General features: G+C 35.6%; 4 protein-coding genes across 10 annotated transcripts; 2 read left to right on the forward strand and 2 right to left on the reverse strand.

The window, feature by feature from the left end:
* Positions 1–4,976: 4,976 nt before the first annotated feature.
* Positions 4,977–28,717, reverse strand: LOC102227103 (rod cGMP-specific 3',5'-cyclic phosphodiesterase subunit alpha). Of its 3 annotated transcripts, none has more exons than XM_023328876.1 (24): positions 28,648–28,717; positions 27,236–27,572; positions 26,436–26,577; positions 24,340–24,492; positions 24,001–24,090; positions 23,633–23,773; positions 22,418–22,492; positions 21,115–21,179; positions 20,591–20,657; positions 19,346–19,393; positions 18,320–18,469; positions 16,622–16,765; positions 15,896–15,961; positions 14,669–14,815; positions 14,010–14,117; positions 13,384–13,493; positions 12,529–12,616; positions 12,123–12,223; positions 10,463–10,570; positions 10,320–10,383; positions 8,610–8,684; positions 6,032–6,115; positions 5,757–5,925; positions 4,977–5,605 (listed from the first exon to the last, which is right to left on the reverse strand). In XM_023328876.1, exons 2-24 carry the CDS (start codon positions 27,562–27,564, stop codon positions 5,568–5,570), a joined length of 2,562 nt encoding a protein of 853 aa, XP_023184644.1. In that variant the 5' UTR covers positions 27,565–27,572; positions 28,648–28,717; the 3' UTR covers positions 4,977–5,567. The 3 variants fall into 3 exon arrangements, with proteins under 3 accessions (XP_023184644.1, XP_023184643.1, XP_014327838.1); XM_023328875.1 differs by having other exon boundaries at positions 4,977–5,608; XM_014472352.2 differs by having other exon boundaries at positions 4,977–5,608; positions 27,236–27,569; positions 28,648–28,687.
* A 901-nt stretch (positions 28,718–29,618) lies between these two features.
* slc26a2 (solute carrier family 26 member 2) lies at positions 29,619–38,777 on the forward strand. The gene is made up of 5 exons (XM_005808628.2): positions 29,619–29,711; positions 31,281–31,889; positions 32,068–32,358; positions 33,738–34,186; positions 35,424–38,777. The coding sequence occupies exons 2-5, from the start codon at positions 31,296–31,298 to the stop codon at positions 36,244–36,246; spliced, it is 2,157 nt and encodes a 718-aa protein (XP_005808685.1). The 5' UTR covers positions 29,619–29,711; positions 31,281–31,295; the 3' UTR covers positions 36,247–38,777.
* Positions 38,778–71,528: 32,751 nt separating this feature from the next.
* On the reverse strand, positions 71,529–210,973 carry htr4 (5-hydroxytryptamine receptor 4). Of its 4 annotated transcripts, XM_023328143.1 has the most exons (9): positions 210,497–210,580; positions 209,941–210,073; positions 187,980–188,106; positions 163,661–163,739; positions 135,787–135,900; positions 127,758–127,958; positions 116,176–116,329; positions 112,953–113,560; positions 71,529–72,878 (listed from the first exon to the last, which is right to left on the reverse strand). In XM_023328143.1, exons 3-9 carry the CDS (start codon positions 188,083–188,085, stop codon positions 72,791–72,793), a joined length of 1,350 nt encoding a protein of 449 aa, XP_023183911.1. In that variant the 5' UTR covers positions 188,086–188,106; positions 209,941–210,073; positions 210,497–210,580; the 3' UTR covers positions 71,529–72,790. The 4 variants fall into 4 exon arrangements, with proteins under 4 accessions (XP_023183911.1, XP_023183912.1, XP_023183909.1 ...); XM_023328144.1 differs by lacking the exon at positions 187,980–188,106; XM_023328142.1 differs by lacking the exons at positions 187,980–188,106; positions 209,941–210,073 and adding an exon at positions 98,118–98,217 and having other exon boundaries at positions 72,807–72,878; positions 210,497–210,973.
* Positions 210,974–258,643: 47,670 nt separating this feature from the next.
* lman2 (lectin, mannose binding 2) lies at positions 258,644–267,077 on the forward strand. Of its 2 annotated transcripts, none has more exons than XM_005808617.2 (8): positions 258,644–258,850; positions 260,673–260,779; positions 261,614–261,731; positions 262,621–262,703; positions 263,289–263,450; positions 264,012–264,126; positions 264,298–264,417; positions 265,356–267,077. In XM_005808617.2, exons 1-8 carry the CDS (start codon positions 258,715–258,717, stop codon positions 265,514–265,516), a joined length of 1,002 nt encoding a protein of 333 aa, XP_005808674.1. In that variant the 5' UTR covers positions 258,644–258,714; the 3' UTR covers positions 265,517–267,077. The 2 variants fall into 2 exon arrangements, with proteins under 2 accessions (XP_005808674.1, XP_005808675.1); XM_005808618.2 differs by lacking the exon at positions 262,621–262,703 and adding an exon at positions 262,756–262,835.
* Positions 267,078–275,350: the final 8,273 nt, after the last annotated feature.

Raw genomic sequence — 275,350 nt, forward strand, 5'->3', positions numbered from 1 at the left:
AAGCATATGTTATTTGCTTCTGTTTCCAGTGTTTTCTAAAAAATTATGTAAATTTACATAGGGAAACAAAATATTGTTGTATGTGACATTTTCATGTCCTGATTTTGAAGATAAAATTGTAAAGAATATGGTTTTGAAAATCCATATCTTAAAAGTGTCCACTGTATTCTATCAGTGGTTTGTGAAATCATTTTTTTGCTAAAGTTTTTTTTTTACCCATTCCAAGAACTAAATATCTCTTGGGACTGGGGGGAGAATGTGTACATCAGTTTTAGCTCTTGTCACAGATTCTCAGATGGACTTCAGTTTAGACTTTGAATGAGCCATTTAGTACATAAAAAATATTAGCTAAACCAACTTAACTAAAACTACTGTGAAGAATCATTCCTAAATTTCTGAATGTGTCAAGACAATGTTGGAACCAACGGACCAAGATTTTTTTTTAGTAAATCAGTCCTGTGGAGTAATGGAGTTCAATCAGACACAAAAGGTTAGAAGAAAAAATTTTGATTCCACAAAAAATATTAACTTTTACTGAGGGTGATTGGCTTGATCAACTTATACACCAGCTGCAGAAGTTCAAGAACAAAGGAGGATCTATTTTCTAATGAGCATGCATTGTTCACAAATATGTTTTCTCCCTATTAATTTTGATATTTCAAGTTGAAATAAAGGTTCAACAGTTCAAGTTGAAGATAAAAACTAGATGGTATCTTATTAAACGTGTCATCTTCAGCTATGTCTAAAAAGGTTAAATATTTTGGTTTGCAGAATTTATGGCTCATTGTACTGGTAAATGTATTTTTAAAGCACATTGACTTTGTACCTATGCTTTTAATAGCAGAACAATATGAGATCCAGTCATATACAGTTGAGCAATATAAATGTTTATCTTGGTCAGAAATAAAAAAACAGATTAAGCTATAACCTGATTACTTGTCATTGTGCATTGTTTGAAATGCATTTTCTGCTGTCTATAAATAATATTAACCCAACAATATCTGAGAACCCCTCAGGGGATTTTAAAGCTGATTCATGGAGCGCTGGCGTTAGAATGCTAAACAGATGCAGGTGGAGTGGATGTATTTTAGTTTGTGATACATTTGCTTTATGCATAGATCCTGCTTATTGCTGGAGTTGTTGGATAAGCCTCTTAAACTGTCCTCATGAGGCATGCTGATCCAGGCAGTCACCCCCCCCCCCACACACACACACAACATGCTCAGACTGAGATAAATTGACTTGGTTTTGTGCTTGTGCAAAGAAAATCTGAGACAATGATAAAAAGGTCACATCCCATCTAGAGATAATGTTATTGAAATCTCATTTTGCTTCTTTAATATTCCTTTTTTATTTAACTGTAAGCCAACCATCTCCGTCATTTCACACTTAGGTGGGATTTTTATTCACTTTGCAATCAGGATTCATGAGCTGTGACACAAAGGTGACATAAATATTGTCTTTTAATTATTGTTAGGCCCTTAATCTATCAGTCTTACAGAAGACTGACAGATTAATAGTTATACTATTTTTGTCAGTTCTGTTACAGATTGAAAAAGATTGATTTAAAACTTTTGAAAACTTTTAAAAACTTTTGAAATTGGACAAAACTGGAGATTTTACAACCTTCTCAACACAGACAACACAAATATAATTTTCTATTTTTTGATGGTGTGACTTTGTTCAGATCCTTCACACTTTCTCACATGCAAAACATCACAAGAATTTAAAGTAAAACAGCATTCAAACAGAGGAATTCAAGATGATTGTGAACCAGGCCAGATGCTTGACAGATCTTAGAGGGGCAGTAGCCCAGGGCCCTGATTCTTATTTGGGCCCCAATAAAATATGGTAAAATATGGAGTGTACTGAATTGTTTTATTTTCTGTTAGTTGCTTATACAGCGCTTTGATTTAAAGTGCTGTATGAATAAAATAATTTTCAGTAGTGGGATCATGTTTTAAAAAAAGGGCATTGTGTTAATTCTAGGGTTAGAATTAACCCTAGACTCTAAATCAAGTTAAATTTAATGTAAAGCATGCAAAAACACACACACACCAAATTACACAATATCATTCATTATCAAACAATGATAAATGTATTAAAACCCTAAATTTTTAAGCTGTTGTACTTTGTGTTCCCTGTAAATGTATATAAGAAGATTATGTATTTAAATTAATGATAAATTCAATTTAACAACCTAAAAAAACTGAATAAAAACAAACAGAAAGTACATTTGGAGAACTTAATACATGTATTAAATCAATGCACCTAGGTAAATATGGGTTAATCAATTCAATATGTGATCCACTCTGAACTTTGGCATTTTATAAACCTTGAGCTCAGCGCATTATGAAATGCATTGCTGTGTCAGAAACCCTGGGCAAACTAGTCAAGTGACTTTCTTTGCTTGGAAACTGCAGTCAGCCCATGCATAGCTGTCCTATAAATAGTCTTGCATTGCTTTCTCCACTCTGGCTTACTGGCTGCCAGCATTGCAGTCACGACTGCCCCTGAACAGTTAGAATGAGGCTGAGTCTTCCTTCCTATTGGCTCTCTGGGTGTACTGCAGCCGCTGCTCTCCCCCTGCCTTTCCCCTCTGCAGTCACGGGATGTTCCTGCGTCAGAGCCAAGCCTTACAAGCTACGCTGATCATCAGCACCGTATACGGCAATCCTTTGCTCCCAGCACAGCCCTTACATCATGGGTACTTACGTCATACACCAGTGACGACACACTTACGATTATGTATCCACGCTATTATTGCAAAACTGCTTCTAAGGGAGGGAGGAATGGGGGAATGAGTGTGATGAAATTAGCACATGAACTGCCCCCCTGTGGAGGATCCTGTAGCAATCAGTTTTCATTATCAATCTCTGGCATCATGTTGAGTTTTGTAACAGTGTTATATATGGCTCTTGGTGGGAACATTAACTAAAGTTTGCACACACTGATAGAAGGAAATAGTGCTGCTGATAGATGCTGTATATTATAGATGTCCCCTGCAGGAATCTGCATTATTTCAGCAAACGCAACCCTACACACCGTAGTTTCAGCCATTTACCCAATTTACTCATTAGTTGCTAAAGTGTGACACACAACCTTAACTTTCCATAGTTTAAATTATAATGGTGTTGTGGTTTTAGCTTAATTCATACCAGATGACTCCATCTCAGAACTTGTTTTATGGTTTAACCCAGAAAACACTTGTGAGGTTTAAGTAACTCAAGCATTTATTTTCCACTACTATTCTCAAAAAATATGTTCTGCTTTGCGTTTAGTGTGAGCTGCCGTCAGTAAACATAGTAAACACTGAAATATTTCCAAAGAAAAAAAATAAAGCCTTGTTTTCAAAAGCTTGGGCTAACCCATGCATGTTGTAATTACATTAAATAAAGAATGTTACTACATCCACCCATTCTCATGAGTTAACCCTGAAAACATGTGGCCTGAGAACAAAATTAAAATCAGTTTCAAATGAGACTTCTTTTCTAAATCAGAACTTGTAGCATATCTTTTATTTAGTGAGCTGGATATAAGTGATATTGTTTTTGTTTATGTTCTGTCTCAACACATTTAAGTGCAGCCTTTATCCGAATCATGTTTATTTCATTATAATTAATGCACTGAATCTGATATACATGCATGCAATATAAACTTATTCACTTGACTAGCCACTAAAAGTTTAGGTTTTTTTTCTGTAAGACTGCAGGAACCTGTTTGAAATTGGTCAAAAAATGTTGAACAATAGATGGCTTATTTAAAGCTATGAAAACATTTAGGGAACTTTTACAATAGGTGTTTACATCCCTCAAAAACTGTCAGCTTTTACTTTCACTAGTTGACACTTCAGCAGTTCCTCTGCACTTGGCCATTGACTTTCTAATACAGAAATAAGGTCAGGTCACTGGCCTTCAATCAAAATTGGTTTAAGATTTTTTCTAATTCATATGATAATGTTCTAGATCTGTCCAACATGTAACTGGCCTATTACTTAATGACCACTGGATATAGGCACCATGGATGAATGGGCATGCTTGTAATATGTTGCACGGCTATTTTGGTTTTTAAATGTATAGTAACTGCAGCAGGGATGTGATTTTAGCTAAAAATATGACAGTAATACATACCTTAGACAGACTATGTACAGTATGTTACTGATTCTTACTTAGAAGATGCAGTTGTGATTTCTTGGATTACGACCTTTGACAATTTGATTTAGAGAGCTGCTTGTTAGTGGATGGGAGATATTAACTTTAGTCCCTCTTGTGGAAGGAACCGGTATTACAAAATCCCCTATTAAATAAGCTTAAAAAATAAATAAACAAATCATTAAATGTTTTTCTTTAAAAACATGAAAATAATAATTTTTACAAATTTAGAAAGTAAGACAAGAAAAAAATAATAACCAGTTGCCATTAAGTGCTTCCATTACGATTTTTTTTTCTTTTTTTGTGTGTGTATTTTCTCACCTAGGTTCATTTTGTCTATCTGGAGATAATCAGTTATATTACAGCTCATTTACTACATGTTTAAGTGAATATGTGTGTAAACAGGTTCTTATGACATGTGAATAACAACAATGGCCCTATGTTACAGTATATCAGTATAAATAACATTCAGGTGTAGCAGCTGAATGTTTGTACATCATTTCTTCATACAAAAAAACATGCAGTGGACTTTTTTTTAATTTTTCATTATTTTAATTTATTTTTATGGTCTGTCCTTCCTAGGTGCCGATGGAAAACATATTCTTTATATGCACTTAATGGACAAAGAAGCATATTATTTCTGACAAAAAGTATTTTGTTCAGTTAATCAATCACACTAAGCAAGAAAAACTACAGTTATATCCTATCTTTACAAAGTGATGAAAAAAGTTTTGCATCACTGTAAAACATTCAGCTTCTAAATGCTTATTTTTTCCTCATATGATGAATTGTTCATATAATCATTAAAGATGCTCCAGTCAATAGAATCAGAGAAGAGATTTTAATATACAGAGCACAGAAACATTAATGACGCAAAGCTGAGAAAAACTCAACAAATGCCCTTCATACAAGCTATTACCTTTTATCTGCAAAAACATAAAATATTGCTTATTTTACAGCATGAAGACATGTCAAATGTATCAAGACGTGTCAGTAATACAAAATTAATGACATTTAAGCTGAACTTTGGTAACCTAACTGTTTTTAAAGCATCTTGAAAGAAAAAAAAATCTAATAGCCTGCACTGTTTTGGTTAATGTCACAACATAACTATAATCAATTCATAGAGGCCAGCAAAGTATTGCTGCATCAAAAAACTGGAGTATAGAAAAGGCTCCCTTTATGATAAATATTCTCTGTTTTATGTATGATTTTCAGAAAAAAGCTAAATTCTGGCAAGAAAAAAAAACAGCGCAGAGAAAGAGCAGAAGAGAAAAAGTAAAAAGTTGATTTAAGATGCAAGTAAGTTAGAAAGCTAAAATGACTTTTCTGGAAGATCATTTGTTTTTCAGAGTGAGTTTAGACAGACCTCAAGCTATACACTACAAACATACAGCTGGGGTGACAACAGACTTCCTAGCTTAGAACACAAGTCTTTGACTGGGATGCACTTGCTGCTGGAAAAAGGAAGGAAGGAAGAAAAAAAAGAAAGACAGATGAGAAGTTACTTTCATGATTCCACCTCTTTGAAACAGTTTGCATCCTGAACTTTATCTTAAACATGCTACACCTGACTTTTTGGTCCCATTTGGGGTTCTCTCCTACCTTGCTTAGCTGCTGCAGCGCTCTGAGCTGCCTCCTCTTTGGCCTTCTTAGCTGCCTCGATGGCCGCCAGTTTGGCCTCGTGCTGCTCCTTGAGGGCGTTCCACTCCTTCCTGTTGTTCATGAGACGGTCCAGCATGGGCGTGATCTCCACGTGGAAACGGCTGAACTCCTGGGTAAGTTAGGAAGTTATCAAAAACACTCTGTGTAGTTGCCACATAAGGAACATCAAACTTAAAGGAATAACTTGTTTGAATTTCTAAGATATGATGTGAGACCTTGTATACAAATGCGCAAACAAAGTCAATGAAACCACACTGCAACTTTGGAAGGTCGTCCGCTTTGTTTCGGTCCATCATCGGCTGAAGGAGAGAAAGAAGGTAACACATCAATGAACCAAAGACTAAACTCTTGTCATTACTTTTACAGTGATGTTCAATAAATAAAGTAGAATCTTTTCATGCAGTTTCTGGCTTTAGTACATAATTATGAAATTATATATCTTATGTCTTTTTTATACATTACCACATCTGACTCTTATTTGGTTGTGAGATATATTTTATATAAATTACCAGAAAACCTTTCATCTTTTTAGTTTGCTGGATTTAAATGAGGCATGGTTTGAGAGTTATTTTGTGTTTAAAGATAAGCTTCAATAATCTATTTTGGGTTTTTTTCTACACAGTACTCATTTTGCTTTTTCTTAGTTTTGAAGCTGTAGCTCTTTTATCTGTAGCAGACAGAGGACGAGGGTCTTGCATTTTGAAAGGGCAAAACAGAAATTTTGTTACCAAGGTTAAAAGATTTTCTAAATATTTCACTGGATAGACAATTTGTGCTTTAAATGTTTGGAGGTTTATAAGGTTTATAACTGCAGGACTTTTACATTAAATGTCTGGATTTAATGTTGGGCATGGATGAATCATTTCATCCTTCAAACTTCAACCCATTCAAATGAAAGTTTATCTAAAACAGCCCGGTCAGAGTTACAGTGGGGAACGCATCTCCAGAGATCAACGGATGAGAAATGGTTTGCACCTTGGACTGATGTCAATTACATTAACTGCAACATTTGAAAGGTGATCCAGAAACTGCCTGTAACATCAACTTTTAATACCACCACTCACAACCAATTACTTCCTATTTGAAGATTCTTTTCACTGTCAATAACATATTATTTCTGTGTTTCGTTCTCCAGAGTCTATGGCAACTCTCTTTAGAATGTAAACTGTTTAATAATACGCTTAAATGAAGCCGATAGAGGTCAACAGAAAAGCAGATGGGTTGGTAAATAAGCGGTGGTTCTAGTAGAACAAGAGGAATGGAGGTTCTGTGGATAGACTGTCTCTGCAGTCTATCCACTGTCCTTTCTGTAATTTTGTTAATCTGCAAGGATGGTTAAAATATATTGGTCCTTCACAGCTTAAACTTGTACCCAGATAGAAAAAAATAACTGAAAAATAAGCTATGTTTTATCATGTAGCCTTTCAGTACTTACAATGTTTATTCAAATGTAGATTTAGCAGACCACTTATCTTCCCTCAAATAAGAAAAAAAAACATGTACTTGAGCAGCACATTCAACTTTGAATTTCTGTGACAAGCTCAACCTGAACACAATTGCAAGTAAAAGTTACCACCCACACATTTTTGGAAAAAAAAAAAAAAAACAGCTTAAGTGCCCCAGCCTCTGCAAAGTCCCATCAGGCAGTGGTGAGTCACAGATTTCTCTCCTGGAAAAGTGCAAACTGTACCAAAATGAAAAGTTTTCCCTCCTGATAGATGCTATTAAATTTGGAGGTGAAAACGTGTAGGATGGCGCTTCGAACGCTCGGAACGTCTCAAGGACATGAGGGAACAAAACTGAGGAAGCTGTGGAGAGCCAGGGAAGGTACGGTCGGCTGGGTCAAGGCCACGGTGACCGATCTTTCTGAATCAGTGCTTCACATAATGGCTTCTCTCTGCTCAACACTGCCACCATAGGGAATTTAATCTGTCTGTTCATTTGGTTTGTGTTTCTGTTGCTTACTCTCTGTACTCATCGTGTCCTTCTCTTTCTTTGGCTGGGGAGCTAAAAGAAGGCCTTATCCTGCTTTATACCCACGGGCCCTTCCAGTCATTTTTTCTCCTCTCATTAAAATGTATTAAAAAGAAGAAAAATAAGTCAGTTGGAAAAACTAATTATAAAAAAATAACTGAAATACTTCATAGTTTGAGATTTTCAGGTTTAAATACGAGAAAAAAAATATTTTACTTAAGTGCAAGGTCTCCTCACTGCCTTGTTTCTTAAATTTTGTTATTAAGTAGTCACATTGGATTAGATTTTTGTATGAAAATATTTTTTCAGTATTTTAAGGCTTTGAATACTTCTTTACCAGGAAGCTCAAAAATATGACTGGAATGTAAATGTGTGTCCATAGTTTATTGTTTTCCTTGTATGTGGTTTGTGACATGGAGTTCTAACTGTGGTGTTACAAGAATGACCTTTAAGCTTTGTATGAACTGTTTTTCTCAGCAGAAGAGAAAAACAGTCTTCACAGACTAAGAGTCTTGCACATAAATTATTTTAAAGGTCATGTATAACATGATTATTGATATATCCAACTAAAGTCACTGTTGCTTGGCTAAAAAAAACTTTGGTTGTAGTTTTGTGATAGCAGAAAAGCCATTAAGATTCAGAATCTTTAGCAGCATGAATTATCCTGACAGCAACAGGTCTAATATGTCAAAGTGCAAATGCTGAAGAAATTTCAGCAAATTTGACATAAAGGTAACAGATCAATCATCCCATATCACAGCATATGTGGAACTATTGTATTGTAAATCCAGCTTGGCGTATTTTTTGTTGAATTCTTACAATAGGTTGCTGTTCCAAGACGGTCCTCTCCAAATCTCCCTGCTCCCAGAACTCTGCAGCCACAGACAGAGCCACCTAGAGGAAGAGTTGAGATGTGTATTCAGTCATCTTGCAGATATTTTTGGTCTCCAATGCATGCATAAAGGAAGCATATAATTTTTAAAGCACAAAGAATACTCTTGTTTGAGAAACTGGAGATTACCCATCTCAATTTCCTTTGATATAAGTTTGAATTTTAGGGGCTCTTGTACTCAACAAAGATATAAAACTGTAAATGGACCAACATTTATACAATGCTGACATAATAGATCTTTCCCCTCCATGTTGTTCAAATCATTCTTTAAAGCTTTTACAATATCCACAATGAGAAGGGTATTTGCAGATCACGAGGCAGCTTTCTGGCTTTGTGTCTTTGATGAAATGAAAGCCCATATTATCTGCCCTCGCAAACCAAAAAACTCTGCAGAGCAAGAACTGTTGAATAATATGTAAATTCTGTATTCAGCACAGCACACCCATTTTGAAAGAGTTAGTCATCAAGCCGGTTCTGAAGGAACAATTGCTCCAAGGCTTGTACAGAGACACTGCAGTTTTTTATCCAGAACCGGATGAAAAGCACAAAATATCACCCAATACAACGGCAGCAGCAAAATTTCTTGCACAGCAGTTCAGGCTTTTGTCTCCAAGTAATGTTATGAACAAGACTGTCTACCATCTGAACATCTTTTGAGATTTCCGTCCAGATATTTAACAGCTATTAAGATGTGGGGTTAGTTTTATATGTTTCTTTTTAAAGTCTGGATTATATTAGGTTCCATTATCCAGTCTCTGTTCAATAACAAAATTACAGAGGTTGTTATGCAGCAACTACAGTTTTTAAACATGATAAAGAGAAAGCTCAGTTGTTCCTATATATTTTTGTTTGTTTTTGAGCAAGATTTGACAAAGACATAGTTATCCTAGTGTATGTAACCATCTGATTAGCAGCAGCAATTATAAGAGATCTCTGTCATTATTGCAGCATTTATGAAATAGATACACTTTTGGAAATCCTAACTGAGTTAAAGTAGGAAATGTTTAGTCTGATTCAATGTCAAACAGTGATGAAAAATATTACTTGTTATGCAGTGTATGTAAGCATCTATTTTTAACTGTAATTTTTCGATCTCTATGCTTTAAAAGACCACCTAATTTTCCTTTAGATGCAGCATTGACGCATTTGCCATAAAACTTCAGTCTGTGTTTACAATGAATAATACGAAGCAGGTGTTACTGAAAATGAACACATTTTGTGAGGCTGTTACAGCCAAATAAAGGTAAAAAATGACCATCAAGCACTGCCTGTCGAGTGGCCAGATAGGCTTGCTGTTCATGTTGATATGCAATAGTTGCTGGCTTGAAGGCAATGTGCACATTACATATTTCACTAAAATAAGATGCTGAGACTGGCAGGCGGTGATGAGGAGAATGAAAAGCAGCAGGTTGCTTTTTGATGCATGAGGCCATCAGGAATCACCGCTGAACGCTGCTGAGAAAAATGGTAGCGCTGACAAAATACCATTCACTCCCTACTCTATCTTAGGTTCTCGCAGAGTTTGTGCCTGAGTGTGTGTTTTATCACCATTAAGAGATAGTTGTGAGCTACACTGCAGAGCTACTTTATACCTACAATCCTAAAATTCCCTGTAAGAAGAGCATCCATGGATCTACCTTGCTCTGGATTTCCCAAGGTTTGGCAATGGCAGAAAGATCACAGGCAGTCATCATCATGGCCCTGCAAACATGACACAGTACAGAGACCTAACTGTCTTTGTTTCCCTATGGAACATTTATTTTAGCACATTTCTGCTTACATGACAATCTCTTTGCGGGTGGTCTCAAGCATCATGTATTTGGTCCAATCGTTCCAGTTCTCGTAGGTTTTTGACTGGTCAACGATCTTCTGGAACATCGTTCTCTTTCTGCACAGGAGCACAACAACAAACAGATTTCATTTCTGACAGCTGAGATGAGAGAATACCTGGAAACTTCCTCAGAATAAAGAGTTCTCATTTAATTTATACACAAATTTGACATAGTTATTTTAAGGAAGATTTACTTAAATATTTAAAGAATTTTATAACAATGAGATGTGATTTTTTTTTAAAGTGATAATCAAAGACATGACTGAATATATTTTGAAATAAACACAGATATTGCCTCTTAAAATGAAATTAAGGTGCTGCTTCTGATCTGGGAGCCAGGTCATGCTTCAACCATACATCAATCATTTGGCATTGATATTTATATCTGCCTTCTCCATTCACCACACTTTATCTAATCTTTATCTTTTATCATTTAGTTTCTATTTTTACTTAGAAATTAGGGAGTACTCACTACTTTCACAAATTTAGAACTTACTTCGAAAATACACAGGATAATTATTTATACTTATCTAGCAACCCAAAACAGGGATTAGAACAAACTTAGAATCCAGAAAAACCACCTCGGAACTGGAGTATCTATTTTATATATTTTAGATCAACATTATTAGATTCTTTTTCTTCTTTTGCTCTTTCTTTTTGGCTTATTATATTGTTTTTGTATTTCATTTTAATTCATGTAAAGCACTTTGAATTGCCTTGTTGCTGAAAATGTGCTATATAAATAAAATTACATGACCTTACCTTACTTTCATCCCACTCATCATCCTTATAACTTTTTAATGCACATTTTTCATACCATTTATCCTCCTAATTCATCTTTACAACCTCTTTCCAGCCCCCTCATCCAACTGATCCCTCTTCATGATACCTTTTTCAATATATTTATCTTTCTCAGCCCTGTTTATAACTCCCTCTCATCCTGTTGTCCTTCTAATCTATTTTAATGACCAGTTTTGAAACCATTTATTCTCACCAATGCTCTTCATATTTCCTTTTCACCTCGTTAATCCTCTTACACTGGTTACCCTTATCTGTTTATGCAAAGCCTTTTCATCTTCATCACCTCCCATTCATTTTCTGCTACCCCCTTCATCCCAATATTTTTTCCTAAACATCTTCATGACTTCTTCTGATGACAATCCCTACTTGTGTGGACATAAAAACTTTTTCACATGCATTCATCCAAGTTTGTTTAGTTTTTGTTTGCTTATACTACACTAATTCTCAACAAATATGCCCTAAAACCTAAACCTTAATTCAGTTTCACTTAGGTGATATTAAATTGTAATATTAGATTGATCCATTTCATTGCCATCCCTTAATATTCTATCATTATCAATTTAATCAGTCAATTCCAATTAGCTTTTTCTAAGGTTTTATCAGAGGGTTCCAAGGGAGTCGTACTAGTTGCTGCAATACAAATAAATTCCTACTCTAAAATCATGAGACTTTCCGGATGAAGCTCAAATGACTGATCCATGCATATGCCAAATCTCTCTACGTTAATTCCGATTACTGCAATTGACCCATATTGGGCTGTGGTCTTTTCCTTGTAAATGCAACTTAGAAATTATATTTTTGTACGAACTTGAAATAGAGAGCAAGGTCTGTGGCAATAATTGCGATGTCCATGAGGTGGATGACGATGTCATGCTGGCGGCGGTTCAGATTCTGATAAATGTTTAATGCCTGAAACACAAGAGAAAACGTCTCTTCAAATGATGGTACCAACATGTCACTCAGGCGAGGAGAAAGAGAATGTGTTGAGTGGTTGGGGTATAAGAAGCCTGGTTGGGCATATTACGAGTTTATTTTTCAGGAACAAAATGAGAAGTCTTAAGTCAATCACCCTACAAAATAAAATTATTCATTTTTATTATGCATAATAAAAATCATGCATAATAATTGTTTGGGTTAAATTTCTTACTTTTACCTTCTAAACTGCATGTTTTACAGGTGACCTATCAGGTGTGCAAGATCACTGGCCAGCATACCTCGTCTCTCAACAAAGTCTTGCCAAACTCCAGATGGTGTCTCTCCAGGATGGAAGAGCCGTGAAGTTTGGCCAGAGGATTACCCGACCTGGAGACACACACACAAATAGCATGAAGGGAGGTTACACTGTGATAAATCATGCATGTTAAAGCTCAGGGAGGGCCTGGCCTGGTGTGTTCACAGCTAATGGCAATACTCATTAGTTCATCCATCAGCAGGTGGAGCGAAGCAGCTGGAGATGTATCTAGTCAATAACAGATAACAGATGTCCTCTGTGTGTCATTACCTTTACCTAAAGAATCAAGATCAGGTCATCCTTATGAAGGACAGAAGGAGTGACAGGTGTATGTTGGACTCAATCAAACTGGCCTCAGAGTAATTCAACAATCTGATAACAATAAAGTTTTATTGGATGTAGCTTCTGCTCATGAAAAATGTGGGTCATTAGAGCAACAACAAAAAATCTAAACTATTTATTATACTCCATACAATTTTTGACTTCAATTTATATCGCACACGCCTGGATTGTGAGTTGAAAACACTCCTTTTACTTTTTCATTCAGTACTGGTTTCATTTGAACAATTTGTTTTTTGTCACATAATGACTGAACAGCATCCAACTCAATTAATGACAATGAAAAAAAAGGATTGGTTGCAAAGGTTTGAATTTATAATGGAGTTTCTCTCATTGTCACAAGGTGAAAATTATGTGCTCCAAGACATACAGTCATTTTCAATAACGCACAGTATATGTAAATGTTCTGATGTCAGTCCTCTTTTAGCTTATGAAACTAGTTGCAGATTAATCCCATCATGCATCTGTGCTGTTTCCCCCTCAGTCCTGCAGCTCTTACTTCATCTGGTACAAGTTGTTGGTTCCTCTGTGGTCGATATCATGACAGAATCCAGCAGTCACCATTGCCATGCACTCCAGGTCTGTGTAGTAACGCTTCAGATCACCTGTCTGAGAGCACAAACAACCAAACAGTCAGACAGAAATAGAAATGCGGGGTTAAAACGGGGCCAGCAATACAAAGAACTACACATGATTCAGTCTCACGAACAAATAAGAGTTTTCCTTACAGGTCCAGATTGTAGGAACAACAATGACAATAAATAATGCTCTGTTCAGACAAGACTTCTCATTTAAAGACATAGTCCATTACCTTTATCGTTTTCCCTTTTCTTAGTCTTCTAAATGCACATAAAAATTATCCCGTTCACGCTCTTTTTTACAAAACATTACAGGAAATCACAGAGGAGTAAGGACTGAGAAAGAGCAGGGAAGAGAAGAAATTATTATCTTTATCACCTTAAAGAGCCTTAAATCAGGGAAAAAATGAAGGGCAGGCTAAATGAAAGAGTGGGTGTAAAGCCTTAGAGGAGGAAGGGGAGCATGAGGTGAGGAACTGATGAGCACTTAAGGAACGAAGGAAATAGGAAGGAGGTGGAGGAATGAGTCAGACTAGCTGTGTGAGACCATCAGCAATGTGAACATGGTCTGTCCAACGTTGAATCCGTGTCTCCAGTTGTGATAGGTGATCTTCCTGTAGCCTTTACTGAGAGAGTACATAAATCTCACCAAAGCCTGTGCGATAAAAACAGATAAAATAAGGTAAAGCTCTTATTCTAATTGTATAACACTGATGTTTGATGCATAAAGCTAGCATTGTTGCTAGAATTACTTATGTATTATCATAGCTCTTATGAAGCCTGCAGAGCTGGGAAAATATTAAATTCAGCACATTGATACTGATATTATCATAAAGTTTGTTTGGTAACTTCTTTGCATTTTCAAGTAATTCTTAAAAATAAATTTAAGATTTGCTTGCAACACACTTAGGAAAATATGGCTGCATGATCTCCATTCAGCCCTTCTGTAGAGATTCTAGTTTTGTCCCTGTGAGCCTTGGAATTATCCAGTTGGGTAAAATTAGCAAAAAATAGTGCTAGAACATGACTAGCTCTACAGCTGTAACTTTCAGAACACAGGCTGTTATTTTTAAAGAACATTTCAGTGTGTTGCAGAGTCCTGTTGCCTTTCTGATGTTAAAAATTCTGTGCCAAGAAAGAATTTCCTCCATCTTAGCACTAAACATAATTAAGACATGCAGCAGTACCAGTAAAGAAAGCACTGACCTCTCTGGGAATGTGAAACTTGTCCACCACTTTCAGCTCATAGTACATCTTAATGCCACATTTCACCAGATCCAACTCACTGTGATCAAAGTCACAGAAGTGAAACTCGAAGATCTCAGCTTTCTTAGAGTTTGGCAGAACTTCAGACTGTGGAATAAAACATAAATATGAACATTTTACGTCTGGAGATTTTTTAAACGTTTAATCTACAAACCTCTACATAATTTATTTTGATGTTATGTGACAGACTAGCACATATAACACATTTTTGAAGAGAAAGAATAAAAATTTGTGTTTTTCAATTTAAAAAAGAACTGAAAATGAGCTATAAGCATTTGTATTAAGTCTCTTCACTTTCCTTATCCAGGAGAGCATCAGGGGTACAGCAAACAGGTGCATGTTAACTCTAAAAGCTGCAGAAGTCCATTGACAGGACAGTTATTAGTGGTGCACTACATGAATCTGGCTTTTAGGAACTGAAAAGGAAAGTCACTGTTAAAAGAAAAAGCTACAGTTTGCTAAAGCCATAGGGGACACAGGAAACATGAAGGAAGGCGATAAACACACAAATGCTACAGTGAAATATGTTGGTGGCAGCAAGATGTTGTAGGAAACGCTTTAATTCAAGATGGTCAGGGAATGGATCAGAAGATGGATGGTGGTAAATACAGGCCAGGCCTGAAAGCTTAAATCTGGGGTGAAAATTCAGCAAAACCAGAGCAACAATGTAATCTTTTACCCTAAAGCATATTCATGTCTTAGAATGGGCAAGTCAAAATCAGTACCTAAATTCAACTGAGAATCGTTGGCTCAATTGAGTTACAATTTAATGATTGCATATTCTTTTAATATAATCTGATTGAGCTTGAGCCATTTTGCAAGGAAAAATAGGAAAAAATGTAGCTGTAGTGTTTACCCAGAGGAGGATGAAGTAAAAAAAAACTCAAATTTTCAGATTTTGTGTAGTAAAAACTTAAAATAATGTGTCATATTCCATCCATAATTATGTGCCATTTTGTGTTGGTCTGTCACAGTAAAACACAAATTAAAAGTATAAGCAACACACATTGAAATTTCTGGATGTAACACCAGAAAAGATGTAAAATCCTTGTCACTCTACAACTGAAATTACAAGTTAGACAGGAAAGTATGAATCTTTGCTATATATTCATACTATATATTGCATGTTGTTGTTTTTTTTCCTTTAATGACATGCTCAGTGCTTACCAGAATCTCCTGTAGGTCCTCCTCCTCACACTCATCTGGTTCTTTTCCCCATCTCGCTCTGGTGTCCTGCAGAAACATACATCATAAACACTCACCTTGGATGAAACTGTACAGCATCAATCAGCTCACTCCTGATCTAAGGTCAAAATAGGTGATCTCCCTTAGCTTTTGTTCTCTTTCTACCCTCTGACAAATCACCTCATAGAAAATCTGACAGCTTATTTCATCTTATAGATGATGCTTGCCTCCATTTAATATCACCTACATCAAAAAGCTGCTTCTAAACTGACTTGGTCGACTCTGTTTCAGGGAAGCTTATAGTTTTTAAATTCTTAGTGTCACAACAGTCTTGTGAAACTGTTGTGACATGATTTCATAGCATTGCCTTAATAAAATAATATAAATAATTGAAATCACAATAGTGGTATTTTTAAATGTAAAACTCATCGATCTACAAACACATTTATTTTGTGTTTAGCAAGAAATCATTCCACAAAATATCTGAACCTTTTATGTCATAAAACTAATTTCTTTATCACTCATCAGTTTCATAGTTGTTACTCATATGGGACAAGAGGCATTGAAAACTGTTGAATTCTAGTAGAATTAAAACATTTTTAATAAAATGATATATTTTAAATGTGCCCTCTGTTAATACCCTCCCAACCCCCTCTACTCAATTTGACAATGAACACCAGGTCTTTTTCCTTTAATTTATTTACTAACCAGTATGTTCTGGATTTCGTCCTTGCGACACTTGACATGGTACAGCACCATGTCCTGGAAGATGTCCTTCCTGTTCTCCAGCTTGTTCATCTTGTCGTATGTGTCAGTGTTCAGCACAGACCAGCCCAGGAACTGGGTCAGAGACTGGACACAAGTGTGACAGAGAGGAAAAGCAAAGACTTCTCACTTTCTACACATGATAGAATTAATGTTCCAAATTTTGGGTGGAAAAATTTACATTTAGCAACATTTGTGCAAATAGAGAACACTGAAAGCTGCTGCTTAATTAATATAAATTTTCATTTATTTGTCAGTTTGACCATTTTGTTGATTATTGCTGTATTACTGGTTTTATAAACAGTCAAGTTAGAACTTGTCCATTAGAAATATTTTGGAAAGATGTTCGAATTTTTGTTTTCTAAGTCTTGTGTACAGTAATAGAATTTGGAACAATTTAATGGCTGCGAGAACAAAACTGAGGAAAAAGAAGCAAATTTCTGTTGTTTCCAAAGAGGAGCACTTGCTTTGCGGTTTGTTGCTCTAATAATGATAACAATCACAGATTTTATTTGAGCATGTCTTTTTAAGATTCAAGGTTACCTTACAAAAATGAGTAAATAAATTATAAAATAATCAATAAGCCATTACTTAAAAATGGCTTATTGATTTGACAATGAGCTGTTGTCAGACGAGATTTGACAACAGTTCAGTGTAGGTTTGAGAAGCCAGTTTGAATTGAATTAGATTATCTAAAATATTCAAAACAGAATGCAGCTTGATAAATTAAAATACCTAGATGCAATGCTACGTTATTTGCAAATCATCCAATCACCAAGGTGCCAAGAGGACCATTAATTTTCTTTGAGTTTTATTGGCTTTACCCTCAAGAGAGGAGATAAGGACGACTATAAATATTAGTGTCTGTGCAAGTGCCATAATCTTTTCCACTGTGCATATTCATCCATGCTAAGGTATATTTATTATTTGAACAATTGAAATAGGCATTTGCATGTGTTTTTAGAGGAGATCTTAAGTATTTGTGCACTTCAGCTATTCTTGGGTAGTTGTGGTCCCTAACTTCCACAAATACTGGGGATTTACAGTATTGTTAAGTCAGCCATAAAATCATCTTTCTGTCTTCTGAAGCTTGTGCCCAAAATGGGTTATCAACATGACATTTACCCCAAACAGAACAGAAAATCTATAAGAAAATGGCTGAGAAAGTAAAGAATGAAGATATTCCAACGTCCTAGTCAAAGTGCAGGCCCTAACCTCATAGAGTAGAGATCACAACAAAACTATCCTCACACCTCAATAAAATTAAACTAATGTTATGGAGGAGTGGAGCATAATTTCCTGATGGAATATGCAGAAAGTCTCTTTTTCCCTGCAACTACAGCTTCAGGATCTTCAATAAAAATGGAAATAAAGAGTTTCTTAAATTTGACTTCGCCCATATAGTGAAATGTTCTTAGTCAGACAATAAGTTAAAGATGACTTAAGAATTAAAAGCTTAATTCGATGAGAAAAGACTGCTGAAGATCAAACTGTCATGACTTAAGTTTGTGAGTTACACAGTAAAACATCAGTGGAAAGCCCTCAGGCTCAGTGATAAATAATGCAGAGTGTCTGAATGGCCTGTAGTATATTTATAAACCAGTGACTCAGTGCAGCCACACACACAAGCAGAACCTTTACCTCCATCAGCGTTTCATCCATTTCATCAAAGGGTTTCCCATCCTTCCTGTTATAGAACGTGGCCACACCCACTATTTCTTCTTTCTTGTTGACAATTGGCATGGACAGGACGTTCTTAATGGTCCAGCCAGACTCGTCCAGCGGCTCTGTCTGCAGATAAAGATACAGCCACATGCACAAACACAAACACAGACATACAAAATAATGCATCAACACAGGCTACATCTGGATTCTTGCCTAACAGGAAACATTATTGTTTAAAGGGAGGCTTTGAATTTTTAATATATGTAATATTATCACAGCCATATGAATCTTTGTTAAATAAACAAATATGAACATACTGTACAGCTAAGACATTTTCACAATAATATGGAAATAACTTTAATGTTTGTTATGTACATTTTTCATTTACTTGCATATGTGTTGAAATTGTGAGCATATACAAGAAACTGACACAATGAATTAATATTAAAATATTAATTCTGATTAATCAAACAATATAAATCTCAAATACTCGAGAGACCTTCAGACATGAGAACACTGTACGGCTTCAACTCTATTTAAAAACTGTGGGTTATGCTTCATAGACGGAACAGGAAACCGACCAGGCCTCTAACATTTCTGACAAGAAGAGTGATCAAACATTTATCCAGAATTAAGGCAGACATTTCTGTACAAAAACATGTGGTATCTCAACTTGATAACAGACATATGTTAGTAGAGATATATGTATATATTTAACATTGTATGTATTATCTTGACAGTGTATATTTTACAAAATTCATAATAAATTTATATTAGTGCTCTAATTTTTTGTTTTTAAATAGCACTGATATGTTCTGGTGTACATTCAATGTACTCCATAAAAGAAGTATTCAAATAAGTCCTTAAAAGTTCAAACTTCACAGAATATTTGTGCGGATGACATGGCTATGTAAGGGTCTAAAGTCCACTGTAGATTATAATTGAACATTAAGTGATTCAAACCAAGACATCAGGAACAAACATTGAAAAATGTTTTCTTACCTGGAAATTAAAAAACTCATCCTCAGCAGCATTCATGATGTTGCAAATCTGGACAGAAGCAACAAAAAAGCAAGAGGAGAGGTTCAATGTATGTTTAAGTCTACAATCTAAAACTAATATCTACTGTAACTGTGGCTGAAACAAAATAGACATATGGATTTGAAAAAAATAGGAAAATGGCTAGAGAAGAGAAGACATCAGCATGTTCTCCCATTGTAAATCCTCCAGATTCACCTTTTCAGACAGAAACACATGTTCATATAATTTCTAGCAGCTGACAAAGTTTTATCGCTCCACTTCTAATTTATTCGCATCCCAGTGTCAGAACAAAAACCATCAGTGTCACTTTGGCTTGTCGTTTTATACCCAATTTATGAATATGAGGCTTTGTAGAGACGTAAAGTTTTCACCTTTCACATAATAGCAACAGGAATGATAGCAAAGAGGGAAGATGATGAAGACTTGAAAAATGAAAAGCACCAAAGAAAATGATAGGATGGAAGGAAGACAGATGGTGAGGGGAGAACAGACGAGTAAGTCAGGTTCAGCACTTTAGGAAAAGCTCTCTTCGATTAATTACAATAGCCACAGAAATTACAATTCTACATCAGAGTGGTACGACGTGTCACACTTTTCATTTCTACAGCAGTGTTTACACTGACAGCTGTGTAATAATGCCTAATGGTGTCCTGTTCATCAAACCTCCAGCAGCATCCACTGGAGCAGTTTCAGGTTTTCTTTAAACATCTTTTTAGAGGACAGAATTTAACAAGACTTCTGTTCAGCAGAAATAAAAGCTTAGTTAAATCAAATGAAAATGAGAAATGATTTGATCATTTGTAGCCATACATTCTTTTGTAAGACAATTCTAATTTTTTTATGAGACACTTCTTTGACCAATTGTTTAGTTTTCGAAATTAATTCTAGTTTACTTTCTTGGCAGTAGACACAAATGTACTCTATTAGAGTAGAGTAAAGTGCCAGTAGGGACATTGGCAAATATCTCCCTTTGGACAGAAATTGGACCAAGACATGGATGTTTGTTAGTCAATAAAATATTAAAAAGAAATGTTTTATCATTAAAAACAAAATCAACAAAAAAATATGTTTTTCACTTTTTGAAATAGAGGTAAAGAGGGATGTGACTTTCTTATCAATATGTTTTATCATGTTTGAAATAAATCTCAAATTAACCTTAATTGAGACTTGCAAGTCAAAGCCTTAATAAGAGTCTGAGTCACTCACCAGCCCAGTTTCTGCAACATAAGTAGGTAAACCACTGACAAGAGCCCAGTGATCATCTGGAGGATTCCTGGGGATGAAAAATATGAAAAATAAAAGATATTTAATAAAAATGTTGATATAGAGAAAAAAATTGTTTTAAACGTTATGGTTAGTTAGTCACAGTGGTCATTTTTTTATTGTAAGACCCGTAATATTGTCTGTTGTTTCCACACTTCTTCTCAGAAGCCTCAGAAACAATTGTGTCTAGCCAGGCCTCATCCCTGAACAAACAACTTTCAGTATCTTGTTTTTGAAAAATTCGGGCCAGCAAGTGTCCTTAAGTGTCCTTATTTAATGTCCATTAATTACACATTTCAAATCTAAATAGAAATTACCTTATTTTATTTCATTTTAGACCAGATGGGAATGCTGTCAGATAGGGTATTGGATCACAGCCCATATTGCATGTCTTTCATCTTTCCAAACTCTTTGCTCTTTGCTGACTATTTGCTGCATCTCAAACCTAAATCAGTGTCTTGACTTACGGAATGACTTTAATGTCTTCTTTCCCATGGAGGATATAGTCAATCACTTTGTAGAAGACAATTTCCTGAGGAAGAAACAAAGAATTTACCAAGACATTTTATTACATGTAATGAGTGTGAACACATAGATCAAACCATTCACCTACAAGAACTGCAAAGTTCTTTCAAAGTATCACAGATACAACAACCTATTATCTCCCATGGATGGCATCTTAAAGTTTTAACATTTCTTAATGTGTTAAACTCTCAAGCATTGTAAAATGTCCCAATCTGATTGGCTGATCAGTTTGTCATAATGACTCCTCCCAGAAACTACTGGCTCAAAAGGCAGCTATTTTGTGAGGTTTACACAGAGAGATACAGGACCAGGACATCGAATGGCTCCTTAGGCCTTTTTTAACTTGTTAGATTCAGTTAAGGTAAACATTTTTTTTTTTTACCCCTCCAGGGGGTCTTTTGTGGGCTCTAGCGTCCCTTATATAAAAGTAGGGTGACAGGAAAGGGGAAGACATGCGGCAAATATTGTCAGGTCCGGGAGTCGAACCCACGTCAGCTGCATCAAGGACTCAAGGCCTCCAAACGTGGGTCTCGCTATCCCCTACGCCACCACGGCATGCCCAAACATTTTCATTTTTATTGTCTCCCCATTTGGAATCCAAAGTGAGGGCCATCTGTACTTTATAAAGGCCAGAACCACAATCTCCTCTTTTTTCCCCTCAGCCAACAGAGCTGATGTTGTAGCTAAAATTGTAATCATTTTAGTGATGCTAAATGCATTTTAATCTGAAAAATATATTGAAATCAATGATGAAAGAGTGGTTTATTTAATGTAAATTAGTATAGTTTAAAATACATGATAAAATGTTACATACAGAACAAATTCAATATTTTCCAAATGTTCCTGGCAAAATAAACTTTTTTAGTGATGCTTAACAAAAAACAAACAAGAACAGCAACACATATTCTATATATCACCCTTTAAGGTGTAGGATCTACTCTGTTGTTGATATGTACAATAATAATTGAATGATTAAGCAACAGTGTAAAGGTGAGCTCTACCAAGATTGATGCTGTAGAGTTAAGAGACCATGGAGAGTTAGCAAAATCAAAATAGTTTCAAGGCCATGGATGCTTCACAAACCTCTAGAAAGTCTGTCACCTTTTTTATGAAACCTTAAAATGATAAAGATGTAAAATATGGAACTGGCTCTGTAGATGTTGAAAGGTTTTCTCAAGAGAAGGTGTGACATTCAGATTAAAAGGTAAAGGAAAAGTATTTGTAGTGGCTATCTTTCATACGTACCCTGCCATCAGGAGTTTTGGGTCCATCGTATGGTGGAACTTCTCCCATCAGTACTGGCCACAAGTCAAAGAACTCCTGCAGGCAGACACAAAGTGAAAAAAAGGGATTTAAACATGAGCAAAAACAGATGATACTGTGGGTTATTTCTTATTTTTTGGATGCATTTAAATCTGTGTGTACAAAAGACTGCTAAAAACTGCATTGCTTTACAAGGATGTAAAAAAATAATTCTGTGTTTAGAAAAGCACTTAAAGATGTTTCTGTTCTTGTTTATTCTGGTTCAATAATGATGTTCCAGCATTGCACCATCTGTGCAGTCAGACGTGTGTTTGTTCACATTAAGCAGGTGTTTGGAATAAAATGGCAGCAGCTTGTAATAAGTGAGAGGCAATGCAAACAAGTAACATAATGTGTTGGTTATCAGAAATACACAATGAAGTTCATTAAACGTTTAAGCAGATTTAGAGTTGTAGATTGGACAGGAAAAAATATCACCTCCCGAAAGTTAAAATAAATATAGGAATGGAACAGAAAGGATTAGTATTATATAAAAGCAACAACATGTTGGTATAACCCAGCAAATTAATCCAAAGATACTGTATATTGCTTCACATAGGTATGCTTTGATACATAAGTTCGAATGACTTGACTTCTTCGTTCCTACTTTTATATAGTTAATGTACCTGTCTTTACAACTGGGGAAACTGAACACTAACATTAAACGGTTTCCCTGCTATATTAACGGAATTTAAACCTTTGCTCAAACTTTTTACAAACTGCTGTATTGAAAGCATTACATACTTATTGTGCTAAAATAGTTCTGACTGGACCAGTTTGACATGCATGTGATGGGGATGATTTCGCTTGGCCCATCTACTTTGCAAGTCTTAAATTTTTCATTTTTGGTTTAGTAATTCTAGAGGATTACAGAAAGGATGAGAGAAAAAAAAGTTCATAAAATAGTTGATTAGAGATTTTTTGAAGATAAAAAGCTCAAATCTCCCTGAAAGTCCAATTTATCCAGGGGAACTTGTCTTTTTCCTACCATTCCTGCCTAAATGAAGGCCCTTATTTTCTTGTTTTGAAGGTTTTAATTAAACAAAATATATATATTTTTTATATCTGATCACAAACAATTTATACTACTGTAATTGACACATATGACTTACAAACAACAGATTGGAATGTTTTGAGTTTGTATTAGTGAAAACCTACCTTAGTCTTAGTCATGTCCAGCAGACCAACAGAGTAGCGGTCACAGTTCAGGAAAGCTCTCACTGTGTACAAGGCCTTGTGGAACTGCCTCTCTATGTCTGTCAGCTCCTCAAATACCTTGCTGGCTGACCACAGCAGTACCTGAATAATGAAATAAAAGAAGAGATGGATTTTTACCAGCTCAGCTGCTGTTTTTTCCATATACTGACTAATAATAGTTTCTATATATGACAAAAGTTTATCTCTATATGTGTGTATATGTGAAAAGATGGCAACTAGACTTCCTTTAGTTTTGTAGTCAGATTATTTAGTCCATCATTTATGAATCTCAAATGCATCAAATTCTTCTTAATGAATCAGATTCTTACCTGACCCCTCCTCGTCTCGCAGTTGTGCAGGTAGCTCAGGTGGTAAACTCTCAGCACCAGGTTAGCAAAGTTAAGATATTTGTTTAGAGTCTGGAAGAAATAAGAACAGGTGGAGCAGATCATTTTATAGTTTTATTTTGCTTTCAATGTCTCCGGCGTCCAGTCAACCACTAATGCCTGCACTCTTAACATTTTAAAAATGAAGACGGGAGAACATGCTTTTGCAAAAAATCTAAGAAAACCTTGAAAAACACACATTTTCTTACTACATGACAGCGGTTCTACTTTTTGCTTCAGAACATTTATTTAACTATTTGTGCAAAGATTAAGACAGTTTACCTCCTCATCCTTGGCAGTGAAGCACGGTCCATCCAATTTATTGACCGCCATCAAGACCGCCACCATATCTTTACCATTCATAATGGGGATGGCGAGAATATTTTTGGTCTCATACTCAGTCAGTTCATCAACAAAATTACTGAAATGTGGACTCTATGAGCAGAAGCACACAAGAGATATCTTACTCCTTCAGTCTTAGGTCATTTAAGCTATAATGGTGAACAGCATTTATAGGTGGCAGCATAGTGTTAGTGAACACTGTGCTGCCACCTATAATTGCTACAAACTCAATTCACTCTGGAGGTTTTCCTCCTACTCTTCCTCCTCTCTAGATATGGTCATCAAATAGGATAATAACAAGGTTCTCTATGCATTATCATCTATACAACTAAAGTATTAATTACAAATAGAGCCTTTTGGTCAATGTATAATGCTTTTTAAAAGCCGAATGAAATAGCCAAAACAATTAGTGTTATGAATAGCTCTTTATGGAAATATGTTTTGACAACTTAGTTACATTGGAAATCAATTTAAAACTTTATTTTCTGCTGTAGAGTAGGCAGAGCTGTGTAGTGCAAAATGATAAGTCATTAGAAGGAAGTCTTGGATGATCTTGAATCAGCTTTGTAGAGGAAAGATTTTAACTTGTTCGAGTTTACCACAAAACACATTTCTGTCAGGCAGTTTTTTAGCTTTTCCCAGATGATTTACACTAAAACATTTTCTGAATTGAATTACATTTTGAGACTGTGTTGGTGGAAAATCAAAGATAGACAGAAGCTATGCAGCATCTTTTTAAATTTAAAGTCAAGAGTCACATTTCTTCACTTAATCTTTACAAGTTAAGGTTTTTAAATTCTGTAAAAATGTCACAAATTCAAGTTATTTCCACAGCAAAAGACAATGATGAGAACAAGAGCAGAGCAGCCCAAAGGTGTTATTGTGCTGAGTCGGGGAAAGTGGCTCAGGACTTGTGTGACCTATGGGAATAATCTGGGATCGCTCTAATTCTGGACAGATTAACTTGCTCCATGTTCAGGTTCTCTGTCTTACTTCCTCAAAGGCATAAACACACAGACAGTTATTGAGTAACTACACCTTAAATTATGAATTAAATCCATCCTGTAAATGATAGGATTGTTAAATTCAGTTGTAAGAGGGAAAGACAAATGATGATGGGAAATTTAGGACAGCGCTTAGTCACTCACTGCATAATCCCCACCTACGATGCAGCACAGGCCTCTGCTAGATTGGATTGGGATGGAAATAGCATGCAGAGACAGTGACTTCCAGTCTGTTACTAAAAAGCCATCCTTCATGCATTAGCAACATAAAGCCAATCAATTAAATAGAAACATTAGCTGTTCTTTTGTTGCCACTGGGAAAATTGAGCCTTGGAGTCTTTGATCGTTACAGTTTTCTTTTATCTGCTCATGTGAGGCTGTGACTTCACGGTCTGAGGTTTCGACCAGAATGAGGTTTGTTCTGTTATGGCTCACAAGGAAAGGAACAACAGGCAGACCTGACAGCATGAAGTGCCAGATGAAAAAAAATCAAAAAGGCAACAATTATCCCTGGTCTGTTGTCTTCATACATCAGCAGCTGAGCTCTCTAATCTCACATGAAAGGACACGATACAGAGAAGTACTTGTAATGCATCAGTTAAGTTTTGTCTTTTGCTTCACTACCGTACTAGTAAATGTCACAATAACACTTTGGGCAGGTGTGGGCATAGTGGGTGGATGTATTGAGGATCTGTGGGAGCATGATGGGTATATAAGAAAAAAAAAGCTTTGTGGCTATTTTAAATGTCAAAAGTATTCACTGTAATGAGATTGAGCTGGCTTTGGTTAAATGAAAGTTAAGTCGGCGGAACGGTGGGATCTTGGCGCCCTCTGGTGGTCAAACAGAAAGAAATATTCAACATGAACATTATAATTAAACTGTTTAATCAATCATACCAAAGATATTGAAGCATTATTAGCTGGTTTTTTTTTTTATCTTACTGTACCAGAGTTGTATAGTTTATCTTAGACAAAGTATGGATTTGAAAGTGACAATCAAAAAACCAATGAACCAAAGTCAAATTGACCTACCTGTGTCACGTCTGGAATGTTGACCATCTTCTTGCTCGTGGCCACATAACCCACTATGCCCATATCTAGTGGGTATACAATTTCACTTTCAGGTTGCACCAGGCATTCATCATATATTGCATCTTTATGGACGTTGAATAATCTAAAAGCCACAGAGAAAACATTAGGAAATATGTAATAAATGATGCAGTTGAGGGATGATTCTCTATGCCTTTTGTTGCATTTAATTTCCTAATGTAGTTTTTGCTTGCTTACATTTCTGTAAAAATATATTACCTTGTTTATGAATGATGATGTACAAATTAACTTGTCTTGCCTTCATAAAAAGCAAAGGGAAACTTAAAGTGTCAAAAATTGATGAAACTCACTAAATTAAAGACAAGCAATTAAGGCCTTGCTTTAAATGTGGGCCCTGAAGCACTGCAATTGATTAAACGCTCCACATTAGCACTAGCATAAGTGTATTGCTGTGCTGAATTCTAGAGGAACGTGAAATGTAGGAGTGGATCTACATAAAGCCTGTAAGTTAAAAAAAAACTGAATATATCTGGACATATCATAATCTACAACCTTAAACTTTGGTGTGGAAAACTTAAAATAAAACTGATCAGGAAATGAAACTTTACTTTAGCAACCTTTTTAACTGAGTTTTATCCTTTAGCTAAATATAGTTTTCAGGTTCTCAAGTTTCACAGATCCAGCTAGCATCTACATAGCTGCTAGGAAATGGAGTAGAGTATACATACTAAAAAAGTGTTGTTCAAAAAGAAACATTAATAATTAATAAAAGTTTCAGTGACCTTGTGGCAAGCTCAGCCACGCCATTCCTCTGCCGGTACATGAAGAGGCTCATCCGGTCAGCCCTCATCATGAAGCTGAGGTGCTTCATGAGCTTGAAGATCGAATGCTCAGTCTGCAAGTTGTCCTGTATGTCCCGTACCAGGTCAAAAAGAATCTCACTCTCATCCACCATGGTCAGATCATGGTAGGTTTTGATGTCCAACACAGGCTGCCGGTTGCTGTTCAGCAGGTCTGAGATTATTTGGGGCTTCAGATTCATGTCATAGTACTGCTTTGCGAATGCTGGGTTGGCATCCAGGAACTGCTCTGCTGCAGCTGCATCCACCATGGCTGCTGCTGTCAAATACAGCAGCAAAAAAACATTGTTTCAACACATGTGTTGATCTTCATAAACCAGTCAATATACACTAGACAATTTATTTAGCCCATGTCTGCAGTCAGACCGTTAACTAGTTTATCTTCCCACCACACATGAAGAATGGCAATGGAAGTAAAACACTCTCCAAAGCTCATTGTTAAGCTCACTGTGGCCAAGCAGCCATGACAGCCATTGAAGATAATCTTACTATCAACTGGCTGAGAAAGCATGGCAATAAAAAAAGTCTTGTCTATACCACCAAAACACATAAACAAATGTAATCTGCCAAATACAAAGAACTTTAACACTTTAATAATAGTGTTTTTGGGTGGAATGTCATTAAGATGGAACTTTTTGGTGACAAACACTAAAGGTGGATTTGACATACACAAAGGACATGAAAAATAAGAAAGATTGCTCATAGTAGAATGGTCTTTCATTTCCTCTATATGCTTTAACCTTGTAAAATATTGCAAGAGGAGATTAAATACTGTTGGCAAAAGGGGGTTGTTTATATTAACATATTAACAGCAGAAGTCCTAAGAATAGCATGTACATATTTACAAAAAGAAGAATGATCAGAAAAATGTTAGTTTTGCATGTCAGTTGTCTTTGATTCAGCTATTTTCTATTTTAAGGTTTTTGTTCTTTATAAAATATGTAATTTTCTTTACTGGGTCATTTGTTGTTAAGGTTGGACAATATTACCTGAAAATACAAAAAATAGACAAGTTGGAAATAACCACCTAATTTTAGAGGTTTTTTTTTTTTTGGACCATTCAGAGTCAGCGTTGTAATGTAGCATGCAGTAAATACAATAAAAATAGCCTTTTTAATATCTCTACTGGAGTAAATGAATAAATCTCACTAATTTAAAAGAAAGCAATTAATTAGCTTTGTACCAGCATCTACTTACTTTGGTGCTGTTATATCTTACTATTAATGTTACTTAAAATTAAAAATTAAAGTTATGATATCAATAACAGCATTGTTAATCACAAATACACCTCATGAGTGTAAATGACAATACCAAATTAAAGGAAACATTTGTACCTGTTAAGTCCTTGTATTGTCCCCCAGCAAAGTGTTTAATCCCTCTGTACTCCTTACCAACACAGGTGTCTGAGAAGAGAAAAGGGATTACAAGGATGGCTTTAAATGGTCATGTGTGGACATAATCCTGCATCCAATTATAAATATGCGGATTACAAAACCGACCAAAGTTTAATAACAATATAGGGGATTCGGCTGTCTTTCTCCAAACAGATATGGGTATTGGACCTTATTAAAGAGACTTGAATTTGATAAATACTGTAAAGTGTCTTGTTTAAATACGGACAAATTACAAATTAAATTTTCTTTGAAATATAGAACAAGTTACTATGTTTTATATGCATGGCAGCAATGATGTATGACCACCAACCTCCCCAGTTGTAATTCTGACTGAAAGCATTGTTCTAGTATTTTTTAATGCAAACTCAAAATAAATAAATAAAATAAAAACAGAAAGAGATAATACTAATACAAAAAGAGAGACAGAATAAAGAGAGACAGAGAGAGGGCCGAAGGTTCTGAATTTGGGGGATTTCTGTTTTTGTTTTCTATGCAATGTAGAGTGCCATGATATCCTAATCTAAAAAAGGGTGTCGGATGTCATGTAACTAAAAACTCGTCAAGTTTCTGATACTTGACTTTCGATCGACTGTGCTTTTTTAGTGTCTGTTCCCAAATATAATACTTTTTTTTTCTTTTAATAGAGAAACTCAAAACCTTTACGTTTTTTGAAACGCATATGAAAAATACAACCGATAGTTTCAGTTCAGAAACTTCTTATAAATGTATTAAAATCGGTGCTATATTAACAACAAAGCTAATATAGCACAGCAACATTATATTACGAATATAATACAAAAGATTGAGACACAGTCTAGTCAAAACCAACTCCATTTCTATCTGTTTTTAACGGCAGGTCACATGACGCAAACACGTTTTCTTAAGACGTCATGACGTACGACATTACAGTTAAACGTAAAATGAATCCGAGGCGGAATAAAACTCGACTGTTGGAAAGCAACAGGAGACAAACTTGTTCGTAACAGCGCTTCATTCGGCGGCAGGTTAGTGAAATTTAACATGAACGTTTTCCTTTCTGAATTACGTCCAGTCACGTTAACTTACGCAAGTTGATTAAAGTTCCCTTCCATGTCCACGTTGACAACTTGTTTACAATGGTGGTCATTCATAGGACTCTGGTAGTTGGCTAAAGGAGGAAGAAAGGGACGCAAGCGTTGATATATCGATGTACTGAACGAAGTTGTTGAGAGTGCTGGTGTACATTTCGGCAACCTCCAAGTGGCAGTTTATAAACTTGCTATAGACTAAGCACCAACACCATTGCTCTGCTTTTAACGTTTTGAAAATGCAAACTTTTACCTTGCTTACCGAAGAAAGTATACAATATTATTTTTTAACTACCAATAGTTAAAAATCTAACATAAATGTCACTTTTATTCAGTGACATTTATGAGTTATAACTGCACAGGAACGATAACCACGTTCTATTGTCATTTTCCTCGTTCTCTGTCCTTACTTTGGTCCGTATATTCGCCATCAAACACTGAAAGTTTGTGCCAGGGTTTCTTGGTGTGTCGCTTTATGTGTAACCTGAACTGTAAGCATACGCAGCACTCTACATATCTCATATACGCATAAAATAGGAGGAAATATGCTTTTAGGTATGGACAAAATGTTAAGTCATGATAGAGAGACTTCCGTGCTTTTCTACTGCACGGTGAATGTTATTACAGTAACAATAATATGCAAAAGGAATTTTCATATTTTCTGTAGGTTTCCTGGGGCTGTACTGTTGCCTTGCAGAAAGAAAATCCATGGTTTTGAGCCTTGGTTCTTTTTGCATAAAGTTTGCAATTTATCGTTATGTTGGGTATTCCTCCCACAGTCCAAAAGCTTGACTGTTAGATAAATTGGTCACTTGATACTACACCCAGGTTTGAGTGTGTACAAGCATGGTTGTTAGTCCTTTGGGTCCCTGTGTTGCTCTGTGATGGACGGCGACCTATACCACAAGAACTGGGCACCAGCTTTCCTGCTACCGTGCAAAAATAAGCAGGTTTAAGTTAAGATGATTTGTAAAAGACATTTATTAAACATGATATTATGATAAAAGAATATTCTGATGTTATTCTGGCAATGGTAAGAGACAAGTACTATGACAAGAATTAAATGTGGCGGAGGCAGTGTAATGCTTTGTGTATACCTCTACTAGGACCTTCCATTCATGTGGATGTTATTATGACACTATTTCATGGCAATACTACAACCTGAAGCTTAGCTTTATAGGAGGGATAATTCACTTAGCTACAAAGAAAAATATATATATTTCAGGAATTGTTTGAGGAGCACAACATCAACTTTAAGGTGTTAACTTGCATTTCCAGTTCCCCAAATCTCTAAGCAAGCATCTTGTGAGATGTGCTGGACAAAAGTCTAATCTGCTTAAAGAAACTACTGACATCCTGTTGCCACAGCACACCTTTTGTGGTCTAGTATGTATGGACTAGACTTGCTTTCCCATCAAAAGGGTGACCAAAACACAGTATTAGGCAGATGGTCATAATATCTGATTGGTTTTATCTTTGTTTGATCACTGAACATTCTCACTGCAGGAACTAAAGCTCAACATGCTAGATGGGGGCGACTGTTGCACAGCTGTGGAGGCTGATCCACATCAGCCACTGATTCTGGAAAGAGCTGAGAAGGAACCTGAGAAGAAATGGCATACTGTTGTATCAGATCGGGTGAAGAAGCACTGCTCATGCTCCCCGGAGAAGGCGAAATCCAAAATACTGAGCTTTGTCCCAATTCTGCAGTGGCTGCCCCACTACAAGCTAAAGGACTGGATTCTGGGTGATATTATGTCAGGACTTATAGTGGGAATCCTCCTGGTTCCTCAGTCCATTGCCTACTCCTTACTGGCTAGTCAAGATCCTATATATGGTTTATATACTTCCTTCTTTTCATCTATCATTTATGCCATCCTGGGTTCCTCCAGACACATCTCAGTGGGGATATTTGGAGTGCTCTGCCTGCTTGTGGGTCAGGTTGTGGACAGAGAGTTGGCTCTTGCAGGATACCTCCCAGAAAGCAGCTTTGTCAGTAACAACAGTGATGCCTTGTTGGCTGGCCAGGGGAACAGCAGTAATGTAAAGTGTGATAGAAGCTGCTATGCGATCACAGTGGGAGCAACAGTCACCTTCACTGCTGGCATTTACCAGGTAAATTTAATATCTCACAGTTGTCCAAGTAAATAAAGGTAATTCTTAATGTGAAATTAGGCATATTTTACTGTATAGTTTTTAGTAAATCCTTACATTTTCAAATGTTTTATTAAAGTCAAACATCAGTTACTGCTTTATTTTTTAACTTGGCTGCTTTTTAATCTCTTTCTCTCAGGTTCTGATGGGCCTTTTGCAGGTAGGCTTTGTCTCCGTCTACCTGTCAGACTCCCTGCTCAGTGGCTTTGCAACAGGGGCCTCCCTGACCATCCTCACGTCCCAGATCAAGTACCTTCTGGGGCTGAAGATCCCCCGGCCGCAGGGCTGGTTCACTCTATTCAAGACCTGGTATAGTCTGTTCACCAATATTGCAAAAACCAATATCTGTGATCTAATCACAAGCCTGGTTTGCCTGGCTGTCCTGATTCCAGCAAAGGAACTGAATGATCGCTTTAAATCCAAGCTAAAGGTAAAAATACTAAGAGTTAGATTTGTACTTCTATTTGCATGTCTTACACTGTTTAATCACTGAGAGCAAGCCACACTCTTTTCTCTATAGTAAGATAAAAGTTGCGATCCTGTCTGGGTTATGGTAGACAAGCTACTCTCCTGCTATTTTCTTACTCATGCTAACCTAATTGATGTTCGTATTGATATACTGCATGTTTCAGGTGCATGCTAATCTCAAAAGGTATTATAAAGAATCATAAACAGCTTGAAAAAAATGGCCAAAAAAATTCCACAGAATGTTAACCCTACAATTGTGCATTCAGAAAAATATGAAAGTCATCCAAATGGATAATCAGACTGTATTGTGTCTATCAGGCACCGTATAAATAATGTTGCACCTTATGCACTGGGATTGCCACTTGGTGGTGCATATGGATAAGTGGCAAGCAGTCATGACCTTTGAGATACAAGGCACAGCAAACCTATAAATAAACAACAGTAAAATAAAAGTGATTTTCTCACCATTTCTTTAAATAATTAGAAATGTTAATGTTGCTGGTAAGGTACATTCAGGGATACTGAAAAAGTCATCACAATGATATGAAATCATGATGGATGATTATTTTTCCCTTTTCAAGATGACAGAAATGTAACAATATATGTATTGTCTAAAAAGTTCTTCAATATGCGGCTTATTATCAGTCCCTCAATCAACTTTCCTATACAAATTCAATTGGTTTGCATTAAGTTTGAAGTCTTGTCTTCAGTTTCTTCTTCTCGTTGATTCTGCAATTCACAGATTATGACTTGGTCTGTGACGATAGATGTGTTTAAGTGATGGTTGAATTGCAGAAACTCTAGGTTGTCTATTTTGGTGTGTTTGTGCTATGAGCTATCAGTTAGGAACTTTAGTTGGCTGGTTGTGTTCCTGTGATGTTAGTTTATCTCAGATATGCTGCAACATTAAGTGATTAACTTTTCTCAGTTAAAAATCCTAGTTTAGTTACAGCTTAAAATGCAGTTACAACAGGAACCTGTCTGGACAACCCTCTGTTCCCCATGCTTCCTATATCTGCTGTATGCTGCTACTATTACCCTGACGGATAGCGATTATAGACACTAAGTATGATCTCGGCACTGAGAATTAAAGTGATTCAAGATGCACCTAAACACTAACCATGTTTGAAAATGACTTGTAGTAAACATGATTCCAGGTTCAAAACATATGAACAAAGCTACACATTTGGCTCTAAATGTGAACTTTTTAATTTGATTATATATATATATATATATATATATATATATATATATATATATATATATATATATATATATATATATATATATTCTTTTTTTTTTTTAAACCAGATTTATTTGACTCCTTTTTCTCTTTCCCAGGCTCCGATACCGTTTGAGCTGTTTGTGGTTATAATCGCAACCCTTGCCTCTCACTTCGGTCACTTCAACAGTGAATATGGTTCTGGAGTGGCTGGAGACATCCCTACAGGCTTCCTGCCTCCTCAGCTGCCAACATGGACGCTCATCCCCAATGTGGCCGTGGACGCCTTTTCCATTGCCATCGTAGGATTCGCCATCACCGTCTCCTTATCCGAGATGTTTGCCAAGAAGCACGGCTACACGGTGGATGCCAACCAGGAAATGTATGCCATTGGCTTCTGCAACATCCTGCCTTCTTTCTTCCGCTGCTTCACGACCAGTGCTGCTTTGACGAAAACCCTCGTCAAGGAATCAACAGGGTGTCAAACGCAGATGTCGGGCCTGGTCACGGCTGTTATTCTGCTATTGGTTCTTCTGGTTATTGCTCCACTCTTTTACTCCCTTCAAAAGTAAGTATATCGGAATTTCTAAATACATTAAACATTTCTAGTTAATGTGATTTATTGTTTTTACATATGAATATCATATTTCACCTAAAAATTATGATCCTTGCAATCAAGGTAACATTTAGCATCTATTTGTCTGGAAAATGTTTGTTGAGCAACATTGCATCTTAGGAAAAGTTAAAATCTCTGCTATTTTGTTGTGTTCTCTCCATAGAGTGAAAATGTTTTAATTGCTTTTAATCAGATTTTTAGATTCTCCTAAAAACATGTTTTAAAAAAAATACACACACTACAGGCGTAGAGTATAAAACCTTGACATGACATAGGCATTTTAAAACATTCCCAGTGTTTCAGGAAACAGGAGGTTTACAATAGGATTTGCTTGTGTTTACATTTTGAAAAGAGGTTTCAAAGGTAAACTTTGACAAATACGGATAACCTCTGGTTATGGTTCCGATCCCATGTTGACTCGCCTGCTTTTCAGTCAGCAGGAGTTCTACTCAGTACAAACCCCGGATACAGATGTTTTAACATGCCCACATAGCCATTCATTTACAATAATAAACAGGCAGTAAAATAAAGGAAAGTGCAAGCAAACCATCAATGAATACAAATTAACTCTCAATAAGGAGTAGCTCCGCATTAGTTTGCACACATACCCATTGAAGTTTTTCACATTTTGTCATGTTACAACCTTCGCTGTACTTTAATGTGCTTTTATGATTAACCAACACATTTTTTTGTAAATAAAAATCAGAAATATGTGGCATACAGCCACATACTTTTCCAATTTTTAAACAACCATCTTTTTAAGCAATTAGCTTTTCTACAACTGCTATAAAATGAAATGGTGAAGGGAGGAAATGGCAAAACGTGCCCCTGAAACGGGGATACGAATCAGTGAAGACTGAGCTTGCTTGAAACTGGACAGCAGTTTGACACTCTACATGTGTTTTTATGTAGTTGACAATCTTTTGCAATTGGCACATGTTTCACGCCTTTCCTCTTTTTCACACTGGCTCACTTTGCACTCCAAACCCCCCTTGAAAGTTGGCAACCCTGGTTAATGCACACTGAGGTGAACTGCTAAGGAGAGATATTCCGCTTAGTTCCACTAGCAACTGCAATTTTTATCTATAGTAGCAGATGGGCCAAACGACTCTGAGGTTTTTTTGTCTTTCTTATTCTGTCCTACGAAAACTGTTTAACCTGACATTTTTCTCTCTTCTGCATTATACAGATGTGTTTTAGCAGTTATCATTGTGGTGAACCTACGTGGTGCTTTAAGAAAGTTCAGGGACGTTCCCCGGATGTGGCGCGTCAACAAAATCGATGCCTCGATCTGGCTGATCACCATGGCAACATCAGCGCTGGTCAACACAGAGCTCGGCCTCCTGGTTGGTGTTTTGGTGTCGGCCTTCTTTGTCCTCGGCCGGACCCAGCAAGCCCAGGTCCTGGAGCTGGGCCGCGCTGCCTCCAGGGAGCACTATGAGAATGTTTCATCCTACCATGGCCTTCAGACACATTTTGGAGTGGCTGTATTCAGATACGGTGCACCGATCTACTATGCCAACCAGAGCTTGTTCAAAAAATCTCTATACAAATGTGCAAATCTTAAACCTGTGAAGGAGAAGGCTCAACATTTTAAATTCGAAAAGAACAAAAATCAGGAAGACACTGAAGAGATACCAAAGGGGATGTCTGAAGATAAACAAAACAAGGAGAGTGAGGCTTCTTCATCCGTAATATTGATGCTGGATGAAAAATCTTCCAGAAACGTACGCAGCTTGGTAATCGACTGCAGCGGCATCTTGTTTTTGGACACAGCAGGAGTGAACGCTCTGAAAGAGGTCCGCAAAGATTACAGAGAACTTGCGGTTGAAGTGGTCTTGGCCCAGTGTAATACTTCAGTACTGGATTCTCTGGAAAGAGGCGGTTACTTTGACAGCAGAAAAGATGGTGAGGTAGGAAAAAACAACATGATATTCTACACCATCGCGGATGCTGTCAGCTACGTCCAAAACCTAAATGTGCCTAATGGAGATTGTGATAACAAATCCTGAAGATGCAATAATCCGTCCAAAGGTCTGGTTATATGTGATATACAGCCAGCACACAGCTAAACAGTAGCTCTTTGTCACCAACATGCCTTATAATTCTGCTGCTGCTGATGAAAGTTGGTGTTACAGGTGTAGATCAGAATTATTTATTTTACCTTCAGGGGGTCAAATTAAACTTAGAGAAGAGTTACTAGAAACCTTAGTTATGATGTTTCAATATAATCTTATTTTTCTATTTCGTAAGCAAATACATTCAAATGAGTGGTTGAGTTCTCCCTTCATCAGTTGGGAGAGGTCTAAAATTTATATTTATGTATTGCTAAGTCTATCATGAAAATCTATTCAACCTTATCTTTATTTTACCTATTTTAAATCTAGTAGTGAGATTTTTTTTCACATGAAATAGATTGTTCTTTTTTTTAGTGTTTCGGAAGTGTTTCTAAATTTGACAGTTGCTTACAGAGAGATAAAAACACCCAGAGGAAGATGATCTGAAGTAAATAAAATTGCATCATCACTGCCTTCCTCTTTATTAAGCTTTGTATAAGAACCCTTCCTTATTAGTTGTCATTCCAGTCAAACTACTTTGTGCCTTCATAAAAAGAAAAATGATGATACTAACAGGAAGTGTTTACTTTTGTCTATTGGGGAACAAAGTTTAGTTTGATTTCAGAAGCCAATCTTTATTACAAATTCTTTGTTGTTTTTGCAGTAATTATTGTTTTATTTTTAGAGTTAGACTATGGTTTCATCACATATCCTTCCCACGTTATTAAGCCATAATTAATGTCTGAGAACTCCTGTTCTACTCATCACAACATTGCGCTTTTGTATTTGTCCACTATGGCAAATGCTTCAAAGCATTCCTGATCAGAAATACTGTATGCTTGGCCTCATTATCTCAATAGACCTCAGTAATGCACTAACTACATGGGAAGTCATCTAAAAATAAGTGTAGGAAGTTAGGTGTTAATAAGTGTTCTATTTTTTTTACATGGTTTTTATCCCCACTGAATAAATACACATAAATTAAAGGTAAATGCTTTTGTGTGAAATTATACTGCTGGTGAAAAGGGATTTCATTTTAGGTGTCTTGTGCAATTTTATCTTGGAGGCCATAAAACATATGTATGTTACTAGCATTAAGCAATAATTTAACAATATAGTCAGGTAGTCAAACATTTAAGCATGTTATAACATTACATTTCAGGTTAGAGATAAAGGATTGGTTTATGTTAGACTAAAGTAGGCTCTTGAGTAAACTTTAATTACCTGTACTATACAGTTGTTTGAATCTGCATTAAGGATGTGGGATTTGGACTTTGAACTTTCTCCTGGTATTCTGCAGCACTGAAAAACTCAAATATTACTTTAAACCTAAACCGGTTTTCAAACGGTTACATTTGGTGGTGTAAATCTACCACAAAATAGCACACAGCTGTTGAATTTGATCATAGTTTTAAATATATTTATTAATGTTTTGCTGAAGCCATGAGGCAAAAAAGTAGAGCCAATAGCAAAAGTAAGTTTTTAAGGTTTCCAAACACTTCTGAACAGGACAGTGTCTTACTGTAACGTAAAATATGCAGCTGAAGTTGTAGTGAAGTGAATGCTATGTACTCCTCGGAGTTTTGTATGTTTCATTATCGTGGTAAGTCGTCATGGGTTCGGTTCACATATTTGATCAGTCAACAAGGTGAAGGGTCAATATACAATAAAAGGTTTACTATAGGTCATCAGAATGAAAAACTGAGCTGTTATGCAATCATAAATAAAACGTTTAGGAAGTCGCTGTATAAATAGTTTTCTTATCATGTGCTGTAGCACAGGACCTGGGCTATAAAATGGAGGAAGAAAAATTACCTCAGGTTTATTCTCACCAGAAAAAGTAAGGAAAAGTTATTGCTGCTTTAAAAGCACATTAAAATATGTACTATTCATGTTTGAAGTGCCTAAAGCTTTTGCTGTCTCTGTTACCAGACATGCCTTAAATTACAAAGTAAGATTGTATATGTAGCACTCATGATACTGTCTGTAATGGCTGTATGCACATTGTTTTGGTGCGACTGTTCACATTCCATTGACATTTAATTTTGGGTGTGGGGGCTGTAAATAAATGTGGGCTCACCAGTTTAACTTCTTTTGTTATGACAATCAATTATAGGACTTTCCCTGCTGAATTATACTGAAGACACTGTTGTTGCACTCTTGCTCAAAAACAAGTCTATTAGGTAATTGAGACATGTGAAACTGTTTATTTTGTATGCTATTTTGTAAAACCATTATTATCTAACTTTATTTCTTTAAACAAAATATCTATGCAAAAATACATATTACAGCCTTCTCTTGTGTATAGTTTTGTAGTTTTTAATGTAAGTCCTTGAACCAAAAGACGATCACAATTATTTTTTATTGCTTTAAGGCTCAGGTTTATTTATTACTCAGAATAGACAAGAAGTCAGAAAGTATGATGTGGAACACAATGTTACGCTTGACAAGAACATTTATATGGTTGTGAAATTTTAATAAATAAATAAAAGCATAATTTTGCAATTGGTTTTCTTGTTCTTTATAGTTTCTCTTTGTAGTTTAGTCCCAATAAAATCCCCAAATTCCAGTCTAAAATGAGTCCGTCACCAATTGTGTCTCGCATTTGCTTAAAATTTGTGTTTTACAGAGATTAAATGATAACTTCTACTTTTATAATCCTGTGGAAACTGTGGAATGGAGCTTTCTGGAGAACTGTCACTCCCTGTTGTGTAACCATAAGAGTTTAGTGTTAAGAAAAATGATTATTTTAGTGTTTAATACAGTTAATCGACGACATGTGTAAAGGTATAGCCAACACTTTGGAATAGTTTTCTGTGGAACATGTGGGAGATGACAATAGCAGACATTTAAACAAGCAGGGCCCTTTTTTTTCCTCCCCCGCTGACAGACACAGCAATAAAATTTACATTCCGATAGCAGGAGACTCTTTGGCGCCTCTCCCCGTACCTGGCACGGCCCAAGACGAAGTGGTCCCCCCGCCTTTTTGCCTAGACAAAAACCAGACATCTGAGCTGTGATGAGGGGAGTTTCTAATAGGTCAGCACGAGGAACGCCTTGGCTGCATAAATTAAATAGGGAAACACCTATTTGGTATAAAATTACGTACACGGAGCACGCCGAGAGAGAGAGCGCGGCCGCTATTTTTGCCTTTTTGTCCTTGTGTTTCGTGTTTGTCTGTTATGGAAGCCCGTTTCCGCCACAATGTAAAAAAAAAAAATAAAAATTATCTCATTATAATGAGATAGTATCTCATTATTTTGAGTTACTATCTCATTATAATGAGATAGTATCTCATTATAATGAGATACTATCTCATTATTTTGAGTTACTATCTCATTATAATGAGATAGTATCTCATTATTTTGAGTTACTATCTCATTATAATGAGATAGTATCTCATTATTTTGAGTTACTATCTCATTATAATGAGATAGTATCTCATTATTTTGAGTTACTATCTCATTATAATGAGATAGTATCTCATTATTTTGAGTTACTATCTCATTATAATGAGTTACTATCTCATTATAATGAGATAGTAACTCATTATAATGAGATAGTATCTCATTATAATGAGTTACTATCTCATTATAATGAGATAGTCTACACAGGCTCAGGACATTTGGAGACTGTGGAGGTTGAACCCCCATTTCGAATTGGTTCAGTCCACCTGTAGCGGTTTGACTGTACCGTCTGTCGCGCCTGCCGCCTGCAAGCACCCAGCTAAACATAGCTGTTTACAACGGTAAGAAATGTGGTTTTGTTAATTTAAGTTAAGTCTGTACGCTAGCATAGTATAAAGTCATCAATTTGGCATACTGACGACGGTAGCTATTCTTGAAGATAGCTTAAGAAGATGCATTCATATCTTTGAAGCTAACGTTTTCTGTTTCTTTACTTCGTCAGTCCACAACTGACTTTCCGGTAACTGTAGTTAATATCGAAGGATTACGTGGTACGTTTATTTGCTGTAATGACACATGTTCAGTCTACCACAAAATCGTGGTGTAATAACTTGTGAGTAGTTCGGAGATGCTGCATCTCGCTCCCAAACCACTGCGACACCAAAACAATACCTCTAATCCTATGTATATATATTTTTAAAGTTAAACTAAAATATGTCATGGTATTTTATGTCACGTTCTCTCTGTGTCTCTCTCCCTTTTATTAATATTAAATTGCTTCTAAATAATTTATTTAACTGCACCCCAAGCAAAGAAATGTAAATAGGCTATATACAGTGTATATATATATATATATATTTGTATGTCTGCAAATCTTTTTTATTGATTTAATCAGTAAGTTCAAGTAACCATCAAAACCAAATGTGCTTGCTTTTGTACAGTGCAGGTTGTTTCAGAAAGACAGAAGACTTGATGGTGTGGAGCACCTGCAGTTTCACTGGCCTTGTCTGATCACACAAGAGGTATAAGTGAGTTCTCTGCCATAGCGTGTTTCTCCAGTTCTCTATTGAAAGACCTCTATGCTTCACAGATGGCTTAATTTTCTGCTAAAGATTAGCAGTAGAAAATTTATTGTTACTACCAATAAATACTTTCTTATCTTTTCTGTGAATTTAAAGAGGTTTCTCAAGATGTGTCCATTTTAAAAGTAAAACTACTGTATATGCATACATTTGTCTGTACGCTAGCATAGTATAAAGTCATCAATTTGGCATGAAATAACTGTGGTAATAGTTATTATAAAACAAAAGTTTAAAAGATGCTAAATATTTTTGTGAAAGAATTTATTTGTGATGTTGAAATAGTTTGAGTTTAGCCTTAGTAAAATCATTTGATGAAAAAACATAGTGCTTAAAGACATTATGAATGTCCCAGTCCAGGGTCTTTCTGAATGGAGTTTGCATGTTCTCTCTGTGCATGGTGGATTCTCTCTGGGTACTCTGGCTTCCTCCCACAGTCCTAAAACATGACTGTCAGGTTAATTGGTCTCTCTAAATTCTCCTTAGGTGTGAGTGTGTGTGTGCATGGTTGTTTGTCCTGTCTGTCTCTGTGTTGCCCTGCGACAGACTGGCGACCTGTCCAGGGTGACCCTGCCTCTTGCCCGGAACGTTAGCTAGAGATAGGCACCAGCACCTCCCGACCCCATTAGGGACAAGGGTGTTAGAAAATGGATGGATGGAGGGATGGCATTATGAATGACTATATTATGATTAGTTTTTTAGGTAAAATTATAATTTGTAGTATGACTTCCTTTACATTTTATTGGAAACATATGATGATGGTCTTGTGTATCTTCTCTTCCAGTGTATGATCACAGAATGGATGACCTGAGTGATTTCCTGAGGCAAAGGAATATTCCAGAGGAAACTATCGAGACCATGCTAAGAGAGAAGGTACTAAATCAGTATTTCAAAAACTACAGTTTTTTTTAAAGCATGTGTCTAGCAATGTTATCTAATTTAATTCAAATAATTTGCATGCAATTCTAGTTCCATTTTTGTAGTTTTAAAGAAATTATTTTTTATTGTCCTTGTTTAGATTGATACCAACGTCATCCAGCTCATGACAGATGAAGAGCTAAAGAATTATTTGCCATCATATGGAGACCGCATAGCCCTATCAGGATACTGTAAAAGGAAGGAAAATGGCCCTCCAAGCAGTCGCAAATCAAAACTGTTTGAGCGCCTGAAATCAAAGCTGGGTAAAAGAAAAACTGCTCATGAAGATGGCTGTGGTATGGAAAAAGAAGAGCAATCTGAAACAACTGTAAAGAAGAATGCTCTGAAGTCAAAGAGAAAAATAGAAATAGGCTGGCTGCTTTATGATGAAGAACAACAGGCTTTTAAACAAGTAAGAGCAAGAAGAGGTGGTGGAACAAGGAAGGTCGATGTATCAAAGGATGCTAAAAAAAGTGAGATAATCCAGATGGCTATTGGCCTCTTCTTTCCAAATGGAAGAAATAGAGAAGGGTCCATAGCAGATTTTGAAATGGATCTAAAAGATTATCAGGAAGTGGCAATTGATGACAAAATCACTGTTGGACAAATGTTTCATGTTACAAAACTGACTATTCTCAGGTTTTACCTGACCACCCATAAAAAGAAGGCTAACCAGTCAGTCAGTCAAGATGAAGTTTTGTCTTCATCATTTTTTCAGGATCAAGACAGTTCTCTGAGTCAGCCCTCCTCTTCATCTGCTGTAAATGTTGCAGTGACCAGCCAATCTACAATATCCACAGAAGTAACTTCTGACTTCCTATTTGTTGGAAACATAACAAATCATGAGAATATTAACTTTTCACTTCATTCTACAGAGCTTAGGGAGGAGGATTTGGATAGCAGTAACATAGTGTTTCTAGGACCGTTTTCTGACAGTGAGCCACAGATTTTGGATGATACTTTGCCAATATCCCCTCAATCCACATCATCCTCCAAGGCAGTGAAGAAGATACTGATAGTTCACAGAGGACAGGTACTTCCTGAGCTCATAGCACATTTCTGTGATGACGGACTTTTAGATAGAGATTTCAAAATCCAGCTTGTACTGCCAGATGGAACACCTGAGATGGGTTATGATGACGGAGGAGTCGTTAGAGACTGTCTTTCTGAATTCTGGAAAGATTTCTATGACCAGTGTACTACAGGAAACACTTATAAAGTGCCTTTTCTGAGACATGATTATGGACAGCAGCAGTGGGAGAGTGTAGGCCGAATAATTGTTTTTGGATGGACAAGAGAGAAATATCTTCCTATGAAGATTGCACCTGTCATACTAGAGCAAGCAGCCTTTGGACAGGTTAAAAGTGAGGTGGTGGAGAATTTCCTTAAGTGCATGTCTGAATCTGAGCGCTTTGTGTTTCAGTCATGGCAGTCAGACTTCAGCAGTGTTGACAAAGAGGAATTGATAGAGATTCTTGATAACCACAGTTGCAGACGAATGCCCACTGCCAGCAATGTAAACGAAATCCTCCAGGAGCTTGCACACAAAACACTTGTCCAAGAGCCTGCTTATGTTATTGAACAGTGGGCCAAAACACTCAGTATCATCGGGAACAGCTTCCAGGACCTTTCTTCAGTGTATGAAAACTTGCAACCAAATGCAAGAAAAGTTTTGAAGTCCATTGTCTTTCCTGAGGAAATGAATGTCCATCAGAAGGACATTCAAAAGTACGTTAGCACGTATATCAGGAATGCAGATTTGCAGCATCTGTCCTTGTTTCTAAGGTTCTGCACAGGTTCAGACCTGTTCCTGGATAAGAAAATTCTTATTGATTTCACAAAGATTCAAGGGTTTCTCAGAAGACCTGTGGCTCACACATGTGGCTGTGTCCTTGAGCTGTCAATCTATTATGATAGCTATCCAGATTTCAGTGCTGAAATGAACAAGGTTTTGGAGTCTAATGTATGGGTCATGGACATTATTTAGTTTTGAAAGTGGTGGAGGTAGAGGGTGGAGTTCCACAGTTGAGGAACTCAGAAAAAAAAGGAATTAAGATGGCTATTTAAAGTAACATGTTGCCTATCAAGATCTAAGTAGATGTTTTAAGGATTTCCCCCAAAATTTCCTTGTCAGGGTTTAAGGTTTTAGAGATAACATTTTGCCTGAGTAATTCCCAAACTTTCTCCAGATGTAATAAAACGGGATCAACTGTTTGTGATAGGTAAATGTTGGTTTGTGCAGCACAGCTGTTGGTTTGTTTAAGGGTAGGTTGTCAAAACTCAACAAGGGAGATATTCTACCACACATGTACAAGTTCTGCATATCTGTTAACTGTCAGGGGAGCAGTCAAAATTCTATCTCTGGAAAGCCATGATGCCAGACAACAAAATGTAGCTAACTTTTGTTATGCCATAATTAACATGTTAATTGTTAGCTGACATAATAAATCATAAGAGGTAAAGTGAAAATTACTGTAGGAAGTATTTAGAAGTTCACAGCCAAAATAAACAAAAATAGGAACTGTTTATTGTTATTGTATCTTTTTATGAGACACAACTATGTTGACAGTTGCACTTGTTACATTGCATCCATATTCATAATAAAATTGTTTTCTAATTTCTTTTTCTTTTTTGCACATTGGATTTCTTTTGTGGAAGGTTATAAAAAGAGTCTTCTTTTTTGTTTTACTGGACACAACTTGGTAAATTCCTTTATCTTAAACTTATTAAATGCACTATACACCAAGGCAAATTTTTTTAAGCATTTGTGATTTATTTTTGGGGATGTCAAAGTAATGGATTGTTCTTTGTTGACAGAATACAAAATAAATACATTTTGAATAAAGTTTAGAGTCTGTTTATGATTTGCTGTTGCACTGTAAACAAATTGATTGACCATAATACTGAAAAACATGTATATGTCAAGAGTAAGGACAACATTTGTACTCTTATCAAATTAATACCAACTGCAAACAATAGCATATTGGTTATCTGTTACTAATAACATGATTAAAACATTGCTTGTACATGTAACACTCCTGTCCATATATCAACAGTTTCCCTGAACAAGTAAGGCTAATAAAACAGAGAGCCTGCAAATGTTGGTACTATTTAGTACTGTTTTGAACAGGAGGCTAGTATTTTCCATTAATAAATAAGATGAAACATAGAAATTAATAAATTGACCTTGACCACAACATTGAAGGAAACTAAAATGTTTAGTCTTTTTAGGTAAACCATGGAAACAAATTGTAACTCATTCATGCATTTTAGTTTTACAATCAGTGTTTACACAGGACATATAGACATAATATCTGACTTGTTAGATGTTTTGTGGACCTGGGTGACTTAGAGAAACTATTCCCTCAGCCCGTCACTGATCATTTGACGGAGTCTTACATAAAGATTAGTAATTTCATACACATCATCTGTCATTACCAGTCTGTGCTCAGTCATGAGTTCAATGCATAAGTGAAATACATCAACATCACAGGGAAAGTCCTTGAAACGACATTCTTCTATACATATTTCCAGCTTTGTTAGATTAGCAGACTGTAAAAAGTTTGGAACCCCATACAGGTTGGGAACACCATGCATTAATGTGGGACGACCAGGAGGAGCCCGAGGATTATTTGTAGATCGTATACGATGGTCATTCCATGTATGGACAACTTGATCCAGCTCCACCTGTTTGATAAAAAAAAAAACGGGAAAAAAATAAGAAAATAGTTGTTAGAAAACAAATTCATGCTTTTGTATTATTTGTAACTTATTTCAAATTTGTGTGCTGAAAGCAAGAAGTAAATTTATAAGTACCTGTATTGTTTGTAGGAAGCAAAACTGGATCAGTGATTTGTCCAGAAAGCTGTCAGCAAAATAGCCATCGGCTTTAAGCTGGTAGAAATGGTCCATCCAAAACTGGGCACATTCACTTCTTAAAGTGCACCACCATCGCTCTATCCTTTGATTTCTTGTACTCGGACCGAGAATAACAGATTCAAAACCATTTTCATTCTCGGTGTTGTGCAGAAATCTTTGCATCGCTGCCACATAAGTGTTCTCTGTGCCATGATCCATTCGTATCTTTTGTGGAAATCCATTATACTCCATCACAGCATCAATGAAATAGCCAGCAATAATGTGAGGGTCACTATTAGTCTTATTAGCTTCTAGCCAGATCATTTTCCTTGAAAAGCCATCTATGCATCCATTAATACATATCCCATAAGGCTTTAATTTGTCGTACCCATCGATGTGCCAGACATAGTTTGGTCCCCGACTGACATATAAGCGTCGTCTCAAGCGATTTTGTGCACGCAGGTCAACCCCGTTGGGATCCAATAGGCGCATCAAAAGACGTACTGTTTCCCTGTCAGTGACTATGCCAGCCATCCAACATTTCTGGTGCATCCACCTGTAGCCGTGCTGTCTCCCAGATCCATTTAGTTGTTGCTCAATAAAAGAGGCCACTTCTGCAACATCTGTCTTATTTTTTCTACGCCAAAGGCGCTTTTTTTGCAGTCTTCTCTCCAGCGTCCGGAGACTTAATTTAACATTATGGGTTTCTTCCAAAACTCGCAAGATTTCAAGATTAGTAAAACCACTTCTGAAGTATTGCTCAATGATATTATCAATATCCATTTCTTTCTATCAAGTTGAGCATATCTCAAGCTATAGGGCCAACTCAAGTTATCTCAAAATAATGAGATAGTATCTCATTATAATGAGATAGTATCTCAAAATAATGAGATAGTATCTCAAAATAATGAGATAGTATCTCATTATAATGAGATAGTATCTCAAAATAATGAGATAGTATCTCATTATAATGAGATAGTATCTCAAAATAATGAGATAGTATCTCATTATAATGAGATAGTATCTCATTATAATGAGATAGTATCTCAAAATAATGAGATAGTATCTCATTATAATGAGATACTATCTCAAAATAATGAGATAGTATCTCATTATAATGAGATAAATTTTTTTTTTTTTTTTTACAGAGTGGCGGAAACGGGCTTCCATAGTCTGTCTACCCCTTGTGTGTGTTTTTTATTTTCATGAGAAAATGCATATCTCTGTTCCTCTGCAGCTTTGTTGTCGATTGCTTTGTATGAGATTAAACTCTGTGATCTGTGACGTCAACACGCTTTGTTGTTGTTTCGTTTTAGCAGCACGCGGTCCGGAGAACGTCACTCGTCGATCCCGGGCAAAATTAAAAGAGGAAGAAAGAGCCAAACGTTTTGTCCAAAGCTAGCATTTAATTGATCCTCTTTTTTAATATTAGTTAAATTTTTAGTTAATTTTTTTATAGGATTAAATAAAGACATCACAATTTCAATTTACCCTCCATTTTCTCTTGTGAATTGTCAAGTGCTACATAATCTGTGCTCATTGAGAAGATACAGATATAATAATGCAAAATTTGTTGCATTAAATAAGTCAGGCAGACCCAGTAAAAGAGCAGAACAGTTTCAGCAGTAAAAATTATAAATTTTAGTTAGATATAAAATATCTAACTAAAATATGTATTTTAGTAGGGGCTGCAGAGTGGTGCAGTTGGTAGCACTGTTGCCTTGCAGCAAGAAGGTCCTGGGTTCAATTCCTGGCCCAGGGTCTTTCTTCATGGACTTTGCATGTTCTTCCTCCCACAGTTCAAAAGCATGACTGTCAGGTTAATTGGTCTATCTAAATTCTCCCTAGGTGTGTGTGTGGTTGTTTGTCCTGTCTGTCTCTGTGTTGCCCTGCAATAGACTAGCGACCTGTCCAGGGTATACCCCGCCTCTTGCCTGAAATGTCTCACTGGAGATACCAGCAACCCTTCTGACCCCACTAGAGACAAGGATGTACAGACAATGGATGGATGTATTTTAATTATATATATCTTTTCCTTTATGCATTTGCTTTTTTAAATAGACCTTCTGCCCAATTTCCTTTCATCTGGGAGTTTCTTAAGACCTTGCCAAAATAGAGATAAATCGGAAGAATAAATGATCATCTTAAAATAATCATCTAAAGTCTTTATTCATTTATTAATCAGTTTGCTCCTTTGGATGTTTGTGCTGTGGTATGTGGGACATTGAGAGAAGACAGACTGGTTTTTAAATCACTCTTACATTTAAAGGTAAACCACATTCCTTCCTTCTAAAAATGGATTAAACTGCCACTGAAATCATTACTTTTAATTTGTTCTTCTAAAAAACGTCAATGTGTTTATACGTGTCTAAACAGACACGTATTGTTGTTTACGCCAGTTCTCTTTAAACACTTTTCTTATCTCATCTCATTCAGATAACAGACAATCCTATCAGGCAAAACAAAATACCAGATATTGATGTGAGTGGGGATCTCTTGATCCCATGACTCTCCTCTCTGATACTTTTGTCAATATTGATGCTGGTCTTTTTGCAGGTTGGTGGATGGGATTTAAGGGTGCAGGAATTCTAGGTTTGGGGCTTGTCTTTATCACGTTCTCTACCATCCTCATCCTCCACTGCAGGCCTCCTCTTTGCATGTTTGAGTGTCCATTTAAGCATCTGTTTTTGCTCCACCTTTTTCCCTTACACATGGAGATGAAATAATAAGTTGCTGTACTGATCAGGCATAACATTATGACTGTGGACAGGTGGAGTGAAACTGTCTCTTATGTTATTGAGCTGAATCTAATAGGCAGAAAGAAAACCATTTGTTAAAAAAAAGCCATTATTGAATATGTTACAAGAAGGCAATGTTAATCCACATAGAAAAACATGTAACTCAGCTGACAATCAAAAAGTTTCTAGACAAATCAGTGGAATACATCGTATGTAGGTTTGGTTGAAAATCTGCGGAATACGATGTATTCCACTGATTCGAATTTTCAACAAACTCTTGACATCTTTTTATTAAAGGTTAGTCAACTACTACCAATAACTTTAATCATCTCAAAATATCTAAACAAATTGTTTAAAAGATCTGCTAGTAACAACCCATTTTCAGAAATGACAGCAACCCTCAGGGGCCCAATGGACTCTGTATCTCAGTGAGTCTGGAATAATGTGGCAACAAGAAGAATTACTTTATTCATCCCAGCAGGGAAATTATTTCACAGTTACAGCAAGAATTTTTTATACACAGATTAACACACCCATGACGGGAGCTGTGTCTGCAGGCACATTTTTGAAGAAGGACATGCGGCAAAGGTCGTCGGGACCGGGAGTCGAACCCACGACGTCCACGGGTCTAAGGCCTCCAAATGTGGGGCGTGCTAACCCCCTGCGCCACCACAGCACCCCCCGTGCTCACAAAAGGGGGGTGAGCATATTTCTTGGATGGTGGTCATAATGTTATGCCTGATTGGTGTCTATTTTATGCTTTAGTATTTGAGGCTCAGATTGTGTTAATGAATGTTGTTTTGCCTTTTATTTTCCATATGATTAGAAACCTTTCAATAGTGAGAAGATATTTTGCCGGATGAAAGGTATATTTTATCTTTGGACACTTCTTGACATTAAGTATTGACATATATTAATTATTATATTCTTGGTTGATGTTGAGTATCTGTTTCATGTTGAGGTATTGAACATACAATTTCTTGAGACTAGTTGACCACTAGATGGCACTAAAGTCTAGGAAAGAGTTTAAGTTAAATTGAAGCAACCTTAACCATATTCAACACTAAACTACAGTAGGTTTTACATTTTGAGGATTTACATTTCTTGAAATCTTCATCTGCATGATTTTAGAAAATCATTTGCACATTTCCTTGACCTTTTTGGTCCATTGTTACTTTATATTTTGTTTCCATTTTGTTTTCCCTCTTCAAGTCTAATATTAAATCAAAAAGAAACAGTCTAATTAGAAGAAACTTATGGAGTTAACTCCATACAAACGCAGACAGCATGATGAAAAGATTAAAAGTCCCTAATCTCAGAAGTCCAACGTTGCTACTATTCTCCAATAAAAATGTATGTCAAGGCTGAAGGAGACAAATACTGAAAACACACAAATTCAGGACTTTATCTGGCATACAGCAGAAAAGTCACTTATTTGTTTCTTGGATGTTTAAAAAGTTATGAATTAATTCGAATATTTTTAAGCAGAAAAAAACAACTGAACTGCAGATTCACTTTAAATCTGTTTAAAAACGGAGCAGTGAAAGAAAATCCCAGTTGTCTGTGGCAAAGTGAGAATTGCAGAAATGATTATGGGCTCTTTCACGGCTTGATGCGTCTCACAAATGACATTTACCATGGAATGGCACTTGTCTTGATTGGTGCACTGTGGAAACTCCCAAACCAGAAGCAGAAAGTTAATATATGCTCACCTTGAGTCTGTACATATCTTCCTATCACCAGTTCCCAATACAACTCTCACTAATAACACCTGGAGCAAAATTATTCCCTGAAAGTGGAGAAGGTTCCTGAATCTTCTCTGGAGGGAAACATTTGATTTATGAGACCTAAGTTATTCAGACTCCTGTAATCTGCTTTTTTACATAATTTTACTCTGCATGGGAATGCATATTTTCATTTATCAAAAACATCCTTCTTCTTCCTTTGTCTTCATTTTCAACTACTGTTTGAATCTGCTTTTTCCGTAAATGACTAAAGACTCCCTCTTTTTGTTTTTCCATACAGAGAAGATGGCAGGATTACAGATAAGCACTTTTCTTCTGGTGAAATACTGTTTCAACTAGTCAAATTCTTAATGTTCTGTGAAAAGGACATTTCTACATTTCACTGAGGCTCAACAAGATCAGCCAGCAGGTATTTTATGTTTGCTGTCAAAAACAGTTTTATAACCACCTTACGCATCAGTTTGTAATATTATTTTCCCTCTTAAATAATGCTCTTTCCAGATGAAGCTCAGAGATCTGCCCACTCCATGTTTCCAACACAATAAAAAAAAAATTCAAATAAAGAAATAAAGAAATTAGATTTCTGGTGGAAGTCTTTGCCTCACAATTTTCCGATTAAAAGAAATTTATAACAGCAGTCCTCTTAAAACAGCCCAGAGAGTTCTTCGCCAAAACAAAAGGCAAGTTTGTAGAATGTCAAAGTACAACAAAAACATATGCGTTCAAAAATCCAGCAGTAAATTGTTGATTATTTTCCACTATGCCTTCAGTGAGTTTAAACACCACAGCATATTTACTCTGTCTGTGATTTCTTCTGAATTATTTGCAAATGCTGCCATTAAGTTTGCAGGATTTTTTTGTTTCCTTTTCTTCCTATAGAAGATACATCTGGCTGAGTGGTTTTGTGTTTAGTTCTGTCTGTTTCCTGAACAGAGCCATTGAACAAGCTATTGCTGCTTCTAATGATGCACAGTCTTTGTTTATTTTTTCTACAAAATACCTCTGGCCCTGGGTGTGTTCTTGTAGCTGTGTCTTTTTCCTGTATGGAGGTACTGACTGCTTGACTTTTACAGAAAAAAAAAAAAAAACGAGAACAAAACTAAGACAATAAACTAGGTGTTTTGATCTCATTTGTGAAATTAAAATACCTTTAGAAAAAAAATCAGGTATTAACCATACTTTCCATTTTATTTTATTTTTCACCAAATGTTTCCTAGTTTATTATAATTATTGTTGGTTTATATAATAATTACAACCTAACAGTTCTAATTAGCCTCAGTAGTCAAATAATCCCTACTGAGGATTATTTGACTACAGAGTCAGCCTGCAGTATTCCATGTGATTACTACAGGCTGTAGTAGTCACATGGAATACTACAGGCTGTCCATGTGACAGCTTGTAGTATTCTTACAACAGGGATTATTTGTTTATTGTGTTCTTTTCTCAATGGTGCTATTGACTTTGCCATTGCTGCCTAATTATGTGTACCCTTTGTTTTTAATAGAAAGTACTTTTAATGTGTTTTCTGCCTATTTTCTCAACCCTCATCTTGTTATGGCTGATGGCTACTAAGGTTGAGTCGGGTTCACCTGGATGGTTTAATCCAGGGGTGTCAAACTCAATTTCATCAAGGGCCACTTCAGCATATTGGCCACCCTCAACGGGCCACATTGACAGTATAAATCAGGAATGCCCAAGTGCAGCCCTCCAGACTGCAACTTTTAGATGCGTCCCTGCTAAAACATACCCCAGACAAAAGGTTGACTTCCCTCATTAGCAGCAACTCAGTTCTGTAGAGGCCTATGAATGAGTCAATGATCCAGGTGTGTTAGAGAAGGAACACATCTAAAGTTGCAGAGTGAAAGGTCTGGAAAACTAGACTTGGGCAACCCTAGCATAAATGTATGAAAATACAATGTTAAAAATAAATTAAACAACACCTGACATTGTTAAATAACTGATTTTATGTATTCAAGTTTTAAATATTACATTTGAGTTTGCATGGACGTAAAATTACTGCTCAGTTTAAAAATTACAGTATTTTTAAACTGCTCAGCTAAACTTCGCTCTTTAGCTTGTTAGCTTGTCGATGTTTCAGTTTTATTCGCTGGGAAAATTATTCTTCGTCTGCTTTAAAGATAAGCAGACAAAGAATAAAAACAAGTTTTGATATCAACTCTCAACTTCATTCACAAAACTTTTTCGTTATTTATTACACAACGAACATGTATGTCACATAAGAACAAAACAATGAGGTGATGTTGCCTGTAATTGAACACAAAGCTGATCCTCTTCACCCTGTCACCAACTCACACACATCCTCACTGTGTTGTGTAAATAAACACAAAACAAGCAAAATCAATACACTATATACATATTCCAGTATACTGAGTTTTGGTTTTACATTCATTCTATTTAAATTTAATTTGTTTGTGCTTACCAATGTTTTCCCCTGGTCAGTTCGTCCATGTCTGGTTTTAGTTCTATTCTGTGGCAATCCGTAAAACGCGTGTAGGTTTTCGTCAGTAATGCGCGATCTGGTCTTGGTCTTGTTTAAATTCATTATTGAAAACATCTGTTCGCACAGATAGGTGCTTCCAAACATGGACAAAACACGAGCTGCGTGGAGTCGAAGCTGTGGCATCAAATCAGGGGGCAGGAGACGGTAAAAGTCCAAGATTGAAACATCACGGAACTTCGCTCTTTAGCTTGTTAGCTTGTCGATGCTTCAGTTTTATTCGCTGGAAAAATTAATAATCAGCTTGAGGTCACTCTGCTGCACTCTAGTGGCGAGAAGCCGTAATGTTGGCTGGTAAGAATCTGAAGGCATTATGGGAGATGTAGTTTGTAGTCAATTCATGCTCAAAACTTATTTAAAGTCAATCAATGGGGCTGTAAAACGGTGGTGGGGGGGAGAGGGCCACATAAAATGACGTAGCGGGCCACATGTGGCCCGCGGGCCTTGAGTTTGACACATGTGGTTTAATCTCTTTAAAAAGCAGCTGTTTTTTTCCACTGTTTCCATAAGCTTCATTGGGTGAGGTACAGTTAAGGACTTGACGCAGTGAACCGAACCCCACATTTATCAATTGGGGGTTAAAAGGTTGTTCACTGTATTGTTTAAGAATTAGGATTATGTTAGTCTTCATAATCCAATCTTAGTCTTAAAATTCAGGACTTTGGTTAGATTTTTCCAGACCAAATGAAGACCAAATTGGATTATATATATTTGGATCTGAATTGGATCTGCTTGTTTAAATTGGCTTGAGATGACATATATTAAAAACTGACACTTTATAAATGAGATGGAATGAACTGAATTAATTAAATTAACTTATATTTTAATGCGATTGCCCATTTAAGAATGCCTGGTGGTTTTTGTTTTGCATGAGAAAAATTGTATTAGTTTAGTCATGATTTTAACTACTGCTTATCAGCTTGTGATTTACAATTATACACTTATAATGTTTCAACCAAACCTAATCAAAAGACTATGTAAAAATAAAGTAAATACAAAAGGCAGTTGGTTTCCATAACCAACTGCACAGACAGTTATTGCGGGATACTGTTAAAATGAACCTAAATGACCGTTTGTATTCAGCTAGCATTATTGTTTATACTAACATTATTTCATCCTGACTTTCTTACAATCCACAATTATTTGCACTGGTGTAGTTTAAAGTTAAAAATGGGCATTTGTTTCCACCACATCAAAAAAAAGTTTTTTCCATTTTCCTTGCTTTGCCTCTTGCCTATTCCTATCACAGCTCACAGACCGGAATCATCAGGGTACTTTTGTGAGTGATGATTGGATTCAGAGTTCTGATGCAAGTCTGAGGAGTTCAGAGTGAAGAGAAACAGTGAAGGTACAGGTCCCTGTGGTGCACCGTGACTGTTTACCACCCACTCACTCCCATTCATCCAGGTACAATAGTGTTCTGACTGTCAGATAGTCAATAATCTAGGCAGTTGTGGAGGCATGGGCCGGTATTTTCAGGACTTGTCTCACAGCAAGGCTGGCTGAATTGCCTTAAAAGCCCCAGAGAAATCAAAGAACATGGTCCTTACAGAGCAGCCTGATCTGTGTGGATGAGAAAGGACTCACTAAGGTAGGTAGACAGTAATATGGCAGAGTCTGTCTTATAGAGTGAGGCTGTGGAGAAGTGATAGGGAATCCATGGAGGGGATGAGTGGCTGGGTGCAGGTGAGAAGAACTTAAAGTACTCATCTGAACTTAATGTAATGAAAATGTAATTTAATTAATTAACTCTATTAAGGTTTAAGTCAAGTCAAGCATTATTCCCACTCTCCCTAAAGTCTTTGATCGTTTTAACCCTGGAAAACACACCCTTCACACTGTTTTGCTGGTTTAATTATTTTTCTTTTTTGCTATGAAGATACTCCACAAATAAATATCTTCATTTATTTATTACTCACTTAGACACGGTTTCCTTTGTTTTTGTGGTTACAGTGAGTACACAGGAGAAAAAAAAGCATTATGGTCAAAAACCATGCTGTCTACCATAAACATGTAATTAAAAGTATCGTACTTGGTAGACTTTCAAATATAAGAACTATATTTAACAAGCTGTTTTTAAGTACATATTCAGATCAGTGTTTTGTTTTGTTTTTTTTCTGTTCTGCAAGTGTCTGTATTAGGGCCTACACTTTCAGCATGTGACTTCAAATTAGGGTCGCCATAAAATGTTCAAAATTCCTTGTCCACATAGAGACAATTCTAAACATTTCTACCACAAACAACAGAGTGGAAATGAACAGGGGTTTTATAAGTTCTTTTTGTAATAATAATTTTATGTGTCAGATGAGAAGAAAACCAAAAACACTTGCATGACACAAGTTTTTTCCCACTTACCATTCAGGGCTTAAGCAAAAAATTAAATTAATTTAAAAAGACTTTGAGAAAAAAAGAAATAACTTTTTTTCCGTATGTGCTGGAGAAGAAAAAAAAGACTTTGCAAAATCACACAACTGATTTTCTTCACTTGCCCTTCAACTCAAGTGAAACAACAAAAAATTATGAAAACATAAAAATACTTTAATATACTTTTTCTCTTCCACTATTTTGGTTGTTTTCTGTAGAAAATAAGAAATATTGTTTTTAGTCAGAAATGCTTTACAGAAAAACACAGTTGATCAAACTTTGCACATCATAAGTTAATGTATGTTTATTTTTATTTTTTACTTGCACATGAAAAATGAAATGTAAAAATGTTTTTTTTTTCCAGAAATTATCCTCTCATCTTATATGAGTACACACTCATAACTGCACAATTTCACTGGCCAACATTCTGCTCTATTCCCTAATTTACTTGTGATAAAAGACACAAAGTGCCCATTTCATCAGTTATTAGCTGTAACTGAAGCCTTTCTCTCAGCTATTAACTGGGCAAAGCAAGATGTGTTGAAATGGTGCAATATTAATTCTGATCCATAACTGGACTCTGTTAAAGTGGCCTACAGGGAGGTAGAATGCAACTGTGTTGCACAAAGCAGATGGCACAGAGTAGGCTGATGGCATCTGAGCACACTGCTACAAATACACACATGGAAACAAACACACACTTTAACATGCATGGTGACCCCTCTGTGCTCCCAACAACACCACCAAATGCTCTGTACCATCCAACAGCTAGACATTACAGAATGATTAGGGAATGAACACACAAACACTGTCAGTTGACCACCAGACGCTTTGAGAGCATTGCTGCCAAATAAAAAGTCAGTCGGGCGGTTATTAGTTGGCTGCCTTCTCTGCTGACGAAATACGTGAGGAGGTTCCATTTCAGTCTCTGAATGCACAATATCAGCAGCCATAAAAAGTGTTGCTAATTCACAAAAGTGGAAAGTCATTTTCCTACTGGGTATGAAGATGTGACTCATTTGTTTCTCTGCCTTCTCCTTCATCTGCCATCTTTATCTGATAAAGTTTATATTGGGCAATCTGAGGGATATTCTTATCTTGACGTTAAATTCCCTTTGGAGACGATAACAGTGGTCATGAATTTCTCCTTTTGTCTCTTACACAGATAAACGCCCACATAATCTGGTGTTATTTCTGGCCAACAGAACAAGCTACATACATATAAAAAGCAATAGGCTGACCCAAGAGCTTGTTTGTATTCAACACAGCTTAGAAAGACAAATTTGAATAATCTGATGTCTAATATTATCAAGTAAATCAAAAGACTAAAAACATGTTTTCAGTGGAGCTGCTGCAAAACTGCTGCTTATTTTACGGCTCAGTGAGTGGAGTTTCCAGTACTCCACCAGCGCCAGCTGACTTAAGCAGCTGACTTCTCCACCTTGTCCTGCTGTGTACATTATGAGACCTGTAATTGCTTTATAGTTTAATTATAGTTATTATGAAGTTGTAATTTGGAATGTGTGGATCTACAACTGCCCCCTTATGCTCAAAACAAAGTGTGTCCTTCCACACAGCCAACATGTCTTTCGTTGTGAATTTATGTGCAGCTGTGCTGGTCCTGAAAATAAAATTAACTCTAAAGCAGCCAAAATACTGGAAAGCACTTTGCCTCTTGGAGGTATGCAAAATTCAGTTTTATTTAGCTGATTTGCAATATATGGCATATAGTATATGGCATCAGAGAACACTGATACAAATACACACGGAAACAAACACACACTTTTACATGCATGGTATATGGTATATAGTATATACCATATACTATATTCAAACTGTCACTTTTTAATGCAGCCATTGCTTGAAAGCAAAAAATCACCAAAAATAATTTATGTATAATTAGAAATAATTTCAGAAACAAAGGGTCAAGTATTGTCAGTCACATTACATTAACATCCCTGTTAATGTTTATACCACCAGTAGTCCAAGCTAGGAAATGAATTTCTCCTTAGGCATTAGCAGACATGCAGCGCTGTCAATCCAGAGAACCCCCCCTCCCCCCGTCATGTTAAAACATAAAAACTTTAGTTTACTAATGATATACTTTTCATGCCTGCATAATATATTGATATTAGAATATACATTTCACATCATACTTTTTTCACATTCTCAAAATGTAACATACAGTATATTGCATTAATGTGATAATTTACAGTGCAATGCCAGAAAGATGTTTTCGTGTTAGAATGTAAAACGTTTTACATTCAGACATAATAGTTTGTTCTGTAATATGAAAACAGTGTGCAGTTGATGTATCATATACTGTATATCAATTGTTTAATTTGGACTCTGTTAGGGTTGAGCAATTGCAGAAAATGAATAGATGGATGGATGTTAGCTTGAGTCCTATCAGAGTGACCTGTTTGAATTTACCGTACCTTAATTTTGAGAGATTCTAAAATCAGTTGGAATGAGAAATATTTTTGGCACAGCTGTGCATGTTATCCCTCAGCGCTTGTACACCATCTGCCTGCTGAGTGTGATTGATTAAGGCAGTGAAGATTCAGGATACAGGTTCACAAAGGGAGTGTCTAAATACATTTTTTTTTATCTCCTACATCTGCTGAGCTAAGGAAATGCTAAGCATAAATAGGTTAATATAGTAAAAGAAGAGGCAGCAGAGGATCACTGATATTGTGAATTACATCTTTGTTTACTTTCACTGTCCTACCACCTCTTTACCTTTACCCTTCAGGGCCAAAGACTCTCAAAAAGTCAACAAGACAACAGTCTTGTTGACTTTTTGAATAATTTTATTTTCCAAATTAGTTTTTCCTTTAGATAAAGTTCAATTAAAAAGTTTTCAGTTGTCAGAAATAGTCTTCAGAAACACCTACATTTTAATTTATGTCCAATTTTGACAAAGCATATAACCAACAAGGTTCTGAAAAATTTTAAAGCAAACAGTAATAACAAAATACCCTTTTGTAGGCTCCATAAGTGTGCCACTTTTTAAAAGATTGAATATTAAAGAGCAGTTCAAATACATTTTACAAAAAAATATACTGTTTTTAAATGATTACAGCTAAAGAAACAATGCAGTATATGTCATGTTTTACATCCTACCTTTAGCTCTAATTCATGCAAAAGGTAAACTAAAAGTGTTTCAAAATTTCCAGAGCAATCAATGATGTATAGCCATTTGGAGGTCAAACACAAACCATACATTCTGGTTTGATTTCAGGAATAATCAGTATTTTTTATTGTCTCCTGTCATACTTTGACAGCTCCTATGAATTGCCTTTTGTTGTGTATGCTGACAGAAAAATAATTTCATATGGACATAAAATCTCACAAGACTGAAACTGTCACAGAAGAATTATTATGGTTATTAAAATTACACATAAGGAGGCTGGAGGGGGAAAAGATCATTCTTTTTATGCTTTCATTCATTTTAAACTTTTATTTTCTCTGTTTAGCATTAGATGCAATAATGCCTACAACTGAATGTGTAATTTAAAAAAAAAATTACATAATATGCATAGTTTAAATTTTTTTTAAACTATGCATATATTGTATGTTTGATTGTAAAGTTAGGGATGTCAAAAGTTACAGAGCATCCTTGTTAAAACAAATTCAGTTGGCAGATATTTTTATCATGTAAGTGTCCAATTTGCACAACTATCTTTATTGATAGAACAAGATCCTGTGTTTCTTGATAAAACAAGATAAAAACTTTTTTTCTGATAATTTGATTAAATATAAAAGTCATGCAAACATACAAGTGTTTTTTTTATTCTCTAAATTAAAAAAAAGCCTGCTACCAAAGAAAATAGTTCTCTTTATTAAAATTAAGAGAATAAAGCACAATCTGTTATTACATTTTCAGGAAAAAAACATTTGATTTAGGTGTGCATATTTCATCTTTCTCAGTTTGGCAGAGCCATAATGTCTAATTTGAGCGTTATAATCAAATAGATGTGTTGTCTCCACTTTTTTGTAGAGAATGCAAAGATGAAGAAGATCTTCACTTCATTTTGATGACAATATCCTCATTCTGGGTCTACATTTCCACAATCTAGACTAAATCCAGTCTGGGATAGTCTTTTGACTTTCTGAGTTATTAAGAGGTTTCCCAGAATGTCCTTGAACCAAACTCTACCAAACCTTTTCCATAACTTCCAGACATGCTTAGGAATTTTTAATTAATCTATCCATGCATCGTCGATGCCCAGGGTTAAAATGGATCTGGGGTCTATCGCCAGCATTCATTGGACAAGAGGCAGAGTACACCCTGGACAGTTCATCATAGTGCAACACAGATGCACACAGAGCAAACAGCCATGCTTACACACATACTCACAGCAAAGGGCAATTTAGAGAGACCAATTAACCTAACAATCATATTTTTGAATTAAAGACCTTTGAGACCAGTGAAACACTCATCAAGTGTGTTTGTTTTCGTTATTAAGATAGTCATTTAAACTGGCTTAACTACGCTGTCTTAGTCACTTTTATCAGCCAGTCTATAAAGGATTTTATTGTAATTACTAACCAGTTATAAAACACTTATTGTTTTGTGTATTTTGAAAACATGAATGATGTGAAAATTGGCCTTAAGACACACACATTCACAGCCTCACTGTTTCTTTCTCATTGGTGAGAAGAAGTGTCTTCTGTTGCCAGCCAGGATGATATGGTGGAGGAGTGTCAGGATAAAAGTAATGCCAGCTGTGCTCTGCCATTACCTGGGACATCAACAAGAATCCATTTACTGAAGCTCCCACTGGGATGTCCCATTATTCCCGTGTAAAGACTATGACTGGAACTCCTAATTTTCCCTTGGCTGGGAGGGAAAATCACACAAACTCAGCTTCAAGATGAAAGCAGATCAGTAGAATTGCAAAACTATGAGTATCTGTGGTTATATACTTATAGTACATACGTAAGTATATATATACTATGAGTGAATATACATTCATAGTATATATATACATATATATACATATATATATATGAGTGTATATAATTAGATATACACTCATAGTATATACATGTACTATGAGTGTACACTATGCTTTCTTCTTCGACTGAAGTGACAATGAAAATGTGCAAATAATCCTTTAATATCTTCAAAAGTTTTCTTTCAAAACCACCAGATAGGCTCCTGTTTAATATCAACTATAGAGAAAATAAAACCAAAAATTTGGGACATCTTAACTAATCTGCATAAATAGAAATTAATCTATATTACAGAATGAAACATGAAGATATAAATGCAGTATACTACACATTTTAAACTTTTTGTTCACTTGTGTCCTGCCTCAGAATTTCAGGCATGCCATATAAAGAATTATAATTTTTCACCTGGAATTAAGAAGAGGTTATAATATTTGGAAGGGCATACATCTCACTGCAGGTAGTTTCTGCTCCCAGAAGTCACATCAGTCCCCAGCAGACAACCACTAGGTACATATTAACAAACGAAACAGATTTGTTAATATGCCATACATGAATTTCCTTCTTCTTGATCAGCTTGACATCATCCTGACTGATGTGATGAAATGAAACCAAAAAGCTGAGGGTGGGTGGTTGGGTTTTACTGTAGTCTGACCAAGAGTTTCTAATTTGATTATGCGTTAAGATTTTAACTCAATGAACAGAACACCAGAGAGTCAGAACTCTCTGCCAAAACCTCTGATTTGGCATGAAGTCAGGTAACTGAAGCTCCACATAATAAACAGACCACCTCAGGAATTCATGTTCTGTTTATGAGCCACTGTGTTGTTCTGTGGTTTGGGATGCTTTCATGCTGAGTCTTAAGATGACCCACAATAAGAATAAAAACTCAATTTGTCTTATGAGTTCATAGGGAGAAATGATTCACTTTGTTTATTCTGACATGAATTAGAGGAAACTCCAGCTGTCCCAATTTGATGCAAATCCCTAAATTTGTAGTTTTAAAAACATTTGACCTTTTTAAAAAAAATAGTTTTCACTTTTTTTCTTTGTAAGTCATTCCTTTATTTTTGCTGCATAAAAAATAAAAAAAATTAACATAGAGAGACTGAACACCTTTCGACAAGGTTTCATTTATGACACATAACTTTGAATGCTAGGTGTGAAGTTATCAAAGAAAATGACATCATAAATGACATGAAAGCATTTTTATGGCACCTGCCATATTTACTTGCACACCTGATAAAAGCAGACCGAAATCCTCAAAACAAATTGCATCTGGGGAGGCTTTGCTCTAATTCTTCTGCTCACTTTACTTTGCATGTCGGAAACATAAACCTACACCATTTTCTATTCTACTCTGTCTTTTTCTTGCAGGCTTTTTTCAAATTATGGAGCTTTACAAATATCTGATTCATTGTAACGACATGGTCTCTTGTTCCCCAATTTGAAGAAGTGGAGTCATTGTCTGTAATTGTTAATACAATGTCTCTAATAAATAAATACAAAAAATTAAAAAATACATCATTAATATTTATTTCATTGTTTTAAAATTGTTGGGCACCAGTGATGTTATTAAAACCAATGTTTACTAACCTAACCTAAATAATGGTATTTTTCTATTTTCATTGCAATGCTATTATAACACTAGCAAACAGATTTAGTTAAAAATATTTTTAATTATACAGTGGCAATGCGTTTGCAGCATCCATGGTGGCTTGTTTTAGTAATTTATTGGTTGCTGCTGTGGAAGTTTAATTCCACAAATAAGTTTGAAACAGATGCTAAAGACCCTCATTGTTTCCTCCACAGACTTTTTGGGATGAGTCAGCAAAACGTTGGAGCACTAAGATGTATGAAAAATGTCTACCTAAATGAGATTTCAAAGAAGAAAGTGAAATTTATCACATGAATTTATCAAGAGCCAGGGCCATTGAGATGCTCCTTAAAATAGCAATTTTAGCATCAGGAGCACAAGGAAGAAATCAAGAAAGCACATGTAGAGAAGATGTATAAAAATAAGGAATTGCAAATCAAAGTTTTCTCTCACATTCCTGGATCATCTTTTCCTGCTGAGAAAGAAATGATTGTGATTTATTACACCTGCTGATTCTGTGTTTTCTACTTGCTGCAGATGGTGTTTTCCATAAAACCTCAAACACACATTCAGCTAAGCAAAAGACACTCCCACACCAAGATCCCACAGCACTCCCACACCATCTACACACATGAAAACTTTCTTCAGCAATCATGATTTAATATAATTACTTAACCTGAACCAACAGACGCTGAAAATAAATGTTTAGATTCAACCAGAAGAAAATTGAATATCTGGTGAAGTGGAACTCTTTGGATAATTTGCCCCTTCACTTGAAAGATGCTAAGTAAAAACATTACAATATGAGCACTTTTATCAAGATCATGTAAATTTTAGTCAAATTGATGAAAACTCAGCATTATGTATGGCAGGTTAGCTCAGCTGGGTAGAATGTGGTGCTAATAATGCCAAGGTCAGCCAAGGTCATGGGTTCAATCCCCATACCGGCCAATTAAAACACTAAGTCTTCAGGAAAGTCAATTCTTCAAAACAGCAAAAGGCTTTAAATTACACATGTTGAATTTGGAAAACATTAGAATATGAGCACTTTTGTCAAGATCATTTAAGTTTTAATTAAATCAATGAAAACCTATCATTATAGGTAATGATGCCTTCCCTAAGGTGGCATAGTGCCACCTCAGGTTAGCTCAGGTGGCCGAATGCTGGGTAGATCGTGGTGCTAATAATGCCAAGGTCATGCATTCAATCCCCATACTGGCCAATTAAAACATTAAGTCTTTCAGAAAATCAACTCTTCAAAACAGCAGAAGGTTTTAAATTTAAACAGTACACATGTTGATTTTGAAAAACATTATAATATGAGCACTTTTGTTAAGATCATGTAAGTTTTACTTAAATCGATTAAAACTCAACAATATGTGTGGCCTGGAAAATAAAATCAACACTTCAAAATAAAGAATTGCTGGGAAACAAAATCAACACATCAAAATAATAAATTGGTGGAAAATAAAATCAACACTTCAAAATAAAAAAAGGCTGGTAAATATATTCTAATGAAAAACATTAGAATATGAGCACTTTTCTTACGTCTTCATTGTGGCAAGATCATGTAAGGTTTTTTTTAAATTGATTAAAACTCATCATAGTATATGGACGGTTAGCTCAGATTGTCAGAGATGGCGGCTCGTTGTTGTTAGCAGTTGCTGAAAGGAACTAAAAAAAGTTACTTTTAATGTAACTTAGTTACTTTCCAAATCAAGTAATCAGTAATCTAACTAAGTTACTTTTTCAAGGAGTAATCAGTAATGTGATTTTCAAAGTAACTATGCCATCAATGTTCAGAGAGGCCTTCCAACCTCAAAAACTCAGAGCTCATCATCAGAAATAAATGGTTCTAATCACTGGTGGTAGCATTTGAAGAACTGGGCAGTAATTATGAAGAGCTGTAACTTATGTATTATAATGGAAGGTATAAGTATTTTTTAAATTCAATTCTTGTATAAATTTTTAATATATTTTTAATTTTAAAATTGTTTTTCCTTTAACATTACTTTATCGTTTGTTTTTTTAGAAAAGTAAGTACCAGAAGCAAACTTTTTGATTTAATGAAAATAACATTAAATCTAAATCTGCCAGGATTATGAATCATTTTGGGTTCATGAATTGAGAAAATTCATGTTCCCAAAGGTTCTCCTTCCAATCTGAGTGAGCTGTTATGCAAATGAGAATTGGCAATAATGGTGATCCTACTGAGTATTCATTAAGTGGTCGCACTTTTCAGGTTTCAATTTCAGAAAAAAATAATATAATTTTCCTTTCACTTAGCAATAAAACACTAATTTGTGTAGGTCTATCATAAAAATTCCCTATAAAATACATTAGCTGTAACATTACAATATGAAAATGTTTAAGAGGCATGAATATTTTTGCAAGGCACTGTGATGTGTTGAGAATAAATAATTCTGTGTTTTCCGTTTGTCTCTATTAGCTAGTTGCTAAGCTAAAGCTAAAGGAAACCACATGTTAGGAAATGCAAGAGGGAGCTGGGATGACACACTAGGTAACACCCTCTTTGGGGCGTAGCTCAGAGAGACAAAGCGAATGGGAAACCCTTGTCCCTTGTGCAATGCCATTTTACTGTTAGCTCTTAAAGGTAACATGTCAGAATGGACCAGCTGTATTTTGGTATTAATAAATGGAATTCATGAATTCAGCTCCCTGACTGTTTTTCAACCTCATACATCATGAAATTCGCCTGGAGAACGGATGATTCTCTTCAGATGACTGGAAAGAGGCACGTCACTTTTGTGTGAATAGAATAAAATCTACAGCTGACAAGCTTTTTCACATGAAGTGCTGTTTTTGTATTTTTTTGTTTATAAGAAAACAGTGAAAACACACAGGAGAGTTGATGAGATCTCAGTCAGTTGTCTATGAAGAGTCTCTAAAATCCTGCATGAGCCACTTGTATTTTGCTGCTGTGGGTGGTCTCACAAAATCCATCTATTTCCTAGAGGGGAAGGAGTTTTGTCATTTTGGTGAGACTGAACTTGTCATCATCAGAAAACAGAGCGAAACAAACTGCTGTTTCTTCTCTTTTCTTTTCAGCTCTCAGTTAAAGGCACATTCACCATTCTGTTAGCACTAAGCAGAAACAGAAAATATCTCTTCAGATTCGCATCTTGTTTAGAAACAAAAATAGCTTTTTCATTTAAATAAATTTTGCATTAACAATTTATTCCTTTCAGTCCAATATAGCATGTAAAGAGTTACATATATGAGGAGAAAAAACAATGACATTATAACTTTCAACAAAAGATAGTGTGTTATTTCAATAGGATTCATGTTCAGCTCTATTTTACTGCAGGAATTCCATTTCATCAGTCCATCTAATCTATAAATGCCACGTTTAAAACCTTCTCACTAAGAAAACCCTGACTTTGTTCCTTTATTTCTCACAATAATATCAGGAAAGATTATTTGTGGCTGTGCTTTTCTTCTCTGCCTATCACATGCACAACACTGGAAATGTCGTGCATGAAAATTGAGACATATCTCCATTTTCCCCCCCAAAGCTATTGTCAACTTTTCTCAGCCTCCTCAAAGCAGCGCAATTACAGTGTGGGCTGTGAATGGTCTTGAGTGAAAATCCATCTAAAATGTTAGGCTAGACTTGGAATGATTTGCAGATGAAGGAATAATGACCCACTGTCAGTCTGTCAGACAGATTAGATGGAAATTTAAGGAGTAGAAAATCAAGATTGCCTCTGTAATTAATTCACTATAAGTGCTAAAATAATTTTCCTTTTCAGGTTTCTAAAGACGTTAGTAAGCTAAGTTGCTGTATCTTAGACATGACCTACTGAATACAATCAAACTAATTTTAAATGTTCGTTTTTAAATAGCTGTAATATCGCTGGATCAGCTGTAATACTGGCCACATTCTACATGATCTCGTGTGTTTATTATTTAAGTGTACAGTAATGTAGATCAAGTTTGAGCCACTTGAAAGTAATGTTTTACATTCTTTCACTTTGAGAACAGATCTTGTACATTATCAATTTGAGAACAAAGTTGAAACAGAGTTACTATGTGTTGACATTCTATTTTATGGACTTGTTAAAAAATAAATTATATCTTATTTTTTTGTCTTGAGCTTTAGCATGCAAACAATTTAAAAATCATGTAGGTAATCCTATTAAATACTAAAAAATGCATGTCACTTCTTTTTTTACAATATAATTTTATGTTTACATCTAAAATGTAAAAAAAAATCATAGAGAATCAGTTGAAATTCAAAAATCAGTTAATCAGTTAATTTAAGCTACTATTGCTGATCTTTTTCACTTATCCATCTCCACACTCATTATTAGCCTTCTGAAATGTGCTTCTTACTCCAGTAATACAATCAGGTGAGAATTCCCACAAGTTGCTCTCCTCCTTCACAGTCTATCTATCTGAGAGGGATCGTAAGTTATTGCTAATTGAATATCAAGTTCTCACATAAGGAATTGTTTTCATCTTCTACGGCACTGTTGTGAAAACTCAATTGTTTGGAGCACAGTGATGGGAATCATTTCCTCTTGTATATCAAAAGTAGACTAAACTGTTTCTGCCTGTTTCATTCATTCTTACTGAGTGCTGCGATGTCCTCCTCCGTCTTCTGTGCGGTTATAGAAACCTAACTGATGTGCTGGGTCTGCTGCGTGTAGAATTATATATATAATTTTTAAATCTTACAGTGAAAAACCAACTGCTAACTATTTGCGTTGCAAGTTTTGCTTTGACCATTCTTTTACTCTTTTTGTTTTTCCCTAAAGAATTTATCAAAAGAAAGCTGCAGTTTACCTTACAATTTCCACCTGACATAATTTGACCTGCAGACTTTTTTTTCAGCTTAGACACAAAGAATGGAGGTTTTGCTAAAGATTTTCTTTTTCTCAAAGTCTAAACGTGCACAGTAAAGTGTGCTGTAGAGTAGGTTTTCTGTGGTCAGAAATGACAGAAAAAAAAGGTGAATAAATCCAGCAGCACTGAATAATCAGAAGGGTTACCAAAAATAACCTCAGCTTCTAATGCTGGGGGGATGTAATTTAATCCCACACAAATTGTAAATGGTGGAAAATGTGAAATGAATTTATTTGTAGATGTCAATTCAAATGGTTTTGAAATAAAACTTACATGGTCTTGAATCAGTTTGAAAGACTCATTCTCCAGCTGAACCTGTCTGTACCAAAATGTGTTTTCTTTTCTTTACCAATGGGTGGCTTCCACAGAAAGATGTCCACAATATGTATCCAATTTAAACCCTCACCAAGAACGATTTGATCTTCCTAAATGAATTAATCTTATGTGTGGATTATACTGTTTCCCTGTCTTTACTCTCTCATGATTTTGTCATTGCATCTGCTACTCTACTTAACTAATGTGCATGATGTTTTCTTTTCTTTTTTGTTTTATAATAGAGTAAAGCCAACTGATTTTGCTTGTTAAGAGGAAATAAACAAGTACAATAATCTAAATAAAACCACAGACATAGTTTCTCCTTTGTGTTATTCTATTCTGCTTTCACAGATGCTGCACATTCAGTTAATTACACTCACCTGTTCCTCTCTCCAGAATTGATGTTCAGGACACATATCAGTTTTGCCTGATTTTACCCCTGCTTATCTGTAAATTCCCACAGCCAGGTGTGTAATTCCTGGTCTGTTAGTTTGGACTCCAAATCCTGAAGACTCTGTGTTTCATTTTGTGTTTCCTCAACTTAAAGCAGAGGTGCAATTACTCAAGTGCCAGAGTCCTGCATCTTTCCTTGGTTGAACATGCCTGATTTAAATTAATGAGTTATTATGAAGATTTTATGTACAGATCTTTGAACCAGTAACAACTGGAGTTTGAGACTCAGACTTGAGTTACACTTAAGCTACAAAGTGAAAAGACTTCAGGTTTGAATTAGACTTGTGGTCTAAAGACTTTTGCATTAAACTTGGATTTCTAGTCTGAGACTCGAGTTTTAGTTACATGTATAAGGAAAGTTGCTATGTTAGCAACAGATTTCAGCTCTGACTGACACTTCTTATCTGTGCAATCTTTAATGTGAAAGAATGCGCCTGATTGTCAACTTGTGATATTAATGGATTATAGTGTGGTAATGGTTTATATATAATATGTTCATGTCAAATGATTATAGATTATAGTAGCTGAATTTGCTGTCCATATTGCCCTCATATGGACAGCAAATATATGTTTGTAAAAAAAAAAAATCCATGATATAATTTTACATTAATCACTTCAGTTATGTGGCCTAAAGTTGAGTTAAAGTTCCTCTGTAACTTGCTAAGGGACATTTACTCATATATTAGTGGGGTGGGTCTATATACAGTATATATGACTCTATATGTACTTTTCTCTACTTCAGCTCTAAATTCAAACCTGTACACCACTTTCTTTTTAATTGTATTATGGATTATCCTATTCCACAAAATAAGGTCTCTAAATTATTAATTGACCCGAGGGTGTGTGAACTTTTCACCAGCAATGTGTCTGGATATGATGAAATATATATTAAAATCTAAACTCTTTATTTGGCAACTATGATTTGTTGAATTATTTTTCTGCTTACTAATTTGAATTTCTGTATTTTAAAACAAGTTTGTGGATTTAGTATTGTAGAACTGATTATTTCCATTTATTCTGTATCTGTAAAGCACAAACAAAATCAAACCAAGTCTGTAATTCCTCCTTGGAGCCATTTCTGGTGCATACTAGAGTAATTGCCTTAGCAGTGATTTATGCTGTTCAAGAAAAGAACTGCAGGGAATGCAGCACATCTTTGTGATCAGAAAGTCACAACTGAGTCATCACTGAAGTCACAACATGAAGTCATGACTCATTCTCCAAGAAACAAAATAATAAAATTTGGCCTTTTGCTTTAATAGGATCTGCAGTGCTAATCTTTAAGTTCATGAAGAGAAAGTTCTTTCCAGGTAAAAATGGCCACATATTCAGTTCAAAAAACACAACTGAAGATATACACTTTAGGCATACAAACAGGTACCCAGTATAAGGCAATTATAATTTTTGCATTATGAAACCAAGGTATTTTTGGCTCAAGAGTACAAAATGTGTTTGAATTATTTTGAGAATGCATGAGATTTTTCTCCCAGAGTTGTGAAATGGAATGCAACATGTTTTCCTTTCATCCATTACGTTAAGCATCTCTGTTAAGAAGTTGTCCTTCTTGTGCGTTATCTTTATGAGATTTCCTTGCTGACCTGCTGATTTAATCTTTCTGAGAGCCTTCATGGTGTCACGGTGTGTTGCAGAAAAGTGAAAACTGAGAGAAAGATCTTGCCTTAGTCTCCTCAGGTGAAATAAGCCCATTAATGACATTTTCATCAACGAGGTATATCTGACTCCAACAGTGTTGTTGAAGCCACAACGACAGTCAACATCAGGCTTATCAGCACCTCCCTAGTCTTTAATTAGTCGAATTGTCAAATAGCAACAGAATAAAGTCCTACACATTTCAGTTCCACGAAATAGAAGCTTTTTATCTCCCTGAGAATACTTATTTGTGCTGTCAAAATAAACATGGAAGATGTCTATAAAATTAATTATTAGATTCCTTAGGACAACTGTTTCTTTTTCATTTTATTTATTCAGAAGGAATATTGAGGGGGAAAAAGAACTTGTAGAGTTAGAAAGAAATTCCAATCTCTGAAAGACATTTTTGCATATTTGTTAAGTTTGTCCAGCAAAAAACCGAGCAGGAATAAAACTTAAGATAGATTGGAATAATTCTGTAGATGTAAAATGAAAAAGTAAGTTAAAACACTAAAGTTTACAATGTTTTTTGTAAAACACCTGATAAAAAATCAAACAACATAGATGTTCATTAGACAATTTTACAACATATTTACATTTTTTTCTCTAAATAATGCCTATTAGGATACATTTATTATCAAATGTCTTAGATTAAAATATTTTGAAAAAAAATAATTCCGTGGATGCTGATAAAACAATAACTATCAAGCTTGATCTTACTTTGTAAATAAAGTAACATAAGAGATGTATAATTGATTGACAGTAATAGTAATAAATGATTACACTTACTGGGTTTTCATATTAAATTAATGTTAGAGAACTTGTTAGTAGTACATTTTAAATTATTTCCAGTTATATTTGAGGTTTCTAATAATGAGTCTAATTTCGCTAATAATGTGCAACTGTGTTAGTTTTGATGAATATTTTAGAGACAGATACAGGTCATGTTAGAAGGCGATGAAAACATAACAATTGGAGCCAAAAAAACATCCCTCCTCTCTATCAGTTAGCTGGTAGATGATAGGACTGTAAGAAACTGGTTTCTCTACAAATTTTACTAAGGAGAAAGATTAATAGAGTTTTTGATGGATTTTTACAAACAGAACAACATGGAGATTGTTCTGCTCATCAAATGAAAATAAAGGAGGGATTTAGTTCCTTAGATGACTTTGCAAAGCCAGCCAAGAATCTGGAGAGATGTACCGATTTTTATCTTTCCAGGAAGAAAACTCTCAGACTTTGTTGGTTGAACACCACTCACCTCCAGGTCATCATCACATGAAAACCTTAAGCTCAAAGAATTATCCCTAATGAAGCAAAGGCTTTGAAGACTCAAAATGGGTTTCACAGATTTTCTCGGTGGATGAAAACTCTTTGAAGTGGTGATAAAAATGAAAAAAATTAAGACTTTTCACCTGAACGTGTTTCCATTTAGAGTAACACCGTCTTCTCAATTCCTGTCAGCCTCAAGTTGCAGGATGACCCCTTTGAATCCTTCGGCTTGACCGAATATCCATCTCGTGATGTGTATATTGAGTCTACAAATTGTCTTCAATCAAGATCTTTAGTTTACTAAACTTCAGTAAGGTAGGCGAGCATGAGCTTATAATTTTAGACTGTTGACTTCCCACATAGCATGAGGGAAAAATGCAGAGATGTACACGCAGACTGACATTCAACCGTAACCTCAAGATGCCATGGAAACTGCAGTTGCTCAAGAGGGTTGCCATTAAATGACCCAATAGAAAAGACATAATAGTCATTATTTGCCACTGGGATTTTTACGTCCTGTTTATATACAAATTTTAAAAAAATCAGTCGTTTTTAAAATAACACCATCTTTTTGCATGTTGTCAGGTAGTTTAATTAAATGTGTTGCCTTTGTTTAAAGATGTTTGTTGACCAAGTGTATCCTGAACTTTGAAATGACAAATACTATCACTTTACACTTTAAATTTCAATGTGTTTTTATGAGGATTCTATGAAATAGGTTGACACAATAAAGAAAGAACATGATACAAGGTTTTCAAATGTGTTTTTTTCCATATAAAATTGTGAAGATTTTTGCATTTCTTTCAAGCTTTTTACTCTTTGATACCTTAACAAAAAATTCAGAAATCTTCTCTAATAAACCCCTAATCATTGCTAATTTATGCCACCATGGTAACTACTGGAAAAGCATTTCACTATTTTTCTAAATGTTGACTAAATGTTTGAAATGCTTTGATACCCTTAATTTTTTTGCCATTTGTCACTTTGCAATCACAAATCTAACAGATTTATTGGAATTTTATGTAATAAAGCAAAATACATGAGTGGATGGAAAAGTATACAAAATTGTTTACAAATATAAGTTTGAAATTTACTCACGATCTCCATCATCATATATTTAACTGCTTGCAACAAGACCAAATGTACTAATGTTTAATTTGGCAAGAATACTGCACAATTGTCTTCCAGTGAAAAAAGGAACAAATGGATAGCAATTGATATCAAAGCTTTAAAATATTTGAATGTGCAGAAGGTTCCAATTGTTTCATTTAATTTGATTCTTTGAAATCAAGAAATTACCCCAGAATGTCTTTCATGCAGTTAAGCAGCAGAAACTCTAAGGTGCAAACGGTTCCTGTTGTTTCTTATGACATTTTGCTTTCTTATAACTATGAATGGTCTGTTAACCCCCCGTCCCAGAAACTTTGACTAAAAGATGAAGCATGTAAGGAAATGACAATAAAAAAAGACCACAACTGTTTTTAAAAAAGGACAAGTTTGTATTATGAGTACAAGAAAACATTTTGCTTTAGTGTTACGTTTCCTTGAATAAAACACACTGAAAGTCCTCCAGTACATTCTTTATCTTAACCTCCAAGGTGAGCACAGATCCAGGGGAGTACATGGTGTGTCTACAAGGAGCAAAGCGTTGTTGGACGATGAAAAAAAACAAATCTCATACATACACATGAATCACATTATAGAAGGTGTATGCACACACCTGAAATCCACTTGAAAGCATCTCAAGAGATGCACAAACCAGCAAACAAACAAAAAAAAAACAAACTTGAAATGTAATCACATAGATGACAAGAACAAGCACACAGTGCTCTAAAATCGTTCAGAAATCTGTTGAATCATTCATCAGCAGCTTCCATAGGTCATGGTCCTCTTAACTTTTTGCAGTGAAACTTAAAACATTCAGATGAGCGTGGGGAGTGATAAACTCAGGAGTGCTAGCGGTCTTTGTGATAATGCACTTGGACAGTTTAGATCAAGGATTTAATTCAGTCTTGGAAACCCTGTTTTCCTTTTATCTTGTTGAGGATTCAACAGAGCTAGGAAGCTTTGACCTCTGAAAAAAACTGTTTTGTTCCCGGAAAGGAAAACACATGTGATGTCTAAGTGATGTTCAGCAAAGACAAAAAAATGTTCTGGGCTTATCTCTTCTTGCTTCTGAAGCTCATTTCTCCCATCCTACACGGTCAAATACCAAAGAACAACCTTTAAAAATCTAAAGTAAAGTTTTTCTGTCACTAGAAAACAACAGGGAGCATCATAAAATAATCAGAAACAAGTCCAATGTATGTGTATGAAAATCACTTTGGCAATGTAGTTCACCTCTACAACTCTCCAGCACAGTAAATATCAACATCAGCTGAGAATTTCTCCCCCACACTACACCACAGCTGCTGGTTCTGCACATTACAAGATGAACACAGAATGTGATTGGGCCAGCTCAGGCTCTGCAGTCCTGCAGACGAGAACACTAACACATTACCCAGCATTAGAGAAACGTCAAGCTGGTTTCAAGCACCCTGCACACGAAGAGACCTCAGAGAAACTTAGGTTAAGTTTTGACTGAGCTGTAAATTCAGTGGCAGTGCCTGGCTCACTCTCTGGATCCCTACAGTCCTTCCTGTCATCCGAGTTGCAGTCCCACTCTGGGTGTGCAAAGGCTGCTGCGTTCCTTTCAGGACTGCGTTGACACTGTGAGAGCCAAGGCTGGTGGAGTTGTGACTGTGGGGTCGCTGTTTGTCACAAGCAGGACTCGCGGGAGCCGATGTTTGTGTGCAAAGACTTCTTATTCTGCTCTTTGTGATTTCCGTTGTGAAGAACAGAATACCTGAGTGGAGAAAAGGGAAGGGAAGTGATGGGACAAAGAAAAATCACAAAAATTAGGTTAAAGAATGTGTAATTCACAACTTTTCAAGCCAAAAAAGTGAAATCCAAAAATAGCTACCTATCACAACTTTCATAATATTTTCATGGGAGATGTCTTCTATGTTCAGTATAGTAAGAAATCCTTAAATTATTTAAAAAAGCAGAGTACATGAAGAGAAACGCGAACGAGAGAAATGCCTACAGTGCTTCTCTGTGCTCTCATGAATAGAGTAGTCACTCCTGACACTCCCTTGTGCTTTTTATTTTGTGCCTGTCAAAGTGTGTTACTGTAGCTTTGGCATATGGCTGAAAATACAATCTAAAATTCACGCTTTATGTTACATCTAGACATAACTTCAGATCATCCTTTCAATTTGATATCTACATGTGCTCTGTAAGCTCGCTGATTCCCACTTGGACAGAGGTGCAATCTGAAAATTGTGACAGATTCAGATAACAACCTGTACATGTCATTTGAATCTCAAAAGATTCAAAAAAAGTTTCTTTATTTCACTAATTGAACTGAATCACTTAGCCATATCCAGGGCATGAGCTGGTATTGTCACATTTTTGTGTGTTTAAACCAGAGTTTGTCTTTTAGGATAAACAGAATTAAATATTTACAATACTTGAACATGCATAAACTTCCTGTTTTGTTTTATTTTATTGAAACTTTCCCACATTGTCATATAATTAATTTCCAGAATCAACGGGGTGTAAATGATGCTTGAATATGTTATGAAATATTGCTCTCACATAGCTTTGAAAAGTCTGCTAGAAAAAAAAGAAACTGGGAAAAAGACTATAGTAGTATTTTAAAAAATGACTAGTATTATGAGTACAAGAAAACATTTTGACTGAACTGTTTCTCAGTGACCCAAAGTCCTCTCTCAGACGAAAGTCAAATTTTTATTTCCTATTTATTCCCTTTGCTAATGCGAAGATGTTTTTATTATATATATACTACAAATAACAGCTAGGACATTTTGTTATGCTAGGACATTTTGTCCTAGCTGTTATTTGTAGTAGTATTGCCACAAGTGTGGCATTTGGGGTTTAAAGCATACTGTTGACTGACTTTAAAAAGACAGTCAATTTGAACATCTTTTCAAATTTTAGACCAAACTTCCTCCTTTTCAAAAATATTGGAGAAAATGTAATCAAATTTTAAAGATAAATTGCATTCTTGAGAAGGTTCATTCTGGTTTTAAATAGCTTGAAAATATTTGATCTTCTCTTTCAAGAATTTTAATGATATATTTTTATCAACTGATGCTGATAATTACTGTTATACAACACAGTTGCCTTTGAAACAGTGAGTAGTGGAATCATAATTTCTTTTTTTGGTGTTGGTGTTAATGGTGCAGCCTCTTAAAGGATTTCAAAATAATCTTTTTATTCTTAAAACGTTTCAGTGGACTTACTCCACTTTATTTTTCATATTTGCTTCACCCATACTCTCCTTCACAGACTCCAAGGTGAGCGGACCAGCTGCTCTTGGCCTTTACGAAGTTCGAAGGTGATCAGGTTTTGACAGCTGCAGCCTTGAAGATATGGAACAAGGCAGGCTTCTTCACTTTTGTCTTTTATTTCTTGTTTAAAACTCATCTTTTTTTTACATGGAATTTGACACAGCATGAGACATTGTTCTTTTCTGTGAGTTGTTGTATTGTCTAACTTTGTTTTTTTCTGTTTTCACTTTAGTTTCTATTTTTTATTTATTCTCCTAAAAAACATAACCTTGGTTAACTATTTGTTGTTTTGAATGTGGTTTATAAATAAATCGGCTTGGCTTCAGAAATTAAGATTCCCAAATCTGGAGTCAGTCACGATGTAAGAAGCAAAGTTATCTAGTATTGGTCCTCTATGTACCAGAAAACCTTAAAAAATTACATGCTTCCCTCTGTGAAGCTTGTAAAACAGTCAGATTCAAATTTAAGTTTCTGGCATGTGCCAAACTAATCGCTTAGGGAAAGAAATTTAATCTGTCAAAACAATCTTTCAGCAGAAAACAAGCACACAGTAGAATATTTAGAAGAAAACATGTCAAGACAGCTTTAAGTGAAATATCTCAAAAGAAAATTGGTATCTGTAACAGGCCTACAGATCTGCTGGAGTCAAAACATTTGTATTAGAAATGTGCTTCACAGCACACAGGCATGCTTACATGTTATTCTATACATACAACATGAATGCTGGAAATAGCAACCTAGCTTTTCTTTCTGTGTGTGTGTCAGAAAGAGCTCACCTCAGGCTAAAACCATTACGAGCTGTTTAGACAAACACCCCAACCAAAGACACTTCCTGCTGCCAAACTGGCCATGAAATGCACCTTTCAGACAGCCACCAACATTTAGGGCATTGCTGAAAGAAACAGGCTTCAGATTCTCACTGAAGCAGAACACAAAATTGCTCCCACATTGCAGCGTTAAACCTTTAAACGGTTTCACTGTTGTGCTCTGAAAGTGAGCACACTGATGCTTAAAAAAAACCCAGTCACAATCAGTGCAACTGCCAGTAAATTTCTGAAAAGCTTCAGCTGAGCTTTTGACCAGCTGCATGTCACATAGCTGCACTCACAGCAATATGTAATACGTTATGTAACTCCTGAAATATAAGGGATTAGCTTTTTGTTAATTGAATAAAAATTGCTTTGGCAGTGTGCTAATCTGTAGTGCAATGTATTTAGAAACATTGCACCAAGCTCAAGTGATTCTATAAATGAAATGATGCAGTGATCTGTTCTGTTAGAGTCAGCTGAATGGGAAAAAAACACATTACTGACCCAGTAAGTCCTGCAGAATCAAATTTAATCCTGTAGTTACCGCAATATAGCCATGTGACTTTTAGAGGTCTGCAATAAACTCAAGCAATTGAGTGGGAAAATAGTGGTGGTGGGTAAATGTTGGTGTATTTGCATGGGACATTTAACTTTAAAAAAATGGTAACATGAAATGTGGCAAAGATTTGCACTTTTATAAGGTTTCTGACAGATGGATACTTATAAAAGAGTTCAGGTCAGCACGTTTAACAACACTAACAAGAAATGTGTGGATTGCGAAGTGGATGGAAAAAAAACCTCAACAAGAAAATTCCCCTTTACTAACTGGGCTAACAGTGTCATGTTGTGGTTGTTACTTTGTATTTACATTCTGATTTTTCCAGGGTCACTTACTATTGTTATTTATTTATTGTCAAAGTAGTTACGCCTTTGTATTGAGTTTCTTATTTCATGTATTTTTTAACTCCTTTGTTAGTGTCCCGCCCTTTCCCTTTGGTTCATCAACCTGTGGTATAATTTAGCTCCCTGCATGCTCTCTATGTATTTATTAGTCTATTTTTCTCTGTTTCCCTGCTCAGCCCTCTCCCTTAGATGTTTTGGATCTCTGATCCCTCACAGAGAACCCATCCTCCACGCCTTTCCCACTCAGTTCCACCAGCCTAGTTCCACCAGCAATTAGTAAACACCTGGTAGAACTGTGAGTCTGATGAGCGATCTACTTCTCAGTCCAACACGCCTAAGAACAGATGTTAATGTCGGAAAGAGCAGGAGCTTCTTCAAGAATCAGAGGACAATTTCAATTGCTAAATCAAATATCTTTTAAACTTTGTTTGATTTGTACAGCATTTTTATAATGACTGAAAGTAAAAGAACTACTTGATTCTGCTATAAAATCAAGTAGTTATGTGCCTGGAAAATACATAATGCTGCTTCTTTAAAAGAAATTTGTCTTTGCATAATAGCCATATATGACACCATGAAATTGGTCTTCAAGACACTCATCACAACAACCATTCTTAGGAGTACTGCAGCTTGTATGTCAAGCTCAGCATACATGTAATTCCACCAGATGTTTGCAGATTGCTGCTGCCACTAGTCTGAGGGGCAGTGTGGTGAAGATGTGGGGAACAGCTGCTCTGTGAGGCAGAAGCTCGGCTGGAGACCGAAGCTGTTAAATATGCATTGCATTGTATCAACAGACGTTAAGGCACCCCCAAACAGTTGCCATGGGAGTTTCAAGGATTCCTCAGATTTTCATGAATGAGTCAAAGCAACACTCTGAGTGTGTGTTTGATGTGGGAATGATATTCCCTCATCAAAGCTCAAAAAGTCAATTTTACATAATACCCCCTTTTCAAATTCCTCAATTCACTATGCTGCTTCCAAGCTCTTGTCAGCACTTTGACCCTGTTTCTACACCCAACATAACAAATTGTTTTCAATACAGACAAGGGAAGTCCATGACTTGACAGAGCAGGGCTGTTTGGGTAGGAAACGGGGGACCAACACACTATCATTCAGGACCTGGACCTCCAGGATATACATTTGCCAAAAAAACAAAACTTAAACTTCAAACTTCAGCAAAAAAACAGTGAAGGCATAAGTGCTATCATATGTGTACATGAGCAATGGTGGGTACAAAATTTGGTTAGGACACCAAGGCTATGTGTAGTCATTTGGAGCATATATTTAATTTAATACTTGGATCAAATGAAACTCCAAAGCAGGACATGTGGCTCGATCCGTACAGTGTTTATTCGTGGTTTTATTTGTACACAGCTGAGCCAACAGGCCAACTGGCAGAGCAAGAGACAGGATGGAGATTTGTTTAATGAGGCCAGAGGAGAGACACAGTGAGACAGAAGGCCCGGATCACAAGCAGACTAAACAGTTCTACATATTTCAGGCAGCAATGTGGCAAACATTCATCTTGATGAAGTCTCACTGATGAAGACTTTGAGCGGTCTGCACAGCAGACTCTGACATCTGACGCTACATGTGGAAGAGGTGGGAAGTAGAGATCTATCTGTCTATTACAACAACATTACCTCCAGATGAGTGTCATGTAATTTTAAATAAAATTGATAGAAGGTGATTTTAAATCTAAACCACATTATCACATATTCTTGGCTCCTAATGACACCGATTTCATCTACTGAGCAAGAAGTTAGTTCTAGAAGCTGCGTAATGCTCTTCATTGAAGCAAAGAGCTTGGTTTTACATTATTCAATTATTACATTATCAATTCTTTAAGCTGTTGAGATGCAGTCTGGCAAACAAAATGCAAACAAAGCACACTATGAAAAAGTTTTTATTAATTGCTGGTCTTGTATATACTGAGGGAACAAGACTTTCTTGAAAATGTTTAGAGGTTTTATAAAACGAAACTTGTGATGTATTTTTAGATCATTATCTAACTATTTTCAAAGGATTGTTTGGTTTTTTAAATATTAAATAATTAATGAATTAAGTAGTTGGACCAGTGTTGTGTTTATATGTGCAAACAGTTTGTTCCATTTTTTGATTGAAACTATAAAAAATAACTTCCTTGTTCTTTGAGATCATAGACCGTGCTTTAGCACAGACATTCCCAAATAGCTTTAAGCTGTTGGTAAACAGTAGATAACAGCAGAAAGATGATGCATTTTTCCTGTTCTGTCAGGTCTTAATCCAAAATACAAGACTTTTTGATGCACCTGTTTTTAGATCTGACACTTACTGCTTTGTCCACAACTTTTCTGACATAATAATTATTTTAAGCACTCACTATATAACATTTTATCCTGAACTGTATTGTAAGTGAGTCATAAATACAATCAAGTCCAAAGTCTCACTTCAATTTAATAGCAATAGTAATATTGATATTAATATTGCAAAACAATGTTAATCATTCTTAATTGATATTGAATAAAGAAAAATAAGAAAACAATTGTTAGTCTTGATATCATTTTACTAACATGTATTATTTGTCCCACACAGTCATAGCAATCTAAATAAAATCAGTTGTTTTTGTAGCCTCATTCCTATAAATATCCATGAACACACAATACCCTCCGGCCTACAGTGTAAGCTCCTCTTTAATATATTGGGTATATTTGATGAAAAGCTAAAACATTTTAGAGGTATTATTTTCTTCCGTGACATGCAAAATTAAAAGCAACAAAAGTAGGCAAGATACATTTACGACCTGCTCAACTTTGCATGACACTACCTAGTGATATAATAATCTGTCTCATGTCAGATTTATTGCAGTTCATGCATAAGCTTCATAGACATAGGCTTTTTGGTCCTCTCGTTCAGCTGCATTAACCTCAGGATTAACCTTCTGGAAATGAAACGGCACAGCTCTTGTCCTATGTTGTTTAGTCCGTTCATCAAGAGTATGATTAAATGGTAAAAGTGCTCCTGGAGATGCTTAACCAAGGTTAATGTATGGGTTAATGCAGTGGGAACACACAATGGGATAACAATCTGACCAGATTAAACATGGCAGGGAATTTCCATATCTAGATAGGATTCATTGTAAAACAAATATGCTAAAGAGGTAACTATAATGGGGATAATTTTGGTGTTTGTCATTATTATTTTTTAATTTAATTTCAAATCCATAGAAAAGTCCATGACTTTTAAAAAAGTCACAAACACATGGACACAAACCCAACATTTGTGGTTCAGCCAATGTTCTGTTATTTTATATTTAAATGTGACCCTCATACTTTACTTATTTCATAAGCTGTTTATGGTTTCAAACTCAAAATTGCAGCATCACAGAGCTGAGATTTTATGTTACCATATCTACTTTATTTTGAGTGGATCAGAGAAGAATGGAGCCCATCACAATCTTGATTCATTCTGTGTGTGTGGTGAACAGCCGAGGCTTCAATCCATGCAGACAAAGAAGACTTAAAGGCAGAAACACGAGGCAACAGAGCTGCCCACCAAACCTGCAATTTGAAATGTAGTACCTAATCCCTAAGCAAACAACAAAAAATACTTCCCAGGATGGTTAAACCTGCAACACTAAACCCTTTTTTAGCTGCATGTTTCCACTGGTATTTTGATAATTTATTTTTGGTGATGAGCTCATATATATATGGCCTTTATGACCATATATATATATATATATATATATATATATATATATATATATATATATATATATATATATATATATATATATATATATATATATATATATATATATATATATATATATATATATATATATGTGGTGAAATTGAAAAGTTTGAAATACTCCAACTTCTGTCTGTACAGGTAAATGTTGAAAGTCCTTTTTTCTTTTCAGTCCTTCACTCTTTTGATTAGCTCTCTGTCAAACTCCTCTGGTGATTCTACTGGTCCCTCTCATTCAGACTATGCTACTTCACCAAATGATATGAACCTCTGAGGTCCATCTTGATATTTTAATTAGAGAACAACCAAGATGTTCATCAGGGAAGATAAGTGAGGTCAAGTTAAACCTCCTGTGCTGCATTTTAGCTACCTGGGAAGAAATTTACAAAAGTGAATCCTGAACTAATCTTGAAAACAAATCTAACTGAAAAGAGCAACACTGAAAGTCGTCAAAGCTTTACACAACAGAATACACAAGTTTAGTGGTGTAATTTAGGGTTATCCTCCCCTATACTTCTGCTTCATGCTGTGTTAGAAATGACTCTCTCACATCCTCTATGCAGTGGTTTAAAGTTGTTCAGGTCTGAATAGACTAAAGCATCACAATCAGAAAGCTTTTTCCTTCTTTCTGTCTTTTTTGCCTTTGTGGTGTTAGGTGTGTGTTGTTGACCAAGAAAACATTTAAGAGACAAGTTAAGTTTCTCAGCCACATAGTACTTGAAACAAGAGCATCTTACTGAGAAATGAATTCACATCCTGCTGTGACGCTGATGACAGGGAAGAAGGAGAACAGCAAGTACAAAAGCCTTGAGTTCAAGGAGAAAAGAGATTATGGCAGAAGATAAGTGAAAAGAAGTCTGTTTGAAGTGCAACAACACAATAGAAAAATATGCATTTTATTTTGACAAAGAGCTTGGCAACTTTTAAGAAATTTGAAGAAAGAAAGCAAGTATAGTTGAAGCCCAAAGTGTGTGAAGTGGTTTGTCTGAAAGGTATTGAGAAAAGTTTGCAAGAAAGAAGATATGTCTTGATAGTACAATTAATTATATTTAAAAGTACCACTACCTCTAAGGAAGCATTATATCAATGTCTTATAAAAAATAAAGGGTTTGGTTTTCATGTTTTTTGGCTATGAGAAGAAGGTCAGAAAGAATCCACGCATGGGTATATCATGAAAAATCCATCCTAAAATAAAACAGATCGACACAGAAAACCCAGGACATTCTTGCTGCAAGCCACTACCAACCATGCAGCCCATAAAATTATACTTTTTATTCCAAAATAGTGCTAATCAAAACCAGATACCCTTAAATAAAATAGTCTTGACAATTGCAATCACAAGTCATCTGGTTAGGCATTTGATCCTTTAATCTCATTTTAAAGAGATCTGTTCTGTGAAGGCTTTAGAGACACAACTTTAAACCACAGGTGCTCCAGTAAAATCAGAGCTGCATTTTGGTCAACATGTAGTAGAAGAGTAACTCTGCATATCATCATCAACATGGTGAGGGTAGCATGTGCTGCTACAAAAAACGAATCCCTGCTTTACATCACTATAGAAAGATTATTAGGTCAGAATTGATGGGAAGACCACTTAAAACACAGATGTCTGCTCTCTGATGTTAATTATAGGACAAGTATAAAACAGTAAACCCTTTTAGTCAATTGTCATTGCATATTATGAGATTATTCCTCCTTGGTTAAGTAGTAGAGAACTTACTCCCCAATTACTGCTGAGCTATCAATCCCACTAATCTTGCCAATTTTCTTACTCCCATGTTCCAATCAAATAAATTTCAATTCTATCCTCATTTTAGCAGTTCTTCTGCTTAATAGTTTGTCAGCGAGTGAAAATATTTACTTTTAGATGATTTAAAATATAGTTGACAACTGAAAAAGTCTGGAGTAGACTTTCTTCAAGGTGTCAAAAATAAATATGAAGAATTTAAAACAGCTTACTACTTCAATCAAATATTATTTGATGATCTTTGTAGCCAGAATGTTCACTCTCGAATCTAATTTCAGAGAAGGATGAACTTAGACTTGAGACTAAGTATAAGCAGCTTTTCTGACAAGTACCACCCTGAAGAATTAAGGAAAGAGGACTTTCAGAAAATGTAATCTTTCTGGCAATTTTTCCACCTCCACTGTTTGGTGAAGCTGGTCTGGAAAGATGTCAAAAACCATTAAGAAGACCTTGGAGATTTATTGCTGAGGCCAAAGAAACCAATCTGCGGCAGATAAACTGAGAAAGTGAAATACCAAAGGAAAGCCACAGCACAGGTCTGTGTTATTTTCTCAGTGGTTCAGAACCAAAACATTTCATATATGGTTTGAGGAAGAAAGTTTTTCAATTCTTTCAAAACTTTGAACATTTTTTTGTTCTAAAAAGCTTGGGGCTGACATTGGAAGACTTAAAAGAACATTAGCACCTGAAAATATGAAATAAACCCTTAAAGCTTATGGTTAATTAGTTGAATTTGTACTTCTGCCTATCTCTGACAACATACTGTAGCTTCTTGCTGCTTTATGAGCCTCTGTCATAGGAAGCATTACAGTGCTTGGAGAGAGCTGATTATTGCATTTTCCATTCTCAGTTTAGTTGTTTCATTTCCCCCAAAACAGTCTTTACAAGTAGCTCCTCTTTTAAGCCAGCCAATTTTCACTCCACTGAAATTTATTGCCAAGTTTATATAGTGGTGTCATTTACTGACATGATATTACAGTATCCTTAAGCTTAAAAAATCCAATTAATTCTGAAACTGTATAATTTCAACAACAAAAATTTAAGTTTGTTGTTTTTTTAATGTGATTTAATGCAACAAAATTGTTCAATCACCTTTCTTCAACTTCATAACATTTTAAAATGTATTGAAGAGGATTTGAGGTTTTGGAGACGTGGACAAACCTACTTCACCGTTTTGGTAAATCTGGACTCCTTATAAGCTCTCCAAGACACGGATATTTAAAACAGATTCGGGGAAAAAAGTTCAGCCTACACCAATAATATATGGTTCACTTAGTTTTTTTTGTTTGAATTAGAGAGCCCTGGTAAGATCACCTTTTGGAAAATGTAGCCAAAGAGGTTTCAGTGTTGAGTCTTTGGAATGACTGAAAATGGATAAGCTTCACAAATTCTAAAAGCATTTTGACTTGTAATGATGTACAAAGAATACAATCAGAAAAGTGAATCTGATGTGGTTTTGCTCTGCATAGCATTAAATAGAGGAAACAAAGGTACAGTAGGTCAGAATCCTTAAAAGGAACTGAAAGTTTAAAACAGCGCTAAGAGGATGCTCCTCTCAGCCTGAACTCTTCATCAGTATGTAAAACATCACAGTCCTTTCTCACCTTCTTCACCCATTATAATCAATTGACAGCTAAATTCCCCACTGAGCAGTGTGGAAAAGCAGCTAATTTGCACAATGTTGCTTAGTTCAAACAAAAACATTCTTATTTGGTCAAACAAACAATTTAGACAGACAAATAAAATAGAGGAGGCATTTTGAAACCCTGATTTTCTGGGGTCATGATGAGGTAAAGCATCAGACGCATCAAAGTGTTTGAGCCAGGTCAGCTTGTTATTTTACTTTTCATTTCTTCCTTCCTGTCTTTGAGGAAATGTTTTTTGCCTCAGAGGGAACAGTTTGACTCTGTCCAAACTCCACTGAGACTGACGCTGGTTCTCAACACTGGGATAAAAATAGACAGCACAAGAGGGAAATCTCTAGCCATACAGCCAATAATAAAACTTCTCTTTGTGACATATCTTATAGTTGGGATTGGTAAAGGCTAAGCTATACCTTGTAGTTAAGCTTGGGCAGGTACCAAGGGTGTACTAGTCACCTTTGTCTTAACTTTCTTTAAGTGCTTCTTGATAAATTAAACTTTCTAGTAAAACTTACATATTATGAAGATTGAACACCCCTCATAAGTGATGTACAGTATTTCAAGTATTTCAAGAACTTATTCTGCTAATTCTGATAGTATGTTTTTGTTCTTTTGTTACTTGTATGAAAGTATTCAGTAACTACCAATAATGTAAATATATATATATATATATATATATATATATATATATATATATATATATATATATATATATATATATGGTAAACTTTGAATAAGTTTGAATAAAGTTTATCAATAGGTGAAGTTAACAAAAGTGCTATTGAAGATCTATAATCCAAGCTGGAGCTGTGACAGATGAGGCTGAATGAGGTTCCAAATTTATCTTGCCACTACACAGTGAGAACAATGGTGAGAGATGTAAAATACATCTCCAAAGGTGGCTGTTAGGGAACTGCTGTATACTGTGACATATTTTGGTCACAAACACATCTATTTTAATAATATTTTTATACTTTTTCTTCATCACATTTCCCCCACTTCAATTGTGCTGAGCTATAGCCGCTCAACCACTAGTAATATAAATCATATGTGGGTATTGATGGCAGGGGAGGTCCGTCCAACAGGTCAAAAATATTATTGCCATGCAGAATTAACATGCATTGTAAATGAAATACAGCTACCTACCAAATATTGGATTTAACCAGTCCTTTGCAATTGTGATATTGCACACATTAATATTGTAAGTGATATATTGCCCATCTCTTCTCTACAATCACCTTATGCAAATTCTAATATTTGTCAGTAGTTTGAAAGGCAAAAGGCTTTTTTTTCTGTTCACTCATTACATACATAAATGTGCGTATTTGCTAAACATTACACAGATTTTTAGAAGGGTTGAGCATTTTGTTCAAATTTGACTAAAACTGAAAAAAATAAAATAAAATTTGGCAAGAAATACTCCAGGATTTTGTGGAAAAACAAAACATGGAATTTTGTTTTTCCACATCGTTTCTGTTCAGAAATGTTACTGAAGATGACTATTTTTTGTGCTTTTTTATTCCTCAAAAATATATTCCTCAAAAGAATGTACAAATTATTTACAATTTTCTTTCAATGAGAGTCTGTAATTGTTGAGAGTACTGTAATTATGGCTGAGTCCGATTTAACAGTTTTTATACCAGCTGCCTGTATACCTTTCACCTTATCTTTAAACTCCCATTCTGAACAGGTAAAACACTGAATGACCTTTTCTCGGGCAACAGCAGTGAACACTGACTTGCAGTGTTGAGGTGAGCAGCACTGAGGCTGAAAACACTGAACCTCCTGTTCTGTTTGTCTCAGAACATTAATCCAGACTTCTGCCTGGACAGATTCACAAGGGCACAGAGGTGAAATCTGCAGGACTCCAGGGAACACAAGGCAACACCACACATGTCCCTGCTTGTGTGTATACCATGCAACATCTGGGCACACAACTGTCAGAACAAGAGTGTGGGAGGTGAATTCTCAAAGAAGAGATACTAATAATACAGAGTTCAAGCAAGCAGAGCAATAATAATAATGTCATGATAATGTCATGTGTGTCTGAGAGTGTGTGCATTTTTTAGGACTAAGATCGGTGTACTGCTGGATCTCATTTGATTATTTCTGGATGGCTGATATCTGCAACACAGCGTTCCTCAGCTAATTGCTTACATGACTGGAATGACAAGAAATCGCCACATTGTGTGTGTTTGTGTATGTGTGGGGCTGAAAATACACAGTGTGCCACATAAATATGCCAGTTGTATGTGTGTCTTACAAATTGACCAACTTTTGTGCACAGAAATTCAGCCATCTGTCTGTATACAAATTATTCCAATTCTTCTGCAGTTTCCAATTCTCCACTCAGTAATATCATTTTTACTTTAAGATACTTTATCATGCTGTGGGTTTTTCTCGCCTGAAGGTCTGACCTGTTTTCATTCATAGTGTGCCACATGCTGCCGTTTTATACAAGTCGGTGGTGAACTGCAGCCCAGGATCTAGCAGATTTGACACTAGGAACAAACAGTGTCTGAATGATAGTGGACGAACTCCACATTAGTAGGCAAAAAAGGGTAATGCAGAAATAACTAGAAAGGGTCATTCCTGAGAATATTTATCTCAAACCAAAGTTAGGCGTCCATGGAAACCAAAAACCCCTAGAAAACTTGTGTGTATTTTTATTATGCATAATTTCCACCTCCATGGTGTATATACAGTATGTGTCCAGTTAATGAATCCACAATGTGAATAACATGTTGAAAGGAGAGCAGAAACCTGGAAATGATTCTTCTTACAAAAACACCATAAATGTATTCTCATAAAACCTATTTAATTTAAACGAATAGTGAAATATTAATAGTAATAATGTAATAGTAATAGTGATGTCCCAATAGTACTAGATAATTTAAAACTCTTTAAATTTGCTACTCTTACAGCCAATTAGGAGTACAGCATGTTTAATTAAAAGACTAGATCTGAAACAGAATGAAACATCATGACAACTTGTGTTCTAAACCCCACCCAGACTCCCACAGCATGTTTCACAGTACACTGATTATACTTCAAAACAGTTCTCTTTAAAGTAGAAATAATGAACATCTGTGGAATGAAAGTGTTTTGTTTTTCCATTAATGATTTGGAGCTTATTCCTGTTAGCAGTGTGCTTGCCTGGACAAATGAGTGTCACCTACACTGACAAAAGACATTTTTTCTTTCATTATGTCACAACAGAGCATTGATATAACGTTTTAACTTCACCTCCCTTTCAACCTGCCATGAAAATTGGACAAAATATTGCAAAGCAGCTGGCTGGAGGGATAAAGGTGGCTTCAGCTACCATTAGCAGCAAAAGAGTTCAAGGTTTAAAAACGGCTGGAAGCAACTTCTAAGTTCTGTGAAGCTGCATGGAGTTATACTGAGTTAGAAATAAAAGACAAAGTCATAGTGAAATAAATCATCATTAGCTGCATTACATTGAAATGTCATCTGAATAAATTTATCAGTCTTTCACAACATAGTGCTATTTTTTCCAAGCCTTGCCACTCTACATTGATTTGTAATGTTTCAGCAATGTAATGTCATCGTTTCTGCTCAGCCTTCTTGATGTCCCATCATGACATTTCATTAGGTTGTGGCCTGAACTTTCACCAGGTCAGTACAAAACCTTGGTTGTTTTATTTATCAGCTAGTATGTTGAAGATTTGTTGCTGTTTTGGGGAACATTTTTCTGCTGATGACCTAGTTTGGGTGAAGCTGGACAGATGGTCTCACACTTGACATCAGAAAACATTGTGTGGTTGCTAAAACAGGCCAGATCAGTTCCCTACCAACATGTTTGACAGATGGTATGAGGTGTTTGTCCTGACATGCTGTGTTTGGGTTTCTCTAAACATGCTGCTGTGCGTTATAGTCAAACATCTAAACTCATCTGTCCAAGAGACATCTTTTCACAAGTTGTGTGGTTTAAGTAACAACGCAGTGATATTGTCATATTAATTTTACAAAGGTAGAACTTTCTCTAGGCAGTGCTTCTGAACAACCTGCTGTTGTTCAGTTTTTTCCTAAGTTATGTTTTCCTTTTTGTACTGTATTTCTTCTACTTGCTGTTTTTCTCATCTCATCTCATCCTATTTTTTGCATCTTAATTCAGCCAATTTCAATTGATTTAACTCCTCTTATCACAATTTAGTTTTGTTAATTTGAGCTCAGCTTGCCTGAGTTTTGCTTATCATAGTTAAACCTAGCTAAGCTGTTATATTACCTTAGTTTGTTTTATCTTAGCACAGCTTAGTATATACTAGCATATTTTATGTTCATTTATTCAATTTTATCTCAGTACAGTTAAGGGTATGTTCATTAATTTAGATTATTACTTTTATCAGCTCAAATGTTGTGTCAATAATTTGTGTAATTTAAAACACAGGTCTGAGAAGTTAGTAGTCCTTTATATTTTGTTTTTAAAACATTGCATGGTTTGAGCTCATTATCATTGCAAGGACTTGATGTTTGAGTCTGATAGGTTCATTACTCCATCGATTATAAGCTCTGAATATAATTACAATGGATGTTAAAGCAAAAGGTTTTTTTCCCCACTAGCTTCCGAAATTGTTTTGGCTCTCATCTGGCGTAAGCATCTTTCTTCATGATGCCATCATTCTGCTGCTTCTTTGTATAGATAAAAAATAAAGATTGCAACTTTTGGTAAATATATCTGGTTTGATATGAAAGAAACTTTCAGAATTAGAACAGAAATGACTTGGTTTTCTCTATAAACAACAATCCATTGTTTGTATTCTTGTCTCGAACACAACCAAAGGAATTTTAGAAATCAATGACATGTTTGGTGTCACTAGATCTTTCCTCTATATAAGTACACATCATCCCCAGAATGACTAACTGAGTTAATCCTACTGTAAACTTCATTTGGTTGTGTGCTAGTAAATATTTCATATTTGATAAAGTCCACAAACCAAAATTTGTTTTTGTGTCTGAACAATGATCTCCCATGTACCAGATAGTCTGTGAGCATTATGCTGTGACAGGCTTGGTTCTTTTGGTCTCTGCTCCCTTCAACCAAAATGTTGTATACATAGTTTTCACTGTTCAGATACATTGGAAAAATACCTAACTTGAAGCAATTTGAAGCAAGTTGATCTTTTTAATCCATTTAGAAAACATATCCTTAAATAGCTTGCTACTTTGAAACAAAACAAAACAAAACAAAGGTTTAAAGAAGAATTATGTTTGCTTAACAGTTGAAAAGGGATTCTTGTAAGACTCATTTACCATTTGCTTAGAAAAAAATGGCTAAATGGGTCACAAACCAGATCTGCTTTATTCATTTGATTCCTCTGCCTGGTGGAAGACAAGCCCAGGAAAGGTACAAATCAGATGTGGTGTTTTTGATTAATTAAAGAGTTTTAATACTTCTTTTTGAGGAGTTAATTACTTGGTAAGCTCTTTAAATGTTTATTTTTCTGTCCTTCATTAGAATTAAACAAGAAATAAATCAAAATGGTATCTTTTTGTTTCATAAAATGTTAAATATTACAGCAATTAGAACAAAAAACATTACACAAACTACTTCTACAGCATTATTTTCTCACTTATTGCTAGATGAACTTGTGTTGACAATTTTCCTTTAATAGGACAGATAATGACTTCTATTTCCCAAAGAACTATCAATGCAGCATGATTTAAAAAATAAAGTTTGTAAGATTCTAAAGTTGGACAAAAAAAAGTTTTTTTTAAGTTTAACAGGCAAATAGTAATGCATTAGATCACCTTCATATTGGACTAAGTTTGCACCATGTCAGGGTTCTGCAACTGCAGTCCTCAAAGGCCAGTGTCCTGTAACTTTTAGATGTGACCCTGATACAACACACCAAAAATCAAATCATTGAATTACTTCCTCAGTCAAGTTTGAAAATCCAATGAGCTGATTATTTGACTTAATCAAATAACAATTGACTTATTTGACTTAGGTGTGTATTACCCTGGAGACAGAACATCTGGGTCCATGTTACACAGCTGCCACTCAACCTGATCATGCCCACACTGGACTGGCAATGCTCCAAGAATCCTAATTAACTGTGATGTTTTTAGCAGCACAACTGCCAAAGAAGTTCTTCCACTGCTCTGGTTGCAACAGCAAGGGTCTCGCAAGGCCCTGGTAGAAACAATCCATGTTTTCCCAAGACAAAAAGAGGAATACAATTTCACTTTCCTTATGGGCTTTGCAGTTGACAATTAGATAATATCTAAGTTTTAATTTTTAATTGCTTGAAAATTAAGTATAAAGCCTCTAATAGCTGACTGAATTAATGTCCAATTACTGGCTGGTTCATTGACTATGTATTCAAACCTTTCTTACCTTTAATCAAACCTTTAATCTAATGGCCTACTTTAGGTAACATTGGATAGATACAGAGGGACCTATTTTTGCCTTTGTTCTTTATAAACCTCCTTGAACACCAAATGCTCCACTATATAAGGCTCTGTGCCTGTTCACACACCACACATCTCTTACTGAGGCAACATGAATAATATAGAAGGGAAAGTAGAAAATTCCCTGCCAAGCTGAGCTCTATACCTGGCAGGAAGGAAAAATTACGTCCCTGCAGTGTGGAGTCCCGTGAGACGAGGCAGAATAAGTTCATATTTACATGAAGCTCAGAAAGAAGAAAATAAACAGGCCTGCATAAACAGATGCAGAGTAATCATGAATGAAACCTCAGAGAAAGTCAATATGTGTGTGAGCACAGGTTTATGTATTGGCTTTCTGCATTTGTGAGTCAGCAAAACAAGGAAAAGCATTGTGTGTAACCAAGAATAAAGGAATGTTAAAAAAAAGTAAAGAAAGGGGTAAACAAATACTGCTTTTTTGCTGCATATCATTTTGTGAAGCAAAGAAGGATCCAAGAAACTGCTCAGGATTTGAGCTTAGGTTGCTTTGTCTCTGCTGCCTAATTGCTAATCACAGTAGTGCCAACCACACAGGCCACAGCTTTATTTTTGGCGAAAGGCTTTGTTTGATATTCCCGCCAGGACTCCATGATGAAAAGTTCAAAGAATTCCAGACTTTAAACACATTTTGGTTTACCACATCAAACTCCACAAAAATGATTGGTTAATAACAGCAGGTGCTGGAAATAAAATGTAATTTAATGTCTAAGAGTTTTGATAAAAATAATAAATAATAATTAGGAAAAAAAAAGAGGAAGAAGGCAGAAATGTGACTGTGCATCACAGGGATTTAAAATATTTAAGATCCTGTATTACGTTTAAGAAGAAATGGATATGAAACAAATGTTCAAAATTACTATAAAAAAATTTTTAGTTGATATTCGTTAGTTTAAGCAAAAGATCACAACATGATATAAGATCCCATAGAGTTAAGCAATTCATATATAAAAAACAACATTTGGTATATGAAGGGATACATTTTTATATTTATCTGAACCAATTTTATCTCAGTTTTTCTGGTAAGCTATGTAGATCCTAGGAAAAACAGTATGCATTTGCTGAACACCCTTGGTGCTAACATATGATTTTAAAGTAAAATATTCCAAGCACATTTTTAAGCTATATATTTAAAGCCAGTTGCAAACACTTAGAGCAGCTTAAAATTTTCTCAGGATATTCAGCCCAGAGTCAGAATATATAACACTCCTCGAAGTTGCATAACACCCAAGGGAGCTTCATCCCAGAGTCTATGGGCCCCAGTTCGCATGTTAAATCCATGAAAATGCAATTAGGAAATGACTGAACAGGAGTACCTTACATTTGACAGCAGCCAAATGTAAGGTGATCTGTCTACAAGCTTGAAATGATCCCAAGTAGCAAATCTCAAGGAAAATGGCAAAGCGAAGGATTGTTTGTAACTGGTGCTGCTGCTTACTGTAGCTTTGCAAAGTCATTCTACGTTCCTTCAGCAATGCCAGAGATCATAATCTCTCTTAGTCCCACAATATGGAAACTGCATGAGAACTGCTCAAAAATCTACTAAGTAAATAAAGCATACTAACTTGAGAATTTAGCACAATTTTGAATGCAATTCAGGAAATGTCAGCACACTGAAAGGCTCATCAACAAAGGGAAGGCATTCGACTCTGGCGCTACAGACAAGCACCTTAAAAAGCAGACCAACCTTATTAATAGCTGGTGTCACGCGGTAAGCTAAAATCAATACTATACCCAATAACATGAATATGTATTAGAAACTGCAGAATACATTGGCAAAGACCCACAATTCATTAAAAAAGCTTGATTCTGAGTACACACAGGCACACAGGCAAAAGTGCTTCATATGCAAACCTATTCTTACATTTTTTTATTCTTTCATTACATCTCTGAATGGTTTACACTGTAAAAAAAGGCATGATTTAGAATATTAAACCACTTCGGCAACAGATGCCAAGTTGAACCAAGGATTTTGGACACAGACGTGCACATGTGGCTGTGGTAAACCACTTACAGGCTGTTTATGCAGACTTTATAGTGTGTGTGTATGCATGTGTGGGCCAGATGCATCCATCTTGTTTATAGTAATTGTTGTTTTCATCTTAGTGAAGCTGCATTTTCTTCTAAAAAAAAGACAGAGGGAACGATGGAGAGAGGAACAAAGAAAAGGGAGACTGGAGTGACGCAAAGGTGAAGAGGCAGCGGCCCACACAGCGAGTCAATTCAATTAGGAAGTGAAAATCCTTCCTGACCACTTTAATGTGGTTACTGATTGAGGGCAACTCTCTTGATGATCAATGCACATGTTTAGAATGCACTGTTGCCACCAGATCCAACCACGGTGGGTAATGACACATAGGTTTAAAAGTAATTTGAATTCATACGATCAGGATTTAATACCGAAGACCAGATTGTTCCAGCAACCACAACAGAACCTACTGAAGTTTGGCCAGAGCTTCCAGGGAAGGTCAAGTTGACCAGAAGGTCTACTTGTATACCATACATAGGATGTTAATAGAGGTTAGAACAGTGTGTTGAGGTCCACAAACACTTTCAAGGTGAGAAAATAAATCACATGCCAGCACAAAGATAAATTGCTGACAAATTTATTTGAAATTCAAAGACAATTTTTTGTGTGTGCTGGGATTGATTAGTGTTGGACCACAGATATATCTAAATCGGGCAGGGCACTGGGCTCACAAAAACTGGAATAATGGACTCCTGTTTTATATGATTCTTTGCTCCAGCTCAAAACTAACACAAAATTTTCTTTGGAAATCTATATTTCAGTTTTTGGATTTTTGATTAGTAAAGAGTGTAATGTAATGAGTGATGTGTCTGAAATCAGTGTCTGCAAAAGTCTGTCTTCCAATAGACCAATTAACATAACGGTCATGTTTTTGGACTGTGGGAGGAAGCCGGAGTACCCAGAGAGAACCCCCGCATGCAGAAAGATTCTGGGCCGGGAATCAAACCCAGGACCTTCTTGCTGCAAGGCAACAGTGCTACCAACTGCGCCACTGTGCAGATTGTTCAGCCTATCCCTACTGTTTAATGTACCTAAAACATTTTGGGTACATTAAGATGAATTTGTGTTTTTCTTAATTCAATAGATGTTAGATAATAACAATCATGGTAAGAAAGGCATTTGAAGTCTAATTGATATGTTCACCAAATTCTACTATAATCTAAACCCAACCTAAAGTATAACATACAGACACAAACACACAGAAGCATGCACACATAGACACAGTTATTGAAAAAAAATATATAAAGCAAGATATATATAATGCAAACTTTATATATATAAAAAGTTTACACACCTCAAAAAAGTCTAGATGCAAAAAATACCTACAGTTAAATGAGGGGAAAATTTCTTTTATCATGTCTATGAAACTAGCAATCATGTTGCTGGCTGACAAACTGACTAAAAAAACAAAACACATGTTATTCTAACATTGGCATGTTTTGGTGATTTGGACAAAATTGATGATCAGTTCTCCAGTATCAGTGTGCCAGTTATTTTCATCTCCTCAGTCTAATACAATTGTCTCTCACAGTAAGTTGGTGTGTCAAACTGAGTTCAAGACTCAAGTTTTTGTTAATTTTATTTTACAAATTAAAATAGCCATAATAGACTCTCATAAAATTATTTTCCCATAAACACAAGCAGTAATAACACCAAACATGGGCAGCCTATAAAAATTAAAAACACACCACAATTCAGGACATCTCCTCCAGGGTTCACTGAATGTTTGAACAGCAGCTAAAACACACAGCGGAGCAGTAGAAACAGCTGGAAACACACACACACACACACCTATTAAACACAAACACAATTTAACCTGAGAACAACAGGGTGCACAAAAAGGCTAAGTAAAGAACACATGTCTGGCTTTCTACAAAGCAAGGATTTTCAGATATGAAAAAGAAACACTACAGCAATAAATGCCGTAATCCACGTGACCCTTATGACATCATTCGTTTTATGTAACAGGAATAGATCCAAGACTACTTGCAAATGGAAGTTATTTGCACACAGAATACAGCTACTGCAGCAAAACCATACAACCTCTGCTGATATGAATGTTTTCTCCTGAAAACACTGTTTCCAAATTTTTACAAAACAGAAATATATGTTCTAAAAAGCATTCAGCCTCCAAGTTAGTACTTTGTAAAACCACTTTTCACTGGATTTATAGCAGCAGGTTTCCCGGGAAAGGTTTCTACAATCTGTGCATACATGGGGATTGGAAGATTTTGCCAATTCTTTTAAGCAAATCAAGCTCCACCTCAGTCAAACTGGGTGGAGGGCAACTGTAAGCAGCAGTTTTCTCAATTAGATTTAGGTCTGGACTCATGCAGTGACGTAAATCCTTGGGCCAATCAAATCACTTGCATGTAATACCCAGGTTGGTCTGGCTCGTGCCACTGCTGAGGTGGTTGAAGAAAACATGGAAAAATCAGTGCAGTATTTGCAAATGGAGATGAATCCGACCAGGGCTCATTGGGGAATAACCAGTTACAGCCAAGCCGAAGAGAAGGGGCTTAATCAAAGCTTTCCTTGCTCAACCTGTCAGTTTTGATGGACAGTTAGCAGTTATGCAAAACATTCTTAATTTTAAAATGATGGCTTTAACAGTGCTGGCATATTTAGAGCTGAGGATGATATATAACCTAGCCCTTCTGTTTTTACTGAGATTAAAGTACTGGCATCTGAACTCTTTTTACCAATTCGATTACTTTAGAACATAATACGCTGCAATAGATTTCATTCAGTTATATCAGACTAAAGTGGTTGAACTGGATGTCACATTTTTTATATTTTATTGCAAAACATTTTAAACCATGCGATGTATCACTTTCCTCCCACTCCATAAACATGTTGCTACTGTTGGTCTCACACAAAAAGGCATAATTAAAAACACTTCAACAGAGGCTTCTGGTTGTAATGTGACTAAATGCGGAAACATTCAGAGGATCTAAATATATTACCAGACATTGTAGTTCAATGGGATTTTATGCAATGGAGAAACACAAAGCTCAGCCAAGCCAGTTGACTTCCGCTACAAATAAATAAAAAAACTGAGTGACTGCATTCCCTAACAGATCTTTTGATGAGAGATTATCACTGGTGGCCATGTTAACCTCTGTCGAACATTATGTTAAATTTATTATTTTAATTCTGTAAGTTTACGGTTTAGGCACAAAGGTGAAACACTTTTGTTCAACATGGAAAAAGGCTACACACAGAAGAGAAGGTTCTGACTGACATGATCGCTTTTTTCTCACATTCTTGGGATTAAAATGATCAATAAAGTCCAGCAACTCTTTGCTCAAAACGTGCAAAAAGATAAGACCTTTACTTCTTCAAGAATGAACAACCGCATCACAATAGCGGTAAAAGATGTCTGAAGAACTTTATGGAGAACATTGAAAGGTGTATCTTCAGCAGCCAACACAGTTCAGCTACTGGTTGGAGCACGCTGTTGCGATATCTTCCAGTGAAGGAGGTTGATTTCAGGCAGATGATTATCTGAATGCATACTGCAGTACCATTTAAAGAGCTATGACAACATTCACACTTATAGCTCTTAAAATGGCGCTAGAGTCTGCAACAAGCTATGTTAAAGTTCCACAGCTAAAACTTGCCAGCATCTTTTGTTAATTGACAAACTAAACGTAGAGATAATCTAGGAATAAAAAAAAAGAGCAGGAATGCAGAAATTTCAAAGTTGTACACTTTTTATCTGGTCTAAATAAAACAAGTATCACCTTGTATCATCTGTCCTTTTAGAAATTCACACAAACAACAGTCATCAATGCTTTGTAAAAAAAAAAAAAAAAAACCTCTTTAGCCAAATAGTGGTGGGGATGTATGTTTCTAATCATATTTTTAAAAAATTAATATGTGTTTTGATTAGGCTGTTAATGGATTAAACACCAATCTGTGTATAATTAATCTATATGTGTTTAACTTAGTGAATTGAGTTAGTGAATTTTCAACGATATTCTAATGTAAAAATTATGAAACTGTATATTTGACACTACATAAAATAATAACAGTATTTTTTGTGAAAACAATTTTTGTTTTTAAAATTCAAAAAGTTGTTTGTTGTACTGTCAGCCCACTCAAAAAAGGGTAATTCATTTGACACCAACATTGTCATGAACAAACTTCCTATTAGGACATGCATGCCCAAAAATATTGTATGTAAACATGTGACCTTAACAGATATGTACTTTTTATAATGATAAGTGTTTGTGGTTGTAGTAAACCCAGAAAAAATGAAATCGTATACTCTAAAAGAAGATTGTTTTAATGAACAAAAATGTGAGAAAATGAGTTCTCCAATGGTATGTGCGCATACTTGTGCGTGTACGAGTGTGTTTCTTGATGTCTTGCAGCCTCAAAACCTCTCCAGGGAGACAAGCAGTGTTGAGTAGTGATGTAATTAGAACCAAGTATCTTGCCAGTGTAGCCACAAGTGCACCAGAGCAGTCCAGGGACATTTAAGTGGACAAAGTTAACAGAGGAGGGACAGTAAAAAGATTGCCTTCCATTGCATGAAACCACTCTTAATCTCTTTAGCATCCTTCTCAATTTCCCTATTTTATCACCCTCTCAATTGAAATCAAGCTGCAAGCTGCATGTCCTCTAAATGTCTTGCTTTTCTAACTTCTGCAATTATCATAAATCACAATCTAAAATATTTTCAGTGTTTTTCATCCATCTGATGTGACAGCTCCATCCATTCTGCTAAAGTTAATCAGTTAGCATGATTTATAGCACCTTTATCCAAATTTATTTACACATCTTACGGTGATTTCCTTAATAAAAAAGTATATATTGGACAACAACATGGTCTAATTTGAGAAGTTGTAAGCACAAAAACATATTGACGTCATAAAATGTGATCATTGTCCTCTATGTAGTCTAAATAAATTGTTACATATTGATGAATCTATAATAACTGCTGCAACAGTCTGCCCTGAATCCTTTTATTTAAATAACTATAAATGCATGTCATGCTAATAAATGCCCTGGCAGTATATGTTCAAACTGCTGTCGAATATTAATGGTGACAAATTTTGTTTGTCTCAAATCATTCTCAGAGCACTTTGCAAGGCTTCTCAGACTCCTAAATCATTCAGACACGTTAAGATGAGGAGGAGCTTCACCTTTACTATGATTTTCTTCAAAACAATTGATTTTAAACCTTCTAGCAATTTTACATTTTCTGCCCTCTCACTTTGAACAGGTTGTGTCCAGTTCAGAGTAGAACTGCTTCGACCAGTAAATTGACCAGTTTTCATTTCGGCTCAGCTTGCTCTTCTGTCAATCTTCCTTCACCTCAACCAAGACCCCAAGAGATGATAATACACATTCAGTAATACCTAAGTACTATCTAATATTAGAAGTAATATACTGCATTCAGGTTTTCAGGAAAATATACTCCCTGTTCTGAAATGTCCTGAAGCCATGAAAACCCTATATTTTAAACTGTGGACACTGTTAGCATAACTAAATTAGCTTCCTACTTGAAATTGCATATTCTAGCAAGTTTTCAGAAAACATCTTGTGAAAAAATAATTTTCAAATGAATTATTTATTTAATATAATTGACAAGAAATATCCTCAACAAATGGTCTGATTGTAAACTCTTAATTAAATGTCCTAAATCGAAGCCTGGAGTCTGATCAAATAAATGTAGGGCATACTAAGTGTATAGAAAACAGTTGTTCATAATTGATTTCTTTGTTGCATTTTGATGTATAGCTTTTTATATGTATGTGGCTACAGTATTTATAATAAATAAAATATATAAACACATTTTAGGATAGTAACATATACAAATGTTGCCAAAACTGCAACACAATGTCATCTTTTGCATAATGTGAATGGCAAATCATAGCAAAATCTAATGGGTTTTCATACATTTTTAAAAAGTTTTATCAAGTCACACAAACTTGTCAAATTAAGCAACATTCTGGACATAGCTAAAATTCAAAAGGTATGGGTAACATCTGTCAGTGTTAATCCAGATGGATAGTTTTAATTTCGATGATTGTGGGTTATAGCAAATTAAAACTTGACATTTAGTTATTCCTGTTTTTCTGGACCTTTTTCAAACACACATTTTCCATCTACTCAACTTTTCATAAATATGCTTGAATATAAATATTTGAACAGCCAGCATTTTTTTGTTCTTTTTTGCCTCTTTTGTGAATTTTGTGACTTGTCTGCTGGACAATTTTAACTTAAGGCTTAGTGCTAAGCAAAACTTATCATAATAGACAAAAATTTGAATGCTATGAGTTTTTTTTATGAATAAAATTACTTGAATAAGGAAACTTTTAGAAGGCACCAAAGTTAATGAGATGCGTCTGGAAATCTTAAGTTTCATTGCTTGTGTCACGGTGTGCAAGGCTTGACAGACTCACTTGACAGAACCTTGAGGTTCCCTAGAAATACAGCAGCTAGACAGGCACTGGTCTGGTGTTGCAGAACCAGAGCAACAGCTTGGAGGCAGAGGAGCAGCCACTGGAGAAAATGGAGAGGGAAGAAGAGGAAAAGTAAAGGAGAATGTGGATCAAACAAAAGGATGAAAATTAGAAATAAAAGTACAATCCCAATAAGGAATAAGAAAAATAAATGACAGGTAAAATGGTGCAAAAAAGAAAGGTATAAAATAGGGAAAACAATGAAGAAATTGTTTTATAAAACAATGAGAATAAAGGAAGGGCATGAAAATAAAATGGACCCAATGATGGAAAGTTTCAGAAAAAGTCATTTAAGCAAAATCAAATGTAGAAACAATAATGTGAGAAAAAATTAATAATCAGAGAAAATAAAATGTGATGATGTACCAAGAAATGGAAAGAAAGATGCACAAAACACAAGATTAAAGGAGTAATTAAGGATGGTGGTAACAGAGGGAGGGGCCAGGAGAAAGAAAGGGAGGAGCAGAGAAAGGAAAAACAAGGTTAGTTTACACCAAGAGGATTCATCAGACAGGCAGGAAAGACTTCAGAATGGGTGTGTAAATCTGTGAGTGTCTTAATGTTTGTGGTATGTGGTAGATCATTTCTCAATAACAACGGGAGAAAAAGTAAACCTGATGTGCATAAATATAATTTACAATAAAATATTTTTTTTCTTTTTACTATTGTTTCTCAAACTTTTTCAACATTAAACCTGAGTGTCTGTCGTTAAAGAAGACAGACAATGTTAAATAACCGACTATAGTACACCAATAATATTTTTATATTTTATATCCAGTACAATAGATTAAATACTTATAGTAGTAAAACTAAGATGTAAAGTAGTAAAGTATGAGCTTCATTATCAGCAGTCAAATCTGAAAACTAACTGTAGGAATGACCCCAAGCTTTGGGTCACATGCTCAGCAATACTGCTTCATGTAAACATTCATACATTTGCACAACAAAAACACATTTAACCCCTTATTAGGATCAGTCTGGAGCACAATTTTTCAGGAAATTAAAATTAAAGTAAGAGAAAACAAAAACAAGTGATATTTTGTTATTTTGCATGGACAAGAAGAATGGAGAACAAAGACCAATCACTAGATGTATAAAGCTAGTAGAGATATACCCCAAAAGCTTGGTCTGAAACATAAAATACTGTAATGCACATTTAAGTTTCATTACATTGAAAATTCAACTCATGGGAACATTTGCAAAGCATTGTACATTTGCGAGAAACTGTTTTTTTCACCAGATTCCGTCGATCCCTACTCTGACTTTCACAATTAAATTATTATCTATCTTTAATAAAACCTTCTGAGCAGATTGATGCTCACACAGATCTTGCAGAACTAAGTTCAAACTCTGAAATGTTTTCTTTTAAGCTCTAAGATGTTGTCTCCAACTAACAGCTACGGTAATGACCTCAGTCTGGTTTTGATTACAGTGTGAAGCAGGCATATGAATATTACTTTCCAAGACATTCGGAATAAATTCTACTGTGACTTCAACAGGTACCGACATGCTGAAAAAGTTAGTTTGTGAATATAATGAGGGAATGAGAGAGAAAGAGGTGGACCAACAGATTGAAAAATGTGGCAACCACAAGCTTACTGACTAAAGTATACCGAGTTGAAAGATAAATCAGGCTGGGATATTGGACAAGAAGAGTCTGTGCGGGCAGGGGTGGGTGGTTATTTCTTTCCCATTATGCCAACATTCAACAGAGGAAAATGGAAAAGCTCTTTTGATTTCCAGAAATCTTAGATACTTTGGGATTTCTTTGCTGCAGATAAAATAAAAGAAAGGCTCAAGATGAAGCATTATATCAATGAGAATTAAATGCATCAAATTAAGATCAACTAACCTGTTGTTTTTTTTTATCACATCTTACTGAAATATTTAACGAGAAGTTAGACACTAACATTGACAAAAAAAATGAAAAGCGGTTTTATGCATAAAATCTGTTTCACCTGCAGGGAGCATAGAAACTTGTACAAGACTGACTCTATAACGAATTTGTCTCCCAGAAGTAATGTCTCCATATATGTCCAGGACTGAAATTGCATAATATAATCTTATTCCATAATTGTCTTTTCTTGATATAACATTTGTTTCTAGTGAAGATACAACTCTCTTTACGTTAGCATTGTTAATCCTGCAGATGGTTGTTCATTTATATAACATTTCAGAAAGGTTGCCTTCTCTCCAGTAACCTTTTTCATATAATACCACTGTGGTTCACACTGTAATTGTACTTTGCACCCGGTGACACAGGCTACTATGGCAACCTGTTACCTATAATCAGCCCACTTCCTCCAGCTTGTTCATCCTATGGCTGCAGGCTGCATTTCTTCAGTCTGAAAAAATGAGCAGGGAGCTGCAGTTGAACGCAACTTGATCAATAATTGTGCGGCCACAACATTCTCATTACTTTCTCTTCTTGTTTAAACAAACGTCAAGCGTTTTATGGGATAACATACTCAAAACCAAGTCTCTGACTAAGCACCAGTAAAAACATCATGAAATTAAAGGTAAATTGGATAATGTAAAACTATCTAAAGCCGCATAATTTGAAAATAATTATCTTTGTTTGGCTTGGCTCAGGCTTAGTTGTTGGGTCCAATGGACTGACTTTAGGTTTAAGCGAGGTCAGAAACTTTGTCCTTTTCCACATTTTGACCTACAACTAAAAATAAATGTGAATAACTACCATCTTGTTCAGAAAGTGCTGTCTTTACATCTGAATGAGAGCAAGTGTTAGCCTGACTTGTATGTTATAGGTTTGCTGTTGAATGTAGCTGACAACATCAACAGCTTGAAGCCACCACTTCATGTTAGGCTAGTATTGTTTCAGATAGGTAACAAACCTAGTGTACAATTCAACCCAGAATATGTTTAAAAATGCAAAAGAAACAAAGAAAACAAACTTATTTCAAAAATCCAAAGTTGACATGTAAGTTTTCAAGCGTGAAAATTATGTGCAGTTGTGACTCTTCAAAAATGTGATATGAACATGTGCCTTAAGTCATTTTCACTGGCGTATAAATGTTTCTCTAAAAAGAGCTGTAGTGATGCAGCAGCTGCTGTTCGACCAAAAAGCAGGTGTGTTTTAAGACACCATGCACTCTCACACAGCAGAGTATTTTTAAGCTTTGTCCTTTCTTGTTCCTCACCTTCTACCTCCAGAGTAATGAGCAAATGGAACAATAGCATGAAAAGGGGAGTAATATTAGCCATTAATCACATTTATTTATGCCTGAATAAAAATAAATAAATAAGTAAAATAGTTAGTTTTACTGAAACCTTTTTGTTTTAGACTGACAAATTACTACCGTCATGTTGACTGTCAGTATGATGTTGCTGTTTGTTTAAACACTTCCTTAATTTTAAGCAAATTGCAACACGACACAAACATTTCAAAAGTTCCAGTTTTATCTCATCAATCTTTATTTTTCACCTCAGTCAGACTAAAATAAAAAGCAGAACCGTTATTTCCTTTGAGACAAAGGATTGGTTTTGAAATGTAGCTGTTTTCTCCAGCATAAAAGCTGTTTTGACAAACTAATTATTTTTGCTTTGTTCAAACGTCTGCCTACAGTCTGTGGTTTATTGATTAATGAAATAAAACATCTATAGTGAAAATTACAAAGTTTAGGATGATTGCATTAAAAGTTACCTCCAATAAAAAACAAAGTTTCTGTGAAGCTTTTCAGTCATTTGCTGTAATCAGTAATTTAAATAAGAAAAAAAAATCCTCCTTGATTCACCTTGATGTTGAGAGTTTACTTTATAAATGGAGAATGGAAGGGCAAGGATGGATTTTAAAGCTTGGAAGCTTCACTGAATTATACATGAACATGTTCTAAATTGTGAGAAGGTACAATCTCTTTTTATCCTTTCAAAGAGACAGAAAAACATTTAGAGATGAGGCTTTGACATCTGCTGATATACAAGAAGCATGAAAATGTGAGGAACTAGGGACAAATAACATTATATTTCCTTATTTTTTTTTCTTTTAACACTAGAACTACCAAAGATTCCCAAAATGGGAATCTTCGTCCAGGTACCAGAGAGGGGCCAGTTTGGCCCTGTCCCTAGAGCTACCAAAGAGGGGCCAGTTTGGCCCTCCAAGAGAGGGTGTGAAGAGGCGCCTTTGTTATGTAAATAAGGCCATTACTATCCTGTTCCAAGGACAATCAGCGTGAAAGTTGATGTAGTGAGTTTGGCTCTCCTCCCCCCTGCTCACCAAATGCAGTATATTTCAAGTCCCATGCATAGTTTCTCTTTGCATGGTAATTCTTACAACAAATCCTGATGTTGTTTTCTAAGTTTTGTCCCTCTAGTATCTTGTCTTGACTCTCAATTTTCTTTTTTAAACAACATGTTAACCAGTTTAATAGCAGATGCGCTCTAAAACTTTGTATATTTTGCATCCTTTGTTTACGGCTTTTTTTTTTTGCAAACTTTACAACAAAATTAAATGTCTTTTCTTAGTGGTTAAATTGTCAGCTAATAAACTGTTCATGATCTACTGCATACGTTTTGTTAGGTCAGTTGTTAACCTAACAAGCAACAACAACTGCACCATTTAATTGATTTTAAATGTGTACTATAGGCAGAAATGTCTGTCCACTAGCCTATATTAATTATTTAGTAATAAGCTGTTGTAGTGACTGGTGGATGGTTATGGTCTTTTCTATAATTTCTTCTCTGAAATTGCAATAGAGGACTGGGGTTTCACAGTACACTATGGTGAAAAGTCAATTTAATGATGTCGATGAAAGGATGTTAGCTGCCATCTTCCAGGTGTGTTCAGTTGGAATCAGAGAGTAATTAGCAGGAAAACTAAGAGTACTTGTTCCATGCAGGTCATCTACATCCTTTCAACAATTGTCAATGTCTAAGCCTATCACACTGCATGCATCCTCACCCCCGTCTGTTGACTGCCTCTTCTGCTGTTGGTTTTGTAGGTTTAAATACTCAACAAGCTGTCGATCTTTTACACAGCATCAATGTTATTCTTATCTCTATAAAAAACACAGAAATAACCCCCGGCATTTATGACATGGAACCATAAAGAAATCGAAAAGCAAACTCTGGCCTACCTAATAACCAGGGTTATTAGGTGTGGTTTGAATGCATAAGTATGTGCCAAGCAAAGTGAATACCATTCCAAAAGCAAAACGTGAATTGTAGGTCAAAGCATTCTGGATAAATAAACCAAAGCAAATGTGCATGTCTTGCGCTAGCGGGAGGAATTGCTGGTAGTCTTTTGCCAAAGATGAAAATGAAGTCATACAACTGCTAAAATCTGACGTGACTCTGTTTTTGTTTACATGTCATGATAATCATTACATTCAAAATTGTAACATCTGTTACATTTTAAGTTGATAAGATATGCTTTCACACTGCATTGTGTTAAACAAATGAAACCCCATTAGCAACTTGTTTATCCTCTTGCCTGTGAAAATGCTGCACTAAGAATCACTGAAGGAAATGACAGAACAAAATCAGAACAAGACACTAAGCACAACTTGATTCTTAAAAATGTAAGCAAAAGTGGGGTGGCCTCAGATTTTAGCTGTTGTTGGATGTTTATTTTGTCTTTGGGTAAATGTGAAAAAACAAACACTGTTCAACAAAATCTGCTCAGCATGAGTCGGGGATGAGGCATCAAACTATGGAGAATGTTGTTTTTCACACAAGTACCCTCTGCTGTAGTGCGTTTCCTGCTTTTGGAGCGGTCTCAGGACCACTTGGCATTCACGTATACATTCAAACCGCACTACAGTTCACTTCAGCTGAACCGAGACCTAGGCTTTTAGGAGGACCAGAGTTCACTTCTTTGGTCCGCATTAGAGTTTGAGTACACATTCACACCTCCCTAAATCAACCAAATTTTCTAGGCAAATGAAAAAGAGTATTAACGTGGGCTAAAGAGGGCTGGTGTGAATTTACCCCAATTCTCCTGAAACTTTGGGAACCTGTGGCAGATGTGTGCAAATCCACTCTCAATATCTTGTACATCACATGCCAATGTGTTATAAGTGGGAAAGGAAATGCAATTTTTTTCAACTTGTGGAGAAGATGAGCTATCTTATGCTGAAGATTGCTGTGTATTTTATCCAATTCACTTGTGAAAAAAAAATCACAAATGCATTGAACAAAGATACATTTCAAACATTTTTCATGTACAATATCAATAAATACAAAGTTACACAGAAGCAGCACAGCGGTGTGGTAATTACCAATGTCTCCTTGGAAAAAAAGATCTCCAGTTTGAATCGTAATCATTTGTCGCGTGAAGAGTAATCCTTCCTTTAATAAAATGAGGTAATGTATTTAGATGAGCTTGTTTCAATTCAATTTAAGATGCTAAAGTGGTTAATTGATTCTATTTGAATAAACAATTATGATTTAATTTGAGGCAGAGTCAAACAGTGTTGGCTCTATGACTGTCACAAAGGAGAATGAAGTCTTTTCCCTATAACCAACCCTGAATATATGTAAAAAGAGAGAAAATTAACTGAATGACGTGCTTAAAATACAATGCCCTAAAAAAATCACACTAAGTGGCAATTCCATAAAAGGCTTAATTATGAAATGTATTCAGCTTGAGAAAGGAAATGGTTCTGGTTGCTTGAAGAACTACTGGCGCTCCAAAGGTTTTAGAAATGTATTTTCAAATGAGTGTTACAAAACAGGTTAACTGCTGACAAAGTTATTAAACCTCTGATTAAATTGTCTCTAAAGCAGACAGGTACAGAGTTGGTAAAAAAAAAAGGCTGCGGTGTCGATGGTTGCAAAAGCAAAGACTTCAGATACTTTAGAGGAAGACTTTTTGTTGGCTTCAAATAAGTTTTGGTAAATTATTGGGTGACTCAGAAAGAGAAAGAAGGATCCTTCCCAGGATGTGTTTTGTTTGGGAGTGGAACTGCAGACTCAGACTGGGAATATTTTTGGTTGGTGGAAGGAGCACTATGAGAATCTCTACAATCCGGTTACCATGTCTGCCATGGGTTGGGGAGAATTTGAGCACTTGGAGGGAAGCAAATGGATTAAAAAGCTACAAAGTGGTAGGGCATCAAGGATGGACACCTTTCAGCCTCCATTGGAAAGGCATTTGTTAGGTTTCTGGAGGGAAAGATGGAGTAGTGTGGGTTTCATTTATCATTTTGAAACCAAAATTGTTCAACACAGTTTTTAGCCATACATCTATTTTCTCACATATTGAAAAAAACAAAAAAAACAACAACATGGAATTAAAAAGAAAAGTCAAACTCATTATTGTTTTATTGCAAGCCATCGTTCAGCTACAAATCCTGCTCAGTGAAATCAGCTTACTAAAAAGCCAGTAAGATGACAAGAGAAAAGATTTTAAAAACTGTAATTCTTTTTCTTCATCACCACTCCTCTAATCTCTTTGTGACAACCAACCAGCAGGGGGCGCCCTATATAGATAACGTTAAATTCATTCAGCTTGAATTATTAAAATTTATGTTCCAGGTATAACTTAGACTAAGAATAAGATTCGTTTTTTTCCTCCCGCTTGCTAAGTTTTCCAAAAGTTTCGAAAAATATAAACTACCTAAAACTGGATCTATAGAAGGAAGAGAAAAAAAAACTGAAGACACAAGGAGATATTGTATGAGCATCTCACTCTAAAAATCTTCTGTTTTGTTATTTTCTTAAACAACAAAATCTGTTGCACCATTTGGATTGTGATATGTAATGGTTACTAATATATTTCACTGCTTTGCCATTAACCTGAAATGAAGGTGCTAAATGGTGACAGCAAATTAACTGCTGTAGAGGTGAAGGTATAAGTTCCAAAATCACACGCTACTGAAGTCTCCATAAAACCTAAGACAAGCCCTACATCTTATATTAGTGTATCAAGCTACACTGAAACAGGTTTCTTCTATTTGATCTGAGTGACTGAAGATAAGATCCAAAGTGTCACAGAAACGAATGTATGATTGGAATTTTAAAACTAATATACAGTCTGATTCTTCCAGCATCAAATCAAAAGCTTTGAAGAATAGTTGTGCTTGCTTCGTAATTTATATATGTCATCTGAACCAACAGGAAAAATAATTGTAAAATTCCACTCTCTTTAAAATTGTTGTTGGCTCAGTTTTTTGTGCTTTATGGCTGTGTGTTTAACCACCTCTGTGTTTTATTGCAGAGCAGCTGAAATAAAAACGTCAGCAGCATACCAGCCAGCAAAGTCTGAGTCAAAGGCTTCATCTCCCAGCAGGGGGGGAAGCTCACACACAGTACATTTTGACTGTCACAAATGATGGAAATTGGTCATTAACTTTGCGTTTTAAAGAACCAAAACATAAATCATTTTACCTGTTATTATTAAAGTAAGTACAGGAGGTTTAAAAATGAAGTTTAAGGCATTTCTTTTTAAAATATTTACTTTTTTATGCTCAATTTGCTTTCCTCCTTTCCAGATGATTAATATTCATCTGATTTTTAAATATTATGTTTGTGATTCAAGTCTGCGATTATTTATGTCCTTTTTTGGTCTACCTGCATGAGTAGCATTTTTTTTCTCCATTCTCTAACCTTTGCAATTCAACCCTCATGTACTTCACCTTACTCATTATTCTCTCTAATTTCTCACCTCCACTCTGACCCATTAACTCATCTCCTACTCACTTCTTCCAAACTTTCTCTCCTCCCTGCTTTCACCTCACCCTTCTCTTTCTTTTCTGCTTTCTCCTTCCTTGTTTTTCTCTTTATGTTGTTTCTCCTCATTTGTTCTGAATGTGTTGTTCTCTTTTGCATTTTGTTTCATTTTTTCCGTTTTTTAATTATTTAAAATGTTTTTGATACTCCATCAGCCCTCTTTCTTACTACTTACCATATTTTCTTCATTTATCCATCTCACATTAGAATGTCCATCTCATTAAAATGACCCTTTCTGCCTTTTATTTTGTCTTTTCTCTTCCTCTTTTGTGTACATTTTATCCATTTCACTATTTGTGTCTCATTTTGTTACCTCCAACAGTGAACAATTGTTTCTCGATACTGCTTGTTGTCTGGGGACTGACTCTTTATAGATAAATGACTCCAGTGAGAGTATAAATACTCAAGAGGCATTTTGTTACTGTCTGTGACAGAGTGTATAATGAACAGTGTTAAGACACCATGGAGAATGAAGGTATCATGTGTCATTCTTTTACTTTGCCAGCTTAAGTGGCTGATTCATCATAATCAACATACATTTCACTGTTATGTTTGGAGTACAGCAAGCATACATAATGATTCAATAAATCAGAGTTCATTGTGAAAACTAATTTAAGGATTAGTCTCCTAACATATTAAACAGTGGTTGGATCCAACAATTACCAGAAACAATTTGTTATAAGCTGTTTTTCTTGCCTGTAAGCAAACAAGTTCATGAACGATTGTGTGGTTATTGCTGCCTAACAGCTTGCTGATTGCTGGTTTGGATCTCAACAAGAGTCCTAGAAAGGATGTGTTATTTATCTAATATATTTGATATTTCAAGCCTTGTGGAGATTCTACAGTTATAATACAACAATGATTGAATTTGAATTTAATACGCCAGGAGCTTAGTTTCTCATGAAAAAAAAAAAAAAACAATGACTAAAAATGTTTCTAAAGACACCAGTTTTGTTCTGTGCCGTCTGAATATAAACATCATTTCACAATTTTACAAATTTAAATTCTGACAAAAAGACCAAAATAAAATTTGTTATTTTACTAGTGGTCTAAATCTTCTTAAAGCTGCAGTAGGTAACTAATAAAACTATGATTTAACCTAGTTTTTATATCCTCCCTGTTGTCCTGCAGATCTGCAGAAGTACACCTGTCTCAGTCCGAAGCAACCAGTCAGAGCCAGGAGGAAGGTTTCAGTGTTTATCATGCTCATGTATGCATGATTCATTCATTGTCCAAATTAACAAATGAGTTGTAATAGTTTTTTTAAGCCTTGATATTTCTTGAATTAAATTCCTTATTTGACAGATTTTGGAAAATAAAACACTGAAATCAGCTTCCACCGAATATGAGTGTTTCATAGTTTCGAGATCACCACTACAATCAATGGTTTGACATCTCTTTTATGCTAATATCTGTAATAGCATAAAATGAAAAAAAAAACGAGATTTTTTTTTTTTGCTTTACTTCCTCTGACTAATAACCGGACTCATCAGGGACATGATTTCAACACCCTAAGACTGACCGGCAATAACTCCACCATGGGTCTCACTCAAGAGGAGCCTAAAACCCATTCTGGGCCACTCTGACATACTCTTGGCATTTTAAAAGCTCTGACTCTCACAGCTCAGTGACTGCCCTGTAATGGACCATGTGGGAAAGGCTTACATAAAAAGGGATCCAATCCATAAAGCTCTTCAGTAGAATAGACGTCTGACTGAGCCTGTAGAGAAAATAGTTATGTTTTGGTCTGTTTTCGTGACTGCCCCAGGCAATCTCCTCAACTTGAGATTCTACATTTCAAAGCAAATGAAATAGTGTCATCATTTTTTATTGCCTTAATGTGTTATCAGTTGATGAGTGATGTTTGCGCAGGACATCAGAGAGGACAGTGCGTGGTGTACAGATATGTGTAGAATTGGTAGGTTTGACTTATCCAAGTTTATTTTTCCAGTGCTTCTGTTCCTTTTACATTTTTCATACTTTTTGAATCATGACTCCTTCTGTCAGCCCCCTCAGTTTGTATTTTTGTAGAGTCCCTCCAGACATCTTATATTCTGCTGCTGATTGACAATAAACCTGTTCCTTTTAGCAACAGTTTTTGATTATATGATGTGTTCCCATGTGATTTCCAACAAAATGTTTCATTATCTGTTTTGCTCATCATTTTACCCATTTGAATTTTCCTTTGCTTGCAGACAATTTACTTGTATTTTAAAGTTTTTAATCATTTCCCTGGCTTTTCAGCTACTACAACTAACAATGAGTAAACTTTTTTATTTAGCAAGCACCTTGTTTTTACATTACTAATGTGACATAAAACTGGTAAAATCAGACGTTTTAATGCCCTGTGCTATTTGATCTATCCACCATTGCATGATCTCTTCTCTTTTATTTTAAAAACAGAACAAACAGTCAGAACCCAGTTAACCAAATATGTTTTAAAAATGATCATGAAAGTAGAAGTACAAAAAGAAACTCTGACACACCTTTGTCTGCTCTCAGGAGATTACTTAAGTGTAGCGTCCATCAATCTATTGTATTTCATTTATCTGAGATGATTTCACACTGCTATCATGTCCGAAAGGAAAACACATTACTGCAAACTCAATTTATCTCTATTCACACCCTCTTGACCCATCCAGAAGAAAAGACTAGGTGAGTAAGGAGTAAGGAGCTGGTTCATTGTTCCTCATCAGGACAAAAGCCAGAATGCACTTCTTAAACTTGGAGTTTGACTCTATCACAGCAGAGAACATTTTCCCTGTAAATCATCAACTACTTCTACCTTATAAAACACAAACCTATAATTTTCATACAAAAAGGATCCAGCAAAACTGCATAAGTTCAACAGTCTGAGGAAGTAGAAAGCTTTCCTAACCCAAAAGTAACACTTACCTAGAAACTGTGCTATTTATTGTAGGCTTATTAAGCTAAGCATTAAAGAGACAAGGTTCCAAAAAGCTCTGTTAATGCATCATTTTTAACATTATACCTTTTGGACAACAGGGCTATATTTTGATGGCTTTTGTATTCAAAGCAGAAACTTTGACAAGTGGTACACAGACCTTAGGGTGCCCCTATGAGCCATAAAATCATGTGAGCAGAACCTTGTTTGAGTGTTTCTGCAGTCCAGCTATTCAGGTTCGGGATCTCAGGGGACACCAGCACTCAATAGATGATTACCAGCACACAGCTCCAGCCTTCCAGAGCTGTCAGTGAAATTTAGAGTCCTAGCAAAAGGACAGGAGGAGCGAAAATGAAACTGCTTGGACAGTTACAGTATATATATATATATATATATATATATATATATATATATATATATATATATATACAGATTGATTGGGATTAAATACTTGCATTACAAGGATTAGGAAAATCTAAGTGAAGCAGGACCAAGGAATCATTGAAGCCTCTAGGGATTTCCACAAATGCACTGAAGTGTAATGTTTGCAGCCTGGCGACAACTGAATAGATGATATCACATTGAGTGTTGCCAGGTAACACAGGTAATCCCTGTTGTTAGAAACCATGAATACAAATTCACAGTAGTTAAATATCTAGCATGTGGAAATATTACATGTCAAAAGCTGCAAAAAATCAGTTGCTTATTTTTTGCCTAATCACTTGAGATCAATGACCAACAGGTAAAATAGAAATCAACTTTAAAATCTGAATTTTTAAAGTGGATTAAGTGCATCAACACAAAAAACTGCCACTATTTGCCTTTAACTTCCTCATGATGTGCAGTATGAGGTGGTGAGGAAGACGCTGAGGACCCAGGTTAGAATGAAGAAATGATTATTTAATTATCCCAAACACACAATTATCCAGGCAGCACAGATGAGCAGGAGGCTATTACTCATAACTGGTAGCAACTGGAAATAACTAAACCAAAACGACAGACTTGATGGCAGACTAGACGCGACGAGACGGCAAGACAGATTAGACAAGGACCCAACGAGGAACAAGGAACACAGGTGGAATTAAATATACAGAGGGTAATCAGGGAACGAGACACAGCTGGAAACAATCAAGGGGTAGCCAGGACAACACAGAGACTCAGTAGACACAGAAACCTAAAATAAACACACAGAAAAACTCAAATCCTCACAAACTTGATGCACTTATGTTGGCATGAAAACTGATAATGCTTATGAATACATTGTATAAAGTAGAAAAAAATAGTTATCTTGTCATTTCTTCATTTTCTGTTGCATCAAAGCCACCCACTTCACCAGAAAACTTGTCACATTTTTCCTCTGAAAATAATCAGCAAGTAGGACTTCAAACTTTTCCGAAAATCTGCCTTGAAAAAGCCTCATTGCTCCACGTAGATTTCATTGTAACCAGGCTAGGGTTGAACCATAATGCAAGTAACAAAAGCTGAAAACCCTCCAATCAATAAAGTAATAACTGCAATGCAATAATGTTATAATTTTTTTTGAGCCACTTAACATAAAAAACTGTAGTGTTCACAATCGAAAAGCACTTGAATAGTTGATAACTGAGTAACAAATGAAGGTCACATGTCGACTGTGCTCTTCTTGAATTTCTGCACATTCTACTAATTAATCTAATTACCAACTAAATTCAAAAGTTAACTGAATAATATTTATCCACATATAAAATAGTAAATTTACATAATAAGCCACTGAAAAACATTCTGAACACAGCTTTTGTATAACAGATCATTCTAACACTGGGTCTATATTAATTAGATACAAACCTCACAATAATATTTATTCTTAAAAGAATGGATATGACTATATTAATCAGAAAATATTACTATAATAACCAGAAAAGGCTTCCTTTTTTACATGTACTTTTCCTTAGAATCGGAGGCCATTTTCATGAATTAACTCCTACCAATAGATGTAATTCAACCAGATGGAGATTATATTAGATGCATTATCTTCCCATGCCAGAGGATTATGCAGTATGTAAATATGACATTCACTGAGACACAAATAATTATTTAACGGACACAGATTTGAAAAGTGCATTATGAAAAAAGTAATAAAAAATATATATATATATAAATGTTATGTGGATAGAGTACATGATTAAACCCTTGATGAAATCAAAGGTTATGAAGTGCCATTTTTGTTACTCCTTTTTTACATCTACACTTTACATGTGCGATTAATCTCTGTCAGCATAACAGGATGAAGATGACACGAAAAGGCTAAAGTGACACACTGCCATTCATGAACCAAGATACGATTCTTATTGAGATATGAAGACAGATGGAAAAACACTTAACTGGCAACTGTGGAATACCCTGAACATAATGTCCTTATCAGCGTGAAACATGAGCTCCACGTAAAAGGTTTATAGAATAATGATACTTAAATCATTTAAACCCATAAGGACTAGGATAAGTACTTAAGGAATTAAAGTAATCTCCATCATACCTGAAAAGAAGTTAGTTTGTTCTCACAGCAGATGGCTCATATTTGCAAATTGTGTCATCCCAATGATGTCAACAGTAACACGTTTTTAAGATCAGACAACACACTCATGTCTGTTTGTAAATTGTATAAGACTACCAAAGCAAAGACATATAGTAGAAATGTAAGATATTAAATCATAAATTCAACTGTAAGAAACAATTAATAGTTCCATTGACAACATAGGACATAATATTTTGCTTTTGTCAGTGCTGATTAGCGTTAATGCATGTTATGCAAGAGTTATATTTTCGGTACAAAAAATATATACTGTAGTCATAAAACACAGCTTTAAATTACTAGATGTGCTGTAACTCGACAACTCAACCTTTTAATTCAATATTTAAACATTAGGAAGTTTCTCATAATTTTCAATCTGTTTCTTCTTCAAAAGTATGATTGTTTTAAACTGTTAAATGACATTCCAACAACAGTTTTTTATGTTTTAAAATAATAATAATAAAACTGCTGCCAGTAGAGCTCTAAAGTAATTGGATATGTGTGTTTCATGATGTAAACCTTCCAAAAAATGCATGTCTTAAAGTTTACACATAAAATCATTTTTAATATAAATGCTCTGTTGCCTGTTGCCGCAGAACTCCAATCACAAAATAAAATGGTTTATAGAACTTACTTGAGTACATGTGTTGAACCGTTGATCTGCGTGGCTGTGCAGGTCGTGCCTGTTGCCATGATGGATGGCCTGCGATACCTCTTCCTCCCGCAACATAGGATGATGAGGAAGGCACGGCGGAAGGATTTGTTGAGGAAGGCGTAGAGAATGGGGTTGAGCATGGAGTTTATGTAACCCAGCCACAGGCAGGCGGTCCACAGCTGTTCGGGCACTGTATAGCCTATAAATGGGTCCACCACATTGGTGACAAAGAATGGTGCCCAGCAGAGGCAGAAACATCCCATAATGATGCATAGAGTCTTTGCTGCTTTTGTTTCTGTTCGCATACGATGGTTGCGTTGATGGTCAGCAGACTCTGATGTTGCACCCACTCCAGGGCTTGCACCGGAGGTACCAGCAGTGCAGGCCCCAGCCCCACCTGCCCGCTGTAGCATGCTGATCTGCAGGGCGTGTGCGCGAGCCGTGATGTAGATCCTCTGGTAAGCCAGCACCATGAGGACCAGAGGGATGTAGAAGGCCACCAAAGAGCAGGTGAGGGCGTATGGCTTGTTGACCATAAAAACACAAGAAGTGGAGTTGCTGCTTCCATTGTGGCGCCTTTCCTCAATCTGGGAAATGCATGAATAATGTGGAAAAAAAAATCAGATAACACAAAGAACAGTTAATTTTAAAATTAGATATTGATAGTTTTGAAGAACAAAATGCTTTGCAACCTGAGAATCATTTTTTTTTATTTGTTCTACTTAATTTTGTAATTAAATCTTTTATTTATCTTTTACTTTAATGCAGCAAAAGTGGAAAGCATATTTAGTATGAGAACTTGAACTTCTGAACTGTGATACAAGACATCTTTTGACTTGAAACAATCCATTGAAAATTCCACATTCTCCCCTGCTCATTCACCACAACCCAGCCTCCACACATCAGCATTAATCCAAGTGAAATCCGTTTTATTTGTATTTCACGACTGTAGTGCACTCAACTTAGGAAAAAGAGATGAATAAAAAATAAATCTCCATCCCCAGATGGAAGGTTCTTTCTTTTCAGGAAATGGTCTGTTTAAAAATTAAATTTTAAATATTTTGTTTGTCAGTGTCTGTTAACACTGTTGAATCTCTTGCTTAAAGGGACACAGCAGTAAGACAGTTGGGTTTTAAACAGGATAAAACACAATAACTTGTTTATTGGTCACAGCCATCCACATCCCATTAGCAGGTAGCGTATAGCACTTCCAACTTTACAGTTTCACCCTGGATGTACACTACATGCATATCCGCTCGGCTGCAAATCCAACAGGTGCTTCAAGAAGCATGCGTGGGAAATGTGAAATCATGCGAAAAAGCCAGCGACAAAAAGTGGTGACATATAAAATGGCACCACTTGAGTGGTGTCAAGGATGGACTAACTTCTAAATTAGTAATTGGATTATGGAATTGGAACTGGCAGATTTTCAATTTGGTTGACCCCAACCACCCCACTGGAAACAGCAAAAAAGAAAAAAAAATCAACCTTATTTAATCCTTCTTAAATGGTTTTATATAGAAATTCTTGAAGAGAAATCTAAATTGTCTAAGAATTCTCATATCTTCAATGCTTAATTGCAACATAACAAGTTCAATAAAATATCTGGCAGCTGCTAAATTACTGTTGCCTCATGGTACATCATTACAGAGCCCAAAACCAGACTCAAAACTTGTTGACTTGTCTTGGGATTGAGGGTGAAACCCCTGCTTCTCTGGTCAGTAGATACAAGGAATTCCTGAAAACCACAACAATAACATAGGACAGCACAAACAACTACCGAAATGTTGCAAAGTCTGCCTCTTGTCACCTTAGTTCTGGTTTGTTTTGCTGAGTTTCAGAGCTCTAGTTGGTGCCAAAAGTGACTGGCTTCACAGAATATTCAAACAGCTTTAATTAGACCCGCAGAGATCTGCTGCCACTGCATGGGGCTAACTTTGGATTGCAGCTGCACTAAACTCATGTTTGTGTGTATTTGAAAAAAGGGAATGGAATATGTGTGTGTAAATGTTCTTTAGCTAAACTTTGGCCAAACTGAGAGGTCCAGTCTCCCGCTTGACGAGCAGCTCAGACGCGATTTCTGCTGGCAATAAGACAGAGGAGCTAAAGAGATTTACTTCTGTCTTGGCAACAGTGTGTAGCATTTTTAACACACAGAACCTGAATTAATTTGTCAGATAACAAGTATTTCAATCATACTTATAAGCAAATAAAGTCTGAAAATTATTTTATTGTGTAGCCAGTGTTACCTGACAAAAAGTATTGTCTGTCTGTCTAACGGATCAATTCTTGGGTACTTGGGCTTTGTTTTTCATTTGTGCTTTTTGATCTTTTTTTAATTTTAGATTATTTCTTTAATTTCATTATCCAACATTGTGGAACATAAAGCTGATGTGCTGATCGTTCTCCGTTTTCTGCTGTTGACTTTTTGGCTTTCATGAATGTTTCGTTCTTGGGGAATTTTTCCACTCCACTGTCGCTACATACATGCTCAGTATAAAGGATTACTGTAAAGTTAGCAACTAAATGCAAATGATTTCCTACTCATTGCGTGCTTGTCCAGAAGTGAATGGTGCAAGTTTTTAAACTTCTTTGAATATTTAACTATGTTTACTGTACTCTACATAAAACCAGATGTACATTTCAACAAGTCACTTTAAATGCTAAAAGATCAGCTTCAATTGTATACTACTAATTATAATAGTACAAAATCAGCTTTTAAATACTACCCTCCTTCCAAGAAAATATTTTGATTCTAGAGTAAAACATGTTTTGGTTCAAACTCTTCTATTTAAATAATTGAGAAAAATGTATTGCTAAAACAAAACACTTCATTCAGAAAACATAATTTACATTTTAGTTGAAGAAACAAAAACTGACAGCCTGTGTTGTCAGTGTTTCATTTGTTGGCATGTTTATGTTGGTTTCATGGCAACATATGAGACATTTCTTCAGTCTAGTAAACAAAGATCCATGAGACAACAATTTATCTCATTGTTGCATGTGGACACTAACCTCTTATGCAAACAATGTCCTGAAAGACTTGTATTTACGATTATTTTTATAGCTTTGTTTCCCTGCAATTGCTTTGTTGCCCACTGAGATGCTCAACATATTTGACAATATATAAAGTACATAACTAAGTAACCTAAAGTCTAAAATAAATCCTTTTCCAGCTCTAACTCAAACTCCTGCAACTCACCAGGTGGTCGATACCGATGCTGTTCCAGCCCTGCATGATGGGCAGGAAAGAGATGAAAGTGGGAATGACCCAGCAGCCACCGATCATTAAAGTCACTCGCATGGGCGTCATTTTGTTCCGGTAGACCAGCGGCTGGCAGCAGATAGCGTAGTACCTGCAGAGAGATCATTGCAGGGAGGAAAATTGGATCAGCTCAAATCAAAAGATTTAGCAGATTTTTCAGTTCATCAGAAGCAGCCAAAAGAAATCAAGCTGCCAATAAACTAACAAGTATCAAAATTAGGTTTTATCCCAATGACAGAAGCCCAGCTTTTTAATCACAAGTATTTTGTCCATGGAAAATACCAAAAGATGCAGTGTGCTGCTCTGATTTTGTTTATCGTTCTATATTTTAAATTAGCTCTCTTGGCATGATAAGCAAAACTATGTTCCCAGTGAATTTGCAAAAACATTCTAACCCATGTTGTATTAGATCTCTACACAGAAAAGTTAAAACTGAAAAAAACAAACAAACATATTCCACACATTTTATTCAACAACTGTCATGTCTTTGTAATCCTACTGACTATTTATGCCTTATTTTTAGTTAATATACCTTCTTAATTATTTTGTTTATTTGAGCTGTTTTTAATGGATGTAACCTGCAGATCAAAAAAATAGAAATCAACCAGTTGGTTAGGGCAGCACTATTTTATTTAGTCAAAATTAAATTACTGTGGTGTAGTAATTTTTTTACAGGATAAAAAAAAATCGAACATTTTCTGTAAACATAAAATTAAACATAATCATTGTGTTAGTGTGCAAACAAAATATTTGAGAGTTTACAGCACTTACATTCAAATATATTCATAAAATCGGATAAACAAGATGAAAATCTCAGTGTTAAAATATTTTGAATTCAAGAGAAACTAGGTATGCTGTTTCTGTTGCATATTGTGGGTAAAAGCTCCTCTAGGACAGAGGAGATGCTTTAATTATTTAAAATATGTGGATGGAAAGACCTTCTGACTTAGAAAATATTTTACTTCTGTTTTAATGTTACCAATATTAAATTATTTTATTCTGAATATGACATGCACTGAACTTTCTACATGATTCTCCACTGAAAAAGGAGCCAATGTCACTATGTTCTGTTCACCCACAATGAAGTACAACATAAAAGACATAATGGCTATTTTTTAAAGTGGAATTCTGTCAGCTACAATGATGTAGCTACTTGCTGTGCTAAAAACAAGAACAAGATCAGAACTATTAGCAAACCTGCTAATGGAGGAGAGAAAATGACATTGAATTACTGTGATGCATGGAGTTTGTAAAGGAATTCTGCTTCCACAGTTTGAAATCTACTGTTACAAATTTCAACGATGTGCAGACATGTGTACAATTTATGTCTATTATTTATGACCAGCTAAACATGTTATGATTTGTTTGTGATTAGATTTTTACTTTTTTTTACTCACTGCTACTTATCCATTTGTTGTGATGTAAACTTTAGTGTAAAGTGTAAAGTTTTACGGATTTCAGTGAGAATAAATTAACTTAATTCTTCATATTCTTTTTTTAATCGTATCTGTCTTATTTTCTCTATGCTTAGATAATTAAACTCAAAAACTGTTACCAATTTTTAGTGTCTTTCTTATCCATCAGATAATGAAACTTTATTGACCTGGGTTCATAACGAAGCAACAAGTTTGGCAACTTGTTGCCAATAATGTGGCAACATGTTTATTTGCAGCTAGCTATTTTTTCATATTTAAAATAAAAGCAAAAGCCCTGAAACTGCCATCTCATATTTAATGCTCAAATTCTCCAAGCATGCATTCCCATGAGCTATAAATCTACACCGGCTTTATTGCTACAATGTAGTTAATGTTTCATCATCTAGTTTTTATGTTGTTTCATCATTTGACTGATAAAATCTATGCTTTAAGCATTTTGTGTACAATATAACTTCTACTATCTATCCATTTTCTATACTTGTTCAATCGTCCTACTACTACTGCCTATCTTCAGCAGTCACTGTTTATACCCCGTACAGGTATAAACACAAGTCTGTCCCGTGTTTATTACAGAAAGACACAGGACAGACAACCATGGCTGTACATAGTCACACCTAAAGGGCAGTTAATTACATTCACATCTTTAGTTTGTTGGAGGAAGCCAGAGTGCCCACAGAAAACCCTCAGAATGGGAAAACATGCAAACAGCACGCAGAAAAGTTCAGAGGTTCAGAGTATAATTCAAGCCCAGACAGCATGCTATCAGTCAATGGTATCCAAATAGCTATACTTTATTTGAAAAGGATGAATAAAAATGCAAACATATTAGATAGTTGTGTGAAAGAAAGAAGGAGGAAACAGAAATACACCAAATAAAACCAGTGAGACTAAAATTCATTAAGATAAAAAAAAAGTGAATAAACAGAAGAGGGTTTACGAGATGAACGCATACTGTAACAAATCCGCTTCATCTCTGCATGTGGAAGTGTTTGTTTGTGCAAACAAGCTGGAGCTTAACTGCCCTCAGATTGCAGGAAACTGACAAAGTCAACCGGCTAAACTTTCTGACCTGATGTTTCGATGTGTAGGCGTATATTTGCAAACAGGTTATTTGTGTGGGCCTTTGAATATTCCAGCTATGCCAAAAATAATGTAAAACTGCATCACATGTGGGGCACAGTATGTAAACGTGCACTGATTCATCCACATCAGGGCATGTATTGTGTATTTTTGCAGCAAAAATAAATATAGAGGAATGTATGACGTGCAACATGGGTGAAAATATGTGAAGGTGGAATACAGCTGCTACGAGGGTTATTTTAGTTTAAATCAATTTTTCTTGTACTAAGCTATGGTTTAAGGCAGGGGTGGGCACTCCTGGTCCTCGAGGGCCGGTGTCCTGCAACTTTTAGATGTATCTCTACTTCAACACACCTGAGTCAAATAATGAGGTCGTTAACAGGACTCTGGAGAACTTGACTGCACTTAGGAGGAGATTCAGCTGTTGGATTCAGGTGTGTTGGACCAGGGAGACATCTAAGAGTTGCAGGACACCGGCCCTCGAGGACCAGGAGTGCCCACCCCTGGTTTAAGGTATACTCACTGCAGATGGCATCACCTACAAAAATTCTTTCACATTTTAAAAGGCAAGCAGGTTTTTTGAAGCCATTGACAGTATACAATGGATGTAATATTTTAAAACTAAAACCTACGTGTCTTAGGACAATGGAGAACATTTAGATATTGTGCCAACTCTGAAATATTGACCCTGAGGCTCATTTCTAATATTTTGAATAACTAGCGTGGCATTTTTCCTTGTTGTGGAATAGTGAATGCTTAGAAAGATCCTTGTATGACCAAAAGAAAGAACCATAACCTGATTCTTAGTACGAAGAGTTGGTGGTTTGCCATGTGGGTTGCATTCCTGTTTGTGGTGTTCTTGGGCAGGCTCACAAGGCTTCACAATGAACACGAGAGAGTCTGTTCAGTTCAGCAGGATGGTATGTCCCTTCCAGTCAGGGAAAGTCTTGGGATTTTCTAAAATGAGATTGAGTGAGCATCTGAGGAAAGGTATGTCTGAGTACCTCTCCTGGTTTTGTTGGATCTCAATCTTGCATAAACAATGGGCGTATGTATATTGTATGCTGAAATCCAAAGCCTCCACAATCACCATCCATGCCCAGTTAAAACATCAGCCCACTGTGATGTCTGTAAGCCCCATATGAAGGACATTTGCATGAGAGAACAATCTAGTCTAGTTCCTCTGCCAAATGTGGATTATGTTGTCAATTGTATTACACATAGCAAAAAAATCCCATCAATGTTGTTCTTAATTTTAAGATTTTTTTTTTCTGCGCCAAAAGTTTTATATTGGTTTTCAAATTTTTTATCAAGTTTTAGTCAACCCCAAATCTTAAAAAATGAAGCAAAATTCCTTACTGGGAAGATTACCACTTCACTTTCTTGAATTGTGTAAGACACAAATGATATACCAGTATTGTAGCAAATTATGATTGATTCAGTCTGAAATCATGCTTCTACAAGAAATAACCATCTCTTGTTGTATTGTTTTAATGAAGGGAATAAGTCCAAGATAAAGAAGTAAAAATCTTGTATTGATCATGTCAACAGGTGATAAATTTATTATAATGTTGTTACCTTCTAGAAAATAAAGGATAAGCAAAAATATGTGTTATTTTTTTTATTTATGTTGGTTGTGTTGCTGCTATTAAAATTATTTCATTTTTTAAAATATCCACATGAATATCTGATTAAGCTTGGGAACATTTTAAAAGAAAGTTTTGATATCTAGCTCATAAATTCCTTTTCCACAGTGGCTGAGCTGATACATTTTTTAACCTTTGCCTTTTCTCAGGCGGCTGAGTGAACACTATGCTCTGCTGCAAGAGCATTAGAGCTAATCCAGTTTATGCCATCGTCAGTCACTGTGGATGCTTCCCTGCCTGCTCCTCTGTGATCCTAACTCATTACCTACTTGCAGTGCGTGGCATTTCACAGCCATCAGTAATTTGGAGAGCTTGTGTGTACTGTGTGTGGTCTCCATGTGCTGTGGCATTAAGAAAAAAAAGGTCAAGAGGCCCTTTTTCTCTTTAAATTCCCAAAGTAGTTGTGTTGAAAGGTTGCAGATTGATTCTTTAATGGTGGATGTGCAGGTCTGAATGACAGAACTCCCCTTCATGTCTGCAAATGTGAATCCTTGAATTTTGTCAATACAAGTGCCCAGAACCACAGACACACGACTTCCAGCACGCTGTATCCAAGCAAACCCCCGCAGCTTAAGTGCTCACAGAAAGGAATTAGATGTGGACAGAGGAGCACATTCTTATTCTTCAACACATTAGCTTGAGTAAGATTAGAAGCAGGCAAAGCACAGTTGAATGGCAGCATGTCATGACCACAGGCACTTTAAATGGCCCCTTCTTCCCTTTGATCCGCAAAACACGTCGCTCTGTTTATTTCTGACATTTTTATTCTGACATTATTTACTTGAAAGCTGGTTTCTGAGACCAGCCAAACCCAAAGTGTACTGCTGTGCTCTACATTCGCATGCAGCTGCAGCACATGTGACATCTGCAAAGGACAACTGTCTACAGATTCGAATACAGAACGCTATGCACAACATAGTAATTATTCTTATCTGGAAGTAAACAAAACTGTATTGCTTTAATTTTTTGCATTACTGATGTACATTGTAATGACTAATGAACATTTGTGAGTAGTGTTTTAGAGAATGTCAAATGAAGTTACAGTACTTTAGTGTTTAAATTTTAGATCCAAAAAGTTTACTGCTACATGTGAAAACCTTGTTTTCATACACTTGTATGAGTCATTACAAACTTCATCAAAAATGTGTCAACTTTGATGCAGAACTGATGTTAGTGTGACTATATGAGCATGTAATAATGTTTGTCACAACTGAGCGTAAGATATCCACCATCACCACATGTTAAAATGTGAAACGTACCTGATTTCGGAGCAGTGTGATAAGTCCTAGCAAACATTAGTTAATGGAAAGAGTAGATTAGGATGAATACTTTGATGTTTAGGTAGATGTGGGCTATTGAAAATTTCCAATGTAGTCCATAAGGTGCTAGATTTAAAATATCTTACGCTTTAACATTAGGGCATGGCATGGCAAGGCTGTTTGAATATTTACCAATATAATGCCATTCGGAAATATGCCTGTATGAAAATATAAAATGTTAGGTACTAGACAAAGTATTTATCTTTTATCCACCAAAATTGCTTCTACTTCATTTAATTCTGCTCTACACCATAAAATGCTGAAACAGCATTCATCTTCAATGTTTGTAAAGACAAAAAGCTGGTTAGACAGCACAAATGAGGATTTTACTTTGCTATACCACTTCATCAGAACAAAAAATGATACTCTAATGAGTATGCAGTTGTATTTCAGTTCTGTTAAAAGACTTATTTTTAATGTTCATTTCCTGATTTCCTTGTGCTTTATATTGTGAACATCTCTGAGTTAGCCACTTTACTACTGAATGCCTTTATGTTGCTGCATCCTGCTTGCAGCAGTTGTTATTTTCAGTCTCTATTCAGAGGCCTTTTCAGGATCGTCAGCTTAAATTATGAATAAGAAGCTTTATTTGCAGCTGCTCAGTTTTATTTCATGTTCAGTTCCCTTCTCTTCTTTCTTCTCAGTCTTTCAGTGTGACTTTTTTGTTTTCTTTGTCACGCTTACAAAGAAAACCTTTGTTGTTTGTCAGCCAAGTGATGAAGAATAAAACAGAAGCATGTGAGTGTTGATATTGTTACTTCACTTTTCTTTGACGAACTGAACAATAACTTTGCTTTCATGGCACTCATTTTGTTTATCTTTTGGTGCTTCAGTTAGTTTTTCAAAACTTGATTTAACACTAAACTGACTTGTTTGATGGCAATATATCCAAAGTTTGTATTTAATTTGATCATGTGTTGTTCACCTTTCATTGAGCTTCTGTTCCATATTTCATATTACACAGTTTTATGAATGTAAAAGATGTGCATTTTTACGTGATACATTTAAAAGTCTCTTGCCTTCTTCTGTTGTGATTCAGTGATGCATTCACCATATGCTTCCTTTTAAAGATTTATTATAAGCAAAGGATAAATGTTTTCTTTCTTCATTGACTGTTTTGTTTAGGAAGCTGTAAGCTACAGATGACAACATCCTTCTTCCCCATCAATCTGTAAAACATAAAAATGTTGAAAATGGTATTGTCACCTGCATTTCACTCAGTTGATACATGAAGCTCTAAAATATCTAGATTATATTCCAACCTGTTCCAACGGTGAACAGGTTGGAATATCATAAAGCAGCTGCTGATATAAAAATAAATACATCAACATCTATCAATTATGATGCTTGAAACAGAGATTTGCCTTGACAAAGCTGAGATAAGAGCAGTTCATTTTATTAAACAGCTGAACAGCTTTTGAACATAAATAGGGCTATTGCAATAGTTGCTTTTTAAAGGCTACTGCAAAAAAACATTTTGAGACAAATATAAACACTGTCCAGATGGCAAACAGGCTGTCTTAAAGTCTGTTATAAACACATGCTCCATCCTTCTGTAATTTAATGGATAAGCATACAGATGAATTAAATTGTGGTTTGTGTCCAAAATGTGCTTCTTGAGCCTGATTTACCACAGGAGCAGAGGTCAGGCCTCTGGATAACAGTGTTTTTTTTTCTTGGCTGCTCTGATAAACCTGTGGCATCTGGCAGTCCACAATGCAGAGTGTGAAAATTTGTCTAGAGGCCTGATCTTTGAGCCACTTCTCTACCTGTCATAAATCAATCACAGGTTTTCTCTGCGGTGAACAGATTCCACTTTTTCTCTTTTTTTTTGTTTGTTTGTTTAAAGCCACATTGCACATTGACCTAACCATATAATTTATAAAGTGCTCATCCTTGATATTAAAGCCAGAGCCTCTTCCATCCAGGTGAATATGTTAGCACAAGAAAATAAGAAAAATTGAATCATGCATTAAAAACTGAACTTTTTCCTCTCCACTATCGCTATATATATGCCCGCTATGAGGGATTTCTCTATATATTTCTGTAAAAGTCAACTACTCAACTTAATTGATTGCCTTTTGACCTACATGGTCGTCCAGGAAGAGGGAATGCTGCAAGTCAAGGCAATATGCTGGGCTTCCTTAGATAGAAAGCTCTTTAAATTAAGTTGAATAATGAACTGAACTGATGCACTGTGTAATAACTAGTATAAATTGGAAAGTATCTGTGATTAAATGTGAAACAATTTATTTTGTATATACATACAGTACATACAGTATATAATATATGTATATTTTTTGTTTGTTTAGATTTTTGGCTTTATTAGTAAAGCATATTTAATTTTGCTTTTCACTGGTAATTACATCACTTCTTTTAGGAGATAGATAAACAAGATGCTTTTTTTTTTGGTTTATTTTCACTGAGCAAGCTGCTCTTCCTGAAATAATAATGTCAAGCCTCTCTGCCTCTTGGACAACTTCGATCTAAAACTTCACATCAGTTTTGAAATTCAGAATATACTTCATATTATATGTGATCAGAAGGTTCTCACCTATAGCACTTAACCCCAGTATTTTTCCACAGAGCAACTCAGTGGTTTCCACTGATATGTTTTACCATTATCTGTGCCTTCAGGGTAGAGCTGCATGTCACAGAAAATGCCTTTGCGCTTTTATTATCATCTATAAGACCTTGCTCCAAGCCACGGCCTTGTCATGAGTCCTAAACAGTCTGTGGGCTGAACGACTTTATTAAACATCCATTTGCCAGCCAACCTATCTAATGTTCCGCACCGAATAGTATAAAGGGAGCAAAAAGTTGAGGCAAGAGGTTTATGAGCTTCAACTAAAGTAATAATAATAATAATAATAATAATAAAATTGTCCTTGTTTTTTCTTTTAAACAGAAAAAAATCACTAGCCTGCGGTTGAAACAACAATTTCTGCCTCAAGATGTTTGTCTGACCTACTTCACCAAAAATAAACATCAAAGTTCACAAGATCCTTAAAGGATATCAGTTCTTAGTTAAACTAAATAAAACACCTCTGGGAATACTGCCCAAATCAATGATCAGATAATTATTTTCTCCACAAGATGGTCTCTGAAGCTAAAAAAATGCTTGAAATTTATGCTTCTAACCAGTGTTTCAACGTGGTAAAGAATGATGCAATCATTCTGCGGTGGATTGTATACTGCTATGCAAAGTGATTATCATATAATTAAGCACCACTCAACTGAGGTTTGAAAGAAAAACTAAAAACTTAATCAGTAGGTTGTTATCTAGAAAGAACCCTGTATTCTTGAGTTTTCAGAGCTAACGTTTTGCAGCCTCTTTATGAAAACTTAATATATTTTTTATTTTTGTAGCACTATTTCTGAACCTTAACGACATGTTTCAGATGTGTTTATCTGATGTAATAAAATTAATGTCAAAACAAATTGTTTATCTAATAAGACAAAGTGTTATTAGACTTTAAAGCATCAGTAATACATTATCAAACTCAGATCAATTTTTGCACAAGGAGGAAGTACTGGTTCCAAAAGACTCTGATTAAGGGACATTAAGCAAAACCAGTGTTAAATCTGATTAAACTTGTTCCAGTTGCCAGTGCCAGCTTTAGTTATTCGTTAATATTAATATATATGTGCGTCTCGAATATTTTTAGACCTCTACTTAGCTTTACATATCAACTTAGAGTCAAACTTAGGTTTTGCTTCAAAGGCTTAAAGGACATTTTCATTAGCTCATGGTCAAATCCTGCAGTTTTACATAAGAATATTCTTTCATGCTCTATTTCTGTAAGTCTTTCATATTTACAAAAAAAATTGATAAAGACTCAGAAATAATAAGCCAGAATAACATTGCAGTTGTAGTTTGTTAAAGCTGCATATTCTAAAACTAATCACCGAGTCAGTAGTACAGAAACTGTAATGGGTTGTCTTCTAGGTTAATATATATATTTTTTTAAATCAAAATAATTATATATATATTTTTATTAAACTACATAGATCAGTTTAAAATACGATGGTCAAAAGCAATATTTCAATATTAAACCAAATGATTTGTGATGAGTTCTTGTGTGCATAGAGTAATATAAGCTTCCCAAATGTTTTTATTAATTTTCATTAATTTGACTTGAGACATTGAGAACAAGCAAAGCTGCTAATATTTAGTCAGTCCTGAAGGAACTTCGACGCTTCCTACAGAAGCCTGGATAAAGAAAAGCCTGATCTGTCACTACACAGAATAGAACTGTTATTTCAAGGGACAGTATAACAAAATTATGGATCAGCTTTCAGTGCACATGTTAAAACAAAAACAATTTTTATATTTTGTTTTTAAATTAAAATAACTGATGATTTTTAAAACTGTTTTGACATGTCTGAGATCTTACTTTGAGTGTTTACCATGCAATATTCAGATGAAAAGCATGTGCAAGTCAAAGTTAAAGAAGGGCAAGTAAAATAGAAAATTAATTCAAGTGTGAAATACTGGATGATGTGCAAAGACAATACATCTTGTTCCTTAATAGCACAAAGATAAAAGCTTCAACAAAAACACCCAAACAGGCAGCCAATTACAGTAAGAACGGAAATTGGATTCACTGGAAGATGTGACATGATTTACAAGGAAATTGTGGTGATTGTTTTTGCTATAAACTAGAAATGGAAGCACTGCTGTGCCAGTATGTGAAGGCAGCTGCTTGTATAAAAAATGACAAGGCTCCTCCAGCAAGGCAATTTTATGAAAAGATCATTTCCTCTTCCGTAGCTTGTCTTAGCTGAAAATTGTCCTTGGTTCTTATTAGCTGATATGAACCACCCACATACCATTCCCATTCTACTTCAGTTTCTTAGGAATCAGACTTTGTTTGAAAGTCAGTTCAGCTAAATCTTCCTTCAGTTTTTTTCATATATTGTTAATCTCTTTTATTCAGTACTTCCCAAATGTGCTTGTGCCCTTAGCACAAATGGTCACTTCATAAGATAACATGTATTATGTTTTTGACAAGAATTAGACATTGTAGCTTAAATATACTGTTACAAAAAAGATGCAGTTGTAATATGCTGTGATATACAGTTGTCATAGTTAACTTATACTTAAATAATAGTCTGAAAAATAAATATAGCTACAATAATAAGAAATGGAGCTGATGTTTCACCAAAGGGTCGATAATCACAATAAACAAAATGCGTTTTTTATAAACCAAACAACTGCAACCACAATACACACAGATGCCACAGAAATAAAATTCTGCCTGTAAAATAACACTATACTGGGGAATATTTATTATGAACATTTGTCTCTGAGGAGTATGGATGGCAATTAAGTCTATTCAGTCCTAAATCTACTTTTCCCTCTTACCTCTAGCCTTTAAAATTTTGGCACAATGCCTTTAGTACCTAGTAACTTACACACTCTCTGTATGCTATAGAACTGCAATGTGCGTTATAATAAATTTAGCTGGCTATCTAGAAGCAGTAAGAAGGAGTATAAAGGCTAAATCTTCTGATGATAGACAGAAGATTAACCAGAGGTAATCACACAGCTGCCAAAAAGAAAGTGATTGAATAAATCAGATATCAGTTAGATTGTGTTTTTACTCACTTTTATTCTGTAGTTAAACACTAAAGTATGAGCCCAAGAAAAGTTGTTATAGGCATCTTATTTTATCTGCAGGCAAAACCCTTGTTAGAACACCAAAAGGTGCATGTAAGTTTGCCCAGTGTGTTTTTGAGGAAAACAACAAAAACAATTCCTCTTGTAGTGTGCTGGATGGTTTAATGGCTTCTCTGTTTTCTCAGCAAACAGAGAATTAAAAAGCTTTTCTAAAAGAAATGGTTTTTTATGAAGGTCACCTTTCTTCAGGCTGATATGCTTAAACAGGGAGTTAGACTTCAGTAGAAAGTATTGTAACAAATGTGCTCTGTTTTATTTTTCTGAGCTATAATCCTGCATCTCCCTTGCAATTATTTTGACTAGAAATAAGAAATCTGCCAGAGTTTGAGGTTAGAGGTGCACACAACATCCTCACCTATCCAGAGCGATGCAACACAGGTGGAGTATAGACGCGGTTGTCAGAAGAACGTCCAACGACGTCCGAACCAGACAGAACGTCTCACCGTAGATCCAGTGCTGGTGGACCAGCTCGATGGCACCAAACGGCATCACAAGCACTGACACAAGCAAATCAGCAAATGCCAGAGACACAATGAAATAGTTGGTCTTGATTTTCCTGTTGGAGTAGAAAAAAAGGGATAAAATATGAACAATCATTAAGAATAGACTATTTCAAAGGCCAACATGACAAAATTATGTATCAAATGGTCAGTCAAAACAGATTATTAAAACTTCCAAGTTTAAATTCATACTGTTCTGTTGTTTAATCTTAGCGAACCAGAACAAAATTAAGTGCAAAACCCATTGTCAAATACTGCGTAAATTGAGGGGCCACAACTAGTAACTTATTGTTAACCAGCCTTATTGTTCTGGAATGAACAAAGAATTTTAAGTGTTCCCTATTTATGGTGCTTTGGGAGCAACTAAACAAACAAATTAAATGTAATTATGGAAAAACAGAGAAACAGTTCAAACGAAGCCTTAATGGTGACAAAAATCTCCCCCCAAAAATAAATACACAAAAGAGAAATGGCTGTTTTATTTTTCATTAAGCTGATTGTTTTTTAAATTTGTATTTTTCAGGAAAAATCAAAATGACATACTTCAGTTTATAAAAAAAACAGAATAATTGTTTATTCAATAAAAAAAGCTAAAAAGAAAGCCTAAACATAGTACTTACCCTGTTAAATAAATAGAAAAAGATGCTATTCACATTACTGTCCCGAAGGAAGTTAACACTGCTGAGAATAATTTTACATCTACTTTGCATTTCAAAAGTATTTTTAACCTGTAAACTTATACATATGTTGACATATGCATAAGCTAATCTATTTTTAAAGGACTTTCACACAAAGTGGTATGAAACTGTGAAGTAAGCAGAGTGATATTTAATATTTTTCAATAAAATTCTGAATTTGAGTCTTCCCCCTTATCTCATACATCCCTAAATAAAACTCAGGCATTGCTGAAAGAAAGCCAGAACATGCCATATTGAGGGCACATTCCATGTCTGCAAGAGGTTGCTCTTGCCAGATGATTAAATAGAAAAATAAAATAAAAATAAAGTCTCTAAATTTCACATAAAACAAAATGTGAAATTAAAAAAGGCAACATTTTTCAGTTTCCAGATGTGCAGACATTTCGAAACAAATTGTGTGGAATGTGCAAAGACATATAACCAAAGATTGGTAGCTTTAATTGAAATGTGAAATATTATTTAATCATCTATTTAATTATCTCTATAAGTATTGACTCGCAGGAGCTGAACATTAATGCTCACCACAGATTTGTGAAGTGAATGGAAAATGATACATTAGCTTCAAAATTTTCAATGCAACTTTGTGTAGAAGTTTTGGTTATAACATTACGAAACAAAAAGACATTTAAACCTTGCAACTCACTGTGTATGACATTGCTAAGTGTCTCTTGAAACATTTTATTTTGACAAAACAAACATTTGTGGATTTAATAGGGGCTGAGTAAGATCAAATATAGCACAGAAAGTCTCAAAAGACCTTAACAGTTCCCTAAACATAGAGAAATGACCTCTTCCACACCAGAGTGTCCTCCACTTTACTATTAATTAGGATCAACTTGAAATACCAAATGCAATCAAGATAATTTGTCATTCATCATAAGAGCTGGACTGCTTGATGCAATGAAATGGGAGCAAATCACTGCAGGGTACATCTTCGTACCCATGGGGAGCCTTCCAGAAGAGTGAAATATTACAACACACTGACACCTGTTATCACTATTAGGACAATAAAGTTTTTGTCCCAAAAATAAAAATGTATGGCAAACCTAGGAGGACCTAAAAAAGAGTAAGAAAAAGATAGAACAAATTTATATGGGTTCCTTTATTAACAAGAAAAGGCTAGAGGTAACCTTTATTATCCCAAGGAAAATTCAGGGACAATAGTTTTTTAGAGAAGAGTGAAAAAGTACAAACAATAAGAAGGAGACTACATGCATCCATGTTCCTGTCCAACAGAGAGCAAAAAGACAAGTAAAAACAGGTCAGAAACTAAAACTGAATACACCTTACAGATGTACAACCTACACAGTACAGTACTCAGCCTTTTCTTTGTGACAAACTGTGATTTTGTTTGTTGAAGCATTGTTCGATGCAAGACTCTACTTGAAAGAGGAAAAGGAAACTTTGCACAAAAAATAAAAAGTGACTTTGTCCACCGCAAGAGTTGTATAATAGTAACATTGAGTGAGGCAGAGATGTCACAGCTAATCTTTTAAAGTTTTCTTGACGCAATGAAGTTGGTAATTTGGTTTTGTTTTTAGGCCTTTGCATTAGAAAGAATTGCAAACATCATACTGTTTAAACATTTTACAAAACATTATTAACTCATGTATTAGCAAGATTATTATCAAGCTTAGTGCTTTCTACTTGTGATATAATGTCTACACATCAGGCATTCCTCAAAAGACTTGATTTTACTGAAACAAAAGTTGTCTGAACCTATAATACTCTATATTTACTTTTTAAACCAATTAATTATATTTCATGAATGATACATGTTTTCCTTATTTGCACATGCTAATACTGTTTACTAAAGGTGCAGTCAGTAAATTTTATAAAATTATATTATTTATATACTTGTTAAAAGTGTAACTATGTCCTGACAGTATAATATGAGACATAATCTGTTAAAAAAATATGAGCTCCTTTGCCTCCTCCTAGTGGTCCTACTGCCATCTGAAGAGTCAGAACCAACCAATCGCAGTTAAAAGGAAGGTCTTAGTTTTGTCAAACATGCTTGTATATGTGCTGCTGAAAATTGCCAGTTTGCTGAAGCTGTGCTAGAGAAACAAAGCTTTTTTTCCGAGCTTTGTACTGCAGCTTTAAGGTCTTCATCAAACATTTGAGGTATAAACACACTTTCCAAAGCCTCCCTGTTTGAGCTGCTGTATAGTCTACACTTAACAATGAGTACTGTCTAAATAAAAACCACACTCCAGTGACAAAGTAAGGCAAATAACTAAAAATAAAGTTAAAATATTCCTATTCCAGGCTAACTTTAGAGACTGTGTCACTAAAATATAGATGCACACTCTCCATTACTTTTAGAAAAACAGATATTTGGAGATGTCCCAGATATGTGCTCAACAAAAAGCAGAACTGCTGATACAGGGAAATATGGTCTCCTTATAAGCCAGCCAAGAAGTCAGAGACCTATTATTGATGCCAATTTTGATCTGATTATTTTATTACTGACACATCACATCTGTCACATCCGTAAAAAAAAAACCAACAAAAAAACACAAATTCAGTTAATGAGTTTGTTTCATCAGATCTCAATTTTTTGTTTTTAGCCACTCAACCAGAAAACCAATGATGCAAAGAAGTTGTTCATTTAGATGCCCTGTCCTCTTCAGTGTCTCTACTGTGGATGCTCTCATTTTATAAATAGCAGTAGCAAGAGCTGAGTGCCGTAAGGCTTTCCCATCTGCTCAGCTCTATCCAAAACAGTGCCTTAAAATAAGCAGTTAGTGATGAAACCAACCAGCAGTCTGCTGGTGGCGCTACTGAGCATGGACAGATACACATGTGAGACACAAGAGAGAATGAAAAAGGATGTAGAGAAATGCTGCACATGCACACACCCAAACTGTAGATGAACTAGCAGATGTTTATCCATTACGCGCTCACACCGTCAAGCTGGCAGTAATTTAGAACAGTTTAGTAACATTTAACAAGTCCTGAGGGGAGGCGTTGTGTTTAGTTAGAATGACAAGTTGTGGTACTGCTTCCAGAATAAATAAACTTTAATAGAAAAGACTAAAGTGAGTTTGGAGTTATTATGGGTGCAGATGGTTTTGGATGAGTAATGCTGTAGTGCAAGATTAAAACAGAGTGGAACAAAGAAGAGGAAAGACATCAACACTCCAGAGATCATGTATAAGTAATTTCTATTTTTACTAAATTATCTTTATGATTACAGAAGCAACACTGCATTTGAGTACACATAAGCTGAAAATGTTTTTTATACTTATAATCCTGTGCGACTCAGCTGTCTACATGTTTGGGAGGATTGTTTTGTTGCCTGTTTTTTCCTATAACATTGAAAAGTGGTCCTAGAATACTTCACTATAAAACAACTTAACATTTTATCTTTGACGCCACATGAGCACTGCAACACGAGCCCCATTTAATTGATGCCCAATGATGAAACATCTTAATTTCTGTAAAATATTTTCATAAAATAAATTATAAAACATTTTCTCCAAAGTTAGATCAGTAAACAATAAAATAAAGTAAATTTTTCCAAAGACAGTAACTGTACCCCCATTTGGTGAGCATTTCTTTAACAACTTTCAAAACACAAAACAAGACATTTTTATTAATACTGTAGTCACATCCATGGTATTGTAAAACAAACATGAACTTGGTCATCTGCTGGATTTCCTCTTTTTACTTATCCACATGGTACATTAAATTGAAGTTGGGAAAAAAAATTGCACAACAGCTTCATGAATTTACCTGAAAACTTTACTGCAAATTTCCTGGAACTTAATGCGTACTTTGCCCGTGCACCTTAGATACTTTCTTGGATTTTACCAGGCACTTTCAAGAAACTTTAATGATAGTGACTAATCACTTTTTCAAAATGTACAAGTTATATAACTGGAACATTCACAGAACCTGTTGTTTTTCCAACACTTCTGTCAACAATAAATGCAATGAAATAATGTGACAATCTCTTAAGTCCATATTAGCCACCTTTAGTGAATGATTGCAAAAGCTGCATTGATCCAGATATTGATTTCGCCCCTACTTGTGAACATAACTCCAAGATACAACTCAGGTTGAGGTATGAGTCACACCTAAATATGGAAGCCCACCATTTTCCAGCTGAGTACCTGTCTTCTCTCTGGTGGTTTCACACTTTGAATTCAGTGGGGGTCTCTGCTTGATAAAGCCTGCAAGACCACATTATCCATAAAAAAGACAGAAAATAAATTCTAATCTCATAAAACTTGTAACAATTGCAGATAGACACTTTGTGTCTGCATTTGGAATGCTAAAATATATCTGCAATTGTTTAACTTTGACAAGGTTTCCTTTGTTGAATTGACAGAGCTTCCACATGAATCATGTCATCTATGTGGTTCAGGAAAATTAATGAAAGTATCAGCATACACTTATGTATAATATGAATGAAACATTTTCTTCATGACAGTAGTTCTTGTGAAAACACTGAAAAAAAAAAAAACAGAATAATTGTTAACTGAAGTCCAAATTATTGCGAGAACCAAAAGTTCCTGACATGACAACAGTGTCACTGCTTCCAGATCTGTTCAGTGTCCGGTATAAACAGACTGTGTGGCAGCATGTTTTGGTGTGTGTGGGTATCTTCTCCACACCCTCAACATGTCACTCTGAGAGAAACAAGAGCTTGTGTTTGTGTGGTGGTTATTGATGAGCAGTGCAACACCCTCTGAACCACCTTCTGCTGGTATCAGCTCCTGCAGAAGAAGCTGTGGGGGGTTTATGAGGAAAATGCCTCCAGATTTTTCAGCACCTTCTCTTTCTTGCAAGCTGGACACACATCAGTCCAACTGACAGCTAAAGTACCAGCTAAAGTATTCAAACCAATTGAACTTTGACTTTTTCTTTTCTCAAATTACAACCACAATCTCCAAGTGATGAACCAACCAACAGAAAGAAGCAAATGATTGTGAAGTGGAATGAAAATGGTGCGTAGTTTTTACAACTTTCATCCCAAACAAAAGAATATTTTTGCTGCAATTACAGCTCCAGTTTTTTTGTGGATTCTCTCTACAAGATCATACAAAGTCATATTGGATATGTAACATATATGAACATAAGTTACACTGCTCAGCAAATACCTGGCAGATCCTTCTAAATGAATATGCTTTGTTGCAGCCATTGCATTGTAGCTCTGGCTGTATGTTTTCAGATTATTGTACCTTCCACATTATTGTATGTGATGTGGAAGGTACACATTACATACCCACCCCAGCCTAAACTTTTCAGCTTTTTCTCTACTATTATAACTGCTTAAAACCAGCAACCCCATAGCATGATCTTACCACAACCATGTGGGGATGGTGCTTTCAAGGGAATGTGGAGTGTAGGTTTTCTGTCAAACTTAGCATTTTTGAATGGATGCCATTTTGGTTTCATCTAACCAAAGGGAGCTTTTTCAACATATTTGCAAATTAAACTTTCTATGGCTGTCTTCTTGCCTCTCTTCTATAAAGGGCAGATTTGTGGATAGATGTCCTATCATATAAGAGATTTCCCCACAATAGCTTTCTGTAAATAGCCTTTTATCTCCCTGCATGAATTATGCTCTCCTTGACTGGTCTATCACTTTAGCTTGATGGCCATTGTAGGTTTGCAGTTATACTACACTCATTTCCACTTTCAAATGGTGGATTAAACAGTGCTCTACGAGATGTTTAAATATGTGGATGTTGTTTTATTACATAATCCTGTTTTAAACTCCTCCATAACTTTATTCCTGACCTGTCTGGTATGTATGTTGGACTTCATAAATCTCACCAATTAGACCTTTGTAGTTTGTAGAACAGCTGTATTTGTACATCAAAATTAAATTAATCACAAGTGGACATGTCAGAATAAAAAAGCTGCAAGCTACAATTTTCAGATCATCATTTATTAAAAGGATGGATCCATTTTTCTCATTTAACAGCTATGCACAATCTACTGTTACTCTTATTTACTGTTTGTTACTCAAATAAAATACATAAAATGTTTTAAAATTAGAGTACAGTAAGATAAGAGTAAATAAGGGATTTCTTTCTTCAACTATCAATTGCTTTTCTGTTGCATGTTTGGTGGGAAACAGTAAATCCTATTTTCCAGTGAATAACAGTTTTAACAGTTCTTAATGAGATGCTCTGAGTTCAGCTTTATTTTTGTAAGGATTCTTCACCCAAGGGATACCCCTATTGTGCAGATGTGCATCACATGTGTAAGTGTGTGTCCCTGTGCAAATTTCCCAGCAGGCAGTAGGGCAATGATGATGGGAGCAACAAAGACCCTGGATAATTATTTTCTCCACAGGGAGGTGAGACAACATAGCAGTGACTTTAAATTAATGGTTTTAAATGAACGCTTTCGTATACACACTGCATGAATGAATTTCAAAGTCAACTGATTTTCATTGTTCAAATAAACAAACATCTGGCCTCACTGCAATCTTTCAATGTGCATCTGCAAACAGACAATCCTTCATGTCAACATGACAAGACAGAGGTCACCCTGAGCTATCAGGTGTCACGAGATAAGAAAAAACAAAGATGGGAAGCGAGAGAGAGAATGAGAGAAAAAAAGAAATGACACAAAAGAGCAGAAGAGAGGACAGGAGGAGAGTGAGGGACAAAAAAAATCAGAGATCACAGTGACAGCAGCTCCCATGTGAGGAGGTCTGCCTGCTAGCTCTATCACAGTCGCCACAGCTTCATGCGCACTGCTTGAGTTTCTTATCTGAATGAAAAGACTACAGAACCAAGTTTGCTGTAATCCATTTTGTCCATAACAGAAGTCAATTTATTTTTCTGCCTCAAGTAAACCCTGTCGAGATTTGTCCTCAATGTTTAAAGAAAATCTTTATATGAAACGCAAAAGTGTTTCATATAAAAAAATGTTGTTCATCTTTTTCATCTCCTTATTGAATTGAAACATTAAAAGCAAAAGTTTTGCTAGTAAGATTCCAGATGTTTGTCTTAGGTGGGATTAAAAACTAACTGTACACAAGAGATACTTTGTTACAAAATGTAATATGGAAAGTAATGGATTGGAAAGAGAAAGGAGCTTCCTGATCTTCCTTAGAGTATTTTTTATTTAAATCTACTATATAGAAACAAGATTGTATCAAATAAACAATCAAATCTATATAATCTTTACATGAAAAGGTGATAAAGCGCAAACCCACCTGAGTTGTCTGTCTTTGCAGACGGCCACCATGACCAGCAGGTTTCCCAAGACGCTCATCAGCATGACCAGAGACAGGAAGCAGATGAGTGCCAGCCGCTTTGGCATGCTGTCACTGAAAACCACAGAAAAAGCCACATTATTTTACATGCTGAAAGTGACAAACTATTTATAAAATACTGAGAATGAAATTAGTTTATTTTGGCTGCACTTAGGCAAGTAAAAATGCTGAAAAATATGTGAAGACAAAAAATTATGCGTTTTTGTGATTTGCTATCGTGTAGTGAGAGACATGTTTATTCAAGTAATGTCTGCTATTCTGCTCTTACTGATTGCTTCCACCTACATAGGCACTCAAAAAGTTTAATACCACGGAGAGTAATAGGTTTCACATTTGTGCTTGATTAGTAATAAATTGAGATGTAAACAGATGTGGCAGTATTAGCAGCTATAGCAGCTGCACCTGAGAAAAAGACGAAACCAGAGACACCTGCAGGAAAGTCAGCTCAGGATGGTTTGGCAATCAAAACTCTCATCTGTGACATTTGGTAAAAGCATTTTTAGAAAGATTTTACACAAAACTTAATGTGCAAAACCTCTGTGGAAAAAACTACAGTAAGTTTCTAAATGCCATAGGTAAATGTTTGTGAATTCATCATTGGGAGCACCTATCCCAGTATGATAGCCTTTGTTTATTCCTTAATTTATTTAGAAACTACTTACATTGGTTGCTGCACTTTTATGAGATTTTTTTTGCTAAATACTAGCTTTCATTTGCTTTCAAAACACCCTCTTTGTGGCAGATCATACATTCTGATACAAGTTTTGTTATTGCCGTGGCCAGTCATAAATGAGACTTTCCTTTTCATTCAAATGGATCATATTCTTCTAATGTAAACATTTAAGAACAACTCTATCTGGATTTCTACAGGGCAGAATATTTCTAGTAACACAAATATGATGTAACTACATGCCAATCAAAGTTTTGTATGTAATCATACACAAATCCAAACTGAAAGAGTTTCAGTAATAAACAGAATGTTATATTTTAAAATAATCTTTAATTGTTGTTTTATTAAATAATATGAGGCTATTGTGCAGTGTATCAATAATGAAGGGCAAATTCATGTTACTCTCTTAATTGAAAATGATTCTGTAAAATAAAGAAAATAAATGTTAATCTATTGTAAAGTGCAGAATTTTCAAACATAAATGATGGAGTTGAACATGATGTGACCTTGTAGAGATTTACTGTCTTTGCTGGGGAAAGTAGAAGCATCAGAAAATGAAATTAAGGGGGATGTCACAGTGAAGACAGTCTTTTGTCTGGAACCATTGTTTCAGGAAAGATTAAGTCCTTCTGCCTCAGCATAGCAAGAAAATCAGCTAAAGGCTAAGCTACAGAAAAATTCCATCACCATCGAACACTGAAGCTATAAGATCTGTGTTATGGTTCCATGATCTTGCAGAGGTTGGGTACCCTGGTGATTTGTCAGATTTGAGGAGTAAAGGGTGACTGGGCAACATTGGCACAAGCCTTAGGGGTGTGTCCTAAGACTGGTGGGTTGCCAGTTTGAGCCCCTGAATTGTCTGTCTCGTTGTATCCTTGGGCAAAACTTTTCACCCATCCTCCCTGCTGGTGGTGGTCAGTCGGCCCGGTGGCTCCGGTACATCACTTCTGTCAGACTGCTAAATGGGAGCTGTGTCCACAATGCAGTAGCTTGACACCATCAGTATGTGAATGTATGTGTGACCAGATGAGTATCTGGATATGTGAATCACTATGGGATCTTCTAGACTTAATAAAACGCTATACATGTACATGACATTTACCATTACCATAAAGGAAAGTCTTTTTTCTTCAGGAGGTTGTGCGAATGTAAATCAAATATCTGCTGTTAAAGTCAAGCTTAATAATGACACAAAAATGTTCAAAAACAAGATTACACTTGTTTTTGAACAGCTACCTAATGTAGTTTCAGACCATGCAAGGTCACTATAAAATAAGCATTTGTCAAAGAGAAAGGGCTACCTACTTGGTTACTCTGCCAGGAATTTTTTTATTGTTTTTCTCCTGACCTTGGCTGGTAACATTTAGGCCACATATAATATTCTTTTTCATAATCCCCCCCCAAAAAATACAAATAAATGTGCAGATGTAGCATTTGTAACTATGGGTATAACGTTGGCCTGGCTTAACAAGATATTTGAAGGTGCAGTAAAAAATCTGGTATGAATTAAAGCTCACAGAGAGAGCTGCGTGGAGTAAGAGGTCTATTTAAATGGCGTGTTTAATCTGAGACTTGTTTGACATTGGTAATGCATTAAGGTAATTCTCCTGAGGGTTGCCATCTGTAGCACTTAAAGAATTGACAGGAAAGAAGAACAGTGAACTGTGACAGTGATAAAAAAAAAACAATAAATACATATATTTACGTAGTAATAAACAGCACGAGTCAGAATGTCTCTATCAACATGAGTATTTTATGTCTTTATGTTACAAGCCTACACACACACAAAAAAAAATCCAGAATTGATGGAACAATGTCTTTGTGGATTTTATGTTGTGTCAGTGTTGACAGTGTTATGCTAATTTAGCTCCCCAATGGGTGCAGAAGTCGTGCCTGATCCCTGTCTGCCAAATTATTTGACTCTCAGCGTCTAAAGTTCAAAGCTGAAGTGATCACATGCAAATGAGGCTTGTTCTTTGATCAGTGTTTGCAACGCGCTAATCAGATGAAATGGGAACTCTGACAGTTTCTCTCAGCAAATGTATTATTACTGAAAAACGAAGACACAGGTTCAATAAAGCCACTAATATTCTTTGATCTTAAATTTGCAGGACACAAAGCGTAGCATTTCTTCTAAATGAGACTCAGATAACTGACTCAGATAGCCATGTCATTGTAGCAGCATATACCTTTTAATGTGATCAAAATGGTGACATGAAGCATATAATTTAAGCATACTTTTCCATACAAAAGTCTGCTGGGTTTGATGACAAATCAGTCAGATCCAGAAGCTGCAGATGGTGAGTATGGAGGGCATCCCAAAGCTTAGGTTGATCATTATTTACCCAGATAACTTTAATATCTCCAAAAATTCTCCTGAAATTTTAAGCAAAGATCGAGTACAGGAAATCAGCAGTTTTCATCGAGTCATTGACTTGCAACAGTCATGCCTGAAACTTCTGAAAGGTTGGGAAATTCAGATGTCTATCTTTAGTAGTCATTGGAGGAGAGGAAGAGTTCACTCTGGTCACCTCTACATCACATTCTGTTAATTCAACACTTAAAGATACTAATTTTCAAATTGTCTTGTATTTTCAGACAATTTTTAAAAAAATAATTACATTTTGTTTATAAATGGAAGCACAAACTCAAACTTTGAGAGTGTGTGGCAATTTTACTTGCAGGTTTGAAAGTACAGCCTCCTAAGTAAAAGGACAAACTGACTGTGGAGTTCTGATTACACTGAGCAAAACACAGTAAGATTAAATATTTTATAAGACTCAAATAAGCCACTTGAATTTATTTTTTTTATCAAAGTAATTAGAGTTTTCATTAATTTCAGTACAAGCTCTACAAAAATATGTACAAAATATAAAAAATAACTGTGAGAAAGAAGTGTCTTCAGTTTAAATTTATTGTTTTTCACCACAGTGATTCTGATATTGTATAACTGACCATAATACATGTATAACTAAAGAAGCAGTTCCCCTATTTCTTCTCCTGTTTCTCGTCTTTACAGTGCATGATGAGTTCAAAACTGAATTTCCAGATGTGAAACAAAAACTCTTTACATAAGTGTCACATAAACTTACAACTTTGTCAGTGAGCATGGCCAAATGTAAACATTCACAGGCACAGAGAAAGGTAATTCTGTAGCCCTTATTTACACCCGACCTTTTGACCTGTAGCTAAGTTTTGATTTGCTGTGCAATCAGCAGGCGGAAACCTTAACTAGGCCCACAGACACACAATCGAGTTGTAGATTCACTGGGAAAATAACTGTTATCTTTTACAAGGTTTAAAGGACTTTAATGTATTTCAATGCTTTGTCATAAGGTTTTTTTTAACAAAGGTGACTAATCTAAAGTGATATGAAAAAGTGTTTTTCTCCTTCCTGATTTCCTTTTTTTTTTGCATGTTTGTCACAATTCACGATTTCAGAACATTAAACCAATTTAAAGACAACCCGAGTAAACACAACATGCAATTTTGAAATAAATCACAATCAGAATTCCTTTATTGTCATTGTGCAAGAAAGCCAAATGGCATTTAAAAAATAACTGCATTTTCTGTTTACTTGTGTTGTCTTTGACTAATATTTGGTTTGATGCCCTGAAACACTGAAGAGTAACAAACATGCAGTAGAAAAGGAAATCAGTAAGAGGGTATATTCTTTTTCACACTCCCACAGTGCAAAAAAGGAAAATTACTTTTAAATAAAGACAAAATAAATGTTGTTAGTTTTTTTATTATTTTAAGACCCTGCTTACTCACTGCCCTCACTGGTTCAGAATACATTTTTCATTCAAAGCTTTCATAGAAACTCTCCTCTGCAGACTCGTTCCATTATCGGGTAACAGTATGAAATGAGCGATTAAGTTGACACTGATTAGACCCAAAGAGCAGTGACTATAATGACTGACACCCAGTCTCTTTGGGCCAAATTCTGTCATGGTCCCAGTTGTTCTGAAACTACCTTTCTGTGAGTCAAAAGAAATTACATGTCTGACAGAATTACCAGAGTGATCGAGCATTCTGACTCATCAAAGGTGAGCTGATTGCGGAAACTGTCAGTGCCTACCTATTCCCACCTCTACATAACTGTCACTGTTGCAGGCTGTATTCAAATGAAAATGTTCCAATCTTTACTGAGTGCATCTGGTCCAGAGAGCCTGAATTAAAACAGAGTACTTTTCTCACTCTGCTTTTGGTCTTCCTGAGTGCACATGGGACCTCAATGTGCAACATCCAGCACTGATACATCATTTAAATGCCTTATTCAACGTCCCTTCAGACGTTCAACTGAGGACACAACAACTTCAGGAAAATTATGTTTGGAAGAAAAGTCCCATGGGGCCAAATAGTCACCAATGACAGTAAATACACAAATAAACATAAATAATAGAAATAATAAGGAATAATAATAAGAAATTTATATAATTTTATAAATTTCTGTCATGCTTGTGGCACTGTACATAAGTATTTAAATAAACAACAACAAAAGAAGAGTTTAAAACAAAACACCTGAGGGCCATTTGTTTAGAATATTTAAATAGTTTATATATTACTTGAAAAAGCTCTGTATGAAGTCACAATGAAAATCTTAATGCTTTAACGGAATGCAGCATATTTGCTGCACTGTTTTCCACGTTTTCATTCATCTTGATTATTCAAAGCCATCTAGATTACCTCCCATGTTCTGTTTTGTTGAAGTCTGACAACTTATAATACTTTTTCTTTATATGAAGATACTTTTGTTTGTGTACCCTGACCTGAATGTGTACTGATGTCCTCTCTTGAACTCGCCACAACAAATTAATTCTGCTCTGTTATTTTTCCAACAGAAAATGAATGGGAAATAGTTAACACAACAAATTTCAAAACTTCAGTTTTATCTTCATATATTTATTTGTAGGCTGTTGTAGGTAGATATATCCTGTTAGAATGCCAAAATGACAGCCAGTCAGGATTTTATCTTAAATGCAGATGTTTCTTTTTTATTTATTATCTTCCTTACTGTCTTGTTCAGTGATATAAATAATCTCTTTCTGAAGCCCAGAGGGTTTAGATGATTACAGCTGTGCAATGAAAAATAAATTTTCATCTCATTGAAGTTGAGTAAGAGGATAACTTCATTTAATCCTTATTAAGTTTAAACAACAAAAATAACTCTTCATCAAAGAAAACTATAAGAATACACTTTGTTGTTTTTATTTAAATGAAATACTAGTCTTCTCCTCTGCCAAACTCTGACTTTTTTCAGTTTGCTTGCTTTTTCATGGATGCTCATTCCCAATGCATTACATATATGTAGAAAGCCTTCAAATTTTACAGTTAAATTTAACAGAAAAAAATATTTTGAAGGCCTCAGTGGGACTCCCTAATTGCAAACAACAGCTGTCTGTCCATTGGCGTTCTCTCTCAGCAGGCAAAGACAAGTGCTCCATTGTGCAGACAAACACCAGAGGCCATGGGTATTTTTCAAACTGGTATCAAATACTGTTTATCGTCAACAGAAACAGGGAAAATGTGTTGGCGTAGCAGACAAGGGCACAACAGACTCCTGCTGCCTAAAACCATAATGGAAGGAAAGTTGAAGCCAAAAAGGAGAAATAATTATGTTTGAGAGCTTTGGAGTAAAACTGAATTGTGGATGCAGGTGACTAAGTAGACAAAGGATCTCTTTTTTTCACAAAAGTAAAACCATCAGAGTGCAGAGCCTTTTAACAAGCTAGCGTATGCTCATTCTAAAATCTAATGATGCCTGGACGGAGGCTTGGACTTTAATGGAGTTTTAGAGTCACTGAATTTGACATCTAGTTACTAAAATTGACATCTAAGCTATGAACAAAAGAATCTTACAATAATTATCGAAAATGCAGTCAGTGAAGCACTTTATAGCTGAACTAACCCACATATCTACAAAATCTTCTGCCACTGTGTTATAAGTTAAGTGCTTTTGCACAGCTGTAATCATCTAAACACTCTGGGCTCCAGAAAGAGATTATTTCTATCACTGAACAGGACAGGAAAATAAACACTATAAAAGATGTCAAGCTGAGATGACTACATAGAAAAAACACACCATCTTCGACATTTGGCAATACAAATTAAACATGTTTTCAGCTGGTCTTGTCTGGTTTGACGAGATGTTTTACTCATGATGAAGGTTCCCTTTTGGTCTTAAAATTTCCCCAATAAGTGGGCTGTGTTTTTTCTGTCCCAGCAGATTATTTTCTTTGCTGTGACAGACCCTTTCAGAGCGCACGACTTGCAGCAAAAGTTTACTTCAGCTTTTAGATCCTGACATGGCAGGTCAAACTTGAGTATTGCTCCAATTATGTTTTGTTATCTTTACCTCCCCTCTGACAGGAGTTTCACAGCATGTGGCTGTGCAGGAGAGAGCTGGCAACATGGTATGAAACACACGAGCAAGCACATTGTGCTTGCATTTTCTTGTGCAAAAGATAAGTCTATACTTCAAATGTGTCTCATGTGGTTCACAAAGTTTACTGTCAAAGTATTTTATTGAAATACTGAAGAAAATAGCTTTGGATCAATTTCAGGCACCTGAATACAAATGTACAATTTTTTTATCCAGAAATGCACAGTTAAGCAGTTTGTGGAAAATCACATAATCAAGAAAATGGAGAAAAAAAGTAATTTTGAAAAACTGAAAATGAGGCAAACAGCACCTGCATCAGATGAACTGGAGATGTAACGTTTACTAAAGTGGTGCAATCACAATCAACCAACTGCAATCAGTCAGCCACAACAGCACACAAGACATCTGCCTGTCAAAGCCATTATGATGCACTGTTGCATGTCACTCAAACCTCGACAGTGACAAAACAGGAGCAACGTAAGAGTATATCACAAAGGCGTATGCATTTTGATTATTAACTCTAACATGTCAGCAGGTCACAAATGTAAATCATGGCTCACAATATAAACTGATAGAGACAGCAACAACAACTGATAAAAGTGAAGTTTTTGTAGTCATGTCCAATATAAGCCTGTTTATTAGTCCCATTCTTCCATGCATCTCCATGTGAGATTAGATTTTTTTTTTTTTTTTTACCAGTTCTGCAATATGCAAATTTCAACTCACTTATTCAGTTCTGGTGAAGGCGCAGATTTTACGAAGTCAGCCCTCATACATCAAAGTCACATCTCAGGTGATTGGACTGAGTTTTAATCAACTGTCAGATCCGTGACGAGAGCTCTCGTTGCTTAAACATCGAGGTGGATATGCCTCTTTTAGCTGATTGGCTTCAAGGCGTCTTGCTAAAATTCACCAGAACGCTCAGAGAGTTCTGCAGAGTGATGTCCAGCCTGACAGGCAAGGTTTAACCTAACAGCAGAGGAAGTGATTTTCTGTTGTTTTCAATGTGAAGTCATCGGAATGAACAATTTTGTGTCTGCTTGTACAAAGTCAAGCTTATTTCTGGTGCAACTGATCCAGTTTGTGGTGAACAGGATCTCAAGGCAAAATTCCCTCATTTGAAAATCCAGAGTATCATCTTTGCTTTTTTTGTGGTTCATGTATTTATTTTTATTTTTTTTTCCTGGTAACTGTTAGCCACAACATTTTGACTGCGTAGCATTAGCGTGTGAAGTTCTCTGTGAAAATTTTTTTCTTTGTGGCAATGGTTCCTAGTCTAAAAACATTATCTGCTCCTTCCAAGTTGTGGTCAGTCTCTGCCACAAGAAAAGAGACTCAATTACTTTGGTGTTACATCTGCAGATGATGGCAGAATGGAACAGGAGATAGATAAACTGCAGAAATAAAAGCATTTCTGTCAAAGTGAATAAAGCTCTTGATTTGTCAAGATTAAGTTGACATTGCATATGTAGGCAGATATGTACATATACATATTCCTTTTATGTTGGACTGTTAATCTCAACTGTCTAGATCAGGGGTCTCAAACTCAATTTACCCAGGGCCGCTGGAGGTAGAGTCTGGGTGAGGCTGGGCCGCATTCACACACACGGTCTCCTCAGCCGAACCTTTCTGATTGCCTATTACCATATTTGGCCGTAGTCAGGCGCTGTAACAGCCGTAATTGTGTAGTGTCTCTTTAAGATACTCTAGTATTGCTAATGATGTCAGAAGTATGCGCCACGGCTTCTCTGTAGAGAGCGTGGGAGAAACGTGCTAGACGGACATGTTAGCTCCCTAACTTTTTAGTAATGTTACGGGTTGTTTGGACGCTGCTCAATTTTCATGTCTGATAATATAGCAGCCGTTCAACCGGGCTATGTAAGGTTGGTGAAGAGCATATTTATTAAAGGACAACACTGTGGAATTCCCAGTACCAGTGTGGTTGTGAGTTTTTGACCATCCTGACGAATCTGCCGCCTCCTCTCCTCCCTTAAACACAACCCAAGCGTTACAGCGCCTAACCTTAATTACGTTACACTGATCAGCAACTTCCGGGTCTAGACTGGATGCTGGAGCACGTGAAGCGGGAACGGCCGCGGAAATTGCGCATGTATCGCATGCAAATAATGACAAATAGAAAATGCAAATAGGCCCGGCCGATGTCCCGCCCCCGAGAGCAATATACTCCACCATGATTGGTAAGTTCGTTCAGCTCCGCACACAACACTGAAAAGTGCCAATTATATCAAACTCGCGGGCCGCACTAACATTAAACTTTCATATTAAGGCGGGGGCCACAAACTATCGTCCCAAGGGCCACAGTTGGCCCGCGAGCCGCGAGTTTGAGACCCCTGGTCTAGATATATGGTGCACTGAGCCTTGTTCTTATTTGTCTGTTCATAAAGGGAAAAAATAGCTACAAAAATACAAGGTACAGTACAGACCAAAAGTTTGGACACAACTGTGTGTCCAAACTTTTGGTCTGTACTGTATGTAATGCCTCTCAAAAAACCTAAAAACATGCATACAAGACAAATAATTGTTAGTCAGACTTAAAATACAGAAGGGAAACAATCAGCAACACCGTATTCCTCTTTCTAACACTCACTGACCAATTCACTGCACGATTTAAACTCAAATTAGTGACTGAACACTGCAAGGATTGTTAGCTAACATGGAATAAGAAACGCTGTGAGTCATTTTCGCCTAATTATCTTCATACCAATTTCCCTGAAGGCACTAAGCATTCTTCTGGCAGCTTCCAACACACACACATCCCAAAGTCTAGGAAACAATCTTCAGACAGCTCAATACAAGTTTGGTTTCATCCAATTACTTTACATCGGTTTCTCTGCTAGAGCATCCATTTTCCTTTAATTATCAGTCATTCACTGGCTTCTTCCTGATGCTGGCATTGCCTTTTAATATGGCAGGGGAATTCTGAAAATTGTTTGCACCTGGGGCCAGATCTCAGGTTTGATGCAGAGCTGGCATTAACTCATTCAGTTCATGACAGTGAAATCTTTTCCCTTCCAATACTTGCTTTAATTACCTAATGACTTCTTTCCAGAAAGAAATTGAAATTTTTTGCGGGGGGAAAAAATAATGTCCTACACCTGACTTGTCTTCTTTGTCTCCCTAATGACACTAAAGAGAAAGACTATGGAATAAAAGTAAAATATTAATTATTAGTTTTTTCATGTTCAATGTATTTGATAAAGTAGCAGAATTTCTTTTTTCCTTTACTGATGGCACTTCAGTCTGTTTTTATTAGAACCAAGAATCAAAACCCAGTTTTGCTTTCCATCAATCATATGTTTAAAAGTCAGATAAACAAAGAAACATTATTTGGAGTCAAACATGATTTGAAATCAAATAGATTTTTTTCCGTATTAGTTCAGTGATAAATTTGGGGATTTAAGAAACTCCCTCAATCTCTACTGGGGTGAAAAAATGTGGTGCTGTTGGTTATAGTCAAATGCCTGTCTGGGTTGCTAGGCAACATGTTTTGACCAAGGTAAATGATGGTCAACAACATACCTGCACTTGCTCACACCGAAAACCTTGTAAATAAAGTTTCTCAGCGCCTGATTTGCAGAATATGTACACACAGGTCATTCTAGGAAAGGTCACTGCAATGATAAAATATACATGCTGCATAGTAAATAAAAAGTCCAGAAAATCTCTTCGATGTTGGTTTTGTCAAAACTGTGAAAGCATCAAGTTGAAATAGACCAGTATGTTACATAGACTGGAATGCACAGGTAGCCTATTCCAGGTGTTAGCCACCTTCCTCCTGGGACAGACTCTAAGCTCCACACAAGCCACAGCTGGGTAAGGGCAGCATTTTCAGAAAAACAGCCAAGAGCACTATTCAAGCTACAGTGTCCCTATTCAGTTAATCCATACATTCGCCCTTTATAGAAGAATAAAGAGGAAATTAAACAAATTGTTAAAAGAAAACCACGAGAATTCCTGTTTGCAGTTTCCCTCAAACCATACAGGAGTCACATCAGACATGTGGAGGAAGGCGCATTGGTCACATGAAATGAAACCTGAATTTTTTATGCCTACAAACAAGTTAGTGGCGACATCATCATGCTGAGGGGAGCCTTTTCAATTATGGCTGCAGTTTTAAATGTTTTAAGAATGTTAAAAGAGAACAGAACATTTAGCCATAAATACTTTAAAATAAACTTCCAGGAGAAACTTGTGGATTAGATGATAATAAACTATAAACTACAACATCCGAGCTCTACTAATCTGCTGCACTGACGAGACATTATAAAGAATGAAGCCCACACTGCAACAGTGACCTTTCTATTTCATGTTGATCTCTTTCCTGTTAGAGCTGTTTATGTTGTAGGGGGGTTGGGAGACTGATGTGTGGCAGTGCAGTCATCTGCCTGGAGATGAACATCTGTTACAGATTTTAAAGTCTGAGTGAAGTGCAATATTAAGGGCATATAAAACAATTAATTTTCTGCAATCAGAGCTCCGAAAACTAAAAGTAGCTGAAGACAAAAATTCATTGACATAAAAAAGGAAGGGATAGAAAGAAAGGTGGACCAATGGCAAGAAAAAACCAATAGGTACAATGACAAAGACACAGAGGGTGGAGAAAATGTATAGCGCAAAAGAATAAATCTGTGAGGCAGTTACGCACATTCAAGGGAAATAAAACAGGCTCAAGGTAATGATAAAATCTGTTCTTCATTCTACACAGTTCATTTAAAGGCTTCACACCATGTACACCTCGGTTCTTTTATATTCAGAGACATCCACATGCTGACTAATAATTATTTCTTTAGAGCAATATATGTTATTCCAACAAGGCATTTTTACACAGGTAAAATGATCAAAATAAAAATAAGACTGATGTAACAATGAGTAAAAAAGTTGGTATAAAGTAATAAAATGGACACCACACTAAGTTTGATTTCCAAAAATTAAAAAATAGAATAGAATAGAATAGAATTACTTTATTCATCCCAGCAGGGAAATTATTTTGCAGTTACAGCAGCATAGAGACAAGACACACAACAACCACCACTGAGTAGCAATTGTAGACAAAATAAAATAAAAATAAAAAAAGGTTGGAAAGAAAAAATATTCAGCGAGATGTAATTATGTGAACAAAAATGCGTTGCTGAGATGAGGTGTGTGTTTCCATTACAGTTGTTCGAAATACACAAATTTCGATACGGCCGAAAATCCACCTCATCCTATTGCAAAAACCCAAGATTTTTTCAAAATTGTCTTGTTTCAAATATATTTTTCATAATTCCAAATTGAGCAGTTTTACGGTCAATGGAAATGCAGCTATTGATAAAGAAACATTCTGTTTTCCATTTAAATAAATATGAAAAACCCAAGTTTTTTATTGTGGACAATAACATTAGTGCCATTAATGTTATCAGTGTTATAGTTTGTCCTGTAAACTTATGTTACATATGTTGTATTACAACATATTTTATCTATTTCTTTAAGGTCTGTAAGTTGCTTTCCTTTAACTACTAATGCAGACACGCTGCATTGTCAGGAACACGAACTTTTAGTTTACCTTTTTTTTTCTTTCCTACATAATATACTGTGATAACTTTCTTTTAATTCACTGTTAGGCAACAAAAAGGCATGTGTGCTTATAGGCTGAGCACACATGCTCTTTACAAGCACTGTGAGTCACTATCACAGTGCTTGTAAAGATCTGGGGGAATAGGTGAATTTTGGGGATCTGCACACATCACAGACACGATGCGTTTACTCTCAGCGTGCAACAACCCAGTTTTGTCCCAATAATCAATGAAAGCAGCTGCACCACCTAGAGAGAGCATGCATTCCTGCTGCTAAGCCACGAAGGCAAAGTGTGAACTTCTCATCCCTCTCATGGTGAACCTGCAGGGGCCGGAGTGCATACAAACCAAATCTGCCCACTGTATTGGAACAAATGTACTTTTGTTAATTAAGCCACAGTCAAGCCTCAAACACATTCATAGTGCCAAGCAAAAGTATGTACTCTCCTTTAACTTTTGCACATTTTGTTACATTACAAACACAAACTTCCATGTAATGAATTTATTCACTGTTATATGAATCAATGAAACAGGTCTAAAATATTTTTAAGAAAATAAATCGTAGAGATCCAACAAAATAACAAGTGCCCTATGCCAGTCAAATTATGTTACTATGATTTCTTCATGTAATCTAATCAAAATACACAATGAGCCTGTAAATGTCAGGTAAAATATATTTTTAAGCAATGTCTGCATGATGCACCAGTTTAAACCTTATATCAAAATAATTTCATGTCAGCGAAACAGTAAGCAGCCTATAACAAAAGAAAGCTGCTGCAGCATTAGGGGCCTTTATTGACAAACAAATGTTTAACCACAAGGTCGATGTACCAGCTGCTTTTGGCATAATTTATCCATCTCTTTCATCGCAAGCCACTGATCATATCAACCAATAGCTCAGTCAGCAATAAACCACAGCAAACTCTGCAGTAGAGATGATGATTAATGAAGGTACATAATCAATACACAGTGTAAGCTTTCAAATCAGTGAGGGGCTGAAAATATTCTCTGCATATAAAGAGATTGCTGTTGTAGGGAAATAGAAAAAAAAAAGGGAATAAAAAGGGATGACGTGGCCAATGGCAATTTTTGGCTTTTTCGACTGATTAGCAAATTTTGAATAATTCTGTATTTTTATATTTGTTTCCTAATTACAACATAGTTCAAAGTAACTTTTGATTCAATAAATGCAACTTACACCGATGATGGAAGAAAAATGTGCCAAAGATGTATCGGTTTTGAGTAAAACAGAAAATAAAGAAACATGCCACATGCACATACTGTATGTCTATAGACAGAAATAAAAGTGTGATTTTTCAGTTTCATTACCTTTATTTAAAAGAAAAACTAAATTAATATTTTCAGTATTTAAAAAACAATATTTTTATCGGGAAAAGAGGAAATTTTAATAAAATGGGGAAGCAAAATCTGAAAAGAAAACTTCCAGTCTTTCACTGATTGTTTTGACATGTCCTCAGAGGCAGAAGTATACAGCACAGTAATGGCTGGAGGCTGATGAGCTCCGAGTGGCTCGCACTGACTTATACTTTGAACTTGTAAGTATTTTTTTTACTGTTTCTTAACAAGATAGTGCAATACTATGCAATTAGGCATGAGCCTGTTACCAGTATAATGGCATAGTTGGGTTTTATTACACAGGAGGTGAAGCTTAAAAACTTACAATTTCCTATAGTACTGCTTAATTTAGAGTCGCTACAAAATGACAGTAAAGGACTTAAATCTACCTTTCTGAGTGGAGCATATGAAGTGCTGTTGTACCCCCGCCTATTATTGTTCAGCACTAATAATAAGGATACTAAAATTGTCATTAATTGCAAGAATCATAAACAACACTCACCATCCATCATTCATATTAGGGTAATTCATACAAAAACCTTAGTTGGAAAGCTACGTGTTGAGTAGCTTTCATAAATAAAGCTACAAAAAAATATAAAGTAATTCATATTTTTGGGAGTTTTAAGAATGACTATTGCTTTTCTATTTTCAATATAATAATTTACATCATGTTGTCAATATTTGTCTTTTCCATGAAAATTTTAGATCATGCAAACCACCAGGTTTTGGACAGTTTTAGCTTTTCTTTCCATGACTTAATACTTTCCCTAAGCGAACTATGGCAAACAGGGTGACTGTACAAACACAGATAAAAAGGGTGGACTACAAATTAGCAAAAAAATTCATTTTTAATCTGCTGGCATACTTAGTCCATTAATAAGGTACAACTGAGTCTCCACCACTCTACTAAAAAAAAAAAATATTTTCTAATGTCAAAATCGTAATTTTAAAAATAACTGCTGAGGTGGATTAATAATTATTTTAATATTAAGCGATGTACTCGAGCATCACCTTTCTTGTTTTTTATTGTGTAGGGAATTTCCAAGTGTCCACACTACAGTAATGTTCACAGATTTATAATGTTTATAAAAGGAACTGTGTTGCAAGGATCTGCTCATGTTTGCATCAGAAATAATTCATTTTTACTTCTCAATGAGAAATTTGGATCAGTTCAGAGCTTCATAGTGCAGCCTGATCCATCCTGAAAATCCAAGGTGCAGGTTTCCACCTACTCAGCAGCAGTAAAGCTGACTTTTCACCACATTAAAGAACAGACGGCCGTCAGGAAAAAGACTGGAGTGTGCACCTTTGGCCAGACCAAAACGCTGCTTTGGTAGCCCAAAACCTGTCTTGCACATGAGGAGAATGGATCCCAGAATGGTAAAATGACCAATTAGAGGCAAAAACAAACATCCTCATTTAGACCTGTCATATGTGATTATTATGAGCAAAAATGAAGAAAGACAGTGTGCCATCTGTGAATAATTAGGACACGGTAACACAAAGGAAAAGTGTGCGTTGATATTTTAAATAAAAATGAGTATGTTTTATTGCTGCATCAGTATCTGTGGAGTTCAGTCATTAGTTTGAAGAGTTATCTGGCAAAACCTGAGTCCTTCCCACTAAATGGGGCTCATAATGAGCTTTAGTAATCACCTAATTCATGCTTGACCAATAATCAAATTAATTATAATATTTATATAAACACATACTTTACAAATTCCAACAATTTAAAATAAAAAGGGATAATTGCAAAGAATGTTATTCTTGTTTTCTCAGAACTATATTTCTACCATGTCTTTATTTAGGTTGGATTACTGATTTTCAGGAAACTGATGGGTACAACACGGTTGAAACAAAAAGGTTCTGGTTCATGCTGATGTTGTTTGATCTTGGTAAAAAGGTTTAAGTTTTTTCATAGGTAAAGTTTTTCATTACTTTTTGCTTATGCTTATTTTGGAGTTAGATACCAACAGTCTAGAGGAACTATGTTTTACAGTCATGCATTTAACATTTAAAACTGACCTTTTCACAACGTTCCTGCACAGTACAATGGTTCTTGTCCATTTAAAACAGACACACAAAATAGGAAAAACTACCACTACTTCTGGAATGCGTAATGTGAAGAAGGGCCATTTAATGCCATTTCTAAACTATTAAAATCCTGTTTATTAGGAAACTACTTTACATTTGGAAATAGTCTAGATTGTAAAATACTAAGTGAGATCAGCATGGGAGCAGGGCACCTTGAGGCTGCAGGGGCTTAGAGGCTAACATTAGCAAATGTCAGCAATGGAAAAAGAAATGTCATAACTTCAGGCCAGTTATTTCTTTTGGCTCACAGAAAGATATATGTTGTTTTTAAGCTGTTGCTTTAAATAACAGTTATAAATTGTTGCAAGTATGTCAATCTTTTAATGCAATTTTGTTTATTTGTAAAACATGAAATCAGAAATGTGCTTATTGCAATAATTATTTTTAAACAGGTTTATAACATTACCAGCTAATCTTTTTTTATAACTTCTCTTAATTGAAAAAATAGGAAGCTGAAGTATAAACTTCTTTTATCACGGTCAACTCTTCCAGTGTCTCAGAAGTATTACCACTGATACTTAATACGATACTAATATGGAAAATTATGAGGCTATTTTTTCTGCTATTTTTTATCCTTTTTGCACAAAGTGCTTAATTTTTGCCTCAGATTCACAAGGCAGACAGTACAAAATACAAGCAGATAAGGATGCAAATCTTGCCCAGCAGAAATAAATTATCTACATATGTGTTTGTTGATTAAATATAGATAACTGTCCTCTGATTCACACATAAAATATCTAAAATGCATTATCAGACCCTTTTTACATGGATGAACTATTTTAGCCTGAGATAGGACTTTGTCTTTTTTCAAAAATGAAATTACATTCAAAAGAGTAATTTGCACGTTTGTCAATTGTAACAACTTGGTGAATGTCTTACTCAGATAAACAGACCACATTTTATTTAAGTGCTTATTTGGTTATGACAGATTGCAATAAATCACTTATGCTCTGCTAATATGATGTGCAACATTGTCAGGTACAACACATTCATATTTGGAATATTTGCCAGTTTTCACTTCTCTTTGTTCATCATGTCGATTCAGAGTATTTTCTACTGTACTACTACTTACTGTATTTTCCGAGCTACAAGTTACAACGTAGTTCAAGTTGAACTAGTCAAAAATTGTTTCGTGAAGTGGGCAAAAAAAACACTTCGGGTCACAATTGAGAATAAGTAGAATTATTTGTCCGTGTAAATTATATGACCCAGTGACGTGTTCAGTTACCTGCTTTTCAACAAGCTCACAGATTGATCTGATATACCAATGTTCACGCTCTAAATCAAGGTAGTAAGGAACACCTCTACCGATGAAGTGCGTAGCGGAGAGGAGACAAATGCAGCATAAATCTGAGATGATAGAGAGGCGCTTGAGTTGAACAAAATGATTTACATTCACTTCCTTGGCAGCTACCTGGGTGTGGACACGTTACATGCTCTGTTCACAAGCCAAACCAGTGTTCTCGAAGTTTGGAAAGGTAACACCCACAGATAGATATAGCTATCTAGATACACTTTGGTAAAAAAATTTGACAAAGTAGTACAGATTGTCAGAACACTTTTTTATGTACCCAAATGTGGACTCGTTCCTCCAGCTGTGGCCCTCTAGCTTTCAGCCCACGATTAGCTTTCCTCACAGCTGCATATGGAAAAAAATAGTGATTTATACTCCAGAAAATATGCAGAATGTTTTGTACTGAGCAGGAGCTGCACAAACCAACAAGACTGTAAATAGTATCGACTGGGTGTTACAACAAACATGGCGCAAATAACAGCTATATTGTGATCAATGAACAGCAACATGATCAATCAACATCACCATAAAGAAATTCTTATTCATATTAGAAGATTTTGCTACCAGTCTTTATTATTGAAACAAAAACCTTAAGAAAATAAAACACTAAAAACCAAGGCACTTTACTATGGGTTATGGTAAATGGTCTGTGTTTGTACAACGTTTTATCAAGTGCAGAGGGCCTAAAGCATTTCACGAAAAAGTCCTAAAAAGGCATTTAGAAACAAGCTTATGTTTTGAGGTAGATCGAGGATGGTTAGTCTCGCCTAAAGAACATTTTCAGTCCTGTGAATAGTTTTATGTGGTCCACACAATTCAAGGACAGTACAAATCCTGTCAGCCTAGGCACTTGAAGCAGATGTTTTGTTTTGTTTTTTATTAATTTTGGGTCAAGTATTTGTCCTTTATTAATAATGCATTTTGACAAAGTCTTATAATTTGTAAAAAGTAAAATCGTAAACATCCAGCCACTTTTCATAAAAGCAGCCCTCTGCACATGCATTCATTGAACTCAGCTAAGTTTAGCAGCATTTTCAAAGAAAGGGTGACTCAACTCTTGTTGCTAAACGTAGACAAAAAATAATTGAAAGCGGGAAAAAAGTTGAGGTAAGAAGTTGGTAAAAAACACAACAGCTTTTGCAGTTTATGAAAGCAATAACAGTTTTTATAAAGTTAAATATAATACAAATGTTATTGTGAATTCTTTTCTATTCTATTAATTTTGAACTATGCCTGCACATTTATCACATACTGGCCTGCATACGTAAATACACCCACATCAACATAACATTCTGTAGAGGATGCCAAGAGATGGGATGTGTGAGTAAATGGCCTAAGAGAGATTTTTTTAAAGCTTCATGCTGCTCTCTGAAGAGGAGGAGAAAACTGGTGCCTGAAGCTGCATGTGCCTGGAATTACTATCAGTGACAGGTGGGATAAATCACCTTGTCAGGCATGAATGGAAACCGGTTGCAACAGTGTATAATGAAGCGCTCAGACCGAAAGTATCCAGACACACTCTGCACCTCCTGCAGGCTCTCCCCTGTTTAGGGAGGATAACAGATCTGCTGGCTTGACAGATTTCAGTTTTGTCACTGGAGAGTTTAGCATGCTTCGCTCCACAGATCTGATCTAACCTTAGCTGAATGAAAGCTACTGCCTCCTGTTTGCTTGTTTTTTGTTTTTGTTTTTTCTTCTGCATGTGCATGCTCAGGCTCAAAAGGCACCAAAGCTTTTTACATGTATGGAGGATTTCTTATTGAGTTTACGTAAGCAGCTGCTGAATGAATTAGAGTCTGTGAATGAAAGTGACACTGCACAATGTTGCCTCCTCGGTCTGCAGACGGAAGCAGAGACACTAAATAGCACAAATGGAGATTCAACAAATTGATGCAAATCTACAATAATTGAATGTACAGAGAGACAATCAGTGAAGAATTCATGTGTTGTTTGAGCTGATGGATGATGAATGTATCTTACAGGAAAATGCAAAGATTTTATGTGAAAACCTACGGGGCATTACTGGATGTTGTATCATCTATATAATACAGTAATTATAAGGTTTGGAATTGTATATAAATATGTTTTTTTTTGACAGACTTCATTGAATCACAGCAGCACATTCAGTGCTTAGGTATCCAACTTCATTATATTTACACACATTTATACATTTGCTTTTTGTCTCATTTTAACAGTCTTGATTAGCAGGTCAGGTTTTCTGAAGGTTTGCCTGTTCCAGTGAGTCGCCTCCGGTTTTAGTTGCCATACTTTAAATTTGCCATCATGAAAACGTGATTGCATGCATCATTCCTGATTACAAAAATTATAGCAGTAAATCCACGGAGGACTGGCCAAGATTTAAGAAATTGAAATTCCGGGACCAAGTCAGAGTCCAGATCTTGATCACTTTGAGGTGCTGTCAGGTGACTTGAAATTGGCTTTACATACAAGACACTCCTCAAACATCTCACAGATGAGGTAAAGAGTAGGGCAAAGATTCCTCAGACTCATGCCAAAAACTTGTAGCTACTAGAAGCATTAAATGAGTCTTAGTGTACATTTTGGTTTATTCCAGTTGTTCAATGTGTAAAAAAAGATTGGTGTTTTTATAAATTACTTTCTTCTCAATATGTAGATAGGAATTTAACTATGCATATATAGAATTTTTAAACCAGATAGTGCATCAGTTTCTTTACTGAAATCCTTGGATCCTTTCTCAAATGTCCTGAAGCCACTTATGAATAAAAACTACTGGATCTTTGAGGCTGGAAACAACATTTAGGATTAAATGTTAGGTAAAACTACTACAATGAAGCATGCAGTCAAAAGTTTAAAAATAACTTCCAGAAACATATCAAACGTGGTGAGAAGAAGAAAAGTAAATCAAACCATCCCACACCAAGAACTGCAGCTGCAGGGTGGATGAGCACCTGAGCTGAATCTGTTTTTGTATGTCACTGGGCACTCAGTGTGACTTCCTGCTCTGCACTAGTTTTAATATCTACAAAGACAACTCCTTTTCTTTAGTCATCATTATGTCTTTCACAGTGCCACATCACATCTTACAAATGTCTCAGCAAATCCAGCCCCTCCCCTGAAAACCCCCCACTGTTGAGCAAACTGCAAATAGGGTTTAATCTGAGTCTAATGCAGTTTCCCAGAAAGAAAGGAATTACAATGGATAAATTTGAGAACTAATCCAGAAGGGATGATCTATTCCAATAAATCTCATCAAGACAAAGATGAATGAAGGTGGATTGGGAGGAGAAGAAGACTGCAGACAAACCCTATGGGGCATCAAGGGGCAGGAGGATGCCAAGAAACTCTGTTTCCTTAAATTGCAGATGGAAAAGGAGATCCAAAACCAACAGCATGGCCCAAAAACAAAAGAGCAGCTCTTTCAACCTCTATGCTAGGATCTGCTGAGTGAGTAGCATATATTTGTCTACTTTTACTTTGAGTACACACTCAAAAAAAGTTATTTTTCAGCCATATAGCCTAACAGAAATCTATAGTCAGCTGTAGAGAACAGCTATTGAAAGGGAAAAAAATGCTTCCAAAAACTCCTGTCAAAGGTAAGAGTGCTGTTTCTAATACTGGAACCAATAATATGAGTTCTGCTGAAAACATTTTTTTTCAGTTTATCAATGCACTCAAAGATAAGCTGAAATGAAATCAAGACTCAAGCAAGACTGACAGAAGATGAAATTTAGATTAGAGAACATTAACTTCTGCTGAGATAACCTATGCAAAACAGAGGAGTGTTGAGAAGTCACAATTAAACTACTCTGGGAAAAACTACATCCCTATGCAAATGATTTTCAACATAAAATCTAAAATCAAACATACATTTGTTTTAAAAACCTAGGTTTTAATATGAAAACCAGCCATGTTGTGTGTGTCGCTACAGTAACATAGTTGTGTGCCTGTCAATGTCAGTTCATTGTAAAAAGAAAGCACAGAAACAAGTCTTTAACAAAGTATTGACCTTTAAGCTAAGGTTGTACGTTTATCCATTAATAATATCACAAAAGTATGTTTTATAATTTATCAGTATTTTAGTTCGTATTGTAATGCATTTAGAGTGCTAATAAGATATCCAGCCTGTTGGATGGAGTTTTACTGTAATAAATGACACACAATTAACACAGATGTTAGTGTCCTAGAAGCATTAGAAGTGTTTCATAGTATTAAATAGGTAAACTTTTCTGTATTTATTTCCTGAAGTCAAAGGTAAAGTGTCTCTGTTTATAAAACAACTGACCTACATATCATACAGTCAAAGTGGTCCAACCATGAAATATCTTCATAAAAATGTAAAAGATAATCTGTACATAAGAAGGATTTAGTTTTAGGTGAAATAAGAGGCCTTGAACTTAATCTATGATTTTCTTTTCTTTAGAACTGGAGGTGTGAGTGTTTTTATTCTATTGCATATTTAAATTTTTCTTTTTATATCTAAGATATATATTTTTGTTGATCTAAATAGTTTTTGTCAGGACCAAAGATACCCACAGTAAAATACAAAAACTTGAATATTTTTGATTTTTATTGTCTTTCTGGAGAATCAGTACTCAGAGCATAGCTAATCATAGGTAATGTATGGTGTCAGATGTCAGAATAACAGGCAATTTATTGTTCAGATGCATTGATTGCTGATACTAGCAGCTTATAGAAAATTACATTCAGAATTTATTAGCAAATGTACCATCAGAATGATTTAGTTCATGCAGTCATAGATACTCATCTGAAATTAATCACACATTCCTGATCTAAAGTGCACAGCAGCAATTTGTCTTTATTTGAACCTACTCTGCCCATGAAAAAATGGGTTCTAGTGCAGCCACAACCACCACAGCAAATTCAACACTGCTGCATGTAAAACATAAAAACTAATTTGTTACACCAGTGGCTTTGGCAACTTAAACGCATTCATATGTGTCTAATCAGCAGTCAAAATCATAAAACCCACAGTAAGAGGTGGGTGAATAAGCTCCTCTTGAAAGTAGCAATGAATCTCTCTACACTTACAATCTGCAGCTAATCTTACGTAATGTGTGTCATGGACTTCTTTAAAACAGGCAGCTGTGTCATCATTTCTCCCGCAGAGGCATCAACTCTTTGTGCTGTGTGACTTTCCAGATGTTGGACTGACATTTACAGCTTCCATTTTTTTTATATCAGACTCTGCACTGATCATCAGTGCATATAAACAGTTCTATTTTCACCTAAATAACATGTAAATCAAGTTTCCCCCTACTATCTGTAGGTAAGGAGCTTGAAGTATCTTCCAAATTAGGGTTTTGATCATGTTATATTCTGCTATGAATAAAACATCAGGAATTGTTTTATTTTTTCCACCATCCTACTGCCTTAACAGAAACAATGAGTCTGAGTAACAACCTCTGTGATTTCCATTGGTAATCAGCTTTCACACCTGTGTCGGTGCAATTTGGATTCTGAATGATTTTATGTCATTACAGAACTTCAATAAATCTAATTTTGTTTTGCTATAAAACAGAAGCTAGGATATACACGTTTAACCAGCAATAGATGACATTTGAATAATGAGACAACTGAGAAGAAATGCTGCACCTCTCCTATTAAAGTGTATATTATGCAAATTTTGGATCATCAATAACTAATGCATGATTTTTTCCCCCCCCACTCAGCAGGGCTGTATAATTTGCACTTCTACCTATGTATGCAATGTACTTGTGAATTAAAGGTGACAAGAGACTGTGATCATAAACAGTGTTTAAAAAATATGAGACATGAAAAATATATATTTTCACCTACTTAACAAGCTCAGGTGTGTCGTTTCATAAACATCAGACTCATGTTTTGCGTTGTAAGCTATTTTGGGTAATTAAATATTAATGAAACTTTGATGTCAAAAAATATGTAAATGTTCTTGTTAGATCTCTTATTTTGAATGCAAAATTTAATATAGACTCTTTGTATTTAGATGTAAACTCAATGATGCTGCAACTAAAGCTAAACTGAAAAAAAATCATTTTGTGAGTACGGTAGTTACTGATTTTTATATGCTAAAAGGAATCAGTGCTGTGCACAAATGTGTTTTGGGGAGATCAGTAATAAGTAACCTTTAGCATTTATGCCATTATTTAACTTAACAAGGCTGTGTTTTAAATTGAAAAGCTCAGCAAAGCTTCTGGTACTGTAACTAAATCTTGTTCTGTTTGAGTGTGAAAAGCTGCTGTAAAGTGATAGAATCTTTGGGCAAACCACAGCGATTTGTTGTACAAGAGTGACAATATTTTACGTAACGGAGACTTTCTGATTTTTGGTCTGTGTTGCAATGGAAATTTTTACTCTGCGCTTTGTGCATACAGCAGAAGAGTGGTATCACAAGATGTAGTCAGCTCTCTGACCTTTAACCCCAGGGCTGAGTGGTGTTCCAGTTTTAATTGACAAGTTTGTTTTCATCACTTAATCACAGAGTTACTAATACAGCAAATGTCAAACTTTAAAACTACAAACTACATAAAAGGAAGGATTACATACTATAAATAGGAGAGAACAGAAGACAATAGGCAAAAACTTCTTTATCCACTGAATACATGCATTTAAATGAAAAAAAACTAGATTTTTCTAAAATGTTCAATGTGGAAAAAAATACTCTAGCAGGAAGAGACCACTTCCTGCTTTTTCACTAAACATCTTTACCAAGAGTGCCAATAAACATGTCCAGCTCTGCACTTGGAGGTTTGGTAATAGCGTTTGCTAACAGTTACCAGGGGTTTTTAGAATAGTTTATTTTGTGAAAAATTAATAAACCTGAATGGTTTATGTCAGGGATGTGAGTTTAGCTCAGAATTAGGCTTAGAAATTGTGAACATAAATTATTCAGCTATACTCTGTATGAACCAAACTTGAAATTTCTGAGGGATGAACTTCCACAACACAAAAATAACTGCACTGTAAATGTTTTTTTAATGATAAAATAATAAATTATTAGTGCACTGCAGTGCTATATATGTGCTTCTGCATTTGTGACAAAACTGTCTGTCATGGTTTCTTAAAGGCAATAGCAGGATTTCCATAAAATTAAACTAACACCAGTGTGGTATCACTGCTTATTTACTCCTACATTTATTATTCAGATGCCACCAGACTAAAGGACACAAACATTTCCTCAAACACAGTTTTCATTAATACATACATTTCAGTGTATCCATCACATTATTCTTAAAGCTAACCAAATTAACACAATTGAAGGGATTTTCAGTTTTCAGGAAGAATGAGCATCATTTTGCTTTTCATTTTTAATTAATATGAAGGACAAATGGCAAAATTTTACTCTAATATGCATATATGATGGAAAATGTACCAACAGAGATGAAAGTAAACCATAAGTCACTCCTGCTGGTTCAAGTCACTCAATTTCCTCATATGCTACTGAAGAATCCAGTGTCAGACAGACATACATTTTGAAGGTCTGGTTTTATTATGTCTTATATAAGGAAAGCCTAAAATATTTGAAGTTCTGGTAATTTGAATGTTTGTACTCCTCAAACTACATGCATGAAAAATTTAACTTCCATGTTTGTCAGGGATTGTCATCTTCCTGGTAAACCAGGGAAAGGGTGGTAACCAAAGTTGGTCATAGCCCAACAACATATATTTGAAAATAATGAATACCTTAAAACTGCATTCAGTATGAAAACATTATTTACTGTTTTAATACGATATGAAAGTATAATTTCACATTTGAATATAAAATAACATTTGGGATAAGTGTTAGAATAAAATGCTCAAAAATATACCTTTGGAGTATTGTAGAAATGTGCATCGCTTTTGTCCTCTACCCGTTTCTCTTTTCAACGTCACTTTGTGAGTCAAAGCAACAGTGAGAAAAATACCAGCAAACTGTGGCTAGTAAAAAAAAGTTCTCATCTCTCATCTGCACCTTGAAATGTTTGAAACTTTACCAAGCAGAGGAAACTGCTATTTTTACAATCCAAAGCAGAAAAAATACCACCCAACAGTTTTAACGTGATCTGTGTTCAAATGAAATCAACAAGCCTGAGGGGGAAAACGACTACAGAGGCAGTGAGTAGTGAAGCAGAAATCCCACAAAGCCCATTGTTTCCTCAGCAGAGCCAAACGCTCCTTAAGAAGATGAGAATAAGCCTGAAGCAGGAATCAGGACTGCCAATTCATTTTTGAGCTGCAGACTTCTGAACTGCTGTACTTGACACTACACTATCAACGGCTGCGGTTTTACCACAAAGACAAAGATAGTAAGTGCGCACTAAAATAAGTAACTTAACATATAATATATTTATTATGTGTTTTTATGCTGAAATTAAATGACTGCTGAAGGACATATTCAGCTTTATTTCTGCACACAAGTTTATGTCCATAAAGATTGAGGATAGGTTATAAAATCAATTTTTGATGGTACTGAGATCTGAACATGAATGATTGTGGATTAAAAAAAATAAATAAATAAAAATACACAACCCAAATTCCTGCAGTTGAGGCATTTTTAATTTTAGGCAGCCCTATGAAGAACAAAACTTGATCACTTTAACATATATTAAATGGTGAAAAGAGCACAGTTAACATTTAGTGTTTTTGTTTGACAAGTACTGCAAACAAATAGAATAGAATAAAACAAGTAACAAGCTAAGCTTTTAAAGTGAACTGAACACTTAAGTGATTATACAAATTTACTACTTGCTCTCAGAAGAGAAAAAGAGCAGATGAGATATAAGTTCCAGTAAGCCCCAGTATTTGCAGAAGTAAGTGATCACAGACCCCAGGTAATATCTATGAATACTTGAATCTCCCACTGAAAACATTTATAAGTGCCTATGTTAACATTTTAAAAACCACATATATCTTATTATGAATTAAGATGAATTTAAACACATTTTCTGACCCGTTGAGCTTGTAGCATTATATAGTATATGTTCTCAACACAAGAACAAAAGGATTTTCTTTCAATGCAAAGGACAACTAGAGAAGAAACGTCTCATCTAAGCTCCTTGATAATAAAGAATGCAAGTAAACAAATGAAACTATTTAAAGAGTTGTTTTGTTTCTTAAGCTGAAAACTAGAAAGCTCCCTCTTTGACCTGTTTGCAGTTGCATTGAGAGTGAATACAGACCATTACGGGTCAGTGACTGGTCACATTAGGATGACAATGATGGGAATTTTATGGTGTGGAGGAATGTGTTACACAGCTCCCACCATCAACAAACAACAAACAAGTGCTCAACAGCTATGTGGATTTAACTGCCTCTGGTAAAGGTTCACAGATGTGCCATACAACAAGCTGTTTTGCACATTGCAATAACATCTTACAGAGACGCGATAGCATAGTACGTTATATTTTATTTGACACCCAGTAAGCATGTGAACATCAGTGTGGATGTTCAGTTCAGAGAGAACTAGATCTCAAGAAATAGTACCTCACAGCATCTGTGTTAATTAAGGTCACTGAGCTGAGCTGACATAAGAACATGACCACTTACATATTGCGTGCTATTATATGGTAGTTTAATAGCAACATTATGGAAGAATGGACTACATGAAAATGCATATCAGACAATTTCACACATGTAGCTGACAAAGACCAATTTATTGATTCTCATTGAGAAGTGATTTATTTTTATTAATGTTCAATTGCAGTAGCTTACTCTCAGTGAAAAACCTAACATTTGATTACAATATTTCTATTCAATGAGGGAAAAAATCTAAAAGAAAATTTAACTGATTGGCATGGAGATATCATTTACTGGCTTCCTGGAGAATTGGTGACATCAAAATATTATTTTTTGGTGCAGTTTTCTAACCATGATCTTTGCAGATGTCTTTAATCTCCTGCATATCCTCTTCAATGTGGGTGGCTTCATTTTAAACTCCTTGTCAAGTCCTTGTCCTGAATATTGGTCAGTTATTAAAGGAAATGGGTCTCTGTGCCACATCATATTTATATCCCAGAGGAAATAGAAAATCATCAACTCATGATTGGAAGTTCTAAAAAACTTTGATAGACTTTAAAAAAGCAAAATGTGATTACAAAACTAGTATGTTTTAGAGAACTTGTCATTTGTACAATACATTGTATTGTGCCACGCAATGTAGTACTACTTTAGTGTTTTTTTCCTCACTAAATAAATTAACTTCAATTTATTTATTTATTTTTGTGTGAGATTTATCAACTGCAGTAATGGCTGAATTTGATAATATGGTTTTACTTAGGAAGCCAACAAACTTGTCACCATCTGTACACATTCTCTTTTATGATCAGTAGTTATTCATATTTGTACTATTTGTGATATATTGTAAAAGTTATCGGAGATAAGTAACTTTCTTTGTGTGTGGTGCATTATGCAGCGTGATCATTTTTAGGAAGCTTAATCACAATGAAAGTGATTACACAACATAAACGTTGATTAATTCTTACCTCTCACTGACAAGCTCCTCCATCACCGGCATCTGGCCTGCAGCGCTGGCATTCATGTAACCATAAATGCAGAGAGTCCCTGCAGACACACAGTGAAAGTTAAAGAATCATCATAATCACTTATATTATTAAAAGAGAACTTTAAATTGCTATTATCAAGCAATTCCTTCACAGAAGATTGCATTAACATAAATGTATTAAACTGCATCACGATTATGCAAATTTAATACCTCCGTTTGACATTTTAGTACCACATTGTGTAAATCTGTTTTCACTGCAAAATTAGATCTTTGCTTTTAAAGTAGACAATTTGCCCTAAGGCGCAATGCTAAATCATACTACAATATCTACGTCTGCAAAAAAAAAAAGTCTATTGTGATAAATTAATCAGCAAGCCTGCTTACACTCACATAGCTCAAACACATGTGAGATTTCTCCTCATATTTTATATTTCATGTGTAAAAGTCAACCAGTACAGAGACTGAACAAGACATTCCCTTTGATAACATTTCCAGTGACATGCAAGTGAGATACAGAGTTTGGACAGGGAAGGTCAGCCTGGTGGAGAGGTTGGAGACAGCGGAGGATTCTGACCTCATTCATTCCCTGAATAAAAAATCTTGTTATGCTTCAACCATATGGGTAGCTGTCAGAACCGGTACGTCATGTGGTCACTTAAAGCTAACATTCCTCTGTATGAGGCCGACAGCAAAAGGAGCAAAAAGTTGTTATATCTGCATTATAAAGTGTAACAAAATACACCGTAATGCCTCAGGCAGAGGATGGTGCATGTAGTGTTATGCAACTTGTGACATAAACAACAAAGAAGAAATAGCTATAAAACATGTACAGCACATTCAATGGAGCTGTACATTGCATAATTACTTCTTGTACTAATGGACTCAAGGATGGGCTCACATGTACTGCAGTATTTTGTAAAATTAACTTCTTATTTTCATCATTTGCACTTGGCAACATGAGCAACTTTGGTGATAAAATCTGAAAATAAGGCTTCCCTTTTTTTTTTTTACAAATAATGAATAGTTTTTGTCATTTTCTCCAACTAGTTATTTTAGGATTTTGCTTGAATATTTGTGTTCATGTCGCAATAAAAATGACTTTTAAAACTAAAGGTAAACATCCACTCTTCAAAAAACTCTTAATTTAAAAAGAACTATAAGACTCCATTTTTTTTTCTGTGTGTTTTGCTGGCAAAAAAGATCTGGCAGGATACTAAAGAGAGGTCTTCCAAAAACAGTCCAAAAGCACACCTTCCCACTAAAGTGCTGGTGCAATAATTTAAAGGAATTTATGAGGTCTTAAAAGCATAACAGTTAACTATAGGATTATGTGTTTTTGCATTCCAAGTTAAACTACACAATGTCAGCTACCATGATATCTAACTCTATCCATTTAAATGTATCTATTTTTTCCCCAAAGCATCAAATCCAGCCTTAAGAGAAACCTAATGCACTATCACAAGTAACTGGGAGCCCACAGCTATCTGAACATCTTTGTAAAGGCCATCCAAATTCTGGGTGATTTTCAACAGTCTCAATCTAGCTGGATTGGGGCTTTTTCCTGTGGTTGTTTTTGTTAAGTCATTCATTTCCCTACCTGTTTAGTATCATGCATTGGCTGGAACGTTTCCCAGCTGTAATAGGGAAAGAGGCAGGATACACTTTGGCTGTGTCACAAGTTCAGCACAGGGTTAGCATGGAGAGAAAGATGACAAAGACACAAGTCCACAGTTCCACCAAAAAATTGTAGATAGATTAATTTATGTGAAATGGTGTAAAGGGGGGAAAAATACCTACAGACCAGGACAATATGCAGGTAGAATCATGGAAATATTTTCTCAACAGTTACACTGCTTACTGGGTGTTTTTCAATAAAACTAAAGCCAGATATTAATAAAAATAAGTGTGACTGAACAATGTTTTTGCAGCAATAGTGATGAAAACACGGAGGTATCCACCTCCTCCAGTTTAGACTCATCTTCACACAAGCAGACACACTTAGCTTCCCTAGCAGCTGAACACAAGCCGAAGCAGCACTCTGCTGTCACCAAGAGAAAACTAACTTAGCTTTGCTCTCTCAGAGCTTTATCTGAGCTCCTGATCGAGACCTTTCAGTCAAGTTTCACACAGACCAATACAGCTGTTGCCAATAGTACTTGTTAAGTACTAGTTAAGTACTTGTTAAGTACTATTGGAACATGTCTATTGGAACATGTCTACACTATTCTACACTATTCTTGTAGACAAAATTTTACAACCAGGTGCACCAGTGGAATTTGGAAGTACTGTATATCCAAAGTTTACTTTTACATATTCAATCTTTTGCACAGGAAGAAAGAGCAGAAGTAAAAATGTATTTATGTGTATTTCATGTGTAATTAAGACATGGTTAGGAGTTAAAGACCATCCTTCAAAATCATCTTTCTTATATAATGTTATGGCATCACATAGTTACATATCTGCTTTGTGTTCTACCACAAATAAAGATAAACAGCTTCACGTAAACAAAGCTGCAGTATTGCCTTCCAAGGAATCTAATGCTGTAGCATCTGCAATTAGATTTATAGCTACAGCAAAATATTTTTTAAACATGCCAAAAGCTTGTCACCACTGTCGCAAAATATATATGTGTGGTACAATTTCTTAGCAGAGACACAATAATAATGAGTCTCAGTTCCATACAACAATATGTAGACACTGTTGGAAGTGATGATGATTCACTCACATCAGCATGCCTTCTTGTGTCCAATTAAACCATTCTAGTATCACTTAATAAATCATGAAAACCTCCACCAGATAACCAAGCTCTTGCCAGTCCCTAATCTCTAATACAGTGCAATATTGACATACAGCACAGATTCATTAGAGCACCTCCCCTAAGTCAAGCAATATAAATGGACCTTCTTTGCAGAGTTGCTTTGAATTTATCAATCTCAGCTTGTTAAGTACTATTGGAACATTTTACAATCATAAGAGCTGTATTCTGGTTAAAAAAAATAAACCAACAATTTTAAGAAAGACTTAGGAAATGTTTCAATATTATAATATTTTTTATAAATATCTGAGAAACCTTACCAGAAGACAGGAAAAACTCCCCAACCAATACAGCTGTTGCCAATTTTGTGTTTTATTTTTTGTTGAGCCAAAATTGTGAAAGGCTTTTACCAGCTCTTGTTTTTTTTCCAGCAAAATATTCATGCCACAATTTTGGCTTTCAAGAAAGAGAGGTTGTTTGCTCTGGCTGTGATTTACATAAATATGGTTGATTTTTCTTTTAAATGGAAGGAAAGTGCCTCGTTTAAATATATAAAATTTGCATCAGCACTTGGCTTTGCAGATATTCTTGTGTAGCCAATCTGCCTTTGCACATAGGTTTGGAATAAGTTGAATGTGCAAATTCAAGTTTTACCTAAATCTTAAACTCGAGTTTTACATTTACTCCTACTAATATCTTTGTGCTTTTGTCCCTTTAATGTACCCAATGTCAGCAACATATGGGGGTGCTGTGGCTTTAAGACATCTCTTACAATCAGAAGTTTCCAAGTGGCTTCTATCCGAGCCTGAGTAAAGAAATATTTTGGTTTTGATCACCAACTGCACTTATGACAGTTTAATTGAAGTTGCTTTTGGAAACACTGCTTTATTTGCTTAAAATAAAACTAAAAAAATACAGTTTTCAAAAATGACTGTGATTTAACATTCCTAAGATTTTGATGATGGCAAAATATGCCATCAAAAGTTGGTTCAATATTTTATGTAGAAAATTGTGCATGAGCATAGATGAATTTACTGTGATGCTAGTGTAAAAGCTTCATATTTTATTCTGGGAGTGAAACGATTTGTAGTGAAATGACAACTGCAGCACATGTCAAGTTGAGCTAGCTTATCAAGCATGCTTGAATTAACAACTGTTACCTGAAATAATTATTTTTAGATTAATTTTAAACAAAGAAACTTTTAAAATAATAAAAGAAACTTAAGCATTATAGACAGTAAGACTAGGTAAACAAATACATTCCAAATAAAAAGTGGGGGAAAACCTATTTGTTTTAAAAAAAACTTCTTAAAATATTGTGTTTTACAGGGAAGTGCAGTTTTTCACCTGAAATAAACATCTCCTCCAACTTTCAAATGACTGATTCACTTGAAAACAGAAAGGAATGGACAAACCTTTAGGCTTTCTTTGACAAAGGACAGTAAAGATTTTCCACCCATAGGTTGGAAAGAGATGAGGTCCGAGCTTAAAAATCAGATAAGACCAGGAGCCGATGGCATTATAGGGTAAATCTATGTTAAGTCAGAGAAAATGAAATTCCTATCCTTAATACCTGGACATACAAGATAACATCATAAAGAACCTGAGATTTATGTTTAAAGAGTGATGTACAAAAAAAAATCAAAGATAACTTCTTTATAATGATATAAAAAATGTATCACATATTGAAGTGGTTTTAACATAATCCTGAAAAAGAAATAGCCCATCTATGTTTGCTTTACAAATTGTAACTGAAGGTCAGGTATGGGAATGGTAAGTGGTAAAAGAAACTCAGAATAGGATGGTATGCCAGGAGCATAATAGTTTCTTTCTGCTGTGTCAGATCATTTTCTGATAACTATATGGTTGGATAGAACTGTGAAACAAGCCACTGGCAGCAACACATCTATCACTGTAGTGCATCACCATATAGCTTGAGAACAAGAGTCAGATACTAACTTCCTGAACCATTTTCACAACCTGCTTAGTAAAAGCAATGACAGTTTATTTTTTTATATTTACACCAATTTAGGGGTCAGTGCTTTAATTTTTGTAATTTTTGTACGCCATGTTTCCACTAATGTCCCAAAACACAGAATTCAGGCTGTATCTTAGTTACAGTAAAGTATATTTATGTTTTGAAAAAATAATTAGATCATAGATATTCTGTATTGTCCAGGCACACAGTGCCATTTTATAGTGCGATCAAGAACCCACCCTCCCAACCCTGTTAAAAGAAACGGTAAATAAAAGTGTCTTCACTTACTGAACAAATTTCTGTCTGCCACAATAATGTGCCTGATGAGAAATAGTCAATTTGTAAAGGAATGTCCTCGAGAATAAATGACGTTAAGAAAATCATAACAGTTTACCTGTTGTTGATCTACAGTGGCAAAACATTTCTAACAAACTCAATAGAGAGTGACCCGTGAAACTATGTTGCAAACAGAAGCATTTTCGCTGATATCATGAATGTTTCACACAATTGGCCATAAGATGCTCACTGATTGTCTGGCACTGTGCTAGGTTGGATTGGATCTTAGACAGAACATATTTTTAATTGGGCATGAAAAGATTATATCTGGAGTTTCTTACTCATAAAAGCATTTTACTAAATCCCCCTTTTGCCATAGTAAAACATTGCCAGAATAAAGATATTCCTATCAAAACTGCTTACAAATAAACTGTTTCTTTTTTTCTTTTTTAAAAGATGTGTTGTCACTGGTGGCCTTTATTCATGAGTAGCTCAACAGAGAAAAGGGCAGAGAGAGAAGAGCAGACATGCAGTAAATGGCCCCAAGGCTGGGAGGGAATCAAACCTAGTACTGCATATTGTGCATGTGTTCTGTCACTGAAGCACATGGTGCCCCTTATTTTTCCTTCCTTAATTCTCAACAAGTCCTTGGTGAAATTAGAGGGTCTTTTTACATTTATTTTTGTACAGATAGAAACCTATTTTCATTTTTCAAAAGTTATACATTTTATTGTTGAATACATTTCTTTTAAAAAAATTTATTTTCTTAAGCTGAACCCTATTTTGTACAAGTCATATGATAATAATTCTCTTTAGTTCCAAACATATAAAATACAGGTGAAGCTACCCAACATACCCAACAATGATGCAGAAAAAAGAAATCTGATCATGAGACCAGGATTTTCCACAAGCCTGAACTCTCCTTGGACCCATCTTGAGGTCATACCAGTCCTACTGAGTATGTTTTATAAAAGACGCGACAGGGGAGGGGAGGCAAGCTCAACGCATGACAGAGCTAATGGGAGAGGCTGCTCAGAGGGTTTGCTGGAGCCTGTCAGCTCTGATCCAATCACACAAAGTTAGAGAAAGTAGAATTCAGAAAAAATATCATATTTGAGGAAATAGCTAAGTGACAGATAATGAGGTAAATGGGAAAATGAAAAGGGATGCTGAGTTTGAATGGTTTGGAATTTGCATTCACCAACAACTTTATGGTGAATGCATACATTATGGATAATGTATATGCAAAAAGACCTGTGGGTTATATATTTGGTGTCCCATTTTATTGCTAAAGCTAGTGCTGCATTGCAGTTTTGGCTAGTTTTGATGCCAACAGAATCCACTGTAACAATTTAAAGCTGAAAATTGATGAAACACACATTGAACACATTGTTAGAAACTCACAACTAGACGGAAATATTTTGCAAAGATGCTGTCAAAAGTACTTTCTTTAAAAAAAAATCCCTGACACCATCTCTGGAAACAGATGAGCTAACTTCCAGTTTGTAATGGTAAAGAGCCTTTGATAGCATGAGTTTGTGTTAACCTGTAAGTGTGTTTACCTTGCACACTGTTTTCCCTACGGCAATTGAGAATCAAGCTGGCAGACAGCATCACATACAATATTAAACGTTCAGCCAGAAGCTGCTCCTCTGAGTCTGAATAAAGTCATGCCAGGATGTTCCTAGATTGATGTAATATTCCTATCCAGAGACTACGTTAATCCCACTCTAAGTTTTCTGCTGGAGAAATGGATCCAAGTGCCAGCTGTACATCTGCTTTTTGTTGTTTTGTTTATCGGCCCTTTATTAACTCTTAAGAGGAAGGCATATTGTTTTTTGCAAAATACAATACCAAAGTGACTTACTATGAAAGGATATTGTGGTAGAAATGATGACCTACTGTACTGACCCTCATTTAACTTGAACTAAACACACACTAGCCTTATTTTTTTTCTGTACAAAATAAATACTTAGTTTTCTCTGAGGCACAAGTTGATAAAATTCTAAGAAGTAAAATGTTAAAAAGTTTTAAAAGGTATAAGGTAAGATAAAAACAAATAATTGAAATATTTGTTTCCACTTACTTGATATTTAAGTGGAAAGGAAGATATTACAGTTTGAGGAGGAAATCCGAGTCATCCTTATCTTCTAAATATCTAAATTTTATCCTTAAGGGGAATTCTGATGTATCCTGGTGGATCAGCTTGCTATACTTTTTATTAGTGGAGATATGAAGCTCCTCCATTAAGGACTGGGTCTGCTCTCGTGTTCTACTCCCAGTGGGGCAAACCCATAAAACCTCCAAAAGGCAGCATTTAGGAAGCATCCCAAACCACGTGTCCAAACCACCTCAATAGACTCCTTTCAAAGTGCAATTTAGAAGTGCTATTACCAAGCAGAAAGAACAGCACCTTATCACTAAGGTTCAGCCCAACTAGCCAACACAGGAAACCCATTTAAGTAGCCTGTATACAGAATCATGTTCTTCTAAACATGATTAATGTATCATGACCAAAGGGTAGAGCTGGAAAGTAAATGAAGCGGTAAGTCAAGAGCTTTATATATAACAGGAATCAGCAATCACTGTGGACCACTCTGCTAGTTTAATATGGGCACATAAAAATCAAGAGCCTTGCTTTTCTAGTCACCTTCTTCTTCACTTTGACAGGATGGATAGGTACTCCTATTATTGCAAGTAATAAGTACGCATAGATTTCCAAACCAGACACCTTTCACTGTAAGATTATTTCTGAAGATCATGATTATGAGCACAACAAATATCATCAGTGACAAAGCAAAGTCCAGGTGAAGTGCAAACAAAAAACATCAGCTCAACATTGTGCCAAAAAGGCAGACACGGCTCTTGTTTCGAAGATACCCTAAAATTAAACCATCAATTTAAAAACTAACAATTCACCCACAGAAATGGTTGAAATGGAAATGGTTGTAAGGCCATTTGGAAACAACAAAAAACACCTGAACTTAAAAGTTAACCTAAATGATCTAATTAAGAGAACAACAAAGATACAGATCTGGTTCACCGTTCCATAACCTACAAAGAATAACCTGCTCCTCCTTAATTGACGTCAAACAATTGATTGGAGCCTTCTCTTTAACACCCTTAAGTAGATTTTCCAAAGAACACAGAGAGATGTGATCCCCTGCCATTTTCCAGGTAACACTGAAGAGGCTCGTCAACAATATTCTGCAACTTCAGCAACTCAGGTCAACAACTACTTGAGAGGTAAGGGTCTTTTCCTTCTCTAAGACATATTTGCAGAAAAAAATGTGGAACTCTCTTGTAAACCCAAAGCTAACAACATAAAGTCTGGGCTACAGAGACTTTCTTTCGCAGTAAATCTGAAAGAATGACATCATCTTTCCCGGCCATTCTCTGCAAACACTACAACTTTACCATCACTAGCTTGTCTGCAGTTTATGTCTGCTTGTGTATTCTGGAAACAAGTTTGAGATGTGCTAGGTTATGGAATACTTTTCAGCGGCAATGTCTCAGTAAAACATAAAATAATCTAGTCCTTATGATCCCATCCCTTGTCAATTCAGCTTACACTCTTTATATTTTATAACTTCCCCTAGAAGTTATAAATATAAATGAATAGTGTTGTCACCACAATTGCAGGATTATATAGCATATTTGACAAAGTGGCAGAGGACAGAGAGAAATATTGAACTTACTGAATGGAAATCAAACATTTGTTGCTGAAAAACAACTAAAAGGGAACGAGAAAATTACCAAAGGACAGAAGCCGTGAGCACAAATAGCAAAATTACTGAAAACTCTAGACAACCTTAGACTGACTGACTGACTGGAGTATTGTGTGGGTGGAGAGTTCATCTCTGTTTGTCAAACTCCAGCTTGGAATGAGTTCAGGTCTCCTGAGGTTCAGCCAAAGGTTTCTAGTAAAGATGGGGGTAATTATCAAAACTACGCTCCTGTGCACAGCAAACACTGACTGACCTCAATACAGAGGCCTCATCAAGGAATTAAAGCAAGCAGTTATGCACTCTCCTGTACACAGCATATGGCTGCAATATCCTAACACTACATTGCCATTTACAACAGGTCAATATAAACATGTTTTGCACAATCTGTTAATTTAAGATATAATTTCACTTTTTCCAGACCAATTTTATCATCAATCAATATTCAGACAACTTTTACACACTAAAAGTTATTTTATAAGAACATAGTGCATGACTCATACACTGTACACATTTTTTAGTATTTATAATTCAAACACACTGCTGGTGTCTTCCTAATGGGAATTTGTTTAATTCTGGTAGATTTCAAATTTATGAAGATATTTTAAATTTATTTATTTATTTTTTAATAATAAACAATGTATTGTTCATGGGGCTTAAAGTTTACAATAAGATGGCAGAGAAAGTACATGAGTAACTGAAGTTTCCTCTGGTTGTTGGAAATACAGACATATAGATTAAAACTAAAGTCGACCAGCTTAGAGTGACATGTTGGTTAAGCAACTGGGTACTTGTGCAGATAGTTTGACTAATTAACCAGCTAATATCGATTGGCTATACTTTTATTATTTCATGAAAAGCAAAAAGTATAGTACTATGTACAATTAGAATATTTTAGCATATTTTCTTGAATAACAAACATATGCAAAATTTTTCATTTGCATATTCAAATATATTGATTTTGTTTATGTATCTACATTATGAAAAATCATATCACATCAGTAAATATTGGATATAAATACCATGACAATTCCGGTAATAATTTAAATGGCAATAACTGTAATAACCTAATCATTCTGCAATGCTGTGATTATTGTTGATTTTCAATTTGAAAACAACAATTGTTGTGATGATCAAAATTGATTATTCGATTACTTTTACTTCACAACACCAAAGAGCTGCAAAAAATTTTTCTAGCTAGTAGAAAGTACTAAATTATTTTTTTCAAAACTTATCATGGCTTCAATAGTCTCATGGGAAAAAGCATTAAAGAACAACTGAGAAGTGTACAAATTATATTTTCTAGAGAAACATATCATCCAATCACATTAGAAAACATTAGCCAGTGACGGGAACAGCTCTTTGTCAAACAGAAGCTTTCAGACTAAATCTCAGTCACAGTTGGGAGACAAACTCAGAATTCAGTTCTAACACAAGTACAGATCAACAAACCATAGAAATATAAAACAATATTTTATCAATTATTTCAACAAATGTCAGATATAACAGTCAACCGTTTTTCAGTTTAATGCATCATAACATGGTATTTTTAAACAACATAACTTGAGAATTACAAAGTATTTCAAATAGAATCTCCCAAGCTTAGAAAATCATATAAAAATTAAAGCATCAATTACAATTAAAATGTTATGCATTTTCTTATCTCTATTAGTATTTTATAATTGTATAATCTGCATTTTGTTCCTTAACATCTTCTCTTGTTCTGAATAACTTTAATGCAATTAATCTCTGATTTACCTTCAATAGGAAGAGGGAAGTAAGAAGGCATAATATATGTTCAATGCTTCACAAAAATAAAAATCTGAAGGTCAATCTCCTGCCTCCTACAGCCAGAAGCAACCTAATTAACCGGAGAGTGAAGTACTTGGTCTCAACGTAACAGCACAATGCCAATTATATGTTAATTATCAATCTTTTTATTTTCCAATTATGAATTAAGTAGCTGAAGATGACTGATTAGCCAGCTGAAATTTAAATTAGACTGAACGCTTAATTTCAGCAACCAAAATTAAGAGAAGACTTTAAATGACTCCCAATAAATGAGTCTCTCCAAATAATGGTGCTCTCACAGAACACAACATGAAAAAAAGCTGCCAGGGGCATCTTCAAAGACTAAACCAACAATCTGTCTTTCATTACATCTTTTATCAAATAAGCAGTGCAAATCTAGGTGTAAGAAAGAGATGTAATTGTGGTTGGCAGCTAAAAAGAATAACACATTTTATTTGATAGCACCTTTCAAGACACCCAAGGACAAAAAACAAAACAAAAAAAAGTATAAACTAAAAATGAAAACAGATGAAGTGGAAAAAACTAACTAAGAGATTACAGTGAATAATAAAAACAATATGAACAGATACAAGACAAGATATAAAGACAAGATAGTCTTTAAGTTACGATATAAAGTTAAGACAAGGTATAAACCATTAAAAGTAAGCCTAAGTTAGGCATTCAAAATATGGAGAATATTTTTGAATGCCTAAAAATATTAGGCATTCAAAGTTTTGTCTATGAAAAATTTATGTCTATTTTTTTATAGACAAAATTTACTTGAATACAGATAAAGATATCTCATCATTGCTTAGTTATACCACTTTTCAAATATGCTTTTTTGTCATTACTTTTCTGCATTTACTGCATCTGTTTTGGTGTTCTTGTTACCAATTGCTCTCTATAAAAGCATAAAAGGCAAGTTAAACATTGGAAATTTAAATAAATGAAAATTTAACAGCAAATTTAAAAAGACATAATATAAGAACCCTTATTTCTGTTTTTCATGTATATTTCTAATTAAATTCACCAACATTTATTTTTCTGGAGGCAAATTGAGTCTTTAAAACTTTTTATGCTTTTTTCATCATATTTTTTCTATTATTTCTTTATAAATATTTTTGACAGAATGTGAAGGTGTGGTGGAAAGGAACTGGCTGCAATGATTTTAAAAATTAATGTATCAGTTGTGGAAACTTAGAATTTCTTTTGCATGTAATTTCTCAAAAAAAATTATTTTTACCTTTCTATTTTTTTAAACTTGTGGGGCCAAAATTCAACCGGTGAAGACTAGAACAGTTGCCGATCCACTACCACCACCTTCTATTCCTCTATTCTACTTTTCTTTTGATGTCAGCGTGAGTTTCATTTCCGATTCACTCCTTTTCATCATGTGTGTTTCAACCAGCAGACCTAACCGGGTTCTTTGAAATTTTTTTTTACATCTGCAGTGACTTCTGTATTTCTATTTCCTGGAAGTCAAGCTGCATGGTGGAAACATGGCACAGCTCAGTACTTTCATGCACAGTGGGTGGCACTCTGCATTAATGAGATGAGTCAAATGACATTTATGGAAATGCTCCCCTTCTTAATTGTCTCCACAAATGCTCATGCATTTTTAAATGTCGGCAATGAAAACCTAATCCCCACCATAAGTAAGAAAGTGTAAACATTCTCTATTTGGCTACAGAATTACTAGAGTCACATAAAACTTAAAATGAAAGTGGAGACTAACTTTAAAGTTACATGGAAGCAGCAATCAGCAGAGCCATCTGATGAGGACAGTGGAGTACATTTTAATTTCTGCTACTTCTGGTTTCTGCAAAAATCTGGGAAGACCAAATGTCTAAATATCACATTGGAGATTTTGGGCAATGGCCAGTTCTAAGGTATCATAGTATACAAAGGCTTGAAAACGTTTAAAAACTGCATCAGCAGCGTGGACGTCCCATTATACCATATTGCTCGTAGCATTGACGTCACCCAATGCAGATGGAGGGCAGGAAGTAAATGCAGCCCATTTATTTCTTTTGATCTAGCATCAAAATGTCTAAAGTGTCCTGTAGGGTTGTTCCAACCATTCTAATAGAGAGAAAGGCGAACGTTAATTTCGTGTTTCGAAGGTAGTTGGTCACAAGGAAGTTAATTTTAAAAAGCTACCAAAATAGAGGAGAAAAGTGGATTAACAATCTAAGGCTAAAACCAGGCGGTGTGAAAACTAACAATGTCAGAGTTTTCAGCGCCCACTTTCTAACAGGTAACAATCTCATTGTTTAAAGTGTATTTTCAGATATTTTATTGGACAGTTACTTAGAAGGACAAGCATTCATATGTAAGGTAAGATATATTATTTTTACGCCCTAGCTTGGTAGTCCCCAGAGTGTTAATGTTGTTAGCAGCTCGCTCAGTGCCAAGTCCCAGACAGAAAATAAATATAACCTACCCAGCCATACAGTCACAGTGAGCTGTGACTATTCCCCAACATGGTTCGTGTCATGGAGGTTTTTGTAGAACGCTGCTAATGGTTGACCTACTTCGTACTTGAATCCAGCGTCCCACATCGACTCAATATTAATGTACAACTTCAGCATGAATTTGAGTTTACAGAACTTAATACATATTTACAGAGCTAAATAAATTATTTACCAGGAGATCCAACCACATAGAAATAACATGTTGTTAGCGATAGCATTGTTATCATAGACTAATTACTTAAAATAGCACACTCACTACTCACCTGGCAGAAACAAGTCCACAGTCATTTAATGCTTCTTTTGATCCTAATTGGTTGACTCTACCTGAAACAAAATAATTGAATGCTCCAGGGTTTTGAAAACTTTCATTTGACTTGTCGTATAATATAAACTCTGCAGAACCTGCTAGTTAGATATGTGGATTGCCTCGACACCAGGTAAATCCTCAAGATTATAAGAAAAGTCTTTTTTTACCAAAATAATATGGATCATATCCTAAATATACACATATTTTTACAAGATGCCTTGTCTTTTCCAGCCTATTTAGGGCATTAATGCACTCATTGAGATCCATTTTGCTATGTTTTGAAACAGAGAAATCCACTTCCGGACCTCCATCTGAATTTCGCACGTCATCCGGGTCATGTCACTGGAACCCAGTAAGCAGCTGAAAACCATTCGGTCCACCATTCCTTCCCCACTGTAGCTGCACGAAAGACCTTTATCTTACCAGATAAAACATTTAATTCATGAGTCCTCTCCAAATTTTTAGTTCTGATTTTTTTAAAAGTTGCATTGCAGAACGTTACATTGTGCACTCAGTTCTGCATATAAACATTGGTTATGTGGTAAAAAAAAAAAAAGGTATTTTTATTTATATAGCACATTTCCAGCAATGAGGCAATATAAAGTGCTTTACAAGAATTAAAAGGAAATACAAACAAAATAACAAACCAAAAAAAGAGCAAAATAATCTAATGTTGATCTTAAATGTAAATGTGGGTGGGTATTTCTTCGGTAGCCAAATACCAGACTCAAATTACATGTTCACATACTGTATGCACCCATCAATTAGCCTGATGTAGCTTACGCCTGCTTATGAGTTTGTCTTTATGTTCCACCAATGTGTTTTGTTTTGTTTGCTTTTTTAATTACACCATCGTTTGTCTATCTCCCCAATGAGCACTGATTAAATATCTGAACTGTTGGAGTGAAATGACCTGAGGGCAGTCAGGGGGTAATCAACCAGAATGAAAATCCTAGCAGACAGTAAAAGGGGTTCTCCACAATCCCAACTATTACAACATGTTTTATTGAAAGAAGGAACCTACCCAGACTGTGTTTAAACACTAAATATCAAAATCAAATATTCAATGCTTTCAATCTTAAAGTAAATATGCTTATAATAAACAGCAATGCAAATGACCACAACCATTTGCATTTTATATATATTATCTGCTTTGCTTTTTGTTTAGTAAACCATCTGGGATCCTAACCCTATTTCTAACTAGATCAATTATCATCTGGCTCCAATGGTCTGAAGGCCAAAACCAGAGCAAACTCTCATCGCCTATCCTTTTCCCTGTCACAGTTTTCCTGGAGGCAGTTGTAATTACCCACTGGACATCTGGACAGAGTTTCTGTCAAAGTAAAGGGACACCTATAACTCTGTTTGTTTGCATTTGACAGCTGTAATTAAATTTGTCTGACTGTTGGGGAGGCACAGTTCAGCTGTCAACTGTGTGGACTTGTAGCCTGGGTAATATTTCACAGTGGCAGTGACACAGTGTGAACAGACATGGCCAGCACAAAGCTACCCTATGCCGCCATTCTGGCAGAGAGGATGCTGATCTCCTGAATACACTTCCACACCTTCTGATGAATTTTCGAATTTAATTTAAATGCTAATTTGAGTTTGATGGCAGTCTTGGGGCCCCTCTCTTTGAATAAGCAGATGGATGCGCCTCCTCTGGTTGCTGCGTTGTATTTAGCTTGAGTAAGCCTCTTTTCATTCTGTTGATTCCTTCAGCACCTCTTCTTCACATGGAGGCCTCAGCAGTAGGAGTGTTACGCCCAATTTCCTAAACGGATAATAACGAGCATCCTGTGGTCTCTAGGTACATGTTAGGATGCTGTGCAGCTCATAGTCTCTTTACCTCCACTGATGAAATCTACTGAGTCTTTTATACAATTTATATTTGTATGTTGCTGTTCCATACTCATTTAAGTATTGATCACAGAATTTGAATGAGCTCCTGAATCATTTATGGACGTATATAACAGGGAGATAGAAAAGGGTAAAGGAGAGAAATTTTAAAATACCAAGTGCAGTAGAAGTTGAGGAGATAGAGCCACAGATAATAAATATCAATGAGGAAACGGGCACTAAAAATAAAAAGACAGGGGGCAAAAGGGCAATAGGGTTGAAATGAACACATTGGAGGTAACCAGAAGTTATTTGAGTCTGTGTCTTTTCATGCTATTGATTTCTAATTTTACCCGACATGGTATTATGCTTCAAGGACACTGATCCCTGTTAATGTCAGTATGAACTCCGTTAAAGATCTCTGACTGAGAATAAACTCTGACTTGATGGCAAAAAAAGAGGTCATGTAATTAAAGATTTTTTTTTTTACTTATGAGTAGAATTCTTCCAACACAGAATTTGCCGACAAAATGTCATAGGAGACATTTCAATTACAGAAAGACAAAAATTGCTCACCTAAAATGACTACTGGAGCATTAGATAACAAAGCTTTACAGGTGAATAAAAAAGAATATCATTTATTTCAATAATTTAGTAGAAAAGTGAAATTCATATTGTTTTTAATTATTACATAAGGAGTGACATATATTGGTGTAATATACGTCATGTACTGTATGTGTTCTTTGTTATAATTACACAAAATAATTTCCATTACAAAGATAGTTTTTATACTCGACAAGCTGGGAACCATTGAAATAGATGCAAACTTGATAGCACACACAAACCTGATCTACAAACTGGATTGTGACATTATGATGAGAAGAATGGCAGCTGCAATAAGCTTAGCACGTCTGCCTTCATGAATATGCAAAATACATGCAGGACATCAGAAAGTGGAAAATATTGGGCAAAGGATACTCTCTGTAAAATGAGCATTTGAGTTAATTTCTGTCTGTAAAGCAACAAGGGTTGTATATAAAGTGCTGTCTTCGTCAGCATAAACAGAGTAACTGTCCATCTCAGGCCTTCTGAAAAATGGTGGGGAAATTCACAAGGAATGGACTGCAGATGGAGTCGGTGCTTCAAGAACAATTTCACATCATGGATCCAAGACATCTGCTTCAGCTGTCAAATTCATTGTATTAAGCTACTCCTCAACCAGAAGCTAATATAAGTCAGCTTTGTTAAAAAAAAAAAAAAAAAACTGGATTGTAGCTCAGGGGTCCAAAGTTATTTTTCAGGTTACAGTAAATGCTGCATTTAATTTCAAAATTAAGGTTCCAGAGTCTGGATGAGGAGTGGAGAGGCACAGAATCCAAGATTGAGTTCAAGCTTGTCATCATTGTCAGTGATGGTTTAGGGAGCTGTGTCATGTGCTGGTGTTGGTCTGCTGTGTTTTATTAACTCCAAGGTCAGCTGTCTATCAGGTTATTTCAAAACACTTCATGCTCTTCTCTGCTGACAACATGGAAATGCTGATTTCATTTTCCAGAAGGACGTGGCACCTTGGCAAAAGTACAATCACCTAGCTTAATCACTATGACTTTATAGTTTTGACTGACCAGGAAAACGTAACTCCATATATAATCTATGAGCATACTCAAGAGAAAGATAGTGTACACAAACACAAAAAATGAGATTTTAAAGCAGTTTTGGCTAGCTTAATGCCACCACCTCTGATCCTTGCCACATTAATGCAAACATTCATGTAAAAGAACCACAACCAAAGAATGAGTACATATATTATACAATACTTCTCAGTATTTGCTTTAAACCATAATCATCAATATTATCAGAAATAAACATTATGTTACTCTATGGCAGATAAACTATGAATTTAACTTTTTTGACTGAATTATTGAAACCAGATACTCTGATTCAATGAGATGTACCTGTTTCAGTATAAAACACCTGTTCATGTCCATTTTTCTTCTGATATAAAAGTGTCAGAAAATAATTTTTTGTATCTTAGTCTTGTTTTGTACCATCATTCTTGACAACATTTAGAAGATTTTTCATTATCTGCTTCATTATATGCTGGGGACCTAAAAACACCCAAGGGCAAAAATGTACGTCAGCTGGTATTTGGCTCAGATATTGGCTTGAACTGAATGTCAGAACACTCGATAACAGATGTTATTACCTGTTGGCACATGCACTCTGAGCAGACATCAAAAATCTGACCTTTCCTACAAACTGACTCTCTGGCTGTCCATCTTACTGTCTGTCTATTGATGGTTGCTGTGTAAATCCACAGGACCTTTCTAAGTGCCATGCTGGAGGGTAACTCCAGCATGCCACCTAAACAGAGACCTAAACAGAAGAGGCCATAAAAAGCTGCTCCACTGTCCAAAGTGCACAACGAGAGAGTGACTCACAACCATATAAACTTTGTCACTGAGGATTGTAAAATCTATAACCAGAGAGCCTCTCATACACACTGAAAAAAACAACACCTTTGAAGCATCAGTAATATAAATGCCACGGTCAGTTAGTTGCGGTGTAAAAGCAAAGCTGAACTTTAATAGGTACCATAAAGAGAAGAGTAGAAGAGCACAGCAGATGGAAGACAAATGTTAGGGAATGTGATGATGATTCTACAGGACACTTCTGTAGGTTGGGGTTATGTAATAAGTCATAGCCTCCTCTGTGTCCTTGAAAATAATAATAAAAAATTTACAGAGTTCCTTTTCCCTTAAGATAAAGACAAGAATTTCTTCATATCTGGGATGGTAGCAGACAGACAGGAGGCACTCTAAATAAAATACTGCTTATAAAATGATAAAAGTACATAATTTGTCCACTCAGTAACATTACCTAAAATCGTCCAACACAATATTACTCTTCTAAACCATTACTATTTTTTGCAAAGTCCTTGAAGTGATTAAACTTTAAGATGAAAAAAAATTAATTTCTCAATTAAACTAGCAGAGTAACAGTTACAGTGTAAAGTTTAACAAAAAAATCAAAAGAAAATATTGATTGCCATAAACAAATCATTACAAGTGAATTTCTGCATAAGAACTAAGAGAGTAAATTACTTTCATCAATTCTATTATTGGATGTCCTATTATTGGATGTCCGTATCCAATCCTTGGAAGCACCTGATAGTGGGCTGGATGGATGGACTGACAGACAGACAGATACATAAACAGATGGTTGGTTGATTGTAATGTAGGAGGATGAAAATACATCCAATGGATGGACAGTCAGATGCATTTTTAAACCATTTTTGTTCTAATAAATTGCTAAAAAAACACCCAACTGACATTTTTTTAACAGGCATGCTAGTCAACCAAACTAAACTCTATTTCTTTCTTTGAAGCTTTTGAAAAACTATGGACTATCATAGCACTTTAGAAATGTAGCCTTCTTCAAGTACATCAGTTTTGTTCTCAGAATTAAAAGGTGTACAATCTTATTTTAAAATACCAACTTTTTACTCAAAGAGTTATTCTAAGCATGAAGATGAATTCTGCCGCAGAGTGACTCTGTCACCAAAGACTTGTTTGGAAACCAAAAGCCCATTAAAGACTCAACCAGAGCAAACCATTAGAAAGTGACATAAAGGCCTGTAAACACAAAGAGAATCCACAGACACAAGAGAACAGCGGGGATGGTTCAACCACAGCCAGCATGTGTTCCCAATCCCATTAGCTTCACTGGTTGTTTCTTTTGACCCGCATCAAAAGGAACTACAAGCATGTAGGTCACAGACATGCCTGCAGACAACTACAGCTCATTAGTGACCATCAAAAGTGTACCTGAATAAGTCGGCCAGAATAAAAAAATATAAAAAAAACTCATGGCAAGAAAATTATGCAGTCAGTTTTTGAATAAATTGTACAGATACGCCTTTTATTTAGACAAGAATTTGTTCACCTTTTAAATTGCTACCCAGCAATCCTCTGAATGCAACACAAACCTTTAAGGAACATGTTTTTCCTCTTTACTTCTATACATAGATAAATTAATATAAAAGGAGACTGACATCAAACAAATATTTAAACATATTTGTTTGTACTTTCAAATTAAATTAATAAACCAATTAGTCCATTTTTGAAATAGGCAAATATATGATAAGACATTTTAAATAACCAATGTTATCAAGGCAGCAATTTCAAACCCTTATACAAAGTAAAGTCATAAGTACTAATTTTGAGATGTTTTGTTATAGATACAATTGATGTGACTACAGTTTTAGTTTGAATACATATGATATTATATGTATGTGGATGCTCAGTTTTACAATTCCCACTAAGTCCAGACAAAACTGTATCCACGAGATAGGGAGAAGAGTGTAAACCTATTTCTAAAGCCTTGAATGTTCCCAGGACCTCAGTGACCTAAATAATTGGAATACTAATTGGAGGGTGTTTGGAACCATCAGAAATTGGCCTAGATAGTGCTGTCTAGCTAGCTCTAGAAAGAATCTCTGAGAGAATGAGGAAAAAGATTCTGGGTGCTGGCTTAATAAAATATATATGTATTGCATTATTATTACCAATGCCAAAATGCCAATAAGTTTTAATTTAACCATTTGAAATGTTCACTAGAATAAGAAAAGATCTGAGAAGGTTATTTTATTTTATGTTCTTTTAATAATTTTGTATTAATGCTGTTTGTCAGAGGTTAAACTCCAGTCTTTATAGCTCAGTGTCCATCAAGGGTAAGATGTCACTCTGGCTCAACACACCAGAATAAAATAATTAGGTCATTAGAGGGAGTTTGTAGGACCAGGCTGCATGACAATATAATTCAGTCATTTGACTCAGGTGTGTTGGACTTGGAACGCATCCAAAGGTTTCAGGGCATTGGCCGTTGAAGACAGGAGTTTGACATCTATGCTTTATATCACCAGTGTAATAATCTTCTGAAGGCTACTTGTAGAAGAAAAATGCAAGTCATGCAAGATCAAATCATCTCAAACCTGTTTCTGGAACATGACACTGAGTTCCAGAAAAGAGGTACTTCGATGTGGCAGAACAGGAGATTAGCACTATCAGTCTAACAAATCTGCCACAACTGCATGACTTCATTATGTTGACTCACTACCTTGTCCATTACCTTGTTTCCAAGCAATAAAGAATGAAAGCAATTCTGAAAGCAAAAGCTGATCCAATCCAGGAACTCGCTAGGTGTAACTAAAAACTGATGTGTAGATGATTTCAAATTATTTTTTTAGTGACACTTCTAATTTAAAAAGTAAGTTACTTTAAATGTACTGTAAGCATAGTTTAGTTTTAAATGTGAATGCATGTCGAAACATAGGTGTGTTTATATTAGTCAATTTATCTTCTCATTTTCACACTTGTTTCCTTGTTTTTAACTATCTTTTTGTTCATGAAGGTGTTTCCAAATCTTTATTATAGTACTATAATTCTTGCATTATTATGAAGCTACTTCCTAGCACAGTGGCTCAGAAATGATCACCTAAATTTGACCTCAGTCCACCTCCAAGTGTCTGAGATAATGTTATAAGTCATCTATCTACAAAGCAATGACTCGCTATTTGATTATGTTCTCTATCTGCTGACAACTGGAAACTTGGACCAATAAAAACATAAAAATGTGCAAATTATCTTGCCTTTGCCAGCAAGGCTTTTATAAAAAACAGAACAAATGGTCATTGTGGTGAATATGCTACTTAGACTTTACAAGTGTGGTAGCACAGACATCTGTCATATCTTTTAAATTACCTTTTAAAAGCAGTTCACTATGAGGATATTTACCTAAAACCACAAGATTATCAAATAACTCCAACTTTTTCAAGTGAATTGTGGTTTTAATGAAGATTGTTTTTACTTCAATAACCACGTTTCTTTGACTTACATCTCAATTAGTTGTAGGAAAACTCCAATGCAATTCAAATCCAAAGTGATGTTAAAGGTCAGGGCTTAGACCTCACTTATAAAATAGTCACAAAACTCTGGCATGACGCATTCAAATTTTTGTTCTTTGGGTATGAATCAATAATAATGTATTCATTGTATGTCTGAGAGGTGCTTAGCGCTTGGCATGTTGCTGCTAAAACTAGATCCTGTGATGGTACTACCTAGATATTTGCAGTCATGGTAAATAGACATCAATACCCGCTTTCAGTTCTGATGTTTTTGTATCAAGAAACTAAAGGATTCCATTTTGTCATTATTTATTAAACAAACATCTTGCCAAAAAGAAAAAGCTCTGAGTGTAAAACTTTTTTTTTTTTCAGCCATTCTGTTGTAGATTTGCTGCCGTGTTTGGGATCACTGACCTGTTGATGACCCAGTTTGGGCCAATTTTAAGCTGTCAGACAGATGGCCTCATATTTGACTCTGAAATTCTTTTGCATGTCATGTTTGCAGAGTAGCTCACTGTCGATTCCATGACTGCAAGCTGAAATCATCTGCCCTCCACCACTGTCCATGACATCTGCTGTGATGTTATTCTGCTTATCTGCATGATGCTTTTTGTTTAAAAATATTGTACTGTACATATAATGATTTAAAATTTCTACTTCTCATGTGTAAAACAAATTGTTCCAGAAGTCTTGTGGTTTATTTAGATGCAGCTTTGCAAACCAATGTCTTCCTGCCATATAGAGAAGAGACTCTTTCTAAACAATTCCAAACAAGCCATACAGTATCTGTTGAGTATTTTTCAAATTGTGCTGTCATGTGTTTTAACATTTAGCAAGCCTCAGTCAGCCTGTAACATTTATACAGGCTGACTGAGGCCTAAACTGAGATGCTGCAGGCGATTAATTTCTTGTCATTTCTCTCTGCTATACACAGCTTCAGCTTGGGGTGAATTTACTTTGACATAAATCCCATGGAAGATTGTCAGCTGTCTTAGATGTCTGTTTTTTCTCTGTATGATGATTAACTGTAGTTTCTTTGGAAATGACCATGTAATCTTTTCCAGATTGAATGCCAGCAGATTCTTTCTCTAATGTATTTCCCCCTTGACACTGTAACCTGTATGATCTTGATCAGCGGCTTGCCAAAACTTCTGCTTTTATAGGTGCAGTCGCACCTAGCTGCTACTATGCTTACTGAATCATCTGGAAGCATGAAATATGGACATTGTTTTTCACATGTACATCTTCAATTGTGACGCCATTTATCAATTGTAAGAACAGTGAGGAATATATTGTCTATTTGGTAAACTTCAGAATAGATTTAAAAAATTTCATAACCAGATAAACAAATACATGTTTTTTTTCTCATATGTAAAAGCAAAGAATAGAAAACAGTTGTACTTCCTTCTTATCATGAGTCATAAAAACAAAATTATGTCCTAGATAACTGCAACACAAATGAATAAACACATCTAGCTTCTGTTAATATAATAAATCAAAGTGCATAGTTCTGCATTCCTGATGAGCATTTTTTAAAATATATCCAGCAGGCAGGCGTTTGTTATTTTAACAGAACTGTCAGACAGCCAGGACATATGCAAAGTAGACAAGTGGACAGAGTGTATCTCAGGTAAAAATAGGATGTATTACATCAGCTTGTCACAAGTGCATGGGCTGGGGTTTCAGGCTGACTCATTCCAACTGGTCAGTAATAAGACACCGCTCACCAGACTTCAATTTAAACACTCAAGCAGTGATGCAAACTTGACATTACAGTGTGCAACTCTAGCCATGTGTATTCTCTGTCATACTGCTTAAGGTATTCACACCAGGAAAGTCCTTTGGCCCACTTGTTTGTTCCGGATCAAAAGCAGACTTAATTATTTTGTTGTTGTTGTTGTTTAGTGCGATTTGCATTCAAATTGTGTTTTTTTGCAAGTGGAATATAATTGGAAAACAAAGCCATGCAGCTGATGACCACTGCTTCCATTCCACAGGTGGGACAGATCACAGACGCGGAAAAAGCAAACTTTGGAAGTCCTGGTTGCAGAATTTGTTTTGTGCACAATTGTGCTGAGATTATGATTGCAATACCATTTTGAGTGTCAAGAACAGCAAAATCAGCTGCAAGCTGAATGAGGCAAGATGCTCTCTGCCCCTGACCCACAACATGCTACCAGCAGTACAAACACTAGTAGCATTAGCAGCACTGAAAGGCTCACTTTTATTATAATGGCCAGCAATGGTCACTGGCAATTAAATGTATTGTCACAACAGTGCAATTATTTTTGGATATGTGCAAAGTAAAACTTCCATAAGTGGGATACCATCCATATCAGAGTTTATCTATCTGTTGCAGATGAGCACCCCTAGACGGTCACATGACCTCCACCATACCTCACTGTTGCTATGGCATTCCCTTTCAGAGAACATCTGTTAGTTTTATGCTAGATGAAACATGCAAAGTTCCAAAAACTTTCACTTTTTTCACCACCAAGCAATTTGATACCTAAAATCACACTTCAAAATATATTACTAAAGAGATCAGATGCATAGTTAAAAACAACAAAAGTTTTAGCAATCACACTTAAACCGTCTCATTTCTTCTTTTATAAAAGTCAAATGATAGAAACTGATATTCAATGGGGCATAAAAGTACCTTATATGCACAGGATCATCACACTGTTCTGTCTTACAAACACAAAAGTAAACCCTCAAAGGGTCAGATGAGGTAAAACTGTTCCTTTTGATAATGATCCAAGACATTAATAGACGCCAGGTGGATCCAATAGAGAAGCTTTCAAAAACCCACAGTTACTCAGTAAATGTGTCACATTTTTAACTTTATGGGATGAAATGATAAAAAAACATATTGGGATAGTACTGAAGTGGCTGCTGTGGAAAGTAAATGTTCTGCTGAAAAATTGGAGCAGTGTACGATGATGTCAGAATCATGGTTTATTTGTGTTCGCTGCCTCAACTAAATCTCAAACCCTTATTAAAGTTAAAGGATACCATGACAGCACTTAATAACTTTTTTTGTGGAAGCGTATTTTCTTTTAAAAGACCTTGTGTATCTTTCCATAAAAGGGTGTTTGAGGAGTGAGTCATTAAAATGGTAAAAGAGAAGAAAAAAAGTTTCTTTTGCAGCAACATTTAAATAATAAGCCATAAAATTTTAGGGGACAACCACCTTCATAACATATTTATTCAAATCAAGTGCTAGGAAAATCAATTTTTAGCCTAACGTACCATAAATGACTTGATTCTGACATTCTTGGAGCAAAGCGGGAAGACAGCTGGCAGACGCTGTTCGTGTCACTGACAGTGAGAAAACTGAGTGAGAAGGAGATGACATCTGTCTGAAGCAAGTCTTCTCCTAAGGGGAAACATGGACACTTCTTGTATAAGCTTACTTTGAGAAACAAAAGCATACATAGGCATGATAAACTGTTTTTCAATCAATGTGTCAAACAGTTAGATATATATAATAAAGGATCAATTTAATAAAGGTCATTTGCTCGGATGGAAACAGAGATAGAGATGATTATTTGATTTGCTTATAGGGGCATATTGCGCAAAACTGACATGTTTCACCTTCTTATCATCTTATAATGTCATTTCCTCATCAAACACATGATTACATGGAGCGGCATGTCAGCCTTTCAGGGGTGCCTTAACATTTACTGATACAATGTGCAACCTATTTATCCAAAGCTCTGCCTTGGACCTTCAATTTCCAGCCGAACTCCGGCCCCAGAAAGCAACCCTCAACCAAACTCCGTTCTACCAGACTAGTGGCAGCACCAATTACCAAACACCTGCTGGAACTGCATGTCTGCTCATCATACAAACTACAATGCTCCAAAGAACGGTTACAAGCAGCATCAAAGGACAGCATGGAGACATGTTGTAGAGGGCATGTCAGAAAGGGTATAATGCAAAGTCAAATTTCTTTTAAGTTGTTTTTGATACCTATGTCATTTTACTCAACAACTAAGGTTAGCAAAGTTGCTTAATTGTGATGTAAAATGGAACTACTGTATGTCCCTGGAAAATAGATAGTACCTCGTTTAAAACAATTCAAAGATTACATTTGTTTGTAAACTCTTACTTTGGAAGTTGAAATGTTCATAAATGCAGTTTTCAACACAATGAGGTCATACTTATACAGAAAAATAAAAAATAAATTCCCATTCAGAATAAAGCCTACAAACCTGTCTCACACAAAATGTCACAGTTGGGCGGTAATCAGCATGAGTTTTTTTGTGACACTTCAGCAGAAGTGATATGGTTAGAAAGACTGGGGCTGAATGTGTGTTGGTCACAACATTCTTTAAAGCATTTAACGCAACATAAATTATTTATTTCATGATCAATTCTCTGTAGTCTTTTGAAAATAGTTTCAAACAACAGATGTGTTTGAGGAACACTTGATTTATTTAGTTTGGCACTTGAACAATGGCAGAAATGTGCATCAGGTTTGTATGATCAAACCTGTCAGATGAATTATGATGCAGCTGCAGTCTCTAGACAAAATCATGAGGCAGCACATGAGCATTTATGCATATTTGATTAATCACTGAGGACAAAATACTGTCTCATCTAAAAGGTAAAACATTGAAATAATATTTATGCAATCTTGGATATTGTATATCTGAGAACTAATTGATTAATACAGTGTAATACTCCAAGTATGAATGAATAAACAAAGGATGCAAAAGTCTACATAATTTGCTTACATTTATATTTAATGAAAGAATCAATTTAAAATGAAAGCTTAACCAGGACAGTTAATACATTTTATTTAAATAAAATAAAATAAAATGATTTTATTTTAATCTCTTAAATTCCAAAGACATCCTTAGAAAAGTCAAGTGTATGCATAAAGTGGCATTTGCTGCAACTCAGTTTGTTTGTTTGTTTGTTTTTTTACTTGATCATCGATTAGATTGTTGTCCATATGTGTAAAACATATTAACAACCTTTTTATAACATCACAGTCACTTCCGATTCTCTTAACTCTCCCCAAGTAAGAAATTATTAACTTTATATGATTTTACCTTACCTATACATCATGCTTTAGTAGAAATATCTTAATTATTTGCATTGCATGTTTCTGTATATTTAACAAAAGTCTTAATGTTAAGAGCCTAAAGCAAAAAAGAAATTGTGATTTGAGGTTGTGTGTTTTGTTTTCAGTCAGATTCTGACATATTATTACTGCCTCATGAATGGACTATCTAGACAGGGGCTGGCAGGATGCACTGATGAGTTCTCACCATCCTTGCAGCCTAAGGTAAATAGAGATCCTTTGCAGACGGACATTCAGGAACTGATGTTCAAGTGTCAGCTCGAGGAATGCTTTTCTCTCTCTCTCTGTCTGTTTTTTCCTCTGCAGGGACTTGAAGAGCTGAAGTGCTGCATTTCCTTGGGTAAAGTCTCTCCTCAAAGTGATCTCTTTCCATGTGAGCGCTGACAGTTTTCTGAGGGCCCGAATTTCATGTGAAGCAGAAACCCAGTGTGACTGACCAATAAACTCTGTCTGTGTCTGTAAGACCAATAAGCTCAGTCTGTGACTGTGATGTCATTAGTGACCAGGAAAACTAACATAACATTTCATATAATGTAAGCATTTATTTTATTGTTCTCTTGTGTATGTTTTGATTTTCATGCATTTTTCAAAAATTGTTTTTATCTGCTTTCTTCTTTTACTTTCAATGAAAAAATATGCATTTCCACTGTGTGGATGAATTTTCAAAAAATTAAAGAATAAAAGAAAAGGTCAGCCATCTGTGATAAACTGCTGTATGTAATCAACCGAGCCTGCAGTGAGATGTACAAATGTAAAGTTTGTTTTTTATCTTGTTCTTAGGACCTAAACATATCATTGAATATTATCCAATTATCCAGAACACACCTGTCATCTGCAGAGAATTAAAATGTTTTCATTTATACGAATGCTTTCCTTATCTTTTTGGAATGTCTTCAACATTAGCTGTTTATTTACAGTTTGACATATTTCTTTTAAAATGTTTTCAGCCAATACTGAGTAAACTTAGATATCTCCACATTCAGAGAAATATATATACATTTTTTTATTACATCTGTCAGTGACAGTGACATTAAATGTGCTGATTTAAATGACTAATTTAAATGTACAATCAAATCAAACGTCACATAGATATAGAATCATATCTATTATGATATAAAATGGTGCAAAAACATTTTTATGTTTCATCACAACCACATACAATGCCATTATATTTGCAAAGAAAAACCTAACCAGAATCTAAACTCTCTTAGCTCACATTCACCAGAGTAAATGACATCAACTCTCATCACAGTCTCTCATCATACACTTGTCAAATAAAGTTATACTCAAGCTCTATGTACTCTCCATGTTTCACATAGCTAACATTTTCCATCAGTCATGGAAATTATACCTGGACAACTAACAAAGAGAGGCCCTGAGCTGAAGCCAGTTGAGTACTATTTGTCTCTCCTACTGCATTAGTGGAAGCACTTTGGCTCCAACCACAAGTGGAGTTGTTTGGAAAAGTCTAGAGCTGGTTTTCAGCAGTTGATTGGAAAAATGTTCAATGTAGAGGTTGTTGACAATTTCAAACTGTTACAAACAACATGCATAACCATAAAAGTCCCTTTTGTTGATATATTAGACAAAAGCATAAAAATATGTTTCTGAAAAAAGACTTTAATGTTTCTGTTCCATTGTACAGATTCGATCCCAACAGAAATAAGAGCAATGAATGCAATTTCAGTTTGGCAAGAACTCTGCCTAGACCAAAACTTTGGTTTTTCTTTCATATCCAGATTTATTAAGAAAAGAAAATATGAATCAACATTTGGGTAGAATTAATTTAGAAAGCAAGAATAGCTAGTTTCTGAAACATGGTAAGTACTTTGTTGGAACTGACTCCAATTTCTTATAACTTACAGGGTATTGTCAGCTGACAAGCTGTACTATGAGGTGACATAATGAAATTATTTCCAGTAACTTAAATTGTACTTTTGTGGAAATTACCAGGTACTTCCCCTAAACTTACCAGGTACTTTCCCTAAACTTACCTGGTACTTTTCTAAACTTGCTTGGTAATTAAATTGAAGTAATGGGGTCATTACGTAGTAAAGACAGCCATAAATTTAAATAATGTAAAAGGCAAGTTTCTGAAAGTACATGGAGCCATAACAATACATACAAATATGTTAGTAAACAGTCATAGATGAGTTCCAAATGTGTATATTGTTAAGTTTGATTTCACGTCTTTTGCATTAAAACTGTAAGGTGAATTCTGGTAAACGGCTTTGTTATTATGATTTTCTATTTCACTCATGTCTATTCCAGAACTGGGTTATGGGGTTGGATTGTAATCCTCTTGTGCATTTTTTTTCCATCTGGATGATCGCTTTCTGATTACCTGTCAGCCAACAAACAAGATTTGGAACTAAATGCATTCCACACTGCCAGATGTACTGCAAACACATATTTCCTGCACAGGTACTAGTCTTAATATTTATCCATCTCATCTATTTTCGGAATAATTTCACTTCTGTTTGTGTCGTCTTTCTCTTTGGCTTTTTCAATATTTCTTATGTTGGTTGTATTATTAGAGAGAACTACATCCTTTTCTCTTTCATTTCCAAAAAGGCCAAAGCACTTTGGAAAAGACTTACATAAAATGAGAAAGCACTCAGATGTGACATTGTTGCACAATCAACTGAGTGGTTTAATTCTGTGACTGGAAATGTTTTTGTTTCGAAGTATAGTAAGAAGAAAGTACACGTTCAGTCAGTCCTAAAGCTTTGGCATACAAATATTAAAGAGGCTGTTCCCAAGATCTAAAAAAATAAGTAATTTTAACTTAAAACCATACAAAGCAAACAAACCTCCACATATATTATCATGCTACAAATGGCCAAGTATATTTCTGATAAAAAAAAAAATATTAAATGATTAATTAAATAAAGAAATCTACAGATGTTTCCAAATTTTGCATCTGATAATTGATTAATGGTCAGAATGAATCAATAGAATAATCTATTACTGAAATAATCATTGGAATAAAGAGGTCTAGTTCTCTTTAATCCAAGTCACATTTGATCAGTGAAGTATTTTATATTTTAGACTCAGTGAAATTAAATGAAATCCACATTCCTTGAATAGTAGTGAAATTATCTGTCACTAGCAGTTAAAAACAACCTGAAAAGTGTTTGCCACCTTGAGCATTGTTTGTAAGCTTTGGGTTTGCAGCACATTTGTTTCATCTGTCAATCTGTCAACGTTTGTTGTTTCTATATGATATCCAAGATACCGCAGAGCAAACAACTCAAAGGTAGCAAGGGATTGTTCACTGCCTATTTCACCAGACAAAGACATTGAAAATGTAAGGTTATTCTTATAAAAAAAAAAGATAAGGTCTAAAGTTAAACCTTTTGATTTTATCTTTATGAGATTTCCAGGAGGAACCTGCCAGACATCCACTCTCCCAGTATCAGCCCTTGGATAAACCAGTCTAACTAAAAACAGCTCTGAAGAGGATGGGTTTTTTTTTCTTTTTATGCCAGCATGGATTTTACCATAAGTCCCTTGTCTGCATTTTCCCCAGACACTTAACATACTGGAATAACAACTAAATACTATAAATCAAACTGCTTCTCAGGGTCATATAATAACTCTTACAATATGAAAAAAATAGCCACTGTTAAACTGTAAATGACTAGATATGAACCGCAAAACCAGTTGGTCACAGGAACTGGTCTATCTTCCTGGCCCTGATCGGTGACAGTCCAGTCACTGATCAGGGCCCAAAAGGAGATGTAACGAAAAAAGAACCACACACCATAAGTAAGCACTGCAACGCCACTATGACTCAAAGAGATGAACTTATTGACCAACACATTAAGAGTCAAAGATTGATATTTTCTCGGATAATTGAGGTGTACTGCAGAAAGTCAGACGTAGAAAAACACAGACCCATTCAAAAAACTAGATTACTGAGAAACACATTTAATTCAGTAATGCCATCATCAAGTGAAACACTATGTAAATTAATTACACAGGCTGATGTTTTAATACCTCAATTTCTCTTAATCATTATGATTTTCTGCTCAACAGTAATGAAAACACAGCATTTAAAATTAGAATATCATAACGAATCAATAAAAATATTACTTTAAAAACAAAACTGTGAGCTTAAAAAATGTGTTTAACACAAACAAGACTTATTGGGATATTTGTTCTAATTTATTGAATATGACAAAACTGTTTCATAAAGATTATGGTTATTATAGTTTTGCATATCATTGTGATTTTATGCATTTCATTATTTGTAAATGTAGGAAGAGGACATTTTGCTTGCCAAGCCTGACATTGATGAACCCAAGTCTCTGAAATTTTGATTAACACAAACTGAGCCAGAAGGTAACAAAAACAAAGCTAAACCATCGTACAGATGGCGACAATCTGATATAGCAGAGAAGCCTCCATTTTAACACATTTAGTTATTGAATAAAAATTTTTGAGCATTAAAACTAATTTATTTACATAAGAATATTTCGATTTAATAGTGATGAAATCTAAATGTAACATTGTATAAAATATTAAATGTTCTGTTTGCCAAGTTTTTAAAAAAATTTGCCTCCAGAATCTTCCGAAAGCATTTCTCCTTCCGCCTTGGCGGATTCATTCTGCTCTGTTTAGCTTCTGGTTTAATGTGAGGAGCTTGTCAAAAATCAAAGTGAATCTTGACTCTACTCCCCAGGGTGAGCATCTCCTCAGAAATGGAGAGGAGTAAATGGATTGCTGTTCAGATCACATCACCATGCAACATTTGCTATGTGAATGAAGCAAAGTGCTCATAAAACTCACTTCATTAACCATCAACATCTCAGGTCATCGCCCACATAAAAAGAGAGCCTATAACCTATGGGAAAACCATAAATTGTACTTATTGGCTAATTTTGTGTTAGAACGTACATAGCCAAACTAAAAATTATCTGTGTGCTCTTGTGTGTTTTTGGAAGTGAAACAGAGGTAAGATCACCAGCTGGTGTCTGGGTTGTTAATCAGAATTTGTGCTACCAACAAGGTCAGAAATCAGAATTACAATCATGTCCAAATTTTTCTCCTTATCTGTCAAATACTGGTAAGACAGTTTTGAAGCAACAACATTCTCAGTCAATGCAATATTTCAATCAGAATAACAGTTAAAATAGGACAGATAACATTAATCAGCATTTCTACAAAATAAGAAGCTTCATTTTTTTTGACTAAGTCCAAGTGGTTGGATTCTGTTTGTACAATAACAATAATATAGACAGAATTGAGCCAAAGCTGCACAAGCACCATAATGAATAAAACATTTTTATCTACAACAAAAATAATATCTCACATATAAGCTAAAGAAAAGTAGAGCTAACACATTTATTTCACAGTAATGGAAGTTACTCAAATCAGTCAACAGAGCTGCAGTTTAATTTACAGAAAGCCAAAAGAACAGAAAAAAACTCACAAGGTTAATGAATTTAAATCGCATCAACTTCCATATATCCACTGCAGAAACATTCCCAAAAATCTCAGAGCAATATAATGTGAAACAAAATTGTCTGCAGAATTCTTTCAAGACTTCTTGTGGAAATATTCCACTCCGAGATAAAAACCAAGTGTCCATATAATCATAAGATAAGAGAATGTGCAATGGCTGCAAAATGTTTAAGAATCTTTTTTTTTCCTACTGAGTTTTTATGTTACTTAGAGTTGCTATATGTATTCTGATTCTCACTTGATAAAATGCATGGATACAAACATGTGGAACCGCAAAAACTCCAAAATATTTTTTACACATGTATGGAAAATATAAATCTTCCTAATCCAACTTTTGGAATCATTTTGTCATTCAGAAACAAGTTTCCATGGATATATCTCTTACAGCAGCTTACATTTCCAGCTCTGATAGTATTTGCTACAAAAACAACAACGATACACAGACAAGTCATCCAATTTTCAGCTGAATCTACCCTGACTGCTGACCTGGTTATCAGTAACTCACAAATCAGATCTTTGTCTACTTCGTGAATGCACCATACTACAAGGTTGTAACAAGATCCTTTGATGTAACTGCTGTAATTACAAATAAGACAAATTTGTAGTTAGTATAGGAAAGTGTATAACATGAAGTTAGAAGACACGCAACTAGTGCAAGAAGCTATGTAAAAATATATATTTTCTACATGTTAAGACATATTTGCAGTCCATTTTTTTCAATGAGAGAGAAACAGAGTGAGAGTAAGGTATCCAGAAGATAACATGGAGGCTGGACATATTAAACCAAAGTTGGTTAGTTTCATCCTTTCTTAAGGAATATGCTGGGTTTGGCAATGTAGGCAAGGCTCTCGCATTACTTAAAATAAAATTAAAATGGTTTAAAATGCACAAAGGAAGAAAATATGGGTTTCCAGAACAACATTACAGAGGTTTACTCCACCTACACCATTCCAATGGTTTTTTAAAATGCTGAGTTTTCAGCTGACATTTTCGCAGGAATTGCTGTAAAGGACAAATCATGTTTTTTTAATCAGCTCATCTTGAACAATAAAAAAAGAAATGCATGAATAAAATGGAACTAGAAAAGCCCCCAAAAATTAATGCAAAGCATTTGAAAATTACATTTGAAGATATATCAATGCAGAATGTTTAGAGCACAAAAGAAACAAACACATAGCAAAATATAATTGTGTGTTTCAGTTTAAAAAGGTGTCTGAGTGTTATTGGAGGTGAAGGCAGGCTCCATCGGCCTGAAGCCTGAATGCATGCATAAATAATGAGGAACTATATTTGCTTTTTCACATTTAGGGAACTTGGCTTATGCACTTATCTGGAGCAACATCAAAACAGAGCAAGCAGCAAGGTTAACACCTTAACAAGAACAGTGCATATCAAAGGCAATCTATTTCGTTAAAAAAAAAGCCATTACATGATGGAGAAAATTTTAAATCAAAATAAATATGGCACTATATTTTATAGTTGTTGAATGTTTTGAGCCATTTTGCCCTTTCAAAAACTTTGGATGGTAAACTATGAAAGTCTTTCTTGAAAGAAGGTGGATGTCGGCTGGTTGGGTAACAACAAGTTCAAGGAAAGTTGAGTGGAAGCAAAAGGTTTGGTAGAAAAACGTCTATCATTAAAGGAAAATCAGTGGCCCTGAGAAGCTGGTAAACCAAAATTTAAGAGTTCTAGTGAGATTTACAAGGAGTCTAGAGATCAGCTTGAGTCAATACTTCAAAAGCCAAACATTTAAATTTATCAAAATTAACATTCTAATTTTCTAAGTATCTGAATTTTGTGATTTTGTCAGTTATACACCATAATTATTAAAGTTCCCAGAAATAAACAACTGAAACATATCTCTCTGTGCGATGAATCTATACTTAATGTTTTCAGGCAGAAGAATTTGATCCTTCTTCACCCACTGATGACTGGAGGAAACCAGATTATTTTTATCTCTTTGCAGAGCAATCTCTGTCTGTGAGGATCATTGAATCAGCGCTGCATTTTGAGTCACATGTAAAGTGGTTCCAGTGAAACCTACACTGCAGTATAGGCATCAGGATCCTATTTCTATGTACCAAATAAGATGGTACATAGAAAGATATATGATGATCCTTATATATGATCATCCAGATAGAAACATGCACAAATAAATTATGCATACATAAATATTTCAAAATAACTCATGAAAGCCATATTTGCATTAAATATGAAGAAATTCATATCTAAATTCACAGATTTACATAAAACATGTTAATTGTACTCCTCAAAACACCAGTGCTTATATTCTTCTTCTTCTTTTAAAAAAAAAGAAGGTAATGTTTGTAGTTTGCTAATGACAAGTGAATTATTTTATTAATTTTAATGAAGAATGTGGTGGGAAGAGGCAGTGTTGTGGAATGACTGGAAAGGTTTTATTACCACTGGAAATAAGAAGATTAAAGAGCAAACTGAACTAAAACATCTCAGCATTGGAAGGTTAAAGTAAACAAACACATAGATACCAGGATTTTCAAACACAGTTTGGCTATGATTGCCAAACTGTGCAATCATAGCACAGTTTGATGTGCTATGATTGCACATCAAATCATCATAGCATTAATTTAGGTTCAATTTGATTTAACCTAAATTAAATTTAACCTAAATTTAGGTTCAATTTAACCTAAATTTAAAATTAATTTTGTATGTTAATCCAATCCCAAACATACAAAATTACCGTGGTAATATTTGGCTTCAAATTGTGGAGGAAGTTGTTTATCAGAAGCATCGGACTTGGGATGTGATACAAAATGTCATTCTTGATTTGTCATTGAGGAACTTGGAACACTGTCCTTAAAATCTTGGCCACTTTTATCTTAATCAGGCAGAAGCATCCAGGTAATTAGGTTTTCATCCAAATATATGACTGGCAGGCAATACATTAATGACTGGGATTTGGAAATATAATGGATGTTTGGTACATTTTCCCTCAGCTTACAGTAAATTATATGTTGTATCTAAATAGTTAAATTAAACTTGAATTAATCTGAGGTTTTTTTCACCTGAGAATTTTTTGAAGGGATAGAGCAACTCCATTTTTGGATAAAGCAACAGATCTGCCCACATTGACTGGATTTGAAATTGAACTTGTCAGAAGAAATTTTTAAAAAGTTGCAACAGGGATTAGCAATTAAGCCTTTAACAGAGGCATTAGGAGGCACACACTGGGGAAAAAACTCTATCATGCTTTTTGCATTTTTATGCTCTAACTCCATGTCTGCACCATGCTTAGAGCATCAGTCTTGTATGTGAATTATTATTTTTCCCCTGCATCTGACAGCACAGCCTTAACTGCATAGCCTAAACCCAACCAACACAGCTTTCACTTTCAGTCACATTTAATTCTAGGATTAAATGTGTTACTCTGTGTCTCAGATTGGATTCCCATTTTGAACTGGACTCTCACAGCTGTCATAATTCTTTTGCACACATAAATTATTTGGCATGAACTTTGAAACTGCTACCTTCCCACTGCTTGGCCTCTGAGGACAGAGTGTGCAAACTATCAAACTCAGAGTACTTCTCTAAAACAACAGACCCGCAACAGCATCTATGCAATTCCTAATGTCTTAAACAAGTTACACCAGTTCACAAGGTTAATGCTTTGATTGCTTGCATCTCTACACATATGTCACTTAGAAGGACATTTCTTCAAGATGTAGTTTCCCTGGAGACAAGATCTTAAACTAATTTGCAACAAAAAACAAATGTATCCATGATATAGAAAAAATATTTGTATAGCATACTTTCCATATATTAGATGAAAAATATGCTTTTCATCTAATAGATGAAAAGCATACTTGTAGCATACTTGTACAGGTTATTGTATAATAACCTGCACAAGTTATTATATGTACAATAACTTGTACATATTAAATATGTTACAAGTTATCTAGTAATTGGAGAATTAACATTTTGTAACAATTTAAAAACAAAATATTCAACTATAAGTGTTTCAGATGACTAAAATTAAAAGCTGGTTTACTTCTACTTTAAAGCTGCCTGTCATCATTGTCCTCTGTGTCTGCCTTCTTTAGGTTTGTATTTCACTTGCTCTTACATTTATGTCTCTTTTCTTTGCCTTTCAATGAATTCTGATGCCCTCTGTAGGTTTTCCAAACATTTTTAGCTTTAAATCAATGCTTCTCATTGGGTTTTTTCTCTCTGAATACCTGAGTGACATACAAGTTCTGTATTTTTCACAGGCTCTTCTGGTTTTCTCCTTTTCAATATTCTTTTGTCATTGAACCAAACAACTCCAGGCATGTCAATAGTATCCCTCATACTCATGTTTTTTAAATTATTTTACTTTCAAAGGATTTCCGTGAAATGGTACTGGCCATATTTTTGCTAGTAGTGGACTCTAAAATCATATTGAAACCATAAGCATTCTCAATTAAAAACCCCTTTTTGATGCTAAATCATTGAATAAATAATCACATGAGAACAACATCAAAAATGTTTATTATTTTTAATCTGTTATTTAGGTTATTCAACCATCAGATTGGTATAAAGTGCTATTATACATATTTAGCTTTCATTTAACTTATTTGAAAAAATTAAATGTGAACTTTTGGATTTTGACATTAGCATTGGGGACGTTTGTGCTGCTGGAAGATGTTGTGCATTGTGATGGTATTTTAGCCTTAAATAGCTTTGCACAGGACAAGTCATTTCCAGAATCATTCCAGGTTGTTTTTTGAAGAAAAAATTAATCCTTGGTGGGCCAAGAGTAGCAACTTTGTCATTGATTGCTGTTGTTTGCATTTGTCGCTTTTGTGTCAAGTTTACAGGCATACCAGAAACACATAAGTGCTCCACTCTGACCTTTTGCATGTAAAAATATGCAATTAATTCAGATAAGATTTTTAATATCTTAAAATCTATTTAATGAATTATTTAAAATCCAAACCCTAGTTTTCACATGTAACAAAAAAAGGATTCAAACGTTTCAGAAGGTTTGCATTCTGTAATATCTGGCATAAAACACATACAGCATACTCACAATCAAACATGAGAGTAGTGCAGAGGTCTGGGACATCTTTGGCACTCCAGGACTTGAGCAAGTTGATAAAATGAGTTCTGATCTATACCAGAGAATCTTGAGGGTGAATGTCAGACCTTTAGTTAATGACTTTAAAATCACATGTACTCAGAATATTCAGCAAGACAATGCCAAAGCCAAGAAAAATTAAGATTTTGAGCTGGCCTAGTCAAAGTCTAAACTTAAATGCCATGACTAAATTAAAACATATCTGCAATGCAAAGGCTTTATAGCTGCTATTGCTACTAACCACAGAAAAATAAATTAATTGGTTTAGTAGTTTTTTTCCCGTATTAAGTGTATTCATCATTTGAAAACTGTCCTTTGTTTTTCCTAACCCTTGACTAATCACGATTTGTTAGATGACCTGGAAAAATGTGACAAAATGAAAATGAAAAAATTTGTAAGGGGACAAATACCCTTTTGACAGCATTGTATACGATACCTTAAAAAGAGCAGCCAACAAATACCACGTTCCAAATGAGCCTATGCTATATTATGATATTTTAATGATATATGTTTTGCACATTTCTTTCAGTTCAGCTACTTGCAAAATAAAACTGTGAATGAGAGCTTTCTACAGTGAACATCTGCATTCTTCCATTTCACTTCTGACAATAATTCAAGCAGTTATAACCCAGATCATTCATGCGTTGGAACAGATGTTCCGGCATAAAGCTGGACTACTTGATAATTGTGTTTACATGTTGCAAGTATTAGAGCATAAGATATATTACTTTTATCATTTATGTCTGGGCCATTTAAGTCCCATCTGTATACATTAGTTCTGAAAACATTTATAAGAATATGTCTGGAGGTATGTTTATAAAAGTGTCTGTCGCAGCATACATGCAACTTTTGAAGTGTTTTGTAGTGGCTCACCTACGCTTCACACATTTCATCCAGAGTGCTCCAAAGAACATATAATGGCTGTAAGTGGCTCCATGCAGGACATAAAGGTTTTCTGACATGTTCTGTTTTTATTTCTATGACTTAAAGTCCCAGTTATGCCTTGAAAAGGAGCTACATAAAAAAAGAAAAAAATCCATCTTAATTTTCTGCTGTTTTTTTTCTAATACAGCTTTGATTCAGATTCGTTATACCAGACATTGAGTGTGGCTCATTGAGGCTCCATTCAGAGGCCAATCTGACAGCCATTGAATAGAGCTAATTACCCCTATTCAGCTGCTCCAGCACAGACAACAGAGGACCAGGGAGAGAGTTTAACATTTTGACTCTGCTCAACAACATGCAAATCGCATCCTCTGCATGTGAAGCTATAGTGAACGTGTTTGTTACGCTAAACAGAAGATTACTAGTATCTCAAGCTAAGTCTCAGCAAAATCGATTTAACACATTTACAAATCCTCAAATGACATGTTTAAATTATGTTCTCGGATTGATTAAGTTGTGATTTTGGCCAGTGGCTCCAGGGAGTTTTAATCTTTTCATCAAGCATAACATATTCAAGCTATTTCAGAGATGATAGAAAGAGGAAGTGGTTATTTAACTTCTCAAAAACACATCAGAGATGTTCAGCCACGTAACAATTTGGTGATCGTGGGAATCTGGCCAATAGTTCCACTCTCTACTGTGCACCATGTAGCACATCTTAAATGTTTTAGCCTGGGTCAAGTGATCTATTGCACATATTGTGTTTACTATTTTTAGCATTTTGATCTATTTATGTTTCTACAAAAAACCTCTTCTGTCACTTTTGTAATCTTTTAATCAAATGTTTCATGTTAGTGTTCATGAGCAGTCTATACATTTTCAGATGTACCAAACAATCGGATTAAGGATTTTATATTAAAAATTAATTTGCACCAGTTTTCTACCAGTCTTTGTACCTTTTGCAGAATTTCAGTTTGCCTTTGATGTTTGTCTTAGAGGTGGCTGTTCTGCTGTTCTTCCTGTTACATGACTGCCCTCCAAAAGTCTTTTACTTATTGTGCATGCAAATTGTCTTACAACCCCCTGATGCCAAAGCTGAGCAAGCTTTACATTAATGGTATGATTATTCCAAAGTAAACTACTCAGAAGGAGACTGCGTTGGTGTTTGTTGATCAGTCCGGTTTGATTAAGTTGTGATTTTGGTGTCCAAAGACAATATAAAGTCTTCTTCATTGCAACTGCAATGCTCATCTTGAATTCATTTGAGAATCTGGAAAACTGTTAGTGGAAATACAGTGTTAGTAAAATGCCCAGACAGTTTATGAACCACAGCTGAAACACATTAATACTCATTGGCTTTTCGTTTTGACCTTTACAATGAAGCCTAGGCGCAAATTCAAACTGGAAGACTCTTTTATCCCCACCGGGACCCGTTAATTGAAGCGACCTGCCCACAATCGTCTACCTATCAACGCCGGACCAAGCCACGTCACGTCCAATCATCGACCAAGTCCCAGCTGATAAGGACCTTCATTCATCGTGTCCTTCGCTCTCCAGCCGAGCTCAACCCACCACCACCCCTTCTCCTCCACTCGCCCGGTCCTGAGGCCCGCACCCTTCTTCAACCTCCACCACCAGTGCCGGGCCCTGGGGGATGACGTTCCTAACAGCATCGGGGATGCTCATCTGAAGCCTATTGCTAACGCTGCGATAACCGTTATCCCCAGCCGGGGCCCGAGCGCCAAAGACTTTAAATTCTGTTTGTCAATAAACTCTTCTAATTGTCTTCTTATCTCCGTCTGAGTCTCTCCAGATTGAATTATTGTTGTATCATGAAGTGTTTAAATTAAATTCATATCCTATTTAATATGGCACTTTTTAATTACAAAAAAAATCTGAAAAAACATAAAGTCTTGGGTGATTTTTAAGAAAAAGTCATTATTGTCTTTTATGTTTGCAGGTAATGGCATTTTACTCAAAATATTTGTTGAAATCTGGAAAGATTTTGAAGAAATACTTCCAAGAAAAATGAAACTATTATTAATCCATTCAATATTTCAATAAAATCCTGTTAATTAAGTACGCTTGACAACATTTTCTGGTATTTTAAGTGTTCTACATTTCTGATGCATTCAGGTGCTTTCCTGATGTGTTTCTTTACAGCAAAATGATAAATGGTTGATAAGAGTATAAATACACTCTCAGTGCATTACAGGCAAAGATAATCATAACTACAAGGACTAGTTTAATGAGCAAAAACTGTTTTTCCAGTAATGTAATCAAATTAAACAAATGATGTGCAAAAGAGGGAGAAAAACTCCAGCTGCCTTATTGATGTTAATCTAAATTATATGGCTTGTATGTTTGTATGCATTCATAATTTTTCAGAAGTATTAATCATATTTTATTTAAGTTTCAGTGAATATCCTTACTCAACTTTTTCACTACTGCTAGAAGTTTACTGTTAGTATGATGCATGTTCATCATCACATCATTAAAAAGACAAACGACAATAGAAGTATGGTGAAAATCTTTGAATTTTCCACCGAAAGGAAACCTGACAGCATGGAGAGTAGAATCAATCCATTCATAGGCTGCGTTGGAGCCTAGATTGGTCTCATTTCTTTCATATCTGCAATGCTTCTGACAGACTCCTAAACCGGGACTGCTAGGCTTAATGGGAATGTCTCTGCAGCCTCGTTTCTCCCTGGTGAGACACATTATTGTTTTGCCATGAGCATCCACCTTTCGCTGCTCTAGGAAATAACCGCACTCTTGGCGATTGGAGCGATAATAATGGTCACTCAGACAATGGCACAGAAAGGATTTTATGCTACATTTGCTACTGTGAAGCCAATCCTCTCTATTCTATCAGATTTCAAGAAAGAGCAGTCAACACAAAAACTAAACTTCTACTAAATTCATTCCAACTTTTCTGCTCAATCTCCCTCTTTTAGTTTGTCTAAAAACAAGATAAAAACATTTGTCTCATTTTCTATATAAAGGAATAAAGGAGCTGAGTTGTACAAGATTGGCAAAAAAAACTTGAGTCATTTGAAATATTAGCTTGTTCTTTTATTTTTGAACAATTTAATATTGGGTTGTCACTTTAAAAATGCCCCCAATAAAATATTTTAAGCCACTTTATTGCAAAAACTTTAGGTAAGAATAAGGTATATTCTGTTTCCACATGGATTTAAAATCAATTGCACCTACTGAGGACCAAAGTGTATTTTTTTGCAAGCAGTAAGATGTTTTTTTTAGATTGGACTTTAAATGTCAATACACTTACAAGCTTCATTCTGTTGGTGATGATCTTTATGTTATATTGTATTTTTGTTGATGGCACCTTTTCACTTTGACTCATCAAAATATAGTGTAAAGTTGTTAGTTTAGATTGTGCTAATAATTTCTATAGATCTTGAAGTGCAGAATGCCAATAGTTTAAGGTGGAGATATTGTTGAATTTTCACCTTAAGCTCTCACAGAATGTGCATTTAAGAGAATACTGAATTTCATAAACTTATACCTGATGGGAGCTATAGAAAAATTGCTCAAATTTCTGATCACAAAACTCCCATCATATTCTTGTACGGTCACCTCTATGGGACGTGCCTATTACATCCTGGCAGGTGCTGAAAATGCATTTTATCAAAGTGCAGACACTGCAGTTGATTGTGAATTTAATACAGTTGATTAACCAGAATAGCTCCTTGGGACACAGCAGATGTAGAGCCAGATGTGTTACACAGAATTGTCACAGAAACATAGAATGGCAATTAAGACATTGGTATGTGGGAAGTAAAGAAAGTGACTATTGATCCTGTGGAGATAGTCAATTATTTGTGTGTGTCCACCAGAATAAGCAACTGACCCCTGCCTCATATCCCCATGGAGGAAAGTGTCTTTCCTCCACGATGCATTTAAAATGCAAGCCCAAATTATTTATATCTCCATTTTGGAGCTAAATAAGCAACAACAAATGATATATGGGCTGTACTTGTTTAACTCTTTCATGTCCAGGGGATTCCAAAGAGCTTCACACTACATTCAGTCATTCACATATTCATACACTGCAAGTAGAAAGCTACTGGATAGTAGCTACAGCTGCCCTAGGGCAGTCTGACAAACCCCTGCCTCATATCAGGGTGAGGTTGGCATGTACCGGTGCCACCGGGCCCTCTGACCACCACCAGCAGACAAGGCTGGTGAAGTGTCTGCCAAAGACACAACAACTGAGACAACTGGAGCAGGGATTCAAACCAGCAACCCACCAATTATGGGACGAGCTCCTATCACTGTTACCACCAACAATAACAAAGCAAAATCTTGAAATCTATTTACAAAAATGTAGTTCAAGCTTAAGCTAAGAACCGATATGGATGTGGGTGAGTCATGTTTGTCACAGAATGATTGGCACCGAAAATTATTGATAATTCAGCAATAGACCACAACCTTTGTTTATTTAAACCCTGGGCCTCACCCTACACAGCAGAGCTGTCAGAAAACAAATGATTATAAAATTAGTTGTCAAAATCTAATAACAGAAAGACATTTTCCTTTTCACTGGAGGATTTTTCCTCACAAATTTAGCAAAACGAGATGCCTCCTTGACTTGAAAGTTTGTGGCAGAGTTTAAAATGAAACCGTGAAAGAGACAGAAACAGTGCCACCCACCCACACTGGAGGCAACAAACATGAGCTCACTGTCAAACTGAACAATAAAAGAACTGGAATCAAGACTACTTTTATCAGTCTTTTGTGATGACATTTCAGCCCACCCATTCCTGCAAACATCTAAGAACCTCAAATAAAGTTTTTATCCATGCACTCCAAAAAACTGAGTTACAGGAGAAATGTTTCAGGAGGGGCTTGATGTGAAAATACAATTGCTCACAACCCCAATTTTCAACACAAGAAATAACTACTATTTCTTAATGTACTACTAGCACTTTAAATGCATGCCATTAAGTCTGTAAACAAAGAAAGTATTTTGTATAATACAGTATACTGAGACAGACTCTTCTTCTGTTGCCATTATTGCTGTGCTGGTCGCAACTCTGTCAAATCAACCCCAAAAAATCTATCAGAAAAATAACAAACTATTAATTTATTCCTACTGAAAACCTTCTTTATTGTGTAATAGTCCTTAAACAAGAGACCGATAAGGAAAGGAAGCAGCATTTCTAAAAACCAAAAACAAGTTCATGTTAAACAAGACTCTTATTATATAAGAAATTGTGACTGCAGATGCAGCTGGTCAATTCACTGAAGGGCAAGCAGAAGCGGAGCTGATTTAATACAAAAGTGAACAAGTAATCAGCAGAGATACAAAATAATACCTGTTTTTACGATGGTCTCCGCTATGAGGACACCTTAATACCAGGGTCTTTCATAAAAAAATTATTGCCAGCTGCATTTCCTCCTCAGTTCTGGGAAATGTACCTAAGGTTTAAAAGCCATTCTTATAGTTTGTATATTCCAATTCCATATGGCATCATGGACGGCCACTTCAGTACATTCTCTCTCTTTTTTTAATAATTCTGATATTCTGTGACGTCATGAACCATGTCTGTACTGTATGTTTGATAAAATGCATGCTGTAGAACAGTATATATTCCAAAAAGTTTACATTCAAGCCCGGCTGAAATTTTCAGCAGCTCATGAGTGGCACAGATGAGCCAAATGCGCCTTGGAAGAATTGTTTATGCTTAGATAAGAAAGACTGAGCAGTTTAGCCACAATGACAAGGCCAATGTTCCAATGATTTAAGGTGAGACTTGGAAATCTCAAAGGATTAGTCCAGATTAGGACTGGTTCGGTAGTGATTGTATCATGCTGTGGGGTTGTTTTACTGATGAATATACTAAAACCTGACACATAAAGCATTAAATAATAAAGTAGGAAGACTTATCTTTGCAAACTTTACTAAAATCAACAGCTAGATGGTTGAAACTTTGACCAGCACAATGATATCAAACACACCTAAAGTGGTTTTGAAATGGATACAGTAAATGCACCCTAAGCTTCTGGAATAACCTCCCCAAAGCCCTACCCCATTTCAAATGTGTGAAGGTCTGTGCCAGAAAACCTAACAAATAAAATGAATTCAAATTCTGCCATGAAAAGTGGTAAAACCTTCAGTCAGACTGATGCCAGAAGCTTGTAGATGACTAAGCAAAAGATGGCGGAACTTGATCATTTACGCAAATCAAATATTAGGTTGGTATTATGTGTGTAAGAAAATCTTTATCATAAACAGCATCACAAATGTCTTTCATAGCTGCAATATAAAGTAATTATCAAAACATAGTAGGAGCTTCATTGCATAAAGTCCACCACCATCAGTCACCATCTGCAGTGTTGTTGTGGCTCCCTCCAGCCTTGTCAGCTTCATATTTATATCATCCACCCTGCATGCAGAGTTATTCTGCCCCTAAAGTTTCTTGTTGTTCTGTACAATGTGTACCAGACTGTGTGTTACCAAACCACTTAGCATCAAAAGTCCTCTGTTGCTTCCTATACTGACAGTTCTATTCAACAACATGGTAACGCATCTTGGTTAAACCCTGTTGCTGCATACTGATCCCAGACAGACAATGTGCATTTTAGTATAAAGAGCAAATCACTCCAACTTAAATCTTGCATGTTGATATAAATAAGATAAGAAAAACTGCAAATCAGCATTCAGACTGATATGCACTCTCAACATGTTTTCATTATCAAACACACACATACACAAACATGTGCACGCCCACACATACTGCAGCTCTTTAGAGTTTTCCCCTAATTAAATTGAATTTATCTACTTTGCAGATGAATCAAAATAAGGTGGAATAATAGGTAGGTCAGTAGTAGATATGTATAAAAATGCATTACATGAAGAGGGGCAAAATAATTATCTGAAATATTTTAATCCACATACAACAACTTTAGACACTCAATTAGTGGCTTTAAAATTGCTTCATTGTTCTTTTTGGGTACTAAATTCATAATTTTGTCATTTTAAAAGATACAATCTTGGCAAAACCTGCCATCATGTTATATAATTTACCATTTGTTGTAGATAAGTAGGGTAAGTCTGAGTTGTAACTACTGTTTAGGGCCATGAAGGCAGGGCATTATTGTTGACTTTGTCAATGAAGACTTTGAGCTTGAATAATATCCTCAACCACCACTGGAAGAACCAATGGTGTCCACATTGTAATAAAACATGTCAGTTGCTAGATTTCAGGTTCAGGAATCATACTCCGACAGAACCGAAGGGGGAAAATACTTTTTTGAGCTTGATATTATGTTTTAATGTTGTTCCCTCATCAAAAACACACCTGGAGTGTTGCTCTGATTCATGCATGTTTGAGAAATCCTTGAATCTCCTGTACCAGACATTCAGGGAGTGCGTAAACATTTGCTCATTCAAAGCACGGCCTATTTCCACAAAGTTCCTGCTTAGAAATGCAGTTTATATACGATTATGTGCCCTCTAGTGGAATACCTGAGAAAGCCTTCAAGCTCAGAAAAAAATATATGCATAAAGAATGGTTGATGAATAAAAATGACAGTCTTATGCCAACTATAACTCCACCTATATTTTCAACAAGCTTAGGTTTATTTGCAATCATGAATCACAAATGTTACCTAACCAAAAACAAGCCAACAAAGGTTTTGCCACTGGAGACGCATCTGTTTTCTGAGTACGACCCTTTGGTACCATCCCCACAGAAACAGACAGTCACTATACACAGCACAGTACTTTCCATCACTGCTTAGAATTCCCCTGCAGGGATTCAAAGGTGGGTGCAATATAAAATCTTACCAGTGGGTCAGCTCATAGTTAACCACACAGCATAAAACAAAACATTTACAACAAAATGCCTCAAAAATTTTGCAGAGCACAATATTTCACTTTTTTTATTTTTGTTCTATATTGAACTGTGTCTAAGGGACTTTCATAATCAGATGCATATATTGCAGAGCTCTCTCCACAAGCAAGGAAGGTAGAAAGTAGTAAATTTTCTTTGCTCAACAGTATCACATAAAAAAAATGTTGTCTAAGGAGATCTATCCCCTATGCTAACACCTGGAGTCATTTGTGTGTAAAATTGCAGTTAGGCTGCTCTCCAGCTCATGTAGAAGAGTTGTTGAGGGCGAGCTCCAGACTGTAAACTGTAAATCATAAAACTGTGATCCTCCATTCAACATCTGAGCCAATGAAACGACACATTGTACCTCAACCTTTGATCGATGGAAAATGGATTGTCTGCGTGATTAGATCATAAATATTACATAAAAGATTGCAATCACAGGCCTTAGCCCAAGTCATTGTGAAAACATTTGCGCAGAGAGAAGGCAAAACTGCTGTAACAGAGTGATGAATTCAAAATATAAAATCACAGCACCTCATACTCCATTTCTGAAATATAAAATTACCTCTAATGTGAAAAAAACATTTTAAAATGATTGACCTCCACAGCCCAAATCATCTATTTTCATTCAAACACTGGTAATGTCCTATCAGCATGACAATCGAAACTTGATAAATGAAGAATGTTCTACTGTAACCTGTCATGATCAAACTTGTAATACAATCTAAACCAAATGAACTACACATTAAACAATCCATTATTCAAAAATTGAACAGAATTGAAAATACTGGCTGTTCAACTTACAGGATTTGGTGTCCCCACACAGCCTCCTGCTTCAACAGGCAAGAAGCATGTGACAGTTCACTCCGTGCATGTATCCACAGCCCTCCTTATCAATGGATCACTGATCGATTTAAAAGGGTAGCTACAAGTCCACCTGGATGTGCAGGGGTCAAATGTATGGAAAACGTGCATTTAGATTTAGACTGTTTTGGTGCATTTTACAGTGAAAGTGAGATGAAATTTGGCAACAAACACCATTCAACGTTATAGGGGATTATCCACTAAATCCTTCTGAATGAAGAAAAAATATTTATGGATTATAAATCCCTGAATTAGACCTGGTGAAACACAGAAATATAAAAAAAAAAAAAAAGAAATCAAATTTTCTGTATTTCTAATATGTTCACTCATTTGGGAATTCCGACACTCTAAAAGTGGTTGCACATGACAGGTGGAGGCAACGCGTTCTTTAGTGTGAGCGACAGCTTATCTGAAGAGCTCACCCTTTCACGCAGAACATAAACAAACTGGAAGCGGACACAGAAATGCCTGGCAGAAAGAAGTGGAGTTCACTCACCATTTCTCTGTGAAGGCGCCGGGTCCTGAAAGCATGTCACGACACTAAATACCCATGAGCCAAAACCCCGCTGCTCTTCAGTAAAACAACAAATAAGTAATAGTGAGAGCAAAAAAAAGAAAGAAGCCGCTGACTGTAGTTGACGGTCGGGACTGCTCAGCTGAGTGGAAGGAGCGCAGCGCAGCAAAGACCAGTGGCGGAATTTGGAGACACGTCCGTGCGCAAAAAGCCGGCGAGCTGAAGAGCGCACTGCTGGTTGGGACGCTGGAGGGACACTCTGTAAAAAGAGGAGTGCAGAAACCCCTGCAGAGAGTTGGGGGAACCTCGAAGGTTTTTTAAAGGAACGCGGATTGTGTCCGGACAGTCTGCTGCGGAGGAGTTGACGCCGTTTCGCTTTGTGTGAACTCACAGTGGACATTAAACCGCTCCGGTCAAGTCCCTCCTCCTTTCTTCAGCCCTGAAGTAACGGAAGGAAGCGCTCACTCGTTCTCGCAGTCTCCGTCACCGACACACTACATTTAACTAACACGATCCATTTGGCCGAGGCTGTCCCTGCTGACGCGCTACTGATTGAAATGACCTGTGCACGTGTAAAGAGGCAAACTTTAACTTTCATTTAAAGACAAATCTTGAGTGCACAAAAAATGTATGATTTTTGTTGATCTACAACAAAATGCAACTTTTTGTAATTTTGTTCTCATGTGGCCAGCATGCTGCTTAGTCAGTGTCCAGAAAACAACACTTAGATGAAGCAGATAAATTAATAAAAAGTTAGATAAATTTTCCGAATTCAGTTCAACAAGAGAAACTTGTGTATTTTACAAAGGAACATAGTTAACCATTTATGTTTGGTTCATTTATGGCCACAAGTAATAAAAAACACATTCAGTTTGTCAAAACATTTTAATTTAAGTTCTTCAAAACTCATAAAGGTTGTGAAGTTGCCTAGTCAAAATCCAGACATAAATTGGATTATAAAAAGTCATGCCATGGTCTTAAACAGATTTGCTCATATTTAAAATCTTACAGCTTTTTACTATGACATGAAAAATTGTCACAAAAAAGCCAGAAGGTAACAGCATTTTTTACAGCACAGTGTACATATATTAACAGAAGAAATGTAAACCTTATGCAACCTACATATTTTATTTCATTTCTCATTCAAATATTGAAACAGACGTAAAAGCTTTGGAAAAGAGCTGGCTTCCACAGAATTTTTATCTGTTCGACAAAAATTCCAGTAAACTTTTTCACACCTTAAACTATTGTTGCTGGTGTTGCACTTAATGGTTTGATTATTTGATTATTCTGTTAAATACATTTCACAAGTTCTTGCTAGAAGATTTCCTGAACAGTAGTAGCAGTATTAAAAGTTTTAAAAGTTTCTCTAATAAGAAGATGTCTAATTAGACATGCAATTATAATCACGCCAAACTTCCCTCCGGGCTTAAATTAAAGATAGCATTGCTCATTAGTGCAGTTACATGCATTTAAAAGCACCTTATTAACATTTCCCCTTTTTTATTCTCAGCAGGAACTTTGACACCTTCTGCAGATCAAAGTCAGTGCGGTTTCTCCTTCAGTTTTAGTTCAGCCTTACCTGAACACCAGGTGGCACAATGTGTTAGACTTTGAAAAAAAAAAGTATTTTACATTTAACCCTATGCCAAACATGCTAAGAGAATACTGATTAAGCAATGAGGGGCAAGAGAAGATTTTAGTAATGAGGAACAACTTTAAAACGTTATCATATAGATCCTGGTTTGATCCTTAGTTTTAGTATTTTTACTTGATTACATTGTTGTAGCTTTCATTTGAAGGTTTCTTGTTAAGAGTCACAAAAGTCATGAGAACACATCTTTCTTACTTGAAAATTAAGTGAACGTCCTTGTGTCTATCCAGAGGTATTATAAGATAAAAGCAAGATCAGTACAGGTCAGGAAAAAGAAAAGGTGAAAGCAAGGTTCCCTCCCTCTCATCATAAACTGTTGAACCCTAACCCATCTCTGGCTCATTAGTCCCAGTTTCTTCCTGGCATCTGTCCAATCTTCATCTCCTACTCACTTCTCCATCCAACATATTTTATGGTTTGAACAGATCTAATCTATGTTATCCTCTCAGTGTGTCTTTTAACTCCATCCAACTATTTGTTTGTATTATTTTTTCAGGAAACTAATAAAATTAAAAACTAAACTGTATCTACAATGCATGGTTGAACAACCTAATTTAATTGGTTGCACATGAATGTAAATTTAGTACAAGAGTCTAAATATAATAACAACATGCAACATTTTGTCATGTTATATGTGACAGAATTATCTCCTCCTTTAGGCCAAACAGTAGTTTAAGAGTAACAGTTCAACCCAATGACAAATAATACTCTGTAAAGTTTTGTCAAAAATTTGATCAGTGATGTCTGCTGGATGACGGAAGGAGAGATAGCTCAAGGCCAATTCATTGTCCCACCTACGATTTATCCCTGACAGATAGCAAAAAATGACCTCAACTAACAAGCAGCAGCAGCTTCCTCCTCTCACTCTGAGTCACAATCTCATTTTCGCCAAATCCATCTAAAAATAAAAAAAAAAGAATGTGACTTTTTTTCAAGCACTGATGTGACAGCAATTTGGAAAAAATAAACTGACTTAGACAACAACAACTTAATTTTTTTGACATATAGAGTACACAGCATGCATGTATATTATTCTCAATGTAACAAACACACATTTTGCAATGTAATATAAGTCACAGTTTTAAGGCAAACTAACGTTTCTTAGGGAATACACATTTAAATTTTTGGATATTTACTCGAATCAAACTTTAGAGAAATATTTAAAACTCTTAAAAACAATAATTTCTCAACTAAAGTAAATAAACTAAAACAAATGTTATGTGCAAGAACTGAGTATTTAGCCAGCACTTATTCCATTTGGTGGGAGTTTATATTACTTTCTTCAAATAAAAACTAATAGCTGTCAGGCAGAAAAATATAAAACAACTAATATAAATCCTGATTAGAAAGTGAGAGATTTGTTTTATGCAGCAGATCTGAGTTTGTAATTACAAAACCAAGAAAGTAGTAATAGCCCTTTGATGTTGCTAGACTTGTTGAAGGGAAAACCAATAATTTAAAGGCAAATGGTAAAGATGACATTTATGAGTGACTTTGTGTCCCTTCTGTGCTATAAATCAATAGATGTTACTAGTCCATGCAGTAACATGCTACTCGAGGCGCACTTCAAAATTACCTCCATTGAAAAAAAAAAAAAAAAACAATAACAAAAAAATCTGATTCAAACATACTTTGTAATAAATTGCTTAAAAGCAATGAAAATCATTCTTAATATTGTGCAGTCAAGTGGGAAAGAAGGCTGTACAAAATATTGTTTTGTGTTTTTCTATACACATCTGGAGTATGGTTAAGGCTCCATGCAGAGGGAATGTAAGACATGCACAAAAGAAACAGAACAAAACCTACATGACCAATGTTTGTAAAGAAAAACCTAATCTTTGTCCTCTGAGACAGATCAGCAGATCTCAGCTGCCTGAGATGAAGGTGTGAAGATGAAACAAAAAGAAAAAGCTACCCTGCTATTTTCAGAAAACTAAACAAACTTCCATGTGTGTTGCATACATATATATACATTTTGGAAAATGAGGTGATAAACCAGCAGTTAGACATTCATCTCATAGCTACAGCTGGTTGTGAGCTGTTCCGGACTGTTAGGTTACAGAAAGGGCATTTGCATAAGAAATTGTGCAGTGCGACTAAAAGCATTTTGGCTGCATTGACGTCTGAGCTGGATGATATGAATCATATGTCTCATGCAGATAATCAAATCCAAATAGAGACTTGACTGCTGATTGCATTTAAAGTATCTATAACCATCCACTTATTTCTCTATGAAGCCTGATGCACCACAATGCAACACATAAAGCATCTGATCATCAACATCACCATTGTCTCTATGTCTTGGAGTTGTCTGCACTGCTGAAGCATGTGTCTCATTAGGCTAGAAAGAAAAACAAATAAACTTTGAGCATTCACTGCTGAAGTATGTCAGTATCAGGCGATAAAATATGAAGTCATTTCTTCATGAGGTTGATTATTGTGACAGAAACATGTTTTTTGTCCTCCTGCTTCACCTCTGAGTGCAACCTGAACTTCATTGGCTTCAAGTAAAATAAGCTCATGCAAAGTGATGTCAGCTTCTTATCTCAGACTCTTGTAAAGAGTAAGAGGGAAAAGGGAGAAGGAGAAGTGTAAACTAAAAGAAAGAGCTTAGAGCAGGGCATTTACTTACAAATGTTTAAAGTCTGACTGCCTGCTTATTCTCAGGTTTTTTGTTTTTATATGTATCTCTTTGAAAATTTTTTCTCAGCTATAAAACGCTATGCTCACATTGAGATCTGAATGTAGGCGTGCCATGGTGGCGTAGCGGTTGGCGCGACCCGTATTTGGAGGCCTTCAGTCCTCGACGCGGCCGTCGCGGGTTCGACTCCCGGACCCGACGACATTTGCCGCATGTCTTTCCCCGTTTCCTGTCAGCCCACTATCATATAAGGGACACTAGAGCCCACAAAAAGACCCCCTGGAGGGGTAAAAAATAAAAATAAAAATTACAAGAGATCTGAATGTAGCAGCTTAATTCTAACCTCAAGCTTAATATCTTGAGGTTAGATATTAATGTATCTGTGCAGTGTGCACTTGTCTTTTGATATCTTTATTCCAGTTTCTAAATTAAAATCATCAGCAGCAGTTTATTTTTAACTTTTGATCTCCACTCTGGAATAACACAGTTTTAAAATATTGAGCTAAATATTTATATACATCAATTAAAGAAAACATTCAAATCTTCATAATTAAAGAGAAATGTACAAAGGTAATCAAAACATTTCAAAAGCACAATTAGTTTACTTCAATAAAGTTAAGAGTTACATCTGTCCATACATCCATTATCTACTTATTCAAGATTGAGTACAGGTCCCAGTTGTTTCTCTTTTCAATGAAAATGTTGTTGTTAAATATGTGTATAAGTACTTCATATCTAGATATCAAGTTTGTTTTCTCAAAAAAATAATTATTCATGTTTATTTAATTTGTGCCTCATCCAATAGGTCAAACACTGAACATCATTTCTGTTTATTTCATTCTAATGAGCTTAATTAGTCACTAACAAGCTTCTCAAAAGCAATAAAAGCAAGCTGTGACTGTTTCTGAGTATGTTTGTTTTACGATTCAGTCAAAAGGAGACTTCACAAAGGCAAACTAATGACACCTTTGTAAGTGAATAAGGACTGTTGTTGGGAGTGATGTAGATAAGGTCAGCAGTTTTATGGGTCACATAAATGCAATTTAAAAAGTACCAAGTTGTAATTAAAGAATTGTGTTAAAAGGGTGATAAACCTAGAAAATATTCATGCTAATGTGATTTTTTAAATTTTATTTGTTATATTAGTTGCAATAAAACAAAGAGAACAAAATTAAATTATAATTATGAGATGTCTATTTGTACATGCAATTGAGTAGCAAGTATAAATGTGTGGCACAATCTTCAAAGGTTTAATAAATTGGCTCAGGAATCAGCTTCTATTTTACTATGCAGATAATATTTCATAAAGTAATTAGATATTTATTGGTTTAAGTAATCAGTTTGTGATGGAGGAGCCGTCACGAGGTGGGCCATATTCCTACAGAAAGGTTCTTGCCGACATCCTTGCACACACACTCAACACAACTTACTTTTTGGTTCAGCACAAACTGGCGTGGTGCACATACGGTGTTTCTGCCTCAGTCATGTTCATCTTAGTTTGTAGTTTCCAGTTTCAAACAGCTTCGTCTTCCATGGCGTTTTTTTTGTGGCAGCTTAGAAACTAAGTTTAGCTCCATCAACTGGACTGAGGTGTAACACACAAATTTAACTCACCATATATCTTCAATACCCTTAAGTAATCCACTAAATAAATACATATTACATTCTTCCAGCTAACTTTGTGTCTTTTAAATATTTTATAAGTGCTTAAATTAGATCTCAGTGTCAAATATTTTTTCCAATCTAAATATCCAAACAAAACTATTTCTGGATTAAAGAGCGCCGGGAGAGAGTCGGGTGATGATATAACTATGATGCCATCAGTAAGTTGTATTACTTGTTTCTAATAAATTGTGTTTGGTTACAGTTTTCTTTTTTCAGTGTTATTATTTTATTTATTTTCTATACTTTGATAAGAGTTTACTTCAGTTAGAAGTAATTGTTTTTTTTGTTTGTTTGTTTTTTTATTCTGTTTTGTTTTTGTCTCCTTGTGGGCGGAGCCTGTGAATACAAATTAGGGCTCTGCACCATGGAGTCAGTCTGAGTTTAAACCCTCAAACAAATCACACTGATGGTGATGGACCTCTGAGCTACTATGAAGGTGCTGGAGGTTTTTTTGGAGTGTGGGGGGTTTGGGTTTTTTTTGTATGTGTGTCTGTTTTTTTTAACCTGCCTGGATGTCAATTGTAAATATGCTGGATTCTTCAACTTTTTCTTACTTGAAGATGAGCACAGAAAACAACATCTAAAGTGAACTACAGCATTGGCTTATCACTTTTGTCCAAGTCATTTTTAGGTGTAGTGTGTTTAGAAATCCAACATGTCAAAATCTAATTTTCTAGGGTTTTGCACAGAGGTGATTTTGCACAGACATAAAGGAGAAAGCATTACATGATTAATCAAGTAAAATAAAAGAGGCAGAACAGATTTGACAAATCTATGAAACATTAAGTTATTGCCAACATTAAGGGTAATAAGAATGGAAATTTGTGTCAAGTGTCAAGTCAGTAAAGAGAGTGGGAAGAGCAAACATCTTTAGGAAATGTGGATTAAATGAACCATAATTGTTTCATTTTTGTGTAAATTATTTTACTTGTAGACAGGGAGACTATTGCAGTATAATAATTTTTTTACTCTTCTAAATTGTGTGTGAATTGTGAGACAGTTATGTTTTGTTTTTAAGCATATGCACTGACTGATGGCACTTTTTAAATTTTGTTGTTCTTGTGACAATGACAATAAAGATTTATCTTATCTTATCTCTTATCTAAATTGTTGTACAGGTAACCAGGTCTGAAAAAGTTGTTTTTTTAAGTAACATATCTGCATAGTCAGATCGAAAGACCTATGCCAGTATTTCTCGATAGAAATAAATGTAGCATCAATGGACAATGCTTTAATACAAACTGCTCTATAGGACATTAAAGGGCAAAACAAGACAACATGATAGATCAAATAACTAAAAGGATGGAATAAAAAGAAAAATAGAGCCAAACCCTTTGTCAAATTATCAGACTAATAAAATGGAAGAATTTTGATTAAAAATATTGCCATTCTTTGATAGCCATTATTATTTCAGTGCAGTGGAAACTTTTAATATTACTAATAAAGTTTATTTTGGGCTACACAGAAAATATGATCTCTTCTCCACACTCATGCTTACATGAAAGATGTACATTTTTTGTGCTGACTTCACTGAGTAGTAACCTCCAACCTCTCCACCTCTCCTGGTTTGTAATAGCTCCATATAGAGTCCTAACTACCAAAATATACAGTGCATTAGATGCTGGAAGGTGCAGAGAAAACTCAACCAAACTTTCATCTCTCCTGATCTTCAAAAATGGAAGTAGAACTTTGTGATGTAGTGTAATGACTTCCCATTATGAGTTTTCCAGTTTCATGGTTTTTATCCATCTCCCATCTCAAAAAATCATCAGGTAAAGTTTGATTCTGTAGCTCAGGTTCTCAAGGCCCTACAGCTTTTTGCACTGGTGCACCAAATGTTTATTTCATAGGTGGACCAGCACAGATGTTAGGTGCAGCCAAATTTTTGACCACATCATGTTACTTAACATCCCTGTCAAATTAAGGTCATATTGACTGGCAAATGATTGATTAAGAATCATAAGCTTATAAACAAAGTATTTGAACCAGAACGTCTAAAAAAGCCCTTAAAGAGCTTCTATGAGCTGAAATTGGACTTGAACTTAGTAGAGAGGCTTTTTCTTTTGTAGCATTGAACTATTTTATCATCTCAGCGGCTACTGATAATCTGATCTAAATCTGCCATGGGTTTGAACAATTTATCTTAGCCTAATTACAGTGCTTAGATTGTGAGAGGAAACCAGAGTACCAGGAGACAACCCATCCATATATAGGCAGAGCATTGAAAATGTATGCAAAACGGCTCCATCTTAGGATTTAAACCCAGGACCTTCTTGCTGCAAAGCAACAATGATAACAATAGTGCTATTTTTTTAACATTGGACAGGTTGTAGTTCCTATTATCTGTGCTCTTTTTATTTTTCCTCACTTTGAATAATGTATGTCTTTGTGCTCTAGAAATAACCTTGCATTCCATCGCCTGCATTCAGCTGTAAGCTGAGGCAAGACTGAAAATTAGCTTTTCAAAGATATTCTCCATTCAGTCTAACTGAGCTCTTTAGCAGACTAAGGGGGAAATATTTCAGTGTCTGGACTTTCAAAGCTGGTAGAGATATAGAGCAAAAGACTGAAGTGTAATTGCAGAAAAAGGTGATTCTTTGAAATGCTGAACTCAGGAGATTGGCTCTGAATATAAATCACATAGTCAGAAAAATTATGAGCAAATGGAGGGATGGGGAAAAACAAATAAAGAAAAACAATGAAAGACCCCAAGGCAGTTCCAATACATTTGGAGCAGCTGTATGCATCTGATAAGTGAGAACCTGTTGTACAAACACATACACTTATAAATGTACGTTTTTGCCCTTCCCTGAGAGATTCAGCCACTTTTAGTCTGGCTCTGCAGAAAATGAGTTTCCAATTCGTGACCTTGCAGCAACTTTTTATGAAATAGACTTTTACTGAGCCAGCCCAGAGCAAACATTTAGTTTGGAGTGAAGTCATTTCAAACTGGGTCACCTTTAATTCTTGCAGGTGGATTAGACCTATTAACCACAGAAAGAAAGAAAAGAAATTCCACAGGCACAAGAAAAAACATAGTTTACTAACAATACATCTCACCATACGCTGAGGAAAAGCAGAACTTTGAGCTAATTATAATCAACATATGAACAAACTAACAGGAACTATAATTTAACACTTCCCATATTGACATTTGATTTGCTTAGTTTGCTAGCAGCAAATTATGTGTGAAGAGGCAGTAAAAGGATAAGTTAATTGAACTGCACATGCCATTATTTTCTTCTAAGAATATTTTCTTATGTAAACATTTACTTTTAAAAAGGGATCAAATAAAACAAAACAAAAAAAATTAATTGAATTACACCATTCTTCTTTGGTTCTAGTTTGAATAATTTTACAATTTTGGTGGAACTTCATTCCTCATTGGAGCTTTTTTTTAAATCACTGTTGGCTTCATGAGCATTTCTCAGGGGTTTTCTATAGGCTTGTATAACTAGCTGCTTTTGTGATTCACTTAAAAAGAAAATGAAACTCTAAGATTTCACCACTGGAATTTGTAAATGGATGGATTAAAATTAGGGTGGTCCGGATTTTAAGCCTACGGCAGTAAATTTCCTTTTTTATGAGAAAACTGTGATGAAACATTTTGGGAAAACATCAGTCAGCTGAAAAGGTCTTCCAAAGACAGCAAAGAGCTTTCAGCAAGAAACAAACCCCAAAATTACATCCAGAGCCTTGAGTGAAAAAGTATGGAGTAGAAATCTCCCCTGAAATTTGCTGTTTAAATAAGTTTGACATATCTTATTTAAAATGAAGTATGGTGTTTGTATATTATTTCTATCAAATTTAATTTGAAAGTAATACTAGAATATTGTGATCAATTTGTGTAATGCTTGAAACAGGGTTAGTTTTTAAAATCAAGCTTTGGACTTCACATCACTGCTCAATTCATCGTATGAAAATGGAAAGAGTTTATTAAAGCTGCAAATCTACCAAGACATGTCCATCCACATAAACTGAGGCCAAGCAAGGAGAGCATTAATCAGAAAAAAAGGCTGAGATGCCTGGGGTAATTGTGGAACAGCTGCAAAAGATTCACACTGCAGGTGGGAAAAGCTATTGTGCATTCCACAAATCTGACCTTTATGAAGGAATGAAAAAGAGCATGTGGACAAAACTACTCTGGTCAGGTGGCGTAGGTGCAAAATGCTGTGCATGGCAGAAAATGAACACTTCACATCACATCGAGACACTCACCCCAGTTTAAAGCATGCAATGCAATGCTTTAAACTGGACCAGGACTAACCACAGTCCTGGTCTTCCGGTCATCAGCAGTTGTCTCATCGAAAGGCTCGTTAAGCTTGAATTTGACCTCGGTAGTTTTGAAGGCGCTCTGAGATTTCATACAGATCATCCCCCGATCATCCAAGCTCATCACGAAGTTGGGCTTGGTTCGGTTCCCCACCTGCCGGGTGGGTTTAAACCCATGCCAACTTGCATGCTGTCCTTCAGTGGGGGAGAGGGAAGCTGGCAAGTGTTAGTGGTAGATGGATGGAGCTAAATACAGGAAAACCTGTTAAAAGGTTTAAAAGAATTCACACAGAGTTCCACTTTTAAACTTGCAAGACAACCACCCTGAACACACAGCCAGGGCTACAAAGGAATGGTTTAGATCAAACTGTAGTCAGATGTTAGAATGTCCCAGTAAAAGCCCACTGACAGTCTGTGACAGCACTTAAAAATTGCTGGTATTATCTACACTGTCAGACAATTTTGAGGAAAAAACGGGAAAAAAAATTTCTAGATTTGTAACCATGGTAGTAAAATCTCAACAAAACAAACTACTGCTACTAAACTACTGACTCTAAAAATTACTCCCAAAGCAGGGCTGAATAAACTTGGATACCACACTTTTGAGATTAGGTTTGTAGAGAAATTCCACCTGCATGAGTTTATTATCATACCACTTTGCAACTATGCACTACTTCATGTGAGTGTTTCTCACTAACATATATTAAGGTTTGTGGTCCTACCAAAGTACACAGGGATGTCTTCGCTCAGCTCTGAGTCATTGCAGTCCAAAATGCAGCCTAATTGCTTCTGCAAACATCTTCTGTGCTTGTGTGCTTTTTATGCAAAAATACTTTCCTCAAAAAAGCCTGCAATGCTGTTGCATCTTATTTGAAGTGTCACTGTTTTTGTAAAAGAAACATGATTTGTGATCGTGGCTGGAAGCTGAAGCTGATATCTAACAAGAAGGGCACAGTGCGATGCACTTGTTGTCTTGACAACGTTTCACTTCATTTTAGCTTGATCTTAAAATAACTGAATAACTATCACCTTTCAATATACATTTTGTAGCTGTTAGAATTACATTTTCTTGAATATTTGTTCTAAAATGTACTGAATGTTTGCAAAAAACAAATGCTCTCTGGTGTACGTAAAACAGATGGTGTAAAATAATTTTCTGTAATTTCTAGAAATTGAGACATTTCTATACAAATTGATTCATTATTTTTATTCCTACTTGTGTATATTAATCAGTAATAAGACACAGCTTGGTTACATTGCTTTTAGCTGTAGAGAGAGGTTCTTTATAGTTGCCATGGTTTTTTTTTTTGTGAGTGTCTGGACTGCAATCTCTTCATCTGATTCTGGTGAAAATCTTCTGTGAATCTTAGTTTGTCCGCTTACCTCCTGATGTCAGAGAGAAATAAACCTCTGATTTCCGTGTTAAAAATGTATTATACAGTGTACATGAAACAGCAAGAAAACAACACAGAAAGCAAATGATTTCTGATCGAATGTTGTTTTTTGTGAGATCTTCACTGAAAAGATTATCACTGTCTCAGCCCAACATTACTGACTAAACTGATGGGTAAAACATATAAATTCACTTTGAATATATTTCAAAACAAAGACATTTTGAAACAACTGTCCAGCTTTCATTTTCTATCTCAAACATTTTGAAAACGTGAAGCATTTTTGATTTACTTGCTCAAAATTTGACTTGCTGTACTTGCTGATGCACCATCTAGAAAACTGGAATGCACACGCGATGAACAGTTTTTTGAGAGTTACACAATACACGGCATGCAAACCATATACTTCCCAACATTCATTAAAATAGATTTAACCTCCTGAGACCCGGGCTTTTGTTTGATGTGCATTTTTTATGTCTCCTTACTATTTGGGATTAGTATGACCTAATTTTAGTTTAAATTAAATTTTAGCTTTCTATGTGCTCTTGAACTATGTCAAAACCAATGCCCTCATATGAGGACAATGGGTCTGTTTTTGCATATACATTTCTCCTTGTCATTTGGGATCATAAGGACCCAATTGGCCTAAAAATGAAATTTCAGCTTTCTACAATAAGTGGTTTTCTCAAAACCCAATGTCCTCAGACGAGGACATTGGGTCTATCTGTGTGACGATAAGACCATTCAATCAATGTTATTATTTACATCTGTGTTTACAAAAATGTAATGTCCTCATATGAGGATGCAGGGTCTCAGGAGGTTAAAGTTACTCTTAAACATTTTGTCACTGTACTTGCTGATGCATGTAGCTTCTGTGAACACCAGAGCTTATCCTTGTTTCTGCTTTTTCAGAACATTCCTGTTATTCGACAGCATGCAGCAAGGTTTCGCTGCAAGCCTCTCACCTGCAGCATGTTAACTCGGTCAGTAATGAACAGATTAAACCTGAGAGGTCATGACTCACCATTTAAATGTTCACTTTCAGCCACGTGAAAGTCTTGTCGTGCATAAAAATTACATGTGATTTATGAGAACTGATGACTTCAAGAAGTAAATGTTCTTAGGGAAATGCTTTATAAAATCCATTTAGACCACGCCTGCTTCATTTCAAATTCAGTTTAATCTTTTGGTAATTGCAGACTTGTTTGTTTTTCAAAAATCTTTTTTTTAAAGCCAGACCTGGCCAAGAATTACAGCAGCAGCAGACTATGTAAAATTAATTATTTTGCACTTTCAAACACTTTGGGCCTGACCTTGTAAAGGATTGTTCATATAAAAATTTTTTGACAGCATGCAAACATGATCTAAAGACAACACACAAACAAGAACATTTAGTGCCTGCTAAATTTATTGCAGGCACAATAAATTTAAAATGTCTGCCTTCATGAGTATGCAGAACATATGATGATCAGAAAGTGTAAAATATTGGGACTAGAATATATTCTTTTTACCAGGCTCGAATTTAGTGAGTCATTTCTTTATAACTTTCCTGGGAACTACAGCTTAATTTCCTTGAACTTTCTTGTAGCTTTCCTAAAACTTATAGGTTACCAGGTTTCTGGAATTCATTAGGTGTTTTCTTGGAACTTACAAGGAACTTTCATGAACCAGGCTCTATGTACGACTGAACAGCTCCTACAATGTGTATAAACTGTCAATTATTTTATTGTTTTTATAATTTTTTTATATTCCTCACAAACCTTATTTCGAGAGAAATATTTTTTGAATGCATCCCTGAGCTGTGACCCTGGTGCTCATATTTTTGTAGCAGGCTTGTTTGTTTGTGAGCAAAATTTTATAAAATGCTACAAAATTCCTTTTATAGATGAAAATGCATTAACATTTAATTGAAGGTGTACTAACATTCCTGGAGAGATTGTGTGAATGTAACAGCATCACAAGACTGCGATAAGCAGGTACAAAGCTTAAAAGGTTAACTTCGCAATGAACCCAATGTCTGAAGGGATTTTTATTTGTTTTTACTTCTTTCTCCTATTGCATAAGCATATATAACTAAAAATGTATTTGGTGCATTTTTATGCAGCAGAAATTGGTGTGTATCAGGAGAGGAATAACCCAATTAAAACCAGCTTTTGTAGAAAAGTCACATGGGAAAGAGGTAAATAAACCACCTTCTATTATTTAACTGAGGGTTCTCTATTTTCTTGTTTCTCCAGTCCAAATAAGGGCAGACAGGATTGGCTGTAATAGTCTGAACCATTCCGTAGCCAATTTATATTCGACAAGTTGACCAGTTCACCATTGTTCCAGTTGAGCAAGCTCAGTACAACCGGATGCACATAGAGAAGGTAATTAAGTGTGGCGAACACACACACACACACACGCCCCTCCCCGCCTACATATGCACACACACAGAGTATGTCTGTCTATCTTCACAAGGACTTTTTTCCACTGACTTCTTTTTTTTGTTGGAGAATTGTGCCTTACAATGTGAGAAATACTAAAACACACTCTCCAGACTTTTTGTGGCATGTTGTTATGCTTGAAAAAAATCCCTCATTCTTTCAGTCACTCACTATATTTGCTCAGAAGATACAGTGATAAAAACTGTCCACCTTTTTCAACTTTGAAGTTTCATCATAAAATGATGAACAGAAACTAACCCCAAGTTAAGAGATCTGCAAAAAAGTAAGTACACCTAAAACGCAATAAATACAAACTTTTAGATTCATTAAGCACTGTGATGTACTTCAAGTGTCCATGTCTGTTTATTATAATGATATGTAAGGATGTGTGTGGATGTAGTTGGATCAAAATATATGTCTGTGCGTGGCTTAGACTTCCACACACAGAATCCAAGCTCCTGAGGTCAAGTATGCAGTTTTCACAGTCAACGATGATTTGAGAAGCGATGTCTTTGGCTCCAAAGTCAGCACCACCGTCTATGAGCAAATTGTAGTGCACTTTAAGCTTTACTCCACTGACAAGCTTAAGGGAGATGTTGATTTTATTTTCCACCAGGACTTGGCATCTGCTCAAACTGCCACAGGTTCCAGTGCCTGGTTTAATGACCATCTATCACTGTGCTTGACTGGCTAGCAAATTGGCCTGACATGAACTCCAGACAGATTTCGGGGTGTACAAGCAAGAACCAAGAATGTGGATGAGAGGAAGGTTGGTATTTAAGCAACCTAGACTTCTGTAACACTTTAGCAGTGCTACATGCTAATCTCCATGTCATGCAACATTATCACACTAATTACTGAGAAGCACCTGTGTGTATTTAATTACTGACCAACATATTTACAAAATCAAAAAGGGAAAAGTTTGCATTTTAAATATAAAATGTTCAGCCCATGTTGATAGTGTTGAGGTGTCCAAAGTTGGTCCTCGAGGGCCGCCATCCTACGTGTTATAGTTCTCTCCCTGGTTTAACGCACCTGGATCAAATGATGACTCATTAGAGGCCTTAGGATAACATTGACAAGCTGAGAAGGTTGTTACTACAACCAGGGAGAGAACAAAAACATGCAGGATGCCAGCCCTTGAGGCCCGACTTTGGACACCCCTGGTAGACAATGCATGTTACTATGCAGAGAAATACAAGCTGTCCAGAATTTTGTCCAGGGCAGAGTTTGAGAATAGCTAGAAGTCACTGTATATAGAATCGGCTGTGCCTGCCGTTAGATCCCTGCTTACACGTTCACTAGACTGACAGGAACAACACTATTGATCTAGAGCCTTTTGTGCAACAGAGCACAGTTCAGACACTTTATGGGAAGCAATGGCTTTCAAATAGTGCATTTGCCACTGCAGCTGGAAATGCAGAGACCTCTGTAGAAAATCCTAAACACAAAACCGAAGTTGCAAACGTGGCTCCTTTTTCAAAACAAAAATCCATTCATGGACAGGGTGTCCAATAAGTGACAATAGGACCCTGTGCTCATCTGTTAGTTCATTAGCACACGTACTGATGAATTAGTGTTTGTGCTGTGCTCATGCAGGTGTGCTTGTGTGCTCATGCTTGCTTCAATGTGCATTGAACGGCTGGACTGCTGTTCACAAACATAATTAGCTCTTTAATCTGAGTCTCTGAGCAGAAACAGAAGTGATTTGAAAGGGCTCGGCGGCTCCCTGCTGCTGCTTGTTGCTGAGAAGAACCTGTCTCATGTTTCCAATTAGTCGATTCAGAAACTGTTGGACATTTAGATGGAATAAATATTCCAATATAGGAGGAAACATTTCAGGGCTGTGAAGGGGATAAAACGAGGGACTCAGCTTTTGCTCCACTAATTTTGTGTCTTATCAGATTTAATGCAAAGACGTTGTGAAGCTTGATTTAATTTAAAATGTTCAATCAATGTCAATCTAAAACTATGTTGAACATGAATATTGTAACTGTGTGAAAAACAATTTTTAAAATGAAATGGAAATAGAAAATAAATGCATTGCCGACTGGAGATTTTCATTTTCAGCTTCTCTGTTTAAAACAAATTAAACATTTTGGGCATAAAAAGCACATAAACACACATTCAATGCAAAAACATATATTGTGGTATTAAATATTAGCATGAAATAAAACTTGCAGTTTTCCAGGACGTGCCTGGAAAATTCTTTTTAGCCATTTGTATCTGTGATTTAGTTAATCTAGTTCTCACAATGAAAATTAGAAAAAGCTTGGCTTGATTTTTTTTTATTCAGAACTTCTGAGTCAATATTTTGTAGAGTTATGTTTCATAATGTTTCCGATGCAAGTCTTTTGGAGAATGATTTTAACTAGTTAGCATGGTTAGCTGAATATCTTGCCTACATTTGTAGAGCACAACAGACTCAATCAGATTGGGTTGCAAATAACATGTGAACATTGATTGTCAATCCGTTGACTGGGTCGACAGAAGTAAGACAGGCTGAAATGTTATATTTGGTTTTATATTCAGTTTTTTTTGGAACAGTTTTTTGCAATTTTACTGAAGTAATCATAGTTTTCCATTGTTTGCATATTTATATACAATGACAGTGTTTTAATCAAGCTGTATAATTGACAGTGATGATTTTAAGAATGAAAACATGTGAGGCTGATGTGTCTTTGGAGGTCTTGTAATAAGGTCTTATGGGTCTTTTTTAATTTTACATTTTCTTTGACCTAATAGAGTTGATGTTGATTGATTCTTTTTCATGGGTACATGTTTGGTTTATTTATATGATTTATTTTAGTAAGTCCCATTGTGATTTTGACCTGTTACCTCACATTCTTCTGTATTAGAACCCGAGTTAAACATTGATTAAATCTTTTGATTACATTTGTTTATTTTTCCTGTCTTGTTTAACAAACCAGAAAATATTTTGCAAATTTTATTCCTATTTATGTGTGTTTGCTACTTGATACCATCTACAGAGATGATATAAGTAATTCAAACTAAATTGAATGAATTTACAGAAGGTGAAATAGTTTTTCCAGACCTGAAAGTGATCTCACAAAAGGACACAGAAGAACTTTGTTCACACAGCAGCAGATGAATTTTACTCCGGCCCACACGTTATCTGAACTCTCTTAACCAGAGAAGCTCTCATTTGTCTTCTCCTTTTTATTTGTCTGTCAGTAATTTGTTCCCAATTTTGTCCAAAGCAATCATACCACTACTTGTATTCCTATTAAAGCCCCCTGCCTCTTTCTGATCTGTTTCCCCCACACACTCACCCACAATTGGAAATGTGAAGCCTTTAGGAACAACAGGTGGGAGACCCTCAGAGATTTGTTGTCAGTGCAACTGACTAAGCACCAACTCTTTGGATCGCTATGTTTAATTTAAACTGTTTAAGTGCTCATGCTGTTACCGTTTATGGAGTTTGCAGTCCTCCAAAAACAGACATACTGTGAGAACCTAAAAAGGATTTGGTTCTCCAGGTGTGATGAATGATGCAGGATGTTATAAAAACTTTGAGTCTGCATGAATTCAGGATTTAAACTGTTTTAAAACCAGATCTGTGTTTCCCCTTTGATATGGTTGAAAGAAATTATCCAACTCCTATGACTTGCTGGACTGACATTTAAACATATATATTTAAATTTAATCTTGAATTCTCCATGTATGACAAACCTTGAGAAACCTGAAGCAACTAAAACAAACAGAAGCAAAATGTAAACAAAATCATTTGAAAACATTTATAGAATCTGGTCACTAAATGTCTTCTAATTGGACAGAAACTGAGAAATCAAGTTCGCCATAGAAGCTAATTAAACAAAAACAGAGAAAATATAAAATGGCCTGCTCTAACATTAGCATTTTAAAGTATTTCAGATTAGAGTTTAGCTGAAGGACATCATAATCAAATTTATATGGCAGTTATTTGCTTTGTTTTCCTAGTTTTAATTTTGTCCTCAGTATAATTTCATCCACTCCTGACCACCTTCTTAGAGTGTCTCCCATTTCACCATTTAGACTCCCAGCCATTTATTCTTCCTCAGTTTGCCTAGTTACACAAATATTTTCACATTGGGAGCAATGACTTTCTCTAACGAGCAAAGGCAGGGAACCAGAGTTTGACCAAGGCCAGTTACAGTTGATTGAGTGTCTGTAAGAGGACACTTCCAACTGGAGGCCTTCCCCCATCTTTGCTGCAATGCTTAAACTTGCTTTGACTTTTCCCAAAGAAAGAACTTTTGAAGATTTTTTGAAAGTTTGCAAGTATATTTTTGAGGCTAAATGTCTTCAAAAACACCATCTGTTCCCAGCAGGTGACAAAAAGAAGAAGCCTAATCGTCACATTGATAATTAAAAACATCACGCAGGAAGACAATGATTGTAATTTGTAATGTCTGATAACTCAGATACCGTTGCTACAAAATGATGCCTGTCGCAGCCTGTAGAACAGCTTCTTTCCCCACATTTCTGAACCACATATTTTTATATAAATATTCCTACAGTTTTAACAAAGGTGCATTTAGGTCAATCAAAAATAATGAGTTGATTATAGACTGACAAAAAATGGAGTCAGAATTCTTCATCTCATTATGTTTATTTTTGTTTTCATTTTGGAAAATGTTTGACAAAAGAAAAGTGAAAAACTCCAAATTATTTCAAAGTACTGTCACTCCTTGTCAACAGAAGGTCTTTTGGATGGGGGAAATGATATTTACCTTTGTTAGACAACAACCAGGGCAAGTCAGTTTGTAAAAGCACATATAAAAAAAATTACATATAAATGTAAATATAGATTGATAATTTATTAGTCATCTTTTGTCATTCAAGGTTACATACTATAGAGCTACATTTTTCAAAATTGTAATTTGAATGACGCATCCATGTTCTCATATCTCTCACTGGTATCTTAGTTTGTACAAGATTGTAAACATCTGATACACATTCAGACATATAGCACAACACGCTTGTGAATGAGTCTGTGTAATTAAAGTATGTGTTTGACATGTTTCTGATGGGAGGTAAGCTGTGGATAAGCGAGATGTTTTCTGTTGTCAGTGTGGATCCCAGCGGCTCATTGGAGGCAGGCAGTTTTCATACTGCAGCTGGCAGTATCTCTGTGTTGATTGATTCCCTCATAGCAAAACATGAATCAACCTTTTTCACTGGAAGTGTAAAGAAACTCCAGAAATTGCATGGCTGCCAAAGACTATTTGAAAACAACCTTTATTTCTGTTTTTCAGTCATCTTGTTTGGTCTTTTCAACTGACTAATATATTTGCTTCTAGATTTGTCTGAACTACAGTTACTACAGTAGTAGTCAAGAAATTAGAATGACTGATTATAGAAAATTCAATTTATTTCAGCAACTCAATTCAGTAGGTGAAACACAAATTATAGATTAATTACCCACACAGATTTTCAAGTCTTTATTTCTATTAATTATGATTCTTCATTTACAAAACCAAGAGTTTTAATGTTAGAATATTAGACTAACAAAAATGCAATTTTCAATACAAAAATGTTCAAAAGGTGCTTTAAATAAGACAAATTAGCCTCATTTTTATGCATATTCTAATTTATTGAAAATGACTGTACACCAAGTCAGGGATATTCTTTCCCACATTTACTTGTCACTTAAGTGTTAACATATCTACTCAGAGGAAAAGAAAACAGAGTCAGATCGCACAACAATGAGATCTACAACAGACTAAAGTAAGATTCAAGTTGGTTTCTTATTACCAAAAGAAAATGTACCGTATGTAAAAAAAAAAAAAATAAACTTTTGCAAAAAAAAAGACATGAGCCATTATTTTAGTAAGGTGTCAAATTGAAACCAATGGACACTTTAGAGCCAGAGTAAACAGTTACCCTACTTTGAAACAAAAAATAACATATTTCACTATTCTAACCTGTCTTTTTAAAGTATGTACATATTTTGTGTTCTTACATAGAGATGTGTACATATTTTTCTATCATTCTATGTAACTTTTTAAATATATTTAATGTCTGTATGCTGTGAGAGTGTGAAACTGATGTCAAATTTCTTGTTTTTGTGCAACAACTTGGCCAATAAATTCTAACTGATTATAATGAATAAGGTTTGAAGTCTTCAAAGAAGACATCCCATTAAGTGCATTTCAAGGGAACATCAGCTGTCCGTCTGTCCAGTTGGCTGTCATGTCGTTTCATATGCTGAGCTGATGTGAAACGAGGAGTGTGTGAATGGGTTTTTAATATGAAGTGCTAATACTGTTTAATGTCAGGGCTGAGCATCTTACTGGAGCAGGACTTATTGGCTGTTCTTCAAAGTAAATTTGGCATCATATAATTCCAAAGAGTCTGGGTAAATAGCAGCCTGGGGCTTTGTTTTCTCAATTCCCATCAAAGCTCATCTAGTTTTTCTGAGATGATTTTTTCCTATTTGCATAATGCAGAGCCATGTTTCTGTAAAACTTTAGCACATGTAGATAATGAAAAAGGATGTGTCAAAGAATTTCTTCTTTTTTTCATGGCATTAGAACTATGTTAACCTATACATTCACTGAGTTTCAGTGAATGTATAGGTATATGAAGGGTGTTTCAACTGAGAAACATTTTTTCCAATAAACAATCTTTAGCTATCTTCCTTTCCACTGAAAGCTTTGTACAAACCAGGGTTCAGGGGTTTATATTCTACAAAGAAACCCTGATTTTGGGAGCTTTTAGATGCTCCCAAAATCTCATCTAAAAATTCTCATCTAAAAAGCTTTTAGATGAGAATACCCACAAACTGTTATATTACATTTAGATTACATTTAGGTACACAAAATTAAGGAACTGGTATGTATAATACAGTTTTTTACTCATTTATATATACTGCTCAAAAAAATAAAGGGAACACTTAAACAACACAATATAACTCCAAGTAAATCAAACTTCTGTGAAATCAAACTGTCCACTTAGGAAGCAACACTGATTGGCAATCAATTTCACCTGCTGTTGTGCAAATGGAACTTTGTACAGAACAAAGTATTCAATGAGAATATTTCTTTCATTCAGATCTAGGATGTGTTATTTGAGTGTTCCCTTTATTTTTTTGAGCAGTGTAGATCATTTTTAGACTTTTTTCTCCCTCTCCATACCTGAGTGGGGCGGTGTCCCAGCATCCCCTATGGATCAGCTGCCACTGGTTACAATGTTGATTGGGTGGGGATGTTGTAGAAGTAAATTTAAAGTTCAAGTATACACCAACTTCTAAGCTACTGCAGAGTTGTGCTTAGTTGACATATTCTTGTGAGGAGAGGCTCAACGCTGACTCAAGTCAAACACAGTGCTGACTATGATCTATCAGATGGAGAAACATGCAGAAAGATTCAATTTTGAGGTTGGAACTGACGGTTTCAGTTTTTATTGCAATGCATCTTAGAGATAACTGACCAACAGTGTGAGTTTGGTTCTGGAAATAACCTGGAGATAAAAATAACAACAAAAAAAGCAGGTAATCAATTTGTTTATAGTGTGACACACTACACAGAAAATTATGACATTCACTGACAACCACATGAGCATGGAGAGTGAAGGCTCTCTGAAAGCAAAGGCAGTCACACTTCGATGAGGGTCTCTAAGCTCTGACATTTAACAGATGTGACTCACAGTGCTAAATTCATTGCATGCAAACACCCTGCTTCCAACCAGACATTATTTCAGAGGACAAAGGGAGTTTGAGGGTCTTGAATGTCTCTCTGAGCAGGGCAGCTTTGAGGTCAGGTGTCAATCACTGAGCTGTGAACCATCAAGTGTCTGTTTGATTGTTGTCCTTTCAGTTAAAGTGACTTGTGAACCTTCTCAGACAAGGTCTCACACACACAATTCACAAAATACATTTACACTTCCACCGGGTAAAAAACCTCGATGCTCCTAAATGTCAGCCTCTTGGGGTAAAAAACAACCTTGGTATACAGTGCTCTCCAAATGTATTGGCTCCCCTGGTAAAGATGTGGGAAATCTCAAGAATTGAAAAAAGGCCAACCATTTTTGTGTTTGTTCAGAGGGGGACACATTCCAATATTAAAAAAAATAACTGCTTTCACAGAATCACCAGTGGCACAGTTTGTACCCCTATAAACTTCTATAACACTAACTGAATTTTGAATGAGTGATACACAATTTTCTATTTTCCTGGTCTAGAAATAAAATGTGAGACGCAGGTCCAGGTCTCTTATCATCTGGCCATTCTTCTTTTTTTTTGTTACTATGCACAGAGGGAAGGGTAGTAAAGGAAGTTAAGAAACAGCTACAGAGAAAGGGTGGCATCTTAGGCTCACCAAATTTCCATGAGATAAAATCTAGATGTCAGTTGGATGCTTAGAGTATATGCCAGTGTACTTTTCATAATGAAGAATCTGTGTTGCTGTGCCACTAATAGTTAATTTTCATTACTGGAGTCTTTAATGTTTCTTTTTGCGGCACATGATGCACAGGTTATTTAGCAGTCCACATGATTCAATAAGTTAAGCTTTCAACTTCATCCCTTTCAGACAAAGCTTATTAAGATTTGAAAATTTTACAGGAGAAATAAGTTTTTCAAGGAAATTTTTCTCTAAATTCAGTTTTGAATTTAGAGCAATTTTGAATAGGGTATAGCCTAAAGTAATTGTTAAAGTAACAATTACTTTAGGCTATACGGCACATTTAAAATATTTTGCTGTGACATTATACAACCTCATTACCTCTATCAGTTTATTCTTCCTCTTTTATTTAATACTTTTAATTGCTGTGAAAGTTTTGCTGTTATGAATTCCTGTCTGCCATTACAATGATAACCGAACCTCATTAATCACAGGATTGACAGAAGCTCAACCAATAGAGACACGTTGACTCTTGTGGCAAGGTCAATTAGTTTAGGAGCAGTAGCTCAAGAAACTGACAATGGACATTTCCTACTTGGAATACAAACCGGCTCAGTAAGAGCTCCAAGCTCTGAAAGGCTACAACATCTCAACCATTTGTAAAAACTTATCACTTCAGACCAGCAATGGACTACTTGAGCACATTTGAAATTAAGTATGTATTGCTATTTACATATTAATTGATGGAAGTTCACAAAATCTTCAGTTGTATTACTAAGTTAGTAGATTAATTTTGTGACACCAACCTTTTTTTCAGTTATTTTATAGTTTTATTTTATGACAAATTTGTTTGTCAATCAGCTAGCAGTATATATACATATTTACTGTCCAGCATGTTTTAGATGTATCCCTGCTCCAGTACACCCGATTCACATGATTGCCTTACCTCCTTAGCATGGCTCCAACTGCTGCAGAAGCCCATTAATCACCCATTAATCGAAGCCAGGTGTGCAGCAGCAGGGAAACACATAAAACATGCAGGACGTGGGCTCTGAGGAGCAGAGTTGAGGATCTCTGCTTTAAAGCATCATAGAGGAACTTTGTGTGTTAAAGCACAATGTACTTTGGACTGTAAATGTTTCATAAATTATGAAATGTTTTTGATTGTCATACTATTTTTAACTTTTCATTGATTCAGAATTTGTATAAATTCTAAAACACACTAGAAACAGATCTAAAAACTGTGGTGTTTGTTTTCTATTTCCTAACATGTACAATAAATCCCTTTAAAGAAATGAGCATGCACTATATTTTTAGCAGTTGTGCTCTAATGTTATGTAAATGAGGTCTTTTTAATAACTGCATCAGATGATTGACATTGTGAACTGCCTCAGTAATATTAAACCAAATCAGTGCATTGATCAATTAACTGTATCAATGCATTGACATTTTTTTCCTGGCATATTTCTGTCTGTTCTGACTAAATATTTCTGACACCCTGAGAAGAATGCAACATTTTGAACTGTTTCTCAGCTGTTCAATGTGCTGTGTGGCTTCTCCTTTAATTGTTATGTTACCTTTTACCCTCAGTTTTTTACGTGTTCCAGTGAAATTTGAGCATGCATCATTTGACAGAGAAGCAGATTTTATAAAGGGTAAAACGTTGCATCTGATATGTCTAGTGACCTGAGAGATCGGGGGGGTCAGATTTAAGCTAACGTGACAGCGAACATCTGCTACAGTCTGTGTCTTGAAGCAAAACTGGATTGCTGCCATGTCCAAATATTCTCCTCAGTATGTCACATTTTTAGCTGAAAGAAACTGGCACACAGGTCATACATTTCAAGGTGAAAAAGCCTCTTTCATTTCTGAAATGTTTTCAACCATATGAATCCTTTTGAGCATAGTTTCTTGGGTGCACAAGGCCAAGCCTAATCAGGCTAATTATTGACTCATTACATCATTTAGATTTAATGAACCAAGTCTGATGTGGTGGACATTGTCAACAGGCTTCAAATCACATGGTGCTGAGGTAGTCAAATCCCTTCTGCTGGTGCATAATGTAAACATTGACAACAGTTGAAGTCTGGTTCCCAATTGGATTTGTTTAACTTTTAAAATGGTCTGATGTAAACATTATATAAAAAAGAAGCTTTATTAAACTTTCAAACTGCACATTTATTCTTTTGCAAAGAAGTGTAACTCCTTAAAGAATTTTGAAATGTTTGACTCATATACCACTAAATCACACATTTGAAATTGTGTATTTTGTTTCTTCAACTTTTTTCTCTGAAGCGCCTTAAAAGAGTTGTTTTTCTACAGTTCTAATGATTTCAACCTTTACTGGAAAGTTATACAAAGTTCAGTCTGTCTTCTCTGTTTTTCTCTGACTTGTTTCTTCCCCAGCCAAGATATCTTACATTTTCTACAGAGTGTATCAGCTTCTGCATTTTTCTGCATTTAACTGTGGTTTTATCTTGTGATCTGGAGTTACTGAGAACTGCTGGGTTAAACAGCATCACACAATCAAAGTTGTTAAAATAGCTCAATTATTTACAGAGAAGATGTATTTGTCACTGAGGAAATAAGTAGAGCTTTTAGCTCAATCTATGAGGATTCACACTAATTCCTGTTTATGCATGTATTTGCTTTGTCAAAAGAAATGCAGTACACTGCTGGCCACAATCTAAGGGCTTTTTATAGCTTACTGTATGACAGAAAGAAATTGGCTCCCCCACAGAGAGCAAGGTTTAAAAAAAAAGGCAGAAACGGCTGTATAGGAAGTTTTGGTTACAAAGCAACAAATCCATTAAAAAAGGAAAAAAGAGTAATGTAAATGAGTTTTAAGAAACATTTTGAAAGAGGTTTAAAGAAGACAGAAGAAGCAAAGATGTAAAAAAAATAGCCCCTGAAATGATAGATGCTGTGGAATAGTGTGGATACAAATGGACAGGATTCAGAAGGGGTATGAACAAATCCAATGCGAGCCAGTTTTACAGTAGATTACCGGTTCCTGAACTCTTAGGACTCTGGACATGATGACCAGGTAGACTCAGAAATCCAACCCTGCTTTTAAATAGTCTCTTCACTGCTTGCCTATTGGTCTTAGTGTGTGTTCACACAGTGACTAAAGCTGTGAAATAGGCAGAAGTAACTGGCTTTCTATTGAAAAGAGTGACAAAAATGGCTAAAATGATGGAAACAATTTATTTTCAAGTGGGTAACATAAGGGTGGCATGAACCTTTATAAATATGATGTGTATCATGAACATTAATGACTATGACTGTTGTCATTAAGTGCCACTGGGGTTTTGTAACATCTGTATCCTAAACAACATCAACTTTTACATTACAAAAGCTTGTATGACTGTAGGACAATTTTAGGATTAATTTTGAAACACCCATAGTCACAATTACAATGTAAATGTGGCCCTCCGCATAAAAACAACAAAGCTTAAAAGGTAAATTCTCACATTTACAAAACTATTTAGTAAACAAAGAAAATAAACTATTGCTTTGAAAGAAAAAAATATATGAATGTAAAAAATCTAATGCAGCAAAAATGAAACATGAGTGCACTGTTATTGTAGAGGCAAGGAGCTAAAAGACTTCTTAAAAACAAAAACAAAAAAAATACATTTATTCTTGCATAAAATTTAAATATATTTACATTTTGAACATTGTTTATTTTTGCAAGTGTTTCTGTAATTTTGAATTTCAGCTTATGTTTCACATGTTTTGTTTGTAGCTAGCTTGCAAGGTTGCCAGGTTTTGGATAATTGCAATGGCTTTTTAGCCTACCATGTTGTCTTCTAATTTTAGTATGTTCTTACGTTTTTCTTTAAACTGGCAGGATTTATGAATCATTGAACCACTATGGAGAGATTAACAAACCTCGAACCATTGCTGGGGATTCAGAGGCTAATTCAAGGCCAGTGTGAGGTGGATATTTTCAAATTATCCACATTACTGACTGTGTTTAATGAAGCAAAACCACCAGGCTATTTCAGACAGTCCAATCCAAATGTGCTGCTGCACATGACACCCTTTTTATCATGAAGGTGCACTTAAGCCTCAAGTGCTCTCCTTATTCTTTTTCTGCATGCCTGCACACGCCCAAATCTAGTACTGCTCATTGACATGGCTCCTGTTACGACTGCTGGTATTTTAAAAGCCTTACTTCTCATTCAGAGCTCCTTATTTTCCATGTCTATCTTCTTTCTTGGGGGCAAATCAGAAGTGTCTCTGTACATCCTCCTGAGCTAAGCTTGCTGTTTTCTTCTGCAGAGCAACAAGATCTGGGCCTGTCAGATGTCTCATAAGGCATAATTGCAAACATGTCTGAGTTGGGCTGTTTAGGGTTCACATGCTCATATTGATACTCTAAATAAGTTTCAGTACAATAAAAAAATATTACCCATGCAAACTTCACATATAATTCCACATTTACTTGAATGTTATATTAATAGTTGGTAGTAATGAGTACTGGAAAGCTTAACCAAGTTCCCAGCACTGGTTACCACACTTCTAACTTTATAAACGGATGGCAAAATTACAATACTTCTTTATGGTGTCCAGAATCCAAAATTCCTAATTGCACTTACTGAAAATTGAAACAATGCCTGGACTGACTGTGATTAATCCATTTTGTGGTTCCTAATCACATAATTCAACTAAATTAACACAAAATTCTACCGCCCACCAAGTCTTTCTTTGTATCTCCCTGTGGTCTGGATGATCTTAGCGTGACATTTTCAAAGTTTTCCTAAAGAGGATTCCAGCCCACATGTCAGAGTCATTGAAATCCTCTCCAACAACTCCATTTGTTTTGCAAACTACTAGAAATAACATCATTGTCTCCAGTAATAGAGGATGGCTAGTCATTTGGCTGCCCTAACAACAAGTGCTTTGTGGTAACCCTCCTCTTCAACCCCCTCCCAATGAACCCCCCTAACCCTGTAAAGTTCTATTAGAATAAAACCCATTTTTGTGCTGTTTCCATATGAATTTATTTCATACAAGCCAGTGAAATCATCAAAACGGTCAGAGGTAACTGACCCTTATAGTCATGACACTTTGATTTTTCTGAGGAAGATTCAATTATCCAAAAATCCTCAGTCTGCAGACTCCAAAACCTTAATCTTGTTTTTAAATGTAGAGCTAATTTGAGCATGTTAGGTCAAACAATGATGGGTACAAATTTTTCTTTGGCTGTTACTGTTGCCAATACTCAAAGACAAATACGCAAAGCCCATCTGAACCTCTTTAGCGAAATCAGTCTGCTAAATGGATTGATAGAGAAATTTCAAGATTTCCACAGATAATAGCTCAGCCAGCAACAATTGAGCTGTGACAAACTTATTTTGATGTACTCAAAGCTAATTAAAACTCAAAATGTTAGATTAGTTTTTAGATACAAAAAAGATCGCCCCTTTTCTGCAAACTGTCAACTTTTCTTTATGTAGTTTCTGCAAACTTAAAATAGGACTGTTTAAATCCCCTGAGGAGTCTGTTATCATCCCTGTATAATTTACCATTAATACCGACTGTGAAAAACAATCGACATTGGCCTCCTTGTGGTAATCATAAGTAGGACAAGTGGCACAATGTTTTTCTTGCAGACCCCTACCTGAGCCTGATAATTGCTGTTGGGTGTTAAGATTAGACATCTAACACTGATGTCAGCAGCAATTAAACAGGCATTTATTCATATCCAGATATACTCATCTATAAAATGTTCTTCATCTATAAAATGTCAGTATTATCTTGACATGTTCTGCAGGATTTTAATGTGGTAAAGCTATTTTTCTTGGGCTGACATTAAGCTGTGATTTCCTGTGGGAAAAAAAGCAGACTAGATGTCAAGGTGAGTGATGCATCTTTTCCAGTGAAGATCTTGGTGGAGAACCTGGGCAGCCTACACAGGTGGAGCTCATCAGAGTACTGGGAATAAAAGAGCGGCAGAGCCTGCACTCAGTGCTGGATGATTAGCGTTTACCAGTAGTCTCTCTGGCCCCCTCTTGTAGTTACCTGTCACAAGGTGTTGACTATTTCCTGTGCATTTGCTAGAAGTTTTATAGTCCTTGTGTTTGCTGCCTCTAGGTTGTCTCATTGGATTTCTACGAAGAATCAGTTCCGCTGTTTCTCCTCCTGTGGATCTACCTGCAAGTTACCTGCCTGCCTGCTCTGCCATTCATCATTCCTCCACCCTACTTCATCAGACCCCTTGTTCCACCCTCCTCATACTAATCTGAGGATTCACCATCAACCATTCTCTACACAGGACCATGGCCATCTTTTCCTCCACACCTTACTGTAAATCAGTAAGTTCTCTTTTATTTCATCCCTGATCAATCATTTCTAGCCACCATTAATTCCACTCATTCCAGATGCCACCAATCTCGTGACCCTTTCCATCCTCCTGAAGGATCAAGATCTGTCAGTTTATTTCTTTGAAAATAAAATCAATTCATGATTTGGACTCTGATTTTGCATGTCGGTTAGAAGGTTAAATCCGAACATTCACTAAAATTAAGATTCTTATCCTTGTTCTCCTACAGTTTAAGATGTTTTGAAACAAAAACACATTTCTCCTTTTTTGAGCCACACCATTTTATTCACTTTCACTTGATTCATTTTCTACTTCTCTAATTGTAACGGTACATTACATTTACTCATGTTGCTCTTCCCTGCCAAAAACAAGAGGAGATGAGGACTGCTTTTTCATGCCATTGCAAAGATTCGGAGGAAGTCTGGTTTGGCATACAGCTTGTGTTATTTCAGTAGAATAAGCAGTGGTATTTTTTGTGGATTTGTATACTTAGTAGTTATGTGAGAGACATAAAATGTGGGGAAATGTAATAGATGATGTATGAAGGGTGAACTGCAGTGATGACATGTCAGGAGATGGGAATAAATAGGAGCATCTGTATGGCAGTATATTACACTAACAAAGTGTCTGAGCCCAGGCCTGTTCCTGTTACAACTCAACAGATGGTTAACAGAGTTTGGGTGATGGCTCAGAAATATAAAAACTGATTCAATTATATCTTGTGTCTTCCAATTGAGATACGTTTTTATGAGAAAAAAACATGTATATGTATATAATTAAGACAGTCTGAGATTAAAGTAGCAATACTACTGGTGCTAATATTTTTTTTCTGAACATACACTGTCAAACTTCTTTCATAGAATCATAATGGAACTGGAAGCTGTGTTTGCACTGAAACAAGCTTTGGCCTCAAGGACTGCAACAATTCCAAAACAATTTTATCTAATTTATTGCAGCAATAGATCCTTTCCACCCCATCTATTGACAACAATAGATACAAGGGGGATGTTGTAATGATGGCACTTTGTAAAATGTAATGTTTACTGGTTTTCTCAATTGCTGACTGTGTGGTGTCTTTTATGACTTTGTAATTTTTGTGTTTTTATGCAGTTGGAGCACTTCTAATTGCATCGTTGCTTAAATGTGCTATGCAAATAAACCTTTGATTGATGTTATGGAATATTCTCAGCAAGATCCATTATTGACATTATAGGAGGACAAAGTATAAAAAATGAATAGAATATTTTATCAATTTAATCAAGCTTAGTTGCTGTGACTTTCTAAAAGAAGTTTGATTTTACACTTAGGCAAGTAAAACATTTTGATTTATTAAATCATGTATTAGAATGACAAAATTCATTATAAACCATCAAAGCTTTAACTACAGAGGGTGACTGTGGCTCAGTGGGTTGAATAGTTGTCTTGTGATCAGAAAATTGTTGGTGTAATTTCAGCTTTTGCATGTCAATGTGCCCCTGGACAAGGCACTTAACCTAAAGTTGCCTACCGATCTGCGTATAGGAGTATAAATGTGTATGCATTTGAGTGCAAATGAGTGAATGTGACTCTAGTGCAAAGTGCTTTGAGTGGTCAAAATGACTGGAAAAGTGCTATATAAGTTCAGCCCATTTACCATTTATCTTAAATATGTTTCTTAAATTCACTGGACTTATTTCGAGCAGTTCTTAAAGATAGGCAACAAGATTCTATGAAACAGTGTCATTGTTTTAAAATTTTTTATAGTTTTATACTTGTGCATATGTATTAACTGTTTTTATCTTGTAACCAGGTTGCTATGTATTGCAAATTTTTTGCTCAGGTCCCTCTTGAAAATGAGATCTAGATCTCAACGGGGTTTACCTGATTAAATAAAGGAATAAATATCCACCTTTTACATGGGCAGCACCATGTTTGGTCAACTTGCAGCATTGATCAGTGTTTGAAACCCTGTGTTCTCTCTTCAGGAAAGTGACATGGCTATTACCTTTCAAATCACTGTACAGGTCTGTGAATGAATGCTTAAATCGGCATTACTGTCAGTCTGTGGACATACGGCAGAACACAACAGACAGGCCTTAGTATTAACTCTGACAGATGATTATTTCATATCAACACTGCTTTCGGCTCCAGCGAGTCACCTCTAAAAGCTCCAGCTCAAAAATGACACACATCACTTCAGTTGTTCGGAGACAAGCCAACCAGCCTCAAGGCACGATGTGACACAATGTGAAACTGTTCCACTGTGACTCTGGTGACTCAAAGACTGAGAATCATATTAAATAAAATTTTATGTCATTATGGTGTCCAAAACGCCCTTTTGAATAAATGCACAAAAATTAATTGTGGCCCTATTTCATTCTTCTCTTTATTAATTCAGATAATAGTTGATGGAAATTATATTCATTGACCATGTAATCTCCTTAATCTCTGCCATACTGTGCTTTAGTTTTCTTAAACTAGTTTATATATGGCTGTATATTTGGTAATGTCAAATATGTCAAAGGAAGTACCAGATTTGAGTACTTCCTTTCAGTGCATTTGCTTCTATTCCTTAAAGAAAACTTTCACCTGCTCAACATTCAACCTGCTTTTGCCTCATTGCCAGAGGCAATATCCCATTAGCTTTTGGTAGGGAATCCATTGAGATGTTCTGCATTGGCTCTGCATTAGTTAAAAGTTATTGTCATTCAGTGTGTTTGGTAAAAGCTGCACAAATGGAGAGAAAGGTGCATCTATAAATGCACCTTAAAACATAAAAAGAGGACTGGGCATCTTTGAAATAAGGTGCCACAAAAAATTTGGTGTAGACGTTCCTTTGACTCTGAACAGACACTTTCTTTTTAAAGTACAGGGGAAAAAAAGAGGCACAGACTTTCAGATGGACTGTCTGTAAGGTGAACCGCCTAAGACAGAATTCCAGCATAAAACTAAATAGCCAATTTTGTGAGAATGTACAGGGGATACTGGATAAACAATTTTCACACACATTACAGATCTGTGTGAGGAGTTTCCAGACATAAAATTTAAAACCCAGAAATATGTTGGGAGAGCAAACACAGAAAGGTTAAAAAGACAGACACCTGATTTAAGATTTATTTCGAGCACTGAGTATTTTAAATTTAAGACCGCAACAAAGACACGCTATAGTTTACCTTCACAAGGACAATACTAAACGGTCTGATTTGTTAGTTAATTTTTATACATTGTCTCTCTTTTTTTCATACAGCCTTGCATCATGCATGAGAGATATTTATGACCACCCCAATCATGTCAAGGATATTTTGAAGGTAATTGGGAGAGAAACAGTTTGTATGGGCAAAAAGTCAAATCCCTGGTGTTCTGTGTTGCACAGATAAAGAAAAACAACCTACCTTTAACATGACAACTGCTGACCACATATATTTTCACAGCAGTTTTGTATTTAAAAAAACAACATAATCAAGGTCCCAAATACCGCCTTCACTATTCTCAACATAATGCACTCATCCAAATGCATAATTAACAGTGTTATCAAAGATCCCCTGATAAAACACAGCTTTATGGAATAAAATGCCGTCAGCACAGACTCCAAGTCCCAGACCAAATCAACCAAACAATCTAATTAGCTAAAGAATCTAGAGATTAAAACATAATTAAGGGTAACTTTGGGCTTTTTTCAACAAATTTTACATAATCTGAATTCAATCCTTGTTGATTCCTTTAATATCGGGTTAATTAAGCAATGCTATCTCTGCCTGTTAAGCAGGTCTCCACCAAGCATCCACAGCACAGTTATTACAATTTAAGGGCCACCTGCTATAGAAAAAGAAACTATGACAACATATAGATTAAGCAGATATAACTATGACTGCCTGAAATTTATTTAATTGGCAGCCCATAAATAAGCAGTAATATAAAATTTTGCAGCTCACCTGTAGTTTCATTTTATGGCATCATCCAAAGTTAAGAATACTCATTTTTGAATTTATTTTAATATAAACATTATCTATTAAGTCTCTTTCAGCAAGTCATATTCACACAAACGCTGATGAACAGCAGAATGTATAAGAATTTCATTGAATTTGACCAATTTGGTAGGAAACATCAATTATAAACTCAAAATTCAAACCCTGTTTTAGAGTAAGGTGTAAAGGAAAATGATTATTTGTTGGCGTTTAATACAGCTAATATACGACACGTGTAAAGGTATAGCCAACACTTTTATTTGGAACGGTTTTCTGTTGAGCATGTGGGAACTGGGAATGGCAGACAGGCAGGCAGGGCCCTTTTTTCCTCCCCCTTTTGACAGACACAGCAATAAAATTTACAATTCTGATAGAGCAGAAGAGACTTCTTGGCGCCAGAGATCTTCCGTATCAGGCAGAGATGACCACGGGGTAGTCCGCCCTTTGCTTAGATAAAAAACAGACACCTTTGCTATAAATCAGGAAGTCCCAACTTTCTTTGGGGGCCTGAGGGAGTTCTAATTGGTCGAAGAGCAGAACGCCTTCTTTGCATATATTAAATAGGGAAACACCCTTTTGGTTTATAGTTTCAGGTCATCACCGGAGAGTTGAGAGTTTTTTTCATCTTTTCTCCACGTGGGCGCCTTTGTCTGTCTCTGTGTTTGTCTGTCTACCCCTTGTGTGTGTTTTTATTTTTATGAGAAAATGCATATCTCTGTTCCTCTGCAGTTTTGTTGTTCATTGCTTGGTATGGAATTAAACTCTGTGATCTGTGACGTCAACACGCTTTGTTGTTGTTTCGTTTTAGCAGCACGCGGTCGCTACACGTCGCTGCACGGAGAGCGTCACTCGCCAAGGACTCGAGGAGAAAAGAGGAAAAGAGCCAAACGTTTTGTCCAAAGCTAGCAATTAATTGATCCTCTTTCCTTAACAAAGGTCACACATTTTGAGTGTTCACATATAACTAGGCATGTCAAAGCTCTGAAAAAAATACTAGTGTATGTAACATTAAATTTGGTCAGCAGTTTAAAATTACAACTCATATCTTGTTAAAGCAACTGAGTGAGGAAGTTTGGAAGAGAAAAAAAAGGCAGCAGAGTTGGGGTTTAATGCAAAAAGCATGGGGAAGATTCCACCAAAGACAGACAAAACAAATGACAAACGAGCAGAATCATAAATAATTTTAGTGACATGACTTTCAGAAAGTGTTAATTTGATCAACATGCTAACTTAAAATCATGCATGAGCTTTTTTTATGTCATGAGCTTTTGAGGGGGGCTCAAAGTATAAACAGCCCACCTGCTTGAGCCAGACAGTGTCTGTGGGCTGGACATGATGTCAGATTAATATTTTTAGTTATTACAAAGTTTAGAGATGTGCCAAAACAGCAACTTTTATTAATATTGCATATTACCTTTGCTTCTAGCTCCCTATTCTCCATCTGGAGACTGATGGACAGAGTGATGAAATAAGCATCCTATTCGTAGCTTTAGTGAAAAGCTATTTCCCTGCATTGAAGGATTTTTAATTATGTTTAATCATGATCTAAGGGACACTGGTCGAAACTGGACTGAAGTTTTTATTTTCAACCATTATTTTGAAACTTTTTCTGCCCTGTCAGCCCGTTATTGTACATGTGAATATTGATTTAACAACCTTCAAAACTTTTTTAGTTGTTTTCAGAAATGGAATAAGCTTTTCTTAAATTATACATTGGGTTTTCCATTTTCTCTCAAGTTTACATTGAGTCCATAAAACGGCAACTAAAAATCAGCATAGTACTTTAGTCAAGCCATTATCCTCACACCAACTTCTACGTTGCTTAAACAAGAGGATAAGGGAAAAAATGTACAGGGGAAAATTTGCTTATGCTTAAAAATCTTTGATGATGAGTTCTTGGTGTTCCGCTGCAACAAAGGAGCTTCAATGATAACCTTAACTGTTAAAATACACTGTTTTAATTATCTAAACACATAAAAAATGCAATTACCTCAGATGTGTCCCATGATGCAGTAATACCATACTTGCCAGGGCTCAGACCCTGACAGCCCCAGCCCTATTTAACCCTTGGGACTACTTCTAGAAAAGTAGTTTGTTGGCATGGAGCATACAGGTATGGCAATAAAGAGTCGAGATGGAAAGGCATAATTAATGAATATATAAAAGCAATTGCTGCTACTCACCAATGTGTGACGCATTAAGCCCCAAACTATCCCATGTCCATCATTCTAAAGACAGACATTATTCACAAATGAACAAATATTACCTTACCTGTCATAACAAATGCATGAGACATAAGGGGATTTTATAGACCTATTTGTCTTCCAGACAAGGGAGACATGCATTCATTTAAATATGTAAGTAAAATTAAAATCAACACATGCATACATACTGGACATAAACACAAATAAAATTGCCTCAAATAGTTAAAATACTTAAAATATTGATCTTCCAAAATACTATATAATAAAATACAATGAATAAAACAAGTGATAAGATATTATGTCACATCAGTTATGAACACATTTACAATTCAACTTTGGTTTCCAAAGTTGTGTCGGAATTAAAAACAAGACTTCTGGAACAATTTCTATTGTAGAGAGCAAAATTGAGATACCTGGCCACAATTAATGTGCAACACCATGTTTGGTGAAAACTAATCACAGTATATTAGTAAAACACATTATAAATAGCAGGTATTAAGCATTATGTTGAGGGTCAATTATCTGAGTTATTTGAGCCCTGAAGTTTGTAAAAATTTCTCCACAACAAGGTGAAGCTTCCATTTTGCCCCCTTCTTAGCACATAGGGAAACTATGTTGTTGGAAAATAGAACACTGCTTCAGGTACAGGCCGATTAAAAACAAGCTCCACAAATCTTCTGGGCCTCATCATCACCTGAACTTTGTTTGTCTTTGCCTGCTACCTCTCTGACTCCTCCAACATAATGAAGAGTTTGAGGTTTCCCGCTGTTTTTTTTTCCTTGCACGAAACGAATGCTGTTACACCTCATTACCTCTCCTTCTTCCTGCTGAGGTTTGTCCTACTCTAAAAGAGAAGGAGAGGGGTAGAGGACGTCTGTGCATAAGGAGTAATTAGAAATTTGAATAAATGATAGACACCTTGCTAGAATCCTGACGTGTGTTTGACAAAAATAGAAAAATCCATCACAGTCTGGGTCTTCTGGGGCAAATGTTTTGACATTCAATAATCATTATCTAAGAAGGAGCAGTCTGAAGTAAGTCCTGACTGTGTTTCAGTGGGGAATTGTGCACCGTGGTAAGATTAGGGCATGTCATTTGTGTCTAAACATAGCTATTGTTTTCTCTAATGACAAGGAGAAAGATTGAATTGGGAGAGTATATGCCAGTACAGGTAAACAAGCAAGGACATATGGACAATTAGTCAAAAAGAAAGAAATGGTGCTGCTAGAACCTTCTTGCAGCAAATAATTCTCTGGTGACTCATTGCAGTTTTAAATTGGGTCATTTTTTATTTTATTATTTTACTTAACATCTATATGGTGTCAATTCAGTGCACCATAGGCACGTCTTTAGTTGAGTAAATCCTCACTAATCGACTTATCTTTAATTTTTGTCTGATCCTCCACAAAAGACTGACAAAGGGATATGTGAGTATTTATCATGTCCAGTGAGAAGATGGGGTAATCACCTGCAAAGATGGTGCAATCAATCACTTCAATATGCAGCTCTTTTCATGTTATCTCCTTTTTGGCACATTTCTGTTTTATCTCCTCCTTCTCTTTGCTTTCAGGATAATATCGTTGTCTCCTGGTGATATAACAAGACTGATCTAGCCAAAAAGAGAATGTAACAGAAAATGATTATGAAACTAGAATCACATCTAACTACAAAACAATAACATGCTTGCATCACCATTGCATTCTAAGTTGGACTGAGATCTAGTGATCTAGAGTGCTAATTGTCCTGTTAAAACAGTTTGAAATCAGTTCAAGCTGTTATTTTAAAGAAATATGGAAGTAAACATAAGTAGATGTGGAGACTGTGGTAATAAAGGGATAGACATGGTCAGCAACAATACTCAGGTAGGCTGTGGTGTAAATATTCATCAAAATTGTGTAGACATCATTACATAGAATAAAAGCTGACATGGAACAAAAGGGAAACAAACAGTTGAGCTCCAAGTCTGAACAGCTGTCACTCGACTCCCTGTCTTGCATAGTTATAAATAAAGTTCTCATTTTTTCTTTATTGAAAAGGATAGCATATATAGGGTCTTTGCTCAGTGAGGACTCTGTCACTATGACTACAGAGGTTGGACTTTAAATTGGATCTGCATGGGGTGCTTAAATTGCACGGACCTTCAATGAGATGAGCAGAAAGGGAGGGCTAGAAAGATAAGAAGGTTTATCATGTCCTCTGGGAGTCCACATGCGTCATTCTTTACCAGCAAACAAAGCTGCAGGTTGATAATGAAGAATAAAAGGCATGAGACCCATTTTACAAAGAGGAAAAACCTGCAAACAATTCTGGTTCTCAAAGTATGAAGCCTGATGTTCACACCAAGATCATGTGTTTGTGAAGGAGAAACCTTCTCTTTTCTGGAGTCATTAACTCCCGACTACCTATCCAAACATCAGTCACATCAATAAGTGTTTGTCCAAGGTCCTTCTTAAAGCATCAGACATTTTGAAAAACATTTTTGGCTAAATCGATTCTATAGATCATATTCATAATTGATAAAGAAGGCTGTTCACGGCAGTAAACCAGACATAGTCACATATCAGCTTTTATGTGGAAATGGGGTTTAACAAAGTTACTGTCTGCTTGACATAGGATTTTTAGGATTAGCATATTTATCTAAATAATGCAGTGACTGTTGTTTTGAATTGGGGCTGCATCATCTACAATTTTGGGTGTAGAGTATTACACGTTTAGCAGCATTACACACTTGCCCGGTTTGCAGGATGAAAGTAGAATTAAGAGACAGTTAAATGTATGTCAGATTACCAGCAGCGCATTAGTTAGGACTTATTTGAAAATGATAGCCTATCTTGCTGTAGAATCAAAATATCAGAACTAAATGTTACTCAGAAGTATCTTTATAATATAGTTCTAATTTTATTATATGTACACAATAAAATCATTCATTGTCTTCGTGAGCTAAAATATTGACAATGTATAGAATCTGATGTGTTCGCTGTATATAGATTTACAGTATAACTGGTAACACTATGGCAATTTTATTACGTTCTGATCTATAAAACCCAAGGAATTAAAGAGAATGCACTTTTCTTCTACCACCGCAGCCTATGCAATTGGAATAATTGACAATGAGCTTTATTTAACCATTGTTTATGGCCACACTTGCTGTTTGACCTTTTGTTCCTTAGCGTTCCAGTTTACATGTGTGCAGCCATCTATCAAACGCCAGCAGCTAACACTGAGCCCTATCTTGCTGCAGCAGGGGCCTGGCATGAGAGGACGAAGGCTGGCTTTGGGCTCACAGCGTGCTCACATGTCTAAAGGGTCACTGGCTTGGAATCGCTTCATTCAGTTCACATAATAATTGTTATCGACAATATACAGATGAACTCCATTCACATTGAGGAGGGGCCAGAGATGTAGACAGAAAAGAACACAATGAATGAGGATCTGAAGGGAAACAGGGCTGTTTTTAATCAATAGTACAGTGGATAAGAAATGCAAAATCACTTTTTGAAAGATGTGACTCATACTACCCAAACTTCCCCTTTTGAGATTCTACAGCCAATCAATCATCCTTTTGCCTGAAACAATTTGTCTGCATGTACAGCTCCCAGACACATCCATCCTGGTTTTGTTTCTTTAATTAATTTTGGCTTTAATATTTACACTCAGATCAGACTGACTCTAGAGGCTGTACATCCCCAGCGGGCTCACCATGGGTGAAATTAGACCATCAGTCTAATTTAACAGCTTTTGCTTCCATCGAATTTACTCAGTAATCAGTCTGTGAACTCTGCCTCTCCTTTCAGAAAACAAATATAAGTTAGTTAGTTTTGCAGGAGCAGTTAATATCATTTGAATATTGAATATTAAATCCAGTTGTATAAAAATTGCAAACATGGATTAAAGGCAAACATTAAGTAATGGAGGATGGTAAAAAAATAAGTTTGGGCTTCTAGAACAAAATCCTATGTTACAAAGAACATAAGATAGCCGTTGTTGTTGTTGCTGCTGTTATTTTATAGACCCTTTTCACAGTGACGTCAGACAATGGCCGCCATAACTCAAAACTGGGTATCTTTACTTCCGGTGTGATTTTGCCTTGGGAACCAAGCTGAAAACTTCCCGCATTCTCATAATCTTAAGGATATAATAAAAGGTAAGTTTAATAATAACAGCATTTAAGTGTTAGATAGCTGTTACTAATCATTGTAAATTCACCATTCTCTATCTGTGTATAAAATAAACAGCCTCCGATCGGAGAGTAAACCACCTAGCAGCAGCTTTAGCCACATTTAGGAAAAATATACTCTCTGTCAGCGCTGTAACGTTTAGAGGTTCACTTTCTGTGTTTTATAAAACAGTGTTTACGTGCTAGATAACCGTTATAAGTCATTGTCAATTTACCATTCTCCAACTGTATTCAAAGGAACCAGCTTCCGATCATGAGTAAACCAGCTAGCAGCAGCTTTAGCCACAGTTAGGAAACATATACACCGCCGCCTGTCAGTGATGTAACGTTTAGAGGTTCATTTTCTGTATTAATGGAAAATAAAAACAAGACAAAAGCCACAAATAACAGTTGGGCTTGACGATATTTCTGTTTTTCCAGCAACAAAATGCGCATCTCCATGCACTGTTCATGTTTCTGTCACTGCTAACTGTCACAGAGTCTCTCCCAAAGACGCAAAGAAGGAATAAAAATAAATACACAAGAAAATATTAATGTGCAATGATTTGGATAAATAACTTTAATCTGATTACTGGATTTGAAATACGAACTCGTTAGATTATTCGTTACCGAAAAAGTGGTCCGATTAAAGGCATTACAAAGCAGCGGCGGCACCGGACATCTCTGCTTATAACAAACAAATCCCTATTTTATGGGATGAGTGGCAACTCCAGTCTATAATTTAATAATCTGATCAAGATTAGAGCCTAAAACGTTATAGTTCAAAAACAGTAAAAAGTTCTGGTTAAGGAACAGTTATGTCACGTAGTTAGCTAGCTAACAAAATTCACTAATGCTAAGCTAACGGTTACGCAAAACAAAAATACCTACCTTCATAGTCAAACAGGTATTGTTCGGTGAAGAATTTGTAGCCTTTGTCTAATTTAGATTTTTTTGTCAGAGAGAACTGGTTTGCAAATCGTGATATATCTTCAAATCTTATTTTAGGCAAATGTTTTAGAGACTGTGTAAACTCCATGCTCCGGTGATCTGTCTGATCAACATATGCTGTCAGATTTATACATCTCTCTCTCTCTCTCTCTCTCTCTCTCTATATATATATATATATATATATATATATATATATATATATATGACATATATATATATATGAAATAGACAACTTTATCATTACTTACTATGTACACCGGAACTAAGGATACACAGCTTCGAGTCAAAACGGAAGTTGTGTGACGTCATGTGAAAAGGGTCTATTGCCGAGTGCTTTTACACGGACATGACGTCAGGTTAAACTGTAAAGTAAAAACAAAACATCAATACTTGGTATTGCAGTATTCAATAAACACAAACTTAAACACAGATTTATTAGCTAGGCTTGATTTGACTAATCGGTTATAAGGCAAAGTTTACTCTTAGAACACTTCGTAATATAATAAACATCGGCATTCAAATATCACAGTGCAGCAAACACAGCTAGCATTTGGCTAATTAGCACTAGCAAATTCACCAAGCTCAGCTCAGAACAGATAACAAAAACTAATCTCCCCACAACTTACAGCATTAATATAACTCACCACGTAGGGCAACACTCATGAACGCCAGTAGGATGTGATTTTATGGTAGATTCAACTTGTTAGCTTCAGCTAACGGCAGTCTCAGTGCATTACTGGCCTGCCGTAAGTTTCTTCTCTTGTTTCACCTCCCCTCCCATACCAATGCAAAGCAACTACAGAGCCCCCTAGCGGAATGGGAGGAGTGAATCCAACATCCTAAAAAGTAGAGCTTATACAAGTTTTATTCCACTGTTACTTTTTTAATGTTTTTCAGAATTATCTGTCCTTTAAGTGATCTTAAACAGTTTTTTTACCTTTTTGAAAAGTGTTCAAATTTTAAAGGAATAAAGACGCACTCAATACTTTTGCTCAATATTTTGAAAATCTTGAAAATATTAATGGAATTTAGACATATATATATTTCAATGCTTTTTGTGTAGATATTCAAGTCAGGTTAAAATATTAAGGGCTAGAATTTTAACTCCAGTATGAGTCAACAGTTTTAAATTTAGCCAACATGCAACATTTTATCTCTGGTCCACGGTAGGTTGATATGTATAGTGCTATGTGTCTCCCTGAGAAAATGCCCGTATTGCACATATGGATTTCTGTCACTAGCTTCTCAAGCTAAATTGAAATGAACTGAACTGAACCTCCTACTCATGGCAGCACCAAATATGCAACACACCCTAAAATATATATTTCTTTCTATTAACTTTTTTGTTTTAGCTCATTTGAGACACTGATGAGGGTCTCCTGGCCTTATACTTCCGAACTGCCACAAAGCTGAAGTAGAGTTGTCAAAGTCAATGTACCACAACTCAGATTTCATTTTGAAGCAAATATTTATTACTTTGTGTTGTACATTACTTTCTCTCAGTAGCCAGAAATAGTAAAAAAGCAATCTCAAGACATATTGTTGTATCAGAGCAGACATTTTATAATCAAATCTGTTATAAAATGGCATTTAAGTACATTTGCTTCCTGCTCAGAACTCCCACATAACCTCAAAGTATGCTCATGAGCAAATAATTTTCTATATATGATTATCATTCTGTATCACAGCAGTCTTTCGTTTTTAAAAGAATCTCAGAAATGTTTCCTGGTGTTTTACTGACCAGTGCAGTGACTGGAGGTAGCAGTGGGTCTCTTAATGAGTTTTAAAAGGGCTGTAATCACAATTTCCCCAATTTCTTTTCTTCTTTCAAAGAGAAGTGTTCTAAAAAAAGATGTTGACTGCACATTAATGGGGTTGTCTGCTGATTTAGACATGACTGACAGTGTTAAAATTAAACTAAATCATGAAGAGGCCACAGAGACTGACATCAACAGCTCAAAAAAGGCCTGCCAACTCACTGTTTAATTTTTATAAGAAATATAAATATATTTTTGTTTTTTCATCATTCTTTATCGACTCAATTGTGTTGCATGATTGCCAGTTCACTCAGACATAAACAGAGTGAGCGAGTCATAGAATAACCATCCCTGCAGTCCCATCAAATTGTCACCAATCTTTAATTCTCTGGGGCCCAATCAATATTTATCCCTAATAGGTCAGAGAATTGATTTGGCCTGAAAAGATTTTCCATGGCTCTGTGAGCCTTCCGGGCTGAGAGAATGAAAAACTCTGACGGACACTCCATCACATAAATCACACATTAAAGGAGAGAAATTGGAAAGATATGTGTGATGCAGGTGTAATTTAGTGACATTGGACTTTGCACTAAATGTGAAGCATAATGAGAGAATTTTATTTGATCAGATAGACAAATAGACTATGCACTGATCATCAGTAGTAATTGAGGTTTTTTAACCTTGGTGACATGTACATGTGATATTTCTTTAAACACAAAATTTTAAAACATCATGACATTTTAAAATAAAGTAAATTGTATACTGTGTCATTTGGATCATTCAACAGACTAAATCAACATTAAAATGCTTAATCTGACATATAATGAAACATACTCTCTGTGCCATTTCTGATGCATGACTGAGAAAGCTCCAAAACTGTCAGGTGTTATATAAATCGACTAAGTTCTGTCATGTGGGCTGCACAGTGGCGCAGTTAGTCTGTTGCCTTGCAGCAAGAAGGTCCTGGGTTCGATTCCCGGCCAGGGTCTTTCTGCATGGAGTTTGCATGTTCTCCCTGTGCATGCGTGGGTTCTCTCCGGGTACTCCGGCTTCCTCCCACAGTCCAAAAACATGACTGTCAGGTTAATTGGTTTCTCTAAATTCTCCCTAGGTGTGAGTGTGTGTGTGCATGGTTGTTTGTCCTGTCTGTCTCTGTGTTGCCCTGCGACAGACTGGCGACCTGTCCAGGGTGTACCCCGCCTCTCGCCTGGAACGTAGCTGGGGATGGGCACCAGCAACCCTCCCGACCCCATTAGGGACAAGGGTGAACAGAAAATGGATGGATGGATGGAAGTTCTGTCATACTGGCAAAACGGCTTGTGCAAATTATTCAGTGCAAGACTGGAAATAATTGTGGTTCACAAGATTGGCTATGAAAAGTAATATTACTTAACATTAGATTAAGCGTAAAATTATGATGCTGCAAAAACAAATAAAGTTGTTTCTTTATCAGTGTTTTCCATGTTAAGCATGTTTTATCACTTTTTGATAATTGGGTTTCAATATTCAGGACTAGATCCAGGATATCAGTGTGATACATCTGCCATATCATTCTGGCAGTGATTAAAATGAACCTTGCTGATTGGCCGATTTGTTCCCATACATGTACCAGATGTTTAGAGACAGTATCTCACCAATATGTCGTCTGCCTCTACCAGACTGAATTTAAGTACAAGGGCATGTTGGACGTGCAAGCTCACTGAGCCACAAAACCATCTGGTTCCCTATGATCCACATCAAAATGTACCAGTCTGTTTACACAGATGTACCAGGGTTCAAATCAGACGCAAAACCCAACAACAAGTCAGGGTCATTTCATGGGAAATACAGAGTGGACAAAAGTGGTCGCAGGCCTGCTTATGGTACTATCAGGGCTAGACCAAAGGTTCCCAGACTCAGTGGGAAACAATTAGAGAAATATAGAGCTTGACAGATATATGATGAGAGTTTCCAGACTCTCTGAAATGATAACAAATCTGCATGCATGCAAAGAAATTGCTGCAACTTGTCAATGATATAGAAGTTTTGAGGACAATATTGTCTAAAATTAAGAAAAAATGAAATTACCCTCTGGACTGAATGGTAATTTATTTTCAGAGATGCACCCAAAAATAGCTTGAATCTATGCTGACTGTTACAAAGCTTTTTGAATACAGACACTGCAACAAACGTTTCTACAAGTGAAACAATCATTGCTGCTGTAAAACCATTGCAATTAGTTTTCTGTCTGAAGCTTGGACAAGCAGTGTCAGATACCATATGAATTTACAGACATCTCCAGGCTCCTGCCATGTTGCAACAAAGATAAGTCAAAATCAATAAAGCAAAAATAAGCCAAAGCAAACAATCTGCCATGCTACTGTTTGATTTATGTTCTAATCCTCACATGGTAATGAGGTATTTTTCATTGCTGAACAAACAGGATAACAAATATGAGTGGATTTTGTTCAAGCAGTTGTAGGATTGTCCCAGTTGTATGACAGCCAGTTGAGAAGGTTCCAGCATCTGGTAGGGATTCCTTTTAGATGACTCCCAGGAGAAAGTGCTTTAATATGTCCCACTGAGAAGAGCCCTCAGGGTATAGCACATACCCACTGGAGAAATTATTACATCCCATAGCTGACTTGGGAATGCTAAAGTCCATCCGTCCTTCCTTCCTTCCTTCCTTCCTTCCTTCCTTCCTTCCTTCCTTCCTTCCTTCCTTCCTTCCTTCCTTCCTTCCTTCCTTCCTTCCTTCCTTCCTTCCTTTTCTGTGATTCAAAACCTGTCCTCTATTTGTCTTCACAGTAAATTCAGAGTGCTCTTTGCGTTTTATCCTGGACTGGATCATGGGAGTTAAACTCCCCAGATTCCCAAATTTGTCTTTCAAACAGCTTTTAAAGATGGACTTAAAAACATTAAAGCTATGAGGCTTCTGCTCAATACTGCTTAATTGAGCATTTTTAATAGTTAGCATTTCTGAATCTGACTGTCTTCAATAACATTTGTTTACAGCTTGGACAATTTGTGAATCTGACTTGGAGTTCAAATTTAAACAAATGAACTGGAGTGAGATGTAATTAAATTAATTTGGGATGGAAGAGACTAAATCAGGTGATTTAAATCCTTATTATTGATATAGAAGGAAACCTTTTCAATTAAGGTAACTGAGACAACATTTTGTTGTGAACGACTGTGGTAAAAATAAAGCAAAATTGAATTTAAAAAGTTATTGTTGCCATATTAGAAAATTGGTAGTAATGATTAAACAAAATAAACAGAAACATAGCCTCACTAATCATTTAAATGTTTCACACAAAGTGTGTGTGAAGTGATAGGCTTAATAACAATGCTAACATTTTGATTGATAAAGAATTGATAAAGAACAGAGCCTACAACAGGTGGCGAACTGAATCAGTTGCAATATGCTAGAACATAACATGATTTAAAAAGTATTCAAACCCTCCCAAAGTTTTTAAACAATATATTTTACAACAAAAACTGGCCACTGCTATGTCTTGATAAGTTTACAGTAGTAACAACCTCTGTCTTTCTTTCTTTTTTCAGTGAATAGTTTTGACAGGGCTGTGTGAAATGAGCAATATTTGGTGTATTATTTTACAACCTAACTCAGCTTTAAACTGTTCACCAATTAAGTCCATAACCTGACGTTTGTTCTCTGTAATCTTTAGTGATGCAGTTTGTTTACTAATGGTCTCTAACAAAATTATTAGGTCTCATAGAACAGCTGGATCAATAATGAGATTGAATTAAATGGATGTTGGTCTATCACACAAAATACTATCAAAAAGTTTTGGTTGTAATATAACAAAATGTGGATAAAGTTGAATACTTTTGCAGACACTGTGTTTTCATTCAGTGTTTCTTGCTGTCCATGTAAATGAGCAGGTGTATTTATGAGGAACTAGTTCATCAAAACTTTACAAGCACTAGAGGTGCTGCGAAATCTGCTGAACATTTTGAGCTGCAAACTATTTTAGATGTAAAATTCTCTGCCCAGTTTTACAGTGTGCCATATAAATGTATCTTTTACAGAATAATATATTCTGCAATCTGTGTCCAAACTGATGCAGACTCTTAATGCTCCTTTGCTACTTTTTGACTCATGTTGCATAGCACCAAGATACTGATGGGGAAGGAGTGTTTTTACACCAGAGTTAAGCTGTATCATTTAAAGAAACTTGTTGGTGAACTTCTCATCATACATCTGATTTCCTAAAGGGTTCTGTCCAATAAAATCAGGATACTGTGCTGTTAAAATGCTCAATTTTCCTTCAGCCTGATGACTCAGAGCTGACGGTGGAACTCCAATGACATTTATGGTTCAGTCAGAGGCAGAGCCAGATAGAGAAAATTTAAGGTCGGCCTGCTCGATCAATTGACCTTAGTCTCAACCAACTTTCTACTGTTTGCGTCATCAGGATTTATGTGTTGTTTTGCCTTTTCCCTATGGGTATACCCTATGAGGCCCTCCTGGACTCTTCTTCTGTGTGTGTGTGTGCGTGCGTTTGTTTATTTGTCATGAACAAAGTTTGACATGTTTGTTTTCTTGTAATTGTGATAATCAGAGGGTTATGGTATTTACTATTGTATTTGGGAAGCACAGTCTTGATTAAATAGAAAAAATAATGTATTATTTAATTTGCTTCAGCTGGTGATTCTTTTCATTATGTGTTTTGCTATCTGTCTGTAGAACCAAACGAGGAACCAAAAGTATGATGTCAGTCACCCAGTAAATCTAATAAAAATAAAACACCTCTCATTTAGATAAGATAAAGTATGAACACTAGAGCAACAAAATAATTTAACCAATGTCAATGAAAACTTGGCAAAGAATTATTAGAGAAATTAGAGGTGGTAATTTTAAGCATGTCACTGTGTCATTTGTAATATAAAAATGTAAAAATGTTATGTAAATACATAAAACTGACATTTTAACAATGTCTTAATCTGATGTTTCATGTCTAAAAAGTCTGTAGTCAAGTTAAATAGCTTTGCCGCATGTTGAATTTTTATACATTTTCTTAGTTAACAACTTACTGCTTTTTTTCATGATTTTTTAAATTTTTATTTTGGTTGAACATTTGAACAATATGTTCTCACAACTGTTACTTTAACCTCCACAACTTTTGTGCACATCACAGAGGCAGTTTCTTATTCATTCTAAAAAAAGTTCCAAATGCTTTTGCACATCCATCAATTGTTTCCATACAATTCTCTACTACTTTTGAGCATTGTTCTTTGCTCATGTCCATCAAAATCAACATCTACTTGCAACAATTGAAAGGTCTTGCCCTACAAAATTTTAAGTCCTCATTTTGTTGATTGAGTCAAAAATGTTGAACAGCTTGACAAAATCTGTCAAGCTAATTCTATACATTTCTTTAGCATTCCTTCCTAAAATATGTTTCCTAAACTGAACCGTTCTTCTCAGGTAAATCTCACTTTTTACACTGATAAGGTGTGAACCATTCAGCTCTAAGTGGTTATACTGTGCAGCATTTCTTTTGGGATGTGCAAGAATAATTTACAGTACTGCAATTTTGTTTACAGCTGTTCACAGCTTTACCCTAGGGGGTTTTCTTACATATTTGTTCTACTTTGCATTTGCACAATGCTTTGAACATCAGAGTAGCAAACAGCATCCATCCAGCCATCAATACAGTAATGCATAACTTATGTATAGATTTCAAATGGCTGTGCAAATACACTATCTTGAACATTTTAGGTACCGTAACCAAAATCAAACTTTTTGCAATGGGAAACACAGAGTAAATTTTTGTAATAAAAAGATGTTCAAGCCATTTGACTGTCTTGTTCATGAACATGATGGTAGGACTTTTGCTTTGCAGACACTGACACACTATTATTGACATGTTTGCTTTTCTGGAATTGATTAATAATGATCAATTTTGAGCAAGTGACAGACTTTGTAGGTCATCAATCAGGTCTTGTAGTTTGTAACTGGTTGAGAAATGCTCTCGTTGTTGCGCAGATGTAAAGGCTGATGTGCGAAATGCACCAAAGCGCCTGGCAAAATTGAATCTATTCTTGAGCGGCTCCTGGTTTTTGTTTTTTACCCTGTGTCTCCATCTCGTGGGAAAATGGTGAAAAACATCTTTTCTCCGATTGGCCTAATTTGCGATGTGCTTCTTTCTGATTGGCTCTTAAATGCACGCCGTGAGTTTTAAAGTTTCCGTACAGAAACAACTGAAACTGAACTATTTTCTGCCGTTATTTAAGTAAAATCATGTTACAAAAATTATTAGTTTTAGTCATTATAAAATGTATGTCTAAGCCTATTTTAACTTACGGATTAGCAACTGAAAACATGATCGCTTGGAGCTGAGGCGTGGTTCATAAACGAGGAGGTGCTCTTGTTTCTTGTCGGAGGAGAAAAGCGAAAGGAGTTTGGGATATCGAAGTTGTTGTGAGAGCTTCCACCTGAGGGTGTTTTGACAAAATGAGCGGATTTAAAACATTTCTAAGCTCAATATTTATTTTCTTCCTGGTGGAGTGCTGCCTGGTTGGTTGTGATATAACGGACGGAAACGCGGAGCATCTGAAGAGGGAGCACTCTCTGACGAAGCCTTACCAAGGTAAGAGGAGCTAGCCAAGCGGATGGTCGGACTGCTTTCTTCTTCCACCGCGTCTCAGAAGGTTTCCAGTGGTCTCACCTGCTCAAATAAAAAAAAATCTGGCAGTTTTAACATGTTACATCGAATGTGTCAAATAATAAGGTAGTGGATAAAGACGTAGCAACGTCAATAACACGAGATAGCTGAACACAACACGGACTCGTGTTTTCTGTTGCCCAAACATATTCTCTGCAGTCTAAGTTTGAACTTTGAAGTCAAGTTACCAGATATTGGCTTAAATAATAGCACAAAAGACTCTATAGAAGTGCAGTTTACATGTTTTTCTTTTTTTTAATTTTAGGTACTTGTCTTTTACACATATGTAGACCCTAAGTGCTTAAAAAGAAGGCAAGTACATGTGTGTATGTTTCAAACTCTCATTCAGAAGGCTTCTTTAGGCAAAATGTTTTTAGCAAACAAAATAAGTTAAATTTCCTTCTGCTTAAGCACTTAGGTTTGTCACAATCTGGATGAGTGATAATCTACACCAGCGTATCTGTAAATCTTTATTTAATACTCCAAAGTTTTGTATATTAGCTAGATCTGCCAAAAAGAAAAACAGAGCAGGTGTAACTAAGTTTTATATTTTATTGCTCTAATTCAGTTTTTTCTTTTTTAAATAAGTGTTATACAGCATCTTATGTTGTGTTTTTCATATATTTGTATTTTATTACTCTAATTCTGTTTTTGCTTTAACGTGCTGAGCAGATTTAGGAGAATTTTATTTTCACACTAAGTGAAGATCTATTTGTTTGCTCCTGAATATGACAGATTTTTGGTTTATACTTGAAACAGGAGCCTAAAGAATGAGGTTGCTGAGCTTGAAGAGCAGCTTTATAACTACCTGGCGTTGTTTCCTGTAGCAGCCTGGTGAAAGCCCCATCCTACGCGGATCTAGTCTGCATATCTGTCAGGCTATGTAAACAGTCATCAAAACGCAGTTCAAACACCGAGTGTTTGTTTTATGGACACAACTAATTACTGTTATAGAATAACACACAAATCCTAATATATTATGGCATGTGTTTGTGTATTTTAATTTCACAACTGTCTTTTAATTGTTTTCTCAAACAAATTGTATTTGTGCTGTGGAAAATATATTATTGCTTAAGTGTTATTTTTCTATATAGCCTTACCAAGTCTTTATGCAGGTTGAATGAAAACATTAGTAACTAGTTAATTTTATTTGAGTGAGTTTTTGTGATTTCTTTTTTATGTGCATTGGTACCTTATATTTTCAGAACTTTAATTACTACTAATAAAATTAAAACAACGGGACTTGAGCCTTATTTGTTGGTGTGCAACTGTTGTACCTTTGTGGATTTACAGCTGTATCATATTTGTTTAGGCAATGGTACATTGAGAGTTAAAGGAGGCCATGAACATTGTTCTTTAGTTCATCTTTTTCGTTTCATAAGCTCTTCTGGGCATTAATAATCATTAAGACAAATATTTTCATCTTAGAAACTCACCTGAACGAATATAACAATCATGTATCATGAGATAAATTCAAGCCAATAATGTAGAAGTTGAACTTCTCCATGAACAAAAAATGGGTAATTTTAGGTTTTTACAATCCAGAAATGTTGTCAAAACTTCAAATTACCCTGCTGTGGAAGCAACTTGTGTTCAGCTTATAATGCCATGATAGTCTTGCAGGTTAAAAAAAAACACAATTGTTAATTTAAAAGCTCTGGTTCTTGGCTCAAAAAATGATATTGTTGTAGACTGCACCTTCAGGGGTTGCTGATTTCTTTTTGGTTTTCACATGTTTCTTCTGAAGGTGTTGGCAATCAGTGGGATTTCTGGGGAAGCACACTGGTGACGAGCTCATATGTCCGGCTTACTCCAGATGAGCGGAGCAAACAGGGATCCATATGGAATACTGTGGTGAGGAAAATTTATAATGTATGCTCTCTGAAATGAAGTACTTGCATGATTTGTTTTACACTTTGATCAAGAGGAGTCACAAAAAAACAAAATCCAGAGTTAAACTACCAAACAAGTAGAGCAACAAGTAGACTCTTGTTGATTTTGATTATGTTGATTGAAAGATTTAAAATACTAAAACTTCAAAAATCATAAGTCTCATAATTGTATTAGTGTAAAAATCCAACAAACATTTTCCATTTGAATTGATTGATCATTTGAATCTATTGGCCTCAGTGATCTGTCAAACATCTACCTAAAAAATGTGTCTGAAACAGGAATTCTCCCTCCTTCATATTCATATATTAATTATATATGCATATTTAATTCATATATTTACATATCATATGTTCAGATCACATTCCTTAAAACTTAAGAGAAGCCAATAATAATACATATGGGCAGCTAAAGTTGTCTTCTGACTGGAGCTGCTTTTACATTCATAATTTTAAAGACTAAAAAGGTGGGTTTATATTTCAGACTAACAGAATATTGTATATTTAAGCTTTACTAATCACAGATTATTTTAAAATGCGTCAAGAATTTGCAAACTATCTAAATAAGATTCACTTTTGAAGGCTTAGACAATGTATCGTTTATGCACAACAGTTTGAGGTAATAAATATTGATATTTTGAATACTCAGGGACAGTGTCTGCATAGGATGATGTGGTTTAGGCCAAATCTTAAAAGGCTTAATATTTTAAAGGAATTTGTTGAAAGCAGTTTTATTGTCATTGAACAGTCAGATCTGAGTCTTGGTTCTCACTTCAATGTTTATGCAAATTCCTTTCAGCCTTGTTACCTGAAGGACTGGGAGATGCATGTGCAGTTTAAAGTTCACGGATCAGGAAAGAAGAATCTCCATGGCGATGGCATCGCTATCTGGTACACGAAGGACAGACTGCATCCAGGTACATTTTTAATCTCATTCCCCGTTTCTGCTGAGGTCTTTTATGGAAGAAACTCATGGCTTTTATTTGGTCTTTGTTGCAATCATGTTTGGATTTAATAATACAAAACAACTGTGCTTTTGTTCTACAAAGTAAAAAAAATTTTTTTGAATTTCAAAAATTTTAGAAATGAAACTTTTTTCCTAATATAGTTTTGAAGAGGAAAGTCTGGTAGGACCTTTATTTTAGAAGTAATACTTTTGTTATTAAAAAAAAAATTATGTATATGATGCATTAACTACATACTGTAGTTTCATCAATAACTTATGTCTTTTTTTTGTTGTTTTTTTGTCATTTGAAGCACTTTGAGCTGCCTTGTTGCTGAAATGTGCTGTATCAATAAATTTGCTTTAGCATAGAAAATTTAGGAAAACCACATTCCAAAAATGGCTTTTTAAAATTTTAAAAGCAGGATGCATTATCAGGCACAGGAAAACAGGGACAATTCATCCATCCATCCGTCTATGCCTCTTTATTCTTGCAGGGAGTCTGGTGTCTGTCTTCAGTCATTGGATAGGAGACAAGGATAGCTTGAAGTGTTTTTGCTAAAATAAGTGATTTAAGTTGGTTAAAAAGTCATTGAGATTTTGATGGTAAAATAGGAACATTAAAGAATTGCAATTATGATGAAATACAGACTTGATTATAGACAATATATAATTAACTGAGATGTAAAAATCTAAATCCAATCATTTTCCATCATATTGAATGATCCTCGCTGCCATTGTGACTCCATCATACAGTATCCTGATGTTTGTTTCCATTGTCTCAGTTTCTTCTCATATTCGCTGTTCACACAGTGTGTGTCGTTGTCTGCTCATGTCTTGCATCATCTCTGCCTCCATCCTAGGCACTGTGTTTGGAAACCAAGATCAGTTTCATGGCCTGGCTATTTTTTTGGATACCTTCCGCAATGACCTCCATGGAATGGATGTAAGTGTGCAGAGTGTGGCACCTGTGGATTGATCCGCTTGTTTCTTTGCAGGGCCTGTGTTTTCCAACAATGCTCACTTCCACGGGCTGGCTGTTTTTATAGATACTTACTCTAATGATGATTCGACGGATGTGAGTGGTTCCTGTCGGCATGCTCTTAGTCTCATTTCAGTGCTGAGTTTGCTTTCTTTTTTGTAAAGCAGCATGGTGTCAGAATGTGGAGCATGTCAGCATCTAAAACTCACAAAAGATTCATTATGTATGTTACTTAAAGAAAATTATCTACTATAGTTCTGTTAAACTGTAATAAAATCTAAAAAAAAAAAACCCGAGATAATTTAGTTAAAAACTGCAGCTGCTTTTTGTTATGGCTGGTACAAAATTAGATCTGAAACCATTAGCTCAGTTTTGCATGCTGGAATCAGTTTTCAGTGCTGCATATAAGTAAAGGAGTGCTTGAACTCTTAAGTTGTTTCATTTGCACAATTTATTTTGCATTCATTTGCGTCTCATTTTCATTATTAATTTGACTGTAGCACTCCTTAATATTGTACTTTTTTATCCAATGATTTGTCCAATCACCAGCGCTCCTTCCCTTACATCTCGGCCATGGTAAACAACGGCACAGTGAGTTATGATCATGGTAAAGATGGCCGCTCATCGGAGCTGGGAGGCTGCTCAGCTGACATTAGAAACAGAGACTTTGACACGTATCTCGCTATCCGCTATTCTAGAGGAAGACTGACGGTAAGCAGTGAAACCTTACGGTTCCTTTTTTTTTTCTCTTGGTTTTCTGAATCAAATGATTGGATGCCTTCTTGGCACACAGCCAAGTTCTAACATGTTAAATATTTGATACAAACATGCAAAAGCAGAGACATATATAAAATCTAAAGATTCTCATGTCCCATAGCTACAAAACAACATGTTTAAAACTAATAATGGAGAATTACAACGTTATTTTCACCCGGTCATTTCTGTATAGTTTTCCTTTTTATTTCTTTAAGAAATGGTTTCATAAAGGGAATAGATTCTGGGTTTTTCAAGAGTAGTTCTCTTACACTGATTTCTACAAACACATGAAAGCAGCCTTGTACTTATATAAGGCTCCCATGCTAATGCCAGTTTATGCCCAAGTTGATCCTCACTTTTCTTGTATAAAGAAATCTAAACAGCAGCTTTTCATTTTGAGCTCTTTGGGTTTCAAAGTGTAAAATCTTTACTTATTGCATAATGAGGGAAATCACTGAACTATGTCTATTTTTATATACTTAAATGATTTAATGTTATGTCTCTGTATGTCTGCAGGTGATGGTTGACGTGGATGACAAGAACGAGTGGAAAGAGTGCATTGACATCGGAGGTGTTCGTCTTCCTACTGGATATTTCTTCGGTGCATCAGCAGCAACTGGAGATCTCTCAGGTAAGGTCAGAACTGGCACGTTCGACAACAAAGATGAAAATAAGTATGATTTAATTGACCTTTTAAAGCAATTGTGTGGTACTTCCATGGTTTTAGTTTGGAGACATTTTATTGAAATTGCATATTTAAATGTTGAAGGTATACTTAACAGTTCATTCTCATTTGTTCCAGATAATCATGATGTCATCTCTATGAAACTCTACCAGCTGATGGTGGACCACTCCCCTGAAGAGGAGAACTTAGACTGGACTAAAATCGAGCCCAGCGTCAGCCTTTTCAAGTCCCCCAAAGGTAGATCAGGATTTCAGAGAAACAAACATAATTTTTTAGCAAAATAGAAATCAATACTTGCATCTGTTTTCCAATTACTTATTGAAGTGAATCCAAGGTACATGCTTCCATCAAGGTTATTATCCATTCTTTTCTGCCTAACAATACAGTAAAGTAACACTTGAGTTATTACATTGTGAACTAAATGGCTGATGACTTCCCTGCTACATCTTGGTTTTGCACTAATCAGATGACCTAATCATACGGTTATTAATTACAGTTTTTTGATATTTATAGCAAATAACCAAGTCGTTTCAAAAATGTCTTCAATGTGAAAGTACTTAAATTTGCACGGTGTGTGCAGGGCATAGAGAACTTCCGGGTCAGGCCACTTGCAAAAAAAAAAAAAGAAAAAAAAATAGAAAGTAAACAATGGTTATGCCTTTTTCCAATTTTGTGTAGTGTATAATTAAAAATCTATTTGGCTCAATAATTGAAAATAGGAAAAAAAAAAAACTAGGGTTTTTTTGTTTTTCATATTTTTGCTTCAAAGAGAAAACAATCTGCCTGAATGTAAACAGATCATTATAGGAGTAGTTTTTCTAGTATTGATATTGTATCAGAACTGTTTGTTTTGTTACACCTGTAGTATTGGTTTACTTATGGAGAACTGCTTTCATATTCTTTAATTTCACCTCAAATTTGTGGATAAGTTGGTGTTAGTTGCATAGAAACTTTTGTCCAAAACCATCTAGAGGACAAATTAAAACTAAACCGAGATTAATAATACAAAGATTAAAATCAATCATTTGAGATTTCTAACATGAAAGTCAAAATGATAAATAAAGGATGAGAATAAAAGCAAAACCACTGATAACATGGAAGTAGTGGAAGTTTAAACTAATGATAAGACATCACAAAGTGCATTGAAATTGATTATTTCTCCTGTTTTTCCACAGACAACATTGATGATCCTACTGGAAACTTCCGGGGCACGCCCCTCACAGGTTGGAAGGTGTTCCTGCTCCTGCTGTGCGCTCTGCTGGGAATTGTCGTGTGCGCGGTGGTAGGAGCTGTGGTTTTCCAGAAGAGACAGGAGAGAAACAAGAGGTTCTACTGAGCAGAGAGCGGAAACTCGTCACAGAGGTGGAGCTTTGTTGTGGAATGAACTGTTCCCAGATGACAGAACGAGCGCATTTGATGTGAACTTTTTAATGGAGATTGTATAAATGTTTATAACTTTTAAAGCACTGCATTACGAGTGAATCATGGGATGAAGGTGGAGGACGAGTGGTGACATCTTCAGTGACCCTAAATGCTGATTTTTCTGTTCTTGTTCGTTTATTGCAGGGTTAAAGTTGAGACAAACATGGAATTCAATCTGTAAAAAATCAGGCTGTTTTTTTAAGCCACCTGTTCAGCAAAAGTTAATAATGACATCATGATTTAGGTATTTATTTTTGTCTTCCAACTGTTTTTTACTTCTTTTTACAAAGAAAAGCTCTACCAGGCAAAAACTACTCTTTTGAAATGTAAAAAGGAATTAATCTAGTAAAAGAAAAATATAAAAAGTGTTTGACCTGTGACCCTGATCAAGGTGAGAAGAACAAGTTTTATTTGGTTTTAGCGTTTTTGTGTTACTGCCGTTCTCTTTCTGAAAACCAGAAACTCTGAAGCTTCCTCTTCGAAGTTTTGAGTTTATGTTTTGTTTCATGTGGATCTGTGTTGGAACAAACTTTAGTAGCGATCTGGGGTTTTCATGCTTGTTTTCTTTTATGCGTTGTTGCTTAAAGTGTCAAAGGATGGATACTGTTTAAAGTCTGCAGTTCTTAGTTCTAATTTTTCTTTGTTTCAAACTGTTAGAAAGAAATGGGTAAAGCAGCATCTAGCTATTTCTAATTATGTTTAACTCAGTGGCTGGAAAATAAGTTAATCTAGAAATATTAAAAAAGGCATTTGAAAAGAATTTGGGTTTAATCTCTGAAAAAAGGTAAAGATGGTTGCGCATCTTTTTTTGAAAGCGTTTATCAGAACGTTCATACATGAAGAAGAGAAATTGAGCTGCTGTCAATTTATAATAATCACACAATCATCTCGTGATTTCTGCAGTTTGCCTATACTAACGGATGTAATATGAAAAAGGGGGTGTGTGCTTAGAAGCTTCTTAGTTACGGTAATTTAATGTGTATGGCTGTGTGTTGGCTAGGATTTTCTGATTTATTTTTATTTTATCTTGAAATGACATCAGTATGTGGATTGGATTCTAAATTTTGCAAAACCCTTATAAGTGCAAAGGTGTTAATTTAGAGTTTTAGATTGTTTTGCTATAAAAATACTGTTTGATTTAAAATTGTTATGAAATTAATCTCTCATGAGGCCTCCTATCGAACCCAATTGTTAATTGTTTTTCCTATTTTCTTTATTATGTGATTGTTCCCAGTCAGCAATGTTGAATTCCTATTTGTGAATTCATTAATACAGTGTTAATCATGAAATCGCAGCTAACTATATCAGAGCTTAAATTGATGACTTATTGTTGCACTCATGAATGTTGAAGCTCATAATGTCTGCATCTCTTATTTTGACTACAAATACTTTTCTTGCCATGTCAGCTTAGTTTGTGATGAAACTTGAAACGGCTCCACTCATCAGAAATAATGAATAAAACTGAAAAAAACCCATCTTTTGTGTTTTAAGTATTTTGAGTAACTGTTTGTAAATTTAATTGGGATGATTGCAATTTCCTTTTGTATGCATCTATCCTGGCTGCTTGAGCAAATGTTATGGTGGATCTAGACAAGTAAACACCGTTAACTATTGCTCTCTAGAAACACATGGTTAAATTTACAAAGAAGCAAAGTTTTAAAACTTTTATGATTAAAATTGATAAGCTAATTTTCAACCGAGTTTATATATATAAAAAGCAGTAGTTCTCTTGTTGATTTTTCTTTTTTGGAGAGTGGTGAACCTTCCCCGGTTTTTTTTATTGTATGTAAATGGACTATTGAATCTTTGATTCTCATTTTCAAGTCTTTTATAGGAAATATTTTCTATTTATTTTAACATCCAAGTAACACTCAGAAAGTTGTACTTCAAGGAAACCAGCTGGTCTTATAATTGAATTCTGTTTGTTTGTATAGAGCTATATTTTCTTTCGTCATCTCTGAGCCATCTTCATATAAACAAGTTGAATTCAAATCCATTTTAAAAATCTATAAGTTTTAGTAGCATCGCTTTCAAATTCAATCAAGTTAAAAAGTAATTTCAACTACAATTTTCATCCGATAATTGAAAGCCAATATTAGATCATTCCCACTGCGCTCTTTGATGTGAGTCTTTTTGGAGCCCTTGCAAAACTGATTTGTGATAAAAATGTTTATTTTATTTATGCTTGCATATCATGATCAATTAAACTGAAATTATAATCATAACTTTAAATGGTAACTTCAAAATGCATATTTAAATTTCCTTCAATTTCTGAACATGTTGAGTTAGTTTTTTCTTTTAACCACTAGGTGGAGATGTTGTTAAAATTTTATAATTTCCAAGACTGAAAAAAAATCACACTACTCTTTCTGTCAGTAACTTTAATAATATTGTAGGCCAAAGGTAATTTCTTTTTTTAACAATTGCATTCTCTTTTCCCGCTTATAGTGCTTGACTTTTTATATCCTACATTATAAATTTATTTTAATAATTCTGCTTTTGCTGGTGTAGCAGGGTAATTGGACAACAACTCAAAGCATTCAGGAAGCATTTATTTAACATTGTTAGAGCAGTAAAGAAAGGCATCGCAATAATTTTAAATGTAGTTTTTCAACTCAATACTCTTTCCTCTCATGTATCCTTTCCTGACCTCTGGAACTCACAGGTCATTTGGAGATCTCTCCATCTGCGTTCTCCCATACTGTATTCACAACTCTAAAGGTATACTGAGGCACTTTATTGAATTTTCACAATGTAGCCCAGCACCACAGTGCAGCCTCCCAGCACTCATAGACTAATAATCCAGCTTCCAATGCATCAGCTGAATATATTCTGCTGTTCATAGGAGAAAGAAAGAGATGGAGGCAGCAGTTTAAGTAGTCCATGGCCACTTTCATACCTGGAAGCCATGATTGACTGGAAGCCTGACTGACAGGGCAAGCTATAGCCTCGGGTCGATGGCTTAAACCTTTCCACCTGAGCCACAGTGACATTTTAGCCCAGGCACAGAGGAGACACATGCTACATCCATAGCTGGAGCTTCGGGTTATTCTGCAATTGCATGAATCGCTCCATCCAAGAGTACATTTTATAAATATCACTAATTTGTTTGGAATGAGTCACAGTATGAAAAGCAGATTAATTTTATTTTTAATGACATGCAATAGAGACAGACACTTTAAATCTTTCACTTGAGGTTCTGTAGCTTGTACCATTATTTCTAGTTAATGTTTAAGGTTAGTCCATCTGTCTGTAGCTTTTTTTAAGAATCTTAAATTGATCTAGTCAATCCTCACTTCTTAAACCCAATTTTAGGTGCAAATGTAATATTTTTTTAACTTAACGCTGAGACTTTTTCCTTCTTCCAGTTATTTCCCAGTTGATTTAAGTTGTATAAAATCCTTCAGAGATGCAGACTGATGGAATAAACACAGTACTCTAACTGGTGCTACTTGCTGTGAGCTCATTTCTATTTGTAGGACATTCATTTTTGTCCTTGGCGTATAGAGCAGAAATCCTTTCTTTGTTGATAATTCAGTGAGAATCCACTTAAAGAGCAAAGCCCTGACTGAACCAAGCGATTGTTGATGATTTGAAAACTTCGATTTGATGAAATTTTAAAGGCAAAAGAGAGCAGAGCTCAATGTCTTGTCAGCAAACATTTTCTAAAGGACTATTGAATGTTTCTTTGAAAATCAGTTCGTATTCAAAAAGCTACAGGACGTCAAGCCAGGACACCTCAAAGTGTGATAAATTATTTCTAAACCTTTATAGGCATTTTATAAAACTATTGACTCCATAGTGTCACATTTTGACCTGATAAATATGTGAATGCTTGAGTAACTTGTTATTGCACTGAACTTAGTTGCATCTTATTCTAGTAGCAATAAAATAAGAGTGTACCAGCCACTGCTAAGGCTTGGCAAGTTTGTTTGTGTCTAACATTTTAGCAACAAGGCAACTCAAAGTCCTTTACATGAAAAAAACATAAAAGAGTAAATTACAGTAAAATATTAAAAGAAGTTAAAGTTGGACTACTTTATCTTCTCTACATGACTACACCCAGTTTTGGCGCTTGATCAGTTGTTTCTATGATAACTGAAACTGTGTTCTGACTCTTGGTTGTTTCCATTTTGTAATCCATACAATGATTTGCTTCATGCATCTACTCAAAGCTTGAATGGGTTGATAGGACTATCAATTGCTGGTGAGATTGTAATGTAAAGCGGTGTAATTATTAATTATTTGATATAGCCTGAGCTAATGGGAGAATGTACTGTAGGTATTAAACAGGAGGGGCCCCAATATGAAGCCTTGGGGAACTCCACGTAATTTTTTAATCATATTCAATGTAAAGTAATTATCAGGGACCTCCTACAAATACTTGCATTTTAACACAGACCATAGTTCTGACATATAGTTTTTATGTGTCTATTAAGTAAAGACAATGCTTCAAGTTTTTTTCAGCATAGATAAATTAAAAGAAATAAAACTTTGTGAAATTCACAGTGAATATTTAAAGTAATTAGTCAGTTTTAGCCTCTAATGTGATGTTAACATAGAGTCTGATGTTATGAATTTAATCTCTATGTTTGAGCTTAGTTTGTTCACAAATAAATGTAAGCAAGTAATAACTATTTTTTAATGACTGCTTTAAATCATAAACCATTAAAGTTGGTTCCCTCTCCCTGATTCCACCAAATATGTACTGAAACACTGTTAATGGTGGTGAAACAAGGACTCTAAATCAAATTCTGCTTATTGCTCCATGCAGTGCTAGCCATTTCAAAAAAATATTTATGTTGGATTTGAATACCTTCTGGACATCTCTGTGGAATTTAAGAAGACTGAAGGGAAGTTAGCTTTGTTGTCCTTTTAAGCAAAGTAGTGGCATCACCTTAGCAGTCCACTCATGTATGGGTAGGCAAGCTTTGGAGAACCACATAATAATGAGTCTTTGCAACCAATCAGCCTTGGAATGTGATCATATCTGATGACCGAAGGTAAACATACCCTGTAGTCTCTCTCTTCAACATGACAGACCTGAACAAATTGCTGTTAAGAGGCTTCAGTATGTCTAATCAACTCCCACTCCATTCCACCATCACAAGATACAAAGAGTCTGGCTTCTTTGCTTAAAAAAAAAAGAAAAGAAAAATTCAACCAATTTGAACGTTCAATTCAGTTACATTATATGGATATTTAAAGTCAATAATTTCCAATAACGGTGTAACCCGGGTGTAAATTTTAACCTTTATTTCCTCCTCCGATTTTCCAGCCTTTTAACCTTTTCATATCTCAAACCTCGCGATGCTTTTAATTAGTGATGGTGAGATGAAGCCTCATGAGGCATTGAACCACTTGAGCCAAATGGTTCGAGAAAGGGTTCATTTCTTGAGGCTTCATGTGCACACAAAACCACCTACTGGCCAGGTGTATAATCACAGCCAGCTGTATCTTAACACGTGTGATGCATTGAATTTTTGTCTATTATGGCTCTTGGGAATGACTTCACAAAAGGTGTAGGATGAAATCATTTGTCTACATAAATTATGTATACACATATGTGTATAATAAAATATTGTTTGAATGTATCCTCTGTGTGTAATTATTCCCAAAATAGTAGTGTCATGTGATATGGCATGTTGTGTAATAAAGTTTTTCTGTGACTCTAGAAAAATGGCCTGGGCTTAATCAGGCAGAGGACAGTGAAAGTGCTTGTGGAACTAGGGAGGGGGTGGTGAATAGGCTAATGCTTGTGTAACTTGGATGATTTCATGCATTTTTATTAAGAAACAACAATTTCTCCACAGTTTTTGGTTTCAAACAATTTCTCTTTTTTGACACTACATGGATGAGGTGTTATTATTGTACCCCAACTCCTTGGAGCACAATAAACACCTCACCTTTACAGAACATAAGAAACAGTAAAAAAATACAGTTCCTCATAAGCAAACGTAATGCATCTGCAAATGTTCAGTTCACCTTACCTTGTTAGGGCTTATCAATTCGAAATCGAAAGAGGAGGGGAAATCCTCCTCTTTCTCGCCGGCTCCATCCTTCTCCTATCCTGTCCTCGTGCTCCTAAATCTCCTATCAATCAATCTATCTATCTATCTATCTATCTATCTATCTATCTATCTATCTATCTATCTATCTATCTATCTATCTATCTATCTATCTATCTATCTATCTATCTATCTATCTATCTATCTATCTATCTATCTATCTATCTATCTATCTATCTATCTATCTATCTATCTATCTATCTATCTATCTATCTATCTCTCCTAAACTCTCCAAACACACCAAACTAACTGTCTCAAACTAAATAACCACTATCCAAACGCTGCTATCCAAACTATCAAAACTCTATCCACTCTCTCAACTGACCGCAACTCGCCTACAACAACCCACATGTTGAATGGAGCCTGTGGGGTTTCTAAAGCTGTCAAACCCCGCGCCAACATCTGAGCCACTTCCCGAAGCAGTCACGTGATACAGCCAGGCAGCGAGGCTTCGGACGTCATCGTTTTCGGCTCCTCCCCTAAATGAAGCAAGCCTCGATACGCGCTTTACGGAAACACCCCCTCCATTACTCGACACACGCCTCGAAGCCTCGGCACATCACGTAACATCACTACTTTTAATAGAATGATTGGCGATTCTCGCGAGACTATTAATTAGCCAATTGGGATTGAGTATTGGCGTCACATGTACCGCTGCAGTGTTACCTGCTAGGTATATTAGCTGGAGCGGGGAGGCATGAAGGTTAGAACACGTTGGCAGGAGCAGAGCTGCAGGTCAGTTAAGTGTTTTGTTATTCATTTCCCGTAAATCTGTACGATGCTCACTTAATGTGCTAAACCATAGGAGCCAACTGGTGTGAGCCAGAAGGGAGATGAAAAAAACCCCGGTAGGGTGAGATAAAACGGCGGAACTGGTGAGTGTTTTCGCCAGTGACTTGGCGTTGGCTTATAATCACTGCTATTGTGTAGCTGCTAAATTATTGACTGTACACTGCTTTTGATAAGCAAAAAGGTGGCTTAAATATTTATTAAACACTGGTTTAAATTAGATTTTACATTTTGTGTTTATTGATTATATGGTGTATATTTATTTATTGAATATTTCATGAATGTAATTTATACTGACTTTTAGATTTATTGGAATTGACTAAACATGATTGTTTAGAATTATTTATAGTATAAAGAGTGCTATTTATTGAATTGTGTATACACTAGATGTTTAGATTATATATATATATATAGGAAATGGTCCTGTTTTGTTATTCAGGCCAGGTTGATGGCGAGCTAGAAGATCGGGCATAGAGCCAAAGAAAGAATTCACTTTTTTGGGGTGATCGAAGACTTCAGTTTCCTACAAGGATTTGAACCAAGCAAAGTATAATTATCTTGTTGAGAGCCCTAATTAATCCCAATTTGGGATGAATGGACTAACAGGTGTGGCCTCTCAATTGTGGAACTTTGGGAACAATTGATTGATTTAGTTTCCTTTGTTGTTTTTTATTTTTTTCCCCTTATGTTGTTTATGGCCATTTGGATGTTCCCAATGCTATTGTAAATATGTATATATATGTTATTCACATTGCAAATATAAACAACTCGCAACTACAATTTCCAGCCTACCTGCTCTTTTTGAGTCGTACTTATCTTTTGAGGAAAAAAACTAGCCATTTACCTTTTTGGTCAAAATCCAATTATATTGAATACCAATATAGAATATTGTTATTCTTATAAATATGCTACAACCGCATTTCAAAAATTTGTTTGTTTTCCTGTGAGATCATTTAAAGCAATAATATAATAGGCCTACAAACATTACAAGTACTGTATATTTGCGGTAAGGTTGGTGGATATGAACATGGTGTCAAGTGTAACAGTAATGATGCTGATAGGTAAAGTTGAGATTGGGAATGATCATATATGGTTAACATTGGAAACCAAAAAAAAGCAACACAAATACATCTAAATTATCAGCTGACTGATCATTTGCACTTTAGTCCACATTTTGGTCTAAAAGCAAATAATGCAACTGGTTCTATTTTTAACAAGCTCCTCATCAAGGTAGATAAATGGGTTCAACCCAGATACTTACAGTACTTTAAATAGAACACCAATGTTAACTTACACCAATTAAGCTTGAAATGATGACTTCTGACAAGTGAATAATATCCCTTCATCGTGGCACCTGTTAGTGAGTATACTTAGCATCAGGTGAACATTTTGCACTTAAAATTCATGTTCTAAAAGGGGGCATGTGTAAGGATTTGAGTGAGTTTGACAAGTGCCAAGTTGTTAACCATGCTAAGACTTTCTTAAAAACTATATCCTCCAATGAGAATGTAGTTGTAAACAACTTGGCACGTGTCAAACTCACTCAAATCCTTACATGTGGCCACTATAATAACTATAAAGCATCCAAAACAAATTGTTTGTCAATGGTTTGATAGAGGATAAGTAATCTCATGTGTTGACCTGGCCTCTAAACTCTCTAAAATTCAATCCACTCAATCACCAATGGGTTCTGCTGCACAAACACCAATCTATGGATGACTCCTCCCACAGCTTACAGGACTTAAAGGATCTACTGCTAAAAGCTTGCTTCCAGATGCAACAGCACAAATCCCAGGATCTAGTAAAGTCAGTGCCTCAATGGGGCCGTTTTTGGGAGCATAGAGGGAACCAACATACCACTGAGTGGATGGTCATATTGATATACATGATCAGTGTAAGTTGACTTTACTACCTCAAAAAACGCAGGAAGCAACAAGTCACATGACTTTGACATGAGGTTCATCATTTCTTGTCATGCACATTATATGGCAATTTGTGTAGATGGACACTAACTGCCTACAATACAAAGAAGGAGGAAACAGAAATTTAATGATATAGAAATTATATAATAACTTGGCTTTAAGGGGCCTGTAGACATCCAAACTAGTTCTTGCTGTTCTCGGTTGAGAACAAACTTTATCATTTATCTAAAATGTGGATGTTATGTAATGTACTGGCACTTCTCTCATGAACTACAGCACAGTGTTAAGCTCTGGTCCATAGGCACCAGTGTCCTTTAATGATGAAATATGTCCCAATTTCAACATTCCAGAATCACATTAGTGGATTATTTAACAGGCCTCTGCAGAACATAATGACATCCTGAAGAGGTACTCAGCCTTTTGATCTGAGTGAGTCAGAGCCGGTCCTTATACTAGACTAGAGTCAAACAATGTGAAGTCAAACAGATGCAAGCAGAAATGGTGACATACATTTTATTTACTGCTGTTAACTGGAGCCACATCATAGTCCAAGCCAACAAACTAATAATGATTTTAGGGTTCAAGCTTATGAGTCTAACTCTTGCAACACTTGAGAAGGTTTCAGGTGGTGCGTGTAGACATGTTTGACTGTACTAGAAGTGAATGTGCCTCGAGGACAGACTGCCTCAGAAAGGGGAATGTGTGGTCTTGGTCTCTTCGTCCCCTGAAGAAAACATATTTGTATGTTAAACTCAGGTGTCTTCAACTAAGTCCAGGCATGTTGACAGAAAGGAAGTTTGTTTTATGTTTCCAAAAATGGTCTAACTATAAGTGAAAATAAGTCAAAGTGTTTGAAGGTTGAATGCTTCATGAAAGATATGTCAGGCTAAGCAAGCCAGGTTCAGTAAACTGTTTCCAGTAAGGATGAGAGAAACTATTTTGCAAATAAAGATCTGATGAGCAAAATCA

Source organism: Xiphophorus maculatus, chromosome 23 (genome assembly GCF_002775205.1).
Source record: "Xiphophorus maculatus strain JP 163 A chromosome 23, X_maculatus-5.0-male, whole genome shotgun sequence".
NCBI classification, from domain to species: domain Eukaryota; kingdom Metazoa; phylum Chordata; class Actinopteri; order Cyprinodontiformes; family Poeciliidae; genus Xiphophorus; species Xiphophorus maculatus.

Coding starts and splice junctions, on each gene's coding strand:
- LOC102227103 (XM_023328875.1), bottom strand. CDS start 27,564: ATGGTGGATGCAGCTGCAGCAGAGCAGTTCCTGGATGCCAACCCAGCA. Junction 13,494..14,009: donor CCATGTTCACATTGCTGATG/GTCTCACACAGC, acceptor TTGTGCTCTCAG/ACAGGTGATCTGAAGCGTTA. Junction 10,384..10,462: donor ACCCGCAAAGAGATTGTCAT/GTAAGCAGAAAT, acceptor TCATGTTTGCAG/GGCCATGATGATGACTGCCT.
- slc26a2 (XM_005808628.2), top strand. CDS start 31,296: ATGCTAGATGGGGGCGACTGTTGCACAGCTGTGGAGGCTGATCCACAT. Junction 31,890..32,067: donor TCACTGCTGGCATTTACCAG/GTAAATTTAATA, acceptor TCTTTCTCTCAG/GTTCTGATGGGCCTTTTGCA. Junction 32,359..33,737: donor GCTTTAAATCCAAGCTAAAG/GTAAAAATACTA, acceptor TCTCTTTCCCAG/GCTCCGATACCGTTTGAGCT.
- htr4 (XM_023328141.1), bottom strand. CDS start 210,914: ATGTCCACTGTGAGTTCACACAAAGCGAAACGGCGTCAACTCCTCCGC. Junction 163,740..210,496: donor GGCGCCTTCACAGAGAAATG/GTGAGTGAACTC, acceptor GTGTGTCTGCAG/GGACTCTCTGCATTTATGGT. Junction 113,561..116,175: donor GCATCGGTATCGACCACCTG/GTGAGTTGCAGG, acceptor TGCATTTCCCAG/ATTGAGGAAAGGCGCCACAA.
- lman2 (XM_005808617.2), top strand. CDS start 258,715: ATGAGCGGATTTAAAACATTTCTAAGCTCAATATTTATTTTCTTCCTG. Junction 262,704..263,288: donor ATGACCTCCATGGAATGGAT/GTAAGTGTGCAG, acceptor TCCAATCACCAG/CGCTCCTTCCCTTACATCTC. Junction 263,451..264,011: donor ATTCTAGAGGAAGACTGACG/GTAAGCAGTGAA, acceptor GTATGTCTGCAG/GTGATGGTTGACGTGGATGA.